The sequence below is a fragment of the Aulonocara stuartgranti genome, assembly GCF_965226115.1.
Source record: "Aulonocara stuartgranti genome assembly, chromosome: 4".
NCBI classification, from domain to species: domain Eukaryota; kingdom Metazoa; phylum Chordata; class Actinopteri; order Cichliformes; family Cichlidae; genus Aulonocara; species Aulonocara stuartgranti.
Genome location: NC_138942.1, coordinates 5,655,663 through 5,898,203, shown reverse-complemented (window position 1 = coordinate 5,898,203; position 242,541 = coordinate 5,655,663). Strand labels below are relative to the sequence as shown.

Below are 242,541 nucleotides of genomic sequence, written 5' to 3'. Positions count from 1 at the left end.
TCTGAATGCACAGCCTCGGAGCTAATGGATGTCATGTCGGTGAGGCAAAATACAGTGAATGCTGCTGATATTTATTATTATTAAACCCGCTTTAAAGAGCTGAGATGTCAGGATTTTCCTGTCTCTGTAACCTTTGAGTTACAGCACAGACTGCGTGATCATGCCTGTAATATGAATCCATAACACAGCATCAGCTTCACTCATGTTAACAGTGTGAATCACGAAATGTGTGTGTGTGTCTTTGCCATATTAGAGTGCAGGCCATCTGAATCAGAGACAGTCTGAGGAGTTTTACTGGACTTCTGGGTTTTTGTTAGCGTAGAACCAAAGACATAGTGCATTATCAGATAAAACAGCACCGTAGTATGGAGTTTCATAAATCACAGCCTCACTGAAAATGTTATTTCTTTAGCAATCAGCCAGTGAATCACATTTGCATTGCACCTTGTATGCATATTAGTGCAATACAAAGTTCTGAAGAATGACAAGCCTGAAAAGACAGCGCAAGAACAAAGCAAATAATATGCAATGATAAGCAGTTAAAAATGAAAAGACCAGTTAAATAAATACAATTCAATTTAAAATAGCATTAAAAATAAGGACAGATTAAATAAAGCAAAGAAACTAGAATGAAATGAACAGTAATCAATACGCTTTCGTCGCTGGATAAAATACAATCACTGGCCTCTTTATTAGGGACACCTTTTCAGTTGCTCATTAGCACAGATATTTGATCAACCAATCACACGGCAGATGCTGAAGCCCTTTAGGCCTGCAGACTTGGTCAAGACGACCTGCTGAAGTTCAAACCCAGCATCAGAACGGGGAAGAAAGATGATTTAAGTGGCTTTGAACATGGCATGGTTCTTGGTGCCAGATGGCTCTGAGTATTTCATAAACTGCTGATCTACTGGGATTTTCCATAAACCATCTCTAGGGTATACAGATAATGGTCTGAAAAAGAGAAAATACCCAGTAAGCAGGCAGTTCTCTGGGTGAAAATGCCTCGTTGATGCCAGAGCTCAGAGGAGAATGGCTAAACTGTTCATCAGAAACATTGGCTGGTCTGAGGAGTTTTGATTTCTGCTGGGAGAGTTAGAATTTAGCATAAACGACATGAAAAAATGGATCCATCTGCCTTGTGTTAGTAGTTCAGGCTGTGGTACTGTAATGATGTTCAGGATATTTCCTTGACACACTTTGGGCCCCATACCATTGATTTATCTACTCAAGTATTGTCGCTGACTATGTCCATCCCTTTATGACCACAGTGTACCCATCTTCTGATGGCTACTTCGAGCCAGATAATGTGCACAGAGCTCAGATCATCTCAAACTGTTTTCTTGAGCATTACAGTGAGCACCAGAGGGGTGATCATCAGATCTCAGTCCAACAGAGCATCTTTAAGCAGGCAAACGGAGGTCTAATCCATTACTTAAAGGTGTAACTACTGACATGAATAAAATTCTTCCCCCTCCTGCCCCCCCCCCCCTCTTTCTTAAATAGATAACTATCATATCTGATATCATATCTCACAGTACAATAATATTGAATGGGTTGCATTGTTGTATTTTGTCATGTTTCTCAGGTCTTTGTCTGAATTTCTACGAACATTATTGCTAAGGATTGTCTTATTGCATTGGAGTCACACTGGGTTAAATATGTACACTTGGGTTTTAAGGGGTATTTATTATTTTCTTCTTTTTTTTTGGGTTGTATGGAAGCCCCAAACGCAATTTCATTGTTCTTGACAATGACAATAAATAAATAAATACTAAATACTAAATACTAGAATAAAAGCTAATTGTAAAATTAGTTATAGTAAAGTAAATAAAGATAAATGAAAAAGTAACTGTAAAGTCTTTGAGAGTACCCTGCCTCTCATACTAGAATAGGCTCCAGTCGCCCAAACCCTGAATGGATAAGTAAAAAATGGATGGAAACATGCTACTGCTATATCTGACTTAAAGGATGTGCAGAATCAACTATTTCAGGAAAATCAAACCCGTATCGTAAAATACAATAAAATGTCAAATATACAGCAAATCAGGCAACATTAAATCAAAAAGGCAATACAAATCCACACCAAGACCAGATGCCAAAAAGGTTTTTTCCACCCTGCACTTTGAATTCGGTGTACTTAGTTAATATTTCACATATTTCACTTCATATTTCATATTTCAGAGTCCCGCACACCAAAATCAACAGAAAACAAACATGTTTTCTTGGTAATTCTCTGGTTCTGGGAGGTACAAGCGAACCTGATTAAACAAGTACCAGACAAGCCAGCAGGCCAGAGTTTACGCTGATCACACTGGAGAGGAGGAGTAGGAGATCCCAGTGCTACCCCAGTACCCATCTATTGAAATCCAATTGGCATAATGGAACTGGTTTCTACTTGCTATTCAATTCAGCTCATCAGTAGAAAGCGCCTTCTCCACCCACGGTCCTCTTCACCCCCTCTCTATGTATGGTAATAAGCATTGCAGCAGTGGCTTCCCTCGTCCTGTTTTAGACATCTCTTTCATTCTTTATTCATATGTCTGTGTGTGAGATAACTGCTGCACAGTGCACTGTTCTGCGTCTTTGATTTGGATAAACTATCAGATTATGGAAGGAAATAAATGAAAATTGTGGCTCTAATTGATGTGTGTGGTTTTGTTGCTGATATTGCACGGTGATTTTTAGATAATCCTTTCTGCATCTGTGTGCATGAGTGTTTGGTGTATGTATCTCTGCACTGTTGGGTGGATCCCACTTCTTTCTCTGTTCTGTGGTGCTTTCAGAGAGACGGAGAGAGAGAGAGAGAGAGAAGAGAAGCAGATTCTTTTCACAGCTAAGAGTCTAACTCCAAAACATCAAAGACAGAGAGAGGGAGAGAGAGAAAGAGGAGAGACCGATGTAAGGAGGGAGGGGTATGCCTTGTATCCGGGTAATGATGGAGGAGAGAGAGAAGGAGGGATGGAGAGAGACAGAGAGACGGAGAGGTAAGGGAGGGAGGGGGGCGAGGGAGAGCAGCCAGCCAACCAGTAGAAGGAGAGAGAGGAGCGAGAGGGAGCGGGGGGCACTGTGAACAAGCTGAGAGGAGGGAGGGAGGAGGGGAGGATAGTGAGCGAGGCATGGGGAGATTGCCGGACCAAAGAGAGAGAAGTGTTACTACAGAGCTGCTGCCGCTGCTGGAGGACGAGCTGGGAGCCGAGGATAATGCTCCATACCTCCGCGTACAGCGGCACGCCGGACACCTTGTAATTTCTTGTTCTGGTGGCGGTTGTGGAGGAGGAGGAGGGTCTTTATTGTTGCAGCAGTGATTGTCTTTTCTTTTTTTCTTTCCTTTTCACTACATCCTCCTGCTCACCCCTACTCACTCCTTATTCCTCTGCAACTGGCAACCGCTGGGCTCCCCCTACCCCTCCTTCCTCTCTTTTCTACTTCTGTCCCCTTTTTTCCAGAGGAGGGATTTCTGTAATTCATCAGGGATTGTAGAAGACAGTAAGAATGTTTTCTGGCTTTTTCTGCTTTTCCTTTTTTTTTTCTTGACATGCATGGAAATGGAGTAGGGTGCATGCCAAAGCAAAAGAGAGAGTATGATTTTATTTTTGAGGAGAGATGGTGGTGGAGTCTGTAGGGTGTGTGTGTGTGTGTGTGTGTGTAGCAGGAGGTGGGAGGCAGGGAGGAGGTTTGCATGTTCAAGTTTACTGCACTGATGTGAAACATTAATTCCTGTGCCACATGGCAGTCTGTGCATGCAGAGTCCCAGCTTTTAAAGGAAAATATGCAGCAGTTGCAGGAAAACTAGAGGATCTGCTGAGGGATGCACAGACACAGGGGAAGGCAAACAGAGCAGTATTTGACAGTGGATTACTCCTCATGCCAGCGCTATAGCCAGTTTAGTGTTTCACAGCTTTATAGAGAGAGAAAAGAAAAGAGGGCAAAAAGTGTGGGGACGAACAAAAAAAGAAGAAGAAGAAAGCAGAACTGGAGGAGCAAACATTTGTTGAGGAGGGAAGAATAAGAAAAGACAAGCTGGGGAATGAGTAAATGTATGTGCAGCTACTCCAAAAAAGGCAAAAATATGAGATACGCCAGCTTTTCGATTTATCATTGTGTCAAACTGATAATCCCACCCACATAGATTTGCATGCATGCCAACGATTGGTGATAATCTGCTGCTCAAAGGAGTTCACTGCTCAGTGTTCACATTTAAAAAGCTAAACAGTGCATAAAAATCACCAAGAAAGCCACTCTGGATAACCCGACACACTGGCAGTAGTGCACGGTACGCATGGATGAGCGTGGACACAGATGCGCGTTTGCGTTAGAAATGTGTGGACCGATGGAGTGGACACAGTGGGTTTGCCATGAATTAAACAGCAGCAGAAATTAATGTCAAACTGCTCTCCTCACACTTGAGCGACTGCTTCTACAAGAAAAGGGTCACCTTGCCAGCAGGGAACATGTGTTTGGTTTGGTCCTGTCATTATCTCGCCAACTGAGTTCAGTCTATCTATAGACGCCTTTGTCTCTACTGAACACGGCGGCACAGAAAGGTGACGGCTGTCTACATGGTATACATAGTTACACGCAAACTGTTTCTGTGTTGTGCAGATCAGCGGGGTGGATTTCAACATAATGAAGCAAAACTTTAGCTGCATAAGAAAAGACACAAAAGAGTTCTCGATAATGAAAAGTCACACGTGCAATTTATTTAGTGCATGTGGTTTGTCCACAAGACAATGGAAATTTTCACTTTCCATCAATTTCCATCAGTGCATTAATTGTGGTTTTAGAGGAGCGTATCGACTGGCTTGATGTATAACAGTGAAGGGCTTTTCTGTAGTGAGGATTGAGTTAAGTGTTGGTGAACAGATACACAACTCAGTCTCTGCTTTTGAGTGGTGCTCTAAGTTCAAACGCACTCATCACATGCTGATGTCAAGCAGTCATTGCACACTAACGCACGCTACCAGCTCTCCATAGATCAGTGTCAGTGACGCTTCACTTGCTCATATAAAAGTAATAAGTTTCAGTCTGCACAGGCACAATTCAAAGCCATAAGTTTCCGATTTAATTGGCGAATCCACACTTTCTGTGGGAGATTTATAGGCGATGGAGTCTCTGCATAGAGAGGGCTGTGATTATAATGGTCTATCTGCATTAGGCTCTTGTTTCATGAGCATCTGTAACTCTTCACCGTGTCTGATGATCTGTTATTACAGATATCACATTTACAGGACTAACTTGGAAGGTCAGTCTTCTATAAAAGCCAGGAAATCACAAAAATACTTGATACTTGAAAATGATTTTTCAAGTATAAAGATCTCTATAAAGATTTCACTCGCTTTTTTATTTGCCCACAGCAGTAGCATGCAATAGTAGCCATTTAAGTTATACAAGGATGAAAATTCACTGTTAAAATTCACAATTGAAGTTTAAAGTACTCTGTAATATGACAAGCTAGGTCTTATTTATCCATTAAAGGTTTCTTATGCACTAAAAATAAAATACAGTACCTTGTTGCACCTTTAGGAGTACAATGGGGCAGTATCCCAGATTCTGCCACGGTGCTTTGAGTTTGCATCTTACAGATGTGAATTTTGAACCTCTGGTGACAGCTTTTTTCCACAAAGATAACAGACTTTTAAAAATGAAGGTGCAAAACTGAGTACCATAAAACTGAGTGTTTTATTCATTCAAACACTTGGAAATTAACTGACATTTGTGTAGAACTCCTTTAGTCCCATTGACGAAAGCTTTATCCATGAACATGTGCACCTTCCTGATATAGAAATCAGATCAAGGTTTAAAGATCCATCCATCCATCCATCCACCTGTCCGTCTGTCCATCCATCCACCTGTCCATCCATCCATCCATCCATCCATCCATCCATCCATCCATCCATCCATCCATCTGTCCGTCTGTCCATCCATCCATCTGTCCATCCATCATCCATCCATCTGTCCATCCATCATCCATCCTTCCGCCCGTCCGTCCGTCTGTCCGTCTGTCCGTCCATCCATTCATCCATCTGTCCGTCTGTCTTCTTCCCCAATCCAGTTCTGGGTTGCACGAGGCTGCAGCCTCCAACCTGTTCATATATGGGTGAATGCACACTGTGGGCAGGTTGCCAGTCTATCAGATGGTTAACACATAGAGCCAGACAGCCATTCGCACTCACATTCACGCCTGTGTCCAATTTAAAATCACTGATTAACCTAACACCTTTCATTTTTCTGAACTGTGGGAGGAAACTGGAGTACTCAGAGAGCACGGATGCAAATGCCACATTGAAAAGCCCCAGCCTGTATTCACACCCTGAACCATCTTGCTGTGAGGTTACAGTGCTAACCAGCTAAACAGTAAATCCTTAAAATTTACAAGTGAAATTAATATTTTAATTCCCTGTTGGTGGACACAGCTGATTTTCTGATGTTACACCTTAAGAGAATTGCAAACGTGCTTTTTATTGCTTGAGAACCTGCATGACCCCCATAGGTATTGTGGACACAAGTGTCCCACTTTATGTGGCAGTGCACATCATTTATATCCCTTATTCCCCTGTCCCACATACTGGCACAGTATCCCATATTTTGATTTTGGCTTTACATATATATATGTGTGTGAACATGTGTCCATATATATATATTTCACCTCACAAGAAAAACGAGGCTCAAAAATGTGATTCCTACTGAAATCCAAAGATGACAATCCATCTTTCAAGATGACCTGAAAGAAAAGCACAAGCAAATACACAGGTGCAAAAAAGGCCATAGCATAAAAGAAACTGTAGCTTCACATGATCTCTTTATCATTTGTTAAGTCATCTATCAACATGTCAGGCTAACTCTCAGCATTATTAGTGTTCCACATTGTCCTTCTATGTCTCACATTTAATTAGTTGGGATCAGGCCATAATATGTATACGTTTCTACCTTTAGGTGCTTGTGCTGTATAAATCTACCCTTATTTCTGAGATTGTAGAAAGTAAGAACTAGTTCACACCATTATCTCTTGTTTCTGCCTCGTCATCAGGGAGTGAAACCAGTTTGTTTAACTAGTCCTCAGTTTGGTTATATTGGTACAGAATCCACTGAGTGACACAGAAAGAGGAGTCTGAGGGAGTGAAGTTTGGAGATGCGGCCCAGATCGGCCGAATCTAAATCTGTTACTTTGGCTCCCTGGGTGCCGAGTTTAATCGATGTGGTTCAACAGGCCGACGCCTCTGTGGAGTGTTGATTAACTGACTGTCATGTCGTTTGTACTTCAGATCTTGTTTGGCACAAAGCGAGCAAGGTCCAACAAACAGGCACAATCGGATGCCCTTCACAGCTGAATTGCCATTCAGCTCATGTTAGCAGGAAAATACCACAAATTCCTTCTTGGTTGGTAAAGTGTTGTGAAACGGCGCACTTTAGTTCCACTGTATACACAGCGCACAGTTGACATTTCCACCCATGCAGAGCCCTCTTTGGGGATCAAGAGACCAAAATCTCTTCTCGCCACTCATTCAGTTTAACAAAGCTTGGCAAAAAGAGGATTTATCAGTACACTAAGGCAGAGCTTACCTGACTCATGGCCGCAAAACAGGCCTTGACGGAGATAAATCTAGATTAATTGGAATTAATTGGATTATTTCAATCCATGTTTGCACTGAATCTTCATCCACAGGGGCGTGGGAAGGAAAGAAGGAGGATGAATGTTGTGACTTTTGGACTGATTATCCCTGTGTTCAGTTGTTGTTGTGGCGACATCTTGTCAAAGCCTTTGTTTCCTCTAAGGGATTGTGTCTCTTATTTTCAGTCTCTCCTGGTTTATTTGCCCGAGCGCAGGGAGTACAGCACGACTTTCTTTTCAATATTTGCCACACTGCTCAGAGCGAGATGTATTTCATAACTCCAGATTTAGCCATGTCGTTTACTCTCTCACTCTTTTCTCTCTGTTTTTCCTCCAGTCTCACTCATTCCTTCTCCATCTCATGTAAACGACTGATCTGGGACAGACAGGCCTCCCCTGCGCTCTGTCCTACTTCAGCGTTGCCCTCTCTTGTCTCTCCTTTTTCCTTTTCCTGTGTCGTTTACCTCTATCCACCTATCTCTTGGTGACTCGCTCTGTCTCTTTTTCCATTAATCATTTTACTGTCTGCGCCTGTTTCATCATACCAGAGTGATGGTTCTGTCTAGTGTTAATAGGCTGTCAGGGTGTTTGGGAGACAGAGGTGCTATCATTACTTACAGTCCATTTTTCTCCACATGACGTGATGCAAAAAACTGATGCTTGTCTGTCATGAAACACCTCCCACTTGATTGGAAGGTGGAACATGGTCAGCAGTGAGTGTCGCTTTAGAGGCTTTGGTTAATATTCAAAATGTAAAGTGAACAGAAATCTATGGCTACCATCTTTCTGCTAACTATAGAACCTGGAAGACATTGGCATGGTAACGTGATGGGTTAATAATGGCTTAGGTGGGTCTCAGCATTTATAGACAGAAAAATGTAAGCTGTGTCTAGGCAACAGTTTTAGCTTATTGGGGCATTCGTGGGTGTTCGTCTTGTAATCGGAAGGTTGCCGGTTCGAGCCCCGGCTCGGACAGTCTCGGTTGTTGTGTCCTTGTGCATGACACTTCACCTGCCGCCTACTGGTGATGGCCAGAGGGGCCGATGGCGTGATATGGCAGCCTCGCTTCTGTCAGTCTGCCCCAGGGCAGCTGTGGCTACAACTGTAGCTGCCTTCACCAGTGTGTGAATGTGAGAGTGAATGAATAGTGGTATTGTAAAGCGCTTTGAGGGGTCCCGAAAAGCGCTATATAAATGCAATCCATTATTATTGTAGCTCGAGTGTTATCTTATAAAGTTAGGAGCATCACACATGTGGCCCGACGGCACAAACCAGCTATAGCTCCCGGATGAAAATTGCAGTGAAGTTTGAAGAACTAGACTTATATCTGCGACAAAGTGAACCTGTTTTTTCTTTTTCAATTTTCACCTGCAAAAGGACTTCCTTCCTGGCATGTTTCGAAGGCTGCCACACGTGGCACCGCTTTCAATGAAGAGGCCGGCTAGTACAACTATGACTAAGATGGGTGCAGCCTCGCCGTGCGTCATGACTGTCGCCTTTCATGTGGCAGAGAGAACAGATTCAGTAACATCACTGTTTACTCTTTAAATTTCAGTTTTGATAGAGTGAGTGAGAAAGCCAATTTTCACGGGAGCTTTTTGAATCTCAGCCTGGCCCGGTGACAAGGACACCTAATGCATTTCAAAATTCTCCAAAGTATCTCATATCCTTAGGACACAAGGTTGTTCATTTGGCTCTTTTTTGTGGAGCTGTGTAACCGATTACATTTGGGAACTCTTGTAATAACTGCTTTTGGGCTTGAGGAGCTTGTTAGTTAATATTTTTTTATTCAAAATGTTTCAATTTCAGTGACATTATTAATATTTTTTCAAATATGAAATAACCTCATTTCATATCGAGATATATTATTATTATTTGATTAATATAATTCTGCACCCATGTTCTACAGCTAAAGGTATGAGCTGGATTCTGCAGGTAGAGCAATGTTTGCCATGACAGTTTGGCATGTTCAAAGACACAATTAGGTCATTTGAATCATTAAAGATGAATGGATGTCACCCACTAGCCACTGACCATTGTCATCTTGGATGGTTTTGAAACCAAAAGTGAACATTTGAACGAGACAGTTTAGTGCTAACTTATCAGCTTGGTTAAAACGATACACAACCAGGTAAATGAAATATCAAACTTATATGAGCTCCAGTACAACTGATCATGCGCTTATTAAACAGTCCCATTAGAAACGTTATAAAAGGTTACACCAGCACAAACGTTAGTGGCCTCTAATGAGCTCGTGTGATGCCTGGAACAAAGGTAGCGGCCTAGTTGGCACACGTCTGCCACTAGAAGTGGCCATGCCTCTAATTATTCAATATTTCACCTTTAATACAATTAAAAGTGTTATTATTTGAAAAAAATCACCATTACAAAAGTTGGCATTTTAACATAAATGTCAATGGGGATTGGCTCGCTGGAGCAAGCCCCAAGTGGCAGGTTGAGGAATTGCAGTTTTTGACATCTATTGCTCGAGTCATTTTTCAGCTTTGGAGGTTTCAACTTTATTATTCAAAGCACCGTTGAGTCTGATGAGAATGTCACTGTGTAGTTTTTGCTGTGCTAAATCTTATACCAAACCATATGGCAAATGAAATTTTTGATCTAACGGCACTGATCACCAGAACTATTTAAGTCATTCAGTATGAAGGTTGTTAGAATATTTCTCCACACTGCCAGCTGTGCATAGAAGCCGGAGCACTAAAAACAGTCCAGTTAAAGCTGATGGGTGTGTTATCACTTTCTTAAGTGCTTATCATTTGTCTTGCATATTATGTTTCTTTCTCACTCTGTCACGTTCTCCTACCTTGTCTCAGCTGGTGGTAATTAGAGGGGAGGTTCTTTGGGAGTTTGAGGGTGGAGGGCTTTGACCAGACTCCTCCATGCATCATCAATTCACTCTCAGTTTATTACAGCTAATTGCACCACTGAGAAGCATGGGCTGGGGTGGGGTGGGGGGGTGGGGGGGAAGCTTTTTGAGCTCTCCCAACAGTAACCACTGCATCATCAAAGTGGGGTTGCTATATTTAGCAGCAGCAGCAGTGAATGCATGGCGGCAGTGGAGCAATGCTGGCCCAGGATGATGATCAGAGTGTAGGGTGGGGTGTAATTTGTGTGTTTGTGTATTTGTGCACAAAGCTGAAGGCAGCGGTGTAAGCATCAGCCGGAGGGTGTAATGCTGCATTTAGATCCTGTGGGAAAGACAGCAGATGAGCCTCCTACTTGAAGGCACTGTTTGTATCAGCTTTTAGGCAGTAAATACGAGCTCAGGGATTGGCAGCTACAACAATACAGAAAATTAATGCCCATATCCACCTCCATATTTTTATTTCTTAGACTTTGAGTAGCTTTGCTTGATTAACAGTTGAAAAAAAAATGCTAACTTACCTGATTCTGAGCTTTGATACAGACTTTTAATATTGTCTGAAACAAGCTGTTTTAGTTCTGTTCTTCTTCCTTTTAGGACAGCTTACTTCTGATTGGCTGTCGCTTGTAAATAACAACCATATTAGGGATATCCTTTCTCACTGACATCATTCGGAACCAAGAGTAGAAAAAAAGGGCTTAAATAAATCATTTAGAGCAGTCTGATGACTGAACTTTTGGCTCATATGGAGTAGTTGTAATTTGTAGTTTAAACTTCAAACATCTTTAATATAAAACTTCACTGTCAGAACTTTACATATGGATGACAGAGAAGAAGGAGAAGCATAGTAGCTCCACTTGAAATGCCAGTGGATGGGATTTTTTTTCATAGTAATGATTGATTTGACTTTTCCAAACAGTCATTTATATTTTACATGTGTTTTAACAACCGAAAAATGTTAAGGATAATAAAAAATCTCCAGAAAAAAATCTATTTTGATTCTTTCTTTGATCTCAGATGAGTTCAAACACAAAAACACGTCTGTGTTTTTGCTGGAAATCCCAATTTTAGTCTCCCTGCAGATTCATAGGCTCGTGAGCAGCATTCAGAAGTGTTTCCAGCCACAATGAGTACTTCATGTTCTCCTCTCTGTGAGAGGCCTGCTTTAACCACAGAGTAAAATGTGTAAGCGGAAGCAGGCAAATGCTGGCATATGTTGACGTCAAGCCATTTTTGAACAACAGGTGGTCTTGTTTGGCAGATTTTGGATTGTTTCATGATGTTTTAGACAGTCGTTAGTGTCCTTATGCTGGAATAAATGCAGCATAACTTGTCAGCTCAGTCCAGGACCTCTGTGGTGTTGCTGAGATGTCCACTGACATTGCTGTCATTGTGTGTCACTTGATGCTTTGTGCAAGCTTCAGCTGGTGTCAGGTTTGCTCCTTGTGATTGAAAGGTGCTTTGGTTCAGTTCCAGCGTGTCTCTGTTGTGGTAGCACCCGCAGCTGTCCATAGTTTAGCTTTTGACTCTGCATTTTCTACTGGGGTGATTAACCATGACATTAAAAAAACGCTTAATCTCTTCTGCCTCTTACTGTATCTCAATTTGTTACTGAATCTGAGGAACAAAGAATAAAGCCCAATTTAATTCACCTCCACTGAGCGGAGGCCCTCTGCTTCCATATCTTATTAAAGTCAAACTATAACTGAGCTGTCATCAAGATGCAATGTGTTATTTTTGGTTTTAATGATGGTTCTCCCTCTATGTATGCTTGCTACTTCATCACTGAACTTGTCATGAAGACAAAAGCCCAGATTTCATGTTAGCAAATGTGTTGTTAATTGTAAGTCTGAAGAAAAAACTAAATTAGTATCCTATTATTTTGCTTACAGGCTGATTTTTTCCAGCTCATGTACAGTGAATGTGCTTTGACTGTTCAAGCTATTTAAACACCAGTCTGTTAACTATTTATATACAGAGTACCAACCTGATGGTGCTTGTTTCCAAATGATAACTAAGACCAATTCAATCTTACAGTGCATGTGAAATGCCCACAACCTTTGATCTACTGATTTGTGTTTCTGAACACAAACGTTTCATTATTTTTAATGTCATTTTTTAAATCTGTGTGATCTCACATGCGTACTGCCATTTATACATGAAATGCTGTGCTCTGTGGGTTTTGTTGAATTATTATAAGTTTTCTGTTCGGACTTCTTAGTTCAACTTTTGAGATTTTCTTTATTTCTATAATTACAGTAAGGGTTCTTTCTATGCTTGTGCTTATTGCAGCTATTTTCTGTTTAATCTCTACGCTCCGATTAGCTTTTAGTTCTTGCTACTTCTGTTATCTGGTTTTCTTTAGTATTGAGAATACTATCCCTTTTAGTTTAATCAGTTTCTGAGGTGTCATCTTGGACCTTGTTGTCAAGTTATCAGGTTCCCTTTGAAGTTACTTTCTATTTTACTTTGTTAACCATCTTTAGCTTGTGCCTTGCTTTTACTTTTACCTCCTTTGTTATTGACTTGATTAGTTTCAGCTATGTCTCCTTACCCTGGTGTTTCCAGTCTCCCTGATAGCCCTGCGTCTAATTTAAAGCTTCGGTTTGTCTTAGTTCTTTCTTGAGTCATACAATGTTCTTTCTCATGTGTGCTTGCGCTGTTAAATTTTAGTTAGTTGTTACTAAATTAGCAGTCTTTTCCATTACTATTATTAATATGAATCCTTTTTCAGAAGTCTGCATTGGGGTCCGCAAGCTACAAACCTTGAAATGATATTTTTGACCTTTAACTTATAAAAAAGTTCATGTTTAGAGGAGTAGGTGAGAATCATTTCTTTGCTCCTTCCAGATACCCAAGTTCAAATCAGACACAACATTTTTTTCTTACTCGATTCAATATTTTTTCAAATTTATTAAGTAGAATTGTGTCAGTTGATTAAGACTAAGCATTAAAACTTTTACTCTGGGGTTAAGGTATATCTTAAGGTTCGGCTTAGATTTAGACGTTAAAATTGCTGTGTTAGGTTTACAAACAGATAATGGTTTGGTTAAAAAAGCCAAATACTTCTTTTAAAGATCTGTTTTCTTGGTTGCCATGGTGATGCCCACAATTATGCTAACTGGCTGAAAAAATCATGACCATTTTTGTCCAGGATTACAAACAGTTTCATTTATTTTTTTGTGACTATTTCACATCTTTTATGACTGCGGCAACAGATGTGATTGTTGTTAAAAAGTCCAAAATTAATCTTTTATCTTGACCCCAAAGACATGAAGCAAAGTACAAAAAAACCCCTTGAGTGTCACCGGGCCCTATTTGTTCTAAGCTATCGTCTCATTGGCCCCTATAAACAGGTAATGTCGCTATCTGACCCGTGCTGGGTAGTGATAGGTGAACATGCTCGTTATTTAGACATTCTTTGGGACAGACCTCGTGAAACCTTCAGCTAGCTATAGCTTGGCTTTTCTTGTTTGACTGTAGTGATCAACTATGGCATTTGAAAAACAAAGCTTAATTTCTTCTGCCTATGTAACCTCCTTTAAACTACATTACCGTATCTCAATTTGTTACTGCAAGAAAGAATAGAGTCTAATTCAATTCACCTCCGCTGAGCGGCAGCCCTCTGCTTCCATATCTCATTACAGTCCAATTGCAACCGGTCTGTCATCAAGATGCAATGTGTTATTTTTGGTTTTCATCCTGATTTTCTCTCTCTGCCTGCCTCCTCCTTCAACAGTGAACTTGTCATGGAGAGAAGTGTGAGTTGGTGTGTGTGCGTGCACCATGCACCTGCTCGCTGTGTGTTCGTTTGCACCAGCAGTAGGCAGCAGTGGGTGTTTTAAAGTTTATGAGAGATGATGAATCGGCGTTGTGCAGGCCGGGGAAGGCTTGGGCGTCTTGTTGCATTAATAATGGAAACACAGCTGGTTGTATTTATAGTAACAGTGGCAGGGGGCTGTGGCAGCGTGAATGGGAGGTGATATATGGGATACAGTACACTGTGGCAGCTCGCCTGGACATCACACAGCTTAGCTGACAGAGGGGACATACTTGGACATATTCAACAAATATTCTCCTGTGATCTCTGCACTTAAGGTGTTTCATCAGAGGAGGCGAGTGGGCAAAAAGACGTGTCACTGACGATTAGATAGCTGTTAGTGCAAGCTATAGGAGGAAAGTGAAAGTAGACAAGAGAGGGCATATGGAAAGGGGCAAAGGGGATGCAGTCTATACAGCAGCTGATATGTGATGGTTTCCTTCCTCTTTAGCTGGAGCTTATGAATTCAGATTGAATCTGTGGCTCAAAGTCATTCTGCTTTTGTTACCTATCTGTCACTTTCAAGCCAGAAAACAAAAAGCACACAAGACCACATCAAAAGTCACCAAATTCCAGTGAATCATCAAAGTGAAGGGCAAGGATGTGGAACTGTCGTTTTTTAAAAGAGGAGAGGGGCTTTGTTAGAAAATACAAGCCAAAGAAGCTAGAGAGAGTTTAGATAAAGATGCTCACAGATGAGCTGTTTGAAAAGCTGTGGAAAAAGTATTCACATCTTTTGCATCACGACAGCAAATGCTACAATTTAAAAGAAATGCACAACAAAGTAGCTCATTAAAGTAGTCAAATTATCTTTTCTTGTAACCAGTAATGCAATGCTAGAAATTTGCAGTTCAAATAAATAACTATGTGAACACCTTGAATCGAGATATTCACAGTGTTTCCGTGTCTCTCCTGATCCTTAGCCATTAGATAGTGGAATATATCCTGATTCTGATGGCTACAGCCCCCCAACACGTCACCCATTGGTTAGTTAAATCATGCTGTGGGGGCTCAGGCTGAGAGTTTTTGCTTTTTCGTGTCCTTTGGAACTAAATGATCACATCACAAGTTTATAGCACATTCGTTGGGGCAGAGAGGCGATGGTGGGTGTCCACATAAAGTAAGTTCATCGTGCACATGAGACATCAAAAACAGGTGTCTTTTAATAGTCTGTGTACCTGGAGCGGAGGTTTTCTGGCTTTGCAAAAATATTTTAACTGGAGCATTATTGCACAAAGGAACAAAGTCAGCATCTGTTTTTCAGCAGTCATCCTGTAAAGATAATGATCATATTTGCTCAGCATCTATCAAAAGCTGAACAAAACTATCAGAAGAAAAAGAGCTCTATGAATGTCGCTTTTTGGAAGCATCCAATATTAAACGGAAGGGGAAGTTCAGCTCATTCTGGGGACATTTGCCTCCACTTCAGATATAAAGAAGCCCCATCAAGCAGAGTAAAGCCCTTCAGCTCCATGGAAGAAAATGATGCTGATGCTGCAGCTCCAAAACAAAATCAGCTCCATTTGCAATGAGATAAAGTCAGTGAAGGCGGACGTACTGCTGGACACACAAACTCCAGACAATACGAGAAGTGGTAAAGTGGTGGAAAAGATTTTAGTTTAATTTTTTTGTAAATTGTTTAATCAAACAATTTAGCTACTGTTCTCTCTCTTTTAGCTCTTAAAGTTGATTTTAAAGTAGACTGTGCTACCAAAGTAAATACTTTAACTAAAATGTTTAAAATATCTAAAGCAAAAAATACATTTTCTTTATTAATTTTAGTGACACACTAACATGTAAGTGATCATCTGAAGTCTAAAGAAGATATTCCCCCCTCAGGTAGAGTATCAGCAAGGGGCAGGACCACACACTGGATAACAGAACTGAAACAAATGTAACAAAACAAAAGCCCAAATTTTGCTTATTGTATTATATTATAATATATATTCTGATATCAGTGATGATTTGTATTGTATTGGAGTCAAGTTAACAGACTCATTGTGGTCATTTGCTTTGAGACACAAAGTAAAATCCTTCCTCAAAATGCCTTGGTGGGTTTTTTCCTTTCCTTTCAGAACATCCTGGGGTGGATTATCATGGGTCGTTTTCTGTCCACATGTAGCCTAGTCAGAGATCAGGGCTTTTTTTTTTCCTGTCAGCAACAAACAAGGAGCAGAGTTAAATCTAATGAAACTTGGTGTCAACACAGACATCAGGAGAATCCACCTTTCTTAAACTTGGTCAAGAAAAGTGTTTCAGAGGATTCAAACATAAAAGAAACAAACTGGTGTGGCACCCAAGAATTATGAATAATAAAACATTTATCACATAAATGCTTCCTTTTGTTTAGTACAGAGTGATGTCATTGCACCCTTTTAACCCACATACATCAGCTTAATGATAGCATTAAGTTACCAAGTGACTCAGTACCAAAACTAACAAATCTAAAAGCAAATACAGGCCTGCTTATAAATCTTGCTGTGAAATACATTAACTTAGTGCGAGAAGAAATCGTGATGATGCTGATGCCTGATGCATCACCACTCAGTCAGGAAAAAACTTGAATGTGCATTATGTTTAAGAGGGAGATCATATGTTTTGGAGGAAAGAACCTTTGGCTTCAAAGTAAACAAAACCTAGAGGTGCCAAATAAATGTGTTTTGGAGTAAAATGCAGAATATTTGCTTTATCCAAATGTCTTCTCGATCATTTTATTGTCATACAAATGTTGGTATATGGTCGATGTAAAAAAAAAAAAAGGTTCTGAATACTGACTGCTTTTGATGAGCCTGTATGCAACGAGGCCCTTGTGAAGTAGTTAGTGGGTAAAAGCCCCTCCGTATTGTGCCTGTTTAGGATTCTGTATCTGTCTGAGAAAATAGATTTTTCATTCAAGAGCGTTGAAACATGAAACCACAGACCCTGAAAGAAGCGCTGATTCAGCCACTGCTGGACCGCAGGGAGCTAAAATCTCCCCTCACTCGGTCAGAGAGGGCTTTCTCAGACGTGACAGCTTTGTCCGGCTTTTGTCCCCACATACTTTTTTACCTCATTTTGAGTGTATTTAAGTATGAATCACTCTTGTGTCTCCTGATGGACGCTATTGAATTCCAACTACTGCATAAAGCCCATCTTTAGTGTTGTCAGAGCTGCACGCTCATCACAAACTCAGCTTTGGTCAATTCCCAGCGGGTCCAGATCAAAACTCGAATTGCTTTGCAGACTCTGCTGACGGTTGGCACTTTCTGACAACCACTTCAAAGAACGCTGTTCTGGGAAGAGAGAAGCAAAGCAGAAATCCAGCAGGCTGTGGTGAATGTGACCGACAGGGAGACATGTGAAGCTGGTTGGGAGTAGAAAGCAACAGGGACGACCCGGAGGTTGCCACATGGTCAGCCTTTCATTTGGCGCCTGGAGCAGTGGAGCAGTATCCTTTAATATTTCACAGCCCCTCATATGTTCCGGCAGCCTCCTTCCCTACAGCTACTCTTGTTTTGGCTTATTTATTAATGACCTCCCCACGCTCTGCCAACGAAACCCCCCACTTGGGCCTAGACGGCAGCAAGTGGGTCCTGCCGTTCTGGGCCAAGCCTCCGCTTCAGCTCCACAGCCAGACCAGAGACATGAGTCTGTGCGACGGAGGATATTACTCAGCTCTCTAAAACAGGCTGCACATATAGCTGCTAGCAGAAACCAAGAACAGGTTCTGTGCTGCTCCACAGAGATTTAGTGGCAATGACAAATAAAGCGAATTAATTAGCAGGCTATTTGAAAGTGATCTCAGCTCTCTGACTCCCCAGCTGATCGACTGTCTTCATCTCTTCTATAGGAGGGATCTTGAACAAACACGGTGCTCGAATCCACGCATGTAAAGATGAACAGCGCTTGCATTTCGCGAAGCTTTAGTTTGTTATTAAGTGGAGCTGAAATGATCAAGTAGGTGAAGAATAGAAAAATAATCAGCTGCTATGTTCATGAGCAGCAATTACAATCATTTTTCTTTCTTTTCCTCCTTTCATGTGATGCTTAATTGTATATTTTCCACTTCTATGATGGTGGTTGGACTAAACATGGCATTTTAAATGTGACCTTTCCTCTGCTTTATGAAATTATTACAGGCAAAACAAGAAGTTAATTTATTGAACAACTATTTAGTTAAACATAAAGTTTTAGAGTGTTTCCTTTTCATAAATACACGGTATCATATCTACATAGATTATCAAAAATTGCTCCAAGCCCTCATCATTAATTTCTTAATTGTTTAATTTCTTAAATGTTATCAACAAAGTTAATTACGGTGACCTTTCCAGGGAAATTTTTGGTTGATATTTAAAGAGCTTTAAGCTAACTGTGTGATCTTTGTTCATATTGCTCTTCCTACTTCATAATCAGTGCTCAACAATCGCCTTTTTGTGATCTTAGAGTTTTACAACTTTGGGAAAAAGCCTGCACACGTTTGCCTCAAAAGCCTTTGAATTGCTTCTACTGATTGTAAAAAGGGCTGTTTGATTAAAATAATCTGTGTGATTGTAAAACTAGTCAAGCCAGGACAGAAACTGTAAATGAAAACTAAAAAATCATATTTTTTTAACTTAAACTAAAACGTCAGCACAGTCTGAAAGTAATTATTCTGCATTTGATTTTCATTTTTCATGGGACACAAACCTCAGTGAGCTGGATGAAATTCCTGTGTTTTCATACACCACAAACTCATTTTCATGCTGAGCCCCACTAGATATGCATATCTCTGACATCACTGACATCCCAACATCGTGACTGGCCAGTTGCATGAAAAACTCAAATGATATCAGAAACACCAATCTTTTACAGTCTTTTGAGTTAGTGCATGTAAAGTTTTTCACTTATTCAGAAAATCAGTGGTGATTAACATGACTTGTTACCATGGAAACAAAGTAAATGAAGGAAAATCACATTGCAGATAGACTGAAATATAGAAGTTGTGAAGTTGCAGAAACTGCAGTCCCTCCAATGTCCACTGGAGGCTCCAATCAGCATGGATTGTCATGGTTTCCCAATGACCAACTGTACTCCAATAAAAAGCATGTTTACATTCTGGTAGAAAAAAGAACAGTGCCCTCTGTGGATAATTTCCTCTCTTTGTAACAACTGCACATTAATGATTTTTTTGTACCTTTCCCATCTGCTCCTCCCCGAATCGCTACCTTATCGTGGTGGAGGGGTTTGTGTGTCCCAGGGATCCCAGGGGCTAAGTTGTGTGGGGGCTCTTGCCCCCTGGTATGGTCTCCCATGGCAAATTGGTCCTGGGTGAGGGACCAGACAAAGAGTGATTCAGAAGACCCCTATGAGACTCTTCTTTGTAACAACTGCACATGAGTGATTTTTTTTGTACCTTCCCCAGCTGTAAACCGATAAGGCTTAAAGTTAAAGGTGTAGCAGCTTTGATTGACAGGCGTGCAGATACAGGGAGCTGTAGCTGATTGTCTTCCAGGCCTCCCCTCTGATAATTTATTTGGCTTGATCTGTGGTACCACTACCTAAGGCATTACAGTTTTAGTCTTGGGAAGTGAAATTAGTGTTTTATAAGCCTGTTAGAACACAGAGTGAAGTGTTACCATTTCAATTAAAAAAATTTTGGGGGGGGGGGGGGGGGGGGGGGTGTCAAACCTAACTGCTTATCAGGAGCCTTCTAAGCCGTAATAAAATGAGTGCTTCTAGACCAGCATTTACTTATTTTAAACTTTAACTGCCCAAACTTTCTTCAAGTTTTTATAAATTAACAACATAACCTTAATTTGATCAAAAGATTAGAGAGCATTTATATACAAATCAACATTACGAGTGACCTAAGTGATCCACAAAAGGAGTGAATAGCTGCTGAGAGCCACAAGAGAAAGAGAAACCTTATTAAATCAGTGTTGCTAATTATGAATTTACTGACTTGAATAAGGCTGCTTCCAGCTAACCTTTATTAAATTGAAATTGTAAGTCTCTAATGCATTGGTTTGACTGTAAAATACTTTAAAATTCACTCTGCTGAAAGGCTAGATTTGGTAGGCTGTAGCCTGTAACACAATTTTGATGCACAGGGAATTAAACCACAGGGTCACTTTTACCCCTCAGCATAAGCCCACATGCTTATTTTTGCTTGTGTCTTTATGTACTTTTCATACACCCACTCACATCTTCACTATAAACCACTGTTGTATATAGATAGGAATCCCTCTTGGGGGGTGGTTTATTGCGTTTCTGCAACATGTCTACATTTTCTCCCTGTACCACAATGCCAGATCTTTAGATGCTCAAAGAAGGAGGCGGAATTGGATAGATGTCTTTGGGCTTTTTGTTGTTGAGAAGGGTTTTCCATTTCTTGTAAGCATGCATGGGTTGGCTACTGTTAAGTAAAATGTGGTGTTTTTGGTTTATGGTACAAGAGTTTTTCAAGTAAAATCAAATAAAAAAGGAGGTTAACAGTACATTATGAACTTTCAAAAGGTTTTGCATGAAAAAAGCACTATCTGCATTTATAAAGAGAGAAGTGAGAAGACTGGATGTAAGATGTGGGAACTACAACATTTTTGCAACTGACCCTGTTGCATATGTATTTCTGGGATTTTCTTTATCAATATTCAACACAAACTGATCTAATATCATTTAGAAAGTGCAAATTACTGCTAGTTGAACCAATATTTAATGCCGAAAAACACGTCTTATTTTTTGTGCTTGATACTGAAATGAACCAACTGCGCCTGCGTTTAGAAAGCAGCACCACTTTTTTTAAATCACCCGTAAAACTATTTACCATTAAATAAATATGACCCACAGACTCGCAAAGCTTCCAGCTCTGAGGGGAAGTTTGTGATGAGGTGCCTTAAACTGCCAATCTTTGTGACACTATCTGCAGAATTACTTCTTACTCCTGTGAGTCTTGTTCTGTGACCTCAATAAACTCTTTCCTGCTGACTTTATTATTGCTTCTAACGCTAGTTTCAAGTCAGTAGGAGTACAGGAGGAGGAAAATATGAAGTTCATTTAGTAAATTTTGGGCATTACTGGCATCAGAAAGAAGGATAGACCAGATTAGTCTCATGATCTAACAACTTGTCAGTCACAAAGGATTTCACAGTCAGATGGCAACAGTGAGAAATTCTCACTGTAGAAACTCACTAACCACAAGATGAGGGAGGGGTTATGTCCATCGTTTATATACAGTTGATGACAACAGATGACAACGATTGCTAAAAGGAATAAATATCGTACCTGCTTCATGCTTGTTTGAGCCAGAGTGGGCACCACTGTGTCTGAACATGGCCTCACAGAGCAGAGCCATTAGCCACTGTTAACAGGAACTCTAGCATGGCTGCCAGTGTTCCTGTTAGCATGTTGAGTGTAGTTATGGTGGGATGGCGAGTGGAGGCTGCACAGAAGGGAGATTCTGGGACACCAAATGTGCTGGTGTTCTTTTCAGAGGTGTCCCGAGCCTAATTCTGTGACATTTCCATGATGAGAACACCAGTGATGCTGTTGCACACTCCACCCTTTTTCTTTTAAACTTGAACCAGGTTCCTCCGTCGGCGCTCACCCTAGTTTGATAGCACAGGGGATGGTTACATCAGAATGTGCGTAATACACGTGGCTTCATTCTCCTTTGTGCGAGCACCCTTGGGTCACTACAGTTTAGAGGTGTTTTACCTGACTTACATATCTTTGTGCCGAGAGATGACAACATGTGCGTGCGACTGTAGTTTTATTTATGTGCATCTTTATGGGGCCTGTATGTGTATACGAGACCCTGCTGCACACACAGACGGGCTGTACCACAGATTTGTGTCCATTTGTGTGTATCAGAGCGCCACTTTGTGTGTAGATGTCAAACAAGGAGGGAGGGAAATTGGCCGTTCCAGTTTAGTGGCAGGAAATTGGGGCGATCTGTTCTTTGGAAGTTTCCCAGTGAAATTTCCTGGGGACCAAGACACTGAAAATATCTATCTATATGCACACTATGTCCTACATAAAAGAGAGTGCACCACAGAGAGAAGGGAGAAGGAGAAAGGGAGAGCGTGTGAAGATATATGTGTGTTTGTGAGAGATAAAAAAGAAAGGGAGGGAGGTTAGATGTCACTGTGCTGGTGGGATGTCAGTCTTTTGATGGCATCACACAGACTGCAGATAGACTGAAGCTTAGTAGAACGAGGTCAAGACTCTGGCAAGTCACCCAGGAAAGTTACCTCATTTCCCTCTCACTTCTGTCACACGAAAACGTCTCAAGCAGAACTGGAAATGCTGCCTCATAACCCCATTTTTTCCCTGCTCATTGCCCTCAGCCTTCAGTAGAAAGTTAAAGTGTGGCACAGATGTGTGATTGTGTATTTAAGAAAAGTTTCGTATAGATTACACTTATTCCATGTAGCCGTGTGCTCAAATCCACCTTTCCCTTGCCAGACACAGATTTGTCAGACATACCACTTTGTTCTGTGAGCTTTGTGTCTTTCAAAAGCAGATGTTAATGGCTCATCTCGCTTGTTCCCTATCCATGAATATCTTACCAATTCATTTCTGACAAGTGTGATACTACTCAGAGCTGCCAGTCACCTGTTTCATTTGCTGATTTGAGCTCAAGTACATATTGAGTAAATACACCCCTGGAATTCAAATTCTGCTACAGGTAATTACAAAGCAGCAATGCAGAAACATTTTAGCGCTGCCAAAAAGAAAAAAAAACAAACAGCTAATGCTCCTGTGGGCTTACTTTCTGTTATTTGTCCACCACATAGACTGATCCAGCCTAAATAACAAGAGCTCAGCCAGCACAGCATCATATTCTAATATTTTATTTCAATCATGACGAGTGTGGTTAGAGGAAGCAGCTGCAGGACCTCCCCATAGAGAACAGAGCAACAATGTATGACATCAGACATGATTGGGTCAGACACAGCATGAAAGGAGAAACTGGGTGGAGGTGGGCTCAAAACAGCTTTTAGATGCGTAGCATCGATGGGCAAACTGCTCATATAGCATGTCCTTTATGAGATTTGCAAAGAAGACGTATAGAAGGGTGTCAGCTGAGCCGTCGTGGATATCTGCTGGTTCTTCTTGAATTATGTAACACTGCAATGGCTTTTCACATGTGCAGCACAATATTTCTGCAGAGACAGGGTATGTTGCTGGCAGCGGTTTGTGCTTGCATGTATATGTGCACATATATGCAGTAGCAGAGGAGACAAGTACTGTACTTAAGTAGAATTTTCAGGTATCTGTACTTACTGAGTACAGATGCAGAACTGGAAATTTAAAGCTTACATGTAAGTCCTCAAGTTTTTAAATCAGATATTGGGTTTGTACACGTGAAATTATTGTGATTTATTTCCCTACACTGACCCATTACAACCAATTTTAGGGTTTCCCCACCTCCTGAATCCCACTTTAACCCCTGACTGTAACTGTACACATTTTCATGTAGGCAACAGAAAATAGAGAGGTTGTTTACTTTCCTTCTTTTCTTCACATTCGAGCTGAGTATAATTAGAATGAAAAAGTTAAACAAACGTTTGTATTACATTTATAAATAATAAAATTATGTATATTGTAACAACTAATAACTGAATAATATTCAGCTGTTTCACCAGTCAGTTCTTCATCCCATGGAAGAACTGTCCTTCTTCAGTTCTGTAGCCTCAGTGAGGTCAGCAGAGCAGCATATGAACCAGTTCTCCACCTGCCGGTGTGGTGAGAGTAGTCCTCCATGTCGAAGTGCATCTCAAATCAGAACAAGAACTACGGATGTCTGTTCAACAGTGGGATGAGAGACTCTTGGAAGAGCAGATGAATGAGACATTATCCCGTTCAGCCTTCCCGGGTATGGGAAGAGAAAAAATGAAGCAAGAGAATTTGAAAAAGCGTAATGCGCTTGTTGTTGTTATATATCTGGGTGACCCACCCAAGAAAAAAGTCTATGTGTGCAAACACATCGACTCCCCGATGGTAACATGTTATTAGCGCTCAGTTTAATTATGGAACAACAGACCTGCTTGATTATGGCAAAAATCATGGATATAATTCTTTTTGTTGGCATTAAGATAACAATTATTAGTGAAAAAATAATGAGCTTGTTAAACTTTAAAAAAATAGACCCTTGTCTTTTTAATTGAGTAGATTTGCTTGAACTGAAAATATAACCTGTTGTGGAGTGACTGTGGCTCTATGTCGGGGCAAATAAAATAAGGTAAATGATGTGCTTCAAGGTAAAATGAGAGCATTAATGCAAAATAGAAGGTGGGTAGAATATTTGATCTTAACTGTGTTGTTTTAATAATCATCGGAAACCAAAACTGTAATTGAAATGACATTATTTGATTACACGGTTGAGGCGAACGTTTCGATTGGAGCGCACATAACAGAAAATGGTACGTTTTTTTTCACATACATGTTTAACAGATCACCTAAAGAGCAAAAGCCAAAACGTTGTTCCGCATGCTGTGTAAGACTTTCTCTAGATTATTAAAGTGCAGAAATATCATTACTGCATGCACAGCACAGTTGCATATCGTCACGTAAAAACGAGACTGACGCAGACTGTGTTTGCATAACACACTGGTGTGTCTGAACTAAGAGACTCAATGACAAACAGTTTTGAGAGCGACACTGCCAACAGAGCAGATAAATATGAAAGCTGTCAGATCTTCTCAGGAGTACAAATGAATCTCCAGCAAATGTGTGAAGGCAGGGGCACGCGAGCTCGACACTGCCAGCAGCAGAACAAATAAAGTTTTCAGTTTGCCAATGTCCATTAACTCATTGTGCACGCCTCGTACTCGTACGTTTATTGATCCAAGTGCATTCTTGGATAAAAGGAGGGTGTTTAAAGTAGCAGTTTGGCATTTAATGCAATAACTTTGCTCAATTTAATGCCAAGAGTTAGATAAGAGGATTAATCATCCTGTCATGTCTTTATGATGAAATGAAGCTACTGCCAAAAGCTAGCTAATTTAGCTTAAAGTCCTTCCCTAGCTTAACAAAGTATGCCTACCGCCATCTTTTATACAGAAGCTCCCCTAAATCTGCCAAGCAGTATGTCTAAAAAAAATCACAAATTACCATTTATGTCCACACAGAAAGTTTAAATGCAGCAAAGTTGTGAGATTTATGTTGTTGGGAGGAAGCTGTGACTTGTTGACATCTTGCTCATGAGGTAGCTTGGCTCAGAAAGCTAATGGCTAGCTCTTCCTGTTAAACTTCAAGTGACCGCAGCTGAATATTAAGTTGCTGCTGACTCTTTCTCTCCACCTCTCCTGCAAATTTTCATAGTTTTCTCATGGACTGCTCCACTGAGGTGGCAAAGATTTTAATTTTCCACTTCTAATTACTGCATTGCACTGTTGTGCAGTGAAGCATGGCTAATAGACCTATAGAGCATCAAGATTTACTGCTGCAGAGGCCTTGCAGGAGATATCTGATGCCCAAAGTAATCAATGTTTCAAAATGTCTGTCACAAAAAACACAAGTAGATCCTTCAATAAAAACAAAATCTATACTGGGCTCATAAATGGTGATTTTAGTTTCTAAAATAACTTGGTTGCTTGATCGTTCCTGTAAAATCAGTATTCCTGACCAGCCTACAGTTTTCCCCTCCCAGGGGTTCAAATGTGTTTTCTTGCAGAGTGATGGTGGCTCAGAGATATGCACAAACTGCTGAGAGGAAACGTGGCTGTCACACAAATCAAAACGCTGCTTTTCCTGCTGTTTAGTTTTGTTTTGCATACTGTTTGTTGGAACCTTTTTAGGCCAATAACCTTCACACAGAAAAATGACCCAGTATAGGCAGTATTTGACACCCTGTGAGTGAGAACCATGTGGACCTCCTCAGCAGGGCGAGTCTTCCTGATATCGAGTGATCCTTAATCCATAATCAGCACTGTTCTTGGTGACTCGCTTCTCCCCGCTTCCAGTGTTTGTGCTCAGCTAAGATAACCAGCTGCAGGCTTAATTTTAAATTTACTGGACAGACATGAAAGCCTCTTCAATCTTCTGATCTTCCTCTGCAACAAGGAAGAAAACACATTGTTTCTAAAATACATGTTGCAGTAAGAAACACACTGACGCAATGACGCAACATATCGCGTCACATGTTAGCAGGTTTTAACAGCACGACCCTCACCATTGGGTGTAAGGGGAAAAAAGCATTACATTTTTTGTATTTAATCTGATCGACTTAGTCGCTGTTCCCACGTTTTCCTTGCTTCCCTTGTGTGGCTAATGTCAGCCTGATTGCTCAATGAGGTGAAGGTCAGCAGGGTTAATGCAGTTTTAGGTTGCAGGACTGACTAAAGTGTTAATGATATGACCTGAAACTAAAACAGCTCTCCAAGGAGAATGGCGAGAGATGGAGATTTTCTGTAGTCAGATACAAAAGCTGAGGAGACGATTATCACTTGTTGGAATTAGGCAGTATCTAATCGCATCATCGCCCTCTTCCTCATCACTGAGATAGACACACATAAGTGCGCACACACAGAGCATTCATTATGAAGATCTTTTATGTGTGAGTCATGGCTTTTCTCTTGGGAGCTGATTATCACTTTCCCTCTCATAATTTTCCCTCTGACCTGTTCCGGCGTAATTGACGATGAGTGATTCTTTCAAAAGTTTGGATCACGCTTTTTTAGCTGCTGCTCCATCCTTTGGGACCATGCTAGTATCTAGCTTAAAAATATATGAATAAATAGCTAAGAATGTGTGACAAATGGCTCTGTCACGCCAGCCACTTTCAGATTATTATTTCAGACGGCAGATGATCGCTGTGCAGTGTGGGAGGATTTTACTCCACAGCTTCAAGGTACGAGTCCGTTAAAAACCTGCAAAGCAACCTGCTCTGCCTGCTTTAACGAGCTCCTCACCGTAAAATAAATTTCATCATGGCTTTCACTGGAGTGTTTTAGCATCTCATGAGTGTTTTAGTGGTGTTTCAGAGCCTTCTCCAACCTGACAGAATTGAATTATGCATAAAGGTGTTCTCCTTTCAAGTTTTTGGCTAAAAAATGTGGGAAAAGGCCAAATCTAAAAACAGCGTTGACTCTGGGAATTGGCAGCTTTAATAATAATAAAAAAATTGGCAGTAGATTCATGGTTCAACCTGACCTTCCTCCTCGCTGTCTTCTTTTCCTCTCTTCTCTCCACCATCGGCTCTGTGAGTTCACACCTTCTGGTTTCACAGACACCTCTCACATTCGACTCCCATCCTCACTCTCCTCCAGAGTTCATTTGTTCCATCACAATATCTCCACAGTTTTTTTTATATCCTTCCTCTCTTTTCTCTCACTCTTCTTCAGTCATCATCATCCATGTGTGCCATTTTCTTGTTATATTTTCTGCAACGTGCTGCTCTCGCCTCACAGATACCACATTGCCTCTAAGGGTGGCTGTGTGTGTTCTGTTTGTTAATCATAGTTTAGCAAACAGAGCAGAAGTTCAGTTTAAAGTTAGCCTGATTCAGAGTTCAGTTTAAATAAGACTGACTGGCCAGCTGATTAAATTATTTAAAGACTAACACTTAATCTACCATGAGAGGATAAACTGTCTGGACTGTAACTGTTTCTCCAGCGCATTCAGCTGGACAACATTTATCTGGTTCTTCTTTCATTGGTTTGGTGATTCCTTCGGTTACGAGCAGATGTGGCTATAGCAACCACTTGCTAACTGACCACCAAGCAATAGCAAAAGTTGAAAATATGTTGAACATATGTGCCACAAACTGGAAATGGAGTCTTTTTGATCTATCTGTTGATAGATCTGTTCAAATATTTAACTTGAAAGCGAAACAAATGACTTATCTGTCAGGCTTAGTTGTGATTTATGATTATTTTGCGAGCATATGCACAGTGTCGGAAACAAAAGTCTAGTTTTCTTTTCTACGATGTGTACAGTAAGCGTTTTTGCAGTACAAAATATTCACAAACATGAGCAGGTGACTAAAATTGAAGTCGCGGTGACCCTTTGAGTTGCTCTTATGGATTGGCAGGATTTACATTTGCACTTTTCTCTCCGTCTCCTGTTTCTTCATTCCTATCTCTCACACCTCGCTGCTTCCCTGTACATATTTGCTTAATCAGCAGTATGCAAAATTATGGATTGTTCACTTCCATTTATTACCATATCTTCTGGAGGTACTTACTGTATCTCTGATTGGTCAGCTTTCTGATGAAACTTCAGAAGGCGGCCTGTTCTCTTTCCTTCTCTCTCTTTGCCCTTGTGTCTTTTTTGTTTGTCAGTTTCCTTTAAAAGAAAATTGCAGGATTGCTTCCAATCCTGCTTCTCCATCGTCTCTGTATGCTTAGTCAGATTACTGATGTTTCTATAGAGGCCTCATGAATTTGTTGACATTTATGGGAGTTTTAACCTTTTCCTGAAATTTTAAAATGCAATATTTGCAAGTTAATACTCTATATATTTACTTGACCCAAGTGCACTTAGGCACTTCTCTATCCACTACATTTATCTTATGATTGTGTTTACTGTTTACTGCAGTAGAAAAAAGATTTTGTTTTGATTTATTATTTGCTTATAAAGTCCACAATCTATGTATTAAATAGTGACTGTATACCCGGTCTTTTAATTAAAGCTACTCTTGTGTCCAAAAATAAGAAATAATGCAAAGTAAAACAACAAAATTAACAAAATTCTTCTTGCATGTGACCCTCAAATCTTTGTTAGTTTAAAAAAAAAAACTGAATCAAGAAGAAAGAACAAATTAAGCAAAAAATAACCAGAATTTCGTTTCTTTAAATGCTTGGTCTTGAAACCATATCTTTTCATCATAAATGATAGAGTACAATACAGCAGCCCTTGTAATCTTTGACCCTTTCTCCTCTACACTGCAAAGCTAATAGTCTCACATCAAGAAGGTCCTGGGTTCACCTCCATCAGCCAGCTGGGGACCTTCTGTGTTTGCATGCTGTCTCTCTGTATGTTTGGGTTCTCTCCGGGTACTCCTATTCCTCCCACTTAGAGAATAGAATAGGAAAGAAGAGTCTTTTATTATGATTGTACATGTACAATGAAATTATGGGTGCTCCATGCCAAGTGTGCAGGAGTAAAATATAAATAGTAAGAGAGCAGGAATCAATAGCAAACAGAAGAGATGTATACAATCCAGAGGAATATACACAAAAAAAGAGAAAGGCACACATTGGGCAAAGGAAGTGAGTAGAAACTGCCACCTAACAAGACATTGCAGCTAACATGAAAGCTATTCTGAAGGCTAGCTGTAACAGCAACTTACAAATGCAGTGGGTTTATACTCTGTGTGCGTCATTTTCAAATTAATGTCAGCTCTGATAACAGCTCTTAGCGTTTTGTTTTACCTTCAAATGAGATATGCTGTAAGCTGTGCCTAATTACCAAAGCAAGAGAACAAAAGCCTGGCCATTAAAACCAAGTTTGCTAGGGCTGATCAACCATTTGTACTCAGGGGCATGAGTATGAGTGAGCACTAAATTATACGCCAAACACTGTGGTTTGATAAATCGTTTATGTTACACAGAATTGCTGACAACTTGAGATTTTTCCTTTAATTTAGTCAATTTGTTGTTTCCATGTTCAGTTATGATCAGTCACCTAGACGTGTTTCTGCAGAAACTCTTACAAAAAAACTCAGTAAGACACATTTTTGAAATGCTACTTCTGCGTTAATGTTAATGATAAAATGCTAATTATAAAATAATTGATTTGACATTTCTTTGGTACGTTTGTGGTGGTGGTGGTGGGGGTGGGGGGGTGGGGGGTTGTGCTCTACAGTTTGCTGCACAAGCCCTTTTTTTCCTGACTGTGAGCAGAAGTTCAGACAGAAATGTTTTCAGCCAGTCAGTAGTTGTCACAACCAGCTCTGCATTGACTGAGTTTGTTTGTGTGTGTGAGAAGTGAGAAGAAAATGAAAGGACACAGAAGGCTGACATAGAATAGCATCTCAAGGCAGACACAAAGTATCAAAACAGTGAGCCGTTTAGCCTCAAATTAAGGTTTTAGATCATGTTTTTTGTTGGACTCTGGTATTTTTGTATTTTTTATAAGTTTCATTTATTTCAGCTATTCAGATCGATGTATATTTTCTACACTCGCATTAAATAAATCATGGCAACTCTTTGAGCTGGTTATATTAAAGAAAGGTGCTTCTATTTTTCAGGAATTTCAGACTTTATACCAATCCAAATGGCATCTTAAGGTGATTATGCTTTGCCACATGAATAGCCCTGTCATCCACTCCTGTCTTCGCTGTTTCATTTCCGTGTAGATTTGTTTTATTCGACCCTTTTGTTTCTCTTCGAGCTGGACAGATGGTAGTTTTAACTCTCGCTCCCACGAGGAAAGCCAAAGCCTCAACGTTACAAGTCTGACACATTTTTTCAATCCACAACATGACTCAGAGTCCCCCTGAGTCTCTCGGCAGCCTCGTGACACATGCACATAGACACACACACATAGACACACACACACACACACCACATAAGTCCATTTAAATTGTAAATTTCCCTTATTATATGGGCTTTACATTCATTCAAGTCAAATCAAAACCAACTTAATACTTGATGCTGCATACTTTTTTAGATCAGCTGTGAGAAAGGCATTAACATCTGCATGTAAAGATTTGCAAAATGACTGGTAATTAGAGCTACTTGAGGAAATTTGTGTAATTGCTTACAAATGGGATGATAAATGAGATGTTTCCTTGCTTTCTCCTGCATCTCTCTCTGGCATCTCTCTCCGTTGACTCGTCTATCCTCGCGTGTAAACCCGAGCGGTGTCTTCCTCGCCGTTTGTTATTCAGCTGTTTGGGTCTGTGTGGAGCTGTCCAGAATGTAGTGGTGCTGAAAATCCTGAAAACAGTGCACAGAGCCAAGCGGAGTCCTTCAGGGACAGATCTGTTATCTTGCTCACTGGCGCTCTGAAGTGGCTTCTCAGCTCTCTCAGGGGTGATGGCAAGAGCACGAGTGTATGGTTTTTCTGTTATATGAAGTGCTATAGTCCTTTACAAGTGTCTGCACTGCAGATGTGCATCGACACATTGTCTGCTATGTAGGGTTAGATTTGGCTGTGTTGGTTTATTGATGATTATTACAGGGAAGGATAAAACGTATGAAATAAAAATCAAAACAGCCATGCAGCTGGTATGAACATCCCACAGTTTTTTTCTTTATTCTCTCCTTGAAATAAGGGAACACAGTGAGCCTCGGCACAGAACAAGCAGCCAGTCTGTCCCTGATGATTCAGTAGAGGCAGAAAACGCCACACAGAACATGGTCCTGTCCAAAAAAGCTCCATCAAAATTGTGAGAACTCACCAATGGAAAAGTCTATCCTAGATATTTCCCCCAGCTTTGAGGCACTGATTGACCAAAAACTGTCATTTAGTTTAATCCTGCCTAAAAGAAAGTGTAAGAACAATATTTGTATAGCCCAAGACAAAGGTTTTGGCAGTAAAAACTAATTTTTGTGTTTCATTAACTTTTTCACTTCTGGTTTTATTCAGATTGCTTTCAACATGTTTCTACAATATACTGACTTTAATTTGCAGATAAATCAAACTTATGCAAAGAGTATTTACGGTGTTATCATTAGTGATAGTTCAAGCTTCTGGGTCAAATCCTCAGATGCCTTTGAGCAAGTTGATCTCAATTTGTTGGTTTCAGCCTGTCCACCTGCTTTTTTGAGGCTTGACTGTAGATTCTCAATTGGATTAAGATCTGGGAATATTCCTGGCCATGGATCCAAAGTATTAAATTTAGTAAACTCCAAGCCATTCAGTTATCACTTTTGCCATTTAACATCATTACAGGAAAAAATGCACAGTTGGCACAAAATTGCTCCAGGATCACTGGAAGAAGTTGGTACAGATATTTTTACTGTAGGAGGATTTTTGTATCAAAAGTTTGAAACAATCTCTTTGAAATGTGCTGAAAGAAGTCTTAGGGAATTTCGTAGGCCTAACAGGTTCTGCACACCTGAGCAAAGTAGCAATAATAAAAGTGATTTACACGTACATATGTGTTGTATTTGTAATTGAATAAAAACCATATAAAAAACACCTGACAGAAAAAACCCCGCTGGGAAACACTAGGAAGTAGACTGGAGCAGGATCTTGCAAAGAATGAAGGAAACAGAGGAGGTGAACACTTGAGGGTGTGAAGCTAACCAAGGCAGGAAGTAAAAGAGTAGAAAGTTCAGTATAAAACACAACAACCAAAACAAAATAGGGAGCGACTATGAGTGATTCAGACATACAGAGGGATAAACAGACCAGAACAGAAAAAACATGGGGGGAAAGCAAACACTCAGAAACACGAGGAAGGAAATATCAAAGAAAAAACAGGAACTAAAACTCAGGCTACCTGCAGCAGCCTTTATCTGCTGATCTTCGAGGTTCACTTGGGGACCAGCTGATCTCTGACTGTGTCCACCTTGTATATGTAGTACAAGTTGTCTCAGTGGTAACTCCTTAAGAGTCTATGTCAGTACAGAAGCACTTAGTGGTACAGTTCTATTTATCAGAGTCAAATACCAGCATGTAATGGAGACGGAAAGCTTCCAAAAGTTCAGACTTGTATTGAGTTTAATGTCTGTCGAGAGTCGGGGAGCTGAAAATTAACATCACAAGTGGCTTCAATTATAGATGAGGTGTGAATAGTATGTCATCATGTGTTCAGGGTTAGAAGTACTGCATGTCTGTTACCATAGCGACCACATTATTTTAGAGTGATGCTGTGTAGATGCTCTACTTAAAAACTTTTTCTTCTGCAGTTTGTTCCTGATCATGTCCTCTCCTCCTTTCTTTTTCACCTTGCAGTGTATCTCTGGGAATGATGGTGTTGCCACTTTTGTCGCCCTCTCTGTCGCCATGACGATGCCATTTAGCCCCCTGTCCAGCGACGAGGAGCAACAAAGGATGCTGGGAAACAGTCGACATCTCTATCCTGGGGCAGAGGACGAGGAAGAGGAGGAGGAAGAGGAGGAAGAGGAAATGGAGGAAGATGAACGCGATGATGAAGGGGAAGAGGAGGAGAATGGCGAGCTAGAGGGGGAGGAGGAAGACGACGAGGAGGAGATGGTGGAGGAGGTCAGGCGTGGAGGCCTCTCACGGGGCGGCAGAGGCGAGGGACACAGGCAGTCAGGTAAAATGGCCGGACGTCCCACAGGGGACAGGCAGGTCCGACCGGGGAATCCTGGAAACCCCTATTCGTCTAACCCCGGACCCACACACCAACAGCAGGCCAATCAGATACAGCAGCAGCAGCAGCAGCAGAGGAGGCTGAAGGAACACAGCGCCAGCTCGTTGCCATCTGAGGACGCCCACATTGCCATGATGGTGTTTCGCATTGGCATCCCAGACATAAAGCAAACGGTGAGTGCTGTCTGCACACAGCAACAATCACTGACAAGTTTATAAACAGCCTGAAGTCCACCTGCTGTTCTAACAGTTTCAACACCCAAGAATCAAGATTCATTCAGTTATGAATCATGCAACACAAGGTTTCTTTTTTAAATATAATATCAGAAAATGAAAAATAATAACTGTCTTAATATTGTGTGTATGGAGAAAACATCTTTAGTTTTAGTCTTTTTCAGTTTGATCATAACCATCATGGGGAGGCTTTGGGATGTGTACGTAATACTTACATGTTAGCACTCTATATGTTCTGAACAGCTTAAATGCTCCTAACACACACATTAAAAATACTAAAGCGGAATAGTTTTAAACAATAAAAACAATTCCATCTAAGGAAACAACTAAAGCTGAACTGAATCCAAAGATCCAAATCAAAAAGTTGTTAGATGTGTTTTTTTGTCCTGTCGCCCTCTCCTGTGATGGAGATGGCTGCCCTGACCTGAGCCTGGTACTGCCAGAGGTTTCTTCCTGTTAAAAGGAGGTTTTTCCTTCCCACTGTCGCCAAGTGCTTGGTCATACTGGGTCATCTGATAGTTGGGGTTTTCTCTGAATTAATGGTGGATCTTTACCTTACAATATTAAACGCTTTGATGTGACTGTTGTTGTGATTTTGCGCTATATAATTAAAATTGAATTGAATTGTACTGATGAGGATTGTCAGTGTTCTGGGGAGTTTATTCACCTGCTGCAGAAGCTTCTGGTACCAGTTTATGATGTTTCCAGTTGCATATAATCATACTTACTCTGTCCAATTGCTGTTTGGTCAGATGCCTCCTATTTGGTAACTTTATGCATAAAGTGTCTTTTGACATCTTTGACATCATGATGCACTTATTTAGTTTTACAGACCTACAAAGTCTGCATTTGGAGGGTGACAGCTAGTTTACACTTATTGTTTCCCTCACGAGCGGCAGCATGAAAAGTGCCATTATAACTGCCGGTACAGTTTGATATCATTTATTTATGCTGCTGGGTTGAAGACACAATGACACAAGTGGGCAATTTTATTGACATATTACTACAGGAACTCAGAGATTCTTAAATTATACAGTATGGCCTTAGATAATACATGCTGCAACAGCTTGAGAAGATGAGAATTTTTAGAGAAAACCTTGACAAAAAACTCCATGATCACTTTGCATCTTGCCACGACTGCTTGTGCTGATATTCCAGCACAACAACTACAGCGAGTCCAACCTGGAGTCTTCAGTTCAGGTTAGATTTCCAACGTAAACAGCACAGTTTTGCCTAAATCTTCCCAGTTTTTGGACGTGACAGCCTACTAACTAATCACTACACTCTTACACTCCTTAACACACCACAACTCCATGCTTTAATGAAGAACTTGAACACAACTGATCCACGAAAGCTGCACTGAAAACCTGCAAGATTTTACATTCTTTAAATGAGAATCAGTGTGGCATGATTTAGAAAACATAAGCAGACAACTGAAGAAAAAAAAAATCACCAATTTGGTGCCTGCTTTTATAAAAGAGCTGTAAAAAACGCAGCTGCTTTCAGTGACCAGAGACATAGATAGTACAGTTGAGCGAAAGATCTGTGAAGAAATAAAAATTTTCAAGGTGTGAAAACAAAGAAGCCTTCGTGACACCTTCAAAGAAATACACGTCGCCTCAGGTTTACTGTGGAACATCTATGCCTCTGTACTGACTCCTTGGTGTTAGGTAGGAGGGAGCCGTGTTCAGCATTGTTGCCCTGGGGCCAGTCGTTTCTTAATCCGTCCACGAATGTATGACAGTACATGCGGCCAGTTCAGTCTAAATGGACAATGTGCAGTGTGGGAGAGTATAATTCTCTCTTTCTTTCTTGCTGTCTCACTGCATCCACAGTGAACAACCAAGAGAAGCGCAAACACTTTCAGCAAAGTGGCTCTCTGAGAGAGAGAGAAAGAGAGGGACTTTCAAGGTGACCCAACTCCCGAGAAAAGACGAAGAGAGCGAGAGGCAGAGCCAAAATGCACACAAAAGCAATTAGGATGAGAGTATGTGGACAAGAATTAGATTTTGCAAAGCAGGAAAGGATTCAGCCAAACTGAGTGAAGCTAAAGTGGAGAGAGGAGTTACGGGGGGGCCCTAGCTTAATGTTACCAAAGAGATTTTAAATGGTGCAATAAAGCATGGTGTGAAAAGCCCTTTTAGGTGTGACTGGTTTTAAGAGGGCTGTCCAGAATCACGATAGACCAATCTGCCATCGCTCTGCATTTCCCCGGATGCGGTCTTACATCACATCAGTGCAACACAAGTGTGTCTAAATTGGCTTTACAGGTTGGAGATGGAGCTGCCTCCGTGTACAGTACTTTACTTTAACCACTCACAAAAATCAGGCAGAAATCGGTGCCAGGCATTTTTCAGCCTTTTCCCCCCACTTGAATCTCAGTGATGAGCGATCTGTTAAAATTAAACTCACTGATAATTGAGGAAATCATTGTGGATGCATCTTTGCTCATGTCCAGATTAAAGTCGCTAACGGTGCGATCGTGGTTCAAGAGTTGGGAGTTCGCCTTATAATAGGAAGGTTGCTGGTTCGAGCCCCGGCTTGGACAGTCTCGATCGTTGTGTCCTTGGGCAAGACGCTTCACCCGTTGCCTACTGGTGGTGGTCAGAGGGCCCGGTGGCGCCAGTGTCCGGCAGCCTGGCCTCTGTCAGTGTGCCCCAGGGTGGCTGTGGCTACAATGTAGCTTTCCATCACCTGTGTGTGGATGACTGGTTGTGTAAAGCGCTTTGGGGTCCTTAGCGACTAGAAAAGCGCTATACAAATACAGGCCATTTACCATTACCATTTACTATCTGTCCCCGTTTCTTTATTCGGTTATGTGATCTTGGCCTCTGTCATGTATTTATTGGTTGCTTTATACACCAACAGCAAGAATATGACTCCAAACGTGTGGATGGCTGTCCATATTTTGTATTTACCATCCCAGAGCGCTATAAATGCTTCGCTCATGCCTTCTTCCTCCCTCTTGCTGCTGTGTGATTTATTATTGATCTGTGCATGGGTGTTTTCAGCTGTGTTTTTGCTGTGTGTATCTGTGTGCATGCATGTGTTTGTGTCTGCGTGATTTGGTATTTTTTAAATTAGACCGTAAATAATTCACTTCTCCCTGTTTATTCTAACAACAGAATCAAAGTTTTACTGTAAAAATATGAATAAATGAAAAGGGTTTTGGGGGAAGATGCTCATTTATGCTTGGGGGCAAAACCTCAGAAATTTACTAGACAGTTCCATAAAGACAGAAAATGGCACTGATGCAAAAAGAGAGAGGGGTAAAAAGATGGAGACAGAGTAGATGAAAGTACAAAGAAGATAGAGGCAAAGGTAAATGGGGGGAAATGGGAGTAGATCAAAGTGGAATGAAGCTGTGAGATAGGTAGATGTAGGAGTTAGAGAGGGATTGAGATTGATAAAGTGAAGCAGACAGAAGTAAATAAAGGTGAAATGAAAATAGCTCTACAGAAAGGAGGTGGTTGCAGGTTCATGTTGACCTTTAGCTAACATTATGCCATTTTTTATGTTGATTTTTCTGTATCTTTACATCTGAACATTTAAGATTCACTTCAATCTGAAATAACTTGTTACTGCAGCCACCTTAAAAACTGTGATTGCAATACTAAAAAGTATTAGCATTAGCATCGCATTAATCAGCTACACTTTAAGTGGAGCTCTTCTGCTTTTCTTTATGTTCCATCACATATGCTGCTCCATTAGTGGATGCCCATATTAAACCTGCCCAGAATATCAATCAGATCGCAGCATGTGCAGGGAATTCATATGAGCTGAAAACCCTGGCTTCGGTCTGATCTAAACACTCAGTTTTTCTACTCTTGGCTCTGCATGATGTCATTGAGAGTGGAAATTTATAATATAGCCGAGACAATCCAACAGCTCCGGGCGTGAGCACAGAAGCGCCACCTGTTATACGTCTCTGTAGGTTCTCCTCCATTAGAAATCAACTTGACTTTTCCTTAGATTCATGAAGAAATTTCATGACTCATCCAAAAGGCTTCAGGGTGGGTCTTCAACTCTCAGGTACTCCAAGAGGTTAAATACCCAAGATTCCCCATCATTGTCTAGCACTGAAGAAGCTTCACAATCCCAACGTCTTCATAATCCCCCAAAGAAGTCGAGTTACATTCGGCTCCAGCACTTAAACCCCCCACCTGCTGTTCTGACACTCTGTTTGTGAGAGGTAGCCAATCAGAAGGAAGCTAAAACAGGCTGTTTCAAACAGAGGATGACGTGACGGGTTCCACCAAAGCTCATTTAAGCTAAATACGGAGCAATTTGAAGTCCAAGTACAAGAATAAGAAGCTGGAAATGAGCATAAAGATTTGCTTTTAATGTGTAACATTTCTCAGTTTTTTTTAAAAAAAATGTCTTTACCAAGGAGAGAGCTGAGGTAGAGGAATGCAATCAGTGACAGTTTTTTCTGTCTTTTGTGAAACTAGGTGGGCAAGTAGGAAATGAGCAAATCAGGAATCAAATATAATCAAATAATATTTGACATGGATCAAAAACACTTAAAAACACTGAGATAGGCGGGTACTATCGGAGAACTCCTCCACAGAAGAACTTTCAAATATTTTTTTGAGAAAAACAACAAAAATGAAGCCTGTTTGAGTTCAGTCTTTTAATAGGAAAGATTTTTATGCCTCTTCATGTCACAGCGGGACTGAACGGACTCACGCGCAGGCTCTAGGTCTTGAAAGCACAAGAGTCTTTATTATGATACGTCAGGTGATTATTTACAAAAGTGAGGGGAAAGCCGGGCTCCGGGGGTCCACACACGAACGGGAAAGACGCCGATAGTCACACACACACACACTCCGTCCACTCCTCACGCTCCTCTTCACACTCCAATCACTCGGGTAACACAGGGGTTGGTCCAGGGAATCTGTACACAGAGACACGAAGGGATTGTAAGGCAAATCGCTGTGAAAACACTCTAGAAGTAATTGAGCTGGGGTTACACTGACGAGGGTCGGCAACGGTCCAGCGACGAGAAACACAGAGCTGCCATCTTATAAAGGAGCTGGAACACTCATGATGAGCCGCAGGTGCGTGATTGCGACCCGGTGCGTGGGCCAAGGGCAGGAGCCCACAGGTGAGCTCCGCCCAGGCAGAGGGAGAAGGGAAAGGGGGAAGGGAGAGAGCAGGAACAAAAAAGAATGTAAAAACATATGTAGCCATACTGAGCCGACCGGGTAGGCACAGGGACCCTGACACTTCAGATCTTTTCTTTTTGTGCGGGTGGTGCAAAGGATTACACAAAATAAATAATAAATAATTATATGTCTTTAAAACAATTAGATGCTGAATTGCTTTTGCAATCTGTGTAATTTGCTTTCTTAAATTACACAGACCTAAAAACAATTCTAAAAGGCTTGTAATCGCATTCATTAACTTGTTTTGAAATATTTGTCTAAGTGTGCACTCTTTTAATGTCTTCTTCAGTTATTTAAAGCCCCTTTGATCTCTTCCATTTTTTGTGCTCTATTTCTGAGCTGATTCTAAAGATAAACTCACACTTGCAGATAAACATTAACATAAGAAAGAGCTGAAACATAACCTCATTGACTTCCTGCCGAGGTGTACTGACTGAGTGCATATTGTCTTACTCCTCAAGGTCATGAGCGTTAGAACCCAGCGGCATCTCTCTGACATTTACTGTGTCATACTCTTGCACTCTTCCTGTCCTGTCTCAGCCTCCTTGGGTCATTGTTTAACTCCCTTTCTCAATCTCAGACTGTACTTTCAGAATGAAAACATCTGAAGTCCACAGTTATCCCTCTTGGTCAATCTCTTGCTCTTTAATGGAAAATGGCCTGCATTTGTATAGCGCTTTTCTAGTCCCTAAGGACCCCAAAGCGCTTCACACTACATTCAGTCATTCACCCATTCACACACACATTCACACACTGGCGATGGCAAGCTACATTGTAGCCACAGCTGCCCTGGGGCGCACTGACAGAGGCGAGGCTGCCGGACACTGGCGCCACCGGGCCCTTTATCCTCCTCCACCTCCTCTGTCCTGTCACTGATGTGAAGTATCATTCCTTCCCCCTCCCACCTTCACCCACTGCTTTAGCTCTGTTCTACACTTCGGCTAATTCCTCCTAAATAAGCCCTAATTGCATTTTAATTGTATTATAATGAATCAAGGGACTGACCGTAGTATGCAAATGGAAAGGTTATTAATTGAGGGAGGAGGATATGGAGTGATGGAAGAGCATCTACATGCAGTAATGCACAGGACACAGATAAATACACACAGACACTGGTAATTATTTTGCCTTTTTTTTTCTTTTTTTTGCAGAAAACCAGCTCTAATATTTAATGTGCACTAATCAGTGGTGTGCATCTAGGAAATGATGCATTAGATGCAGTTTAAATACAAATTGACCTACACCAATTGACTCTGACATGGCAATTTATATTATGATTTCATTGGAGCTGTTGCACAGCAGATTATATTTGTACAGTAGACAGGAAAAAATCAGCATGATCTTAAAATCTATTCTGGATCATAAGGAAATTTCTCAGTGTATCCACAAATACAAGCTATTGATGACATGAAGTATGCAGTAAAAGTTTGGACTGGCGGTTGTTCTGAGTGTTTTAAGCTTTGCTTTCTTTACGAGTGCTGAGATGCTGTGCATTTTTAGCACTCTTATAAGCACACTGTAATCCACATTGTGGGACATAAATAGAAACAAGCACGTTATCTAGATGCATGGCTCTTATTGGATTTGCTTTGGTGTTCTCTGAGCTGAGTTGACCAGGACATCATTTTATATTCCTTTCAGCTGGTTAGTGGACAAACTCAGTATTTTACAACCTTTTACAACCTGGGTTTGCCACTTATCTGTACTCAAATTTTAATAACTGTACAGTACTCTGCTTTGGTAACCGTTGTCCATGATGTAAATATGTAAAAATTGTGTTTTTGTTCTGTGTCCTGTTCTGTTTGCATATTTGTTGTTGCTGCTGATACAACCAAATTTCCCCCTTGTGGGACAATTAAAGGATTCTTCTATTCTATTCTATTTACTGAGGCGACAGATCAAGGAACCTGAACACTGTATTACCATAAATGTCTATGCAATATGACTTCTTTTACAATCCCGCCTGTTTGCTAGGTTTATCACACTTCTGCATAGGCTTCACTTTTTCGATCCATCTTCTACATCCATTTTCCACAGAGAGTCTCTTTGGTAGCTGTGGGTTGTAGCTGCAGTCACAGAATACTGTTACAGCAGTCACAGTAACAGTCTTGTGGCAGCTTTTTTAAGTAGTTACAACTTTTAAGCTATTAATTTGTGTCTCTGAATATGAATTTTCCATTTTTTCCATCACCTTGAACATGATTTTTCATCTGACCGATCTCCTGTCTACTGATTTGTGTTCATGTGCATTGGAGGCTGGATGGGGTCAGCAGCGTTAAGAGTGATTGGACCAGCGGGGACGGATTTTTAGACTTTAATCGCATTATTAACTGTCATTAGAAGCTCGGTTAGGGTCAGACAAAGATCATTGTTTGGCTGGAGAAAATTGTTGCTACTTATCTAAAAGCTCTGTTTTCTTGGTTGCCAGGGATTCCACTGAAGACTCTTGCGAATATGCATGCTGCAGATATGAAACACATTTTCCACTGAAATACATCAGGCTTAAAGTTGAGCTCTGTCATTACACAAAATGGGGCAATTTGTATCCACGAGTATCACCAAAACGATTCCTATCCATCACACGGTCTTAGGATGTTTCACACCTGCTGTGTTTAGTCCATTTAAATTGAACTTGTGTTCGTTTTCCTCCTTGGCACCTGTGAACACAGTAATCGCACCAAGACCCTTTGGACTAGGTGGTCTCGGTACGGTTCCAAATTAACTCCAGAGCGGTTCGTTTATGATGTGAAAGTGATCAGACCCCAATCCGAACCAACTTCCAGTTGTACGTTACAAGTTTGAGCTAAAAAACAAAACATTTAGCCACGTATGCTTTGTATTTTAAATGGTGGACGGTACTATAGATGTGCAAAGGTCTGTACGGGTGAGCAATTAGCTGTGACATGAACAAAAAATTCTCAGTGTTGTGTAATTGTCCAGAACACAGCACCTTCTTCCTGCATTTACTTCTGTTGCCTTTGCTACTTTGCTACATCACATGTGGCATCTGTGAAAATCAGAGGATATATCCTTTCTCCCCACACAGTGGCATTTACCTTTGAGGCGTTAAAACTCCCTTAATAGAGCTGCACAATCCTGCTGGGGAGATCTCTCACAAGTCACTATCAATCGAGACTGCACCGCTGGTGCACTGATACTTACAAAGAGAGCAGGAGATGTAGCAGCTTATTATTTTTATCAAGAGGGGATTTGAAGCATTGATCTATGTAGACAAAAATATTGGCTTTAGCAGGTAGTGGTTATAGGTTAAGAAGAAGGAAGAGACAGTTCAGGGTGTTATGTAAAATAATATTTTTCACTGTCACAGTCATTTCACATTTTATTCACTAAAGGTCGAAGCTATGTCTGCTATGTCAAATCCAGCTGCTTAAAGTGTTTTCAGATGTCTTCGGTATTTGAAGGAGTCAAAGTTGTGACCTGAGTCAGGTTAAAATGCCGTCTTTGAAATGCTCTTATTTGTAATCTAGTCCACTTTTTTTTTCAAAGGTAGGTTCTGACCTACAAATTACCAGCTCAGAGATCACAGTGACACTCTAATGGTGAATTCCTTTTGGAAGTACTCTTTTATATATTGTGTATTTACTACAGATCTGTTTATAATCATCTGGATTTTGTTGGCCAGCTGGAAACTTTGCATCTATTATTTTGGTTGCTAAAAAGTGTAAACTAATAACTTGCTTTGTGGTTCTTAAGCCAATGTAAAGTGAAAAAACATACAAGGGTCAGACGCTTTATTTAGGCTTGTCAATGTTTCACATCCGTGCTGTAAGTGTAACAACCAAAGAGCAAAAATATGGACGCATTATTGTAAGGATTGAGGTTTTTAACCCAATTATTTAAAATGCTTAAGCTTTATAACATTACACTATAGCACGATTTGTGTGCTTTCAGACCTTGATTCATTAAACTTTATTGAGACTCTGTAGTGCATTGAGGTAGACGCCACATTTTGGAATGTAGCTGAGCTGAAGTCTTTTTGCTGGTCAAATAAATACGTTCACTTTTATTCTGTTTCATTTTAATATCTCCAGTTTCTGACAACAGTCGTCTGATGGCGCTTTAAATGGTCAGATGAGGAATCCACAATATTAAAGAAAGACTCTTAGAAATATCAGCTCTAATAAGGCGACGGAGCTTTTAACAGAGCCAGGCTCAGGGATGGGCCTGGTTTAAGGGATGAGGGCAAATAAATAAAAGAGGAAAAATAATCAGAATGACATCACAAACAACAAACACACAAAAACACAAAGTGCAAGAGAAAGTAGACAAATATTGCATGTAGCAGTGGCGTGTAGGGGGTGTAAAGGGGGGAGTTGAGGAGAAGTGCTCGAGTGCATGGAGTCCAGCTTCCTGAACCAGCATTAAGGGATGCTTCGGGGTCAGATGAATCTAAGCGTCACTGAAAAATGAAAATTTGAAGTGGTTTTCTGTCTCCTGAACCTAAACTGGGAGCTGGATCTACAGGACAGGGGTCCGAAAGCTGAAGGCTCTGCCTCCTATTCTATTTTTAAACTGTAGGAACCACATGTAAGCCTGCAGCCTGAGAATGAAGAGCTCTGTTAGGACAATATGGAACTATTAGATCTTTAAGATATAATGGGGCCTATTCACTTAAGACTGTATGTGAGGAGAAGGGTTTTAAATGCAATTCTGGATTTAACAGGAAGGCAGTGAAGATAATTCAGTAAAGGGGACATATTGGCTTTTAGAACAATCACATGAGCAGTTAAAGGACATGTCCTGATAACAGAAATGACTCCAGATTTTCTCATATTGCAATAAAGAGTAAGTATCTGATTACACACTATGTTTTTGAAATAAAAGTGCACATCATAATCAAGTGTATGAAGTAGCATAAACATCTGATCCTACCTTATCATCAACTGGTAGCACACATAAAAGCTGCTGGTACATTAACTCACTCGTGTGCACAGAGACACTTAGATCTGTGTATCACGAGTTGTTCATACCATGCTGTCACAGCGGGAGGTGAAGGCAGTCGTATCTGCAGGTTTATTAGATTGTCAGACTCGTGCACGCCAAGTCAAGTTGGCATTTGCCCGCTGAGTGCATTAAACAGCATGAAACCGATGAGTTTTTCTACGCTGTTTGACTTGAGCTGAATTCTTTCAAACCCTGAAGTGAAAGCTGCAGCCCTCGTGCAGGATTTGGCCTCGCAAACGAACTTCCGCACTATTATCTTCCAGTGCCTTGTTAAGATATGTGAACTAGTCAGACTACAAGGCATAGAGTCCGACGTGCTACAGCACTTTAGGGTTTGCATGTTAATGAAAGATGAGCCCCAGAGGTGAACAGAAGTACTGAGATAATAGAGAGGGAAGTATGACAGGAGGAGAGGAGGCAGGGCAGTATACATGTGAGAGAGATGGAAAGTTGATGAAGACAATGGAGGAAGAAAGGACGGGGAAGATAAGGGATGACAGGAATGCTTTAAAATGAATTCATTGTTCTCATCTTCTGTAAAGAAAACGTCTGGTTGGAGTGCATTACAGGGAGAGAGTAGTTAAATGACGACATGCCAGGCACACACGCACGCACTCGCATATGTGTGTGTGTGTCTGTGTGTGGTGGGGGGTTATTTCCCCATAGATCTCATTAAAGGCTTCTAGTCCCCCTGCAATTGGCCTGCAGAAAAAGGCCAGAGGGGGCAGCGATAAAGAGAGCTAGAGACAGAAAGTGGAGTGGGAGAGCGAGCACAGTGTCTTATTTCTGCATAGATAAGTGACAGAGCTGTTATAGGAAGATGGAGAGAGCGAGGGGGGGGGGGGGGGAGGAGGAAGGAGAATAAGATAGGCAGGGGAAGATAAAGAGCAGCATGGACAGAGTGAGTGGGCGTGTGTGAGTGGGAAAGTGTGATCACAGCTTTAGGAGGCAAGACAGAATTTTCGGTCTGCATAATGATAAAGCCACAAGAGGAACAGAAGGGCTTAAAGATGCATAAAGATTTTAATGTAAAACTAAGAATCATATGGAAGTTTTAAGTGCTGGAAAAGCTGTGAGACTGAGTGCGTGTATGTTGGAGCGTTCTTGGAGCTGGAGTATGAAAATCAGCATCCTGTGGAGTATGAACACCTCATTCGCTGTTATGTTGCTCGCACCAAATGAAAGAGACAACAGAGTCTGACTTTCAATTTTTTTTTATATTACTGATAAACAGATGGAGAAGCCATATCCAGCAGAGAAGCAAATGCAGAGTTCAGAAAAGTAAATCTCAGATTTTGATGAGTCAAAACTCACTACCATGAAAAACTGCAGAAATCTGACTATGCTTGCTATCATGTTAATCTAGATAAACCTGTATTCAGAGATGAAAAGCATGTAAATGCTTCAAGCAGGCTTTGGTTTCATGCACTTAAACAGTCTATGTGTAGCATAAAGGGAGATTGTATATGCTATTGCTTATTGTCTGACATACATTTTTCATCCATCAGTTTTTTTCTGCTTATCCAATTCAGGGTTGTGGGGGGGGGGGGGGGGGGGGGGGTTGGAGACCATCACGGGTACCAAGTTACACCCTGGAGATCAGAGGGCTAACACATAGAGGCAGACAACCATTCACTCCTACAGCCAGTCATGAATTTCAAACATGTCTTTGGATTGTGGTTGGACGTCATAGTATCCAAGGACAGTGGATCCAAATCCAAGTCTCTCCTGCTGGGAGGCAACGGTGCTAACCACTGCACACTTGTGATGCCTGTTTTGTTACATTAAGTTTAATTCGAAACACGACCTACTTATGGAACAGAACATCTTAAACTATCTATCTATCAAACTGTCTGGCTGCACCAGAAACCCTGAAAAAGAATCATGCATTGCCCCAGAGATTCACCCAGCAGACCAGATGATGTCTTTCTACACTGCAAAAAATATCAGGGTAATAAATAGCTGTAAAAAACAAAACAAAAACCCAAACCTAGCATTAATACTGGTTTATCAGCATCTACACAATTACCTAAATATGTTTTTTTTAGGTAATTAGCTTTTTTGCCCCCACAATTTATATTTTATTTCAGCAAAGTTGCACAGCATGAATCCTAGTTTGGCTTTCTGGGACCATAGGAGCACCATGCCTCTCTCATATATCTCCTATATCTCACGTACTTACCTGCATTTTTATGCCTACCAGGGATGAGCTCTTCTCTGTTGTGTTTGCATGTTCTCCTGATGCTCTGGTTTCTCTTACCCTCAAAAACATGTAGGATCAAGTCTGCTCTCTTGACCAAAGGGTCAGGAACACCATAACCAAAGACTCATTGGTTTACAGCTGAAGTTGACCCCTGGGTGAGATGATGACTCTCCACCACTTTGAATTTGACAAATGGATTAAATGTAGTGAACATTTTAACATTTTCTTTTGAAATAAATAGGGCAGTGGGGATGGGTTATCCTATTTCAGAGGGCAGTGCCGTGCTTCTGCTACATTTATTTCAGACCTACAGTTACATTTCAGATTAATAAAATATAAGAGAATAAATAATTTATTACAAAAGATTAAACCAGTGACTCACAATATTTTGGGATTGCATTCGCTTGAAAAAAAAATACCACTGTCTGGTTGGAGACCAGTTTATTCCAAAAGTGCAGCTTTTTGAGTTGATGTTAATATTAAAAGCCTAATGTAATATTTTTAATAAACCAGCTTGCTTTTTTCCCCCAGAAGGGCAATGCTTTCACTTTTGATAATGTGAAAGCTGACTATTTTTCTGACTATTTGCTGGACTCGAAATGTACAACTTTTATGTGTAATGTCCCTTAGAATAAAAGGACTGTTTTGACTGCCTGTGCTGGCACTGGGTCTTTTTTTGTAGGGCTAACATTAGCTAACATGCTGCATGCAAAGAGCACTTTAAAGAAACAAATTAGATTTCCAGGGCTAAAATAGAAGCATAAAGAAACTAACAGTTGGATTTCTTTATGTACAATAATTTCAGTTCAGGGGAGACCATTTGGAAGAATTGAACATGATTTATAGAGAAAAAAATTAATGAATCCAGACTGCTGAATAGACCCCAATGACCCATCATGACAGAACCGAATCCCAGCAATGATAGGAGTTCGGACACAGGAACCCCCGGAGTCTAGAAGCTACTTGTGGTGAAGATGACGATGGCAGCTTGGATGGAGCGCTGAGTAACTTGGGTGAGGTGCAGATGGGGAAGAAGTGGGTTGCACGAATGAGAATCTAAAAGCTAGAATGATGGAAGAGCCCTGAGATTTAATGCACACAGAATAACGGCTGATTGGCCTGAAGAAGAAGAAGAAGAAGCAAAAAGCAAGAATATGATTGGACTAGTTTAATGATGTCAGTATGGAGTTTAACAGCAAGGGAAAGAGGAGGTGATAGAACAGACTAGCAGCCAAACACCAAGGAAAGCAGGCAGAAGAGTGATTGCAGATCATTTTTACTGAACTTACGTGTAAGTTTAATTATATTTAGTGAAGGCAGGCTAAATTTTACATTTATAATAGCAACATTACACACCCTAACGGTGGAACCAAATATCACACAATTTGAGGTTGAAGTTTTATTTATATTGTGTCAAATCAGAGAAACAGTCTCCTCGTGGCTCTTTATATTATAAAGTCACTAGAATAAGAGACAGAAAATCCCAACAGTCAAATGACCCCCTATGGGCAAGCACCTGGTGACAGGGGGAAGGAAAAACTCCCTTTTAACAGGAAGAAACCTCGAGCACAACCAGAAAACAGTGGCTATTTGCTGTGACTGTTTGGGGTGAGGCAAGGAAGACAGAACAAAAGAAAGAATGTGGAAGAGAGACACAGGTTAATAATAACTATTATAAAGCTATTTTATAGCCACTTCAAGTCGCACAATCTAAAGCCAAAATCTTGCTTCTGTTCATTTTTTTCTATTACTGAGTTTGAGCATCATTATCAGAGGATATAGCATGTTTTCAAGTAGGATCTTGTACGTATTAGGTGAACATTTAAACCACTACATTATGGAACTGAAAGATATGCAAGGATGCCATAAAAATCTGCCAATTCAAATATGTGGAGGTACCTGTTGTGGTGGCTCCTTGTGTCTAAGGGTAGCTTGTGACTTATGGAAGTTTATCATATTTTCAAGAAGAAAAGTGCAAAAATCTAATGTCTATGATGTAGACATCCTGAGATCCACAGAGGACCTCAAGATCAGAGGATCATTTGAGTATAAACCACAAGTGTCACAGGGATTAGGTGTTCCCTTCTAAAGTTTAGCAAAGTGAGTAAAATAGATGTGCTATTTTATGCAAAATGAAAAAAAAAAACAACAACAACCACAAGCTGAACTCACAACAAAGTAACAAATAGCGAAGAGCGAGTGACTCAGATCCCCTTTAATTTCATATGACCCTCACTGGCATTTTGTCCCACCATTTAATAAAGTAAAAGCATGTCGTTGTTGTTTTGTAGATTTATGCAAATGTATTTAAAAAATCAGAGCCAAACAGACATCTGCAAAGCACTGAATAGGCTGAAGGAATTAGCTAGTATATGTGTTTGGTATTTAAGTCTTTACATTTATCCTTGAACATACAGATTTCTACACCCAGCAGAGGGTGCTCTAAACACTGCAAGTCTGCAATTGGTGGACAGATTAGGCAGCTGTCAGTGTTGCAAATCCCAGACGCAAAAGCATAGTGTTGCTTTTTTTAATGTCGAGCAATACAAAAATGCCTGCAGGATTGGAGGATCAGTGAGAAAACTGAACTAAGCAGCATTTTGAAGGCCTGATCAGAATAATAAATGGGCGATGCCCCTAATTGGCTGGTTCAGTTAGAAGCTAGAGGATCAATCATTTTCCTGGAGGTGTACAGATCAATAAGCAACACGGCTGCCTCAGTAAAGTCTCCAAGCGTCTAAAACCATTTTAGGCCAAAAGCAGGGTTATTACAGAAATGCGTTTTATGATGATAATCAGTGTTTTATGATCTAATATTGTTACGGTTGACTGTGGGAATATTCTTCCTCTCTGATAACCAAATCCTTAACCTTCATTCCCTCATGCTGTGATTGTGATTCATTTTAAAGTGTTTGCTGGCTTCCTTTGATGGGACTGTAAGTGCAGTGTGTAGGTTGTGTGTGTGTGTGTGTGTGTGTGTGTGTGTGTGTGTGTGTGTGAGAGATAGAGAAAACTAATCTAATTCAAACAGACACACCTCTTCATCCTCTTGCTCCCTCTCACAAACTCAAAATCGAAGGCGTTCACCTCCCTTTTACTCTGTTCTATTTTGCCACGCTGCTGTAACACACACACACACACACACACACACACACACACACACACACACACACACACACACGCACACTGATGCACATCCTCACACACAAATGCACGCACACCTTCCCAGTACCACATCTCCTAGGGAACACAAGGATGTCTCTATGGCAACAAGCAGCTTGCTCCACTAATGAACTGGTTGCCGTGGTGACCGGGTTGGCTGTGTGCGAATGGAGACACTGAATAAAATAGAGGGAGAAAATGTTGTGTTACCCCTCTGCACCCCCCCCCCGTGTGGGGTTTTTATATCCTTCCCTTTGTAGGACACGAACAGTCACAGAAATGTGTGTCAGTGTGTGCGTGTGTGAAGAGATTAAGATGAGTGACAATTAATGAATGAGTGTAACGTGTTACACGCAGTGCTGGCTGGAGACTTGAGCCCATGCAGAGGGTCTAATGCAGCAGTACGCAGGGATCCTTGCAGCTGGCTGTGCTCTGCGTGGGCCGACCGTCCTGCTGCTGCTGCCTCAAGGTCAGAAAGCAGCCCAACTGCACTCTGGGCGATAAGAGAGAGGCGGGAGGGGAGCAATGCCAAAAAACCTTTTGTCAGCCATCTGTGTAGTGAGTTAGGCTCCACTTTGCTGACTGAGCTTCTAGGCCGTTATGCATTTGGCCATTCACAACCCCATCGGAGACACTTAAAGCTGCACCCAACTGACATTCATATCCCGGAATGAGACCTCTGGGAATCACCCGATTTACTCAGCCGCTGTCTCCCCCTTCTGGATCAGGGGGGCGCCGGCCTCAGTGTTCTGCAGCCAAAGAGAACATACACTGTCACAGAGCTTGATCTCATGACCCCTCTCAGGCATCCAAACAATCATTTCTGATTCACTAAAGGATTCTTGAAGAGTTTTTACTGATAAACGATAATTGTGTTTATCAAACAGCCAGAAATAACAGGAAAATGAATACAGCACAGATTTATTACCTTAACCACGCATGGACCAATAGTCACCAAAAATCTCATTATTCTATAAAACCACACACAATTGAACCATCTGCATAATACCGCATAATGCGTGCAGCACTGGGAGTTTATTTACTTTTTAAAATTTTTAATTACAAAAAGAAAAAGTTATGACTGCACAGCTAGTTCATGTTTGTTATTAGCTTACCAAAGGCCCACTTTAAGCCAGCAAATAGTTTATGCAGCAGGAGAGAAGTATGTTTATAATCTTTTTACCCAGACAGATTAGAAAAAAGAACCAGATTTCTAGTCTACTCAGATATATGCAGTTTATTATAATACATTTAGACCTTTCACTTTTTTCAAACTCCTGTAAACTTCTCTTTCACCTTATTTTCCTTCATATATATTTAATGTAAGACTGGAGAACGCTCACATTAAACATGGTCAACTTTTCAACAGAGAGGTCAGCATATGCACAAGTAATCCCTGTAATAGGAATATGGAGGTGCTCACACACACAAACTACACCCTTTTTGGCTCCTACCTCAAAGCACACTGTGTGCTGTCGATCTCACGTACTGCACAATAATGTTTAATATTTAGTATTTACTGTTATATTCCCATATATCATCGTAAAAAAAAAAAAAAAGAATATGGAGGTGGGTAGAAGCTCCTTTTTGTTTGTATGTTTTTTAATAGATATATTTTAAAAATAAAACAAAAGATAATGAAAACTTAAATCCTTCATTTAGAGAACATTCAGAAGTTTGTAGTCTCTTTGGCAGTCATTATTTCTTCTTAGAACAGCTGGGTTATCCAAGACACTGCTCGGATAAGTCTATAAAGGCTGTGCACACCTGGATTTGGGCAGTTCCTCCCATTCCTCCTTAAAGATCCTGTCAATCTTTGTCAGATTAGATGGGAACCATCTGTGAACTGCCATCGTCTGTGCGAATTCATGCTTCAGTTTTCTGCTGCCTGCTCTCACTGCCACACTTCAACGTACAGATGATCTTAGCCAGATGATGAGCTGCACCTAGTTTTCAGCAGACACAGTACTGGGAGTTCTGTTCAGTCCAGAAAATCTTTATCTTCATATTCTCAAAGTCCTTCTCAAAGTTTGTTAAACTGCAAGCAGGCTGTTGTAACTGCTGCTGAGGTGATTGTTCTTCTCAGCTGACATCTCAATCTCTGTGGTGATCTTCTGAAGACTTGTTGCGATCTTCAGGCCCTGCCCACTCACTCAGTTTGGCATCGAATCTGTGGGGAGTCTTGTTTGTCCACAATTGTTCCATTTCACAGTTACTGACGCTGCTGTGCTCTTAGGACACTCGACGATTTATACAAATAGGTTGAAAACCCTTCCCCTAATACATGTCTCACCACATTTTTATCATTCAGGTCTACAAAGTATTCCTCAGACTTAATAAGTTATTTCATATCCATCCATCCATTTTCTTCTGCTCATCCAGCTCAGGGTCACCTGGACAGGTCGCCAGGCTGTTCCAGGGCTAACACAGAGAGGCAGACAACCCTTCATACTCACATTCACACTTACAGCCAACTTTGAATTACCAGTTAACCTAACCCCACCCATGTCAGCAGTTGGATCAGTGTTTAAATAATGGTCTGAAATTGCTACATAGATATATAACCCAAAATAACAAGGCTGAAGCCAAACAAGCAAGAAACACAGTGCTGAGTGGACGGAGAGGGAGAAAATACTAAGGCATCCAGCTCCTAAATGCTCCAGGGAGACTGGTCATGTCCTTTAGTTGTGCTGATTAACTCACTAACAGGAAGATGGGGCAAAGCAACACGCAGAGCGAAGGAGGGGAAAAACACACAGCAGGCCCAGGCAGGGCAGGAGGGCCATCACACTAATGAAAAATGAGCACGAGAAGCTTAACCTGCTCTTAACTCCTGTATAGAATCGAAGTTTGTGTTTTCAATATTAGTTTTCACTTGGTTACATATTTGTATATTCAGACATGGGATACAGTTACACCCAGAGGGAAGAGTGCTTGTCAGCACTGTAGTTCAAATCAGTAATTCTTGGACGCAAGTCTGATTTCTTTATCGCTGAGCGACAGCTTATTAGTTCTAATAAGAGTTACATTATATCCTAATACAGGAGGTCAAAAACAGCTGTGGTACTGTAGCTAGCTGACATTTATTTGTTGTTCTTTGTTACAAAAAACAAATATATTTCAGCTGTTTAAAGATTTAATCCAAATCAGTTGTGTTTTTGAAAAGTAACGAGTACTAGCAGGTGAAACACTCAGGCAGAAGTTGGGCTGTTCCTGGTGTAGAAAAGTTCCCCTGATTTTAGTTCATCTAATTTTTCCATTAGTTACTGTTCATTTTAAAGGCACAGATTCAAAGGCCACTTCACCTCATATGATCAGATTAAAGCCCTCAGACTGATTTATCACAGTTTACACACTTTTGTCAGATCAGTGAATATGTTTCCATTTCCTTTCTACTTTTTAGATTTATATGTGTTTTAAAATCAGGTTTGTTAACTTGTGTATTACATGCATTTGATTGTTGCCGTGTTGAATCTGTATCCACTGTATATACTCATCCTGTAAATCTCTTTTTCAAACCACAACTGTTCTCAGAATATTTCACCTGAGCTAGCTTCAATATTTACTTTGGTATCTCTTGCAGAAATGTTTGCGGTTTAATCCAGATGCCACTGTGTGGAAGGCCAAGCAGCAGGTGCTGTGCTCCCTGACCGAGTCTCTGCGAGATGTCCTGAACTATGGTCTGTTCCAGCCTGCCACGGACGGCCACGATGCCAAGTTCCTGGAGGAAGAGAGGCTGCTAAAAGAGTACCCACAGTCCTTTGAGAAAGGTGTACCATATTTGGAGGTAATAACCGATCCTCTTATTGACAGTTTCATGAAACACAGAGTGTAATACTAGCTTTTTGCCCACAAGATGTCACTTTTGTGCAATAAAACAGATTCTGATTGTTTCCTATTAACAGGATTTTAAAATAAATCTAATGATATGTTCAGGAAAAGTCAGAAAAGTTTAATTACCTAGGCTAATTAATCTAAAGTTCATGCCAAGCTGCTGACTATTTATGAAATCTTATATTGATTGTCACCCAGCAAAGCTGCGGGTGCATGACACTGTTAAGTAGATTATAATTATAACTAAAGTAAAAGTATAATTGTAATTATTATTATTATTATTATTAGTTTTCCAACTTTTTAAGCTAGAGAGTATTTAAACTGCTGTGACGTCAGGCTGTTTCTTCCCCATTTCTTGTCTTTGGTGCAACAGAGAAGAAAGCCTGTATAGAAAACCAGATAAATCTTCTCCAGGCTCTATTTTGTGGATCTAGGCCAAAAGCTAAGAGAATTGAGGACAAAGGCCCTCTGTGTTAGGATTAACTCTTGGTTTCCTTTCTCTTTTTCTGTCACTGGTTTAGTTTCGTTATAAAACCAGGGTGTACAAACAAACAAATCTAGATGAGAAGCAGCTGGCCAAACTGCACACTAAGGTATGAAACTTCCAGATCGCTAATATGTGATATGTGTTACAGTTTGCATCTCCATGTTTGTGTAAGTGTCACTAAGCATGCAGTGGTGCATGTGTACATCTGTGCAGATTTATGCAGGATGCGTTTGATTGTTCAGTAATGTTTTATATATGTTAATTTATTGTATTGAAATAAATAATTAAAGCTTAACTTAGACAAACAAACCAATGACATAAAATTGACAAAAACCCTTTTGCAATTGTAAAATCTACTATATGGATAGCTTTTCCTGAACCTGCTTTTGCTGTTTTTATTTTCACCAAACTATCCAATTTTTTCTGAATATTTATCAGTTACACGTGGGAAGTTTTTGTTTTTATTTCTTTTACATGTAGGCCAGCCTGAAGAAGTTCATGGATTACATTCAAACCAGCGCTGTGGACAAGATGGCCAAGTTCTTAGACAAGGGCCTCGATCCCAACTACCAGGATTCTGACACTGGTGGTAAGGATTCCTTCCACTCCCCCGACTGCACACGAGCACTTAGTTATTTTATCTACACAGTGCAAATTTTCTCTTGTTACACGGATAACATGTAACAGCTGTCATGCAGCCCAATTTAAAAAGGTGTTTCACAAGATAAAACAAACACATTTATAAAAGAGTTGGTGATGATCTCTCTGTTACAGTTAGCCAAAACGGGAACTCCAAATATGCAAGCAGCTAAGAAAGCACAAAGATAGTCAGCAGCTATGGAACCTGAAGCTCTCCTGTATGGACTCTTTAAACTGTTTTCAATTCCTCCCCCTCTGTTTTCTGCCCTCAGCTCTGCAGTATGTTGGCCTAACACTTTGTGAGGGATCTGAGCCAGTGCTGTTCACAATTTTGGTGGCTTTTCCTAGATCCTGTTAGTGCTCAGGGGGGCACAGCAGACGGCTCATTTACAGTTTGGGTGTGCTGCTCTGTGTCGCTCCAGCCGTTCAGGGAGCAAGTGTCAAAACACAAAACACAGCCTGTCATGATGGGTGTGAAACACGCTCCCGGCGCACAACACAGGGGGGAGACAGAGCGCCTCGATGAGCCTCCCTCACAAACATGCTGTTCCTGTACTGCATTCATGGTTTTTAGTCATGTTAAAGTCTGCAACAGCTATCTAAATGGGCTGGACCTCAACTCTAGGCACTTATTTGAGCAGATATTTTTCATTTCAGTGGTCACTAGAATATAAAAATGAAGAGTGAAAGGTTGCCAGTAAATCACAGGGTTTTATCCTGAAAGATAGAAATAAGGACCCTCACGTCCATACCAATGCCAGTTTAGAAATCAGATGGAATTAAAACTGTTTAAAATGTCTGTGGCGTTTCTCCCTAAATACAGTTCTTTTAAAAAACATTTCCCCCCCATAAAAATTACACTTTGTTGTTGTTGGTTTTTTTTTTTTACCATCTTTGCTGGTCTAGCATATCATACACTGAACAGAAGCGCAAGCGTGACCATTTTCCATCTGTTTCGTGTCCTGGATACTCTCATCACCCTTTAAATGAAAAGAAACAAAGATTTTTTGTACAAACTGCAAGTTTGGATGATCCACATCCACCAGAGCACTTTAAAATATTAATTCCATTCATTCATTCTCTTCTGCTTATCATTATCAGGGTCGCAGGGGGGCTGGAGTCTATCCCAGCTACCAAAGGGCGGGAGGTAGGGTACGCTCTATGGACAGATCGCCTGTCTGTCACAGGGCCACTTTAAAATAATATTTATCATGTCTTGAGGAGAAACTCTTCTCTTACTTTGCCACTAGGGTTAAAGAAAGTACAGATTATGTGTTTTTAGTCTGATCAGTGATTCTGCTCTAAGCAGTAGTGGGAGCTAATTAGCTAATAGTGCTGTTGTTTCAGGGTCCTCCTATTCAAGGTTCTGGGGCACAATAGTCTTTTCTATGACTGAGCTGAAAAGGTGTAGTTTTAGTACTGATATATATGTGTATATTTAATGCATGCGATTTAACCACTCCTTGGCATTTTGGCAAAACAAACCTGGTAAAAGTAATTGTGGGGCGGAGCAGGAAAGCATTTGTTTTAGCCCCAGTGATGTGAGACCACATGAAAACTAATCCTTTGTTCAAAACTATTGACTGGCCACAGCGTTTCCATGTGGAGTTTGCGTGCTCTCTCTGTGTTTATGTGGGTTCCCCCCGGGTATGTTAGGTTAATTGGTGATTCTAAATTGGCTGTCTCTCTGTGTTAGACCTGCTGCAGATTGTTGACCTGTTCAAGAATGTTTCCTGCCTCTTGCACAATGGCAGCTGGGATAGGCTCCAGCCAATCCATGACCTGAATTAGACAGGAGGAAGAAAACGGATGGAGGACTTGTTGCTGGATCCTAGTTTCTGTCCTTCTGCATTAAAGTTTGTGGAATCAAACATATATACAGTATATGACTCTGTGGTTTCAGGAAATGAATTGAATGAGATTTGTTGGTTTAACTGAATTTTGTATGAACTGGATTTAGATTTGGGGGTGTCGAAAAAAGCTGTTTAATATCAGTCAAAGTCTGATATAAGTGATATCCCTGTGTCCTGAAATAGCTTCTCCTGCCTTTTGACTTTATGGTTATGTGAAGGTATTTTGAAAGGAAGTCCAGGAACAGTGAATGCAGCATTAGTCCTATGCAGACAGGGCAGAGAGGTGATAAAAAGCCTGCAGACAGAGATATATCCAACCTTGTTAATACTTTTTTGACCCGTTTGTCTCCTTGAAACTTTCTCCGTGGGCTTCCAGAAGCCTCACAGAGAATGCCTTCATTAGGACATGAAATAATTCTGCCATAATTAGCCTGGCTCCGGCCAGGACACACACTCATGTCGATCACTGCCAAGGAAACTCATAAATGGGTATTCCCTGACTCATCCTGACAGTATAACTTCAGAGGAAGCGCAGTCAAAACATTTCTCCAAATTGTTTGAACCTGAGATCTACAGAAAGTGTTCAGTGATGAAAGCCTTCAGTCATTTTCTTCTTTGCCAGAAAAATCCCCTTGCAGACGATGCTGTGTACCCTGTTTCAACTGGGAACACTTTGAATGGTTTTATTCTTGTAGGTGCTGGTGAACTGTCTTTCTGGAAAGGATCAAGTTAGCCAAAAAAGTGACACAGCACTTTTTTGACTGCAATAAATGATATTTTGAGCTTCTTTGTTTCTTTATATGACATCAGGATAACGGCAAAACATCAGTGCACTGGCAAAACATTCAGCTGGAAAGTAGTAATGTTACCTGTTAGATGGAACTAATGCAGAGGCTTTTTTCATTTCCCCTCACACTATCACAGAAAGGAATATAAATATTTGCAGAAGACTTAAAGTTGGCTGATCGGGATGTCGTAATCAGGAAGCAAGTTGATGGTGGTGAGATTTAGGATTGTCTAACTTTCATGTTCAAAATAATAAAACAGTGTTGTCACACATAAGGGGATTTTACTTGTTTATATCTGCCCAAATTCAGCTTTTTTATTTTAAATTTACATGTTGTCGTACAAAGGTAGTTAACTAATTTTCTTTATTAAAGTTGTAGAAGTGGAGGACAATGATAGAAACACTTTGTCAAGATGAATTTCACATTAGTGTGTTCTTTTAGTCTATAATGACTCTTGAATAGATTTCCATGAAACATGTGCCATTTGCTATATTCACAACTTTAAAGACAAAAATATGGAATATGGGAAAGCTATGTATTGTATATTCATCGTTTGAAAAACCTTCTTCTTTAAAAATAAATAAATGGTTGCATCATGATTACTGTTGTAAAATTTAAATTATCCAACACTTTTTTAAGGGTGTTATACCTGCAAGAATGCTAAAAATAGGTCATTTCTGTCTGTTGGAACATGGATGCTAAGTAATGTTATGTTATGATAATATCTGATATAGATAAAAACATTAAGAGGTCTGGGATGTACCTGTGTGCCAAGTTTAGTTGCTCAACTCTTTTGCATAGGAAGAGTTTTTGGACGGGCAGCATCATGTAATTGCAGGATTGATGGTCATCTCCAAAGTGAGTTGTGCACATTTATGTATGTGCAGTCACTTCATTAAATCCTCTTTATTGCATGTTTTTCCTTACATGGAAACAGGATCTGCCCAGATCTAAAGGTACAATAAGATTACACAGACAGAAGATTTGGTTTGAAAATACATGGAAAACGCAAGAACTTTACATGATTATCAGTAAATTGTAGGTTAGATGTGTAGGCATTTGCTGCACTTTCTCAGCTTCATTACTGTGATGCACAAACTCTTTTTCACCTCACACGTCATTCAATTGTTAAATCATAACCATAAAAACTAAAATGCATTAAATGTTTCTTTTTTAAATGTTTGTTTCTGTCTCAGGAGTTTGGAAAGAGCTACTGTTCTCCAGCAAATCAGCTGTGAACTCCCTGCTCTATAACAGTCCCATTTAAATAAAGCTGCATATGTGTGTCTCTGTGTGTGTTCTTTAGAGACTCCTCTGACCCTGGCAGTGCAGTGTGAGCCAGGTGGAGGAGAGGCCATCCGGGTCCTGGTGGATGGAGGAGCTCATATTGACTTCCGTGCCAAAGATGGACTCACACCGCTACACAAGGCTGTTCGAGGCCACCACCATACAGCCCTGCTGGTAAACATTTGCATATGTTGGAGTCCTTTCATACTGCTATCTGCCTGTGGAAAGTGATGATTTTGCATGTATTATGTAACAAAAAGAGAAAAAACATCAACCTAGAACAGGGTGTATATCTTGCAAGATGGATATTTGCCCTGAAAGTGACACTGTATTCTCTTCATTTGCGTTGCTGTATATCTAAACAAGCTAAAGCCCGAACAAAAAGACCCTCCCACTCAGCGATCCACACCCACCCACACACAATATGCAAACAAATAACTCTATTATTTGATTCAGCCAGAGAGAAAGAGAGGCGTTAACATCCAGATTGCCTGGTTTTGACACATTTACATTTTAGGCGTTTATCCAGATTTTCAGCTCTCAAATTGCTGAGAATACAGGTAGCTGTAGACGAGAACCTCATTGGGGGAGATAATTGCAAGCGTTAACATTGTTAGAGCCTATGTTTTCCACAAAGGAAAGAAACTCTGCTAAACTGCACAAAGGTTTACATCAGACTCTGATTGAATACATCATTTTCCCCAGCCTGGGGTGTAACGTGACCTCTCTGAACCCCCAGCTATGAGTTTCCATCCTGATTTGAATTCTATGAATATTCCTCAACTTGAATTAGGAAACTATCATCAAGATATATTTTTTCCTTCCTACTGTACTATTGTTTTACTTGATGAAGGTTTTAAAGGTTCTACATTCTATATATTTAACTAGTTGGAGCAAGTTTTGGCTCAAAATACAGTGCAGATTGCCAATTCTTCCATGATAAAAATGGACTAGTTTCGTGTCTTGAAAAGAAATAAGCTGCCTACGCCCTCTCAAGAAGAAAACAAGGCAGAATGACTTTAGTTACGTATTGTAACCTCAGATTTAAGTGTAAGTGTAGCCCTTTAAGAAGCATCAACTGGGAATAGGTGTTTGAACAGAAATTGAGCCAAAAATAATAATAAGAAAAAAACTCCTGTAGGATCTTTTAAGTTACACAAAGCACAATGTTTTCATTAAAACTGTGTGACATGAGGGTTTCTATACGATAATAAATCTCTCTCAATTAAGATAAACAGCGTGGCCCTGATTTAACTCCATACACGGAGACGGATAACTTTCTTAGCAGCAGTTATGCTATTGGCCCACTTCAGCACAACAACTTCCTTGTTCGGATTCCCCATGTGACTCTACAGACCAATCAGAAGCCAGGAAGTCCTAGACTTAGGTAGATGTGGGAAAACCAATGAGGTGGAGTCAACACATTATTATTATTGTTTTGAAAGGTGTATATGTAAACATTCAAACATGTAAATGCCCAAAACACATAAACACTAAATATAAATGGAAATGTGTATATAATTAGCATAAACATGTGCACCATTAATGAAATGCTAATAAAGGAAGGAGCTAAGACACAGTTGTATGTTTTTATAGTTCGCAGTTTAATCTTTGGTTATTTTTAAGAGTGACTTTGAAGTTTAGTTTTTATTATTTTAAACGAATGTAGAAGTTTTTAATATTAGTTTTTGCTTTTCTTATTACAATATTAAGGTAATTTTTATAATAAGATTTCTGAGTTCTGAAAGCTAATATTATTCATGCAGAGCACTTTATTTTGACAATGCACACTTGCACAAATGCTTCCTCGTGCTATTTCTGTTCATAAATTTGACATAAATCTTGACAGATTACTAAAACTAGTTTAGTAAGTATTCAATATATAGTTTTAGTCTTGCAGTAACTTTTATTAAAGTCTGTGTTCTTTGGTTTCAAATTGGTCTGCATTTCTACATTTCGATATGAGGCTGTGGACAGTCATGGTTCCAGTTTGTTGGTGATCTAGGTAAACCAAACCAACCAAACTCTATCAGTATCATGACATAAATAATCTGACAGCAGCAGCAGCAACAACAGTCCTATAAATAAATAAAACATTAATCCATAAATGGAGGAAACCATGTTTATTTTGGAGTCAATGCCAAAAACCAAGTCGATCATTTATGAAGTGTTGTGTAAACTGTAAACATTACTGTATATGTTCTCCTAGCCTGATATGAATGCTAACAAGTCAATTACTGCTGTGCTGAATCTGTCTTGGCTTATTTCTCCTCTTCTTCTTTTTTCTTCTTTCTTTTTTCACTCCCAGAAAGATGATGAGAGGCTTTCACTGATATCGTTAGGTTCAGACAGAATCACGCAACCATTCAGGAAGTCAGGCCTCTCGTACTGTCACTGCAAACTTGGCACATTTCTCTAGTTTGCCCTCAGTCCCCAAGAACTTGCCTGCCTTTCCCGGTGGCCTCTCTGTCTTTGCGTTCACCATCATTACATTAGCTACATTAGCCACACAACATGCTAGGGGTAAGGATTTTCTTTTTTTGTTGTTGTTGCACAGTGAAAATCAAGAATTACAGTACTCCACTCCAGTTCTCAGTCTTCAGTAGCTCAGATACAGGGAGCGCATAAGGACTCTTGCGTTCACTCTTGCAGCCAACAACTGAACATTTGGTGTGCAACGCCTATGGCTGAGACATTTTAAAGTTAAAGCTGGCAGAAGCTACTCTGGGGACTAAATAAAAATGGCGGACTGTGAAGGAATTGCTGATTTTAAAAAGGCATGTCCGCTCGTCAGCCAGGAGCAGTGCTTATCCTGTTCTGATGCCAAAATCACTGAAAGTGACTGCGAAGAAAACAGGCACCGGTGGTCTCTCTGTGTTGGTGCAAAAAAGGAACGAAGGAAAACACAGAAACAAAAGACAACAACAACAAATGTCCTCTTACATGGGAATCTGTATCAAATCATTTGCTTCTTAGAGACAGTGCATGGTTGATGAGAATCTATCATTCAAACTGGCTTTCAAATCTTTTATAGATTCAGATAGTGTCTCCAAACATTTTTTTATATGTACGCTAGACTTTCTAGTGTTTCTTATCTTATCCGTTATCGACCAAGTGTGTAACATTTCGTAAATGAGGTTTTTTTTATTTTTCTAAAGTTAGTTTTTGGCATTTAAAAGACTGACGTTAATTAATTTTTAATATAATTATGTTCTTCTGGACGCAAACAAAGTGGAAATAGCTTTGGGTCTAGTGGATTATTTTCAAACATGTCCCCTTTAAATCATTGCTATTTATCTTAGTAATTTATCTTTATCATTACTGTCAGAGTTTAACAAAGGCTTCAGCATGAGGGTTTTTTTTCTTTTGTGCCATCATACAGGTTCTGCTCTCTCTGGGGGCGTCCCCAGATTATAAGGACCGGCGAGGGCTGACGCCTCTTTACCACACTGTGCTGACAGGGGGCGACACCTCCTGCTGCGAAACAATGCTTTACCATCACGCCAAACTGGGCATCAGGGACGAGAACGGCTGGGATGAAACACATCAGGTAAACACTTTTTAAAAAAAATAAGTCACCTCAAGCAAATCTAGGACAAAATAAATACAGTTAATCTCCTGTGTTTTCAATAAAAGCGAAAACACCAAATCAACTGTAAAACTTTCTGTTTGAGGATCCTTGAAACAAACTCTTTCACTCTAATGAGGTCAGTGGCCTGATTTACATCTATTTGGGAGCTGAGATGTGAAAGCACCAGAAAAAGGCGTCTGGACTTTCGGAGCTCATGTTCTTGTTGTTCATATTGCAGAAGTACGCCACATCACTTTTTGTAATGTACCAGTCTACTCTGTGTTCCAGTGTGTGTCTGCGTCAAAACCCATTCATGCCATGAAACACTTCACCTTTCACATCACATCCTACCCATCCTGCTTCAGTGGCCTCATGTAACAGCTGTGAAGTGGACAGGGAAGGCCGCGAGGAAAAATGAAGGTATCAGCTTGTTCATCTCAGTGTGTTCACTGCGTAAGCATCTGTCTCCTCGGCTCTATTTGTCAGACAGGGACTCCAAAAGAAACCGTTGGTGTGTGTGCGTTAAGTATGATTTGACTCATAAATTCAACACTATTAAGATTTTTGGACGAGGCCACTAAAAGAAGCTGCATTTTATTTCATGTCTGACAGATTGAAGATTGTTCTGTTTCATTTGGGTGCAGGGTAATTTCACATTAAGTCAGCCCGCCTCTAGCAATCAGCTGTTACTTTTCCATAATAACTGTTGTACATTCAATGAGAGGATGCTAAACCATGAATATTTTGTGATATAACGGGGATAAATTTTGCACTCTTTAGTTTGCTATATTTGTCAGTATATTTGAATACTCAAAATTTCATTAATAGAGGAAAGATCCTCATAACGTTTTCTGGGCCAAAACACAAAAAACTGCAACCAAATTGATTTTACATTCACTTCAAGTTCCACAATATCAACCCTAAATCTCATTTTATTAATCATGACTGAGCGTCAGCATCATGGGATATATTATAGAGACAGAAAGACATCAAAAACTGCACCATTTCGATTTCTGTCATGTAGAGTGTGAAGTTTATAGAGCTTAAATGTGGTTAAATGTAAAAGTGGTTTAAGAAATGAGGGATTAAGCATTGTGAGCCCTGTGTACTCCAGGAGACTGTAACTCGAGCAATTTTAATAATATGAGGGCAAAATTTTGCATGTCAGTATTAAATGCATTGAGGTTTTTTTTTAACACCATGTTTTCTGTTTTGAGTGTATAGCGTGCTATAGGTCAGCCTGGCAGTTTTTCCTGACTTTTAACTTTTTTTTTTTAACTTTTATAACAATGAAAAAAATGAACCACATCACTGATAAATTAACTCATGTCAATTATTCGGTTAATAATAGCTCAGTGAGTCTGCAGCAGTCGCAGCAGCATGACTGAACGGGGCACTGAATTTGGAGCGTAAGGGCCTATGCAAACCACACTTAAGGAAATACCCCTCACCCCTCTCTTTGGAGCCAAAAAGAAGAAATTCATGAGGTCACAAGGCTGTCTTTAAAGCACAATTTTACTTGAAAATAGCAAAACAAATGGAAATGTGTTCAGCTGTGACTCAGCTGTCCTGGTTTGCGTTGAGTACATTAATATATTTACGCACCTTCAGAAAATCTCTCTCCTGTTTTGTACACTTTGCCGTCGAAGACAAATATTCTTGCATTTCTATAACTGTGGCTTCATTTCTCTATAATGATGAGATAACAGTTAATGATATGCTTGAATTTTAAATTTAGCCTGTAAAGGTGGCCCACTGTTATTTGTATAGGATCATCTGTAACAGTGCTATGTACAGAAAAGTGCCCTATAAGAACCAGTGGTTTGACCATAAATTAAACAAAAATTAAAAATTAATTAACATTACAAGCAAATAAAAAAATCTGAAGAGATAAAATAACCTAGCTTAGGGCTATGATATGTAATAGCTGCAAGATAAATGAGTGGGTTATTTATTTGTATAATAAGTGAAAAATGTTTAAAGCATGTTTGAGACACAGTTGATATTTCAGGCAAAAACGATTTAAAAAGCTTTGACTTCAAGATCAGTGAAGTACATGGATTCTATTATATTATTATATTAAATAAAACAGTTATTCAAAATACTGTGACTTACATCACATGTACTTTAACATGTTGACTTTTTTCTCACTTTAAATTAAAAAAATAAGTAAATCACGTGGGTCATTGTGTCTGCGTGTATAATGCTGCTCGTTTTTCTAGCAATGACTTTATTACTGTCATACTGTATTGTGTATATTTGTATTGTCAGTGTTTTATTGCCCCTGAGTTTGGAGGTTGTGTTAATTAAATTTGGTGTTACTGCCACCTTTGGCCATCGTCTCCTCTTCACCCTTGCTTGCCCCCCCGTCTCTCTTTTCTCTCTATTAAACAACCACATAAATCTTTCCTCTTTGACGCCTTGCTTTTGCTCTTTCTTTCGGTCTTACTACCAAACTGTTTTCATTCTCAGGCCTGTCAGAATGGTAACTCCCAGCATCTGGAGCACCTCCTATTCTACGGGGCGGATTCTTCCTCCCAGAATGCCTCTGGAAACACTGCCTTGCACATCTGTGCTTTATACAATAAGGTATTTCACAGAGTACAAATCAAGTATCGCCTTCCCCCGACTGTACCGAAATTTGATGCAATGATCTTTAAAACTGTGTTTTTAAAAAAGATCAACCTGCTTTTGTTTTCATCAACAAACTAAGTAAAAGCAATGATGCCACAGGGGAATGCCAGTAGAGAATCCTGCCCTTTGTATTGCACTTGCATTAAAGATACGTTAATCAATGCTGTTTGTTACAGGAAAGCTGTGCACGAATTCTGCTCTACCGGGGAGCAAATAAAGACACAAAGAATAACAGCGGGCAAACCCCCTTTCAGGTAAATGCTGAGTGTCTGGCTGGGTAATTATGCATGGTGTGGTTTATTGTCTTATTAACTTAGCATAGCATAAAGTATAAAGTGCTAGTGCCTAATTTCACTTCAGGCCAGCACTGTGCTGCAGTGCATACAGATGTCTCAGGTGTTGGAAATGCACGTGACCCCTAAATATGGATATATATATATATATATATATATATAAGCTCCAGAAAAGGGAAAACAGCTAATTCAGAAAAGATGTTTCTGTAACACTCGAACACACAAAGAACATGAAAGAAAACATGGAAGAAACATTTTATACTAGTAAAAGCAACAGAACGGTAATAATTTGAGCAAACTGTCTATTTACCTTTGACTTGCACAAGATAAAACCATCATAGATACCTAAGAAAATTACTCCCAAAGGAAAACAAAATATAATTTTAAATTTTATGCATCAGAGATATAGTTTTTATGTAATGATTTTCTATTAATTCTATTTAATAAATAATTATTTATTTTAATTTTATTTACTTTATCAATTTTCATTCTATAATTTTTTTTTAATTAATATTGCTAATTTCCAATTCCAATATAGTTTCATCTAGTGCTCTGCTTAAGTAGCTTTGCATGATTCATTGTTCAAAAGCATCCTTATTTATCCCACACTAACTTTTAGTACATGCTTAAAACTATAAGATCCCAGGTAGAAACTATTTTTCAGTTTTATTAAGTAATGTGTTGTGCAGACACTGTTATAATTATTAAACTAAGATATTAAGATATTAATTTTACTTAAATTTCCAGGGAAAACACCACCAAAGCTCCTTTGTGCTTAAATATGACTTTTTCTCTGTTATTATGATAATGATGCGTCACTACTGTGCATTCACACTTCATATCAGAAAATGTGTCGTTAATGAGAGCACGTCACTGAAGAAAGAGGATGGAAAATGCCCTTCATTTACTTAGACTTATAAATAATAATAAATAAAGTGTTCAATAATTTTTTTCCCTATACTTCTGAAATATCATTATATAATTTTGAGGCTATATTGCTCATCCTAATTAGAGTTATCTTAAACATAAGGAGTGTGTGTGTGTGTGTGTGTGTGTGTGTGTGTGTGTGTGTGTGTGTGTGTGTGTGTGTGTGTGCGCGCGTTTTGTTCATCAGGTGGCTGTTATGTCTGGCCATTTTGAGCTGGGAGAAATAATCAAAAACCACAGAGCCACAGATGTGGGTAAGTGCTATAACTGATGTCTGGTCTCAGATTTGTTCTGCAAGGTGTTTTTCTTAAGCTAACACAACACACAGGCTCTCTTACTTAACCTTAAATCAGCAGGACTTCTTTCAGCAGCAAGGGCCAATAACAATTTAAATACAAAGAAGTAGCATGTGGATGGAGAGTGTAAAGAAACATGCATCACGGTTTGTAGGATGATATGAAAAGAAGAATGAAATCTCTTCTGTCTCCCCTAGTCCCCTTTGTGGAGTCTCCAAAGTACGCCCCCCAGAGGCGGGAGAGCTCCCGGACGCTGACAATACCTCCTCATCCCTTCCTCAGAGCCAACAGCGACAGCAGCATGAACCTTCCAGACTGGATGGCAGTGCCCAACGCCCCGGGCACCAACATCGTCTCTGTGCAGGTGTCTGTGTTTGTCTCTGTGTGAGGAGGTCAGAGTTCAAATTATCGACACAGGAAACACCTATGGGTCGATTTTGTAACCTTTTCGTTTTTCAGAGAGATTTTTACTGGATGTTTTACTCGTTTTAATTAGAAAGCTCAGATTATTATTATTATTTTTTTTTACCAACAATGGAGACAGCAGCTGATAAAACAGCCGTATCTCAAAGCTTAAAACATTTTAGCAACTTGTGTTGTTGAAATGAATGATGCAAAGCACACAGCAAGCATTTCTAAGTGCACAAGTGCATCAAACATAGTTTAATCCATCAGAGCTAGTATTTTTTCTGCTCCATTCTGCAGGGTTGGTCATGGGATGTGGAGCTTGTTGTCTAATTGGAAGGGGATTTATATATGGGTTCTTTAAACTTACTGCTTGCCTGCAAAACACCCATTTCCAACATGATGGAACATGTGCACAATATAACGCAGGGGATGACCTTTATCAACCTCTAGTGGTGAATACTGCTAATTGCAGGGCCTTATCTTCTCACATTTTATATAGTATGTGCTTTGGAGCAGAAGATTAATCACCAGTTCTTATTGTTATCCTCTTTAGGTTTACAGCCCAGAAAAATGTTAAATGTCATTAAAGTAGGTCATATTTGAGATTTCTCACCTTTCCTTCTCTGACCGACAGGGCTACAAGCATACAGGAACCCTGCGGAGCTCCAGCAGTCCCAGGGGGGCACGGACACGCTCTCCTTCCCGTGGGAGGATCGGAGACAAAGAGGACCGGAGCAGGCAGAGTCGGAGACAGGGGTGAGTGGAGGAGTCGGAGGACAAAGTGCTGTTAAACAGGAGCTTTGTTTCCACTTCCTGCAGATTCAGATGGATCAATCGAAGTGCTTTTGAGGCTTTTGTGCTGGGTGACAGATGTTAAACTCTTTTAAGTGGATTATGTGAGTCACGTTCTTAAAGAGCCATGAAAGGAGTTGAATATGGTTCATTTGGTGTAGTATTGTTAGTATTTGTTAGTATTCTCTGAAAATGGAAACTAAGAGTCATTCAGATCAATAATAATTCTGATAATTCAGCCAATTCTTAATTTTTATGTTAAAGAACAAAGTCACACTCAACAGAAATCACACAATGTTTAGGGAACGTTTATAACAGCTCCCTGAAAAGTCATAGAAATAAACACGTAAACTAAACAGTTCAATGGTGACTTTTTCTTTCTTTCTGTAAAACAAAGTAGCTAATTTCTCAAAATAATTTAAGTCACTTGAGTCCCAGAAAGTTTCATTTGATGTACCAAGGGCTCAGTCAGCAGCTCAGTCCTGGACATAAAATGCTACAGAGGTTCCTGAACCTTAAACTGCAGTTTCAAATCCTCCTCCCCTCTCAGGCCTGGCCCAGCCACCACCACGGTTCAAACTGCGGGACAGCGAAGACGCCTGTACAGCGCCGTCCCAGGACGTGTTTTTATAGCCACTCGATCACATTCTGCACAGGGGGAGAGAGAAATCAGCTTCAACAAGGGGGACAGGGTCAAAGGTGAGTGTAACTCCATTTTCACATCATGTGAAGGTTTGTGTGGCAGACAGTCAAAACATTTTGTCTTCCATGTCAACTCAAAGTTAGTGATGCTGTTTCTCACCTGGTACTTGACACAAAGAGACTGTAAGAAAGCACAAGCTCCACAAGAGGTATCTTTAATAGGCGCACAAGAAAAGCACATTTAAGACATGAAAAGCAACACTGCAGAAACCATTTAACGTAACATGATGTCACATGAGCTCATTTTACTGGAAATCTCTGGGAGTCTGGCATAGCCCCAAAAGTTCCTTCTAATATATAAGCTGCTGACTGTAAGGCTTTAACAAGATCAGAGGTGACAGCTTTTACATTAACATTATTTAGCTAACTGATGACGGATGGCAGATGATGCATCCATCAGAGTATTAGCGGAACCTAATATACTACTGCCTAATCAAGGTTTTATTGATATGTATAACATGCCAAACAAATGACTACAAATACATTCATCAAGGCACAGAACAACACAAGCAAGTTCAATATTTGTTCTTCTTTCAGCTTTTCAGCTTTTGTTATTTGCATCCAGCTTATGTTGCACGGCTTGCAGGATCCAAACAAAACAAAAAAAAAGTGGCTACAGTGGCTAAAAATGTGTGTCAGGCTACAGAGTTGGGATTACAGTATCAGCCCTTTGATATCCACTGTAGCTGGGAGTTGGTGAGCGTTCTCAACCAAACTACAGATGGATCTTGAGAAAACAGAGACTTTGAAATGGATGGAACTCCACAACCTTTGGAGAAAAATGAGACATTCACTACAGTCAGGAGGAGCCATCCTCTGGTGACAGTGAAGAAGCCTGAGTTGCTCAGACTAGAATACCTGGAGAACTTTCAGCTGTCGTCCATTAAGGACAATGAATGACTGTAGATAATTTTACTGCAGTCTAGGGCTGCCACGATTAGTCGACTAGTCACGATTATGTCGACTATTAAAATCGTCGACGACTAATTTAATAGTCGACGCATCGTTTGAAGCTTTGTAAGATCACAAAGGACGCAGGAATGAGTACCGGTAGTAGGATTTAAGAGTGTAATAACGGACTGAAACAGAAGATGGCAGCACTGCATGTACAAGGATGCCAGCTGCCGTTAAACCCCGAAGAAGAAGAAGCTGTGTCCCAGAATTCATAGCGCAGCCCAGCGCAGTTGTCAACAATGGCGGCAGCTAGTTAGTTTTAACTTTACTCTTATTATTCTTTCTGGGTCACAAAATAAACGTTTAACATATTTTCAGGCGAGAATGTAGCTGTGTAAACCTCAAATATCTGCTCAGTTTATCAAGACACCGCATATTTTCAAAAGCGCTCCGACGTTTTCGGAGATGTCTGTTACCCACTAGCTCGTTAGCTAGGCGGGGGCAAGGCTAACTAGAGCCGTGAGAACACCGGACTCCCGGCAAATCGTTTTCAAACCCACCGCTGTCTTTTGCTAGTCAGGTTAAACATATATATAAGTCACTTAGATAACTTAAAAATGTTATTGTTTGGCTTTCTTTAGTATTTTATTTGTTCCTGAGTAAATCGGTTTGGCTGAGATTAAAGTTATAGTTTTTGCACAGCTAAAACTGTCAAGCAGACAGCTGATTATCAGAAGTGTGAGACGCTGGGGAATATACTCCGGTGTCCTGTTATATTTTAGAAAGCAAGGAGTTTATTAAACTTCACCGAAACAATCTGCAAATTTCATTAAAAATTAATAAACTACCATCTTGTCTTTATTTTTAGTTAGCACAAACACTTCAAGCTGTAAGCTAATGATAGTTATATAAGACCAGATGCTGCTGGTGCAATAAGCTGTACGCTGTACGTCCAATGGATGATGATCTGATTAGTCGACTAATCGCAAAAATAATCGGTGACTAGTCGACTATCAAAATAATCGTTTGTGGCAGCCCTACTGCAGTCCACCCAAACTTTAAACCGAGATCAAAGTGTTAGAGACATGCAAAAAATATCCATGTTGAAACAGCGGGGGCTACATTTAAGTATTACTCTGAACCAGCGGCCCCCAACTTATTTTGCTACACGGACCAGTATAATGTCAGACAATATCTTCACGGATCGGCCTTTGATGTGTTGCGGATAAATACAACAAAAAAAAAAATGATATGGCTAACACAAAAACTGTGGTATTTTGTAAATATAATAATAAATGCGAATTCACTGTGTAATTGTGTAACTTCATTAGCAGCGCCCTCCTGACAATGTGCCAACAACATTGAGAGTAACATCCTCCCCTCAGCCCTTTAACGCTCCCTGGACGCTATGGTAACATGTAAATATTTCTTTCAAAATAAGACACACAACTACAAAGACCCAGGGAGTTAACGATAAAAACCCTGAAAACCATAAACCTCACACCCGAGCTTTAACTTGTGCGGCCCGGTACCAAACGACTCACGGATCAGCCCGGGGGTTGGGGACCACTGCTTTAAACTATTACATAAACCTAACCAAGTCAGTTTAATGATAATTAAGTTAATTTTAAACGATTGAATTGTTTAAATAAAACAAATGAAGTGTAAAAATCTGTCAGGTTTATGACTCAAACTGTGTCTGTGGTGTGACGGGTGATACGATTCACTCCCCCGGTAACCCTTCCATCCTCCAAATGTGGACTTTTTTGACCTTTAAAAGTCAAAAATAATAAGTTCATATACTTGAACATGCACAGACAGATTCATGAACAACACCAGATTCATGTCCAGAAACACAAATTGATAGATTTAAGGGCGTGACTGTTTCGTGAACTGCCGTGAAACCTTCAAGGACTGCCTGACAAAGAGCTCGATAGCGTGTTGCAGCAAAGACAAAATCTGCGGCTGGCGAATGCAATGCTCCGACTTTGCCCAGAGATGAGCTCATTTCCTCATCAAAGTATGGCTTTATAAATAACTGCTTATAAGTGTTTTTTGCTTTGAGCCGTGAGTGTTTTATAAATGAGGGCCCTGCTGTAAAGGCAGCTTCTCTGTCTCGTGGGCCAAATCCAAATCCAGTCCACAGTGTCGTCAGATGAGTTTGTTAGATGGTCATGTCCTGACATGAGTGTAAGGTCTCTATATATGTTTGTATTTAATGTCTGCAGGTATGAATATGTGTGTGTTTGTGAGTGAGTCTAAGGTGTCGCCAGGTATGTATGTCTTGGTGAGTATGTAGGAGGTTTGCATGTCCACGTGTGTGTCCACATTTATTTTTTTTCCGTCTGTACTTGTTGTCTTTTTGTGTGCGTTCATTTCTCATCGATGTGTCTGTGTGTGTTTGTGTTGGTTGTGTCACCTTTTTTTTCTTAACATATTTCTCTTCCCTGTCCCCGTCTTTAGTACTGAGTGTTGGCGAGGGCGGTTACTGGGAGGGGACGGTCAGAGGTCGCACGGGATGGTTTCCCTCTGACTGTGTGGAGGAAGTGATGCTTCGAAGCCAAGACAACCGATCAGGTGAGGACGACCAGCTGTGGCGCACACTCACAAATGCACAGGAGGAAAAAAGTGCTGAGAAAACATTTCAGTTTTGCATTTACCCTCTCTGAGTATACAGCTTATTTGTATTTGAAACCTTTGTTTTGTGATCCGTTACTAGATCAAAAACTTATGGTGTTGAATTTTAAGGGTGGTTTGTAGAACATTTAGCATCATAAGCATGGGATTTTTCAATTTTAGGGCTATTTTTAGATTATTGGTAAATATGAATCATCACATGCATCATATGGTCTCCGTTTGTGTTTTCCATCCTGTTTTATTTTGAAGGTTAGTTCCTCAAGCAGTTGCTTCCGTCTTTTCTTCTTTTTTCCAACATCGATAGAATCTTTTTGAGTTCAGCCTGTGCCTTATATTCTGTGTATTTAGTCTGTTTGTTCCCTTCTTGTCTTGTCACCTTTGTATGCTCGCTCCCTGCCATTGTTAAAGTAACCACATTAACATTTAGCTCAAAGCACCACCATCTGCAGATTGACAGAGAGTCCGCTTACAATTCCTTAGTTCTTGTTTAACACTTTCTTCTTATACACCATATCCTATTTTAAGTGGTAAATAAAATGTTTTTTTTCTTTCACCTTATGCAAGACCAGCTCAATTTTTCACTTTGACTATAATCACCAATGTGATAGACATGCTTTTTTAGGGAAATATTCAATATAGTTAAAGAAGAACTAAGAGACCACAAAACGCAACAGCTAACACTATCAGCATGTAGTGGTAAGTATGATATGTAGTAGATATGGTTCCCATCTTCACCTTTGTTTATCATGCTTATGCTGTGCTGATTTATTTTAATGGTAATGACATTTAATTGTTATACAAGACACAATTAACAAGATCCACATTAACACCACAAAATAACAAAGGTGTATAAAACATGAGCAGAGAGAATGACATTACAGTAATCTTATCAAGAGGTGACCAGGAAGTGAAGCACAGAACATGTGGACTGGACAGTTAGCTATAGAAACATGTTTTAGCATGCTAACATTTATTGATTAACAATTCATACGACTGGATGCTCTAGTTAAACAGGTATGTGGGAAGTATGTCAAAAAATGACTTAAAAATTTGACTCTGACCTTGAAATGATGATCAGACAAACAACACACTGGTTAACAGGATTTATCAAAGTGTGAATAAAAAATATTCCTTCAAGTAAAGAGGTCGGTCAAACTTTTTTACTTTCTTTCTTTTCTGTTTCTGCCTATATGAGCTCAACCAATTTGACAAGTCTTGTAGCAAAAGTGAAAGATTTTCCAAGTATTTGTTTTATCTTGAACCCAGCCTCCTGGTCAAAAGTCAGTATTAGTCCCTAACACAGATTTTTGTCACTGTTTTACTGTACAGAACTACAAATGACATTTCAGGACACTTACATGAGTGTTTTTTTAGATGACAGGAAACAAATGACTACTTAAAAATTAAAGCAGACTTTTTTCCTGCCACACACTGTATGTATGATGTATTGGTATATGCCTATATTAGCGTGGTCAAAGTTTTAAGAGTTGAGTTTTCCGACTCTTGTCTTTGTATCTTACTATAGTGATCATAGTGTATATATGTATATATCTATCTGGTGTACAAATCTGTATGTAACCTATTTCTGTGGGCGTGTGGGCCCATCTCAAAACTCAAAGCATTTATTATAGGTCCCAGTTCTTTAGATTTTCGTATTCATCAGTCGCCTGCAAATGCGATGTTATGGTCTCGGTTTGTGTTTATTTCACGTCCTATTCAACAGTCACGGTTTTCACTAGTAAGGTTAAGGGTTAAATATAAGGTTAAGCCAATCAGAAGAGCTAAAATGGCTTGTTACAGACAGAAGTGAAATTTAAATGGAAATAAGCATAATAAGTTCCCGTTAATTTCTTTAACCTACTCATTAAATTCATTCATACAATTGCTTTTACACCAGTCAGTTAGTCAGCTAATTATTTCATGATTAATATGCATATTTATTTTAGCTTACAGGTGACTTGGGGACAAAAATCCAGAGAGATGGCTCCATATTATTACAGTATTAGCAGTTATGTAATGAAACTGCAAATGTATTTAATATAGGTCAAACTATTCTGATGTCTGTGTGATTTCATGTTTCACAGAGAGCCGCGGAGAGCGTGCCAAAAGACTGTTCCGCCATTACACTGTGGGATCCTACGACAGCTTTGACGCTCCCAGGTAAGAGCTGCCATGCATCTAGCTGTTACTGATACCTGAGCTGAGCAGCTGCCAGTTTCATCAAAAGACACTGTGGTGTGCACAGATTCATTAAGCAGCAGGGGCACAGACAAACGCCTCCTAGCCACTCACAAGACAAGAGGAAGGGTTCGTTTACGGTGAGGTCACATCACAGTGGTACCCCACCTAACAGAGGGGCATTTGAGTTGAACACAAAAGCACTTTGGGGCACTTGGATTGACAAAAGAGACGTTTAGATGCTCCAGCTGCTTGTTAAGTGTGACCAGAATGATGCAAGAAAGTGTCCCATTGTGGATAAATAAAGGTTTAAACATGACTACTGCTGTTTTCTACCACTGGCCTCTGAGCAGCTCAGCTCAGGAAATGAGGGGTTATGTACTTTGCTAAAGAGCATGATGTGTCTCGTCAGTCCTCCCAGGGGGCACTGAGAGCTGACAGCCTTTTCATTATGACGCTGCTGCTTCACTGTTTAGACATACTGCACATGTTGGCAGGGGATTTGTTTGTATCGTAACATACTGTATCCATCTACCCAGATGATTCATAAGTTCCAGTGATACTTTGATGATGTGATGTGTTGTGAGTGATTCATGCAGCAGGATGACGATGTGTGACGGTTCGCTGCCTCCAGTCTAGAAGCTGATCTGCCTGCTGCTGAAGTTATCCTCCAGGCAGAGGTGTACCAGTTGTGTTTTGACTAGCAGGTTTTGCTGAATTTAACCTGTGCTGAGAGGTAAATTTGTGTCATATCAGGATTTTAGAGTAAGCCTCGTCTTTTTGATGTCTGCTTTTTGCCTCCAAGCTGCAGAGCTGCTTTGCTAGGTTGCAGATTTCAGGGTGGGCTGAACTTGTTGGTGCTTTTAGTGCACTTCGGTGACTAATACATCTGAAATTTCTTTGTGTTGACCGGAGTTATGAAATCACCAGATGATCATTACTGCCCCCGATGACCACGCAAGCTGAAGTAATGCATATGTATTAATGTTCTGTGGGACCGGCCAGAAATAATCTCAGAACAACAGCTGAGATCTTTAACTTTTGACAGAAGATTATTGTACTTTTCTGCGTTAATAGAGCTAGTCATCCACCCACTGTGACTTAATCAGCATCCGCTTTTACTCAGTGTTCGTTCTTAAAGGGCACCTTCACAGATGCAACAACTCGCCTGAGTTGAGTTGAAACTGTGGATATTTCAGTCAGTTACCTCACCCTGCCCCGTGCATACTTGTAGACTGGATATCAGTAATCAGTAACTGGTTTGTGACCATTTTTTAATCCCCAAACTTTAGCCTTTTGCATGCTTCTAAGTTGCTTTTTGGACCCTGAAGTGATGATATTTAAACGAGGGAATGCCAGGAGGCTTGTTGAGCAGGCCCTAGTATATGGGTGCTAATCAGTGAGTTACTAAGTAACAGACTAATATAAAAAAAATGAATTTCACTTACCAAAACTGGAGATAAATATCTTTGATAAGCTGTGGCAAACAGTAAACCAATCCTAAAATAGAAGGTGGAAAGATCCAGTTTAGTGACTCATATTGGTGGAGGTTAGGTCTTTCTATTAGCTATAGCTTCCTTGTTCAGCACACTAACTTTAAGCCTAGCCCCCAGCCTTTAAGGTTTTTTGGATAAATACAACAAAATAAAACCAGTACCGGTACCAACAAAAGAAGATTTATTCATAACACACAGAAAAGACCCAGGGAAACCGAGTTAATGATAAAAACTATAAAAAATAACGATAAAAACCGATGAAAACCCTGAAAACCATAAATTTCACACCCGAGCCTCAACTCTCACAGCCCGGTACCAAACGACTCACGGACTGGTACTGGGGTTGGGGACTGCTGCTGTAAAGTTTAGCTTTTTAACAGGGGAGTCTATGGGGACTCCCTTTTGGAGCCGCCCTCAAGTGGCCATTAGAGGAAGTGCAGTTTTTTGCAAAGGGCGTGATTTTCTAGCCTTCGAGGCTCCCACTAGTGTAATATTCTGGTCTGTAAAAGCACAAGTCTGAAACCAACATCTTCCCATTAACTCGTCATTCACTGTGTGTCACAGCATCACGGTGAATTGGTTTCAGGTAAACTCTTTTCAGTGTCCAGAACTCGTACTCAACAAAGACGTATAAATAAAGCTATTATCAGTTAGATTATTCATTATTTATGTGAAGCCATGCCTCTTCTATCATTTTCACACTCATCATTATTCGTCTTGATTCCTCAACTTTAACCAAAAGGCCTACATTTGCTCTGACTGTGCTACTCTCGCATACGCACGTTATCATTTATTATTAACTGGCTTTTCATCAACAGTGACATTTCATGGAAGCGACACACTCAGCAGTGCAAACTCAAACACATATGTTTGTACACACACACACACACACACTCTATAGCACACACACATCATGGATAATTAAAGGCGCGTTGTAGCAGAGATGCTGGTTTGGCCAGGCAGGCAGGCATGGCTGACTCAGAGCCGCCCTCACATGGGCCCACTTTCACAGCCTTTATCACTACATGTAATATCGCACCTATTCCTCCTTATATCCCTCTATATTTGGCCGTGTCTCCTGACCATCTCTGCATCCCTCCTTCGCTTTCTATTTATCACTGCATTGCTAACCCCCCTGTACTTTTTAATTTTCTTTCTATCACCCTCTCCTCCCTGTGGTGTCTCCATCTGGAGGTCAGACAGTGAAGGGCACTCAAATGGGAGCGGAGAGTTATCGAGGGGGAAGAAGTGCTCGGACAAAGGAAGACAGGAATTTCGTGTTCACAAATAGGTGGCAAGAGACATGAACTGTGTTTTATGGAAGCAACAGGAGGTCTGAGGAGGAAAAAGTTTACCCTTTGGCTTACTTTAAGTTTCTTCATCCTGATTGGAATGACCAAAGCAAGATAGCATCTTGTTTATGACGCTGACATTTACTTTTTAGCCAACATCAGCTGGAATTTATTGACAGTTAACTGGCTGATTGGTCGAATAGTTTAATTTTTCTCTTCCAAAGAAATTTCACTGATAAATTCTTTATCTTTAAAAAATGGACATTTTGGCTCTTGTATAGCTCGGGCTGGCAATAAAAAGTCGAAGAAGTTGTGTGGTAGAGAAGTAATTTTGAATGGATGAGTTTCTATTTTTGCCCCACTCTGACCAAAAGAAACAAACAACAACTTGAATTATTTGTACTGACTTTGAAGTAAATTCTCTCTTTGTAAAGTTTTCAAAAGCTTTACTTTCTCTAATACAGGATTTGTTTTGCGGACTGGAATGTCTGAGGCTAGCTTTGCAAATTGGAATGATATTCCTTTTCAACATACTGGCTCATCTCTTAGACACATCTTTGTAACTCCATCTTTATGTCTGTCAATTCTCCTGTTGAAACCTGGATATTCTTCGTAGCCTGACTTGGACAGAATGAGATAAACTGTGCCACTGTAGCAAAACCTGCCATCCTAAACCCACCAGTAGTACCATATCACCCCATTAGAGCACTTCGCTCTCGCACTGCAGGCTTTTCAGGCCCCTCTTCTGTGGAACCAGCTTCCAGTTTGGATTCGGGAAACAGACACTATCTCTACTTTTAAGATTAGGCTTAAAACTTTCCTTTTTGCTAAAGCATGTAGTTAGGGCTGGACCAGGTGACCCTGAATCCTGCAATAGGTATAGGATGCTGGGGGATTCCCATGATGCATTGAGTTTTTCCTTTTCAGTCAACTTTCTCACTCATTATGTGTTAATAGACCTCTCTGCATTGAATCATACCTGTTATTAACCTCTGTCTCTCTTCTACAGCATGTCTTTATCCTGTCTTCCTTCTCTCACCCCAACCGGTCGCAGCAGATGGCCGCCCCTCCCTGAGCCTGGTTCTTTCTTCCTGTTAAAAGGGAGTTTTTCCTTCCCACTGTCGCCAAAGTGCTTGCACATAGGGGGTCATATGATTGTTGGGTTTTTCTCTGTATGCATTATCATTGGGTCTCCCTTACAATATAAAGCGCCTTAAGGCGACTGTTGTTGTGATTTGGTGCTATATAAATAAAATTGAATTGAATTGAATTGAACCAGTCAAAGCATAAAGCTTTCCCTCAGTTTTAAGGTATGATAGTTATAGTAAAAAGATCAAGTTCAATTTAGTTTTATTTATAAAGTGCCAAATCACAAAAACAGTTGCTGTTTTATATTTTAAGGTAAAGACCCTACAATAACAATGAAAGGGCCCTCTATGAGCAAGCACTTGGTGACAGTGGGAAGAAAAAACTCACTTTTAACAGGAAACCTCCAGCAGAGCCAGGATCAGTAAGGGGCAGCTGTCTGTTGTGACCGGGTGGGGGTGACAGAAGGGAGACAAGACCGAGTAAGAAGACTGAGATCAAAAATAATAATAATGAGTAAAGGCAAAGTGGTGTTTAAACGCATTAATTTATGTGATCAAGATCAAAAAATCTCGGTGACGAATGAGTCAGTCAAAACAAGAAATGTGTGAACATTTGATTGCTACCATCATCATCACAGCACACATATTTTCAGCAGCGTCATTGCTGCTCTGTAATGAGCTGCATCCAATTAATTAAAGAAGCGTGCACACAGGAAGAGACTAGCAGCAATGTCGCAACCAGATAGTGTGGCGTGGCAATGAAATTCAGCAACAGGCAAAATTTGAAAGAAAGAAGGAAAAAGTAAATTCTTTTAATTGTAATATTTTTTAAATACTACCATAAACTAGCTACATTAAATTTTTAATAATTACTTTGTTGTCGGTGTCTGCTGAAAACACCTGTGTAAATTTGTTCATTCGTTGTTGACTTTGGTGAATGTGTTTATGTTTTCTCAAAGTGATTAAAAGGTTTTTGCACATAATCACGTCAGGTATATGATTCGTTTGGGCACTTGTTTATTTGTCTGTTTTGCAGGATTGTTACGATATCTGGATTGTAATTAAAATTTGTATCAGAGGTCAGTTTAGATTCATTGATTTGTTTGATTAAATGTAAAAGTGGAAAAACTGAACATTTTACATATCATACTGAAATAAGAACAACTGGGAGACATCATGTTGATGTTCTCAATATAATCCAGATCCAGACGTCCATCTGGACCCAAACTCAGCCTCTCTCAGGCTGTACAGAAAGACAAGCAAGAAGAGTGAGTTGAGCTCACTCAGCCATCCCATTCTTTCAAAAGGATTTCCTTAACATGAGAAGACACTGCATATATCTGAATCTGCACATGAGCCCAAGTGCATATAGCAACTTGTGTATTGTTTTAAAGCATTTTTATTAACTCTGCTACTGTATTTAGGCTGCCTTTGCTACATGCTTAACTTTAAACTGGCTTTAAAATCTTTAAAAGCCCCTACACTTGGGCTCTCAGTGAAAGAGATGAAAGCTAAACTGGCAGATCATTAGCTCTCAGTGTCATTATCACAGATGCGCTGAGCAACTGCACACAATCTGTACATGAGACTCGTCTTTTGGGCCAACAGCGGGTCAAATAAGGACGAGTGGCGCACAGAGAACATCCCGTTAAACGCTCTTGTGGTGGTTTGTCATGTCTTGTTAAGAACATGCGTTGCTGTAGATAAACTGCACACACACATACACACACACACAGGATAACAGAGGACAGACTGACAGGCTGAAAAACAAAAACACATGATCATGTGGACCTTCTGTCAACATTTGCTTCCTGCCCCACCTCTCCCCCTCTCTTCCTCTCTCTCTCTCTCCCTCATCACACATGCATGGACACACATATTATACACACAAATTCACAGTGGTATGGCCTGACATGCACGGAGAGTAACAAATGGGCAGGCATGCGAGAAAAGAGAGGATAAGAGCTGTGATCGTCCTTGGATGCAGGAGGGAGGCAAGAGGATGAGAGAGAAAGGGATTGAGCAAACGTAGATATAGAGAGAGAGAGAGAGAGAGAGAGAGAGAGAGAGAAGGGAGAGAAGGAAGGAAGGAGGGAGGGAGGGAGGGTAAGACGGCATAACAACTACGACATACGTGGACGGAGCCTCTGACTAAGAGATGATGTGAGTGCCTATTTGGGAGAATCTGTACCTCTCCTCTCTCTTTCTCTCCCCCTCCTCCTCCTCCTCTTCCTCTTCCTTCTTCCGCCACTCATCCACCAGCTGTTTCTCTGTCCTCTCTCCGCTTCCTGTCTGCATCGATGCCCACCCACCCCCGTTTGCAAGACCCTCTCATTCATGCTTCGTTTACAGCAAATGTGAGGAGGAGGGGGGGGCGACGCATGTTTGAGTGTGTGCATGGTTTATGTGAGGTATGTGTGTGTGTGCATGTTAGAGGCAGCAAAGAATAGAAGAAGAAAAAAAACAGGGGGTGGGTGAGGTTAGTTAAGTGTGATTTATAGGCATGCGGGGTCAATAACAGCAGGAGGACAGCAGAAGAGGCTCCAGGACAAACTGTACAAACTCAGATTTATTTTTATTACACACACAAGCCAAGTGGATTCTTTACATTTTAAAAAAATTGTGTAATGTTAGATAATTTAATTTGCCTTATCTTTTCATATTGTGTCTAACAATGGTAATACCTTTTTCAGTAATGTGAGAGGCCTCTGTCATTCCCTCGATAGCAGACTTATCAGAGTCACATCCATTTTTATGAATGGGAAATCATGACAGTGATAAATAGGCAGAGTGAATACTATACATATAAACTATAGGAAGTGGAGGAGTGAGGGGAAGTGTGCGAAGGGGAAGAGTGTGTACGTGTTTTTGGGGGCTGTGTGTGAGTTAACTGCATGAATGCTGCCATGCCTGGACTGTATGTGTGTGTTTGTGTGTGCATGAAGCCCCCCCCCGCGGAGAAACCCAATCACCTCTTTTTCTCGCTCTCTTCCTAAATGCCCTCAGTTCTCTCTTTCTCTCTCTCTCTCCCTTTTTCTTTTTAAGCCACCTTATTCTCCTTCCTCTCCCCCTCCTTCTCTTTTCTCTCCCTCTCTCTCTCTCTCTCGCTCTGTGTCGCAGTCACAGCGAACCATCTCCATCCCTCACTCTCTCTCCCATTCCTCCTCTCTCTCTCTGTCTTAAGTATGAAGGGGCTGGGAGTGCTCGGCCCTCTCCCTCTCCCTTTCCCTTCTTCCATTTCTCTCTCCTCCTCTTCCTCCTCCTCTCCTTCTCCTCCTCTCTCGCGGCTCGCGCTCTCTACTGTCTCGCTGGAAGACGAGAAGGAGAAGGAGCAGGAGAAGGAGGAGGAGGAGAGGGAGGGGAGGAAATGGCGATGGGGGCATGCGGCGAGGAGGATCTCTCCCTCTCCTCCTCCCTCTCTTCTTCCTGGCCATCGCTCGGCCCTGTGAATAGGAGCGTCTGGTTCATTTACAGGTACCTGCCATGGCTTTTTATACCCCCCCTACCCTCTGCTTCCTGCCTCTCTTTTCCCCCCTCTTCCTCCAGTTGCCGGGGGGGAGGAGATGGAGGGGCAGAGGGAGGGATGCATGCATGTGGACATCATGGATGGCAGGGCAGGATCGATTAGATAGACTGACAGATGTTACAAAGCATGCCTGCAGACAGATGTTTGTGATTCAGCGTGCCTGAGTGTGAGTGTGTGTGATGCATGTGTGTGAAGACGGACGAGTGCTGCTGCTGCACAGCCCGGTGTATGAGCAGTGCAGTCGTTCTGTGTTTCGCTGTATGAACATGTGTGTGTCATCTTCTTTCTCTCTGCTTTGGAATCGCTCTCTGTTCTCTCAACTGTTCTCTTGCAATGCTGCACCGGGAGAAGTGACGCTTGCTGCTTTTACTGACGTGCAGATTGATAGCGTGTTTGTTTGCGTGCATGCATGCCAATGTCTGTGTGTTTGTATGTGTGTGCGCGCTCTGGATAGATGGATGGCATGTTTGCTGCTGTCCATCTAAGACAAAAAAAAAAAAAAGGTAAATGGCAAGCAAATTACCCCCCGTCCCCCCATATTGGCTGGTTGATTGTATATGTTCTTGTGTCCTGTTTGCTGTGTGGCGTGTTTCTGTATGTTTACCAGAATGTACGTACATGTGTCCGTGTGTGAGAGAGATAAAAAAGGGGGGACTGCCGACAGAAAGGAAACAGCGCATGGTGAGGGAGTTTTAAGGATGCAGCATGCATTACAAGTTCCAGCTTCTCTCTGACACCTCTATGGAAGCCTGCTTGGCCAAACCTGTTTAATGCCTTGGCTTCCTACCTATGCAGCATGAGACACACTCTACACTGTGCTGCATTGTCCAGCTCAATCGCTTTCTGATGACAACACTGTGTCCTGGGTCAGTGGCTGGATCCTCTGAGCGATGCAGTGCACAGAGGTGTATCTGAGCGCCTGAACCTCTTCCTCCTCATTAAATGAGACGGCAGAAGCTCACAGTCTGAAACCTGTGTTGTGTTCAGGTATCAACTTGAGAAGAAAACAATCTCCAAAAACTAAAAAAAAAAAAGAAAAGTGGAGATTTAATCAGGGATACGTTTAATTAAATCCGCTCACAGGTTTGACAAGCACACATAACTTGGAAATAATGTTAAGATTTTTCTGTAATTCTCTAACATGACCAGACTGCTAACAACAAGTGTTCATGGCTGGCTTCTGTCATTGGGACACTGAACCAAATTCCTTGTGTACAACTGATTGGTAATTATCTGAATAATAAAACTTGCTTGAGCAGTTTGTTGACCAGCATGGTGAAAGATTCCAAAGATGAGTAAAATTAGGCTGCATTTGCAGTAGCTTTTAAATGGGCAGGTTTTTTTATTGATGTCCAAAGAAGTCACATGTCGATAAACTAAGTAAGTGACTTTTGATCGCACTCATCTTCCACTGACTAACTTTTAATTAAAAATGTAAATAATTTAAACTGTTTGGTTCTTAAACTTTTGATACAATATTCCACATTTCTCTGCATTTTTTATTTTTATTTATTTTATTTTTATTTTTTTATATTCCCAAATACTGATTGATTAATAGCTCTGGGTTTGGGCACTCATAATGCATCATTTGTTTTCAGAAATAAAAGCCTCAACTTTCAGAGCTTATTCATAGGGGTATATCATAGATGTAACACTTCTTGAAGGATCTTTTTCTGTAGTGTTACCTCTCTTCTAAAACTTGAACAAATCTATGAAAACTTTGTGATCAGTCATTTATTTTTTGGCCATTTGTAAAGATGCCATATTTAAGCTGCTTTAACGTCTGCAAGCCACTTTGCAACCCTCTCCACTGCTTCTCCTTATCATTGCTGTAATCACATCTGTTGTCATCAGTGCCTCCTCTCTTCTGTTCTCTGGTCTCACTGCAGCTGCTGCTTTTGAAGATTACAGCCATGCCACTTAATATAAAGGACTGCAGATGAAATAAAAACCACCTTTTGACTATAAACCTTTTCAGTAAAGAAATAAGTTACCTGCACATAAGTCAATGACTTGTTGCTTATGTTGTATGTCGAGACAGAGCAGGTTAACCCAGCGTCAGTCTGATGTCTGTGTGCATTTAACAGTTCTGACAGGTCATATTTTATAGAAAATGTGCTACGCTGTGCAATTCTATGGATGAATGCGATTTTTGCTACTGCTCATTCCTACCTTATTTTTTTGGTAATTATGCCTATTGCCGTATTGCGTGCAAAGTCATTAACTTGGTCCTTCATTTGAGATCTGTGCTGGGTAGCAGAAATGGACAGAAACGGATGAGAATAACAAAGAGACACAGCCTTGGCACAGATAGAGAGGCTCTCACAGCTTGTAGAGTACCATGCACTCAATGGACTGAGAGAAAAAGATCAAGAGGGGGAAATGTGATTAGAAAAAAAAGTTACTGTATGATTAGAAGTTTGGAGAACAAGGGCAAGAAGCCAATATTGAGAGCTTTATGGAAAGGCCGTCAGGATGGAAAAATGTAAAATAAGGAAAAAGCCAGTAAAGAGAAAAAGAGAGCGGGATGAACAGATGGAGTGGGTTGGGACTATTTTGGTGCACGGTGGGATTATCAGCAAGTGGTTACAGTATGTTACAGCTGAAACGTGTTTTATGTATATACCTCTCTGACTCACTTGGTGACTGAGCGGTTGCTTGTATGGCCTTTTCATTCATAACAACAAGCTTTGCATACCTCTGAGGTTGTGGTGGACCTTAGATTGTCTCATATGTCTGACCTCTGTGCTAACAGGACAACAAAAGCGTCTGGTTATGAAAATATAATGCACAAATATGTAGTATCTAAATTTGCTTGCCCTTCATGTTGTGAACCACTGTGTTCAGTGATGTAAGAAGTGATTATATTGTCTACATAAACCATTATAAAGAAAACAGCCAAGGTTTTAATAACCAGGAAGTAGGGCTGCCACAAACGATTATTTTGATAGTCGACTAGTCACCGATTATTTTTGCGATTAGTCGACTAATCAGATCATCATCCATTGGACGTACAGCGTACAGCTTATTGCACCAGCAGCATCTGCTCTTATATAACTATCATTAGCTTACAGCTTGAAGTGTTTGTGCTAACTAAAAATAAAGACAAGATGGTAGTTTATTAATTTTTAATGAAATTTGCAGATTATTTCGGTGAAGTTTAATAAACTCCTTGCTTTCTAAAATATAACAAGACACCGGAGTATATTCTCCAGCGTCTCACACTTCTGACAATCAGCTGTCTGCTTGACAGTTTTAGCTGTGCAAAAACTATAACTTTAATCTCAGCCAAACCGATTTACTCAGGAACAAATAAAATACTAAAGAAAGCCAAACAATAACATTTTTAAGTTATCTAAGTGACTTATATATATGTTTAACCTGACTAGCGAAAGACGGCGGTGGGTTTGAAAACGATTTGCCGGGAGTCCGGTGTTCTCACGGCTCTAGTTAGCCTTGCCCCCGCCTAGCTAACGAGCTAGTGGGTAACAGACGTCTCCGAAAACGTCGGAGCGCTTTTGAAAATATGTGGTGTCTTGATAAACTGAGCAGATATTTGAGGTTTACACAGCTACATTCTCGCCTGAAAATATGTTAAACGTTTATTTTGTGCCCCAGAAAGAATAATAAGAGTAAAGTTAAAACTAACTAGCTGCTGCCATTGTTGACAACTGCGCTATGAATTCTGGGACACAGCTTCTTCTTCTTCGGGGTTTAACGGCAGCTGGCATCCTTGTACATGCAGTGCTGCCATCTTCTGTTTCAGTCCGTTATTACACTCTTAAATCCTACTACCGGTACTCATTCCTGCGTCCTTTGTGATCTTACAAAGCTTCAAACGATGCGTCGACTATTAAATTAGTCGTCGACGATTTTAATAGTCGACATAATCGTGACTAGTCGACTAATCGTGGCAGCCCTACCAGGAAGTATCAGAAGGAAAAAAAGTACTCGTCGAGAAAAATGTCCTCGGTGATTATATATTAAAATTTTGGAGTATTGTGTGTTCAGCACTGCTGGCTGATAAATCATCGTATCTTTGTCATCACAAAGTAAATATAAAGACAAACACTGAAATGCAATGACTGTGAATAAAAGTCCTTTTATGTACTTGTGTAGTTACCTCATACCAGGAGGCTCTGGGTTCGAACCTGCTGGGATCTTTCTGGGTGGCCTTTCTCTTGTGTTGGGCACATTGGTGATTCTGAATTGCTCTTTGTTTTGTGTGTTTTTGTATGTTAGCCTATCCAGTGTAAGCTGGCCTTAGAGCTATTAGTTAGCTTAAGCATAACTTTGTTTTCTGTGTGTTGTCTTTGGACATACATGGTGTTGAGAGAGTTTCTGTAACCATAACTGTAAAGAGTAAGTTTAAAAGGAAATGCTGTTATACTTGAACTTCAGTAAATGCACTTCTATCACACCTCAGGCTGCTTACACTCCATCTGTGCCACAGCACAGAACAGAAAATATACTATACTATATGAGCCGCACCTGTGAGCATGCAGTGCCTGTTCTCTGCTGTCAGTGACTAATAGTTTACCATTACATAGCTTGGCTCTGGTGTGGACCTACCCAAATTTCCCTGCGTCCAGTTCTAGCTGTTGCTGAGGCAACAAGCAGCGCCATAGAACTGTATATAGCATCTCTGACTGAGGTTCTGGTAAAAACTGGCTCCATGCTCGCTGTCAAAAAGCATACACGAAAGTGAAGCGCAAAAAGACACGATTCTAAGTCATCACTGTACTTGTACTGGCATAGATTGCAATTTAAAGGTGGTTAAAGTTTGGCTAAGATTAACTAGTTTTAGGCTGGAACTACAATATTCCAGGAATAAACCTTTACCTTTGATCCCTCTCTAATGTTTTCAGGAGCAACATATTTCAGAGTATATAAAATGCCAGTCACATTAGGCTTTATATTAGATCTGCTATAATTTTAAGCCCCTTTTATAGCTACCTTGGAAATATAATGAATGACAAACTCTGAAGTCTTGGAGGTGGACTTTTCTGGATGTTAGACTTTAAAAACATAAATAGGATGCTATGATATAATTTCATTTGAAAACAAATTCTTGAGCAGATATTAATAATATCAAAAAAATCTAAGCTGAAGTATAACCTCATACAGAGCACCTGTTTCACACCCATACACAGCTGATAGGAGTTTCAGGTGATGTAACCGCAGGGGGGAAGTTGGAATCGTGAAGACTGGACTGGAGTGGTATAGTTGAAAAAAGGTTGATGTGATGTGCTTTTCCAACCATCATCGTGAATGAGCAATGATGTACAGCACGTGTCTAACCATCATACTCTGTGTCTCCTCTGTCTCCTCTCTGGTAGTGACTATATAATCAAGGAGAAGACAGTGCTTCTGCAGAAAAAAGATAGCGAGGGTTTTGGCTTTGTCCTAAGAGGTGCAAAAGGTAAGACATGAGCACGCTCACAAAACCTTACTGAAAATACAGTATCTTACACGCAGTGCTAATGCAATCTCATATTGTCACACCATCTTCAGCTCAGACTCCTATCGAAGAGTTTACCCCCACCCCGGCCTTCCCTGCCCTGCAGTACTTGGAGTCAGTGGATGAGGGAGGTGTGGCCTGGAGAGCCGGTCTCAGGATGGGGGATTTCCTAATAGAGGTAGTGATTATCATTATTTATTATTTATTATAGTCATTATTTACCAGTGAATCTGATTTCCAAAGTCAGAAAACTTGATTAAAATGCTATATCTGCAACTGAATCACCATGAAAATCAGCAGATGAGGAGAAGCAATCTAGACAAGTGTGAGTGTGAATAAAAAGACATTACAGTAGACTACTTCTGCCCATTTCCTGGTTTGTATTTTTATTCTGTAGTTTGCTAAAGTAGCTCTATAGTTAAATAAAAAGGTCATTATTTGTCTTTTACTAAGCTTTGGTGCAGATCATCAGTTTTCCTCTTCCTTTAAGCCAACTTTCATTGACATCACACAGAATCAAGAGTAGCAAAAAACAAAAAGTTTGAAACAATTCCTTGTGAGCCAAAGCTAACAAAGAACAATTTTTATAAATAGTGATGTGTAGAAACTCTAAACTACAAGTGCTTAACGTTGTCAACCATCTGGTTCATTGACATGCTGTAAATGAAGGGGAAAGTTATAAAAATGAATTTTCTTAAAAGAAAGAAATATCTACACCTGTGTTGTGCCCCAGGTCAACGGTCAGAATGTGGTGAAAGTTGGTCACCGGCAGGTCGTCAACATGATCCGGCAGGGTGGTAACAGCCTCATGGTCAAGGTTGTAATGGTAACCCGCAACCCTGACATGGAGGAGGGTTCAAGGAAGAAAAGTAAGAGTCTGCTTTCTTCTTCCTGGAGTGCCATCCTGTTCTCATTCCTAGGGTGTCAAATTTGACATTGACAAAATGTCACTATTTGACACTTACAGACGACTGCGCAAGATGTCCTTTGCTGTGGCACACAGGTCTATCATAATGCATAGACAACTCTCTCACTTCCAGCTCTCGCAGAGCCATGTTTAATCACTGTGTAGGCATCATTTGTCAATTTGCAGGGTTAATGTTTGAAGAAGTATATTTAAAGCAAAGGCACAGTCTAACAGAGCTAACCGAGAAGTTTTCTGTGCCTAAACCAACCAACAAGTGAAAGCTCCCAGATGGGAAACACGGTTCAACTACAAATGAGTTTTAGTTCATCTTTAGATTATTTTGGGGTTTTTTTACTGTAGGAAGTCAAAGTCCTAATTGTGGTTAAAATCTGACTAAATAACCAGCCCTACCAGACACCCCACAGATGGTTGAAAAACTGTGATGCAGCACAAACTGCCATCATCTGAATGGACAAAAACTGTGGTCTCACCTTTAAAAACACTCTCTAAAAGTGTTTGTATAATTTTCCTGTGCAGGCTTGAATCATATGCTGGCTCCCTAAATTGGCACTCAACCATCATAACCAGTGCCAAAGGACATCTTGTGGATATCTCAGTGATGCCAGCGGCATCTGACGGGACGGCAGTATACGGGATGAGAACACGTTGGTGTTGGCTGCTGTTGATGAATTCTGGTCCTAATTGAACCTTGTTCGTGAACAGCTTGACTGACCACTGCTTCCTTTTCTCTTCACTCTCCTCCAGTCCCCCAGCAGAGTAAAAGGCTGAGCACTCCAGCTATTGCCCTGCGGTCCAAATCAATGACGTCAGAATTGGAGGAGATGGGTAAGAAACTAGTTTAAACCACTGTTTTTTTTTAAAGAGATGAATTGAAACAAGTAAGGGGAGCTAGGAAGATGTAGACAAAGAAGCGGGGTGCTGTACTGGGTAGAAACAGATTGAGGTGGTGTTGAATGATAGGACAGTGTGAAACCAGAGTTGGGGGTTGTTAAAGATGCTGTAAGTGTGAAGGAGAGTTGAGCAAGGGCTAAATTTAGATGGCAAGACAGTAGTGAGGAGAGAGCGCACTTATTCAGTGATAGAAACTAGCAGGAAAGAAGATTGGCTGCCGCCATGGATGACAGTCTCAATGCATTTCACTGTTCTTTCAGAGGTTCCACACTGTCACTTCCAGCACCCCCACTACAGGTAACCCCACCCAAAACGAGTGTCGCCATCTACCCTGTGATCCCTCTCTCACTGCCCGCTTCTCTTGCCTCTTACCCCTTGCACCCCTTACTGCTCCCTGGCCCCGCCCACTTAACCCCAGCACCCACAGAGTAGCCTACCAGCCCCTCTGCTCGCACTCATGCTGACACTCAGCAAGCATTTGTCGTCAAGGTAACACTGAAACTGCAAAGGTATCACCTGAACAGAGTTTGCGGGTGCTACATGCATCAGAGCGAGGTGTCTGGTCTTAATACATCTGTGAGAAAGTTGCAAAATAGCCACTCCATTTTTTAATTAATTTATTTTTTTGTTGAAAATCTCTGTTATTGATTTGGAAGAAAATCACACCAAGGATAAAATTATTGAGATGAGTAATTTTTGAAAAAAAAAAATTGAAAGAAAGAAAAAAAAAACTTTGTTCCAGGTCTGTTGCTATGGTGACTGCATTATGTGTGGCTATGCCATCTCTATTTGAGGCAAAATAGTGGGAGGAGAGTTGCTGATCAGAACGCTGGCCAGTATTTTACTGCTGATTGGGTTATATCTTCCAAGCACTTAAAACGCTCTGGTTCTGAGCATGCCCAGTTAACGGCTAATAATATATGAGAGCTGATGACATGAGAATAAGTAGAATGATCAGCTAGGCTTTGTTAGGTAGTCTCAGATCTGTTTTTATAAACTCTTGAGCTCCTTGCATTGTTGACCCATATGTGCTATCCAGAGCTATACACACTCTTCTACATGATGTCGCTGCATATACACTCACCAGGGGCCAGTGTCAAAAAAATATCTGGGCTTGTTTTAGTGGTTTTACCTAACATTCAAAAGATCCCTGGTTTCATCCTGGCAGGAGATGCCCCCTCTGGGGCGTCCAGTTTAATCATTTTCAAGTAGCTTGTTCTTCTTATTATTCTAGTCTTGTCCAAATCAGGATCAGACTTGATGAACCTGAGTGTAGAGATTAGGCTTTTGCTTAATTCCGCCCCCATCTCCTCCCCTCACCTGCCCTGTTTTTGTGGTGTGATCTCACCTGACCACCCAAAGCATGAGCACCCAGTCTGACACACAAGTGCAGGTTTCCTAAACCCCTTAACCCACTTTCCTACTGTCCCAATGCTCACTATAGACTCCTCAATCTTACCAGTAACACTGTATGTATGATCTGATCCTTACAGTTTCACTCCAAGCAACAAAAGTGTTAATGCACACACAATAATAGTCATATTAATATTGTTGCTTTTAGTACTGTTCACCTAGCAAGTGAAGGATTCCCTTCCTGATGCAACTCCAAATCCATTTGGGGTTGCATCAGGAAGTGGATTCTGTATAAAAATATGCTGAGCTACCAAATGTGGCGACCCCTTATGAATGAGGGAGGAGCCAAACTAAGCTTAAGAAACATACAAGCATATGCTGCATAATTTGTAACCACTCTATTGTATATCTTTTTCACAATTCCTAACAAGGTATCTGCATCGATATTATCTATTTATGTGTTAATTTAAAACAAGAAAAATCTGTCAAGCCTTATATACTGTTATCATATGATCATACCGGGTTTTTGGCCTGAAAACTTCGTGCCCAGCCAGGGCAGAAGAAAGTCTTTCCACTTTGGAGTGGTTTTTTAAATGTCTCTGGGCAACTATTCTGAAACTCCTGTACTAATTAAGTGAGAATGTATCCATAACTATAACACCATTGGCCACTGGGACATAAAAACTGCATGAAATTTGATGAAAAAAAGAAGTTTAGATTCAGGCTTGAAAACTTTGCCCCAGAATATTATACTTCTGTAGAAAAGTTGCACGATATTATGACTTCACCAACAGCAGAGCACTCAAGTTATAGATATAGTAAGCCAAGAACAATGTCAAAAAGTGCATTTACGACATCTTTGCTTTGATAACAAGGAGCTTTACCTTATGCGAGGCAACTAAATCTGCCGTGAACCTCTGCTGTCTGCATGTGTCAGTATAACAAAATGAATATCATAGTTGAGTCCCAGTTCGACTATTTTATTGGCTTATTCTAAGGGCAGAGGTGGGACAACCGCCATCTTTGGGGTTACAGTAGTCTCCCATGGGTGCTGTTCACTATACTCCATGGCGATGCTTAGCATGTAAATCTAATCTCTCTTTATCTAAAGTCTGACTCAATATAAAGTGCATTCGTCCTTTAATAACCAAAGTTGAGATCTGGTTTCTTCATTTGCACTTGAATCTGGTTGCTTGTGCCTCCTCTACTAAATCAAGGTGAGAGGAGCACAATGTGTGATGAAGCCATGTCAGCCGCTGCCATATGCTTACTCTAATGCATTAGAATTCATTTAGCTGTGATGCTTATTAAACTATCTCACCCCTGTCATTGGTGCAGTGTCCCGGTTCAGCTAGAAGTCATGCTGCAAGATAACAAGGGCATTAAAACCAGAGTGATCCTGCGGTGCACTTTATTCAACAAATTGTTGTTTTCTTGACAGTAATTACATTCAAGCTTTGTTTAAATATGTTTGGACACTTGTTTCAATAAAAATATGGCTTATTTTGAAAAGATGTGTGCAGTGTAGATTTTGTGAGAGATGAAATAAACACAAGCACAGAAACCCTTCATAGCTGGTTTAACCATTGTGCATTAGATTTAATTGCTGTTTAATCAAGCTCAATAAACCACACATTATGAAATATAACTGCTCGAGTATGAGTAGCGCAGATGAGCGCCCCCCCCCCCCCCCCCCCCACACACACACACACACACACGCATACACATACACAAACTCACTCAAACCAGCGAATGCTAAGGGTCACCTTTAATTCCTCGACTTTCCTCCTGCCTGTTCACTCGGTTAACCACTAACTCTGCTTTTCTTTGTCTCCTTTGTCCTCACTCCCCTGCTGACGGGATCTTAACCATTTCACAGTGGAGAGAGGTGGGAGTTGGCTTCAGTTTGCTTCCAATAGTGTGTGTGTTGGTCAGAGCATATTGTATGTGTGTACAGCATATTTACTGTAACACTAGTGTGCATGCTTTAGCCGTCCTAAAGCGTGGGTGTGATGCACGTTGTTTTACATCGAAGATCGAAAAAGCTTGGAGAGGTGACTCAGTTTGTCGGGCTCTGGGGAATATGATTAGTATTCACATTAACAACGCTATTGCACTTTCAATCCTGCCAAAACTTAAGTCTCCTTTTGTCCTCCTTCCAGCTGCTACCCCTTGGAAAAAAAAATCAGGTATGCTCTGGTGCACTCCCGTTTAAGGCATTGTATTTATGTCTGTCCAAAATGACTTGGCACTCACCACGCAGTGTCTTACCGAGCTTGTCCTGCGTTTCTTCCTATAGAATTCGAATCCTCACAAGTTACCGAGAAGAAGAGGACAGTCTATCAGATGGCTTTGAGTAAGAAACCTCGTGTCTTTCAGCGGATGTTTCCTGAACCTCTTCCTCTCTTTCTCATCCACCTTTGTCAAGTGTGGCCCTTCCTGCACATTGTTCCCTTCATTTTGTTGCTGTCCATTTTTCTGTTTCATTGTCGTATGTTCCTTTGTCTCTCTTGCTCTCTTTCTTTCTGCTTCTCTCTGTCTGTCTCTTTCCCCCTTTTTTCTTCTCTCAGATAAACTCGATGAAATTCTTGCAGCAGCTCAGCAGACAATCAGCACCAATGAGGCGCCGGGGACACGGGGACAGGGGCCAAAAAGGGACAGGGGAAGAAGTTTCTATGGCAATGAGGTGTGTATTGTGCTGCAGTAAATTTACGAGTGTTCAGAGATGTGTGTGTGTGTGTGTGTTTGTGTGTATGTGCCAACATGGCTACCATAAAATGAGATAAAAATATGTGGGATAAAATTTCAAAGAAAAATATGATAGAAGTAGTTTTAGATAATAGCGCGGTAAAGTGTGGTCAGTTGGCCTTTCTCAGTATTATCAGGTCACTTAAAACAATGCTTAATCTCGTAAAAAAATGCTATCAATACATTACCAGTTAAACTATGCTTATAAAAGAAGCTTTAGGGCTGAAAAAAATAAATAAATAAACTAACTAAGCTAAAAAACAAACAAACAAAACAAATAATTGAGTGGCCAATGCCTGTTAGAATGGACATATAGGCCTATGGGGAAAGAAGGTCTTTGTCACAAGTATAGACATTCTTCCACATTGGAAAAATTAAAACAATACAGAAGTGTCTAAACCTGCATTCTATCTAACGACCACAAGATGGCGATAGCTGTAATTGACAAAAGACTTCCTATAATATACAAGTCTTTAGGATAGACTAGAAACCACATATAAACCAATTGCTGATGACTTTATGGTCTTAGTCACTCATTATGCATCATATTGAATAAAAAATGAAGTCTTCTTTGACAATCTTGGTCATACTATGACTAAGCCGAAAGTAGCCAGAAGTAGTATTTACTTTTGTCTATAAATGTTACTGCTATAATCTAAACATGGTCCTACGATGAAAATCTACTAACCAACCATTGGTGCACAACTATTATAAACAAAGCAGATGGCAATAAATGTTCAAAGAAAATAGTTCCTACATGAAACTGCTCACAACAAGTTTTACAATTTATAATAAAATTAACATAACAATATATGGCAAGTCCTGGCAAAAGGAAAAGAACCTTGAAAAAATGGCTGTAGCTAAAGAGAAATTGTGAAAAGAATAGCAGCACATCTTAAATTTTATTTGCAACAATGAGCAGTAGAATGCTGCCACCTGGTGGCGAAAGTTAAGACAAATTCTGCTGAGGATGATTACACAAAGTACCTTTAAAATCATACAAATATTGCTAAGTGAACAAGTGCTGTACCGGTGAAGAAGAACAAAACAAGAAACTATTTGCAGACTTGTTTTAGTCTCATCTATTGTTGTTCCCATGCAGTGTTATATACATGTGCGTCTCATGACTTTCAGGCTTTTGATTTTTATCATTTCAGCCAAACTACGGGGATCAGTCCGGGATGGGGGTGATGTCATCGGGGTTGGGCCTAGGCTACGACCGTGGACAATACACCTCAGGTCATGGCCCACCGCACGGTATGCTGCGGCAAAAATCCATCGGTGAGGCTGTCTGTTTTTTCCGTCTGCCCCTCTGTCCACCTGTCCGTCTGTCCTCTGGGCCAGTAGAGGTCTGTGCTGTGCTGACCTGTTTGTCTGTAGCCAAAAATGTCCTGTCTGTGGCTCTAAACTCTGTGCATTTTATCTGTAGAAAAAAAAGATATTTGTTTGTCTTATACTATTTCTAACAGTGCTGGTAGTGCTGAAGTAGTGCTGGTAACCTACATTTTTCTTTCCCTCTGATGGGTTATTTTATGGGTGTGTTGCTTAGTAAGGCTTTGCTAAGGTTCCCTCAGAAATATTCATGTGCTCTCTTGTGATCCACATCAAAAATGCTGCTGTGCTTCGCTTACTAATTGCTAGTGCTTGTGGAATATGTAGCACTAACTGAATTATATACTAACAAACATAAGATTTGAGGACAGACTTGCTGGCAGGTGCTTGGGCAGGCAGATTTAGACAGACACTCTCATATATTACTCTCAGCTTCTCTTGTTCTCTACCTTTGTACATTTAACACCCCCCCCCCCCCCCTTTCTTTTTTTCTTATTTCTTATATGCTCATAGTTAAACCCCAATTCATCCCTATTTTTTCCTTTTATGTAGGGGTGCCTGAGGAGGAGAAGCAGTTCCTCCATCCTCCAGCCATGAAGTTTGCCCGGAGTTTGTCGGTGCCTGGCCCAGATGACATCCCCCCTCCTCCCACCACAGCCCCACCGGATCCACCGTTCTCCTCTGCTCCGCCACTCGGTTGGAGAACAAAAACATCGCAGCAGCCCTCTGTCTCCGTGTCCCAGTCCACATCCACCTCTGCACACTACCAGCCCTACTCCCAGGCATTACACTTCACTCATGGAGGCAGGGAGAGGACTGGTGGTGCCAGCACAGGCCCCAGTGCTGGAGCGGTGGACCACACAACCCCATATGCACACGCAGCTGCCCACACTGCTCAAAGCAGGACTGCTTCGCGGAAGGTTGCCTACACTGGGGAGCCTGTTGGAGTTGGCGTAGGGGCTGGTGCAGGGGCCAAGGCAGCTGGTCTTAGGAGAGGATACAGCACTGCTGTCCCCCCGTCTAGCATTGCCACTGTAATGCCTCAGCAACAACAGACTACCCAGAGTCAACCCCAGCGTGCAGACCGCAGTGCAGCTGGCGCTGGAGCAGGTGGTCCTAAAGGAGGGGCGCGGCGAGGTAAGGGTCCATTGGTAAAGCAGTCTAAAGTGGAGGACCTGCGTATGGGCCAGGGCACGCTGGGGGGCAAAGGCTCCATGGAGAAAAGCTCCATTCCTATTCCCACCATCATCGTTAAGGCCCCCTCAACCAGCAGCAGTGGGCGGAGCAGCCAGGGCAGCAGCGTGGAGGCTGATGTTCCAGCATCAGGGGAGGCAGATGAATCCAAAACACCGCATGGTCCTCCACCCTCCACCCCTGCTCCACAGCCCCCTGCTCCACCATCCATTCCAGCACCCCCACCTCCATCCTTGCCTTCTATTCGAGCCCAGGATAATCTGGACTTTACCAGCCAGTTTGGGGCCGCCATTGTGGGCGCAGCTCGGCGAGACAGGGAGCGGTTTCACGAAGCCCGCAGAAAGAGTGCCTCCTTGTTCATGTCTGCTGAGGAGGATGTGAGCCTCGGAGGAGTGAGCGATGGAATAGGAGGAGTAACACGGACTCAGGTATCACAGCAACCGCTTAACACACAGGCTGAAAGTTCATCAACGAGGCTGCGCCCGTCCAAGTCCATTGATGAGGGCATGTTCTCTGGGGATACTTTCATCCATCATACTCGCAGTATGCCTCCTGCTTTTGGCTTACCTGAGTACTCTTCATCTGCTCTGGACTATCAGCCCAAGTCTGTGCCTACTGATTTATACACAGCAGCAGGCAGGCAGCCAGCACCCGCTACTACCACCACCTTCATCCACCCTCTAACAGGAAAGGCTCTTGACCCCACATCGCCACTAGGCCTTGCCCTAGCTGCCAGAGAGCGTGCTCTGAGAGATGACAGCAGGTTAAGGAGGGGAGCGGAGCATCACTTTACCCGCCAAATGTCGAGCGTGGTGTTTCCTTCATCTAGTGTCACCTCTCAACCAGTGTCATCCGCCTCCCAGTCTTCAAGTTCGTACCTGGTGACCTCCTCTTCTCTGGCGGCCACAACAGCCACTGTCGGACGGCCACCCTCACCCAGAATCCTCAGAGGAGTTGGGACAGTTTGGGGTGAGGACGGTGGCGGTGGGGAGAGGGAGCGGGAAGGAGGAGGGGCCCGTGAGGGGCTAAGAGTTCGCTTTTCAGAGGACAAAACAGTCCACACACACCACTATCAGTCTCAGCCGTATCAGCCAAGTTACAAGGAGAGGGAGCGGGAGAGATCGAGGGAGAGGGAAAGGGAGAGGGAGCTGTCCAGGGAAAGGGAGAGGGACAAGGAGAGAGAGGGCTACATGAGGAGGGTGGAACAGGCAGCTGCTAATGCAGCAGCGGCTGAAAGCGCCGCCCACCAGGCCGCTCAGTCACAGCAGCCGCGGAGGCCCACTTTTCTCAGGATGGAAAGTCAAAGTGATGCCACTATACTATCCCTCACACCTCCCTCTCCTCCTCCTACCAGTGCTCAGCAGACAAGGAGCACTACAGGGAGCACGGGAAGTGGGCTGATGGTTCTCCCTCCCCCTGCCCCCTCAGTCGATGCAGATGATGAATTTGTCTACGCAGACCCACTCCCGCCCCCTTTAGAGTTCGCCAACAGCTTCGACAGGGGAATATCGGGATACTCACAACGCGCAATGCTCTCCAGCAACCTGACCTCCCGCCAACAGCAGGTCCCGCCCCCTCCACCACCACCCCCACCTCCTCCACCACCGCCCCCTCCGCCCCCCCAAAAAGAACAATTTATAAGTGGGTTTCCTGCTCATACACCCCTTCACTCACCTCAGGCCGGGGACTCCACCGCCTCTAGTCTCACATCTTATGACAGTGAGGTGGCAAACCTGACTCAGTCTGCTCCCTCCCCATCACAAACATCACCCAACCCACAGCCTCCACCCTCACCCTCTACTCTGCAGCCCACCTCGGGCCCTCCACCTCCACCATCAGTCTCACCCCCACCTCCTCCTGGCTCTTACCACAGACCCTTTTCTATGTCCCACCATCTTTACAACAGCACTCACACTCATGGGCGCTCTTCACCAACACCTCCCCCTCACACTGTTGCTCCTCCTCCAGCCTACCGTGGTCCCCCAGCGCCCTCGTCCACTGCTGCCACCACTGTCCCACAAAGGGGCACTGCCTCTCATGCCACGACCGCTAGCTGTGCTGCTACAACCACCACCGCTGCCACCACAACAAGCACCTCCACGCAGCTCTACCAGGAGCGAACACACACCACGCATTCAGCATCTTCTGCCGCAATCACAGGAAGCCGAAGGCCAGGAGAGCACCACCGTCTTCCCCCGACCGCCAAGAAAGGAGAGTCCCAGGAGACTGTGGTGGACTCTGGGATCGAAGAGCTGGACAGTCGCAGCAGCAGTGACCACCACCTGGACAGCATCCTGGCTCTAAGGGGAGACAGACTAGATAGAGGGGAGAGAGGAGGACCTGGAGGACGGATGGGAGGGGGAGGGGATGCAGAGAGGGCAGGAGATTTTCTGGAGTCTTACATGAGCTACCTGGATGGACAGACTTTTGAGATGCAGAACGCTACGGCAGCAGCATCCACCTACCCTAAAACAAGCAGGTTCAGAGAGGGAGGTCGTGCCGGGGAGCTACAAAGACAAACCAGCACTGCTCCCGCGTCCTTCCACTCCCACAGGCGGCGAGATGAACAGGAAGAGGATGAGATCGAGGAGGGAGTGGCAGAGGACGAAAGCGGCCAGGACGGATATGGAGTAAGGGACATGCAGAATCTGGGACGTCCCACTTCACCATATTTTGAGCGGCCACGCACTCCTGAGATGAAGCCTCTTTGGGGAGAGAGTCAGATGTCTGGCGATGGGAGCGGCCAGCGTGGGGCGCTTTTAGAGGGGAAGAAAATTTACCCTCCCGCATCCAGTATGAAGCCCAGCATCATCAATGAACTGAGCAGCAAGCTGCAGCAAAGAACCAAGGACAGCTGGAGCAGCCAGACACAGCTGAGCAGACACAGGTACGGCTTGCCGTAACTTGACTGCATTATGTTTTCTCGTCAAAGCATGAACTTCATTTTTCGTTACTGTCATTCTGTCAATGTCTGAATACATCACTTGTGATGTGCAAGCTTCTGTGGAAAAAACCTCAAACTGTGCACTGTCTGTTTATGTCTTGCGTAAGTGTGTCTATACTGTGTAAACCTCTCTTATTTCTCTGGCTTTTTCCATGTTTTTCTCTCAGAAGCAGAAACAGGTAATAGAGCACTTCCACACTATTTTGTTTTCTATCTCTAATCAAGGATATTGCAGCATACCGTATTGACAGTGATAATTAAAAATGAAAATATATATATATAAATATAAAAATGTGCACATAATAATATTACAAAACAATCCAATGCCAGGACAGTCATTATTAGAGAGTTGTGTTTTGGTTAATTACAGCTTTCCTGCTTTTCAGTAACTGCTTTAACTACTGCTGACTAAAGTAGGGAGATTACTACGCTTCTCTGTTCCTGCAGCTCCTTTTCTCACATGGGAGATATTCACGTTCCAAAACAAACCCACTGAGTCACTCGCATAGGTTCAGTTAAGCTGTTACACTGCCGAGTGAAGCTTTTGAGGACTTTATTTTCTTTTTAATGACCAGTTTGTTGTCCACTCTTGCTGCTGCTTCTCCTCTACTACTCGCAGCTCCGTTAAAATACACTACTTTGCCCCGCAGCTTGACTCAAAGGTGTGTCACATGTTGTGGCTGACCTGATTGAGTCTCTGCAGTTTGTTGGTCTATTTCCTTTGATGATGTTTTGTCTACACACTGAACACTACATATATAACATTACAAATATATAGGGAATTATTATTTTGTCACTTAACGTCCACCGGGGATAGGATTAGGTTGCATTTTAGCCACGTGCTAAACAAGTTAGAATCAGAAATGAGAAGTCTCAGGTATTTAGTGGCCTCACAGTTCTTTTATAAGAAGAACTAGAGAAATCTCTATAAGAAATCTTTATAAAGAGGGAGGTTAATCTAAATGATGTGACTGGGAGCCTGGTTAATGCTAGGAGGTTGTGATGATTTGACCAAGATATAATAATATTTTGAATATTATAATGCCTTTTAAAAAGTTTTAAATACACTCTGCTTATTTTGTTTCCTCTCATTTTGAATGCAACATACCAAACCATGCTGAAGCCCTTTGTCTGTAAAATACTGTAAAACTATGGTTAAGGAATTAATTTTGTGTAAATATTGTGATATTATCATTATCATGGACTCATGGCTGTGATAACTTTGATAATGTGACAGGAAAAAATATAAAAATGTTAACCTTCAAATCAATTTTTTGCACTTTACTCCACACGGTCTAAAATAGCTGGACACTGTTTCCCTTAGTGTGTGTATGTTTGTAATTTTTTTTACATCACTGTTTTTCCCCTGTGATAATTTCTCTCTTTCTTCTCACAGATTTTCAGAAGACTCAGCCTCAGCTCTGAGCCCGCCCTCAGCTCGATCTCTGTCGCCGTCGCCGATCTCATTATCGCAGCCATCGTTGTCTCTGTCTCCCACCCCTGCCTCCCAGTACCCCAACTGGGGACGATCACCATCTCCGCAGCCTCCAGCAACTTCTCAGCCGCCACGTTCACATTCCCCACTGTCACCGACATCTTACTCCCCTTATCCTACTTCTCCCAAACACAGACCTGTCTACAGGACCAAAGCCTTGGAATTCCAGTTTATCCCCAGTCGTGAGTCCCGTAAAGCAGAATCACACATTCTCCAGCGAAGGCGAGCACCCAGCCCCCTCATCTCACCCTCAGAGAGACCCAATATGGGCCCACCACGGCCATCATCCCTTCCACTTCTCCCTACCTCACCTCTGTACAGTGCCATCTATGATCTCCGCGGTTCGGTCACTCCGCCATCACCTGGGAACCCTCTCGGAGACCCCTACTTCTCTCCTTCGCCTCCCCTGTTTGCCCCCTCTGGCGCGCCGCCTCCTCCAAACTCAACCTTAGTAGTTTCTCGATCACTTTCTCCAACTCATTTCCTGTCTGGGGCCTCTTCTCCACCTCTACACCCTCTCCCTCCGCCTCCCTGCTTGAGTTACCCCCATTTACCTCCCCCTTCTCCCACAAAGCCCTTCGCCTCCAAGCCGCTGCCCTACTGGACCAAGTATGACGTCGCAGACTGGCTGGGATACCTGAACTTGGGGGAGCACAGAGAGCGTTTCCTGGATAATGAGATTGATGGCACCCACCTGCCCTCCCTGACCAAGGACGACTATCTGGATTTGGGTGTGACACGAGTGGGTCACCGCATGAATATAGAACGAGCCCTGAGGAGTGTAATGGACAGGTATGGCTGCTAAGTGCAACCTGTAAAGCCTCTTTAATGCCACCTTTAAAATGCGATTTCTATCTGGTTAATACCATTCAGTACTATGTGTGCTTATAGCACTTACACCCGATGTTAATAATAATAATAATAATAATGGATTGCATTTATATAGCACTTTTCGAGAACCTCAAAGCGCTTTACAATTCCATTATTCATTCACTCTCACATTCACACACTGGTGGAGGCAAGCTACAGTTGTAGCCACAGCTGCCCTGGGGCAGACTGACAGAAGCGAGGCTGCCATATCGCGCCATCGGCCCCTCTGGCCATCACCAGTAGGCGGTGGGTGAAGTGTCTTGCCCAAGGACACAACGACTGAGACTGTCCAAGCTGGGGCTACAAGATGAACTGCCAACTCTTGAGCCACGATCGCCCCAATAATAAGCATTCTCCTTATCTTACCTTAAAAAATCCACATGCTACTGAAGTCCTATGTCGTAAAATTTCGTACTCATATGCACTAAATTATTCTCATTTGTGCATACATAAGCTATTACTTTGATAACTTGACATACATACAACTTCAAATGTGGACAGCTACCAAATATAGTGTATCTGAAAGTGTTAGAGACTCACTGTAAATTATATTCGTCAATATAAAACTTCGCTATTTTATTTCTGCCCATTGTAATGTGGCTGAGGGTAGCTTAAGCTTTTAGAGCAGCATATTAATTTCTGCATGCACAAGACAATTAATTCACCACAATTCAGTGATCTTGTTTGCAGATAAAAAGCTCACCTTTTGGGAATTCCAGGGCTCCATAAGATAAAAATAACATGGCAGTTTCAGTATTTTTAAAATGATTTTTGCCAAGACATAAATTGACCTGACATTGCATCAATGTTACTTTTTTCATTATCAGTGGAATTAGGTAAAGATAAAAGATTTTTGTGTTATTACTCCTTGTTATTCGGGTTATTTTTCTTATTTTGTTATATATCTCCAAGTCTACACATAGTGGTGATTGGGGACACCATGGGGAAAAGTAACATGGGGCCAGTTACTATAGTTTAAAGGTTGTCAGCCCTTTAAACTAGTCAGCCCTGTCTAGACAGGTTGTCTGTCTAGACATCTGTAGGTGAGCGATTTCCACTTCCTGTTTGTGGTGTGACTTCTGTTGACCAATCATATGTGAACTGACTTTGGTGCATACATGTAAAAAAGTTTTCAGAACAAATGACTGCTGTAATGCAATCTTTTAACCATCACTTTAACATCATTTTGCTTATCATAGTCCTTAAAAAAATAATCCTTTGGATTTTTAATCAATTAGTGGCACAGGAAGTCTTTGGAGAAATATCTGCTGGCTACACTGCAAGCCCTGCAAAGTCAGCAGAGGACACCCGGTGGGTTCCTAGAATGACCCCTCTTACCTCAGGATCCTGACAGCTTTAGATTTATTGTCACTGAAGAACAGCACCCTCTTGCTTGAATTGGATTCAGTGATTAATTTCAAGTAGGGCCACAAGTTAATTGCAAGATTAAAGACCAATGCTTTCGAGAAACTCTTAGAGATTGCTTCCTGAATATTTTGAGGTAGGTTGTTCCAACGTTTTGGGCAGGATAAGCTGGCAACAGAAAACACTACATCCCAAATTTATCTCTCCGAGGAAATTATATGTCTAACGTTTTGGCAGTGACAGATTTAAGAGTGCGAGATGGGACGTAAAGTAACAGACTGTTGTACCATGGTCCAAGACCATTTAGGGCTTAAAATACAATAAGAGCATTCCAAAATCACTTCTATGGGATACTGGAAGCCAGTTTAGCCCTTCCAAAACTGGAGTGAGTTTTAGTTAATAACATTACAGCTGAATTCTGAATAGACTGCAGCCTACTTATCTCTAGCAAAACGAGCATTGCAGTAATCAGGCCCACTAGACATGAATGCATGAACAAATTTTCCAGAATGTCTAAAAATAAAAACTTAACAATTACTTTTAGATTTGCATAGGACAAAACTACAGTCTGTGCAGTGAAATTTAACAAACACAACCTGAAGATTGTGCTTGGAACTGAATTTAACTTGCCGACGATATCTTTTCCTTGTGTGAATACACTTTTCCCAACTTTACCAATCAGGCTAGGAGGTGACCGAAAGGTGGATACCAACTCCATAAAGCAAACCAGGGTTTCCCAATGTGGCTATGAGAATGCATGTTGTCAGCATTATGACCAGCCATGAGTATGGACGGTTCTACTGGCAGCTGACCAGAATATTTTACAGAGCAAACTGTAATGTTAGAAATATCTGAAGAGTTTAAACAGCATAACTGAGTATGTGTGATAATAAAAGTCCTGTATGAGAGAGTGTGCACTTTAATTAATTTGAAATCTGAACAGAAGGCAGACCTTTCACGATAATGTTAGTATTATAACTCTATCATTAGATACAGGAAGATCTGACAAAGATATAATAATTATTTGTTCTAAGAGTGGCAACTAATTTTTCCAAGGGTCATGCAGAAACTGAAACTGCTGTGCAGGGCAGCACCAATAAGCTTATACAGATATAAAAATAAAGATTTTTCTGATTTTAAATCGGCGTGAATATGAGGCAGATAAAGTGTTGTGAATGGTTGGCAAGAATACAGAAGCACTATATAAATAAATCTGATATAAGGTCAACGAGTACAAATAGTTGCCCTGTTATAAGATCATAAGTTGGGGTTTATGGAACAGTAACACACAACTCAAGGTCAAATATGAAGTTATCTTGCCAAGCCCCAAATTCGGCCTTTTAGTACAGACTTCTGCTTCGTCTGCCATCTTGCTGGTCTTATCACCTCACCTGACTTCCAGAAAACTTTAAAGTCAAACTTTTCCTAACTTGTGTCACAAAGCTGTGACTTCCGAGCACCATGATCGGTCAGCTGCAGTGACGATCCTGGAGCAACATTAACTACAGTGTTACAGGAAGAACAGGGTGAACTTAGATACACCCAACTGCTCAGGCATCAAGTGCGATGGCCAATGTTTTCCCGGTTTTCTTAGTCACACTGCTTGTCCATTTGCATGAGTCACAGCAGATTTACCAATTTATTCTCTCCATTTTACAAACGTGGGTCAGAGGGTAGAACTACACACAACCACACCACGGACGAACAAACACAGAAAGCTGGAAACATCACGCGTGTCCTGCGTTTTTTCTTTTGTCCGCAGGCTGTCCAGCAGCCCCTTTCCCATTTCTGTTCTCTCACCTCGGGATGGACAGACGGACAGGAGGAGGGACGACGGGAGTCGGAGCTGAGGCTGCAAATACAGAGATGGAGAGAGAGGCACAGAAGGAGGGGTTGAAGCCAATGAGGGAGGAAGACACAACTGCTGCTGCTATCCATGGTGGATTCACACAACAAATGAAGGGGGGCCAGATTTCACACAGAGAGCATCAGAAAGAGGAAGTCGAGGCCCAAGGGGAGGTGGAAACACAGGGATGGAGGAAGGGCTGGCGATCCATAAAGACACCGGCTGGCGCTGCTCACATGTGGCAGGCTGATTTACACAAATACACTCCCCACGCGCACGCACGGTCACACCAATCAACACAATTAACGCAAACGCCCTCTCATCCAAAATGTCTGTGGCTGCAGCAGAGATTACAAATACTTGAGAGGAACAAAAATAAGCCAGTTAGACTGGAAAAGAGGCAGCCTGAAGAAATGAAAAGGTGTCACGTAGTCATCTTGTTGAGTAGTGCTCTTACCCCCTCAGCTGGCTGGTTTAAAGTTTACGATTAAAGAGCGGATGCTGACTTCATAATAAATATCCCAGAGGACTGAGTACTTGAGGGTGAATGAGGATGAATGTGTGCCAGAGTGAGGCTTTATCTGTGTGAATGGTGAACGTAGGGCAGGTTATCGCGACGGCCTCCGCGTCTCTTTAAAACGAGGCGAGGTCGCCGGTGGATAAGCTGCGTGTGGATAAGCTGCGTGTTTGGTTGCGTCTTGTTTTTACCTCACCACTGGTAGGGCTCTGTCCTCACTGCAGATCCTGTGATCGGGATCACGCGTGTATGTGTGTTTCTCTATAGCTCTTTATTATCTTAAGTCTTATAATGACGTATATACAGACTGGTCACTGTATCACAAATTTGTAGCAAAAATAAGTGCCCAGACCAACAACATAAAAGTAAATGAACACACAGATATGCACACACAGGCACCCGAGTTACTCTATCCATGCCTGCATGCATACACCAACATGTAAACACAAACACAAGCACTTCCCTGTGTTTGTGTTAGAATTTATGGGACACCTTATATATAGACACACACGCTACGTTTGGATCCGAGATGTACAAAACGGAGACAGACTGTGCTTTCATTGGGATTTGCGACGACGCAAAGAGACTGATTTTATTTACGGAGAAAGACTTTCTCAGCATCAAGGCAAGTGTTGTACTCTCATTCAGGCCTTCTGTGCGAGGCAGACTGGAAAGGAGAGGGGAGGGAAGGAGTAAAAACTGCCATTTTCTTGTTCTTTCCCACTTAATCCCCCCGGCTCCTTCCAGGAGTGGCCTCTCTCCGTCTGTCGACGAAACCCAGGAGGAAAAACCCGGCCGAGGGGATCCCAGAGAAAAACGCTTATATCGAGTTTTAATACTATGATTGTTCTTACACTTTTTAAACTTTAAATGGGAATACTGGAATACTGATATTGATATGAAGAGATTTATTGTTACTATCTATCATTACTATCATCGTCCTTACTGTTATTGGATCTTCAGAGAGTCCCGGTTTCTGCCTTTGGTGGCTAAGGTGGCGCTTTCGTGCAGTCAGCTTATTTCTCTGACTGTGAAGTGAAGATAATTGTTGTGGTTATATAGATATATAAATATATATATGTACATGTAGGTATTTTTGAACTGAAAGATGCATAATGTACCCTTAACATAGCTTCTATGTGACAAGAAGCACTGCAATTAAATGTGAAGCACATTTAAGAATATTATGTTTTCCCCCCTTTCTCCTTATTGTTTCTCTTGTTGTGAGACTGTGAAGCTTTAATCAAAATCACCTTTTAACCTTTAAGGCCTCAAAATATATTTTTCTCACGCTTTTAAAAGTTATTCACCACTTAATATGCTGTAAAAATGTAGCAGCTGTTGCTCTGAGTGAAAATGATTTAGAATAATACAAAATAATATTTTTTAAATTCTCTATAACATTCTAATCTATATATATATATATATATCTCACTCCCTGGCGATTGATTTGAGACCCAAGTTTAACTCTTCTCCTGTGACCCGGTGTGATCCCCCCGACATCAGCTTTTGTGGCACATTTACATCTCATCCCATCCCCAAGTCCTGCTTGTCTTACTATTGCTGAGATTAAATATAAGGGCTCTGTCATGACCTCTCTACCTTGAACAACGCTTCACCTCTCCTGCTGCTTTTGAGTCCATGAACACATATCAAATGTGCATTTTTTCTGCTTTCGTCAGTCTATTTTTGCCAAAAGATTTAAGAATTTTCATAGTCACCTTGCTTAAAAGTGCACATGCATGAATGCATCCATACAGACTATATATGCGATTTAGCAAAGGTAACTAAGGGGGGACAGTTTTTGTATTTGCTCTTTGCAGATGGCTAAGGAAAGACTATATTTGAATTCAAGGGAAATAGCAATAAGGACGATGAAAATAATGGTCTAACTATGGTTTAAGATGTAAAAAAGAAAAAAATATCTCAAAAGTTCTAAAGAATCTCTGTCTTCCAAATAATGTTTAACATGAAAAGGTAAATTGCATTTATTTAACTCTTCTGCTTTCTATACAGTTCGACCTGTTCTCTGCAACCACCCCCTCCTCCCACTGTTGATAATCTGATGGGATTAGGAGCTCTGCTCCGTATTCACCCATCGTTTGCATCTTCCCGTATGTACAGAGCACCCTCTGCAGTCGCTAACATGTGCTAGTATGCTCATAGCTCATTGTTTTATTACCAGCATAATATGCAACGGCCCCATTTCCACTACCAGCTTTTTCACATTTCCCTTTCGGAGGTTTTGAAGGGGTGAACAAGTCGAGTGTGACTCTACATGTCTCAAAGTCTGCTAGTGCACATAGGGCCAATTAAGAACTCTGGATAAGATTTAAAAAAACATCTTGCTCATACAACGATCTTGTTAAGTGACTGGTGAGATGCTGTTTTTTGTTTTTTAAGCCTTTCTTTGCGTTTCGTAGTCGCATTGGAGAAGTGAATATCGGAGGGAATCGGTCTGACTCTATAGAAAGCACTTCTTTTCCTTTAAGAGATCTTTTAAAAAAATGAGAATATGAACTGCTGAAAAGTAACTTACAGAATATATATGTATATGTGATATGCATATACACACATTCATATAAAACATATATGAATTTCAAATGTTTTAAGAGATAAATTGTTAGAATTATAATAAAGATACAGAAACAAAGTTCTAATTAATGGTTTGTAATTTCTTGAATGATTTCTTTCATCATCTTTCCATCTACCCAACTCACTTTTTAGGTCACAAATTTATCATCATCTGAAGAAATTGTTGAAGACTTCATGCTAATCTGGCAACAGCCTGATACTGTGCCATTAAAGAAAAAACATGGCATAGCAATATTTTAGCACATTAAGCAACCTTAGGGATGAAAGTGTTACTTTATAATCCCACAGTGCAGAATATATGCTGGGTGTAGACAAAAAGTCTACACCCAGGTGAATAACAGAGCAAAAATGTAATATTAAAGGGCCTTAGAATCATTTCTTTTAAGTGACTCGATCTCCAGATAGATATCAGTCCAAATTAATATGTGATATTTTCTTGAGATCATCAAATTGGTGCCTCCGATTTTTTAATTTGTTAAATCAATACTGTGTAAGAACAAGTCACTATCTTATAATAACAGAAATAAAATAAGTTATCCACTTCTAATCTGCAAATACAGCCGTAACAAAGTAATTCTTGCAGCAGCAGCAAAAAAAACAAAAAAAAAAAAAACACCACAAACTAATCACATTATACCCTTAATGAGGTAACAGAAGATCGTAAGGTACAAGTGAAAGTTTTCTTGGCCTGTTTGTCCTCGTATGTTAGCTACTGAATGTCCAAAGGAGCAGTGGTGCTGTTCTGTACTTTAAGCCCGGCCTAAGGTGTTTTCCTGACTGTTTTATAATCTTTTTTTTCCTGGGAAGCAGCGCTGACCTTACTAGATCAATCAAAATACATAACAGTAATACTACAATACCACACACACAGTGAATCAGTGGTTTACATGCTGGCCTAACAAACAAAAGATCGCTGGTTCAGATCTGGGAGAAGATAAATTCCTCAGCTGCGTCAGAAAAGTTACCTGATGTAAATAAAATAAAGTATGTCAAATCAGACATGTAGTGCTGTGGTGAATGACAGAAGAAAAAAAAAAAAAAAAGCCTTAGAGTACCAGAGGTGAACAGTGGTACCCCTAGGCCTCCTAGCAGAGCCACCCATCTATGTCATGTGCTTCAATAGAATCCCCATGGTGCTTCAGTGTAGCCACGTCTCTCAATGCATGCACATGTCAGGGTATTTTAACTGCTCGATTGTTAAACCAGGATCCACTCAAAGACACCACTCCATTTTATATCCTGGATACATGCCTGCTGTTATGAGCACGTGAGCATGACACCACAAACTGAGTAATCACAGGTGTGTTACCTGTGATGACTCACTCAAACCCCCTTGTTCAAGACTTTTGCTATCCAACACAAAGTCACCACATCTTCAGCTGATATTTGTAGAAGAGAGACCAAACAAACATAAGATGTATGATTTTATTTGATGAATCAGAGCAAATATGAGATATTACAATTAAAACATCACAACAAATAAGAAAATAATCACAGAATTGTTATGAGGAAGTTCTCTTCTGGAGTATCAGTACCTGAAAAAGTAACAAAACAGCAGTCAGGCAAACAGTTCAGTCAGTGAAGACCTACAATTTTAATTTTTTGCTTGCTCATCTCCTCAGACTCCGCCTTGTCAAGGGCAGAGCTGCACTTCTGTCACCACTGATTTCTGAGCCCAGTGCAAAGCATCACCAGAAATGAGACTTTAGATATGAAAAAGCAGTGTTACATGACACGAACCTGATTAATGTCCATCCTCGGAGGATTTCCACCTTTTCAGAACTGAAAGGACAAAAATAAAGAGTTAGGGATTTTTTTTTTTTGTCACAGCCATTACTTTTACAGCAGAGTTTCTGATTTTCTCCTCAGAGACTCTGGCTTGTCAGGGCCAAAGATGCACGACTGTCTCCATCCAGACTCAGAGCCCAGTGCAAGTCATCAGGGGAGAAGGACAGCTACAAATCATAGACAGCATATATAAAACAGAGCAGCCACCAAGAACGTAAGGAGGATCCGCCTGAAAAACTGAGGAACGCTGCACTCCTATTGGTTAATAACTGATCAGTCACAATAAAACAGATCCTGTTTTATCTTTTTTTCCTGAATACAAATGATTGTTGTGAACCCTAACAGGGTTTGGCTTTCCTCCGAAGGATTGTAATAAAATACTTATTTTTCTAAGGGTGCTTTTATTTACTCTGGCACAGATTAACATTAGAATTTCCATACATGTCCAACAAGGAGCTGGCCCTGGAGCAGACCCAGGACCCACTAGAGATTTCATCTCTTAGCTGGCATGTGAACAGCCCCAAAAGACCTGGAGGAGCTGGGTAGAGATGGGCCTTTCTGTTTAGACTGCTGCCCACATGCTCCAGACAAGTATTTGAAAATGAATAAACAGATGGATGGATGCTCACCCCACCATCATAGTCCTCAGGAAGTCTTTAATGTTCTCAAGTGGACACAGACTGAAACTGCATCTGTCTCTTAATTTTGCAAGGACTCATAAGATTACACATCCTAACTAAAGAATGAGTGCTGAAAACCCCAAATAATCCTTACCTTTAAGGCTCCGCTGCAGCTGAGCGGTTTCACTCAAAGTCCTGAAAACATTAACAAATAAGAAAAAACAAAGTCAGTGAAGTGTAAAGAAGCTCAGCACGTGTAACACTTGGTTTGCTTTCTCCTCAGAAACTCTGGCTTGTCAGGGCCAAAGATGCACAGCTGTCTTCATCCAGACTCAGAGCCCAGTGCAAGTCATCAGGGGAGGGGGGAAGCACATCCTCATACCGCTTGAAATAAAAGCGATCATGCAGTATTACTAATCACTACAACCCAAAATTAATTCAAGTCTTACTGCCTGATCATACTCCAATTACTCCTCACATGGCAACACACTGTGAGCTACCATGCTAAAGGCTGACCACGTGGAGACAGGCCCACGATGGTCGGGTTACTTCCACTGCTAGTAAACATGTGAACCAACAACAGCATCGCAACCAGCTCAAGTTACTTCAGATATGTTCAAAGGTGCCTTTGCTCACAATACTTAGAAGAGACCTTAAAAATGTAATGTCCGAGCAAAAGGTCGCAACTGTTTCCACCTACAGATGTGCAGTCAGTCGGACCGCTTCACCTGAAACTTCCACAGATAACAACACAAAACAAACCTTAACCTGAGCAACATTCATAATATGATCTTACCATTTCCACCAGAAAACAAAGCGTGCTTCTGCTTCTGCTACCGCGGTAGTCTTCGTCTTCTTTTTCTTCTTTGGCTTCAGTGGCAGACTGTGAAGCTATTTAAAGGCGTATGTCGCCACCTACTGTACCAGAGTATAATAGCACCATGACTTCAGAAACAGTTTCGATTGTAGATGTTGAACCTACAATGTGGTAAAAAGGCCCTTGAAACAATAGATAAAACTGAAAGCATACTTTATTAAAATGTTTATTTTTTTTCTTTATTCTAATCTAGAATATATGTATGCGAATGAAAGGGAAGCAGTTGTAATGAGTGAATCTGTGAGGAGCAGAGTTAGTGAAAAACGTGATTTTGTGTTTGTAATTTTGTCTTGTATGGATTTCTGCCCCCTGGTGGTCACAATGATTAATATTACTACTTTATTACCATTAAAGTTAAGGCTAGACCAGAGGGTTGCAGGTACAGTTACCCTTAGTAACCAGTAGAGGGCAGTTTTATTCATAGGTCCCAAAATGTGGTCAGTGGTTGGCTGTTGTTTTCTGCAGTCGTTGTTACTATAAAACAATGCAGGTGGATGAGTCGTCATTTACAATAGACCAAAGTCTGTGACATGTGGTGAAGGAGGTCTTGGGTTGTGAAGTCTACATGCTCTCCCAGTGTCTACGTGGGTTCTCTGGCTTCATCCCACAGTCCAAACACATGCATGGAGTTGGGCTATTTTTGAAATGTATTTGTTTGTAACTATTCCACATAGTGCACCTCACTTTTAAAGTCCCGATTTTCAGATATTTTAATGTATAAGTATTCTGAGCTTTTTTCTGCACAAAGTATTTTAAAATATTCCTCAAATACAAAAAAAAAAGTTTTAAATTAAAGTTAAAAAGGATGCATGGAAGAAACAGGCGATGTTACTGAGTCACCAGTTCATTTGCATTTTGGGATGAACATGATGCAAGGATAGTTGAAAACATGCCTGGAATTTAAAAGTATGATTTTGTGGTATTATTGAAACAAGAAAATTTGCTTTGTAAGAAGAAGAGACAAGGATTCCTAAATAAATGTGATTTAGTGTTTCAGTTTTTTTTGTTTTTTGTTTTTTTTTAACTCCATGTTGCAGATATGTGCAATACATCTTGCACAAGGGAAACAGCACATGATAAACACAAAACTTTAACACACTGGGTCCTTTTAATCACTAAAACATCTTGGCTTTTTGAGGGTTAAACATATGAAGTGTACATGGTGAATACAATTGTACTGTTTGAGTGGGATCTGACATCAGGTGTTGACATTTATGTCTATTATCATTTTAATGACAGGATCTCACGGTGTTGTCATGATATCTGTCTCCTATGCTTCCACATTTGATTATAGTACTCCCAGCATAGGATTACTGTCTCCTAACAGCAGGTTGCAGCTGTGTGTAAGCACTGCAATGTACAGCTGTCTAGTTATTTACATGGCATGTTCTGGCAAGGAGAAGTTTCATGAGTTCAGCACTGCACGGGGCTTTATGTCACCAAAAGCAGCATATGTGAGTGCGGGCAAGTTTTCGTTAGAGGGCTTTGCACTCAAACAGCTCTGCCTTTAACACATAAACATGCACATATGCACACTCACACACCGGATGTATCCTCCAGCTGTGGAAGCAGGCCTACCAAATGATCCCAAGGGAAAGTAGTGGGGAGCAAAAAGGGGGTTAAAGGCAAGCGCAGAGAGATGGAGTTTCCTTATCTGGCCATGCTGCTTTGTATTTCTTTTTAAAACTCTAAAAGGTGGTTACTAGGGTTATTAACTCCCAAACACACATGCCAAACATAAACTTTGGTTGGGTGACTCAGCTATTGTCTGACTCACTTAGAGATGCACACACACAGACACAAAGAAACACCTCAAACCAATGTTCTGCCACACTTCATTAACAGTGGTGTGAGGGAGGTAAAGTGACCAAATGAAAGGGAAAAAGACAAAGTAGATATTTGACGAAGAACAAGAGGAATACGCTTCCTGTAGCTGTTTTACTGAGAGAGGAGGAGAGAGAGAGTGAGAGACGTTGAGGGAGGGAGGCAAGAGGAGAAGGAGGAAGGGAGGGGGGGAAAAAGCCAACTCATCTGACACAAACAGTGGGCCAAAGAAAGGGGAAGAGCAGGAGCAACACTGTCCAACAGGGGTGGAAAAATCAAAGTTGGAGAGAGTGAGGAAGAGCATAAAGAAGACTAGACAGAGAGGGAAAGAGCCTGAGAGACTCCACACAGACTGGAGACGGGAAGAAAAAACTGTTTTAACTAGGCAAACAAAAGAAGAGAGCAGGGGGTGAATGAGAGAGGGGCCCCAGCGTTCAGAGGTAAGGAAACTATTAGCCTGCCATGGCTGAATGGATGCATTTCAGTGAGATCAGATGGAGTGACGGCGCTCCTATTTCTGCTCTGTGTTCAGTTGTTGCTATATATTTCCTCTATGCAATGCGTGTGTGTTGAGTTATGCATGACAGTGTGTGTTGAGTGTGTGTGCAAAAGTGCGTTCAGCATACAGGGGTGAGAGAGTTTGGTTGGATCAAAGCTCCAGATGGACTTGAACGGGCGGGCTCTGGGTTCAGCTGGTTGGGTTTTCAAGTGAAGAAGTTGGAGTTTTAGATCCACGAAGTCTGAGTTAATGCAAGATACTGATAATCAATCGCGAACCTTTTAGAATCGGGGGGAGCTAATTTTATATCTGACATGCACATATATTATACAAAGTCTGGAGGATTCATGGTGGATATAGATTTGTGCTTGTAGGCGGTAAGTAGTAGTATATTTTTTGTGTGAAAAAGCAACCACGTGATGCATAGTTTGTGGCTTATTTAAAGTCAGAAAGTAAGAAGTAATGGGGTATGCCTCACTAATACCACAGACGTCACAGTGAGCTAACTGGAAATGACACTAGGGATCACTTTATTTCATCTTTATATAAATATTTCTGGAGGTTTTTAAATCTTTAGGCCAGTCCCACATTTTTAGAGGATCTCAAAATCGATTTAAGGAGTTATGAAATCACTGTTGAAAGGCGTATGTCACTAACAAAACATTCCCAGTAGATACAGAGTTGCACGGCATACTTTTCTTTTCTTTTTTTTTTAAACACATAAACTGAAGCATAATGCTGATAAACCTGAGGAGAGACATACAAGTCAGTCACAGCTAACCCAGAATGGAGGTTAAAGATTTTACTTTCCTACCAGCTTATAAGGGATTTATACATAAATCTGCTATTACACAGACACAAGTAGTGTGGTTGCAACTCTAAAACGTAGTAAAAAGTATACCGTTTGTAGTAAACCGTGTAGTCACATTAATTAATATCATGACGGGAGCTACCCCACTCCCACATTTTATCTGGAAACTTGGTCATACAATGAGGAAAGCCAGAAAGCAAGAGGGAAAGGAAGTCAGGGTCAAACGGGTTAAAAGAGAGGGTATTCTTTATTTTCATGACCTCTTGCAGAGATCTGGGTTGCGTAATTTACAAGTCCTCAGTGGTGGTGATGAAGCAAACTGAGGCAGATTGAGGCCAGGAAGAGGCAGGACATTATTCTCTTAGCGGAGCATGTGATGCCCCGTGAACAGCAGGATGTTGAGGGAAGATCATTGAATCTAATTGTGAGCATAACGGAGCCATGAGGGGAGATGTCTGCAGGCAGGAAAAACAGGCCAGTCACGAAGGCTCTGTCAGGGTGGAGTTCAGCTTTTGGGTGCTTCGAGGATTTGAAGCAAAGCTGCTGTGTGCTTAAATATTTAACTGGAAAACTTTCTCTTTTTTTTGAGGTAGAACCACATGAACATAAAGTAACACTCAGCTAAGAGCATGATTACGTTCAAAGAAAGTGTGATGTTTATGGGTCAATATTAAATGAGCAAAGCGCGACTAGCATGGGAAGAAAATAAGTGTGTGATAGGATGTGCCGACCCTTAGCCCCTGTTTATTTTTGGATAGCTCATGTTTCAGAAGCTGGGAATGCTGGGAGAGGACAGTCCATGTCTGCTGGTGTTGTCAGAGCTTCTGCACTATCCCGGTCCTATTTAACGTGCACGTCAACTTCCAACGCTTAGATGGGCGTACAAAGCCTCCATATTTGATTCAGTCACTGTGTTACACCTGCTGTATAGTCTCACATGGGTCCTGACATGTGTTGAACTAGTTATTTATCTGAACAGATATGAAATGCCTTCATGTCATGGAGCCTAAAATAGCAGGAGAGAATTGATTTCCAACCCGGAGCACTTGTGCCAGTGGTGAATCATGTTGGTGCCAAGGGATTTATGGGAAGTGGTAATTTGATCAAATACATTATTATATAAAAGGGCTGATTTAATTTAGAGTTATGTCCACCCACTGAGCTATCACTAAGAGCACTGAAAAACACAACAAGGAGAAAGGGATAGCTAAATGCAGTAGACAGAGAAACAGTCCATCAAAAGTAACCAAGGAAATTGTTAAATAGATACATAAAAGTAAAAGATAAAGACTTGAAAACAGTGAATATGTAAAAATAACTACATTTAAAATAACAGAGTGGACTGGTAATTAGCTTAAATTAATATTTGCAGCTTAAATTTATAAAAGTAAAATCCCTGTTTTATCCAGTAGTTTATCGTGTAACCATTATAACAGTGGTGTTAGTGATGTCAGGTCTGTGGGGCATGTCTGATAAAACAAGAACTCAAGTATTAAATTTTATGAAGTATCTACATTTTGTACCTGAAAATAATTTTGGCTAAACGTGTCCCTTATTTCAAACATTTGTCCCAAATACTGAAGCTGCAACAATCTAAAGCCAATAAATGAAAGGTGATAATGGCAGCTACATAAAGATCACAGTGAAAGGCAGCATGATAGAAAATATAGTCCAAACTAATCAGATATTCTTTACTTTCTCAGAAAACAGGATGTCGACCTTGCCATCAGAAAACAGCCTTGAAGATGCCTACAATCGCAGCTTCTGGATGGTATGTGTACTCAGTGTGTGTGTGTGTGCGGGGCTCTGGCTTTGTGTGTTTACATGTTTATACCTTATGATGGGACAGGGAGATATACTACACAAGATAGCTCCCCCCCGTATCTCAAGTCTGAGCGAACATGCAGCCAAAACAGTCCAGAGTTTTGTCGTTCAGGCAACACAACTTTTTAAACAAGGCTGTGTTTTCATTTTTAAGTATGAATAGTTACTCTCCGAACCGCCTCGCAAGGATTTAACACAGCTCTCGCTGAAGGCTTTTGGCTCATTGACTTATTCTATGTGTTTGTCTGGACTGAGTCTGGGGACCAAATAAAAAATGTTTTTTTCCTATAAAAACTTAATGCTTTCACAGAAAGTTATTTTCTTTGTTTTTTTTGTGCTCTTTCTTTGCATGAGACTTAACAGAATAGTTTGATATATATACTTAATATCTTGCCACCAGCTAGCCTTAGAACTATGGGAGCCATTTCACTTCCTGTTGATCCCATTGTGGAACATAACTGGCCGAAATTCAGTCTCAGGAGCAGCAGTGACAGCCCGTATGTAGCAAATGAAAATACAGCTGAAATAATTCTATGCAGCTCCTTGTAGAGGAAAAAAAAAGAAACCTGAAATGCTTGCATTCTGCTAATACATCTTAATTTGTTTGTGAAGAATTTACATCAGGACCACAAAGATGAGACGAGCGTATCCTGGATTATCCTCCTTTCTAAAACAAAATGGATTTAATGTTTTATTCAGTACGGGCTGAAATCGCTGACTGAGCCCATAAACTTATCAGAAAAGTGTTTACAGAGATCAGCTCCGAGGACTGTCTTGCCATTGAATTATATGGGACACGAGGTCTTTCTGTAGCCACAGGTATCACCCCCTGGTGCACATGAAAAAAGAAATCAGGTTTACGCACTTTCAAGCTGGCTTCACTTTTCAGACCTTGAAGCTTTCTCCATTTTTTTTCTGTCTTTGGACGTGACACACTTTCTTAAGCACACATTTCCAAATGACAACTAAAACAGATGTTAGAAGTCAAGCCATAGCAGAAACTTCCACATGTATACACAAAGCAGCTGGCTGTGGTGATTGAAGGTGACTGCTATCAGGGGGTCTGCTGCTGCTTGATGAATAAATATAAATTGACTAGTGCTGTAAAGTATCTCATGGTGCCTCAGTGTTCCCAGTACTGACAGAAAGGCCTTACTTAGGGTTCTGGTTTGGCTGGTGCAGTTAAGCAGGTGTCTCTACCTTATGTCTGAAGTGCAGAAGCCTGAGTTTGAGTCCACTCTCTCTCCTCCTCTTTCCTTTCTACGCTTCCCTGCAAAACTGTCAAAATGAAATCTTAAGAAAGAAAGATATTAAGTTAAAAAATCATCTAAAAATGTAACTATATTTTCTGTTTCAAAACCTCCTCTCCAAAATGGGCTACACGTCCATCGGGATCCATTCAGTGCAAACTGTATCAAGAAGAAGTCTAAAAAGTTCTTGGTTATATTACATTGTTGCACTTATTCCACCAGCATCTCCAGATGTCGCTAATTAACATGTTTATTTAATCCATAAGAAAACAACAGTACGCTTAGGACACGCTGATATATTAATGATGGATGTGTCCCAGTCCCAGATCGTTTCTTTACCTGGTGCAGTGATAACGAGGCTGCAGGCTAAGTGCCGAGCTCATTTAACAGGCTGCAGCTTCACACTAAACAGAGACATCAGAGAGGTACAGAATAAAATCTGCAGCACAAAAGGAAAACAGGGATCAAGTTTAGACCTTCTGCTGCATTTTTATATACAATACAAAAGTGGCTTTTATTTCACAGCACCAACATAGACAGAATGAGAAAAATAAACAGTCTGTAGAACAGACCTGTTTCCACAAACATAAAAGATAAATCCTAAGCATTATCTCTCTCACCGAAGCCTAAATGTACACACAGCATATCGGCCATATACCCATCTCTGTGAACTACCGTACACTCTGTTTACCAGTCATAGCCCAGTTTTGCCACCATATTTTAAGGCTGTAAACATTTCAGAGTGCCTGACTGTCTAATTTGAGTGTGCTGCCGCTTTAATATTGGCTTTGTCTGCTATTGGCCTCAATTGGCTGCCCCACTTTCATCTCTCCCCTCCTGTAATTTGGAAGCCTCCTGTTGTGCTGGATGTGTTTCCAGGCCAGTTCCCGTCTGTGTCATCCTGCCGCCGTGCTCAAAGGCTGCCTGCCTGTCATTATACTGCAAACTTCAGCATTTCGGTTTTGCATTGGCAAAGCCACCTCAACTTTATACATAGTGATAACAGTCTCTGGACCCAGTGCATGTCCCTTTTAAAACATTAATGCCACAGTTATATAAAGGGATTATATATGCTATTATATGCTTTGTTATATTAAATAAGGGCATTCTGTGACACCTGCATGTCTGCTACTAAAGTAAAAATGCGATTATCACATATTTCAAACACATTTTCACTTGTTTTCAAGTAGAAAACTAAAGATTTAAGAGTTTGATTTGTAACAGACTTTCTTTTCCTTTCTAGAACAAACATTTTTGACTCGCTTTCCCTGAATCTGTCATCTGCTCTTTGCTTGAGTTGCGGTAAAGTCACTTTGGAGTATAGTCTGGAAATGTTTCTTTTATGCCATTTCATCTTTTATTAATAGTTTTACTGCCGTTGCTTTCACTACCTTTTACTTATTATACATTTACTTTAAAACTTTATCACAGCTACGAAGCATCAGAGCAGCATCTACTGTGGTACTGCTACACTACTACCAGCTAATACTTTAACTTGACACACATATGCAGGTTGTGAAACATAAAATCTGGAACATGTCAATTTCATCATCCCATCCATTCATCTACATTTAAGACTAATGCAGTTCTATAATGAAAACTCGCCAGGCTTTTAACAGTTTGAATGCGATCATTTATTTATATGAGAGGTAATTTTTTTTCAGCAGAAGTCTTTAGTCATTTCCTTCGATACCGCTTTTGTTGCTTGGACTGATTCTCTAGTAGCGGATTTGCATCTGCCTCGCTTATTGGCCAACTGGGTCTCTGCAGCGTTGCCGCTGGCCTCAAACTGGATTCCTCAGCTGTTTCTGCTTAATTCGCAGACGAGTGAGGAAAGTCAGTGCAAACCACAACAGAGGCAAAAAGAAAGGAAGGATAGAGGAGGAAGGAGGAGGGCGCTTGTGTGAAACACTCCTCGTGATTAAAGCATTTAAAACTACAGTGTTTCATTAAAGGCACACTGAGGGCTCTGATTGCTTTTTTTGAAGGGTGTTAATACAGACAATGAAAAACTTTTACATTCAGGGTCTTTGTCCTTCTACGTGCAGCACTCTTTAAAGCACTCTAAACTACACTTGAACAGAAACATTAAAATGCAGGATTAGTAAACAAATCATTTGCAATTAGAATGAAAAAGAGATATATGTATGATATATGAAAAATATGAGTTAAGAAAAATGTCACATTATAATAAAGATGCATCGGTTGATTGCTTTAGTTACCTGAAGCACAAAACTGCATATTTGTTTAATGTTTGCTGCTAGCACTACTTTTCACAAACAACAACTGACCTTTCTGTTGTCCCTGCATTTAATTAACTACTAATTAAGAGTCCCATTACAGACTTTGGACATTGCAAGAAAAGGCTGTTGTTGTAACTCTAGAGGCTTATCATCTTACACTGAATTTGCCAAAGAAAATAAGTAAAGAAGCGTATTCTGTGTTACAGTATCCAAAAGTATATGACGCACTGAAAGCACGCAGACAGTTTTACTATAGTCTCTTGGAGCTATCCAAGTAAGCCATGTCTGTGATCCAACACGTACAAAACCCGTAACCAGAGCCCCAATATTGAGGTTATTAGTTACATGTGTGTTTGACAGGTAAAACATTGGCTTTAGGGACGTCTTGTTCACTCATGTCTTTTTTTTTTGTGGTATTTACATCAACTATATTGCCTCAAGTAATTTAAAACAGCATGGCGAACAATCACACTGAAGCAGCTGTCTAAATGTGTCAGTGACAACCAGATAGAGTCTGACAGAAAGTGAAAAAGAGAGTAGGAGTCAGTGCTGAGAAGGAGCTGATGACAGCTGCCAGGAAAATTGCAGAGATTTCCAAATTCCACATCCACAAACAACACACTTGCTTCAGAGATGTTATTACATTTAGGGCCCTGCCTCTGCTGCTCTCTTGTCCTCACTCTGTCTGGCTTTTTATGGACGGGCTTCGACCGCGCCTCACACTATGGCCGGCATTTGTGCTACCAGCGGAAACTCAGTGCCAGTGAAGTGTCACTCGTGGCACGTGGGAGGATTAGCCTTACATTGCTGCTGCAGCGTCACAGCTATGGAAGGACTATGATGGAAGGGTAGCATTTCTACCTTAATATTTTTGTCTTTTGTACTACAAAACAAAGGAATACTAAACATTCAAGAAGTCACGCTTATGTGGACTTTCAGTTTCATAGGGGATGCTTTCACTTACTGAATCCAACATTTTGATTTCATGCATTAAACAGCAGCAAGAGTCTCATGTAGCAGTCATCATCTGGTCAGACAGTTTTCCATACATTATTTGTGAAAAGTAAAATAAAATTCAGTTTTCTTTTCATGTTGGTATTTTATTAAGAAGCATGTGGAAATAATTATTTTAGCTGTTTAGCTCAATTCACTCTTATCCTTGGTAGCACCCTCTGCTGTACCCCAGATTTAACTGCAGCCAACGTCTGCACAACACGATTAACAGGAAGACGGTAATGGGTGTATTTCATTTAGCTGTGGTACTGTGCATTATTCAGTGGAACTTAGTAAGACGTCATTATGACAATGATTTAGAGGATCATTTAGAGAAACACACACAAGTAAATGAAATCAATACTATATATATTTACTATACATATGTAGAGTGAATGTGTGCAGCTGGAGTCTGCTTAGCATTGCAGAAAGCTGAAGCAACTGACAGCAAACCTCCAGAAAGTTACAGTTTCTGGCTAACAAATATTCTGGCACAAAACCATTAAAACAAATCATTGTTTTAAACACAAAATGTAATTAGTGAGCTTTTGATGAGCTTTAGATGTGTTGGAGGCTTTGTTTAAAGCATGGCTTTAAACAAAGCCAAGCTTTGTTTGCAGTTCCTGAGAGCAGTCATATATTAAGGGAACAGTTAAGAGAGGGCTCAATCTTCTCACCTCTCTCTCAATGAGCTTCCACAGTATTGCAATCAAATCTCATTTTGAGTATAGATTATTAGTTGTTGCCAGGAAAATTGCTTCTGATATGTTAGTAGTGTGCAGTAAGGTTTGAACATGCAGGATCCACGGCTCCATTCAAGGGTTTGAGGGTTTAAACTGTACTAAATGTAGTTAAACAGTTACCCTTAAAATATGTGGCAAATTTATTTACAATTTAGACGAAGATTTGAATTCCCTTTTCTTGAGGACAAAATGACTTGCTGTTCAAACCTTCTGTTTACGAGGGGCAGCCAATCAGAAGACGGCTAGGTTAAAGGAAAGGGGGTGGACACAAGATTAACTGAGGGTCTGCACCAAGATCCATCATAGGTTAAATAAGGATTATTTTAAACTGTGACACATACTAAGCTACTCTAGTAGAGCCCGAGATTAAAAACATGGCGCTGGAAATGACCATAATAGGTCTGCTTTGAGTAATCTAAACAACAAAACTGAGTTACTATAAAAAACGAAGCTTCAGGCAGCGAATATTTGCCCTAATATTTCTACTTATAATATTAGTCTATTTTTAATATGTTACTAGTATTACAAATTAGAAGCAGTAGTAGTAACAAGCAACAGTAGCAGTGTGCTTGTAATACCAGTTGGAGTAATCTTTTTGTTTGTGTTATTCAGTTTTGGGTCTCCATATTTCCAAGAATACACCGAACAAATGTACCGTTTTGGATTCTCTGGCACTGAAATAATAAAACTAAAGAAAAGAAACTGAATCACTGAACACTGGAACATTTTTTGTTAACTTCTAACTTTTTAAAGCCAAAAAATTAAAAGACTTAGAGTTTAAAGCATCAAATCAATTTAACCTTCCATCCACTTCATGTGTTTATGATGTGGAAAGCAAATCTTCCTCTCTCTTTGTGTCCTGGCAGCCTGGGAACTATCAGCGCACTGCGAAGCGAACAGAAGATGCTTTCCAGGCCTGTAATGACATAGTGGCATGTTTCCAAGAGAGAGCGCGCGTGGAGAGGCAGTACGCCCAGCAGCTCAGTGAATGGAGCAACAAGTGGAAGCCGGTGGTGGACTCTAGTAAGATCAGTAACCGCAACACATAATGAACGTGGAAATGATCTTATTTCTAAATCATGTCCCAATTATTACTGAAATACAACAGTAATTTTAATGGTGTGTCATCTTCTTCTCCTCCTCCCTCCCTCAGGTCCTCTATATGGCTCTCTTATGAAGGCTTGGCAGTGTTTTCTGTCCTCCGCCGACAGGCTTGCCGCCCTACACGCCACCATCTGTCGCTCCCTGGTGTCGGAGGATGGGGACCGGGTCAGGACCTGGCAGAAGGACACCTTCCACAAGAAGTTATTTGGGGGTTTCAAGGAGTCCCACGACATTGAGACGGGGTTTGCACGTGCTCAGAAGCCGTGGGCCAAACAACTTAAAAAGGTCAGATTTTTCCAGATTTGTTTATGGTAGTTACACATCGTCATATTAATTAAAAGCTTTTGTCTGATCTCAGGCACTGAGCTGTGTACAAAGATATAAAATGCCACGTTAAAGTTAGTTTAGTATGTTGTGAAGCAATAAATTACATACTGAGGCAGCCACTAAAGTACAGTTTGTCTTGGCGCTTGTGGCAGCTGTTATTTGTCACACTGCTTTGATTGGGATAATCTTTGAACAATATGTTCTTATTTTTCTTTTTTCTGCACACATGCTTTTTGCCTCTTTGAGCACTTTGTTTTAGAAGCAGTTTCAAAACGTACAGTATTATTTTACATTTAATTAAGCATTTCCCAAATTCAGTCTTAAAAAATAAAGAATTTGTTTTTACTGATATGTAAATTAACAATAAACTTGCAGCCTGGAGGCTTTTGAAGACCGCTACCATCTTACTCACTCACTCACATTTTTACTTAATCAACATTTTGACCATTTGGCTGTAGCTCAGGTGGCAGAGCCGATCAGCCACTAACCAGAAGGTCGGTGGTTCGATCGTAGGCTGCTCCTTGTCTGCATGCCAAATATCCTTGGGCAAGATACTAACCCCACGTTGCTCTCCGAAGCATCCATCGGAGTGCGAATGTGTATGAATGTTACTTAGAAAGCATCTAGAAAAATGTGCTGGTGTGAATGGGTGAATGCACAAGTTGTGTGAAGCGCTTTGAGTGCTCAGAAGAGTAGAAAAGCGCTATATAAGAACCAGTTCATTTACCATTTTGAAATTATTTCTCATTTAATGAAATCTTTAATGAAATAAGCTTCACCGATGCAATATTTTCCTTCCTGATTTTGAGAGATAAAAGTGGAGTGTAGTTCTCGCGCTCCAGCAGCAATACACCTGTTCCTAAAGAAAAACGTAGCTAATATTTTTTTTTCAATTTAATTTAGTTTTTCTAGTGGTTAAAACCCCAAAGTGATCAGAGAGGTTGAAGTCATGTGTTTTTGTTTTAGATTTCTAAAGATTTAGCAACCACATTAGCTTCATTTATCAGACCTGAGAGGCTACGCACATGTTTTATTAGCAGTGTAACTGTTGATAATATATAAAATGAGGATGTAGCCATCTTGAGATTACACATTGGTTTTGAACTCTGCATTTTGAAGCCATAATGTCAGCTGCCATGTTGTTGTTGCACTTTATATGAGTAAAAGGATGCTAAGTAATCAGTGAATGCTAGCATGTTTGGTTCGCAAGTTGCATTCATAAACTGATAAACTACCCAGGTGCAACACACACTAGTTGAACATTTTAACATGGAAGTCTGTGGAGATTCACTCACTCTCGTGAAGCCAGCCTCAAGTGGTCACCAGAGGAACTACAGTTTTTGCTACTTCCTGCTTAACTTCATTTTGCTTAGCTTCTCTGGAGGTTTACTCTGGAGTCTAACTTAGTGCTAGTGGAGTCCATGTAAAGTCTCTGTAACCACTAGAGGGCATCAATACATCTTTTATATACAGTCCATGGCTTCACAGCTCCACTCCAGACAGCTCTGGTCATCATGACATTTTAATGTTCGCTTCTGGGAGCCTTTTCTCTGTGACATTCCCAAGCCTTATTTTGTGCCAGTGCCAGAAACCCAGTTCTCAAGAGTGTTTGTGTTCTGATGCAATGAGCCACTTGAATCTGTACCTTACAGTGAAATGAGAGCAGCAAGGGACATGCATCAAAAATATAATTTTGCCTCAAAAGACGAGCCCTTAGGGGATCAATTTTTCATATATACTAGAAGTGACTGTGGCATCGCAGATGGTTTCTCATTAAGTAAATGGCCTCAATTCAAATACTATATTTAGAAAACAGGAAGCTAATGCACTGCTATTTCAAAATGAATTTATTCAGTAATGTGCTTTTCAGAGTCAGGTGCATCTTAGCTTAAGTGCCTCTGAAGTGCCTGTAAGTGAATTGGTGTTAGTGTAATCGGTGTATTTCTATCCCTATCTATTGTGCATTGACTCCATATAGTCAGTCTGTGCTTTGGTTTGCATCCACAGCTGGATAAAGCAAGAAGAGCATACCATAAAGTGAGCCGTAAAGAGCAGGTAGCCAGAGAGCGAGAGGCACACGCTCAGGGAAACCCGGACGTCTCCATAGACAAACAGAAGAAGATCCAGGAGGAGAGAGAAGTGGCTCAACAGGAGGCCGAGAAGGTGCACACCACATGTCACTGCTTTCTTATTTTTTTCCTTATTTTTTTCATTTTGTTTTCTTGAACTTTCTGTAAGTTTTGTCTTACGTGCACTGTGGAGTTTCTGGCCACGGAGCATTAAAAAAAAATACTATTGCATAATTATTAATTAATTAAAACAGGTGAAGCATGAATGATGAGTTAAGGAATCTCACTTTGGAACATGAGTAGATCCGTACCTTACCACTGATGCTCGGTGGAAGGGTGCCTGTTACAATCCTGGTTTACCAGGAGAAAGGGGAGTGACATTAATAAATCACAGGGAAAAGGTTTAGTGACTGTTAAGTAGGTTATTGTGTTCCTTTATGGTTTTAAACTAATAAATCAGAGGGCATGTGGATGCAACTCCACATGCTAAGTATGTAATATCTGTATTCTAGTTATCAAAAGCAAAGAAATTAATTACACGTCTTACTAGCCTGTCCAAAGCAAACGTTAGAGAGAAAAGAAAGACCCTTATTACTAGTATTTCTAATAAAAGGAATCTAACTGTGTGGTGAACAATAAGTAGAAGTACTGTTACCTTTCCTAATTTACAAATCCCCCAAGTGGAGAGCAAAACAAGCAGGTTGATGAATCAGAACCTAGCAGGCGTAAACCCTTCACTATAAATTACGTGACCAAAGTACAAGTAACCATTCCAAACATGGAAAAGACTGCTCCCTGGCCTGACAGCCCCTTTTAAAGCAGCTGCAATAATTAGCCCCGCTGCGGTTGGAGTACGGCGCCAGATGAATCAAAGTGGCAGCAGGTAAAACACAGAAGGAGCAAACAATTGAGGAAGGCAGGATGACGGACAGGTGCCAGCACCAATCAGCAGCATAGTTAGTCTCCAGAGTAGTGCAGAAAACAGTCAAATTATACAAACGGGACAGAGTGGAGCGACCAAGGAGTGCAAGAGTGCTGGAAATGTTTCGTGTGGTTTAAATCAGTCATCTTCATATCCTCTCACAAGTTTATGACGTGGTTTCTGCTGTTGTACTGTAATAATGTCTACTTCACAGGAAACCTGTGATGTCAGCACTGGGGTGAAGCGTTATATCAAGTTAAAATTCATTACCAGTTGTGACTGCATAGTCTATGGGAGGTTAAATGTTGCAATTTTTTGCTTTGTTAATATTTTTATATCAGTTAATCACCTGACTGAACCTGGTGAAATCATTTTGAAATGGTTTTGTTTATCTTGGCGAGCTAGCTTCAGTTTATCAAAGTTTTTTCTTAGAAGACTGTTGTTGAAGTTCTTTGTTTCGCATGTTTTTAGTGGGATGAAATGTTTTGTGTAAGACATTTGACACACATTTAATACAATTTTTGTTTTGCTTTTTTGACAGTTAGATTTCCACCGCTCAAGTTTTATTTGCCAATTTGGTTTGAAATACTTTCAGGTCCGTGCCCGCTACGAGAAGGTCCTGGAGGAGGTGAACAACTATGCTCCTCGCTACATGGAGGAGATGGAGTCCGTCTTTGACCAATCACAGGAGGAGGAGCGCAAGAGGATTGTATTTCTCAAACAGGCTTTCCTCTCCATCCACAAACACCTGGACATTACCAACAATGAGAGGTGAAGCACGGTGCTTTGTACGTGTGCGGTGTTGAGAAAAGGTGCTGCTGCCGCTGCTGATTAGAGGATTGATGTATTTGATTAAACAAGTAGCACAGATTCGTCTTATGTGTGAACCCTGCAGCTTGTGTCGGGCTGTCTTTAGAGTTAAGTATGTTGAAATCAATAATTTGACTTAATTTACCTCTAATTAAAAGCTATACCACTACATATTAGCACATCACCGACTCTCTTCTACTCTGATGAAGGAAATACTGGATACGATGGCAACTTAATTACTTTATAAAAATGAGCCAAAGCCACAGGGAGAGGAGAGAAATTATATACACTATTAATCTGCTTAATTTGGGGGGAACACTTAACTTAAAGTGTCCCGGATTGCAGTGTAAGTGAATTAAGTATGTTTTTAATTATATAATCATCAGTATCCAGAGTACACATAAAATTTGTAACATATATTCCAGATCATTGGGTTTCTTATAGCATGGTGTTTATTAAGTACTATGAGACATACTATACCTAAAGGACACAGGGTATTTCCAGCAGTGTGAACCTCTCTGAAGCTAAATGTGAGAAAAGAGCTGTGGAAAATATCCAAAATTCACACGAGACAGCACGACTGTTTTTGATAAGTAGGACTATTAGAGGAGAGATGATCTCTTCCAGCAAAATTTTAGGAACGGATCAGCATAGATTAAAATCAAATTTGAGATTTTTGTGTTTATCTCTCGGCATTTAGTGTGCGGGCCGTGTACAATGAGCTCCACAACACACTGATGGCCATCGATGAGCAAGAGGACCTTCGTTGGTGGAAAAACACCCACGGCCCGGGCATGCCAACTGACTGGCCTCACTTCCAGGTATTTCCCTTTATTTTCCAGCATTTTAAGTTTAACTCTGTGCACTTTATTTTAGTTACTTATATTCCAATGTTTTTTCAGGAATGGACACCTGAAAAGAAAAGCAAAAAAGGGAAAAAAGAAGTGGAAAAATCAGGAACAATAGAGAAGAGGTGAGGATATTATTCCGAACGGGAACTGTTAATGTTGTCTAGCTTTTTTTGAAGCAATCAAAGATTAATCTCTTTCTTCTCTTTTTTCCACTGACAGCGTGATGATCGGGGGAGTGAAAGTAAGAGCTCTGTATGATTACGTCGGCCAGGAGACAGATGAGCTGTCCTTTAAAGCAGGTAAACACTGCAAGATGAATGACGTCACTGTGAACTCAGCCGCGTCTCTGTATATTCATATTTTGAAGCCTCAGATTTGGCTTTAAGGCTGCAGTCATGTTTTTGGAGCTAGAATGTGGACCATATTTGGAGGAGAGGGCGCAGAGCTCACATAAATACTTTCCTGCCTAGTGTATGGGCTCAGTCACACATTCTGGCTCACACTGAATACAAAATTAAGTCCATACCATATTTCAAAGTGGAGGATTAGCTGTCGTATGAAACCGCACACTCATTGGCTCGCAAACTTTCAATTCCAATGGGGTAGCCAGTCAGAACTGACCCTCTGTTAGGTTTTTGCATCCTATATGGTCAACAGCAGAAAAGCTTTTCTCAGTGACCTGAAGCTGTCATTCAAAGAGGCCACATTGCTACATTAATGTCGAGTCAAGCCATTTATTTGTACTGTACATCAAAAAAAATAACCGGTAACAATCCAAGTATACAAAAGTATATGAAATATACAGAGACCAGCAGTGCCGACGTATTTTGGTCTCAATGTTTTAAGTTGATTTTAAGTTTTTAGATTCTTTTTCTCACAGTTTTTGATTATTGTTGGGTTCCTGTTTCACATCTTTATTATCCTAGTATAGTGCGCCTTATTTGGTTCCTGTTTCTAGTTCACGATCATTCTGGTAATGAGTTTCAGCATTGTTTTGTTTCATGTCTTGGTTGCTATTCGTTGCAGTTATACTTCGCAGTTCCTTCCTCTATCTCATCTTTCTGTTAGTGTCTGCACCACATTTTTCAGGTCTGGTCTGATTTTAGTGTGTCTTTTGGTTGTTTTCTTTTTATATGTTGAAGGCTGTGTTCCTTTCATGCCTTGCATTATTTTTACTTTTTCCTTTAGTGATTCTTTTCATCTGTGTCTCAATCCCAAGGGTCTTCCTCTTTTTTTTTTTTTTGTTACTCTTTAAGTTTTCCCAGATTATTTGATAGCTTTTGTACATTTTGATTAGTTGCCCTTATTTACCCATCTTGCCTTCTCTGAACTTTAGTATATCAGCTTGAAAATAAAGCTAGAAACATATTTATGTATCGATTGCAACTTTATCGGTGAATCTTTGGGTATTAGCTTTTGAAGGCTGCCTCAAGTGGCCGTTAGAGAAACTGCACTTTGGTGCCTTACTTGCTGAAAGCAGCTTTATTTCAAATGTACTACGACTATTATTACATGAAATTACTAAGCAGAATGGTTTGAATCATTGATTTTACAGTTAAATAAAATATATGTTTAAACTGTTATAGGCTCTTTTTTATGGTTGCTGGCCTGACAAAACAAATAAGGGTTATAAGGCTTCGCTCACCCCAACTGTTTGCAGAAGACGGCCGCCCCTCCCTGAGCCTGGTTCTGCCAGAGGTTTCTTCCTGTTAAAAAAGGAGTTTTTCCTTCCCACTGTCGCCAAAGTGCTCATATGGGGTCATATGATTTTTGGGTTTTTCCTCTGTATGTGTTATTGTAGGGTCTACCTTACAATATAAAGCACCTTGAGGTGACTGTTATATATAAATAATATTGAATTGAATTGATGTTTAAAAAAATGTTGCAATAGTTTTAAAAAACAAATACAGAAATTAATTTTCTCTTCCTCCCTCCAGGTGAAGAGTTTCTAAAGATCGAGGATGAGGATGACCAAGGATGGTGTCGAGGGAAGAAGGATGATGGGTGGGAGGGGCTTTACCCAGCCAACTACGTGGAGGTGGTGTAGTTACCTGAATGTGAAAGATCTTTGTTATATCAAATACCACATGACAGCCTGAGTAAATATATAAACATCTAAAAAACACAAAATCAGTGCTGTAAAAGTCCACATAAAGTAGCTGTTAGCCAAAGAAGCGTGTCAGCACAAGACGATGGAGATTTTGACATACAGAGATTTTTAAAAGTGCCCAGGTTTGTAATCTCTTGAAGGACTTTTGATATATGTTTTAATATACACACTATGCATAGACCACTTGTATTGAAGCCATATAAATAAACAATGCTTTAATGTAAAGAAAGAAATAACATGCTGGAGTATAACGGTACACAGTTATTTGGTGCTGGAGTCAGTGGTGTAGCCAGAACATTTTAAAGGGGTGGCCAAGCTAAGACCATTACATCCATCGTCACATGGATTTTTATTTTTCCTGCATGGAAAATCACTGCAGGTCAGAGAATGTATGAGTATGTTTGTACATAGCCCTTTAATAGGTGTCATTATTGGTTATGTGGGGTGGCCACAGGGCTAGTCTACAGCAGCCATCTCCTGCCACCCCTTGGCTTATCCCTTGAATAAAATGTGTGTGGGACTGCTATTTTCTTTAAGCTGTTTTTAAGCCTCGTGCAATTAAAATGCTCACAAAGCCTCACAATATATGAAGAAAGCGTTGCTAAAACTGTGATTATAATTATTCCGAAGCAGCCGTACAGTTGGAGTCAGCCTAATAGATGCAGAAAGCCATGTCGACTGTATTTCTCTTCTGTTTTTGTGGTTTAAAGGAACAGAAAGTCATTAGGAATCCTGTATAACCCTCAGTTAGCCAACAGTGAAGCTGTTTTACCCACACCAGCATCCACTCACACCCCACAAAGTCCAATGCTGTCTTAGTTCATACCGAGTTGACTTAAATCAGCTTTCATCACTATTTTCCTATTAAGAATTTATTGCTTGACTATTTGTATGCGAAAGAGATTGAACCCAATGGCAAACCCAGAAGAGAATCCAGAGAATATTCAAGCAACTCTTAATATTTCACCTCGCTGGTTTTACTCTTTCGGGCTCACAGCTTTACAGTTTTGGTTCACTCTTACTCAAGCTGAGAAAATGCTCTTAAAATCCACTCAATGTGACCTTAGCAGCACCAGCTACAGCAGACAAACAGACACACCAAATATTTCCAACAAGGCTAAAAACACAACTAAATGTTTTTATATTGCTTCAAATGTGTTTATCAATTTGCAGCTGTTCATCATTTTGAAATTCTTATTGCTTGTCCTTTTCTGCCCAGCCTCTGCATCAGTGAGGGAAATGCTTGCAGTCAGGGTTGCCATATACTCTTTGTGAAGGCAACACGATCACTACTAGTTTGTTTCCACTGACCCCAATCAGTCAGTCCAAGTTTAACACCCTGCGCTGGAATGACACTGCAGTTTAAGAAACAGTTTATGGTGTAATATTTCTTCACCAGTATTGTACCTGCTAAACTGAACCAGTAACTGTTAGAGGTCTGTTAACACGTATTACATTAAAAACAAGCAGGTATATTAAACTGCAGGTTATTATAAAACACACTTATTTTTCACGCCTTGTTACAAAATATGATGAAGGCTGAAAAACAGATTTAATAACACGCTGACATAAACAACAAAACTTCCTAGCTGGGCCTTGTTAGCATACATTGCATTCTATTTTTACACACTCCCTAAATTTTGTATTCCTACGCTTTGTTATTCATTATCACTCACACAGCATATAAACAGGACAGCTTTACAGTCATTAGAAGCCATATTTTGGGATAGTGGGTCAGCCAGTGGCTTGTGGGCTTTCACAAAAGACATTGTGCACGGCTGGGCCCGAGCTATTTTAGCAACTAAAATGTCTGAGTGGGGTTATTTAATACCCCGTTATGTTTATTCAGGACTACTTCATTTCTATTTGTGTTTGTTATACCTGCTTATTCCTCTACTTGTGATAGATTTTCCAGTGTTAACACGAGCTGTTTTCATTGTCACTTTGGGCATTAAGTATCTGCAAAGAACATCGCAATGTAGATTTAAACAAAAACCTGCAATGGATTGGAATGGAAATCATGGATTGCAGGGATCATACATATGACTTCACACAACTATCAGTTACCTCTTGCACATCAGTGTGCCACCTCATGTAAAACACCATAAGACTGTGGGAGAGGTTCAGTTCAGCTTTATCATATATCGCCAAATCACAACAAATTCCCCTTTTTATTTTGTAAGATAAAGACCCGACTATGGTACAGAGGTGAAAGTTCATTATAGGAAACATTTTAGCAGATAAACATACACAACTTCAAACAGATACAAATGTAAAGATCTGTAGAGCAATTGAGAGAACAGAAAACTGCCCAACTAGCTATGTGATCCAACCTGCATACAAGAAGTAAATCTGTTTCCAAGAAAGCCTTTTTTCACCTCACCTGCCTGCTGCTGGCTGCCTGCCTCATTTTTAAGTTCAAATTTGTTCAACTCTGCAGCACAAGTAATCGAAAATATTAGGTTTAGATGTGAAAGCGCCTTTGCACTGAACCTCGGAGTCCCCTCCTGGTTAGAAGGCCTTTCAAAGTTTAGCAACTCTATCACGAAAATCATAAATGAGGTGCATGCAGGGCTTTGAAGATCAAAGAGTGCTTAAAGATGAAGTCCATTCATAATTTAAAAATTTTGATGTTGCACCTTTAGTTAAAGGTGCAACATCCAGGTGAGCCCTATTATCTGTCATTATGGTTCACAATGATCTTTGCTATGGGACTAAAGTCATTAAAGCATCGAGTTGCTTTTAGAAAAGGAGAAAATGTCATGGGGAATAGTAATATTTCTTAGCATGTCACACTGTTCCTTCTGGGTAACTCCTGGGGAACAGTTAGTCTTTCTGTCTGTCTGTAATATCTAATCTTCTGTTATTAGATTGTAACTATCACAGAGAGCATCTTTACCAAAGTGAGGAACGTGCTGGGTTTGCCTATTATAGTATCTCTATATGTGCTGTTGCTGTGTGTCATTCTTTGTCATGTAAATGTATGACCTTTCAAATCCCCTGTCTTTTTAAAATAAAAACCGAACCTGTTACACAAACAAAAGAAGCGTTATTAGATGTGGGATGGAAAGTGTGTGTTGTGTGAGACAGAGAAAAAGAGTCATTAGTGTGTGTGTGTGTTATGAATCACTATGACATCACCCCCTGGAGTCCCACAGTCCTCCCTGTGGATGTTATTACATGTACACACACACACACACTCACACACACTCACACACACACACACACACACACACACACACACACACACACACACACACACACACACACAGTCATTTTTAAGTCTTGTGTCCATGTCAAGAGAGCTGTGTCCAGGTCAAACGCTGCTCTTTATCTCGATGACTCCTCTGCAGCGTCAGATGTATTCTTACATCAGCTCATGGCCGCCAGCCAAGAAAACTACCTCACCCTGATGTTTATGTTTAAGCTGGCCAATAGCAAAACGTGAAAATGATAAGACTGAGCATTGTTACACTCCTCACTCTCACACTGTTTTGCCTTGAATACAAGCAGGGGAGGATAGTGGCACGTCTGTTTCCATAGCAGTAATGGAGATAATGATGTCACCCTAGTAGGAATTTCCTTCTGCGTTCATACCTGATGACAGTTTGGTTGCTTGCAGCAAATACACACTGATCTTTAGTCACGGACGATCTCACATGAGCTCTGACACTCTTTTTCTACAGTTTGCCAGTGCTTTTTGAAATGGTACAAACTTCAAATAAAACCAAGCATAAGGTATGCTGAAAAGGGCTGTGATGGATTTCATCTGGGATTTTGATAGTCACAGAAAAGCAGCTGCATTAGCAAACAAAAGGCATGAGTAGAAGAAAGTCTTCAAAGCTCCAATCTTGTTTTAATTTGGCATTTGGGCGCAGCAAAAAGAAGCTGTGAACACTGACAGACTGGTAATCTGATGCTAAACACTTTGTTTGCAGCAGCTACAGTCCAAGATCATTATTCATTCATTTTAATAGCCACTTGATGAATGTAACTCAAGCATTTGTTTTCTTTTCCACAAGCTAGTGAGGAGAGACAAACAGGCTGTAGAGCCTCTATGTACTCAAATGTTCAGCAGAGAGTTTCTAAGCATGTCTGCTGTTTGGTTTTAAACAACTCAATTAGCCTATGGAGCGACTTTTACCTTCTGCAGCAGAAAAATAGGACAGTGATCAGAGGTTAAAGTTGGATTTGGCAGGTGGAGGAACACAGCATTGGGTGTAGCAGTTCAACACAGAGAAAATCATTACTTACAATCTCATAATAACTTGTTTTGTGATGCTATGGTCACTGATTTTTTATGGACTTGGACATCTGAATTCAGCAAAACAAGATACACCCAGATAGTTTACAAGCAGCAAGGATGATTTTCTAACCTCTGCATAAAGCTAGTATATGAGGTAGAGTGAGGTCAGTTCCTTCATCATAATTATGCAAATCTTCATGACCATTGATCAACAACCACTGTGAATGGTACTCATGGCCATTGATCAGCGTGTTGGGGAATGGCTGCAATCACAGCATTGTAAGATGGCGAAAGATGTACCCTTAGGCCCCCTCCTCGATTCAGAGGTGGTCTTTCCCTTTTCACGTAAATGGCCTCCTTGACTCCGCACTCAAACCAGCGTTCCTCCCTGTCCAGGATGTGTACATCCTCATCATGGAAAAATCCTCCACTGGCCTGTAGGTGTAAATAGACTGCAGAGTCCTGGCCCGAAGTTTTAAGTTAAGGTTTCACGCCCGAAACCTGGTTTCTACCTGTCCAAACACTGCACCCCGTCGTCCCGGGCGACAAACTGGTAGATACCAGTGGCTATTTCTAACCAAGGTCCCAAGTCATTGGCAGGTGCCACCTGGGATAACCTCACGCCGGAGGACCCTTTTCCACGTCTGGAAAAGGGAGGGGGTTCCCACCCCTGAACTTGGTGCAGTCCTAGGAGCACCGCTCCCGTCCTAAAAACTTTAATTACTTTGAAAACACCCCATAAAATCACGCATCACAAAATTCTATTGATGTCCAAGCCCGGCTTTATATTCAATTGAGACTTTACTGTCACAAACACTTCACCAATTACCTATTAAACTAAATCCACTCAGCATTTCAACTGCTTTACACGGTCCAACCGTATTAAATCCTTAAGCGGTCCAACCGCATTCAATCATTTATATCCTCAATACTATCAAGAGACTTTCATCAAAATCAAAATCAAAACAGACATCCACCAGTAATTTCAGTGAGTAGACTTAATTTTCACAGCCCAATTTGACACACTTTGGAAATAATTCAACAGGTAGTGTCTTACCTTTTTAGATATGATGCGCCGGCGTGCGTCCACTCACTTTTGACCACTGGTCAAGTCTGCCCGTCTGACCACCTCGGACCCTGGATTTCCCCGTCCAAACCTCTAACTCACTCTCCCTCCTCAATAACCGGACGAGCCTCCAAAATGTTAAGGGTTCAATATTGAGGAAGGGTACAAGAGGTGATTGAAGAATAACCACACTGATCCGGCCGGGTGAAGGCAAACGATGATTTTAATACACGCGTGGGAAGATCACCACAGACAGCAATTGATCTTCGACTTAATCAAAGCATAAACAGATATTTTATATCACCTGGGCTTAAATTTAATGACGCCCCTTCAACGTCACAGATACATTTTATACATAGATCAGATCAAAACCACAATGACTTTTAACACAGTTTAAAAAGAACGTTGTCGTCATCTTCATGACAGGTACATCCTGTTACTGCCGGATGCTCGCTTGTCATCTTGACACATCAGCAGCAGTTCTGCGACAAACTGCTCTTTTTGCAACCCCAAGCAAAACATGATTAAACTTTCACCTATAAATGATTCTCTCTAACTGAGTGTGTGTGTGTGTGTGTGTGTGTGTGTGTGTGTGTGTGTGCGCTAACCACAATTGCACCCTACTTCACCTCGCCGACTAGCTCCTGACCTCTCACCAGACAGAGAGACAGAAGCCACTCTCATATATGTAATAACCGAACTGAAACTATGTATATGTCATCTACTAAATAAATGTTTTAATCAAGAACCTCTACTAAAAGCTTAATACAAAAATATGAACTTATAAATGATAATAAAAATGACCTGATATAAGTGTTTTGTAAGCATGTATTGCAGTTTCTTCTATGTTCTAGTTTCCCTCAGTATGTATCACCTGGACAGTCACGCCAGTGAAGCTTAAGACCCTTAATGAACCGAACATCAACTCAAAATAAGCACAGATATGCAATGTGTATAAAATAATTATAACTGCATCTGAAATACAAGGTTAATATGATAACAGTATGCATAAACATCTTAAGGCCATCTTAAAGCTATCTGTTACATTGTTAAAGCAATGATCATACTGCAGATTATATTATGCTGGTAAAATACTTTTGTTCATCCCCATACTCTTCTGTGTTGTGCCATCCGCTTCACCAGAGGTTGTTTGGTTTCCCCGATGTATAAATCCTGGCAATCCTCCTGCACTTAACAGCGTACACTATGTTACTCTGTTAGTGTCGGGGGACCCGATCCTTGGGGTGGACCAGTTTTTGGCCCAGCGTGTTTTGGGGTTTAAAAGCCACAGTGTTTAGAAAAAATGCGTCTCAACTGCTCCGATACTCCTGACACATACGGCATGACTACAAGTTTTTGCTTAGGCAGCGGTTGTCCTTCTCTCCTGGATCAGCTGGAGCTTTCTTTTGGCGCCTTCCCAGCTTTGACAAAAGTCCAGCTGGGATAATCACATTTACTCAGGGCCTTCTTGATGTGCTGTTCTTCTGCCTCCCTGGCCACTGTGTCAGTGGGGATGGTATTCGTTCTGTGTTGTAACATCCTGATGACACCCAGTTTATGCTCCAGTGGATGATGAGAGTCAAACTTTAAATACTGATCCGTATGCGTAGGTTTACGGTACACGTCAGCTTTAGATGTCCCCCATTACTGAAGGAACTCTCACAGTCTAAGAAGGCTAACCTGCCATTTTTAATATCCTCCCTGATGAATCTGATGTGTCGGTCCACCGAGTTAATGTGATCCGTGAATTGTGGTACGTCCTGAGATTTGATTTTAACCCAGGTGTCATCCACATATCTGAACCAATGGCTTGGTGGTGTTCCAGGGTAGGATAGCAAAGCCCTCTTTTTTCCACTTCTTCCATGTACAATTTGGCCATGATGGGTGAAACTGGGGAGCCCATGGCACACCCATGTTTCTGCCTGTAGAACTGTCCTCGCAGCAAGAACGTCCTGGATTCAAATTCACCTGTTGGGTGGTGCTTTTCTGTGTGGAGTTTGCATGTTACCCCTGTGTGGACTGTCTCCCAGCACCTTGGGTTAATTGGTGATTCTAAATCATGTGTTTAAGTGTGAATGTGAGTATCAGTGGGCGTCTGTCTCTCTGTGAGAGCCGTAATAAACTTGTAATAAACTTGAAACCTGCCCAGGGTGCACCCAACCTCTCACCCAATGACAGCTGGAGCAGGTTCCAGCTCTGGGACCCTAAATTGGATAAGTGGAAAAAAATATGGATAGATGGGTGGATGTTGAATGTGCCTACTCACCATAATGTCACCCCCATTGGTTTTGGACTCAGCACTCTGAAACCTCAATGCTAGCTTTTTGGCTGCCACCAAGTTGTTTTTCTGGATCTAGAAGTTGTCATATTTGAATGCGAGGGTGGCCTGCTGATGCTGCATATTAATTGAAATCCCAGGATCCCAGTCAGAATTTACAGCTAGAACATCCACTCAAGTCAGACTTCCCACTTAGCCAGACAAACCCGGATTTCACAAGATGACAGCAGCATGCATAAAAAGTAAAACTGTAAAGCCTCTGAGCTGCACTAAATCTGCTGTGTATTTCCGACTCTCTAAATAAACCATACACAGTGCACTGGCGAGGACCTCCCCGTGAATATAGTGCACTTTTGTTTTGTGTTGCTAGCAATAGCTAGGGAGCAAAACACCATGCACTTCATAGTCTCCATTGCCTGCATGGGTGGAAAACAGAGACCACACGTGGACATATCAACTCACAGGTAACAGGCAAATAAAACTTTAGAATTTCATTCACCAGATCTGAAGCACAAACTTCTGAAGTGGACTGTGCCACATGGTAAGTCTTCATTTAAATCAGACTGTCCATTTAAAATGCTCCAAAGGGCAAACACAGTGGTGTTGACATGAATTAGGAATGTGAGGCCTAACAGCTCCCTATGAAAGGACACCTGTCAATCAAAGCAAATGTGGCCCTCACTCAATCATCCAAGTAAATTTTATATGGAAAAATTCACCCCACTGCATCTTGGTTTCTGTTCTTTTTATTCAAGAATAAAGTTTGCCCAGTGTGGCGCTTTCTTTACAAGCATCTATATGTAACAAGCTGAGATCGGGAGACCCATTAAAAAACCTTCTGATGTTACGTATCAATAGAACGATGATCGGTTGGCTTGGACATTAAAGGGAAGGACACTGGAATTCACCACGAAGAAGAAGAAGAAGAAGCATTAAAAATTAAAATTAAAATTAAAAAAAAGAGTCCATCAAAGATGAAAAAAAGCAGACATGATGAACACAGACAGCCACATTGGAGCGTTATCATTATTTTTAACACTTGAATTCACTTCAGTACAAAGAAGTTCTTTGTATATTACCTCTTCTGTGTTCTAGCTAAAAGAACCAACAGCAGAGCAGCACACATTAAACGTTGTTCCACATATCCTTGACACCGGCCCCTGGAGAGAGTGCACTGCTTCCTATCAGTAGTGCCTAAACCCGGTGCTTCGCAGCACTAATGCTAAAGGACACCTGCGCGCTTTTCAGCCAGCAGCATTTTTTTTTTTTTTTTTAAATGGCGTCATACATATGACTCCTTGGGTCACTGAGTGATGGCTGGCCACTACAAAAATACAGAGGCATCCTGTCATAAACAAGTTCACCGATGAATAAACCTTTTATGACACCTAAAAACACTCTTTAGCAAGGCACAAAGGCCACCGGCAGCGGCAGTGGTCAACTCACGGGTGGGGGGGTGGGGGAAATCACTTTGTCATGAGTCACCCTCCAACAAGCAGAAGAGTACATTTATGGGGAATGACAAACCCAGTGCATGACCTGAGTGCTTGTTTCCTGCAGTAAAGTGTTCTGCCAGCCCTCTTATGGGCAAGTCTGTAATTTGTCTTGGCTTCCATCCACAGAACGTCTCAAAAGAAAATGGTTATTACAAGTAAATACACCGCTGTTAAAGAGCGATCACGATAATCTTGCTTTGATTGCAGCAGCTTCCATGATGAGGATGACCCTTGCTCATATTTTGATAAATATAAAAATAATGCAGACAACAATGCGAGGAAATAAATAACGTAAAAGCCATGAGTCTTCCCAAGATATTTCATTTGGCAGCTTCACCAGTGGACCACTTAAGACACAACACAGAAGCTTGTAATTGGTGGTGCAGAAATTTGAGCTGCACCCACGGCTCAGTTTCTCTTTCTGTCACGTCAGAAGAAATGCTGAAGGGCAGCAAGCTGTTTCATGCTTCAGCTGTTTTACAAGAGAACAAGAGAAAGGTAAGCGTGACGCTGAGAGAAATAGACTTTAGCGGTTTACACCGTGTATCCAGCTTCTTCTATTTCTCACTTTTTCTGTAAAAAATCTTTTGTGACTTTCATATCAGCTGTCACGTTTCAGAGCAAACCGGTAGCCCTCGCCAAACTGCACTCTGAACTCTGCTCGTTTACATTCATTAGCTCTAGCTCATTTCAGACTGTAGGTGCATTGTAAACACACACTCATTAACAGACGCTTGTTTGTCAGAACAATAATGAGTGGAAACAGCTCATTTGCATGCTAATAGCCTTAATGCCGCTGAGCTCTCAAAATTCAAAATGCGGCCTGAGCCATAAGACCCAACATACAAGACTTCCACCCACCAAAAACGTACTAAAAAGGTGGTGAAAAGACACTGCGGGCGAATTTGCCTGATGGCTTAACAATACAGGGATTTGATGAGGGAATATTGATAGCTGAAAAGACTCCTCAGACCACCAACCAGCAGATTCAGGCCTGTTATCATTATGACAATACCAACCGAATATCGATAGTATCAACGCTGTTATCAGATTAATATTAATACAAAATGATTGATACTTTGTTTCAGTATAAAGGCCAATGGACTGTGTTTACATTTTTGAGGGGGGAATTGAAAAAATGTACCTCAAACACAAACTATTAAAAATGTCTCAACCTTTTGTGCATTGGCTGTCACTTCTATTTTATTTTTCCAGGTCTCCAAAAGTCCAGTTTCAATGTACATGAAAAGCTGTTGTTGTGTTAACTAACTACAGCCGTCAATAAAATGTGTTCAGAATTTGCAAACTGATGATTATTCATCTCATAAGTCACGAGACACTGCTCTCCCACGCATAAGCTGCCTTTATGAGTTAAAAGGATTGGTATCGGCATTACAAGCCCAGTACACATTTGGTACTGGATCGATAGCAAAACGTGCAGTATTGTACACCACTACAACCCCTTGACACCCTGACATGTTGGGACAAGTAGTTTTCACTGTTCAGAGACACCTACACCTCAGCTTTTCTATTTAAAAAAAAGAATTCTGGTAATATTAGTCATAGTTACTGTATGACTCTCAGATCAAACAATAAAATAAATACTCTAAAGAGATGACCAGTTAGGGGTGATGACTGGTGTTACAGTTGGGTTTATTAGGTTTTCAGCATTAATAGCCACGTATCATTTCCTTGGTTGACCTTCAGGGGTAAAATTTTGTGAACACAACAAACATGTGAATGTTTTGGTACATGAATTCGAGTTAGTGGTCTTCACATAGGTTTTCTGTGTTTGACAATTTTAATAGTATGACTAAAGAGTAAAAGCAAAATTAAGAAACCGTCAGCTGTAGAAGAAAGTTTTCACAGTACTTTAAGCAGTCCTGTCAAAAGCTTGGCAGCTTGTAGAGCCACCTTTAGACAAGTACAACGTCATCAGTTTCTCACATCATGGTAAAGGAGTTTTGGCTCACTCGTCTTTACAACATTAAAATTTCATTGAAGTTTGTGGGCATTTGTTTATGAACAGCTCTCGTTTCATCAGGTTTACGTCTGCACGTTGACTGGGCACCTGCATTAACCTGATTCTTTTCTTTTACAAACATTCTGTTGTTGATTTGCTGCTGCTGAGTGACCCAGTTTGGGCAAAGCTGTTGGACAGATGGCTTCACATTTGACTCGACTTCGGTATGCGGAGGAGTTATTTGTTGACTTAATGAACACAAAGTGCCCAACTCCTATGGCTTCAAAACAAGCCCAAAACATGCTTGAAGTTTATATGAAGTGTTTGTGACAATATCCTGTTTGGTTTTCACTAAATGTGGTGCTGTGCTTCCACTCATTGTTATGGAAGTCTTGAAGTTTGCTCAGGTGCAGCTTTGCAGGTTGCCCGTCTGACACAAGGCTATCAAAGAGAGACAGACTAGCACTCACGGTCACACTGATGGCCTATTTTCAATCACCAATTAACCTAACCCCACTAATCTTCGAAGAAACCATAGTAATTCTGTCCTTTCCATTAACAATTAATATGCTAACTGAGGCCTGTAGATTCTGAGATCTTACACTCCACAGTCTGACCTTGGGGTGGATTTTTTAGGACATCCACATCTGGGATGATTGTGACATACCTCATCACACACACGAATGCTCCAGAATGCTCTGCTGACCCTTTTAATTCCTATGGAAACAGATGCAGTCAGTTTTTCACTTGACTGTGAAAACTTTTTTTTCTTTCACATGACTGAGAATGGAACTTGAACAAACACTTTTGAAACAATAAAAAACTAATTTTAAAAAAACAAATCCTGAAAACAACCACTTACTGTTAGTTTATCTCTCTGCCGTGGACTCTGGCCATTGCCCATTAGATAAGCGGTTAGAGATGAAAGATTGTAACCTAAAACCTTGCTAAATTAAATTGATATTCACCTATCAAACAGCAGAGGGAGCTAATAGATCACAGCATTCTGCAGGTCTGTCTTGAGGAGAAATATGCACTCTTGGGTAGCAGCATAATGGGAAAACGTCTTTATTCCTTCATCTCTCATGTTGTGACAGGCAGAACTTTAGGTTGCCATGGAGAGAGCTGCTGAAACGGGGCCATAATTAACAGAGCTACAGAACTTGGTTCAATGACTCATTACATTTCAAGAAGTTAATGAGGAAATTGCATTGCTCCTCGAAGGCAAATGACTCCATATGTGTATAATGTGTACATATGACAAATGACTGAATTCACATCATGAGGTGAATATTACTGTACCCTGTTGCAACCCCCTCTCTGCAGGGCTAATGATGAGCAGGCCTAATGATCTGCCCCCATGCAGTCTAGGCAAGAGATGAATGTGTGTGTGTGTGTGTGTGTGTGTATACGCATGCTTGAGTGGGTGCATTCGTGTGTGAGTTTGTGTTGAGGGAATGACTCACCACCTTGTCAGGAAGACACAAAACATATGAACATTTTCTCAGGCTGTCACACACATGCATTCGCTCCTCGGCTCTTTGCTCCAGATGTACTCAGGTGTATTTCTCTCTCTCTCAAAAAAATTAAAAAAATAAAAAAATCTTCTCTCTTTCTTCCCCCTCTTGTTCTCTATAAGCTCAGGCTGCCCTGGGGAGGCTCCTGTCACAGTTAAGGGCCAAGAGTGGGCTTGCTCAGGGGTTTACAGAGTCGCCAACAACACAGCAAAAGCCGACAAACCACCTGTAGACCTGCCAAGAGCACTTAAGCACAAATCGCCTCTTACAATTTGTCTCAAGGATGTCTGGAAAATCCCACTTGACTCTCTTACTTAACAACACTAAGGCCACTGGCAGGGGGATGCTCCCTCTGGAAAGACAGAGGTAGGAAGAAGCCAGAATGTCAACGATGCAAGGACAGCAGGGTAAAGTGAGAAGGGGAGCCAACCAGGGCCGAGGGTAAGACTGCCGAGCCCCGGTCTGCAGAGGCCATCCTTGCCAGGCAAGAGGGTCGTCCAAGGAGAGAGGTACTGTAAGCTTGCCTCTTTATTGCTCCCGCATGTGTAAGCATGCTTTACATTTTAAACTGCCCCAAAATAATGAGCAATCAAGAAAATGGTTATTCTTGCATTTCAATTAGCCTAATTAAAGAGAGGGCAGCGGGCTACTCAGAAGGATGGCAAGCACTACACTACACTAGAAGTGTGTATTTGACGATGTGTGTTTGTGTGTGTATGTAAGAGAGAGAGAGCAAGAGGCTCTCCAAGGGGTTCAGCTGGAACACTGCATCAGCAGTCAGAAAGAGAAATTAACCATTTGCTTTCTTCTCTCCACAGCCTGAAGCAGATACACAATCTGGTCAGCATGCAGGCTGCCAGAGAAGAGTCAGAGTCACACGGCATCTCCATCAGCGTGTCATCAGTCATCTGTATTTGTGATTCTGCAGCCTAGATCTTTGAGTAGTTCCGTTTGGACGATAACAAATGGCCAAAGATGTCCTTACCTCTGTCTGTCGTCAGTGGGACAAACGTAGCATCTGTTCAAGGGCCTTTTTTCTGTCATCTGGATGCGATGTGGATGCTGGCAGCGAGGGAGTTAACTGTAGGTTCAGCATCCAGTCTGACAGTGAGAGCCAGATGGTCATGTAGAGCACTTACAGTGACATGGGCATGCACAGCTCCCTCTGCTGGAACACACATAAGCACACAGTCCCATCAGTACACACACAAACAAGCACATATACTCATTTGCATGCAAGCGCACACATGAAGGTTCTTGGCAGATAACAGCGGCTGTGATTCCCAGGTCATTTACTCCCCCCCCCTTTCAAACTCTTTTCCCTTCTCTCACTTCCTCACTCCTCCTCTTATCATTTCCCTCTGTCTCAGTCTGATGGCCAGAGTTAATTGGCTTCTGTCTAATTGCTGCTCATTAGCTTGAGTAACCAAACATGTGAGACGTAGCAAACAAAACCCCCGTTCTCTCGCTCGACTCTGCTCTCCGTCTTTTTTTATTTTTGTTTTTTTATTTTTGCAATTCCCATTCTGACGCTTCTTCAAAAGGCGTTCTGCGCATTACCTGCCTTTGTTGATTCACTCACCCTGAACTAGAAAACATCTGAGCAGACACCGATGAGTAAGTTAAACGACAAATCGAAAAAATTCAGAAGCTTGACAACAATGCGTTTCATGCTACTTTTATACACTCACAGAGGTCATCTGTTCAATGTCAAAACCTGCCCTGTGCTGTATCCTGGCTCTTTACCTCCACTGCATGTGCATAACATGTGTGCACAGAGACACACACACATATACAGGAGCAGACATCTATAGTTTTACACACATCCTCAAAATCCTCATAATGCATGCATGCACCCACCCACACGTACAGACACACACATCAGAAAGGCCAGCCTCTCCGCCCACACCCCACTGGCATTTGGCAGGTTCTCTATATTTGGGTAGTGCCCCTCCCATGAGCCCAGCGTTCTCAGCTCCCCTCCCTATTTAATCTATCTTAGAAAAACCTCAGGGGTTTAATTCCTTTCTCAAGGCAAAGTGCTTTGCTGGCATGGCAGCCAAATCCATACAGAAGGAGTGCATCAAGCTTTAAAGTGGACATCTCAACAGCGGAGCAGTTTAGTCAGAGTGACATGAAATATAGACCATAGTGTGTCACTGTAGGAGAAGAAAAAATGGTCTAAGGCTGCTGCTGCTGTCTTCAGGAGAGAAAACGCTGGAAAGAGCAAAGTGAAATACTTGTACACACACACACACACACACGCACACACACTTGTACCTACTCAAAAATCTTTTGAAATGCCAAGAAAATTATTTACTACTCAAGCACAGGCCCTAAATGATTAGATTAGTCTCCTGGCTTTGTGGTTCCTGTAGCGCCACGAGATGGGATTGGATGAGACATTACCAGCGCTAGATAGAGACAGCGCACAAGAAGAGACAGAATAACAAAACGACGAGAAAGAAAAGGGAGAAACACAGCCTGAAAGAAAATTCTACATCTCACAATATCACTAAAACCTACTTCAGCGACCCTCAGCATAGCCTCGAGTGAGTCAGACCCTTTTCTCCCGCTATACAAACTGACATTTGCTGCCCTCTAATATTCATTAGTGAAACAAAAACACTCATTCTGACAAAATATGTATATGTTTTGTTGGAGGGTGAGAGGCATGAGCACAGGAAACCCTTTTCTAAGTTAAAGCGATTTTCAAGTAAATGCAAACACGATAAAGTCAGACAAAGAAATGCAAAACAGCTTTCTGGTAGAGATGAGCCTGCAGAGAGTTATCACCTGAATCTGGAATTCAGTGTTTAGCCGTCTGATCCTCAGGCTTACTAAAAAAATTCTCATAGCAGGCGACTGTTTCCATTGAGAAAGTTCTTAAAATGCACTGTTGATTACCCGCCCAGCACCACAGGTACAGCAATAAGCAACGAGAGAGCGAGATAATTCCCACCAGAGTTAATACAGACCAAAAATAGAGTTTAGAAGAGAGTGAAGATTAAAGCTACATCCACCAGCTAGATGAAAACATGGCTCCAAGTGAGTGAAATCAGAGAAATTTGTGCTTCCTATCAATCATATGGCTCCAAAAATCCACCCAGAGGGCACTCCCGAGATGGGCCTAAATGATAAATGGAGCCTCGATTTTAGTTTGAGCAAACACTGTCACACTGAAATGAAATACTAGTTGTTTTTTTCTCTGACATGGATTTTGATTGTACCCTTTAAACATTAGCATTTGTTAGCTAAATGTATGCTGACTGGTTAGTTAAGGTTATACGATGGAACTTCCTCCCTTCAGGGCACCTGTTTCCGAGTGATAACGAAAGCAAACCTTGTGAGTGCAGTTACATCAAAAGACAAACTTGCATGTGTGTGTAAGAAGCAGCTGGTAGTCGATGGCGACTGAGGTCTGTCTGATGTGTGACATCAAAATGCTGCATGCTGAAAAGTGAAAATTACCAGAAAGAAATGTTTGGGCTACAACTCCACAGGGCTCCTCTCAGTCTGAGCTAACAGTCAAGTACTTATATGAAATCTGACGAGTTAAACATCTTAAGTATTTCAGAGTAACTCTGTATGATGCACACGTAAAAAAAAAACAAACATTCATATTGAGGTCATCCTTGATCTCAAACAAGCTGTTCTAGCTGCAGTTTTTAAAGGTCCCCATATCTAAATGCTGGCTTTCTTCTGATTGCTAGCCCTTCGCCTGGCTTCCTTAAAGCCAGAACCTGGAGCTTGTGAGCACCGCCCAATCAGTTTAATGTTGTACAAGTTACAAAAAAACCCAAACAAACCTTGGTCTCAAAACACAACGATTACTTTAATGTACACACTGGAGTCATTCCAGTACCCTTTCCACCTGAATTAAGTTTCCACCATTGGAAAACAAAAAAAAGGTCCGTTGAGAAATAATCTGCTGTAGCCTCATTAGCCAACTGTTACTGCTCACATACAAGACCAGTTTGTAAGAGTGTGTAGAATCATTAAGAGGAGCTTAGCAGAGACTATTCTGATTATCTGATTACAAGACAAACATTTCTGTGATATAATACTTCCAGCTTGTGATTCTGACTCATCAACCTTACCCTTCATAGATGGAACAGCCTTGTCTTTTAACATTCATTAGCCTAGCCAAAAATGCAGCTTCTTACAAACAAACAGGTTGGCCTTTCATTATTGCTGTATCGTCTTTATCCTTATCATCCCATTCTTCACAATCGGAAAAATTTCTGATCAGCCTTGCTTGAAAAGAACTCCCAAAGTGGAAACATTTCCAAGACAGACTGAGCAGGAGGGTGGGCCTGCTGTGCTCAGAGCCACAGCTCCATCCATGCATGAGATAACCATATAAGGGCCCCATTATACCCATCGCACTGGTCACTTAGCACAACAACAGTGATTTTGCAACAGCTCCATATATTTATACGACGCTTAGGGGACAGGTACCCACTGCAGTATTCACCTGAATGATCGCCATTGTCACTCGGACAAAACCTCCACATCAGCAATGCTATATGAGGAGAAAAAGTCAAAGGCAGAAGCAAAGTGATTTTTTTTTTTAAACATAAAGTCTCATCTTTTCAAACTTTAGCAAAATCACCCTCTGTAGAATCTCTGAATTTCTGCACTGATCTTTAAAATAGCAGTAAAACCTGACACAATTGTAAAAGCGTGTCTTCAGCCTGGCTGCAGAGGCACAATACGCAATCTTACAAAACTCAAGAGGTGCACCGCCAGCCAAACTACACAAAAGCAGCAGCCTCCGCCCACGGATGGTGTTCTTCACTGGGGGGAGTACTGCAAGCACAATGGAACCATCAGCAATCCTCTCCAACTGAAGTCACTCGGACCAACGAGTAGAAAAAAAACTTTACCTATGTTTGAAATGAGCATTAAACATCATAAGAGCAAATGAAAGGTCGTAACCATAGCAGCTCCTTTATAATCAATATTATTAAGAAAGGAAAGAATGTTAACAAGAGCTTGCTGTTTTATGTGGTTTTAAAATGCTGATAAGGGCGTGCCATAGAACTAATTAATATTCTATGTACACACAAAAAAATCATATTATGTAAAAATATCAAATCACGAGAGTCCACTTACATATCCAATATACTGACAAGCTTTCACGCTGCATGCTGCACAATGTCAGAAAATTGTTTGCCTAACTGGCAGCATCAAAATGTGCCACAATGTAGCCAGAGGTGGAAACGCACATCAAAAATGGTTTGTTAGATTTATATTTATACTAATTTTTACTAATCATAGTCTCTTACCATGAGACAAACTTCTTAGCAAATAGTTTCCCATGCCTACAACCTCAACTATCATCAGCACTGATCCAACATTCGCTCTCTTTTTGCTATTCTCTAGAAAATGTAAAAACAAAATGCTCCACTATGCATAATGTCATTAACTTCATGTGTCATTTCAGGATTATTGGGGAGATTTTTTGCTTTAAACATTGATCTGAAAATAAGATTGCTGCTACATGAAGGCTGACAATGAAAGAAATCAGTAAATCTTCTGACAGAAAAAAAATCCATATTAAGCCCCAGAGAGGTCAGGGAACTGCAGAGTTGGTGATAAATCTCTGTGGGTTCACCACTATAAGCAGCCCCTTTCACATGCAGTCATGTGTTCCAGCATTAGATATTTTTATTGTATAAAACAATTGCATGTGGAAATTATAACTAAAAATTAGAGATTTTCAGCTCTCTTCTGATCCCCTTTTTTTGACGTCATTCCAATAGTTTTGGGAACATGGGAAGTCAGAACAGCTCCACCAAATGTTGTTCTTGTAAAAGTCCAACTTGGACACAAAAACCAACAATGCGAGACTGTCCCTAAACACACAATGTTCAAAAATCACTGTGTAAACACATTCAGGCAGCAGATTTTGAGTCCTAGAAGGAAAGCAGTGCCTTAGTAGCAGTTGGATATCAACTGTCTTATGCTCTGCTTCCTCACCGCTGACCTCAAGTCCCTGTTTGTGTAAGGCTGCACTTAAAGCCTCAGCTACTGCGCCTAACGCCACTGGGGTTCACAGAAGACTTTGAAGTTCTTGACCTTAACACATACTGCATACAGGGCCTGTCCAAATTGCTCCAGTCTAAGGTCAGGGAGGTTGGAAAACCCCCCAAAGAACCTCGCAGAGACACTGGAGTGACCTCGCCAAGTTTGCTGGAGGGGTACTCTGCCAGATGCTGTGACTGTGCTGGCTGGTGATGCTAACAAAAGGAAATGCGACTGATTTTCCCACAGCTGAAGGTATCTCATGAACAAAAAAAGCAAAGGAAAGAAACTAAGGAGGGTAAAAAAAAGATTAAGTAAACGAAGAAAGTGGAATCCTCTGTTAAAAAATTAAAGTAGGTGATGGCAGTGGCTGATGGGTGAGTAGGAGTCACGACAAAGAAAATGGAGACCAGCAGAAGAAAGACAGCTAGTGAAAGAGAAAGAGAGAGAAAGAGAGAGAGGTGGGCGATTGGTCCTATGAGAGAGTTGTCATGGTAACAAGTGATCATGATGAGGTTGGGAATGATCAGAGAAGACTTTTGGAAAGAAAGTGCAAACACATACAGAAGATGCATAATTGCATGAGGAGAGAAATGCCAGTACAGGAGACCGTCACGTCGATAACTGGTGAGCAACAACGTGCAATGAAAACTGATTCAAAAGTTCATGTTTACAGTTCACTTTTAAAGATTTCATAATCAAACATTTAATTCCAGTGGATTAGGCTGAAGTACAGCAAATCAGCTCTCACAAGAAATAGTGTTTAATTCCATAATAAAAGGCAGTTTCATAAATTAAGTGAAGCTAGTCCTTATTGCTGAATGTTACGGCTGAATTTGCAATCTTATTCTAAAAAATATCACGCCTTCCACTGACTTGCAGGATAGAAACAGCTCTGCAGCAGGCCTTTCTGAACTATGCTCTTCAAGGTCAACTTCTTTCACTTGACCTCTCACATGCAATTTACTGCGCATTCTGCATTCACACCAAAAGTCACCCCATGTTTATTTTATGAACAATGAAGGGAAAAGCTCCGGCTCCTTCTAGCAGCAGCTCTGAATCATGTAGCTATTTAAATGTAGTGGGCAAGTTCAGATTGCATATAATTTATTTCTCTGCAGGAGCCATTTCAGCCCAGATCGCTGACATACCTGAGCTAGTTCTGAAACCTATTCAGTTATATTCAATTCAATTTTATTTATATAGCGCCAATTCATAACAGTTGCCTCAAGATACTTTATATGGTAAGGTCACACAACCCCTCAGAGCAAGTGCAAGCTCTTGGCGACAAAGGGAAGGCAAAACTCCCTTTTAAAAGGAAGAGCCAGGCTCAGGTAGAGGTAGCCATCTACTGCCACCGGTTGAGGATTAGGGAGAGAGAAGAAAGCAGAGGGAGACAGAGTTTAATAATTGTTAATGGTTAAATACAGCAGTGATGTATACACACATAGACATAAATGCCTGAAGGAGAAAACCCCAGCAGTCTAAGGCTATTGCAGCAAAACTAAGTGAAGGTTCAGGGTCACATAATCCAGCTCTAATGTTAAAAGTAGAGAGAGTGACTGTTCCATAGTAAAGAGGCCTCAAAGCTCACATATGGTCAAAAGTCATGAGCCAGGGTTGACATATGTTACAGAAAGTCAGTGCAGTCAGTTCAGGCCAAATATGGACCTGAGAAAATTGCAGATTGCACATCCTACACCATCTACGTCCCCCAGAACTTATATAATGTGCCTAATTTATATGTGACGTAGGATTCCAAATACGGATGCAGAATGTTTTTATACTTTCCTCTGAAATCCTTTTTCATTTGTTCGCCTCGAATAAATGCTCCTGCAATATATTAGTAAAAGCTTCTAGCAATAAAAACATGCTTTTAGTTTTTTATGGTTACATTTAGGCCCTCACACATCATCGTCTCGGTTTAACAGTAAAAGAGTGTCTTGAAGTGTGAAACGCATTGTGTTGACTTAATCAGCATTTAACAAAAGCCATCAATTAAAGGGAGCTTTTATTTTGCTTAAATCTAAGCAACCTTATTAAGGATATGAATGCCGGTCTCCCTCGGTGATGTAAAAAACATTAACAGTCCTCTCTGCCAAAGACAAACTTTGCTGATATACATAATGCAAGAAAAAAAAGATATATTTTTTCTTAGAGAACTTATTTGGTAAACCATGTTAGTAGAATAAAAATCTGACTGGCAGGAGCCGGCGTTGCTGGCAGAATCAAAATGAGTAACTACACATATTCAGATCCAACATATATTTAAAAAGATTTTGTGTCTGTGTACCTTTAGTTTAGTTAACTACCATCTAGGCTTTTGGACTTTTTGGCTTATAATAAAAGCCAGTTAATTAATGACAGCTGCATTCCCACTGTGCATCCTGGTTCACTGTCATGGCATACTGGGACACTTAATGGAATTGAACCATCATTAATTCCACCTGCTCTTTTCTACCAAACTGTCACAAGTGAAAATGTCTGTTGTGAGAAATGTGCCTATACTTTGGACCATTAGCTGGTCTGGATCTGGGAACCTACAACTATAACTACAAGAGAAGCCACTGCAGAAATGCCTGCATTATTTCTGGCCACTAGGGGGCGACTATTCTGGTTACAAACAGAGTTAAATGGAAATCGGGGGGGGGGGGGGGAAGTCCTGGGTTCCTCACTTTGTGACCTCGGGAAACACTTTTCTGATGACTTCACGTGCTCAGTTGTTAGTTTGAAGTCTTAATGACCACAAAAAGAAGTTAATTTTGTAATCATTATGATGATTATTAGAGTCAGAAATGTATAAATACAAGGACTTGTCACGCAAGTTATACACCAATGAGCATCCAGGGTCTCTCTGTTTCAGAATTGGATCCACACCTTCTTTGTCAAGTCAGTTCAAAACACAAAGATGATGACAGCAAAAACCATGAGTTGTAAAAAATATTACAACACATCTTCACTAACCATTAGATGATATCATGGTGGCTACATCCAGTCTGTTTTGAATACAATCTGTGATTAATGCTGAGTGGTCGCTATCTTGGCAATGCCAAAATGCCAATGCTAGCTTGCTTACGGCAGCAAATAATGCTGATGAATTCAGCATTGTGCAGTCAAAGTCTCAACAAATTGTAAATGTTCACAAAAGGCAGCAGCTAGCATGACAATCATGGTGAATCTTTTCAAGTAAAGCCCACCTGATCGATCAGCGGGCAGATATTATTGGCTAGTATTAGCTATTAGCTATTAGCTATAAGCCATCGTTTATCCACTAGAGGGCACTCTGCAGTTTCCCTGTTGTTAACGTGCATCATGAATGCCTCAAACAACAACCTGCTGAGGAGTAGGACAGAGTGTAAACATAAATAACTGAATATAAAAAATGTTAGGGAAATCATTTTCTGTTTTGGTATCTGAAAAGAAAAAAAATCCTCTGATATTTAGGAATATTGACTTTTTGAACCACTAAATATCAGTATTAGTATTGATATCTCTTATGGGTCTAATTGCAACCTTCACTTTTGGTAAGTCCACATGTTTGATTTGTGATAACACACTACACAATCAAGTATGTGGTATACATAATGTACTGCACACAAGTCTACTAATGGAAGTAACCAAATTGAGGCGACGTATTAGTCTCTGCTGGTCATTGTTTACAAATGCAGATCAATTTTAAAAAGCAATTATAATGTTGATGGAGAATGCATTTCAGCAAAAGCACTTCCTCATTTGCTCTCCACTTGGAGACCGTATGATTGGTCAAGTCAAGCTAATTAGAAACAGAAACCAGAAGCTTCCAGCAACAGATTCTAGAAATTCATTTACAGATAGCTGATTATAAAGATTAGCGTCAAAACTCATCGCACATTGAGGTAGCTAATTTGAAAGCTTATTTACAGCCTGCACGACCACTTGTCTCCTCAACTTTATTGACTTTTTTTTTTTATTGATGTCTCCAGTGAACTGAAATGATGAGAGTTGCATAAATGACTAAAACTGTGCTAACTGTAGTTGTCCCTTACTTGCTGGTTTGGTACAGGAGTTTGTTTCACAGGAGTTGAGTTCTACATGTCATGTATTGTTCACTTCTCCTGAGAAAGTAAAACTTGGTGAGCAATGGGCAACTTTTTATATCTGTCCCCTTCGGCGTGACAAGACAGAGCAGACACACAAAATCACTACTTTTATAGTGATGACTGTGCCTTTCTCCTCTGTCTTACAATGCTAAGAGGGACAACCCCACTCGTTCTTGTGGTCAGAGCTTTGGAAACACCTCTGATATAAAGGTGGAAAATAATACCACAGAAATGTTAGTTGAGGGGAATGATAGCCTCAGTCAGCTAATTCTCAACAAGTTATTTAATGATAATGGTGGTGAATATTAGCGGCTTCTGAAGATGACAAATGGTGATAAAAATCCAAGAGATTAAAGTCAGAAAAGAGGATTTATTGGCTCACTTGCCAAATTCTTCAACAGGAGGCTTCTAGTATGTGTCAAGGTATAGAAGGGGAGGCTAATCCCTATAAACATACTCCTCCATATAAATTTGCACATTCTAGAGGAAAAATCAGAAATCAGATTTTTCTGATTTCCTGTTTTAATCTACAAGAAATACTGACCAATCACCTTTGAGCAGTCTGAAAACCATCGGCCATCATCTGACGAGCTTTTGAAAGTGCACTGTTAGGAAGTCTTGAATACCATTATCCACTATCTAGATATTGTGGCTTCAACTGGCCATTACTTCCAGAGACAAATCAGAAGAAAAGCCAATGGGTTTCTAAATTGGATAGACCCTGAGGTTTGTGTCGGAGTGTTAACCGCTCCGAATGAGTCACACCAGTCAGTGCTCAGATTATAAAAATCTCTTGGCTTTTCAAGGCCGGAATTAATCTTGGCTGCAGTTATCCCAATGGGTAATCATGGATCTCTGCACAGAATCTGCTGACTATTCATGTCAGCGAGAGTTTTTTGCCCTCTAACGGCACAACTGGGAGTGAAGGATTGAAAAAGCAGATACAGAGAAGACTAGAAGGAGAAGAGCAGAAGGAAGGGTGTGACCATATCTACAAATCCTGAGAGGACAGAGCCTGTCTCCACTGATTTACACAAGTGAGGTAACAGAGGTAATAAATTAAAGTCTTTGGTTGAAGTTACTCAACACACGTGATGCATGTGAGTTTGAGGTGATTTAAGGAACCTTAGATTTGGGGAGTTACGTCATCAAGTCTCAGTCTTTATCAGCAAAAAAACCCCTTTATTTGAAAAGCTGAAGAGTATCTTTATTTCTCAGATTTACTTGTAGTCCATGTAGCTAAATCATAGATTTTCTTTGTAACCGAGCCCAGAGAAATGTCAGCCCATAGTTTGACTCACTTTATTTTGACAACTGAAAGATACCAATTTTAGTCTCTGCGAGCTACACCTCTCGAAAGTTAGAGGCAACTCCAAGTGATGATTCATAGCAGAAACTACTTGCGAGTATTCCGCTTTGGGAATTAGAAATTTCTTGTAAGGCAAAGTCTTCTATTAGTAAAAAGAAGATTATTAATCTAAAAGCAAAGCTACAAACTAACCTCACCCACAAATTACATCATATTAAATAAAAATATTAATATATATATATTTTTTTAATTTAAGTCCTATTTAATCAGATTCATAACCCACATTCCAAACAAATTATTTTACCCTGCCCTATATTGTTTTTTTTTAATGGCTTAGGGTTATTGTAAGGAATTAGGAATACAAGCCTTACAAGGTTAATAAATCTTTCAAACAGGGCTCTTTTTACTCATCACAGCAGAAGTTACCAACAGTGGCAAAAAATCTGAAGGGGGCAAAAATTAGCATGCACACCTTGATCTCATGTTTTCATCACTAATGACTGGAAAAGGACCGGATAAACACCCTAAATACCCCGGAGACAGTTTTCCCGGAATCGATGTAATCTGTACTCTTTCATGGCGAAAACAAACATCAGATGTTGGGCTTTTTTGTCCAGAAGGAAGAAAGCTTACGTTTACAGACTCGCCTTTTATTTATTGGTCCTAAAATGCCACCAAGCACAGAGTGAAACACTGTCTTCAGGATGAAATCTGAAACCAAAGGCGCTTAGTGTTACTGTTGCTGAAGCTACAAGATATATGTCTGAAATGGGCATTCCCTAGTCTGAGGAAGAAGCACAAGAATTGTTTACTGTTGCTTATATTTCTAAGACAAGTGAGAAGTTTAGTATACTCTTGTATACTAAACCCTAAGGCCTAAAAATTGAACCTGCAATCCCACGATTGCACTTCAGGAGCTGCGTGAGATCCTTAATTAATAACGGCATGAGCTCCATAGACTGTAACATCCCTCACTACCAGTTAAGATACAGCAAAACATCTAATATCATTTATCACAGGAAACTGCCAAACCTGCTTGTATCAACAAAATTTCTGCAGACTAAAGACTTGAGAAGTATTTTGTACATAGCCAGCGTCATAAACTATTCGTCCACACTATTCCTCAACAATCCATTTACCCTTATTTTCTTTTAGGTTTGGAAATCAAACTCTAACACTTTTTGCAGCTTTGTTATTTACGTTAGTCTTAAAACATATTTGAATTTGGACTCAGACACATTTCGCACCATTGAGTTGACACCAACGGTTTTAGTCACTCTTAATCTCTTCATGGCTCTTCTCCCCTCCAGCCTTTTCTCGGTCTACTTTCTTTAGTACGTGTGCACGTGCTATTACATACATGCACGCTAAGTGCCTTGGAGTGTGCATGTGTGAATCGAGTGCCTTAGAGTGTTTTGTGTGCACATGGAGGAGTGGATAATTTGTTCCACATAAGAGCGATATTATAATGCCAGCACTCGTTTTAGGGGGAACAAGATTTCTGGTCTGACAGTGGCAGCTGCCTCCAGCTGAGCTCTCAATCCATTTGTTGTTTAACTTTCACTCTCTCTCGCCTCTCCTCTGTTTTTGTCCTGTTTCCCCCTCTATGTGTTCCTGTCCTCTTCTGTTGTGCGTCTCAGCCTCTCTCTGTGCTCTGCTTTGACAGTTAACAGAGGTCACTGTTTACTCTCATTTATCAGTCAATCATCGCCCGCTGCAGGGTTCCAAACACAGCTATTTTTCCATCATCTGTCCATCTTTTTTCATCACTGCTTCCAGAAGGATGATGAACACAGTGTAATATAATTATAAGGTGTTAATTTGTTAAACTATGTGTGGCAAATACTCTTTTTAATATTATTTCCCGCCTAACTCTGAGAACATTCCTGCTTAATCTTCTCGGAATACATAAATGCTGTCAGGGTTTTATTATTTTTGTCAGCGTGACAAGTTATTAAAAATTGTGCTGGGAATAAATGTGGTCTGTGAAATAATATCACTTTGTCCGTTTGAATAAGTTGTAAGATCATGTTGAGTTATGGGATTTTATTGTTTTGCCATTGTGATCACTAAACGTTCTGCAGGAGCATTAGTCCTGAATTAATGTGATTTTTTTTTTATAGACGTGGATTCCAAATGTTTTTTTCCAAATCTATGTCTTGATCTTTGCTCCCCATTAGCAAAATAAAAAGCCCAAGATCAAATTTGGATTCACTTAAGCCAGCCTAATTCAAATAACACCCCCACCATCACTGCCACCCCTTCCCCTTCTATCTCCCTCTTAGACCCATCTGAAGTCCGTGATTAGCATTTTTATGAATAAATAACAGTTTGATCTGTGCTATTTTTATTTTTTTAAGAGCTTGCATTTAGAATAGTTTTTGAGCCAAATGCATGTAGAATTTCCATACCCAAGTTTCTAACAAGGCCTAGATGTTCGCTTGTGCTGTGTGGCCCATTAGGTGTTGTTTGGGCACACTCTGGGAGAATGATTAATTCATCAGTGTGCCGTCTTTAAATATGAAGATGCTTGCTTCTGTCCCGACAACAGAACTCACAGTAGGAGGCCTTTCTTTTTGGACTGAAAAAGATTAATGCGCAGGCTTCCTGCTAACTATAAATATTAGCGGTTACTAATTATGCTGTGAAGTTAAACTATAGGCAAGATTTTAATGAGAAACATCCGCAGTGACTGGAAGAATACAGAAAAAACCAACAGATACCATGCACAGTGCGGAGACAGTAATGACTGGCGATATGGTCTGAAAAACACACATGGAGAACAAGTACAAAAGTGCGCGCTGTTCGCCGTGTTCATTTGACACGGCAGCAGGCCCATATGCTGTGAACATCTTGAGGGGCAGAGGGTTGACTTGCCTTACATAACTGTTAAAGTTAGCACCATCTCAACAGGAAGAAGAGAAGAAACCCTAATCTAGGGGTTTACACACTACTTTCCAATTATTGTTTTTCAGATAGATTTGATTTTTGTTGATGGAAGCGATACGATACAGAATGTGACATCTGGATATCAAAACTACTTCCCTATTACGTCCTCTCGCTGCTTGATGTGCAAATTCAATTATAACTGAATTACAGCTTTTCTCATTTTGTTGGGTCGACCACTCTGGGAATATGTCAAGGGCCCCTGAAGGCACCCTGGGAGACACCACTTTAAAAGCAACCCCTCTCGTACAATGCCTAAACCTGTTCCCGGCTGACCGTGGTGAGTCCTCATTATCCTGCTCGTGATGTTATCATAAAACAGAGAAATATTTTTATGTGCATATACGAGGCCTGCAGGAATATCATAATCTAATCATGACTCCAATAAGCCTATGTCTCATTCTAACTAGATCATGTCCTCTGTATACTTCAACTGCTCTTCTCATGCTGCACACACATAACACACACACACCAGCCAGGTCCCTTTTTTTGGCTCAGAGCCGAACAACATTGACCCTCTATCCCATCTCTGCTCTCCACCACCTGACATCCTAGCAACACCTCCTCTTCACACTACCCTATCCCCACCTCTACTCCCACCGTTTCTTCCTCTCATCCCACTGATGTTGCCATAAAAAAACGGCAACATTTTATGTGGCCCCCAACCCACTCACCACCAGCACTACATCACCTCTCCAGGGGCATCTGCGGGAGTATCATTATCTAATCATAGCTCTAATAAGTCCAAACAAGATCCTGGGTGCTTCCATGTACCCTGCAGGCTCAGAGAGGCCAGTACCCTCCACACCATTTATAGACCCCCTCCATCCCTGCTTCCCACCAATACACACACACACTCCGGTACCCACAGGCCACTTCTCTCTCTCTTTTCCTCTACACGCCCCACATACATCAGTATGTCTTTAGCACTGGCTGGGCTGTACAGGCAGAGAGAGAGAAGAGACAGAGTATTAGTATTCAGAGCACAGTGAGGAAAAAAAGGAGAGGGAGCGAGCAAGCAGCAGAGAGAAAGAGAGAGAGAGTGAGAGGGAGGGGATAGTGAAATAGAGAGGAGGAAAAAACACAAGGAGGGGGAAAATATAAGAGAAGAACACAGGAAACGGGAGGGAAAAGAGGGGAGGGGAGATATATCATATTGTTCATTTCTCTCTCTTAGTCTGCCATCCCGGTTGCGCGGCTTACTGCTCGGTGCCGTCTTGGAGAGGAAAAGAGAGTGAGAGAGAGAGAGCGAGAGAGAGGAGGGGTGGACAGAGCGAAAGAGGGCGGAATGCCCCTTTACAGGCGTCGCATCTGACTAGAACAGCGGAGAATCTCGTAATTCGGAAATTGGTCAGATAGGAGGACACTGCTTTCTGCAACACCAAGGTAGGGAGACCTTCCCTTTTGTTGCCCCCTTTCAGGCAGCATGCATGCGGGTCTGTGATATCCGCGATGTATGCTTTATTCGCGTCATATCTCCTTTGATCCTGCATCCCGCACCGTGCTCTGCTGAATGTGCCCTAAATCTCGCAGCATGTGTCTGTTTTCCATGAATATTTAATGTAGATTATTTGTGCATCACTCTGGCTCTTCTGTATTGCATTCTGCCATTGCATATTCGAGCCTATAGTGGGATGCATGCTGTGTGGAGGCAGTCTATAAGGTAACGGAGGCTGGTCTAGCCCATATGACAGATACCAGTGTCACAAGTGTATTAATGGCAGCTATCCTCACAGACGACAGTGATTAAACTTTTTTTTTTCCACGAGAACGACATGAGGTATGAGGCGAACAGACAGAGGGGTGCGCGCGCGAGCACGCAGAAAACACACAAGACAGGTTGACGTTCGTAAGACGTGCGTAATCCCCCTTCCACCCACACCCACACCCCAACCAGCCTACCCCACTCCCCCTCACCACCATCAAAGACACAGTTTCCTTCCCACCACAGAGAACCATATTTATGCAAATGGTCAAAAAAAGGAGAGAAAAAAACAGCCGCTGAGACACACTGACTCACCACTCTTACATGGTGCTAGGTGAAAAATGAAGTGAAGGCGGCCCGTTGTCTGTGTGTGTGTGTGTGTGTGTGTGTGTGTGATTACACTCCCTGTCTGTAAATAGGTCCCGCTCTGCAGCTCCACGGGCTGTGCAAGAGACAGGAAGAACAGTACCAGTATCCCACGGTTCCTGGCTGGCCACTTGCTCTCTATTTCCTGTCCCATGTTATAGATAATTTAAACACTTGCAGCTCCAACAGGCCCAGAGTGGCAGAAAGCTGTGAAAACCTCAACAGAAACCCTGATATGTGTGAATGGAGGATAGAAATAAGTGGGGATGAAAGGAGACACTGCCTTTTTGAAAGCGAAGGGGTGTTTGGTTGAATGTTTATTGAGATATATGGTCTTTAGCTGATATTAACACTCACCCACCTCATGTTATTTATTTGCTGAGAGGGTGTCCAGGAGCTATTATAGGACTGGCTAAATTGGAACAACCTCGAGGCTGAGGCTGAGCAAAGCTATTACCTCTAGTCAATAGACATTAATATCCCCATGCTCAATCTCGGCCTCATACAGCGCCAAGTCTGTCCCCGTGAAACCGCTCCACTGGAGTAACCAAAAAGATGTGTTGTAGTAGCCCTATCTGTTTACCCTTGTGCATCAATCCGTCACAGCCGAGTGAGCAAAGAGGAGCGATGATAGCATTGTCTCAGGCAGACATCGCTGTGGCCTCAAAAGGAAGTGATGCAAAACAGAAAGGAGGATATGCCGGCACTGGAGAGAGGTCATGACCTCAGTGCATCAGGCATACTCCTGACGAATAGGGAATGATCTGAGGATACAAGAGTACATCGATTTGAGGTGGTATAAAACATGATACAGCCCAGCAGGGTAGAGCGCAGCTGATAGCATCAAAGTCCAGAATAGAGAGGATAGGGTCACGGGGCCAAGATGCCAGTCTACGGAGTACGGCTGACTTGAAATGAGAGAAAAAAAAGTTAATGTGAAAACTGCCAAAACATCAGAAGTGTGAAATTCACTTAAACACTTAACCGAATTAGCAGACTTTCAAAACAAAAACATAAACAAAACCTTTCAGGCAAAAACGAGAGGTTCAATTAGAGATGACTTCCAGGTACAGATGAAAACAAAAGAAGGCGCGTGGCAGCAGATAGAAAGACTTGAAAGCACGTTCAATGAGATCCGCCTGAAACATCCTATTAGGTATAACCAATGGATTAGTCTCCTTTGTCTACAGAAGCATTATGTTCTGACATAAAAAGGCTCTGACTGGTCTCAGTTTTGCAATTATGAAGGTGTTCAGTTTTACCTCCATGAAAATAGTTTGACATTTTAGCAATAAACAGTAATTCTGTTTAGACCAACCTTAAGAGAGAAAGGAGCTGAATAGGAGGAAAAGAGGGTTTTATGATCTTACACCGCCTCAGACTGTGGGGTGAACTGAGAAATTAAATTCCAGAAAAAAAAACAACCAAAAACTCAAGGTAATACTACAACTGCTGTTTCCACTGCTGATGATATCGATCCAGGTGCCTTTGAACTGGAAAAACGAAAATTGTAGAAGACCCACATGTGATGTATTTCATTCAGCACACAGACAAATATATTATTATGCTAAATGACCATATTGGGTTGCAAAAGATCACAGGTTTGTGGTAAGCATCTGAATGTCTTCTGCTTCTTATTCAGCAGACAGCAGCGACTCACATGTCTTATCACTGTAATTCCCGAACCCGGCTGAGGTGTGTGATTCTTCCTTCAGAGGCAGATTCCACATACAGATTTCAGCTTTCACTCCCGCTCTCCAACATGATCCTTGTTACTGAAAAACCTGCCCCCTGGGTTTTTATCAAATTCACATTCGCCACACTGAAGGATTTCTGTTTTGTTTGTAGCAGCTGTCGGTGGAATTTCTGAGCGAGGGAGGAAAAACCACTGTAATTCTTGTGTGAGGGAGGTGCTGCGCTAAAAAATAAGAAATCCAATCCCCCCCCCCCCCCCCCCCCCCCCAAAAAAAAAAAGAAAAAGAGAAAAATATAGAGAGAGTGCATTCAATATTAGATAAATATTTATTACACTATGCCCCAGCCATATGAAATGGGAGTAGTGCTGGGTTGGTTTGTTTTTTTGGTGCTTTTACTCAGACTTTGGATGTGGTTTCTCTTTATAGTTTGGATATTTTATGCACCTGAGAGGAGCCCCCAAATCTGTCCTTACTGTGCAAATGTAAGAAATCCCTTCATTAAAAGGGGATGCAAATATAAATGCCTCATCTGCTTTATCACCTGTAAGTCGCAATGAGAATGTAAAGGCTGCAATGAGCCTTTAAAAATGAGTAATTTATCCTAAGTGATTAACGGGAGGGGGCAGCCAGGGGTTTGGCATCTTGGTGAAGGACACCTGTGTAGCTTTGAACTTGCAGTCTCTTTCGTACTGATACAGCCCTGAATTTGGGTTTACATCCATTAAAGCTACTAACCGGTGTCTGGTGCGACTGGCCCTTTTTTCCTGGACAGATTTAGCTCATGATCTGATTGGCTTGCTTCATCTCATCCAGCTCCCATCTCCTTCCCGTTAACGTGATTTGGCAAGACTGATTGCTTTTTTTTCTCCGTGGAGTGATTACGCTGTGACCTTGCGCTGCGTCCTGTCTCCTCTGCCCAGTCGGACAGTGACCTTACTGGTCGACTGGTCTGTGTTGTGGCGTATTCGTTCCCTGTGTGTATTGATCCCAGGCAGAACAGCAGTCAATGGAGCGTCTGTGGGAGGCTTAGTGTTGCTCTGTACAGTAAAGTAGTAGGGCGCATTTCTGGGCATGCTGCTATCTCAGTTGAATGCTCCATCACCATGTTTCTAAAGGCATATTCATCGGCGAATAACCATCTTCTGTAAATATTTTGCTTGTAGTAAATTGCATCGCCCAAAACCTTGATTACCATTGTTGCTGTGTCACCCTCGCCGCCAGCTTCCTGTTTTTTTTCCCTGCCCTTCTCTGCTCCAATTTTTTCCCCTCCCTCTTTATCTGTCTCGCCTCCAATTTAATGTCAGCATCTCTCTTATCCCTCTCTCGCCGTCTCCCTATTCCACTGTCTCTTGCTATACAATCGTTCTTTCTGTCTGTCTCCTCCATTTCTTTTTTGCCTCTCCCTCTTGATGCTTTCACTGGCATTTGAGGCGTACAGTTTTGTGCCAGACAGCCATTTCTCAGATTGAGATATCCCAGGTTTTAAGTCACTCAGACAGATTTGCTATCTTAATGGGCGAGAGTAAGGGTGGGGTTGTTGGAGGAGGGCTTGTGTTGCTTTTTGATTTGCCAATTTTGGATTAATTTCTGTAATAGGTTGCGGTGAGATGGAAAGATAAATGGAATCTGCATTAACTGAGTTTCCTGCACTGATAAAACAATCTTGCTTGCATTATCAGCATAAATCTAACAAAACAGTGCGTGCACAATCAGCTTTCTTGCATGGAAAAAAACATATTTGCAAGTAAAATCAAATTTTCATATTCATCTGGTCATTTTTTAAAAGCGATATCTACTTAACTTTAAAAGTTTCAATTGTCTATTTTTAATTAAAACAAGTGAAATTCGATGCTGGTAGTAACACGGTTTTTGGCAGTAACATGCATCTAATTATCTTTTCAAATTAATGAAGATAATTAGTGAAATTCAAATGGGATAACTTCTCATTACTTTTTGACTTTTGAAGAGCAGTGAGTCACTGTTGACAGAGATCATGGCATGGCATTACTTCCCAGCTCTTTTAATGATAAGAGCACCATCCCTTTGATCACACGAGTCCATGCTGACACTGGGATTGAGATCAATCCAGCAACCCACTGCACTCAAGGTGTCACAGCCTCTCTAATCTAACATGAAAGTAAATATAACTCAACCTGGGCAAGTGAACTGTAAATATCCACATCCATCCACAATCTTTGCCACTGCAAATTCCCAAATGCCCCCCAGAAAGGCTACAATATTAACAGGAAACTGCAGACTATAGAAAAAAAGCAGGTGTTGGTATAATGTATCCAGATGTCTACTGAGCTTAGTATAAAGTCCTTCTAGAAGCACATCTTGCCACTCGGCAGCCATTCTGGCAATGCCTCGAGAGAGGCTCGATATTAATGTTGATGGTTATTGAGATATCAGCAAGGCCTGGGGAACATTTAACCAGACAACCCGATATCACACCAAAACTTGTAATAGACACACAAGTCCGCTGTGTGTATTTCATGCTTTGCCTCTCCAAAACATGAAGTGGACATGTATACAAAAGTTTTATTACCAGCACGAGGACATAGCGAAATATCTCCCTTTGCTGTTACTGCAACTTCTGCATGCAAATCTTTTTCACGCTTTTTAGAATCAAAGCGTGAAATAGACACACTGGACCGGCGTAGCTATTACACGTTTTGCTGTAATACTGGGTTTACCCAGATGAGAAAAGCCTTGAGCTCCAGGGAGATCATCCAATACACACTAAGCTATGTTTGTTCAACTCGCAGCAGAGACATGGAGAACTATAAAAACTGCCACGGTCAAAGTCCAAACTTTCTGAGCCAGTCCCTGCGACAAATCCTCTCCGTCTGATGGCAAAACAAGGCAGACAGAGCAACGTCCCAAGCAAGAAGAGATCCTTAAAAAGCCAGCAACTAACATCAATAATGGACCTGAACACAAAATGAAAATGAAAAAGCGCACCGCCACAAAAGACCTGGTGTCGGGACCTCATCGCAGACATCAAAGTGACAGGACTAAGAGGGGAATGGGTAGTAAAGGCAGGGTTAGTCAGGATGAGGGCCTAACTAACTTTAACTGGAATATACAAATTACATGCAAAGGCTCAAAGGTCTAATTTATTAAGGGCTCAATCCAGAGTACTAAAGTCAACAGCATCAGTGTTCATTCTTTGGGTACGCTAAATAAATTCTAATGCTAATTCACATTTTGGATGTAGGTAGCAAAAAAAACCCCTGAAATTACACTTTCCTACACATTTACTAATTAACCACATACTGATATAATGATTAGATAATCCGATAACACAAATCTGAGATAGTCATGAACCTCTACAGTGCAAATATGTCACAACAACGACACAGCTGGTTCATTTTTTCCCCCAGTTTAGCTGTTGACTGGTTCTGAGGGGGCAGCAGCATCTTTTCCTTTACTGATTTCTACTTTAGATTTCTGCTTGGGATTCTTTGAGTGCTATGATTTCCTTTTATAATGCATAAAAGTGTAACTAACGTGCATCATTTTTCCTGCTACAAACTGCCCGACACAGCTTCTCAAAAAGCTATGATGCTTTTTTGCTGTTGAAAGAAAGATTCCAGATGGGGTAAAATATCTCCATCTCCTCCAGCTTTGTGATTGTACTGAACAGAGAAACTTGAACAGCATTGTGTTTGCGGCCTGAAAAGCCTGCACTTGAACAGATTAGCTGGGCTTAAATAAATTGATCACTTCGACAGGGCACCTATTTGCTCATTTCTAACTCCACAACTGTATTTTGGCTGTACTAGAGTAGCTTTGCATGACTCACTCCTCAAGCTCCTCCCCCATAAAGGCAACTTTCTTATAAGCCATCTTACTCCTGAGTGGCTGTCTCTCGCAAACAGAAGATTTGAAAAGTGGGTGATTTGGGGGCTTCTCTCCCCATAGCAAAGGCCATGTGCCTACGATGGCCATATTGAAAATATCCACTCTCATTTAGTTTATACACAGAAGAGGCAAAGAAGAGAGCGCTGGCAGGGTGCAGTGGGTGAAGACGAGTATCAGGGGGGTGATTTGTGACAGAAGTATAGCAGCAAGAGTGAAAGGGAAGGTTTACAAGATGTTAGTGAGACAAAAAGACAGGAGGCAGAGATGTAGGTTGCAGAGTTGAACATGCTAAGATTTCACTGGAAGTGACCAGAAAGGACAGGATTAGAAATGACTATGTCAGAGGGAAAGATTATGTCGAGCGCTTTGGAGACAAAGTTAGAGAGGGAAGGCTGAGATGGTTTGGACATGTGCACAGAAGAGATAGTGGACAAAGGATGCTGAATAGAGAGATGCCAGGCAGGCGAAAAAGAGGAAGAGGCTTGTGGATGTGATGAAGAAGGAAATGCAGAGGGTTGATGTGACAAAGGAGAATGGCAGGATTAGGGTGAGATGGAAGCAGATGATTCATTGTGGTGACGCCTAAAAAAAGAAGAAGAAGAGAAGTGTCAGAAACTGAGCGCCTCAAGTAATAGTGAAGAAAACCATGACCGGTTTTCTTTAAGAGAAAAAAATTAACAAAATAAGATATTGGGGTTTAGTCAAGATACAGTTACAATGTTATAGTTCATGATACTAATTTAACCCTGTTCCTCTTCTTTTCCTAAGATTAATTTTTTTTAGTGTATAGACTGACCGACTTTCATTATGTGACTGAGAGCAAACAAGACAGGGGAAGTGTGTTTCTGTCTTCAAGCAGAGGGACAGAAAACTTGAAAGGGTTTGGAAGCATTTCTTGTTTCTGATCTTGTTCGGAGTGAAATATGTCTTTGCCTAATGCAGTGATTGATGGAAGGCTGGGAGACAGATGGACACATAAGGAGCACTTTGCTAGGGAGGTGCCACTCAGTGCACAAAGACTGACGCTGACATTTCACAGAACAACATACATCAAATGATCAATAGTCCTTCCCCTGTCTGACGAGGTACCTTGCTTGAGAAATAGGGCCGCTGCTTTGCAAGGACAAAACAGCTCAGTGGAAAAGTGAGCTGACCTCTCACCACGAACATTGTTTTGCCAGTGATTTATTTTCCGACCACACCACTTGTACAAGATAAGGTTTTTGGCCAGGACATGTTCAATACTGGTGGTTTTTGGAGCAAATCTGTAATATCAGACACAAGTTTGCACACGTTCTTTGGTCAGAGTCCCTGGAGACTCAGACACTGTGAGAAACTGGAGTTTGGGCACTGACCTGTTTTTATTTTGACAGAATGAGATCGGAATTAAAGGCAGCATGCTAAAGAAGGCCTGTTTCCTTTGAATGAAAGGCTCATGAGCAAACACTTAAGAGAGTCAGACTTAATGCATCTAATTATATCTCAATCTGATGTTTGTGGGATTTTTGAGTCCCCTGTTGTCTTCATTCACCTTACTGATTGATTGATTCCTAATGTTCTTCCAGGTTCTGTTGAAAAAGATCTCCACGACTGACAGTGACATCCAGTCCACGCTGATGTGCTGGCAAGGCCAAGGATCCCGATGCATTCCACCAATTCCTGCTGGAGCTAGATGACTAAGAGCTCAGCACAACAGGCTCCCATTTCTGATCTTGGAAACATTAGGAAAATAACAAGATAAAGGTTATGCATGCACTGCAGGCATAACTCCACGCTCCTCAGCCAAATCTGTTTGCAAAGAAAATTTCACACGTAGTGTCTCCACACGGGCTTGCAACATGGCCCACAACCTGAAGAGCTGAGTTCAATAAAGGTAAAACACATAAGTAATATCTTTAATTTAGATTTTTCTTTCAGTTTGACTTTTGGTACACAATTTTTAATCTATGAAAGAAAAGAAAAAAAAGCCAGAAACCAGGCGCACTCTCTTAAAGTGTTTGTGGTTTCAGTATATTTATCTTTTAGAGACTCACTGGAAGAGAGCTCACAATTATCTAAATTACTCTGTAATTACAGTAAAAAGTGTTTTAGTTTGAAACATGACATACGTTTCCAAAATGACTGACCCACTGGTCAGTTTTCGACAACAAACTAATCACGGTTTCCCCAGGAGATAATTGACAGCAAGGCCCTGTGAAATTAAGGGCGCACCATATTGAGTGAAGGATCCGGCATTATTCAAAGGCTCCTGTTTAAGGGATAGGAAATAAAACTCGCTCTATTTAGTTCTCTATTAAAATACACAGTTTTAGCTGTATATTGTTGCTCATAATTTAATTTCTTCATTTCACCAAGTGGTGTGTAAATGCACAGCCATCCATCCACTGTCTAATCTTAATCAGTTTTTATTTTATTTATATTGCACCAGATCACAACAACAGTCACGTCAAGGTGCGTTGAGGCTTAAACTTACTGTAAATTGATTAGTTTTAATTTTGCTATAGTCATCTCAAGGTGTTTTATGTTAAAACGTGAAAGAGCACACACTTGACGACAGTGGGGATGAAGAACTCCCTTGTTAACATTGATAACACTGTGTCTTTTCAGATGTGCAGGCTGCCAGTTCCATAGGCATTAATGCACCATCATACATCAGAGATGCAGGTTTTTGAATTGAGCACCGAAAACAAGCCACATGGTCCCTCTGCCCTTCTGTCTGGAAGACGCAATGTCTGTGTTTTCCACTAAGAATTGAAAATTTTGATTTGTCTGACCACAGAAGAGTTTTCCAGTTTCCTCAGTCCATCTCAAATAAGCTTCCAGTGAAGACGGGGGTGATCTTCAGTACATGATGGAGCTTTAACCTCCAGTTGTGAATCACTCAGTAACTTGTGTTAGCAGACAGGGATTTCCACGACAGGATCATACCTGTTTTGAATGCAGTGCCACTTGAGGCTCCGAAAGTCACGGGCATCCCTTTGCACACTGAATCTTTTGATGATATTGTATACTGTAGGTGATGGCATTGTCAAAGTCTTCACAATCTTACATTGAGAAATATCATTCTGAGGTTGTTCTACAATTGTAGATCCAGGTTTTTTACAAACTGGTGAGCTTCTGTCCATCTTTACTTTTGAGACACTCTAGCTCTCTTAGATGCTCTTTTTATGCCCAGTCATGTTTCTCATCTGTTGCTAATTAACCTAATTAGTTGCTAAATGTTCCTCCAGCAGCATCCTTTTGGTTTGACGTTGACAATAATTGCATCATAATGCTTTTATTTACATTTTACATGCCATCCCAACTTTTTTGAAACCGGTGTAATAGAAACACAAGGTTAAACTTAGGGTTGACTTAAGAGTTTAATTCATTAATATAGTTGCATATACATTAACATGTCATTTAACATGTCATTTAACCTTGTGGTGCCTTTATTTGCCCAAGAGCCTTCTGCTGCCATGTGCTTAGAGGAGGTGGGAGGATGAAATTTGAGCAATGTGTCCTGCCTGTAGGAGCGTTCAAGAAAGTCCACACATGTAAATGTTACGTTTTTGTGTGCAAGTTTTGTCTACCAGATGAAAAAAAATCATCAACAGTCCTCATCAGCACGACCAGCAACTAAATACTTAATCACACATCAGAAATTTTAGTTTTGCCCTCAACAAGATCAAATTTTCTCACCCTTTCTTCAGTTTTCTCTAATCAGTCTTCATAGTGTATGCTAAAGCAATATTATAGAGCCAACCATCTATCAGGGAGTTGCTGATGGTTCTGGCATTCATGTTCACACTTAATGGCTAAGGTGACCAGTCTGCCAGAAACTTGATTTGTCTCCTTTTATGTCCTCACATCTCAGGTCTCCACTTTCTCTCATTTTATCTCTTTCAGGGAAAGTGAGAGGGGCGGGTGCTGCTCACTCATTCATGGGCACATCAGTCTGGCCTCTGCGATCCAGCCTGCAGAGCCCCTCGTGTTCTTGCTTTATCACAGCTGTCCCCTCAACTTCCTCTGCCTAATCGCTCTCAGCTCGCACCTTGTAAAAGGTGGACAGCCCAAAACTGTGCTTACCCAAGCGCCGTCCGATAGGTGAGGGCGGCGAGGGCTGCGCTGTCATTGGCTGACTGCTGGTGAGAGTGCGATGCGGATTGGAGGATGTCAGGGGACTGGGATGAAGACCTGTGTAAGAAGGCGCTGGTGTTGGTGGAGGAGCTGTGCTTCAACACGAGGGGTTACAGCCAGAACGAACGCTGCCAGGAGTTCATCTTCCTGAGGAGGGGCAACAGGCCGATTGATACAGGTAACACACACACCTGGTGCTTCTTACAAACAGTGATTCAATAAAAGATGGATGTAACGTGCGTGTTTGCAAAGTGAAGTCAACGTGGAAATGACTTAAACCTACATGCTCTGGAAAAAAGAGAGAGAAAAAAGGCCCTCAGTTCCCTTCATCAGTGACCTCAATAAACACTTTTTGGATAACCTTATGTGCTCAACCACAAGTTCCACTTACTAAAATTATAAGAGAAGGATTAACCAGAGTATCCAGAGCAGTCAGTGCTGTGTGTTGTGTACTCAGATCCACCCCTTATTTGTCAAAGCAACACAGGAGCAATACTGGAAACCCTTAACACGAATGTGACTCCTCTAACCAGTGGATAACACCACAGCGGCGTTTAAATACAATCTATGCTTATGAATCAAGTTTGGCAGTTCATTGGTGTTTTAATGCTATTTTTCTTTTGTTTTAAACTTATAATTATTTCTATAAAACCTCAGTGAAATCTGCCTTATTCTGGGAACAGACTACATGAAATGAGCCTGATCATGCAGAAGATATAAGGTGTCACTTGGTAACAAAGTGGTTGTCATGTTGTGTATGCAGTCTTTTTTCCCTCTTTTTTTTGCAACAGTAAATAGGCTGATATTTATGTAGAGCTTTTCTGCTTTTCTGATCAGTGTGAACTGCTCTAATACTAAACGGAGGCTTTTAAGGTCTTGGTTCCCTCAATTCTGCAAGCTTGACCGATATAAGCACAGAGATCTCAGTCAGCAGTCAGGAACTTTCTTTCTCTGCAATTTATTGATTTTTCAAGATTCTCCCCTTTTTTTTTTTTAAATTTTGTGTTTTACAAAAATTGCCAGTTAAGCCTACTGCTTCCTGCTTTATGCCAAGTTCAGTCTACACAATACCAGCATGATTACAGCCAAATCTGGAAGGCGTTGGTTAGGAGCTGACTTTGGAAATGAAATTGTTTATTGTTGCACTACAGTTGATTGAAAACCAAAGTTGAATCTGGGAACCCTGTGTTAGGGTTAGGGATGTTAGCATGTTAGTATGTCTTTGAGTCCTCAAAGGTTCTCGAATTTCACAAAGAGAGATCTGCCAGCAACTGTAAACATTACAGAGCAAAAGAGGAGTGATGTTGCTTTTGTAGCTTAGGGGGGCTGTGAAATCGCGAGCTAGTGCCTCCTTCCTGATGACGTCAAACACACTGTGAATGACAGAATGATTGATCAGGGAGCCACCTATGCTCTGTCTTGTCCTTCAGTCAGAAAAGAGGAAGATTTTATTACTCTATAATGGCCCGATCTGACATAGCGACCAGAAATTAGGTAGCCTGTGCTCAGCATTAAAGCAACACCTTATTCAAGAAATACCCTTGAAGTATCAAAGACTCATCAAACCCTGCAGTTTGTAATTTACTCCTTCACGCAGAGCAGGAACAGCCTGATTTGAATCAGTTTAAATGTACTGCGAAGAAAATGAGCTTTCACCGTGGACAAAGTAGCAAAACTTTCCAAACATCTGCAGCAGAATAAATAACCCTTATGCTGCGCGTCCATATGCTCAGTAGATTTCAAAAACTCACAATCTTAGCAAAATATGCCTAAATATCCAGAGACTTGCCATGGCTGATCTGTATGTTTTGATGCTTTTTTTCTCACCCGCCATGAAAACAAACTAAAGTCAGCTTTGATTTTCAATTTAATCTTTTCACAAGGACCACAGTGGCTGGACTCTCTCTGAAGGGAGGAAAATGTGAACTTAGCAGACACCTTTCAAGCCTACAGCGAAGGGAATGGTGATACTATAAAAAGATTTGGGGTATTGCTTTAAGGAACTGCTCTTTTTAATATAGACATGATTGAAGGTTTAAGTATTCCATTATGGACCAAATGAAGTTTTACACCAAAGGCCTTCTTCTAAAACTGGAACTTTTTTTTGTAGGTTTTGTCCCGAAAGAGGTAAGAGCAAAAGATTCTTTTTTAGTACTGACTTGTCACAGTGACTTTAAGGTATGATGAGGCAAAATGTTAAGAAGAGTGCTCACATTTAAGGATGGTTAGAGGTACTGTGCACTCACAACAACAGACCATGAAATATTCACGTTCTCGACTGAAGTGGCTAAGGTACAAGTCCATCCCATTTCTTTTATGATCCCCAAAAGAGTCTCGGTAGAATTCTGTGATTGTTATCTCAGAGCTGGATTATAAGAATATATATATTTATATCATCACATCCTTTGCCAGAGTGAATAGGTACACCCTGCTGCACTGTGGATGAGATTATTGTGTGTAGGTTCTTAGTGAGCCATTTGGAAGTGCACTGTGCTGTTATGCAGATTAGCATGGATCTGTGGCTCAGTGTAGATTAGCCTGGATTGCCTGTGTGTTGCCTCCGGAGATTTGGATGGCTCTGAGAAGAAATGTCATGCCATGGTTTTAGGCGCTGGCCCCCACCGCTTACCAGCTGTGATTTTTCGGTGTTTGCTGATGGAAGTCCGCGGTCCCTCGGAGGATCGCGACCGCTGAAAGCTGTCAGTGAATGACTTGTAAGCAGCGGAGATGTGTTTGATGTGGAGCAATGTACGACTCCCAGTGGGCTTGCATCAGTCGCTGACTGACAGGAAGTCTCAGTCCCTCTTCACGGCGTACTACAGAGGCCTTCTACCCACACACCTACCCGCCTGCTGACTCGCTTTTTATGCTTTGTGGATTAGCGATGGATCTTTGGCAGGATCAGCGCTCAGGAAGTTACAGCGACTGCCCTAAAGAGAGACAAATGGAGGCGAGTGGCTTGGCCCCCGACAGTCCCTGCACACATTTGATCACAGCCACGTCTTATCAGCGCACCCTGATCTGCCAACTGCACACAACCTACTCCTCTAGCTCCTCGCTTTGTTTTTTTCCCCTCTCCAGATCAATACATTAACCTTTCTCATCCTCAAACTCCTCCCCTCTTTGGGTTTCGCTCTAAATCACTGTCAGCTTGTTTTCCCCAATCTCTCCTTTTCCCTTGCTCTCTCTCTCTCACACTCTCTTTGTATCATTTCCTGTGTGGTTTCGAGCCTTTCACACATGGTGTGGTAATTGTATCAGCTTTATCAACCCCCCACCCCCTCTTCTCTCTAGAAACAAAAAGGAAGAATTGACCCAGTCATCGTATATGTCTGTTGCAACATGCGCACCAATCTGTTTTTAAGCCTTTCTATGTTTGTAGCAGCCCTACATTTTTTTCCCACCCCTCATCACGGCTGTCTTTATTTCTCTTTTGCCTCATTCCTTTACCCCCCCCCCCCCCCCCCTTCCAACATTTCTTCCTTCCTGTCTCCTGATCTCAGTTATCATGTTCTCTCGTGCTTTGCTTTTGCTTTTTTCCTTCCCCCCCATTCGTCGCTCCTCAATTCCCACCTCATCGTGTTCTCCACCACCGATCTATGTCCCTTCGCCTATCCTCCACCTCCACGGCCCCCCAATCATATCTTTTGAACAAGTGCTGATTAATGACATACAGGCTGATGAATAATTCACCAAAGAGAAGCTGAGGCAAAGCAGGGGGGAGACAGATAGAAGGTTGGGGTGACGAACAAAGAGAGTGAGAGAGAGCACGCAGAGGCAGACAGCATGGGGAAAAAAATGACAGCGAGGAAAGAGGGGTGTTTGAGGGGATTACATACGAGAGAGTGAAAGAGAACGTGAGGGAGGGCGGATGGAGACAGTAGGCGAACCAAGTTCCAGAAGATGTAGCCCTGGGCTGAAGGATTGGCTTCTGTTGTCTTGTTTTCATTCATTTGTTCTCAGTCTTGTTGTCAGCCGGTTACAGATAAAATGTAATTCTTCTTTGTTTGATTTAAAAGTGCTTATGTCTTTGTCATGCCCATAAAGGCACTCTGAAACAAAGTAAATTAAGACGAAAGGGAGGTTAAGGCCTTTGTGTGAGACTTGTGGAGGTTTGGAAAACATTTCCTTCTGTGGGTGAGACAAAGTTATAGTATGCAAAGGTCGTGCCTGGCCCGCCTGCGGACAGAAAAAACTCTTAATTGGTGACCTCGTGTTCTGGATGCAGCTCAAGAGGGCAAAAGGTAAAAAAATTTTTACTTATATGCCGCAAGGTGCAGAGGAGTACACAGTCTGGGAAATCTGAACGCTGTGTCTTACTTGGTCTGCTTACAGTGATTGAATATTCATGTTCAGGGCTCTGGGCCTGTAGTTCATTTTGATTCTGATTGGTCCGTTTGTCATGAAAGTCGTCAGACCAAAAGATGCTATTTATAAAAAGACTTCAAATGGTCCGGGATAAGAATACATACTCATTGTATATTCGGTCTATTTATTAATTAATATTCATATAATATTTATAAGGTATTTACAAATGTATTAATTTATAATGAATTTACAAGTCAGAGTGTCCAGCATGCGCACATGTGCCCACTCCTCAGCAGAAGTTATAAAGTTTCCCGGCCCAAGAGCTCTGTCAGCGGCTGCTGCTGCTGGAACTGTCCAGCAGTCTGGTGCTGAAATGGCTCTTTTTTTGTATTTTTTATTTTATTCTGCTCACTTTCTACATACGGATGAGTCATACTCCACCCTTCACCATCCCAAACACCCACATCCTCACCCTCACATATCCACACGCAGAAAACCCTCAACCCCACCCTCACTCCACAGTTACAATCCTCGAGCCATCACACATTAAAAAGCTCATAACCGTGAGGAAATGCAGGATGACACTGCATAGAGACATCACTGTCGGTGTTGGTGTTTTTTTAATTGCTACCCCCACCCAACCACCCCACCGCCTCCTCTCCTTCTCTAAGAACATCCACTCTGCCAGCGTTTGCCCTCATTTTAAGCTCAGGATTCAAATTTGGGATGTGAGCTTGAGGGGATGGCTGCATATTGCTATTTACGCCTACAGCAGGTTCCCTTTCCTGCCTCTGCCGCTCCGTGATGCGTGATTTGTAGATAATGTGGTGATGTTGGGAGCGATGTGCGTGCGTGTGTGCGCGTGTGGATTGTTCATCATGCAGTGGTTTATTGTTGATTTCTCAGACATATGTATGCGTAACATGTTAACGTGTAAAATACCAGATGCATGCTGATGAAGACGCTTTTTAAAAAAATGCCTCAGCAGCTATTGGATTACATTTGGTACACACAATCATGTTAGAATTGATCTCGTAAGCATGCTCAAACCACTGCTAAACATAGACTGTATACAAAAATGTGCGCAACCACTGTGATGTTCAGTTGTGCATCCTTGGTCTGAGCATTTTGACCATCGCAGTCTTGTTTTTGGTAAACTGGACATGATAAGCGGATGCTGCATTTTACTAAGAAACTTGCAATGTTATGGGGAAATCCTGGCGAAACATGAAACCAGGTAACATTTTTTAGCCTTTTATGGGTTTATTTAGCTTTTGACTTCAGGAGCAATTAAAGCACTGCAGACTAAGCTTACCTAACCCCAAATCAATAGAGCAAACAGACAAGTGTCCGTCCTCCTAACTCATTAAAATATAAAAACTTGTTATTAAACACATGCGCTGCTTGTCTCTACCTTGACTGTTACATTATTAGTATGACTGAAGTTTGCAGCTTGCACATAGGTCCAACAGAGATCACAGCATACCCTACTTTGCTGTTTTTGTTATTCCAATGGGGACCATACTGTACCAAATAAAGGTCATGGTGTATACAAATAGACTTGAAGTTTGCAAATGAGGCCATAAACTCCTGAAAAAAGGAGAGAATGAGGGAGCTTTTCATAATAAGGACTTTTTCCACATAGTTTTTCTCCAAGCAGAGGATTTGCCCCCTGTTGGCCTTTTGCAGGTTTAAGGTACTTCCAAGCTGGCTTCACGGTTCAGATGTCCATCTTTAATATCCAAGCTATGGCCCTTGGCAGCGCTTTCTTTAGCATTGTTAGCATTGTTGTGTTGCAGTGTGGGAGTGGGCTGTGCTTGCAAAGATTTTTTTTCTCGGAGCTCAGATTTAAAAAAAACCCACAAACATTCAGGGCTAACCCTGCCAGGCTCAGTGCAGGAAAATCGTGTAAAAATCTCAAGAGTTTAACTTGTTGGTTAAATAGAGGTTACAAAAAAGTGCACTCTCAGAAGTGTTATCTTGGCTAGAGACTTGTAAGTGTTAACTCGTCTCTTTACCTTCTTCCTGTGGTCCTCTGCAGAGATCTCTGTCAGTCTGCTGTCGGTCATTGTGACATTCTGCGGCATCGTCCTCCTCTCCGTCTCCCTTTTCGTCTCCTGGAAGCTCTGCTGGCTACCATGGCGGGACAAGGAGGGCGGAGGTCTGAGCCTGACATCGGGGTTGCTTCCTGGAACCGCCGGTGTCGGAAACCTTGCAGCTGCCGGGGGCTCGTCACTCTTACCCCCGCTGCTGCAGAGGAAAGAGGGCCACTCCTCGTCCTCGCTCTATCCCACCCTTGGCCAGCAGGGCCAGCACCACCCCCATTTCTCTGACCTAGTGGGGCTGGAGAGGGGTGAGGTCGGAGGCGTGGTTGGAGGGCCAAATGAGACCCAGGAGCACTCCTACCTGGACATGGACACCTACCCCAACAATGCTGGTGAGAGAGCAAAGACACGCAAACATTCATTTCAGCCAGGCTGAAAGAGCGATGCAATGTCTCCGTCAATACCCTCTCATTTTAATATACTCACAGGGTAGTGAATTTAATATGTTTACCTACATGCTGTAAAATAATTTGTCTGAACTGTAGCACTATGATGAATGTTGACCATTACTGCGTGTATATAAATGGGCTTCAGTGGTGCTACACTCAAGGAATATTACTTTTTCATCGTACTGGCGTGGTCTTTTATTACAGACATTTATTTAGTAGTAAAATTTAAAACAAGTGGTACACACATCTTTTAGGATCTAAATGACAAAAAATATAATGTGCAAATTTGTTATTTTATTATTTTTTTAAATAATTTTTGGAACATATGATGCAGGTGAGTGGCTGATTTACAACCTAAAGACCTCTGATTCCCGCCACCTGATAAATATATCTTTCCATTTAGCTCTGTTTTGTTCTTCTTGAATGCTGAAGGAACTCTACTAGTAGCTCCTTGGCTGCTTAACTGTCCTTAGCAGCTAGTTTTATCAGAGCATGCTTGCAGAAAACACCTGCATGCAGACCACAGTGTCAATTTCATTTTAGCTTATGAGCCACACACAGCCCAATTCCATCTCAAGGGGGATGAACTGGTAAAACCGCTGCCTAATAACCTGTAAAAAATACTCTGTCCAAAAGTTCCCTTTCTTTTGGTGTATAGCTGTGCAAGTACGTTCTGAAAACACTCAGATTTAATCAGCCGTCCATTTAGATAATAGATTACGAACATCCTGAGATGTCTCAAGAAAAATGAGGGCAATTTCAGCAATATATATGAGTTTTTCCCACATTCAGTCAGTATACTGTCATTATAAAGAAACACTGCTAAATTAAAGAAGCACATGATCAATTCTTAACGAGCTGCAGCACAATGCTTCCTTTTGCAAAATACAGGGAAAATTCCCAAATCTATGACCTCCTCTGCAATTTTCACACTTTGCAAAGTCATTCGAGCGGCCGGTTCTGCCCCCCAGGCTCTTAGTTTAACACACCTGCTGTAGAAAATAAATTAAGCGTACTGAAACCCAAGTGAAAACAGATATGCCCTGAACAAACAAGCAATCGAATTAAAATTATTAATATTAATATTAAATATATTGAAGACTCTCATTGGATTTTGCCTTTATTATTATTGCCTTTATTACTATAATGATAATATTGCACTATATGAAGATGAGAGAAGTAATGTTACATAATAGAATAACATATAAATATTCATAAAATGATAACAATTCTAATGATAATAATCAAATTATCAAATTAAACCGTAGCTTTGCTTATTGAGTCTTTTTTAGCAGATTAATTAAATTCAAAATCCAATTGCAGTGCCAAGAGAGTTACATAACTATAGAAATCCATAATGATATTTCAACGTCAGTATCACATATCACAGTTAGTAGATGGTAATGTGACACCATTATTCCTATGCATTTACCTCTGACTTAAAGCTGGGCTCAAGAGTTGGGAGTTTGCCTTGTAATTGGAAGGTTGCTGGTCCGAGCCCCGGCTTAGACAGTCTCGGTCATTGTGTCCTTGGGCAAGACACTTCAGAGGGCCCGGTGGCGCCAGTGTCCGGCAGTCACTGCGCCCCAGGGTGGCTGTGGCTACAATATAGCTTGCCATCACCAGTGTGTGAATAGGTGGATGACTGGATGTGTAAAGTGCTTTGGGGTCCTTAGGGACTAGTAAAGCGCTATACAAATACAGGCCATTTGCCATTTTTATGCATTCTCGCTGTTTTTTGCTGTTTTGTGCTGTTTTGACTCAATTGCAGGAATAAAAGACAGCCTTAAAACATGCACCTGACTTTAAGCCATGCTGTCCAAACAGCATGTGATGATGGAGTGTTTTGAACTGGCCTGTCAGCTGAGCACAACATTATACAAAAACAGGCAGCAATTAGAAAAAGAAGCTAAAATAGAAACTGTTGTCAGAGATATTTTGGACCTGAGTTTATAAAAACAGCTCTGAGTTTTCATCCTGGAGTTTTATTTATGCTGGCTGTCAACGCTGGTGCACGCTGTTTATCATTATTCAATATCAAATGTTTGCTGGCTGCCTTTATTGCAGTTTGATGTAGCCTTGTTTCACGTCTCTGTATGCCTTTAATGCTGGCTCATGTTCTGCTATTGTAAATATGTCTGCTCATTCCTTCACTCCCCTCAGCTGGTAAATCACTGCCTGCTAAATCAAAGTACAACAATCAATGAGATCAATGTTGCTGACAAAAATGCAGGTCTTTAGTGGCACTGTAACAAAACAAAACAAGCATGTGAGTCACCAAAGATTTTATACTCTTGTAGGAACTCTGAAGCTGAGTCAGACATCTCCAGACGTTCCCAACTCAGAGGGTGGAGCCCATAAAGACCTGCCGAACGCTCACTCCCAACAGCAGGTCACCCCTCGGTCAGTATCGAGTGTGTGTGTTTGTTTTTCATTTAAGTCCGTTAGCGCTGACGTTTTTGTCGCCAAATTCAGAGGCAAAGTGGGAAATAAAAACAGGAGTGAACTTTAACCCCCGAGCTGGTGATCATTACCGTACATCCATTTAACAAACACATCAGTACATCAATAAGAGGAGGACTCTACCTTTATAAAATGTGTTTTTGAAAACACAGTCGTAAAAATCGCATTACTCAGGTTACAGCGGTTTTAATCTTGCTCTCTTTTAATGAACACTTTTGAGGTCTGTAAAGCGAAGCGTCTGCACTGCTTGTTTTGAATGTTTTTTTTATGATATCTCACTTTGTGGACACGTGGATTTTTTCAAAGCAAGGGCACAAATGTTAACTCTATAAACACTAAAGTGCACATTTTCTGAAAAGTGTGTTTTTTTTTACAGAATTATTATCACCACGAAGCTACTTTGCTATTTGCTTTTTTCCCTTCATATATTTGCAAGCATTGCAACTGCACTGTAAACATATGCATACAAAAAGGTGTGGGAAATCAAACTGTGGGTAAACTCCAATTTAAAATGTTTGCCCGTCTCTGTATCTCTGATAATGTTGCAAAATCACACTTTTTTAGTGACTACACGTGTGCATTTGGTGCGCTTCCCTTAATATGCACCCTCTGAGCCCTTTTATCTCTGTTTAGGCCCAAGCCCATGACTCACCAGCTCTCCAGTCCCGATTTCCACGGAGAGGAGAAGGAACAGGTAACCAGCATTGGGCAGATTAAACCGGAGCTCTACAGACCCAAAGGCGACCAGGGCGAAGGCAAACAGGGCGACACCTGCGGCAAGATCAGCTTCCTCCTGCGCTACGCCTTCAAGTAAGTCAGCAAGTTTGCACCAAAAGCAACCTACTCTCACCCTGCCAATGTCTTCTAATGTAAAAAGTGGAGAATTTGAACATTAATAAATCATTTACCATACATAGTTTAACGGTGAATGGTGCAGCTGTTACATCACCACACAGCTGGGTTGCACTAGTATCTTTGTGAGGCTGTTATTGAGTGGGCATACAGTGCTTTCAACGAATCAGTAAATACACACTTACACAGTCAGTAGCATGGAGACTTTCCCATCATAAAATCATCTGTCATAAGACTTTCAACACGAACCACCACAGAATGTAACAGCGTCTTTAGTTTTGAGAATTATCACACTAATATGTACGCATTTTTACATTTTCATTTATACATTTGCATTTGTGTTTAGTGTTAATATGCACATATGTTAATTTGTACTAAGATTGGCAATCTATCTTACAGTAGTTGGGATATTTTAGTCAGGACTATAGCCTGTAAATTAAAGATGGATGTAAGCACTAAGATCTGTTTTGTGAGTTTTTCGACTGCCAGGTTGGTGACCGCAAGTGTATGGGTGTAAACCCAACAGAACCACAGGCTGTTAGTACAACTACAGTCAAAGTTAGCCAAATTATTAATTTAATGCTCTAATAAGGGTCAACAGCACAAATAAGGTTCAGCAGTTCGTTTAGTGGAGGTGAAGCCTAGCAGACATCCTAATTAAGTTGGCTGGGTTAGAAAAAAATAACACCCTGCACAGTTTTTATGACAGAACAAATAAGCTCCAGAGCCCCAAACCCTTTTTTTAGCAGGCTATAAACATGCTTTTTAGTATTGTAAAGGTGGGTATTTTAACATGGGTATCTATGGGGAATGACTCGCCTCGAGTGGCTGCTGCAGGTACTATAATTTTTAGCACTTACACGTTGTTTTCATTTTTTGGCTCTGGAAGTTGCTGGCTGGCCTGGGCGGATAGACCACTGGTGCCATGCATAAAAAAAGACTGCTAGCCTGGTTAAAAGACGAGTAGATAAATAAATCCAGCACCCTGTAGATTCTTGTGATAGCAGGGATATATATTTGTAGAATTTTATCTCTAAGAACAACTTCTCAGCTTTGCATGATGAAACCAAAACTGGTTCGAACTACCAGCACGTCTCCGTTGAATGCTGATGCATCTGTTTTTCAGCCACTTTGATCACGCTAGGTTGTAAAGTCGTTCAAATACTAAGTCAGGTGCCGCAAACAGGCACTGATTTGCTGAATGTCTTTATGGCACAGAACAAAGAGGATGCTTCTTGGGAAAATATCTTCCAGCGTGTTTATCCACTTCAGTAGACACAAAAAGAAATCCTCCAACTGAAGTAGAGAAATTGAGTTTGAGACAGCGAGCACGTTCTGAGCTAACTTATCACCAGCAGGAGATGTGAGAGTTGTTTTCTCAGCTGTGCTCTCATTTGTTTATGATAATAAACTGAAATATTAAGGTTTTTAAAATGAGAAAGTGGCATCTGTGTCTTTAGATACTGTGTGGCACAGGCTGCTGTACTTACTTTCCTTTTTTACTCCTTTGACGACGCTCAGTTGAATGCTCTCTGCTGGAGAGCACGGGTCTGCTGGGTCTAAGTATGTAACTGTTGGCTGCCATGCTGTGCGGGCTGGGTGTGTACATGAATGTGAATGTAAGTCGAGGTGCTGGTGGGTTGTGGGAAGGAGTGAGTCGGCTGCTCAGCTGGCAGCCCCCATTTCTGCCTGCTTTGACATGTAGAAGCACTGCGATGGGCAAAAGTGCTGATGGTCAGAAAAGAAAGGGAGCGAGAGGCCGTTTCGGTCATGAATTATATATGGAGAGCCACTTTAAACAGCAACCCTGTCAACACATAATAACACCAGGCTGTGTTATAGCTGAAGTTACAGATACGAAGAATTAGCATGGGAGCTGGTAGGAGACGGAGGGCAGTGACGAAAACGGTTCGTGTGCCCTTTTTTTCCTCCCCCCATTTATAAAGTCACATGTTAACTTATGCTTTTCTCTAGTCGCTTGTAATGCATCACGTTGTTTCATTAAGGCCAGTGAGCAGATGTAAGTGAGGGGGAAAGGTCTGAGATGTAGCAAAAACAAGTGTGGGTAGGTGTGTAGATGCACACGCGAGGTGTTGGTGTGTTAGTGTTGCGGCAGTGATAAGATTGGTATGTCAATGTGCGAAACCCCGCTGTTTGGAGTGTAACATTCAGAACAACAATGTCAGTCTTCCTCAGATCCTGTGGGAAAGGCATTTCTATTGACAATCCCATTAAAAGCTGACACATTTCCACTGTGGGAATAACAGCTAGCTTTCGGGCATTGTCTGCCAGGAATAAGGCTGTGAATTTCACTCCCTGTTCAAGCAGTAATAGGTATATTCTCTGCAGGTTGCCTCGGGGATTGTGTAAAAACCTGGCGTTTGGTTCGAGCTCATGTCTTGCTCTGTAGTAAGACATATGAGTGCAGGAAAACCCGCAGCCATGTTAAACTATCAATTAACAGGTAATGGAAAATTCATAATAATAAGAGAGAGGTAGATTTGTTTGGGTTTTTTTGTTCACAAGCTTCCTGTCATTAAAGCGCACTGATGCATTGAGGTGACTGCAGAATCTTTGCTGCCAACATATCCACAAATCATACTGGATTAAATGATTATTTGATGCATTTTTAAATGACTCAGGGCTTTCATGTTGAAATATTTACCTGCCTGGAAATGTAATTTCCTGCAGCAGTTGGCGCCGCACATCTTCTCCCTTATTCGGTGTGATTGCCGACTGGTAGGCATGTTTATCTGATTGCTTTAATTGGATGTGATACGGAGGTAAACATGTGTCTGGATTGGCCACGGCTGTACTAAATGCTGCATTTGGACAGAGAAGACATAACTGCCAGGGTCACTGCCAGCGTTCGCCCTGCTGATCCTTCCTCAGCCCCAAAGTTCACGCTGTTCTCCTTAAGCAGCTAATGAAGTGCTGACACACTGGTTAACTCGTAGAGACACAGTCTAACGAGGTCTGATTAAAAGCCTCCGAGCCATCTTCATCTTCATCTGCTAATTAAATACATAACAAACGACTTGGGAGATGCAGCCATGACGGTGTGATGGAGCGTTTAGATGTTAGGGCATGCGCATCAGCCTGCTTGTGTTTGTGTGTGTGTTTGTGGGCATGTTGCACGCATGTTTGTTTCCATGACAAAAAACAAAAATGCTCACACTCCAGTTATAGTGCTTACTTGTGCATTTATAAGGGAGTGTGTCAAAAGTGCTATTTTTAGATCAAAGCTGCTGATAGCATTATTTTTCTGTTTGGAGAAAAACCGATGTAACATACATGTACAATACAAGGTAGAAAAACCATAAATCCACATAAGAAATCAAAATGTTGAGGTTTCTAGGAGCTAATACTTTGACTCGTTTACTAGAAGAAAAATAATCAGAACTTACAACAACAATTTAATTGTTTGACTCATTTTTAAAGATTCTGTGGCGCATAATGGTAAAATAATCAGCAGATAAATTGTTAGTGAAAGTAATTGTTAGCTGCAGGCTGTTTTTATTTATTTTATACATTTATATAAGAGTTATAATTAATATTACGGGCCTGTTTTACAGTTGTTTGATTAAACAATCCTGTAACAGCAAAACTATTAATTGTGATGTTTAGTTGCATGAAAAGACCCATCAGTCACCTTGGAGGTGATGGACACATGCAGGTTTCTATTTAAAATGTCCGTTTCCGAGGTACACTTTTGTTTACTGCTGGATTAAATAAGGATTATAAAACCACAATGTGTGTTTCTGATAATCGCTTTACACCAAGGATTTCTTTTGATTTGGTTTCCAAACCCACAGAAAAACCTGCGATCAGTGGGGTTGCAAATAATTTTTAATTCAATAATTTCACAGTCACTAAAAGGTGAAGGTTTTCACCATAGAAAAAAATTGCTAGTATTGCTGGTAAGTTGTAGCTTTCAACCTGATTTATATGTTAATAACTTAATTCTTACTAATTTTGTTTGTGTGTAACGTGATTTTCTCTTTTTTCCTTATTACTGGGAGTAGCGTTGTGTTAACAAATATAACATCTGCATGAATGCTGCCAACTGAAAAAAGGTGTTTCTTTGGGATGATTTCATTTTTACAGGAGTACAGGAGTCATCTGACAACTTCTTTAAATTCACCCCAGCATCTCTCCTGGAGCTCCTGCTCCCTATTTGGGAACCACTGCCTTAGGCAATCACTGTAGTATTGATTAAATGTACAAGAAATATGCAATCAGTCAAATAAATGTGTTTACATTGATAACTCTGACAGCTGGGTGCTTGCATGTTTTCGTATTTTAGGGTTTTTTTTTGTAAAGATTTTGAATCTGTCTCTTGGGTCACGTATTATCACACGTGATGTAGAAAAGCTGCAGTTTCTCGCATTTTCCGAGCAAATGTTAAACATGCACTTGTTACAATGATTAATCCGTACTCCTGTGAAATACATTCATTTTCTTGTTATTGGCTAATAAATTATTCATCTTTTTCTGCTCGGCTCTTATGCACCAACATCTCCATGACCCAAGTGACTACAGATTAAAGGGTACTGTGTTAAGGTTAATTAATGAGCTCAGTACTGGACAGGCGCGCTGGCTGAACATCTGTGCTTGCTGTGCTTACATCGCTGATAGTGCAACCAAGATACAGCTGCAGGGATAAGACACAAACACACACACAGACACGCACACCACACAAGCTATTCTGGATACTCTTTACACCAGAGACACTGAACCTCCCACACTATTATACGCGTATATGAGTTCTGCTGAGGTGTTTGGGTGTGTGGGGAGGCTGACCCTGTCTAGGGCTCATACGTGTTCGTGCAAATTTGGGCGTCTTGGCTTTTTATATACGAGTTTAATGGAGTTTTCTGTGTATGTTTCTCGCAGTACGGAGCAGTTGGTGGTGAAGATACTGAAAGCTTTGGACCTGCCAGCGAAGGATGCCAATGGCTTCTCTGACCCGTACGTGAAGATTTACCTACTGCCAGACAGGAAGAAGAAATTCCAGACAAAGGTGCTTCTCACTCCTACCACACTCATCCTTAGTGGCAAACTGCTCACTTGATGCTGTGGAAAAAGCTCACACAATAAAAGAATCCCCTTAAGATTTAAACAGCATCAGTTTTTTGTTTTCTCTCGGCCTGTTTCCTGATGCACTGATGGCCCAGCCTTCCCGTGGAGAATCGTTACAGTTCAACTAATGTAATCTAATCTAATCTGGAGCATAATTTATTCAGGATAATGTTCTTCTGACTATTACAGGGCTCTGCTACTCAACTCCTGCGTGTTATTTTGGTGTTTGAGGACAGCTCAGTCAATATTTGAGTACATTCCGGGACATTCTGTACCAGGAAATGTACCCTTAGCCCTTGAAAAATCCTCCTGTCTTCTAATTTATTCTCTGTGGAAAAGCTCAGAATTTATGAGCTCTGTGGCCTCACAAATGTGAGTTGTTGTTCTTTGTGTTAGATCTATAAATATCACCAGTAGCGCCCTGTCTCTGAACTTGTGAACCTGTGTAACATGTAAGAGAAAACAGAATTAAATGATGTGCATTTAACACCGCTCCTGCTTGTATGGGGGTTTCAAATTCAGTTTCACTAAAGGCCACAATGGGAAATGAGAATCACATCAAGGCCCACACATGCTTTAATCACGTCAAGGGTTATTGACCCTCGACCGGTCCACACAACAGTTTATTAGCCCTTATAACGTTTACTCAAAAAATAAATAAAAGATCTATGATCACCTGTATTATACAGCCGAGGCGGCTGCTGTGAAACTGGCTGCTCATAGAAATGAAACTTGGCCTTACAGCTCCATCACTTTGAGATTGGGCTCAGAGAACCATAGTCGCTGTACTTGCATTTCAGTGCAGCGACTTTCTGAAGCCTCTGTTCCCAGTCTGTGACTCCATATCTCGGCTGGATTCAACCGTCAAAATGACAAGGCAAAGGATGTTCTTTGAAAACACAAAATTGTCTCATGGAAATGGGTAAAGGGACCTCTCTTTACACTCGGCTATACTGCTGTCTAAAGCCCTGAAGATTATGGCTGTAAAACAGGGTTTGGGGCCTTGGTCTTTACTAAAGACATTTCTCTGGATTTTTAAATTATATTTTGCTGTAAATGATGAAATTCTTTTCACCTAACTTTCTGGCCGTGGAGTATTTTCACAGTGTCCACAGCGCCATATTTGCTACAAGGTGTTTTTTTAGGGGGGGGGGGGGGGGGGGGGGGGGGGGGGGTTTGGTCTTTTTTATGCTGTGAAATATTTTCAGTCTTCATTTTCACATCATCTTAATCTCTCAGAAAACCCAAACCTTCCAGCTGATCAGTTAGCTAACTAGTGGCAGGATTAGTTTACCAAACACAAATGTGCAAATGAACATCATTGCCAGCGCCTGCGACTGGCTGAAGTTGGTCAAAGCTGGGCCGTTGGCATGTACGTTGCTGCAGCCTTGCACATGTATTTGTGCCACTCTTGCGGCACCCCACCGTGCGGCTGTTTCAGCAGGACAAAGCCCGTCCCCACGCCGCCAGAGCGGTTCAGGCCTTTCAGGCCTAATATGTCTGCTGCTGAACACGTCTGGGACATGCAGGGTTGCACAGCTGCAGGCGTGCTTACATCACATCCAGAGAAGGCTGTGCCTCCTATTAAATGCCTTCTATATAATACTATATGTTATAGTTGTACAATCTGCATTTCATTTTGACTGTCACATTTTTGATTGTACTATTTTCAGTTAAATGTAGATTAAAGGATATATGTATATATATATATTTAATCATTTAAAATTTTTCTTTCATGTTCTGGAAATGGGGTTGTACTTTTGCCGTGTTGGGATAAAAAGAATCAAAGAGGGCTGGGAAAGTGAGAAAAATAAGCTTTCAGTGACAGTGAAGCTGTATGATTTGGAAATTTCTCCCTTTTGTGTGACTGTCTCCGGCACATCAAAAGCCCCTTCAACCACTGAAAAGCATGAATGCTTCATCCATTTGCATAATACGGCTCCTCTTTTGTTTGGAGTGTAGGTGATTGTTTAATTTCAATCACATCCTCATTAACACCGAATTTTTACACCACTCATATTTTGCAATGCTTTTATGCCTCCAACCGTTTTCAAAAAAAGAAACACAACGCCTCGATGTAGATGTTAGGGCTTGTGTTCGGGTTGCAGAACTCAAAGAGCCTTCATCAGCTGCCTGTTTAATCCAAAGCTAACAAGTAATCATCAAGTGCTAATAAGCCGAAGTGACAGAGCCGCTCACGCAGCCACAAAAGTTGGATTTGGAAAACTGTGTTCATCACATTTTAATTTGCACATGCTTTATAACATGACAGCATCCACATCAAATGCTTTCATAGCAAATAAATCCCACTGGCAAAACAGCAAATAGCAAAATTATGTGTTGGAGCCGGAATGAGGTTGACGACAAATTTACAAACGGAGCCCACAATATGCTGAGATGTGATGAGGAGGAAATTATAGCCGCCGTCTTTCCGTGAGACTGAATTGATGTGACACGAGATACGAGAGTTAAGGAAAGAACTGTGCGTGTTTGACAAAAAGAAAATATTCAGTTTTAAATCTAGTTTTTGGTCGTTATTTAATTTCACAACTATGATTGGGTCTTCCATCCCAAAGGGAAAGGTGAAATTCACTTTTCTCACCCTGGCAAAGGAACAAGGTCAGCCAGTGTGTTAGATGATAATTATGTGGCTCGAGGACATTTTAGCAAACGCGGCACACTTTTAAACACATCCCTCTGTCATGTTTTTGAAATAATGTCAGTCATTAGCAAAAAAAGAAAGAAGTTGCTAATGCTTACAAGTCTGGGCTGATGTTGCTGTTTAGATTCACCCTTAAAGCTTTTAAAGCTCTCTGTTTTCTAATTTGTTTTGGGCGAAAGTGGAGAATATCTGTGTGCTTTAGATAGGGAAACAAAAGAAAGCCCAGGATTGAGAAAAAACACTATAAACTCAAATTCAGCCAAAGTTTGAATACCAAAAAACAGCGCTAAGCTCTCGGTGTCAAAGATGTTGCTTTAAAACACGAGGATCCTGTAGATTACTGCTTTCAAGGAAAGGAATTCTGAACAAATGCAGCTCAGTTTCTGCCTCCAAGGAAAGCATTTTGAAAGTTTTGCATTGCTTCATTCAAGTCACACATAAAAGCCAGAAGACAAACTTTGAAACATTCAGCAGGTCGTTTGAGGATTTATGAAGCCACAAATCCTCAGTGACTCCTCTCCTCTGCTGGAAAAAAGAAAACATCCTGTTTGTTTGGTTGAAGAAATATAGTTGCACTTTGTGAAACAGCCTGAAAAATACATTTTACTTTGCGGCAGATTATAATGATTTTTCATAAATTCAGCAGAGGATTCTGGGTGCATTTTCAATAGAGCATTAAGAGTTGCCAAACAAGTCGCTGGTTTTCATGAATTTATCTTCAGAAATGTCTTGTGTTTTTAGCTGGAATGAAAGAATCAATAAAAAAGACTCAAATGTGAAAATAACTTATATATAAAAGAGTAAATCTGCAGATTAAAACAGAAAAAATTCCTTTGCAAGTACTTATTATTCTGCATGAAAAGTTACAAATATAAAGAGAATCGGTAATAAAACAAAAATGGATGGATGGATGAAATGATGATATTAAAAATTGTTATTACTGTATTATAAATTAACACATCAGGTAACGGCCCTTAAAAAGATATAAGTCTGTAGCTACAGTGCAGTTCACCTATTACTAGTCTATCAAAGTAGTTCTGCATAATTATTAATTTAAAATAGTCTTTATTTATTTCGTCCTGGTATTGCCCCTCAGTTCAATAGCCTGAGTCGCACAAGCCTGGAGACTGTTTGATAATTGCCTGGCAACAGTCGGTTGCTAGGAGAAATGTGCATTCTCTGACCAGTTGGAAACTGGTTGCTGGCAGTGACTTGGTGAAATTGTTTGCAAAGACGTATATAATGCTGCACTGAAAAAGTACTTGTGATTCCTTTGGTTGCAACCAGGTTGCTGCAGTTGCATTTCTGCACATGTCAATTACTCACCTAGCAACCGCTTTCACTCAGCAGCCTCCAGAAGTTGCCAACAATTCTGTAAGCATGTGGGACTAAAATAAGCCAGACTAGCGCCCTTCAAGCCATTTTTTTCCAGGAGTTGTCTTAGGCAGGAACTACTGGCTTATAAGTATTCCTTGCACTTATTTGATACCTTAATAACAGAAGGTAACATCAGGTTAAATGTGTTTTGAGTAATTCTAGCTGATGGAATTGCCATTGCTTTTTACTGACAGCATACTATTGAGAGACAGCAATGAAAATATAGGCAGTGGCACTCTTATTACAGTGCAAGTCCAGGGTGTGTGGGCTGTAAAATATAGTAGTCCCTTGCTACCCCTTCGTTCCCCATTCCCACCTGAAAATTTTTTACCTACCTATTAATTATTTCATTACTACAATACGAGTACAAGATATTTACGCAGCTATGATCTAAACAGTAAATTCTGTCTGTCTTTCAGGTCCACAGGAAGACCTTAAACCCAGTGTTCAATGAGACATTTCAGTTTGGCGTGCCGCTGAATGAGCTACATTCCAGGAAACTGCATTTCTCCGTGTACGACTTTGACCGCTTCTCCAGACACGACCTGATAGGCCAGGTAGTGGTGGACAACCTGCTGGACTTCAGCGAGGGCACCGGGGACAAACCCATCTGGAGGGACATTGTGGAGGGCACTGCGGTAAGAAATAACCCAAAATAGACATGCTAATTTGGAGGAGATGCCCACTGTAGATTAGATTTGATGAAATTTGAATGAGCCTTGTGGTGCATTTGGGCCGTTGCAGCTGCAAATTATGGGCCAAAGCTGTGATAAATAGAACTGAAACAGAAATGGGAAATCTGACAGCTTCTATTTGAGATTTAAGGCAGAAGTGGGTGCCGTAACGTTACAAAAATGAATCTCAATTTTGGCCTCGGAAGAAAGAGAAAACAAATATAGCTGTATGAAGGTACAAAAAGGTAGACACAGACACGAGGTGAGTCAGAGTTATTACACCTGTTTTTCAATAGTTCTTATTTTTATTGCATTTTAAACCTCTTTTGTTCAGCTTAGTTTCAGTTTTGGTCATCTCAGTTTTGTTTTTATCAAAACAAGCTTATGTTCACATATGAGCGCATAATGTTCTGCCAGTTAAATGTTATTTTTATATCAGTTAACTAAAAGGTTTCAATATTTATTAAAGGGTTAACATATTGGGAAGTTGAAAGAAGGAAAAAAAGGACCTGCACTGTTTGTTTTTCTTGTACTTTGCTGCTTCAGTTTTACATTCTTTTTCATGTCTCTGTGACAAAGAGAAAAACAATCTCAAGGATTTTAGAACTTTCAATAACTCAAACGTTTAACAAAACCTTTGGCCGTCACTGTCTTGTATTTCCTGTTGGACAAAAGATGCAGTGAAAAAGTTTATGGCCCTGAAAGTAAAGCAACAATTGACTGACGTGCCATGAATTGTTTGCATTTTTCGAATAATGACAACAAAAGTGCAGTAAACTGAAAAAAGTAGTAAATCCTTGGCTTTTAACTGCGTGAATTCTCTCGGGTACACTTGCACACAATAATTTGCAGGTAGGTTATCGAGCAACTGGAAGAACGTGCCACAGTTCTGTGGATTCAAGTTGTCTCTGCTGCATTTTTGTCTTAATGTAATCCCAGACCCACACCATCTGTTTGTTGTTCTGGTGACTCGAGATAGTTCTTTAGGATTCTGTTTGTTTGGGCTCGTCGTCCTGCTTCAGACATAATTTGAAGCCAGTCAGACATTTCTCTGATGGTCATGTATGATGCAATCTCTCCCCAGATCTTCCAGATTTCCCTGAGAGTACAGAATTATGTTAACAAAAAAAATAACATTCAGTTACCAAAATGACAAAAGCATGAAAAGCCACAATAGTTTTATTCTTAAAGACAGCCACTTACTAAATGTGGATGTCTAAATACCTGAATTCTTTTACTTTGAAAATCATTTTCTGAATTGATGTGGTTTGTATTTAATGTCATTAAAAGTTTCAAATATTTGATAAATATGAATAAAAGATGCTTTAAGGCTTCTGCAATTAAACTGGACAATTTTTGGACCGAGTCAAGAATGTTTTATTACTCAGGTTTTGCAGGGGAAATTAAGACTCAAATACTAACACATGTCGGAATCATCTAAAATAAACCCAGCTTGTATTGTATATGTAGGAGGAGGAGAAGTATAGAAATGGTACAGAGCGGAAATGGCCTGCAGCACAGATTAATTCGCAGTCTGGTAAAGTAACAAAGCAGCTCAGAAGAGTCCAGATAGATTACTGGAAGGGCAATGCTAGCCACTTCCAAACTTTATATTAGGCAATGTCCAAGTAGATTTATATGAAATATTCATAGAAGGCTATTAGCAAATTAGATGGAGCAGAGTCTTAAACATTTTTTGGCATGGGGCTTTAATTTATTAAGTAAGTTTAAAGCATCAGCGTCATCGGCGTATTTCAGTGTTTCACTTTGGGAAGTATTGATTAGTGAGCCTCAGAGCCACTAAGGAGCCATCGCATCACCGTGTGATCTGAATACCACCGGTGTCATTACCGAGGTGCCACTGAGAGCACGGGCAGATCAGCAGATAGCACTAGAGGCAGAGATATAAAAAGCCCACATGTCGTTGCTTGTATTTAACTCTTTCCTAGTCAGTGACTTCAGCAGATCGGTGTATGATTCATTTACAGCGACAGCATTTCCCCCGTGCCCAAACACTCCTGCTGTCCACATCGGGACACCTGCTGTCGCGCGCTGTCAGTCACAGATCTAACTCGTTTCAAGCACAGATAGCAAACCACAGAATTCTTATCTCTGTGTTTCTGATGCTGCGTGTGATCTGTCTGACCTCGCCCCATTTCTGATCTCTGTTTGCGTGTATATTGACCTACAGGAGAAGGCCGATCTCGGGGAACTTAATTTCTCGCTGTGTTACCTGCCCACTGCAGGCAGGCTCACCGCTACAATCATCAAGGCCACCAACCTCAAAGCCATGGACCTGACTGGTTTCTCAGGTAAAGAATTAATGCATTCACACACATCATGCTGCTGCAAGACCTCCAGCAAGCACTCTGACTGGAAACTCATTTAGAGGAAAAATATGACAGAAAACAGCTTAAGCGCTGTCTGCAAAAACAGCTGCTGGTGATATATGTTGCTTTCCTGAGTGCTTTTAGCTTTATATCCTGATCTGACTGATCACTGGCCAGATGTATACCATAATAACTGGCGTGAAGCCCTGTAGAGATATTTTTCTCCTGTGGGTAAACATCACTGGTAAACATGGTGTTAGATCCTTTTCGATAAAATAGTCATTTACATGCCATTTAGCAACAAATGAAGAAGAAAGTCTTCTACAGCAGAGGCCGCCGCCACAGATCAGTGTAATGCGGCTTTGTAACACATGACGGAGGACGCCAACTCCTCTTTCGTTACCGTTATCTCCACTTTCAATAAAACCAACAAGCGTGCATAAAAAATGTTGTCAGAAAGGAATTCCCCAAAACCTAATAAATTACTTACAGGAGCAGACGTAGCGTGACGAGGCAAATTACTACAAATCTTTGCTAAATATTCCCTGAATATATAGAGCATCACCAGATTGACTGTATTTAACTGTGTGACCAGAGCTTCAAGGGGTAGAGGCACCTCAACCATCTGACCTGGAGGCGTTGCAGACGTAGAAATGCGAATCCAAATTCTGATATTTAATTAACAATTATATTAAAAAGAGATTTGAGTTATCCTTCACTTAAGGGCTTGATGATTGGCCTCTCAGATTAAATGAGATCTGAAATGTTAATGATCGCACGCTGCTATTGTTCCTCGCTGATCCCGACATGATTGCGGGCCCGGAAAGATGCTTAAACGTGGCATAAAAACAGAGTCGTGTGGGTGTGTGTGTTTTCCTTGGCTGCTGTCACCAGGCTGCACATGTTGAATGGATAACTGAGGTGATTCAACCTGTGCTGCTTTTCTCCCTTTGTGTTCTTAATCCAGCTTTGCCAAGGTGACTTGATTTTCATGCCTTTTATGCGTTACAGATGCGGATACCTGTGAACATAATACCTAACAGCATTCACAGGAGTCCCCTCTTATCTTATTCTCTCTGCTTCCGCCCCCTGCTTCTCTCTGGCTCTCTCCACCTCTTTCTTCTTCTGCTCCTCTCCACGCCTCCCCCTCTTCCTTTTCCCACCACCTGCTTTCTTTCCCTTCCCATCTTCCTTGTTCTCCCCCCCTCCCCGTTCTCTGCTTCAGATCCGTACGTGAAGGCCTCTCTGGTATGTGACGGGCGGAGGCTAAAAAAGAGGAAGACCTCCATCAAGAAGAACACGCTGAATCCCACGTACAACGAGGCGCTGGTGTTTGACATTCCCAATGAAAATATAGAAAATGTATCCATCATCATCGCAGTGATGGACTATGACTGGTGAGCACGCTGAGGTGTTATTATAGTGAAGCACGCTCCAGGGGATTTCAGATCAATTCAAGCGTTGCTGTGAAGTAGCTGCTTATTGAATGTGCGCTTTTTGCGCATGAGGCGCGATGCTGCTTTTGGGTCATCACATTTTGACGCGTTGCAGCTGTGTTGAACACGATGAGGGGCCCCTTGTGAGTCAGCCTCCTTGTGGATGTTCCCTGTTTTACATAGACGGGCACCTCATGAATAAGAATGATTTATGCTAATAGCGAAGAAGGAAGTGTAACCCTGCCAGCGTTGGGCTGTCTGACGCTTGCAGCAACACTTGGCTGCTTGATGTGTTTGTGTACAAATGTACCGCCTCCCTATTATGTAGCCTGCCCTCCATTTGGCATCTCTATAGGTGTGTGCTTTTGTATGTTTGTGCTCATGCCTGCTTCCTCACTGACAGAGGTTTTATACAGAGCTGTGTGTATTTGTGAGCTGCTATTCAATTCCCTTCCTCAACCGCTGTATTCTTTTCCCAATACTCAAGGTTGATAAATGAGACTCTGCGGCTGCTTCTTACAAGCCCTGTCTCCCCCCTTCTGCTTTTCTAATCCCTCTCTTCAACCGTTTCCTTTTCTAACTGCTTGTTTTTCTCTCTCTCTCTCTGTCTCTCCCATCCTCGCTTCCACTCCTCCTGCCCTTGCTGCGTATCAGCATCGGTCATAACGAGGTTATAGGGATGTGTCGTGTAGGGAGCGAAGCTGAAGGTCCGGGGAGGGAGCACTGGGCTGCCATGCTGGCCAATCCTCGCAAACCAATAGAGCACTGGCATCAGCTTGTGGAGGTAATGAGCATACGAGCGTGTGAGTCTATGCGTGTGCATCTGTGTGCTTTCACTATGAGTACATATGCTTGGGTGCTGAGCATAACTATAATAATTTATACAATATGATGAAAATGATTTAGCATTAGCATAGTAACAGTGACATTAGCATGGAAGAAATGGTACAGTTTGAGTGGAAGGAGTAGCAGTGATAGAATAATTACTCAGCTTTTGTTTAAACTCTTCCTCTCTGATGGTCCCAGGCAGTATTTGTTATTAGAGCACCGACAGGCTGCAGAGCATGACACATTCACTTAAGAAGCCGTATAATATTACCTTGACTTAAAGTGAAGCAGCTGTTGCTGAATTTCATATTTGTTGCAGTGGATTTGCTCACAAACATGGGCTCACAAACATCAGCGTTGCTCTCTTTTATAGATTTTATTAGGTCAAATTTGAAAGGTTAAATCCTCAGAATTTGCTGGTGGTAAGATTAAGAGGACTATTTGCATTTCAAAGTTCTTGACCAAACGTCTCTATTCCACTGAGCTCAGAGTTGTTTAGGTTTTGCCACTGTTAGTGATTATATTTGGGAATCTATTTTCAGGTGGAAATGTCAAACAAAAGCAAAGGCCTTTAGAGGTCTAGAAAAAGAAGCAAAATAAAATTCAAAAACATTCTACCATAGGTAAGAGGTAATAACAAATACTGCCTGGGAACATATGCACTTTCATATGAGAGTTAAAAGTAATTATTACGCAGGATGTGCCATTGTGTGAAACACCTCCTAATCTCTATAATGCATAATTATATGTAGATAAGCTTAGATAAACGTCATCATTTCCAGCAGACAGACTTTCTTATCTTTTCTGAGTCAGGTAAGCTGTTTCCTTACACTGCTCACATCCACCATATGAAACAACAGCTGCTGGCTCTTTCATATTTACGTATATACCTCGCACACTGTTGCACTGTTCCTTTAAAGTGGCAGTTCACCCCAAACTAAACCTACATGTTTGCCTTCGTCATGTAGTGCTGTTCATCTATTTGAGTGAGTCATCCCGTTTTGGAGATTTGACTGTTGACTGTAGAAATGTCTGGCTTCTGCCTGCTTTGCCTTTGATGTGCCAAAAAAGAGCCATATTAAAAAACTCTGCAGAAATGTCTTTTTTTGGAAGACATGCACTGGTTATTCAGGAAAAAAAAATCCTCAGACCTGAGCGGCTTCATGTAGGTGCCATTTTCTTTCTATGAAACAACACCTGCCAGCCAGAGGAAGCGTACAGCCAGCTAATGTTACAGCTCAGCTGAGTGTTTGCATCCTGCCACGCTTTCACAAGCGTGAGCCTCTCGTCACAGGAGGCTGCACCCTTCCCTCTGCTACGGTTGGTGTAGTTCAGTAGACAGAAAAAAAGCATCTCTTTCAATTTCTGGAAAATGACATCTTTTCTGTGAATTTTCAACTCTTTTTAGTTTTTTTTGTTGCCTCTACTGGAAGGTTTTGCATGATTCAAAGATCCTTTTGTGTCTTTTACTGGGGTTTGCAGTACCTTAGTTAATCCTCTGTGTGAAACAAGCCTTTTTGGCAGTCTTACTTTGAAGCAATCCCTCCGTTTAAGCCAACTTTTTCTTCTTGGCTACTCCTTATACACAGAAGGGTTGGTGAGTAGAAAGAATATCTGAAATCAAGTCTTTAGAGACGCCTGAGGTGTCATCTAAAGCCACCATATTAAGACCCGAACTCTTCCACCACATATATTTTTAATTTCTCTTTGGTATTCGGGCACATTGAGGCCCGATGAATGTAAAAACAAAGAATTAACAGATTTTTTTTTACCTTATTTTTATTTTTAAGAAAAATGAGAGCCACATATGAGGATATTCGTTTAAAATTTTGATAGAACAGTAGCAGCATAATGTCCTCATAAGTGGATATCAGGCCCTTGTAGAGCAAAATACTTTAGTCTAAATTACCCAAAATGTGATGTCCACATATGTGGACGCCAGGTCCTAGGAGGTTAAAGAAAAGGCAGTCTGTACAGCTGGACACCAAAACAATAGCTAAACAGCACTGCAAGCCACAGATAAAATAGGTGTTAGATTTGGAGATTAACTAAAACCTTAAATACTATTTTGAGAAAAAAGTCGAAATGTGAAGATTAAAGCTGTCGTTTCAAGTCAAGCGACTGCCAACTCTCTACAAAACGCTTCGTGTACATGAGTTAGTGAAATCGTACTTCAGTAATGGTTTCAGTAGCAATCACACAGTGTGGTGATAAGTATAAGGACATTGAAGAGACGCAGAAAGCTGCATCTAGTCAGAACAAAAAAAAAACACACAAACTTGGACCAGTTGGCCAGATTTGTACAAAATTAAATATCCGGCAATGGACAGATGCAAGGATGTCGATGTTTACAACCCTCGTGCAATAAAGAGAATGTATGTTGTGTCACAAGACACAATAAGACAGCCGATCAAGTTGCTTCAATAACTCTACGCGTGGCATTTTGCAGAGGGCATATCAGCCGTGGCAGCTGTTAATAATTTTTTTCCTTAATGTTGCCCTAATACTGCTTTGCACTGTAACTCTGTGCATAACACATAAGCAACTACACTTTCCACCTAAAAGTATGATAGACAAAGTAAGATGAGTAGCCGTGGTACTTCAGCATAATGTCTAAAATTTACATTTTCTTTTTCCTTTTTTTTAACTGAATGTATCAAAAGTGTTTTCTTTGTCACAAAGAATTAACATAATTGTCAAACGTATTCTTCCTTGCAGGAAAAAGCAATCGGTACATTTGTGTCAAAGAGTTCCACCACATCCTCCCCGAAGCCACACATCGTGGTGGACAGTCCCCACTCCGATTAAAACTGTGAGTCTCTCCTGACTTCGTTCTTTCCACGCCATGGTTTCTGAGCTATTATTTTCTTGTCATCAGGATATGGTAATTTGTGTCATCACTCCGGTAGCAATAAAATATCTCCTGGAGTTCAGCTTGTAAAGTGGATGCACTTTTTTTTTTAATCTGAAAGTGTAGTACATATCTACAAAATGTGCAGCAGATGCTTCTCCAGACAGATTTACACAGGAAAACTAGTCAAGTCTTTAAAAGCATGACCTGACTGGGAATGTGTGATAAAGTGGAAGCTGTGGAGCTGTCAGATGTAGGAGCTGTAAGGCAGAGGCATGTGTATAATCTCAATGTTATGGGTTATATAATGCATCTCAACCCTCCTCCCTACAAACGTACAGTACTGCGTGCTGTTTATATCTTCTCGACCCCCCTCCCTCCCCCTAACTCACGCTCTTCCTTAATCTGCTTCTCCCCCCTTATTCCTTCTTTCCTCAGGTCATCATCATCTCTACAGCTCCAGACTTTGCTTTCTTTCTTCTCATCTGTGAATAATTCTCTCCATCAAAGAAAGAGAGACGTGGAGACACTGCTAGTGTCCAACTGCTAGTGCTGTTCTGCTCCTGCTAATGAATCCTTCAACTCCTGTGCTGTCTTTACTGAGCTGGAGGGGGGAAAAATCAGCTCCATCCATCACAAGCTACACTTTTGAGCATCAGACTACACATTTACAAACACATGTGGACACTTAACGGTACAGTGGACTGAAATCAGGTGTACATTTTGGGATCTAGCGAGGAAACACCCACCCACACACACACACAGACAAATACACAAATACAGAGTTTGTAGTATGTGAGTAGTCCATGTGTGCTTCAGATTAGTGTAGTATTTCATCTAGAAGGAGTGTGACGTGACAAACTTTTTCTCTCTTGAAAACTAAAAAAAGTCAAAAGTAAGCCATCGTAGAATGGTCATTTCAAACAGGACCAAAGGTTCATGCCCTTGTACAGACTACAAAAGAAGAAAATCCTTATGTCAATATTTTTCTTTTAGTGTACAGTATATGCCGTACTGTATAGGAATACATCTCATGTAGTACTAGCAGGGCGAAATATCCACCGTGGATACTCTCGGCCATTTTGGACGCCTTCTCCAGGGTTCCTACCCTCTGGTTTCAGAGTTAACTCGCTTATTTTCCCCAGAGGAAAGATGACGAGGCATCCAGTGGTCTTTATTGATGTCAGAAGAGCGAAAAATGAGGACAGACTCATTGGTCTAAGCATGTTACATAGCCTTGAAATGTGTCCCTCTTCCTCATGCTTTTTGTCACAGTCCTCATGGTACTCGTTAGTATTTTTTAAATTATTTTGCTCTGTCATTTGTGTGAAACAGTATACATGCAACCATGCGGAAATGAGTTTATTCATGCCATTTTTTTTACGGTCCACTGAGGATGAGATGATGCGAGACACGAACTATTTGAGCGACACTGGCTTTCAGGCCAAATCGCCAGACTTTTCCTAATGTAGGACAAAACGGGTTCAACGAATCCTGGCTTTAGGATTGGACCAGCATCTGTTTGGAGTGCACTAGCTGGAGGATGTATCCCACACTGAAGGATATCACCACTCTAATTTATTTTTCAATCATTCCAGGACAATGTGTTTTTTGTTGTTTTTGTTCCTCAAGCTTCAATTGACAAAATTATTAGTCCATATCATGTCACCGACAAGACTTTAGGAGGACACACACGTCCGTGTTGCTTTTATTAGTGTGTGTTTCTGTGTTTGTGGGCGTGTTTGTTTTGTATCGTGTGTGTCTGTGCGTGTGTGTATGCCTGCGTGTCACTGTGACCTTGTGTGTGACACGTTTTTGTGCTCACCTCCTCCTTTTCCTCCTCTCCCGTGTCCTTTTCCTGTCTTGCCTCCCTCGCTCCTCGAATCCCGGCATCCACAGACTGTCTTGGAGCCAACTTTGTGTTGTGTCTTTACAAGGAGCTATTTTCTGTGTATGTGTGTGTGTGTGTGTGTGTGTGTGTGTGTGTGTGTGTGTGTGTGTGTGTGTGTGTGTGTGTGTGTGTGTGTGAGTGAGTGAGTGAGTGAATGTGTATGTACTATACGTGCCTCATTGCACTAGGTGGGGAAACACTGTCTTTCATAGACATTAGTTTGTATTGTCTATGTCGTCTCTGAAATCAGCTGCCAATCATTCAGCCCTTCTCTCCTCTCTCACCCTTTGCCTGATGTAAGTAACTGTGTTGATTGTGTACTTCTTTCAGTAGTTTGTGTACTGTATGTCCGAGGGAAAATCAGGACGGCGCTGGGATTGATCATTTTAATTGTTGGGTGTGTTTTGATTACATTCATGAGAAGGAAGACAACAAAAAATAAAAGGTTTAAGGGAAAAAAAAACAGATCAAGATAAATTTAGATCCCCATAAAGGCGAGACATCAGGGAGGAGGTGTTGTGAGAAACGAGCGCTTGAAATATCTGCACTACTTGTGTAAACCGATACAGACTTTTCAAAGCCATGTCTGTCACCACACTGTAACCTCAGCAAAACAGTACAACACCTCACTGCAGCTACTTGTATTGTTGCCATTTCAGTCTCATCCTCACGTGCACAAACACACACGTGTGTGTATTTTGTGCGTGCAGTTTGGGGATGGGGGGGGGGGGGGGGGGTCTAGTTTTCCTTTGGATCAGTGAAGGTAGCAGGAGGTTATAATTACATCTGAAAGTATTTTGTGTTGTTTGTCAGATGGGGGGTTATTGATCAGCTTGTATAAGTAGATATGGTATTGATCCATCGGTCTAGAGGCCCCATAAACTCTCCTCCTTTCCCAGCCTCTCTCCTTCTCTCTCTGCTTGTGTCTGCCCTATTTAGCCCTAGTGTTACTGCCTTGTGATAGACTGCAAAACTCATACTGGAGCCAGCACATTCCCTTATTCTCCTCCTCCCTCTGCCCCCCCCCCTCCACCCCCACCCCATCTAAACCCCTCCCTTTCTGTTTCTGTCTGTCTGATTACTCATTTTCTCCTCCAGCAATCCTTACCTTTCCACCTGCAACTCTCCATCACCTAACCATTTTTCCTGCTCTACTTTTTCCTCCCCAGTTCCTTCAGCTTTCTCCCCCCATCTTGCCCTCTTTCTTTCTCTCTGTGTATGACAACCCCACCCTTTCCGTCCTCCTCCCTATTCTCCCCCTCGCTGTCTTCTCTCGTTTGTGCAGTTCCGAATGGTCATGGGGAAACATGTTTGCATGCTTATATTAACATGAATGATGTCAACTTGATGCAATGAAAATTATATAAGTGATGCTTTAAGCAAAATCTGACAAAGAACTTGATACTAATACTACTAATGACGACTAAAAGGAGATCTAGCAGATGTTTATCTCTGTGGTCAAAAACAACACTGAAGAAAAAGGATTGTTTATGCTGTATTTATCTTTCTCGAATTGGTATTCCTTTTGATTTTCATTTGTTCTTTTTATATATAATTTATTCAAGAGGTTTACTTTTTTATTGGTTAATGCTGAGTATTTTGATTGAGAGGTTAAGCCAGGGCGATCGTTTCAGTCGAGATAGCTGTACCAGGTCGCAGGATGTCTGTGAATGTGTAAGTAACAGTGTGGCTGAAGTAATGATCATGGAAATAAAGGATATGTATCATCCAGCCTCGTGTTTCTTACTTCCCTTGATGCACTGGGCTGTCACAGATGCCAGGCAGTGTGCTACGTGCTATATATAATATACAAACTTCACAAACTTCTGAGCATTTCACATGTCCACAGTGTATATTTGCCTCAGGCATAGAAGGTAAGACCTGGATAGAGACTGCCTGAACTCTGAACTTTTTTATTTATTTTTTGAGTTTTTGGACTTTCAGCTGTGCATTACGTCGCATGTAATTATTCAGCCACTTTGTCATGAATTCTTTATTGTGGCCACATTTTGCCTAAATGCAACGTGGAGCACCGTCGCCTGCCCTGTGTGCGCACCCACATCTGCACTCCTACTTCTATTTTGTCTCCCTTTCTTTTAGAAAAATCACTCATATCATTTGTCATGTGGTTATTATCCCTCGTTAAAGCCCACCAGCAGCAAGCTGCACCTCCGGTGTTTCGGCAGAAAGCAGAGTGAGGAGGAAGAGGAAGCTCAGATGTGCAGAGGAATGACAGAGAAGGAGGATTAGGGGGGGATTAAACAAATGAAGGAGGATGAAGAACCACAGAATGTCAGCGAGGAAGAGAACAGGAGGAGGAGGAGAACACAAATGGGAAAACCTGGAGGAGAGAGGCGATAGCTGCTTGCAGGATGAGTGGAACTGGACACAGGAGGAGGTGGAGGAAGCTAGTTCTGTATATAGACACACTCATAAAGGGGCACCTGCAGCATACTGACAGTGTTAACAGTTCAAGAAGTGCAAAAAACACACACACACGTGACATCGACCAGTTAGCACAGCTTTAATGGGCTACGCTCTTGAGCAAAAAATGAGAGGAGGGGCTGGGTGGGGGGGGGGGGTGCTGTCTCCATGGCAACTTTCCCACCGTGTAAAAAAAATCATTTAGTCGGAAAGACATTTCACTCAGTTCACTGAACTGAAAGAGGCAGAGAGGAGGGAGGGGGGAGCAAGTGAGACACTGGGTGTGGGAGTGTGTGTGTATGTGTGTGTAGCATAGAGCTGTGTGTATCACGCTTGAGGGACAGATCTAAAGGTATCTAAAAGCTGACAGCAATGCATTAACCCTTATTGCAAATATATCTGATTATTAAACATAATGATAATGAATTCACCTGCATCATTAAAGATGTATGCTGTAACTCTGGGTGATGCTTTGGTTTTATAGTTTTCTTGACAGGGCCATCTGCATGGAGCCCAATCTTTATGTAACATGTTGAAATTCACTTTATGCCACGACATTAAACCTGTGTCTCCAGCGCGCCGGAAACGCCCAACTTTTGCTTTCTCATTTTGAAAGTACGCCAACCACTTATTATGCCACGTATACAGTTTTTAACATTTTATTCCAAAACTATAAATAATACCCGAAACCTTTCAAAATAATGAATTCAATGAATGCATGCAAGTGGAAACTTCAGCCAGCAGGGGTATTAGAGGAGCCTGCCTCTGCAGGGGAGCAGTGTATTAATACAGGAGTGAGCCCCAGGATCTGACCTTCTCTGCAAACTGCTGCCATGGAGGAACTTGCTATTCACCTGATGAGCACAAACTTATGTAAAACATCCACTGACATTAAATTGCCGCATGCATGGCTTTAAATGATGAATGCTCGGGAAGTTCTGTACAAGATTAGAAACTGAGGTAAAATCCATAATTAAACTCTGTTTTATTACTTTTCATTGCTGGTCCATGATTTGACAGAAAAAGGTAATTTTCTATGAAGATTTTTAAAAATACTATCAGATCTAATACTCTGTGCAGGAGTGTGTCCAGCGGAGCTCATGGGACGGAGCTGTCTAACCAAAATATAACTGAATTAATTATCTTTGAACTAATGACACAAATAAATTTTAACGCATTCATTTAAATATGTCTGTGTTACTCCACTTTCTGCTTCCACCTCACTATATGTTGGATCCAAATATTGCATTTTGTTCTCCATGTCATTTATTTTAAAGCTTTTAGATATGATTTTAAAACACAAATTTAAATGTTGCCTTTTTTTTATATGTTTTTGTTTTATTTTTTGTTTTTTAATAGTTTTTTATGGTTTAAAGTGATTTACACATTAATGAATAATTGTGATCTAACAATATAATGCCTGTGCTTCTGGAAAGGCCCCTTCCCTTTACTTCAGGCACCTTATTTATTGCTAAAACCTTTCTTAAGTCAGATTTTGACATTGCTACTTCACCACTTTGCAAAACAGTTATTCAATGCTGAAGAATTTTCAGGCTCTTTTGCAGCACAGTTTTTACGTATTACATTGTTTCAGGTTGCACAAAAGCCTACAAATCACACCTAAGGTTTTCAACATAAATTTTTCTACATTGGATTTATTTCTGATCAAATATTACGATTTCCTGTTGGCCACTTTTCCTTCACATTCATGGAAACGCCTCTGGTAACCTATTTGTCTGGTAACCTATTTGTGTGGATGCCATTGTATCAGCATGCTGGCTGTGATTACCTGTTGTGAGGCGACCATCTGGCCCTCAGCATCCCAGCTGGGTACCAATGTCAGGAGACGGATTGTCTTTACCATACCACCTGGACCTTGCAGACATAGATAGCTACAGCACCAACTATATTTCTGATTCATATTGTATTATGTAATTCTGTGACCAAACAAGGAACATAAGAGGAAAAAAAAGAAAAGAAAACACTGTCTGGTCTTCCAAAGGCATACACTGAAAGCAGGCCTTCTGTAATTGCTTGGCAACTGCTGGCATTGTGTGTGTTGAAGTTCAAAGCAGCGAGACACACTGTATATTCCTCTGAGCGGCAGAAAGCATCAGAGTTGCAAAGTAAAGGGATGCCTACGCAGGCACACACACACACACACACACACACACACACACACACACACACACACACACACACACACACACACACACACACCATCCATTCTGTCAGTTTAATTTGGCCATGATGCTCATTCAAAATAAAAAAGCTCTGTGGAGGAGCTAATGTTTGCATCCAGGGGGTAGCCTTGGGCATAAACCCTCCCTCAGATGAACTTTCTTTAGGTCGCCTGAAGTGTTCTTGCTTACTGACGCCCAAATAGAAAAGCTGCTTGAGCCCACAGCTTGTTGCCCTCCTTAGAATTTAGGTTAAATTGATGTGGAGCATTGTTTCTGTGGGAGGGTTTGAGCTTGATTAGCTCTGAAGCGCTTTGCTGAATGCTGTGCTAAGCTGACTGACTGGCTGGCATTACCACAGGGAAGGGGATGCTATTGTTGGACCCACAAAAGCAGCATGCCGATGTGTTACAACTACAGGTTAGCCTCTGGTGTATTGTGCTGATCTGACAGCAGTTAATGTGCCGATAGCTGCTGTGGTAATTATGGTCTTGTTTCCAGCACTGAGGTTGCAAGGGGAATGTGAAAGCCTTTTTATAGAACAATGAAGTTATGAAACCATGAAATCCAGAAAAAAGCAACAACTAGGTTAAGAATGTCAAGCCGAAAAATCACAGGCCATGCTTTGTGGTGAAGATGTTTTTCTCAGTACCATGGATTTTGTCTCGGTATCTTTTCCTATATGTAACTTACTCTAAACATATACCGAATATAGATAAACAGTCTAACACTAAATTAAAGGAACTTTAAGTTAAAATGTGTAGCCTGCTCTCTGATAACACCATCATTGGTTCATCATCACTAGATATTTGCTGACATCTGCTGGAGGTCTGGATCACAAGCACTTGGATATCTCCAGCGTTTGTACTCAGAACCCTATTCGAAACACAAAAAAGAAAATAGTCTGGGATTTGTTTTTTTTTGGGGGGGGGGGTGGGGGGTGGGGGGGGGTTGGTGGTGGTGGTGGTGGGGGGGGGTTGCTGTGGCAACACTCAAAGATTTCAATTTCTGTCTCTTCAGTACTGAGCATAAGTTTGCATTAAGCAAATTAATGTGTGATTCCTGTCCTTTGGACTTCGGGAAATTTCATCTGAATGCACCTGCCATTGTTATCTGTAATAGTCAGCTGTCTGGATTTTTCTTGTGTAGATTTCAGTTTTACCCTTGGGGAAAGCCCTCTGGCTGCCTCAGGTTGGTCATTAGATAGATTTAAGGAAAGCTAACTGGACCCTTTCCTCATCACTCAGGCACTGAAAAGCAAAGATGAGGTTTAGAAGTCTGAGCCAAGACAATATTCACTGATGACCCTGCACCTCCATGTTTCATTATGTGGAGCAATATATATTGAGGGCATTTCATTTTCAGTAATTGCTTACAAGCAGCCAGATAGCAGAGACGTCTGGGCCTGCTCTGGGCACTTACACATCAGTTATGGCAATGGCAAATGTTTATGGGCCAGACGTGGTCTAAAAAGTCATGAAGTGGATTCCACCAAGTTAAGCGTGGGCTGGAAGTGACCCAAACACTTGGAAGCAAGAAAATACCACAGTACTGTGTGAAGAATTAATGGCTTGACTGTTTTTTGTTTTGTTTCTTTTGTTATTGTTTTGATGTTGTTGTTGTTGTTCTTATTCAAAATAGAACTAGATGAAATTAGCATTTAGGAAAACACCTGGACAGATCATGCTATTACAACTTTGTCTTCTGTCCCTTTTCTTTTTTTATCCTCACCTCTCCGTGCTCCCGTTTCCCACTGTCACCAAGTTCTTGGTCATAGGGGATCATCTGAATGTTGGGATTCTCTCTGTTTAATATTGTGTTAGAACGCACTTGAACTGACTGTTGTTGAATTGGTGCTATTTGAATAAAATAAACTCAAAATGAATTGGATATAATCAGGGTCTTGGCCTTCAGTAAGCCTAAGAAGACAACAAATAAATTCGACAAGGTAACTGGACTTCTTTAACTGCCAGTGCTTTTGTTTAGTTTTAAATGTTTGAAAATGTTTCGATTTAGTTTAGTTTTCATTACTATGAGGGGTTGGTTTTAGTCTTTGTAAGGGGTATTGATGTGAATTGTTACTTTTTGTGAAACCGATATTGAAACAGTGGTTCATTTATTCTGGTATTGCTGGTTTACGAAACATCTCTAGAGCATATTTTCACGTTTTGTTTCTGATCATGGTAACCCTAATTTTTCGTTATGCTCGAAAAACGTTTTCTTGGTTACAGTGATATTGACAGTGTATTCACACATCCAAGTTCTCCAGTCGTAAGCCAAATTTCACTGAATTACTTTTGATATTAAAGCATTATATTTTCTCAATAATGGACAGCAAGAATTGAAAATACCTTAAAACCGTGTCACCGTCTTAAAGATTTTAGTATACTTCTATAATTCTGTGTGTTAGAACGGCTTGAAACCCCTGGTATTTTGTGTTTATGGTAATTCCCAAGTTGTATCGTTTTCGTTTATTTTCCTTGTACTCCTTTCGGTGTTCTTGACAACCTGATGTATGCCATATTCCGCTTTGTTGTTATTATTAATAAAGTTTTTCTTTTTTTTTTTTAATTCTTGGACTCTTGTGGGCATGTCGTTTCGTCACTTCCGCCAAAAATACAACAAACGCTCACGCTAACTGTGCTGTGTAATTCAAGTTAATTTTTAAAGTTACAGTTTGGTCCAACCGGTTCAGCGGTTCGTCGGACAGTCACAGTCCATCAGGTCAGTCTACATCACTTAACAGCTTGAAAACGGCTTGTTAATTGGGGTTATTTGAACTATATTAGCTTGAATCGCTCACTGACGTTTGCTGTGCTAGCTAACGCTAAAACGAAAGCTGTGCGCACTTCAGCTGTTGTTGACTTCGTTAGCTTGCGTTTAACCTCCCCTTGGCGATAATGTCGATTAGCAATATTAATTATGGATTAATGATTAGCGAAAAAAAGCTTGGTTTTAGGTCCTACCTTTAAAACTGGAGCGCACAGCTATCGCAGCAAACATCTGGTATTTTATCACCGGTTTAAAACAAACAAACAAACAAACAAAAAGAAACAAAAAATAAAACATTTCTCGCAAGTGTGCTACACTGAAAAACACATGTGCTGTTTTTGTTTTTCTTTGAGAAAGAATAGCAGACTGTTACAGCTTCACAGAGGTGAAGTCACATGCTTCCATCGTACTGTAGCTGCTGGATGTCCCTGAAATCACTATCTTACATTGGGGTGTTTCAGCTCCGAGTGACTTGTGTACCTGACAAAACAAACTCAAAAAAGCAAATAACATAGATAATCGAGCTCGAATTAAGGTAAGAAATCAAACAGGAAATTAAACAAGGTAACGCTAAAGATGGTATCCCAAAAAGTTGAAGCTGTTCGTATGGACTTTGCGTTTTCAGTTGGAGAAACGTTTCGTCACTCAACCAAGTGAGTTCTTTAATCTCAGTTGACTGCACGTTATAAACAGTGCATTTGCATATTGACTAAAACTAACACCACTGGTGACTATTGGTTTGTGGGGTGAGTACAGTACTGTTTAAGCCATGGGTAGCTTCAAATACTTAATAGCTGGAAGTATATATTTTTTCTTAAAGATTCAAAGTAATGGTACAAGGTTCGCTGTCTCTTCAATGACAAACACAACATTAGCTGTGAGGGAAGAAGTCACTTTGATGAGTGATGAAATGTTTTTCCCACTGAAAACGCTACGTCCAGATGAACAGAATCAACTTTTTGGGATTTACTTACCTGGATGATTCAGCATGCATCAAGACACTAAAGATATTAGTTCCGATAATAAGAAGACAATATTAAAAAATTAAAATGTAATGCTTTCTAAATGAATATATATGAAATGAGCAGTAAATTAACATGTTTTTGCTTTTGTTTAGTTTTAAAGGAAAATTGTAGTTTAAATTGTAGCCCAATGTGTCTGTCTTCTCACTGTGCTGCAGAGTATACGTACAGATCATAATAGATGCCATAAATACCACAAAGGCATTTGTCTGTGAAGGTTCTCAGTCATCCAGGTCATCGTAGCCTAAGGAGCTTGGAAAGAAAAGCATCTGGACTTTAAGTTGCTTGAAGACATTTCACCTCTCATCCGAGAAGCTTCTTCAGTTCTAAGGTCAAATGGTGGAGAGTCCCAGATCTGAAGTCCAGACGCTTTTCTTTCCAAGTTCCTTAGACCACAAGGGCCTTTCATCTGAGTTTTAACAAAAGTGATTTTTAGAATTGTTTTGTCATTTTCAATGTCAATTATAGCTTTTTATGAATTATATTTATTGAATCAAGATTTAAGAATATCAGAAATGCATTCAAATAGAAAGGTAGGTGTTACGACCCGGCTCAAAAGGCGCAACATAAAAAAGGAGATGAGTATCGGTGAGAAGAGGTTTCATCTTAAAATGGGAAAACCAGGTTGGCTAAAATGGTTGCTGCCACCAAGGCAAAGACAAGTGCCTCAGGTATGCTTTTATCCACACCTGACTAGGTGTGGCCAATTAGCACCAGCTGAACACACTGAGCAGATTAGAGGCTGCAGAGGGACGTAACAGTAGGTAAGAGGCTTAAGAGTTACATGTACCAAATCCTACTAATGCTGGTGTTGAAGAAATCAGTCAGACTATATTTATTTATTTATTTATTTTTAACCAAGAAATATTTTTCACACCTAATTTTGGTTTTTATTGTAGTTTTGTTTTTTGTTTTTTTAAACTATGATAACCTTCTCCTCTGTATCTAGATCTATGGTGGCAGGTTCGGCACTCATGGAGCCATCCAGTAAACCTGGGCCCAACCAGGTGGCTGATGTGGTGTTTGTCATTGAAGGGACAGCGAACCTTGGACCATACTTTGAATCTTTAAGAAAAAATTACATACTTCCAGCTATTGAGTAAGTATCTAAAGCTACCCATTGTTTCCTAACTCATTAATGTCATGTAGCCATGAATTAATTTTATTTCATTCACCACAGGTATTTTAATGGAGGGCCTCCAGCAGAAACGGATTTTGGTGGAGATGTGAGTGTTGCTGTAATTCCTGTTTTCTATCTTTTTAACTGCTTATCCAACTTAAGGTTGGGCTAAAACCTTTCCCAGCTGACATAGGGCAAGAGGCAAGGTACACTGTAGACAGTCTAATCTCTGCTTTTTATTCTTTAGCTTGCATTCCCTGTCACTGTTTGCTGAAATTCGAATATGTTTTTTGAATTCTGTGGATAATTTATGATTACTATTTTATTTTTTTCTAGTACGGGGGCACACAGTATGGCCTTGTGGTCTTCAACACAGTGGACTGCGCTCCGGAGTCATATGTCCAGTGTCACGCGCCAACCAGCTCAGCCTTCGAATTTGTCTCCTGGATCGACAACATCCAGTAAAAATTATTTTCCTATTACACCTTTTAAACTGCCCCTTTGTTCTAATCATGAAGAGAAATTGTAGAAAATCACACTTTTTTTCTTTTCCACACAGGTTTATGGGAGGTGGAGCAGAAAGCTGCAGTCTGATTGCAGAGGGACTTTCTGTGGCCTTGCAGCTTTTCGATGACTTTAAGAAAATGAGGGAGCAGATGTAAGCCTGTATTTGTGTTTTCTTCATTGATAAAACAAACCTAGAGGCAGAATCTTTTCATCCAAGGTAACTTGGTAAAAGACAGTGAGAAGCTAATTTTGGCACTTCCTTAAAATAACATATTCTTCTCTTTTCCAGCTCCATGTTTGTATTGGGCCTACCAGAGTAGCTTTTTTTAGAATAGCAAGTTCAAACAAGCTGCTTTAGCTGCTACCTCTCAGTTCAATAATCCTTATTTTTCTTATATTTGATCCCGTCAGTTCATCTTCTTTCTGAAACGACATGTTTTAGCATACTTCCCTGTAATTTTAACCCGTTTTCTCTGATTGGCTCCCTCTTTGAAATACCTGCTTAAAATGGCAAATGGGTGGGGCCTCGTTGCTCTCAGTGTCTATGATGAATATATTACGGATGTCTGCTGTTATTAACATTATTATGAGACAAAAATAGAAAAAATTTAATTTGAGTGTTTAGATCAGTTTTGAAATCTGAGTTTTCACCTCACACAAATTACACTCACATAAACTGAACTCATTTTCAAAACTTTGACCATATGTAATTTTGGTTATATAGATGAACATTCACCAAATTAATGGTAAAGGAAAAGTATAATAGGTTCTCTTTAAGAGGCAAAACTATGATTGAATCAGTATAATAAGTCTTCCTTTATCCCCAAAATAACTGGGTCTTCTTGCTAAAATCATCTTTAAAAAGTTTCTAATATCTCATGAAATTCAAGTAAAAAGAAAAAAACAATTACAACAACGCCAGTTTTCTTTTTTGAATTAGCTTAGTAGTGATGAAAATCTAAACTTTTATGTCTCTCCCTCTTTCTGTGTGCTGCTGCAGAGGTCAGACCCACAAAGTGTGTGTGCTGCTGTGTAATTCCCCTCCTTACCTGCTTCCTGCTGTGGAGAGTGTCAGCTACACTGGCTGCACAGCAGACAGCCTGGTCAAAATCATCAGAGATGTAAGTAAACACAGATTTTGTCCTCAGTAGATACTTGGAGGACAGGCTGGCTTTTTTGGTGAAGGTTATTTTTACTGGGTTAGATATGATCATAGTATTAACCTTGATATATATTTGTTTTTTGTTTTTTTGTTGTTTTTTTGTTTTTTAGAGAGGAATTAATTTCTCTGTTGTGGCTCCTCGGAAACTGCCCCCTCTAAGGGCTTTGTTTGAACGTGCGTCACCAGTAGGGGGGGCAGTTGAATCTCTTCCTGACTACAGTCAAGATCCCTTCCACATGGTCCTAGTCAGAGGCATCTCGCTTCCTGGTGAGAAAACTATGCCTTGTCCACTTGTAGCACATGTTTTTATTCATTTATTTGTTTTTTTTGTTTGTTTGTTTGTTTTTTGCTCTTATACTAAAGATATGTTGTGGAACAATAAGCCTTGATGAATTTTCAATTTTAAGTCTTCTTTGATACACAGTGATATGTAAAGGTATTTGGACTCATGTTAAAGCCTTAGCTTTTACACGCTGGGTGCCATTACGCTGGTTTTCGGGTGGAGGAATTGTTCTTATTTAGATTTGAGAATGGACTGCTAAGTTGTCCGCTTGGTTGGAACTGTAGTTTTGGCACTTTGACATTTTTAGCCCTGGAGGTTGATGTTTAATATGTGAGTAGACAAGTGTACAATGCTGTGAAAAAACAATTTGACTCCTCCTTGTTTTCAACATGTTTCACCTTTTCAAAACATTTTTAATATTAGTCAAAGATGATCAAAGAAAAATGCAGTTTTAGAATGAGGATTTCATTTATTAAGGGAAGAAAAGTTATCCAAACCTACCTGACCTTATGTGGAAAAAAAAAAGTTATTTCCTCCCTTGTTAAGTCATGAATTAACTGTGAGTAATCACATTTTTTGAAAGCTGAGTTCACTTTTATTGGCCAAACCCAGGCCTAGACTCTGGTGAACCATGCTGCTAGCCATTATCCACAAATGAAAAAAACAGTGGTGAACATAACCAGGAGTGGCCAGCCTACAAAAATTACTCCAAGAGAGCATGAACGACTTATCTAAGAGGTCACAAAAGGACCCAAAACAACATCTAAAGAATTGCAGGCTTGACTTGCTTCAGTTACGGTTGTGGCTACACTTATGATTCAACAAAAAGAAAGAGACGTGGCATAATGGGATAATTGTAAGGTGAAAACCAATGCTGACCAAATAGAGCACAAAGGCTCATCTCACGTTTGCTTAAAAAAATGTCTTGATGAACCCCAGGAGTTTTAGGAAAAATATTCTGTGGAATACAACTGGCATAAAACTAACGTGGCATTTCATAAAAGAAACCTCATACCAACAGTCAAACGTGGTGGTGGTAGTATGATGCTGCTTCAGGACCAGGATAACTTGCAAAATTTGAGGAACTATGAATTCTGCTCTCTTCCTGAAAATCGTGAAGGAGAACATCTGACTATCAATTTTTACCCTGAAGGTTATGCAGCAGAAAGTGATCTGAAACACCTCACTTGTCATCGCCATTGTCCATGCTGATGACAACTTGCATATTAACAATCATGAAACTGAGCTCACAACCATCAATGGTGCTAGTTTTTGTCATAATGCAACTATACCATTTAGAAGTTTGGGGATACCTGCTGTTAGCGGAAACTCAAGAAGTTCCCACTAAATTCAGATGAACAGAATGAACTTTCTGGGTTTTCCTTACCTCGATGATTGAGCATGCATTAAAATACACCAGTCACTCTGCTACTGAATGGCTAAAAAAAAAAAAAAAAAAAAAAAACACAAAATGAAGTTTCTGGAGTGGCCTAGTTGAAGTCTAGACTTAAATCCATCAGAAATGCTTTGGCATGACTCCCATGCTGCTGAATTAAAAAAAATAAAAAAAATAAAAATTCTACATTTATCACAAATGATTGATTTCAGATCTTCCTGCCAAGGGTGCCACAACCAGTTATTAAGTTTAGTTTTTCACTCAGAGCCAGGTTTGAATAGCTTTTTCCCCTTAATAGATGACATCATCTTTTACAAACTGCATTCTCTATTTCTTCTGGTTATTTCTGTCTAATTTTAAAATTACTGAAACATGACTGTAACTTTGTATATCAGTTTATGAATCATCCATTTATATAAGATTTTTATTTCACTCTGAGCGCTTCTTTATTTGTAATTCTTAAAGGAATTTCTAAAGACTTAGCTACTGTTCAAGGTTACTCCGACACATCTCTGTGATCAGAGTCATAAATACATATCATGCTTCCAGTTGTAAGAAGTGCAAAACAGAACAAAAAAACGCTTGTACCTTTTCAACTGGACTTCACTAAACAATGGGTGATGTCCCGATGGCTGCAGCCATCTTTTATGTACAGAGCTTATCTCCCAGTCTCTCTCTCTAGTTTCTGCAGGTGGAGGACCCGGGCCGCACAAACCTGTCATCCCTCCTCCGGTGCTGGCTAGTAGTCAGCCTGTTGTTGGAACTCCACAGCCCCCTCCACCAATAAACACAACCCCTCCTTATCAGGTAATGGGCAAGCAGCCATATAGTGTAAAGCTGGCTGGAGACTAATTCGTGCTGCCTGCTTTTGGCTCAGTTTCAGACAGCGGTGCTTATGTTTCTTCCCTTAAAACGTTTTACCAAGCATTGTCTTCCTTTAATCTGCCCGCTGACAGAATACGCCTCTGACTGCTGCTCAGGTGGCTGCACAGATGGTCATGGAGGCAGCCAACAACCAGAAGAGTCGCTGTGAGTTACCAGAGGGCTCTTTGGGTCTTTGTGAACAATTTATACTAGCCAAGCTTTTACTTGCAGCGTGTCTGTGTTTACATAGACCATGTGTGATTATGCCTTGGTGTTTAACCCTACAGCATATTTATATATGATATTGTTCGGATTTATGCTTTTTTTTTTATGTCAGTCTTGTCTTTTTATGCCTTCTTTCCTTCCTTCAGTCCCAGGAATGGGCCAAGGGCCTCCATTTCCCAGTCACCCTGTAGTCAAGCCCATTCAGCCGAGTTTATCAACAGTGAGTACGGTAAATACGCCAATCCAACCAGTTACTCCCAATCAGCAGCCAGTCCCACCCGCAGGACAGCCAGTGCCCAGCCAGCCACCACAGCCACTCCCTCAGCAGCCACAACCCTCTGGAAATCAGACCACGCAACCATCTGCAGCGCCCACTATGGTAATTTCTGTTTCTTCTTCTTCAACTTCCAACCCCCTTTTAAGGGTTAAAAATACAGGAATTTGCAAACAAGGCAATAAATGCATTATTTGGGAAACTGTTCGTATTTCTTGTGTTGCTAAGAGTTAGATTAGAAGAACCGTAGCTCTGTAATGTGTCCCTGGAAAAATCAAAGCTGCAGAGATCAAGCTGGTAGCTCAGACAGACTCAGTGGAGTCTGACCACCGATGACAAACTCAATATACTTCAGACATTGAAGAAGAAAAACACTTAAAATAAACCGATATTAGATAGGATATGAAAACATGTTACAAGACGTTCATGTTTTCATATCCTATTATTAAAAGGTGACAAATTAACATCCAAAAAAACGAATAAACTGCGACCAAAAAGTGTGGAACATGATGGACGCTGCTCTAAAATTCATGACAACCTCTTCAATATAATTTAAAATCTAAAATAGCAAAACAATAAACCATCCAGCAATTCACTTATTTGGTTCTGGGTTGCAGGGCAGCAGCCCCTCTCGCGAGCCATTTCCTCCAGCTTATCCAGGAAACATCAGGTCCAGCCAAGAGATATAATCTCTCTAATGTGTCCTGGGCCCAACCTGGGGCCTCCTGCCAGTAGGACATGCCTGGCCAGACAACTTTATATCCAGGACTACCTCAGCTGCCTCCTTTCAATGTAGAGGAGTGGCGGCTCTACTCTGAGCCCCTCCTAAATGACTCAACTCCTTACCATACTGTTAAGGGAAAGCCCATCCGCCCTTTGGAGAAAGCTAATTTTTTCCACTTGTATCCATGAGCTCATTCTTTCACCTTTAAAAGAACTAGCAATAATGGTGCAATAAGATATCTGCATAACATTTAGGACACAACAATTTACTGGTATTTCACATCAATTAAAATCTTAACAAGACTTGGATTAAATGAGTAGTAAGTCTGGTGCTGAGTAGTGACAATTAGTCGTATAGTCGCACACATGCCTACTAAAAACAAGAAGTGTTTTTCTATATAGGGGATATTAGCGATCAATCGTGATATCATGTAACTAAAGAATTACTTCCATGTTGTCCAGTGCACTGGAAACATTGGCCTTCAAGCATATATATTCCTATTTCCAATGCTGACTTGTCCTGACAGTTGCACATTGCAAAACACTTTCATCAGATTAATTGCAGCGGTGTTTTTGGCTACGTTCACACTGCAGGTCTTAATGCTTAATTCTGATTTATTTTTTTTTTATTTTTTTTTATTTTTTTTGTCTGCTTGTTCACACTACAAATAAAATGCGACAGCAAATGCGCTCTAGTGTGAACCCTCAAAGCGGCCGGCATGCGCAAAAGAAGACGTCACACACAACGCGCTCTGTTTAGACCCAGACCAAACAGTATTGTTTGACTGATGGTCCTTAATATAAAGACTTGTTTCGGACTTTACGTTTCCCAATTTTGCTTGAAGTTATAAAGTTATTTTGTTATTTACAAATGGCCTAATAATGATCCTTATTGCTGTTTTAGAGAGGAGCGGTGCTTCAAAGGATAGTTGCAGATTTCTGTCAGAATCTGCAGATTATACAGTACAAATAAAATGTTTACGTTTCTCCAACGTTGTCTTCCCAACAGTTTCATTGGATGGCCAGGAACTGTTCGCGATGTCTTCTCAGGCGCTGATAATTGCCGTCTGTCTTGCGTCAGTGACGTAAAAGACGGATTTAATGCGACATGACCATTCAAACAGCAGGCACTTTCTAAAACATCAGATATGTATCGGATTCAGTACCACATATGAAAGTGACCTGGGTTGGATTTGAAAATATCGTATTTGTGCCGTTCACACTGTCATACCATGATCGGATATGGGTCGCATAGGGTCAAAAAAGTCGGATTTGATGAGCTTTCGCCTGCAGTGTGAACATAGCCTTTGTACACCTAAGTCACATTCATGCCTTTATTTTTCTGTTCTGTTTACACATTTTGTTCAAACCCAGAGAAAAGAAAAGGGTGAAAAAATAGTTGGACTAATGCTGAAGACATACAGTACTCTGCATACAGAAGTTCATTTTCATTCCATGTTCCAGTGGCATATTGTGTTTCCTAATCCAGGTTTATTTTGTGAAAAGGCTAATTGATCTTTGTGGGGGGGGAAACCCCCATCCAATTATCCCAACACAGAGCTGAAACTGCTGATTAAGGAAGCAATAAATCTGTCTAATTGAGCGGTTGGAGCATCAGCGTCTGTGGTTCAAATATACTCAAGTTGGCTGAAAAAATATTGGGTTATCTTATGTTTCATTTGCTGTTTTCACCCCTGTAAACGCTATCAAAGATTAAGTCATACTGATATTTTTACATGTAAATAGCCCTGCTTCACTTAGAAAGACTCAGGACTTTACTTGGTGATGCTCTGCAAGCAGCAGCCTTGAGCTGAGTTTTCAGACCAGCACACTGTCTGAAGCCTAATATCAAAATGAATTTTAAATGCTACTACTACTACTACTACTATCAGATCAAAACCAGATAAGAGTCGCAATTCCCCAGAAGATCATTGTGGGTAGCGTTTTTTTCCCCTTCGTTTTCCAATTCATTTATTAATGTTCCTTTTTTAACAGATTCAATTGTCTAAACTTACATCTAATAACGTAGTTCGATCAGCTCTAAAGAATTATGTTTTACTATTGAAATAATTACTTTTCCTATGAATTGAGAAGTAATTCTTTATTCCTGGAAAAGTGTTGTATTGATAGCGTCCTCTAATTTCCTTACAGCCTGGAAGTCAAGTCAATCCAAACCCAATTCCACAAGGACAAGGTGTCACCAATAAAGTAGTGGCCTGGACTGGTGTTCTCGAGTGGCAAGAGGTAAAACAGATTCTTTGATTTTGAGTTAATGTTCATTCAATGGGAAATAAATGGATGTCTTACTTTTATTGAGAGCTTTGTGATCAGAAAGTAAAACCATCAAGGAAAGAATCACTTAAGTCATCAGAGTTCAGACAAAAGAGGTCTGGGAAAACTGCTAATACTAACCATTCTCCTCCTCAGTGGGCCTCACCACCAGTACACTGTGGAGCTCCATTTACCAGTCAGCTTGCAGATGTTTCTTTAAAATGTGAAATAGAGCTTTTTAGCAGCTGACCGATACTTTAGTAAACATTGAAAGTCTGATACCTTTTAATGGTGTGCTGCAGCAGCTGCAAATGAGTCTGAGGAAAACAGAAATGTTTTCTTTTTGTCACAGCAAAAATAAACGAATTAAGGGAAATCCGGAAAGATATTGAAGAGTTGCAAGTTGGAAAAACAAAGTAAATAACTGATTACTTCAAATGCAATACTAACGTGTGTTGCTTAGTGTAGCTGGAGGGTAATCTAATGCATTACTTTACCTAACACTGCCCTTGGCGCTGTAAGTCAGTGAGAGCAGATGTTCCTCATATCCTCACATCTCATGCACAAACCCTCTGTTTGTAGGAAGGAGCCAATCAGAAGAGAGCTGTCTTAAAAAAAGAACCTTGGACGTCTTGGTTTAGACAGAGGGGCTGTACATTATGTTGCATTTATTTAATGTGCCAAATTTGTATGTTGTTATCTAAAAAGTTTTGTCTTTGCAAGCTTCAGAGGGGCTACAGACAAGTTACCTGGTTTTGTGTTCCCATTCCTAATGCTAAGCTAACTGGCTCCTGGACTCAGCTTTACATTTTCTGTCCTTTTGTAATTGATAAGTATTTTTTGAAACTATCTTCAGAATAAGTGAATTAGATGTCCCTGCTGTAAATCAGCCTGTATTAGATTAGAATAAAAACCAGCACAGTCTGAGACTTGCCCTACCGCTGTCTAGGACCTATCACAGCAGTAAGTCTTAATAACCACCTGCCATTGATTATTGTACAGCTTGATTAATTGCACATCATTTTATTGTGCTACTTCTATTGGTTTTTGCCCAAGGTCAAATCGATTCAGTTTACAGTTGCATTGCTGAACCAGGAAAATGGATGTTAATGCCTTTTATGCGACACTCATGAGGTCTTCCAGTGTTTGTGTTTAGTGGACAGACTCGGATCAATTCCCTGCATCGACTCCAGCCCCCGTCTTCTGTTTGTCAAAATTATATAAGTCGGTTAAACGGACAGGAATAAGAATGAAGAAGCTCTGGAGAATCTAAATCTTGTCTATGACCATACAAACCGTCACAAATGATCTGAGTGGACAAATTAGAAGCATGAAACATTGCTCTTAATCTGCTGCCTCCTACTGCAGTTAAGTCATCAGGCTTTCAGCTCTGTAAGTGATTCTTCTGTGGCACAATCTGTAATGTTGAGAATAATTACAATGCAGACACTAAAATTCATTTGGAGAAATGGCTGTTGATAAAAACTCTCAAGGACTGCCAGCACACTTGGGTGGCGCTTGCTCGGAGTACAGTGTTATCAATATGGTATGTTCTGTTTTTGGCTGAATTTCAATCTGTTATTCTATGAAAGCTTTTCTCGTCTAAAATGTGGCGTGTTTGCGGTTTCCGCTGTGGTTTACTGACACACTTTTTAAATCCACCCGTAATTTAAAGCAGATTAGATTGTTTTGTTACTGTCCACATTCCTGGCTCCTTTTCTTCTCCACCTTAGCAAGCCCTGGAGATAAATAACCCATTTGTCTGCAGCACAACACATTTGTAATGGTCTATAGTAGACCTGACTAATATGTGATAGATTAACCATTGATCGTGTATTGATGCGCTGAAGACGAGTGCTGGCAGTGTTCCCAGTGGGATTGCTGCAGTGATGTGCTTGGAGAGAGCGCCCCTCTCCTTTTAATTCTTGACAATTTGTTTAGGTCTTAGAAGTCCATCCATTTCTTTAAATTGCTTTTTCTGATTGAGGTCACTGGCAGAGGCTTGAGCAGGGCAGCCCACAGATCCTTTTCCTCAGCAATATTCTCCAATTGCTCCCAGGCCAACTTGAAATCCCAGATACCCATCAGAGCATTCTGGTGTAAATTGAATGTTGGATGGTCAAACGCATCCAAAACGGCAACATTACACACCAAATAGGAACGGTGCCACTCCAAAGCACACTCTTTTGGGAGTTCATTGCTCAAACTGAATAAGCTGTGAGGTATTTAAGCCTACAAAACAACTGACTAGGGCCCTATGAACTGCAATCACAGTCATTGAAATTATTGAGAGTTGAGTGTGCTGATAAGTAAAGAGTTGCATAACAGTCACTTTTCTAAATTTTACAGTGTTCCGATTTTCTGGTGTTAACAATATCTGATATTTTAATTGGTCAATTAATGAATTTAATGATTTATTAGTAGTAACACACGTGATAATACTGCAAATGTTCCAGCACCATAACTGTCTGTTTAATTTGCACAGTTATGGTTAACTTTATGCTGTATTGCAGCATTGAATGCATGGTTTCAATAATGAGGTCAGCATATGTACACGTAATCCTGGTGAGCCTGAAGCTCTGCTTCAGACCACTCTAAATGCTCAGTATCAGACTGTCTGAAAATTGAGTGATCTCACTCTGGTGAAAAATCTGTTAAGGCAGTGTTCACACACAAATCAAATATACTTTTTTTTTTTCTTGTTTTTTTTTTTCTTTTCTTTTTTCTGGCCTTTAGTGATTGTTTTCAGAGAGATCTGTTCTTTCTGTCTAAATATAGAACTCAGTGGCACTAGCCTTTGGGTGCTTAAAGGGAGTATATTATGTTTTTCCTTATTTTTTTTGTATGATGTCAGAGAGAGTGGATATTCCTCATATGGTGTCCCACCTATCTGCTGTTCAGACCTTGTATTTTTAAGTGGCAGCCAATCAGAAAAAAGCTGTCTTACACAGAAGGGAAAGAGCTGCTTTTTTTTTCTTTAATATAGAGGATCATCTGTTAGGTTGAAAGCCCAGAAAACGATAAATAAGAATGATTTTGAACTGAATCTTGCAAAGCTACTTTGGCTGAGTGCAAGAATAATGTGCTGAGCGTTTTAGGCTTTGAGTGTATTTCATTTGCAAAAGACCACAATAATTAAGATTAAAAGTTCATGTGACTTATAAAATTATGTTATTGTTCACTCATTTCTTTTCCCAGATTTCAAAAGCTGTTCTAGTTGATATAAATTATTTTGGCCATCATAGCTGTATAGTGAACATCTAATATTGTAACAGCTTTATCGACAACGAACCCCATAAACTGGCTGCAACTATGCACTTCTTCCCAGGCTTAAAATGCAGACCAAAATAGAAAATTCCCAGTTCCCTTTAATTATTTGTGAAAGAGTAAAAATCTTGTCCACTCTGCAGGCTGAACTTGGGCTTTTTCAGTTGTTTTCTCAGGGACAGTAAGAACACACCATCAGGTCTATTTTGAAGTTGGGCTAGAGGTGCGAATTCTTATATAAAAGTGTTAAAAATATATTTGTTCTCTCTGCACTCTTACTGATTTCTTTGTTCTGCGTGTCCACACTAAACTTAATACATAATGTGCTCAGCCACAAGAACTTTCACAGTTTAGCTAAATCCAGTCTGCCTACTCTGTATTTCAATTTTGGTTTAAGAGAGTCGGCCATGGTTTGAAAGATCACACGAATGTCTTGGAATAAGCTTTCTGTGAGCTTTAAGTAATGTTTTCTGTGCCCTTCTAGATGACTTCTTTAAAGAAAATTTTCTAAATTCCCCTCTTCTTTTTGTCTCACACTCGCCCCTCTATGTTAACCCATGCAGAAACCTAAAGCCTCATCCATGGATTCGGCCACCAAGCTGACGCGATCTCTGCCATGTCAGGTGCACGTCAACCCAGGAGAAAATCTGTGAGTAGCTCATCAGACACCCTGGACGTTAAAAGTGGTGAAATGTTTTTGTTCACACCGTGACTATGCACGTTTGTCTCTAAACAGAAACACAGACCAGTGGCCACAGAAGCTCATTATGCAGCTAATTCCACAGCAGTTGCTGGTGAGACCGTGTGTTTATACTGTTTTCTTTTGTTTTGTTTATGTGCAACAGGGATGCCTTTATGAATGATGCATATCTCGCCTGCTCTCTCCGTAGACAACCTTAGGTCACCTTTTTAGAAACTCTCGGATGGTTCAGTTTCTCTTCACGAACAAAGACGTGGAGTCGTTGAAAGGCCTGTACCGCATTATGGCCAATGGTTTTGTAAGTTTTCGAGCTCCCTCTGCCTTCCTCTGAACTTGGAATGTGTGTCCTCTGCTTGTACCCGCTCTTGTCCATCATTCAGCATACCTCAATTTATTTTGCATGAGTGCAAATTGCGTGCAGGTTCCACCTCTACCCAGTAGATGGACTGAGCGTGAACCTGTGTTGCAGTTTTATGGTGAAGACTCTAGAGGGGGTTCTAGGCCACTCTTTCTTTTAAAGCTCAACATCATTTTACAACATTATTTGTCATCAGTTTAAGCAAAAGAAAAAAGCTTTTAGTTGTGATCCTTTTCCAAAGGGGTAGCATAATGATAGGACTTTTGTTAGTGTGGTTTATTTTTAATCTGCTGGTACCTTTGAGAAATAGCGGAGGCATTAATGGCATTCGGTCCAGCTGAGCTCTACCTCTTTGCCTAAATTTGATTTGCAGCCCAGGGAAAGAACAGTGTGAATTAATATCATTTGCATTCACTTTATAAAACTGGCATGTTTGATTGGGCAAAGGAGCTTAGGAGAAGGTTATGTCCCCAAGCCGGAGCCCATCACATAATTACAACAGTGTCCCATGTCAGGGTCTTAATCTGCCCTGTGACCCTCTGCAGGCTGGCTGCGTCCACTTCCCCCACACTACCTCGCCCTGTGAAGTGCGGGTGCTGATGCTGCTTTACTCATCCAAGAAGAGAATATTCATGGGCCTTATCCCCAACGACCAGAGTGGCTTCGTCAATGGCATCCGGCAGGTCATCACCAGCCACAAGCAGGTCCAGCAGCACAGAGCGGTGAGTGGAAGTGGAGTTTGTGGGAAGAAGGATTCAGTGTGGTAGAAAACATGTGCAGCGGGGAGACCAAAAGCAGGTGATAATGAGGAGGTATTTTAGAGATTGGACAGGGAATTGAGGTGCATTGTTTAAGGCGTTAAGTTGCATTGTTGTTGACATTTCATTTAGTGAGCCTGGTATCTTCACAGCAGCCACTCTACTACAGGCATTACCTCCTGCAACATTAGCTGACTGTTGCACTCCCACCTCATTATCGCTGCTTAACTGAAGGCACATATAGGTGCGAAGCATAAAAGCTCTTTATGTCGAATTTGCTTCAACCACAACACAATGGCCTCTGCAGTAATCGGCGCTGTTTGTTTATTTCAAAATGCTGGGATAATGCACAGTTACTGCTTTTTAATTGTTTATTTCACGTTAATGATTAATAACTGGCTAAAACATCAAATATTAAGGGTTTAATTGCCCCTAAATTAAGTGCTTCACTCAGGTGTGTGTGTGTGTGTGTGTGTGTGTGTGTGTGTGAGAGATATGAAACTATCACACCTTTGTTTGTTTCCAAGTATTTTTAGGGTTGTCAGAATTTGGCTCTGACTTTGTTAGTCTCTTCGTAGTTTAAAGCTCTTGTAAACTCAGTTTCAAATATTAAATATTTCTCTTTAACATCAAATATTCATATTAAATCAAAGTCACAGAGGGGAAAACCATTGTTGGGTATCAATTATTAAGAGAGAAACACTCAAAACTGAACCAGCATGGTAAGCAAAGACCAAACAGCTGAATTTCATATATTGATTTAGTGTGTGGTTTTTTTTTTTGTTTTTTTTTTGTTTTTTGTCTAAATGGAGTTTGGAGGTATGCTTAAATCTGACGGCAAATAATGCACTTATATGGGACCATAAATACAGAAACCATGAATACAAAAGCCTTCAGGAATAATAGTCCAAATCTTTCCAGCTTTCGTTTAATTCAGGTGTACCCAGCACATTTTAGCTCACGGGCCACAAGCAGTCCAATTTAATCTTGAGTGGGCCAGACCACTAACGCTATTGCATAATAGCCTATAAATAGCACATTCAAATGTTTCCCTTTCTTTGTTGTTTTTTTTCTAACAATGACGGAAAATTATCCACTTTCCTCATTTAATATTAGCCCTGCTGAGTCAACAGACACTCACCGGCCAATTTATAAGGTACTCATGTTCAACTGCTTGTTAATGCAAATGTCTATTCAGCCAACCACATTGCAACAACTCGGTGCATTTATGCATGTAGGCACAGTCAGGACAACCTGCTGAAGTTCAAACAGAGCATCAGAATGAAGAAGAAAGGTGATGCAAGTGACTGTATGTGGCATGATTGTTGGTACTACATGGTGTGGTCAGGGTATTTCAGAAACTTCTGAGAGTGGTCAGAAAAAGAAAATATCCAGCGAGTGGAAGTTCACTAGGTGAAAATACCTTGGTGATGTCAAAAGTGAGAGGAGAATGAGCAGAGTGCCTCAAGCTGATACGACTGGAACAGTAACATACTGATAAGCTTATCTGTAGGCAGAACAGAGAAAACCTTGAAGCAGGTGGTCTACAGCAGCAGCAGAAGACCACACCGAGTCCCGTCAGCTAAGAGCAGGGAACCAAAGTTATATAAGACTGGAAAAACATTGCCTGCTCTAATTAGTCAAGTTGTGCTTTGATGTCGGTGTGGAAGGGTTGAAATTTGGCACAAAATAAGATGAAAGCATGGCTCTATCCTGCCTTGTGTTAACCACTCAGGTATGTGGTGGTGGCGTACTGTTGTAGGGGATATTTTCTTGGCACACTTTGTACCTCTCAGTGCCAGTTTAGTGTTGTTTAGCAACACCAGATGATACCTGTTGCTGACCGTGTCCATCCTTTTGTGACCACACTGCACCCATTTTCTGATGGCTGCTTCCAGCAAACATTGCAGTCAGTTTACTGTGCTTAAATGGCCTCCAGTCAGCAGAAATCAATCCCGTAGAGTCCCTTTGGGATTTGGTGGATTGGGAGATTCGTATCACGAATGTGCAGCTGACGAATCTGCAGCAACTGTGTGATGCCGTGACGCTGTCAATATGCAGCAAAATCTCAGAAAATTTTCAAGCACCTCGTTGAATCTGTGCCACAAAGCATTAAAGCAATTCTGAAGGCAAAACGGGGTCCAACCCAGTGCTAGCAAGTTGTAACTAATAAATTGGCCAGTGAATATATAAGCACAATTTCCTCTTCTGTTGTGTTGTTTGCTTGGCTCCAGACACGACAGTCAGAGTGCAATGAAGTGCTTGTTACGTCTGATATCAGGCTGCTTTTGTTTCTTAAGCTTGTGGAACTAACTTACTTAAACGTGCATGCGTCACCTGTTCACGTCAGTGAAAAAATTAATTTGTTTTAATTTGTAAACTCCTGCACCTTCATTTCACTCTTGTTCATTAAAAGCACATTGCACATGTGTTTTTTGGGATGATTTTTAGGAATCAAGCACTTCTCATGTTTGTTATTGAGACTGTCTGAAAACAAAGAGGACAGGCAACATGATCTTGAGATTAGTTAGTAAATTAGAAAAAAAGAATTTCTAAAACCTTTTTTTTTTTTTTTTTTTCTGGCTCCTCTGTAGTTATCAAACTGCCAGCACCAGAGAGGAGGAGGAGACACTGTGCAGCTGCTGACTGATATCACAACTGTGTGTGTGTGTGTGTGTGTGTGTGTGTGTGTGTGTGGCAGGGATAATTATGTTTACCACATAAGATTCAGTGGTGGTATGAACTCATAATTTGTATTCATATTTTAAAAGAAAAGATCCTCCACTATTGGAGGCATTATTGCCGTTGCCGTTTTTCTGCTTTTTGAGACTTGTAAAGGGGGAGGAGGCAGTAAGTGTACGTGTTCTAAATATTCGAGGGTTGACATTTGATATTGCATAGTCCAGTGTGACTTTGTGGCTGGTTAGTATCTTTACCTTGTTGTAAGCAGTGTTGGGGAGTAACGGAACTCATACTGTATGTATGAGGAACTGTATACCGTTACAGTTGACTAGTAGTATGCAGTTACTTTGTTGAAATAAATGGATTGCAGGGCGATCTTTTCCTGTTTCATATGTGAGGCTATCCCCTCTCAAATTTTGGTAATTACACGCATTGCCGAAACCCAAATAAAACACGAAATGAAAAGCTCTAATATAAGGGTCCTGTTAATTTTGGTGGCGTCAGTTACACAATGGACCCGAAGCCAGCACAACAGAACCAGCAGTCAAAGAATCGACCTCCAATCTAAAGAAACATCTGGAAGTAAGTTCTTTTATTAAGAACTTAACCATTAGCCTAGTTCAATTACCTTGTTTTAGTTGTGTTAGCTACCTGGGCTATGTGTGACTTCAGTGTCTTCAATGTACTTTTGCTGTGTGATTTATTACTATTACTGAAGGCTTCTCGCCACCGACCTAACATTGTTTGCTGGCGTTAGCTGAGGTTAGTTCATAGACTGCAGGCGGTTAGAATTGATGGATAGCATTAACAACCTGCTAGCTGCAAATAATCATGCATAGTTCTAAGAGCAGTCTATGAACTAACCTAACAATGTTAGCTCGGTAGCGAGTAACCTTCAGTAATGGTAATAAATCACACAGCAATAGTACATTCATGTAGTTGTAGAAAAGCATGACAATATATTAAGTAATCCAAAGTATTCAGAATACGTTACTCACACTGAGTAACGTAACTGAATGCGTTACAAACTTCATTTTGGGGCATGTATTCTGTAGTGGAATACATTTTAAAAGTAACCTTCCCAACACTGCGTAAGTGGCTTTCAGTCACAGCAGAGGCCATCACCACTGGAGCAGCGAGGCTTGTAAAAATGTTGGGGGCGGGTGCGTGGAGTCAAGTCTGGGCATTCCGCGTTAAATCAGGACTGGGCATCCAAAAATGAAAGATGGCAGCCTCCTTTGGTTTTAGCTTCATTTTTGGGAAATGACAGGAAGCAGAGGCACATATGCAGTCTATGATTAAACTACCAGGAAAAGATGAGTAATACATTTTCTGTGGACCTTTCAAGTTGAAACGTGATGATTCACATTTATAAATTGCTAGATTGTGTTCTTCTCTTTCTGAATCAGGTCTTGATTTGCTCCACAGCCCTCATCCAACGTATTGCAGCTCACTAGGCTATGATTTTAGCATTTTATACACCAGCATAGTTAGAGCACCTGCACCCCCACCTCTGGCACCGGTTTGTAGTGCAAAATACAGGCAGTCCCGTACAGAAGAAGAGTGAATCATCTCAGGTTTAAGGTTTCTTCAGGAGGAAAGGAGAAGGAATTTTAAAGCTCTTGAAAACTGTGATTAGCATTTTTTCCACATTTTCTTACCTTGATAATCAAAATAAAAAGAAATAATCTTTAGACTAATGAAAGATGAAAACTTGTCTTATTTTATGGTACCTTTAAGAGGTAATGTAATTTTGCTATACAGCAAGGTGAAACCAAAACATTCACACTAGTTGCTGTGCTATGTTTTGTATAATGTGAAAAGTGTAAACTTGTGAAATTCAGCTTTAAGCAAAGAAGATGGGGTGTTAATTTTGCAGGCTGTCTAGATGTTAGCATTACATAAGACGTGCTGTAGGAGGCAAAGTGTGTGTCACTCTTCATGGACAGGGATGAGGAGGTCTAGAGACAAAGCCCGCCCTCCCACCTCCTTGCCTTCAATCTCACTGGCGAAGGTTCCCTGTTCCTGTGGCAGAGTTCATTACAGGTTACAAACACTGCTGCTTTGTCCACATGACTTGGAAATTTCACTCTCCCTCTCTGCTCATCTTCATCGCCGGAGACGGGGCGATTTAAAGTGTGTCCTCTGGATTAGCTGTCTTTTCCATCACAGGGTTGTACTCCAGTTTGTAGCATCCAGGGAGGAGAGGTGCAGCGTAACTGAAACAATGCAGCATCTAGCCAGAGAAGCAGTGTGTCTCTCTTTAAAAATGAAGCCCGCTGTCGGTTTTACACGAGTTGGATCACATTTCTCCACGCAGTCTGCTGTCATCAGCGATGATAGCGCTTGTTTACTCACCCTGCTAATTTTATGTCTTCGCGAATGCGCATAAGCCTTATACGTAACTTGAAGTCGTGTATATGTGTGAGCATCAGGGCATTTAGATTAGGCAGTAGACATGAAATTATAATGAAGATTTTTTTTTTTTTTTTTTTCCTGCCTCTTGTGTATCATCACATATTCAGTGCTGCATTACTAATAGTGAAGCGGTAGAGCAATCTTAACATAATTAAAATTTCAATTTGGACCCGTAGTTAAGGTTTCTCTGTGTAAACCCCTGGAGTGGCATTCTTTAGGAACAAGATTGCAGTTTGTTCTGTTCACTGCAAGACAAAATTAAATATTTTTCCCTTAAAAGCAATGCAAGCTCCTAAACCTTGATCCAGGATTTCACAGGTTAGTGGGTTAAAGACAGGAGATCAATCAGAGGCAGTAGAACAGAAAGAGGCAGCTGTTTTGTTAGTTCCCTCAAAAGACCTAAAGCTGTTTGTTGCACTGCTTTTGTTGGTCAGAAAACATACCCTGCATTAGTGCAATCCCAGGGTGAGTTCTTCAGACTCAGCAAGATGGATGGGTCAAGGTGGGGGGGGGTGTTTGTCCCCCCCCATCTTCTATCACAGTTTTTTCCTCCCTCAGTGTCTGGTTAATAATTTGTGCTTGGAGGAGGGATGAAACACCCCCTTCATTCCTCCTCGTCTCTCCCTTAGTGTAGAATCGCACAAAACACCACAGTACCTGCAGAGCACAGCTAACTCAGGAGCACTGCTGCCAGTTTCAAATTCTGCCTTTTCAAGCACCTACCACTCGTCTCATATTGCAATAGTCTGTCTTGGCTGATTTCTGTTTAAAGTGCAGGACTCTGCAGATAAAACTCAGATGATACTGACTGCAGTTCATTTTACTTCAGTATTTCAGGTGCTATATTTGTGAATTATTCAGACTCTCTCTTAGTAACAGCAACAGGTTTCCTTTTTTCATGTTGCTGTGTTTAACTGGAGATGCATATTGTATATGATATCCCCCACCCCGCCAGACGATGCTGGCGGCTTCAGTTTGTTTTAAACTGTGAAATCCAAAATAACAAACACCTCAGCTGGTGGTGCTTGAAGTTAAATCTCCGCTGGTGTATCATCGTCCTGTTTGCTTTTGCTTGCCGTCTGTGCACACACATGTACAAAGAAAGTCAATATGTGGTTTCACACTCTTTCAGCATTGTTAACACAGTAAACATCAACTACATATAGCAAATATGAAGTTCTGTAAATATGGATTATGGTTTCATAGCATTAGTATAAAAATATCGAAACCTGTAAACAGTATTGATTTATTTGGCCTAGATGGGTTTTTTGTTTGTTTGGATAGGTTCTTATTTAAAGGGAATAAATTAAAATCGATCGTGACATGCCCATACTCATATGTATGTTATTGATGACTGGACTAATTTCTTCTGTCTTTTTGATAGGCCACACAGACCACTCCAAAGTAACAAGAAGTCTTTCTTCTGCGATTTTATATAAAAAAATAAAATAAAATACTCAAAAGGTTCAGATGAAGTTAACATGAAGCTTCATAAGTCCTGAACACATTAACAGGGTTTCAGAGTTCCTCTTTTATATCTTGTGAGTCTTTACTTAATGAATCCTTTATTTAAACAGGTAAATGGTAAATGGCCTGTATTTGTATAGCGCTTTTCTAGTCCCTAAGGACTAGAAAAGCGCACACATTCACACACAGGTGATGGCAGCTACATTGTAGCCACAGCCACCCTGGGGCGCACTGACAGAGGCGAGGCTGCCGGACACTGGCGCCACCGGGCCCTCTGACCACCACCAGTAGGCAACGGGTGAAGTGTCTTGCCCAAGGACACAACGACCGAGACTGTCCAAGCCGGGGCTCGAACCGGCAACCTTCCGATTACAAGGCGACCTCCCAACTCTTGAGCCACGATCTCACTGAGATCAAAATCCACTTTAACAGGCTCTAGAAAGTATGAGCCCGGACAAAACATACAAGTAAGCACCATTCCCCAACTCTCTGTGAATGGTACTTATGACCATTTGCATTTCTTTTTTTCCTGACCTCACAGCCCATGTTCGTTGGTGGTGCTAGTTTCAGTCATTATGCAGATGTACTGTTTATAAGCTTGGGGAAACATGCAGTTGGCTGAGGCTGCGTCCACACTAATGCGTTTTCTCTCCGTTTTGGCCTTCCGTCCACACTGAGACGGCGTTTTAGAAATGCTCTCGAAAACGCAGACTTTCTAAAACGATGACACATTTTAGTCATGTGATGCAGTCATGTGACCAATTAAAGATGGCGTAGTGCATTATACAGCAGTTGTTTTGATTGCTCTAAAAAAGATTAATATCAGTTTGTACATGCTCCAGATAGCTTTTCTTCAAATTCTTTAATTCTCACTCGCTTTTGCGCATGCGCAGCACTGGAACGTAAGCGTTTTGGGCCATTTCAACGTGGACGCACAACTCTGTGAAAACGACTGAAAATGCTAGTGTGGACGTGGAGCGTTTTCAGACGTAAACGCAGTTTTCAAATCTACCCGGGCTAGTGTGGGCGTAGCCTGAGGAAGTCACTTGGGTGATTGACGAAACATTTCTCCCACTGAAAACTCTACACCCAGATGAACAGATGAGCATGGATCAAGACACAAATACACACAACTTTCTTTCACTTAAAGTGGTGCAAAAACAGTTGTACTAATGATCAAGAAATCTGTCTGCTCTTCATGTGCCTGGACAACCGTTCAGAACCCCGTCAGTCTCAGTGGATGTGCTGCTGGGGACCCAGTAAGTGCTGTGTTGAGTTTGAGGTAGATTGGATTTGGCGGTTCTCATATTTTGGCTAAAAGTTGTTCTCTGTTCTTAGTGTTTCCCCCAGAGTGACTGTAGCCACTGTGTGTGTGTGTGTGTGGGGGGGGGGGGGGTTGGGGAAACACACAGAGAGATGATTGTTTGCTTTATTTTAGAGAGCCATTGGCATTAACAGTCCCCAAGCCAAGTTAATTTTGCCAAACTGTCACCTTGACCCTGATGTACTTCGAGCTTTAACCCGAGAACCAAGAATTAACCTGCAAACAGGCCTTTGAAGGAGTGTTAAAAAGAAGAGCTGGCTTAAAAAGAGGGCCCAACACTCAAACTGACTCTTACAAAAATAACTGGCCATGGTTTTTTATTTGTTTTTGTTTACTTTGGCCTTCATATTCCTCTGACAAAAGACTTGAATCACTCACTCATTTTGTTTGGATGAGCAGTTCTCCAGAATGCTGCAACCCACAATCTGCCCAATCTGCACAGCCACGTTTTGAGTAGGCACAATCACACACAGATTCAGCAAGTGTGTTACATTTTTTTTTTCTTTTCTTCTTTTAACAGCAGCTTTAGGATTGTCTCAATGTGACACTTTTAGGTAAACACTGTTGAAACTAGTTTATTTTTTGTAGCTACTATTTAACTCTCCCTGTGTTAATGTTTAAAAAAGAAGATAAGCTAAATCGTTTAACTTTAAATCCACTTGTTTCAGTAAAGTAAGAACTGTTTCACTTTGATCGTGTGACGTTCATGATATCATTATAATATTTGACATCCCACACTTTAAAGATTTAGCCATAGTTTACACATAACATAAAGTGGATATCCGGTGCTGGTGAAAGAGGATCAGCTCTCCTTTACGTTGTGCATACACAGATGTGGTTTGCTTTTAGGGTGAGGATCGGAGATGCATATACACGATTATCAAAAGGAAGCCAAGACAGAATGGTAGATTGAACAGTGCTCTTCCTATTAGCAGAAGAGAAGCATTATTTTTCATCTGGGCACTAATCAGATTTTGATCTTCAGTTTGTTAATTGGATTTTGCATTTGGGAATAAAAAGCAATTTTAGCCGCTTGAATATTTGTAACATTTAGCAGTTTTCAATTCAAGATCCATTCACTTAAATTTGGACTTTTTTTCATTTCCATTTGCACAATAAGTATAACAAAACAGCATATTTATATATTTATTTTTGGCAGTTTTGACAGTTAGGCAGTGGAATGCTTACAAAAACAAACGACGATTTGTTTTTATTTTTCTTTTCTAGCTGATGACAGGTGGAAGGACTGATTGCTGCAGTTCACCTGTCACACTGTAACACAGGTGTCCTAGGGCAAGCTCAGAGAGTGCAGAAACCTTCAATGGAACAGAAAGGCCACAGGTCACTTGAGCGCAATTTTCACAATAAATATACCCTCAGAAGCTTTCTGACGTTTCTGGTTTTAAGCAAGAGGTGTCAGAAAAACTAACACAAGGATTGACTGGTCTGTAACAGCCATGTGCTGATAGCAGCATTGATCCATTTGAAGTTGTCTCCTCATCATTGTGTAGAACGATTTGGGTTGTTCACACACTTACAGGAAGTTAGAGCTGGGACCGTTGTAAGATAGGTTAGGTTCACGGCACTGATGTTGTGTCTTAGCAGTAATAATTGTGGTTAGTACAATTTGCAAAGCTACATCTCTAAGTCAGAATCCAGTCTAGATCCAGTGATACAGTAGCGCTGTGGAGTGCTGGTTGTTGTCACATAGCCAGCTTGTGGAGGACTGGGTTAGGAGAGGGCCAAGAGACTTTGTTTCTGGAGGACCCGGGCTAAATAACTTTTAAACGATCTGAACCGCAGTGCAAAATTGCAGGTTTGAATTAGTGGCTGTGGGAGAGGAAACTCACCAGTGATTTGCATTCGTAGCTGACAGATTATGTCTGCCATGATTTGCTTTCCTCAGAAATTACCTGAGCGTCTGCTTGTAATGCTGTTAAATCTGCATTTAAGGTTATGAGTGCTACTGCAAGAAATTAATCAACGATTCTCAGATGCAGCAAACAGATTCTGTCTGCCATGGATTTCATTCTTATTAAATTATCTAAACTTTGTCAGTTTTCTAAAAGAGACCCCTCTCCACCCAAGGATAACAGATAAAAGCCTTACTGTTGTTAAAGTAACACAGACTTCAAGAAAACTATATATGCAAATCTATATATTATGCAAATAATAATTTGGTTACAATCAAGTTATATTATGATAAATGTAATCAGTGAATAAAATTATTTTTCTGTACTGCTGCTGAGTGATGTAACTGCAGACAGGCTGTATGAGTCATGGTTGGATGTTGCAGACATGTCTGGGCTTTCCCAAGAGGAGGGAGAAAGGGAAGTAGGAGTTTGTAGAAGCTATAAAGCTAAACTGTGGACTCGCTTTTTGGATTTTTCATGAAACCATAAGGGTTTAAACCTGTTTATAAAGTATTGTTACATCTTTTTTTAAATGGTTCTAACAGGTTCTAGGCCACCAAAGTAGAAGCCTAGCAATGCATAAAGTGTACATATCATCAAGGGGTGAGCTGCCGTTAACCGGTGGACTGGTAACTGTATTCAACTAACAGGGCTACTCAGTTGAAGTGTGTTACCAGAGGATGCAGGGTAGTCACCTGGACATGTCTCCCTGTCACAAATTTAAATAAGTTTCTCGCAGTTCGTACTAGGATAATAGACTTGGACTTCCTATACAGGCGTAACTGGGATCTGTCACTGTGCTAATGTTCAGTTCCTGAACCATCAAAATATGGCCTGGTTCTTTTAAGTGACCAATCCAGAGTTTGTGCCCACTCTGTGTGGGTGGGGTTTTTTTTTTTTTTTGGTTTTTGTTTTTTCTTTCTGGATTTTTGTTGGATTTTTTTTTGTGTGTGTGTGTGTGTGTGTGTGTGTGTGTGTGTGTGTGTGTGTGTGTGTGTGTGAGATGTGTGAAATACAGTGGTGTCATTTAAGTCATATACTAAAGAGATGGAGCAGTGTTGGAGTGGAGACCAGTTAAAGATGGTTAAATGTTATAATAACCGCAGTTTCTTGCTTTCTCTGGTTATTCAGCAGTTAAACAGTGCAGCAGGACCTATGCAGCCCAATCAGGTCCCCCCCAACCAGAACTTCATCAACAGAGCCCCAGGTCCTATTCCAGTTTCCCACGGCAATGTCCAGCAGCAGGTAAATAAATGAACCCTCTTTGTGCTGGCTCGTCTGCCCGTTTTCCCTCATCAGATTCCTCCTGCACTGCCTGATGTTGACACCTGAACTGCCTGGGATTTCTGCATGCGTTGCTGCTAACTCTTTCCTCCACTGTTTTTTCTTTTTTTTCTTTCTTTTTTTTTTCCTCACACTTCCACCACTCTTCTCCACTCCCCCTCCCTCCTTCTTCTGATCTGACCAGTCTGTGGTGGTGGGCATGCCCCCTGTTAGTCAGGTCTCTATGATGGAGGAGCAACAGAGACAGAACAACATGGTGAGACCCAAAGTAGCTCTCAACTTAACCAACATGTATTTACGTTGTTCACAAGGGCTTATAATTATAATATTAGAATTCAGTTGTAGGTCTTACTGAGCTACATCGATTATAATACAATATATAGTATAATAAGCTCCTTGTGTCTTCATTCAAAGCTACCTTACAATTGCATCTCTTGTCCTGAAAATCAAGAAACATTCGTTTGTTTGACGGTGTCAGGAATCTTGTATTCAACCTTTTTCACACGTGCTGCAACATTATCCAACATACACTACATGGACAAACGTCCTTGGCCACCTACACAACACATTGTAATCTTGTCTGGGACTTTGTGGCTGAATTACTATAGCTCCTAAATGCTTTCCCTTTCCAGTGAAAACTCTCAAATTCAAAGATTAAGAGGTGTGACCAAATAATTTTGCTCATACAGTACATGAGAATTCAAAAATGCAATGAGGCTCCCTCACTTAAACCACATGGAGTATATCCAGTAGAGTGAATCTCTGCAGAGGACTTTTTCCTACATTGTGACGACTGTGGAATTTCCCCCAACCTGATTCTTTTATGATTTCTCTTACATTTATGTGTGAAAATGTTGATAGCTATTTCTCTCAACCAATTGCTCAGCATCAGCCTGGTGTGTAGCTAATTTACATGGACTATATTTAAAAAAAAAAAAAAAAAAAAAATTGAGGTTGACGTCACCTGTTGGTTTTAGACTCAAATTTGAGGCCTAATTTTTAGCTTTGTCAGTTTTTCTGAGCCAGGAGTGATTCATGCTATTCATGCTAAGCAAGGCTGGTTTTAGTGCTGTTTCTTTGTATCTTAACAACCTTTGGAGCCAGCCTCATGTGGCCACTAGAGGAACTGCACATTCCATAATTGCTTCATTTTTCAGCTGCTTGCTAATTTCCTGTCACAGCATGTGTGCTGATGTTTTAAGTTCCTGTTGAGTACGTCTGAGACCGCATGCCCTTGATGCTAAATAATACATTAAACTGATGACATGCATGCATATGTTTGTGTAATTTAATGAAATTGATCTTTTATTGTCATCTGAAGGTTTTTAGACTGTAGTCGCCAATATCAGACTCCAATAACTCCTTGTATTTGTAGTTGGCTGGGGATCATATTTAAGGTACCCCAAGTGTGTAAACTGAGATTATGGGTCATCCACCCAGTAATTTGGAGAGCCAGAACTTATCTTATTTTTCCATTTTTAGAATAAGTGCAGGTCAAGTTTAACTTTTCTTTTTCTTCACTTGAACCAAGTGAGTGCTCAGTGAGCCTGCACAAACACTGCTTTTTTTTTGTATGTGACAATGTTGAATTCTAATTTGTCACACCACTGCAGCTGCTATTAACTGTAGCATTGCTTTCAAAAATAGCAGTGTTTGTGATTACTCTAATTAATATTTAGGCTTAACTCTTAAACTGTGTGGCGTTCCTTCAGATGACAATGAGAGCTGCCGGACCAACCAATCAACAGCCGCCCGTCAGTGGCGCTCCACCTAATCAAGTTCCGACTAGCGGACAAGCCCCGCCCCAGGGTCCCATCCTTCGCCTCACAAATCCAGGAGCCAATCCACAGCTTCGCAGTCTCCTTCTCAGCCAACAGCAGCCAGTAAGAGTGCACCAGTCAGCTGTTCGAATGAATTACCTTGTAGTAAATGCTTGATTCTGAAACTGTTGTGTGTCTCTGTCCTTGCAGCAGGGTGGGGTGTCTCACATGCCAAGCATGATGTCTCACCAAGGTTTGGGACAACAGATGGTCCACCAGGCCCCAGGAAGTGGGGCTCAAATGCAGAGCCAGTGGAGGCAACCCATGACAGGTCAGCAAGCATCCCACAGAGAGATGGAAAGAGTTCACTAATATTTGACTCAAGTAGGCATTTAGAATACGGGTCAGGAAATGTGCTCATTGAAGGATATTAAGCTTGACATCTAAAGAAAATAATAACTTTTAAAGGTCACATTTCTAGAAACTGACAACAAGTTAGCAATTCTTGTTTTATTCCATTAAAGATATTTCTGCAGACTTTTATTTTCAAAGCAAATTTTAAAGCCACCAAAGCAGCCATCTGTATCTAACAAAAGTTCATGGACTTGTTAAAGTTGAAGATTTCATTCAAGTGTGTGTTTGTGTGTACTGGGCAAATTTTGATTCGTGACATTTTATTTTTGTGCACATTGATTGAAATGTTCTGGTGCATTAATCTATTGATTTCAAACTTTAAATGTTTTCATTGCTTAAAAAAACAAGAGCAGTCAGCCTCTGCTGAGCCTGAAAATTCCCTCAATGCCACGCATGAGCTGAGCCCATGGAACCAGAAGGATTTCTGGGTCCACGTTAGTTCATATGATATGTTTTTATGATAGAAGTTCAAACAGGATGAACGTGTGCTTCATTTTTCTTAATGCAATTTGATGTGTTTTTGTGAAAATAAGACTAGAGATGTCCAATTATATCATGTCTGGTAATAGAATACTTCACAAGATACCCGGAAAAACATCTGGATAGACTCCAGAAAGTTAATTACATAATCTTCTTGGCAGAGGTAAAACGATGTTAAATTTTGGTAGGAAGTGGCGTGACTCAAAAGGTTGATGAGGAGGGCAGAAAGTCTGAGCCGCAACATGGAGAATCTGGCCATTTTTAAAAATAAAAGACCCAGTAGAGATTAAATGTTCTGCTTCTGAAATGTTCCTTTTATGATGTGAAGCTGTGAGATGAACAGGCTTTTTGGATCATGCTTTATAGGGATATGTCCATTGTCTTCCATGCAGTGTAATGTTTATGCCACAGCTGGTAGGGCTGTGCGATATGACCAAAATCTCATATCCCGATATAAGACATTTATCGTCCCGACAACGATATATATCACAAAAATTTAACATTTTGTGAATCTCAGGCAACTCGACTCGCGTGAAGTATTTTCAGCTGGGTGGCGTGTACCTGGAGTCGGGTGTTACATAAGTTGAAACGGCCGCAATTTTCTTTGAGTATTTATTACACGGCATGCTGCGGGGAAAAGGCTGTTCTAAGGTTTATTTTTTAGCACCTGGCGGCTCTTTTTAGCTTCTCGTCCGTAAACGTTCTGCATAGTATTTCACGTGATTCAGTTTATTTTGAAAAATCAGGACAGAATCTTCAGCTTTATTGTGAAAGGTCTATATGGAAAATAAACAAGTGGACGGCAGAGCCACGCGATGATTTTACCGTCATTGTTGCTAACGCCAACGCTTGAAAACAGTGGCTTGTCCGTCCGTAGTGTGGCTATATTAAGTATAAGAGAAAGAGAGAACTTAAAGGAATTCTACAGTAACCATCAAAACTATGGAAAAATATTGCCGTAAACAGTTTATTTTATGACACCACAAAACAAACGATAGCATAATATGAAACGATAGACATTTTCATATCATCAGCCGATATATATCGTTATATCGAACAGCCCTAATGGCTGCCCTAAATGAACAATATTGGTAATTACCAATATCATTTATGTTTCTACAATGGTTAATCCATTATTTTTTTTTAATTGCCCAAACAGAATTATTGTTTGTATTCATGAATTTGCAATTTTACTGACCTACAAAAAGCAGAAATTTTTTTTAAAAAAATTATTAGTTTTCTATCTCAGAGAAGTGTAGTGTGCCGGCTCGTGAATTCAGTTTATTATTTGCCTAATAAATAACAATATAAATGACTTTTTTTTTTTTTTTTTTTTGACAGAAGTATTTGTGTTTTTATGAATTTGTAATTTACTGTAGAGGTTTAGTGCTTTATTATTGACTCGAAATTACACAAAACACTATCGTAATCTAGTGTTTGGGGTAACAAATTACTTTCTATAGGGAGTAAATAAATTAAATGTGTTGCGTTTGAAAAAGTGCAGAGTAGACGTGGCTTTTCTTTTTTAAGAGTACTGAAATCCAACACTTGTTACACCCTCTGAGAGTATGGATTGATTTTAGTCACTGGTTTGCTTTGTGGTTTGATATGCACGTACTGAAAGTAATCAGAAAAACAAACAAAAACAAAGCTACGCTTGCAACAGAAAACACAGCCGCTGTGCAGTCGTCCCAGTCTGAACACTGTCAGTGCCATCAGGCAGTGCACGTGGATGGGGGTGTCAAAGATTTCCCTGATGATAGAAATGGCTCCATATACATAATCTTTGTCTGCGATTGCCTGTGGTTTGTTGTTCATGTTTTACTTTGAGAAAAAATAAAACGGAAGCACTTGGCTTCGAAATCCTGCATGTCTGAGCCAATACATTTTATTGCAGCGCATAAACATTTTAGCTCACTGTACACAGTAGTAAGTACCTTGATGTTTACTTATCTCAAACAAAGTGTCTCTAAAGTAGGTCTCTGTAAAAAGGAGAACAAATGCAGTGCCGCAGCATATTAGTTCTCACTATCCTGCTTTAAACTCTTAACTTTTTCTCTCCGCTTCGATTTTTAAAGCGTTTCCAGAAACTGTCTTATCCTTTCTTCCCATCCCAGGTCAGATGATGATGTCTGGAGCTCAGAGAGGAGCCGTCCCGCAGCCCGGGATGCCACAGGTCTCGAGCATGATGGAGGATGAAGTCCTCATGGATCTTATCTGATGGAACTGGGCTTTCAATTTGAATCTGGGCAGCCATTTTTCAGTTTCGACACATATGTCTGCTCTGTCGCTTTAATCCTACAAATGTTCAACGTAATTAGGAAACAAGTCATAAACATTTTTTTTAATTTTTTTTTTTTTAATTACAGGACTGAGTCGCTGAAGTTAATTAGGGGCACACAATGTGAGCATTAGTTTTTCATGTAAATGTTCAAACCATCAGCACGCTAATCCCCCATACTACACACAGGATAGAACAAGCTATCATGCTTCTAGAAATTATACTAAGTTTTATCATTGAAATGGAAACCTGTGTTTTTTTTTTTTGTTTTTTTTTTAAATTAAGATTTTTTTTAATTATTGATCATGTTGTTTTATGGAGATGAAATAAAGGTAAACATCGTATAAGACCAAGTTGTTTGTGATTACAAAGAGGTTTTGTTGTTGATGAGTCCGCACTCCTACCACCACCCCCGTGTGAACGCCGCTTGGACTCTTAAGGTGGGAGAGAGTGAGACTGAAATAGACACAGTAATAGATAGTTCGGTGTCTTTTTCTGCCAAATAGTGTCACAGTGTTAATTTTAACTACTCCAATATGTTGTGGAACCATAGAGAGTCTCCTCGTGCCAAGTAGTCCTACCAGATGGCATCAGTTGGCCATGTTTCCCTTGGCATAACGTACAAACAGGCTGGCCGCATGCGCACATGGCACGGACTCCACATATATGCCCACAGTCTGCTTTCGCATCAGTTCTATTGCATGTGAGTTAAGTCCTGTACATCGACAAACACGGGCCTGTTGTGCACCTCGTGGTGGCACGGGCGCTGAGAGAAAAGGGAGAATGACGCACCTGAACTTTTCAGTCTCTCACATATGTTTAATGACATATGTCAGTTTATGCAGTCCCCCCACCCCCCAAAGAACGTGGACACTGTGTGTACACACTAACCAACAGGAAATGATGTCAGTCCCTGTCACCTGGGAGACTGAGACGGTTGCTAAGATACCGTGACAGTGGGTTCTTGTTTCTGAGCTTTTTCCTCAGCCCCGCTTTCACATGGACTCGCACAGATAGACACTAGTCCCTCAGTGGCTGGTGTTCATCCCTCCCATCCCTTAATCACTGGCCGGCCCTCGGAGCCCGGCTTAGCTTCACTTCATCTTCCTCTCTCCCTCTCTATCTCCGTCTATCTGCCTCCATCTCAATATGGATCTATTAGTGCCTTTCTAGGCTCATAGGTTTTTAGGTATCCAAGTTATTAACAGCCAAATTCATTCATATGGAATAAAAATGGTTAAATGTATAGACAAACATAATAAGTTTACCAAATCACTACTTGGGGAGCTGATAGCCAAGCGGTTAGTACACGAACTACATGGACACAAATGCCATCAGCGGTGATTCCCCAGTTTGCTTCCTTGTGTTTCTTACTCGCGCATTTCCTGTCTGTGTCAGCTGGCGTTTTCCAAAAATTAATTTTACTAGTCATGCAAAACAATTGCATAAAATGGACATTTCCTTTTTCTCCAAAGAGATTACAACCGTCAACAAAATGTGAGGAAACTGCTGCTGTGACTTCATATCCAAAACATGATTTCTGTACTACGCTAAAGTTGATATAACTGAACATGAATTCTTTGTAGCACAAGACAGTGCAGTGAGAAAAAAATCTTTATTTGTTTAAACTTAATTTAACCAGGAAAAATTTCAATAACATCCCAGTTGAACACTAAGCATCTGCAGGTAATGGAAGTAAGACTAAAGGGGTGAAAAAAGAAAACAAATTAATGAACCCACATGGTAAAATTCTCTCCCCTGGTGGTGAAAATATTGTATTACAAATTCATTGCGCTCATTACGAAAAGTACCTTTAAAATCAGCTGGAAATCTGCCCATGGTGTAACCCATCTTTCAACCTCTGACAGCTGGAATAGGCTCAAGCCCCTCCTAATTAATCAGCAGAAGAATATATATGGGTGTTATCATGTGACCCTTTACCTTTCATTGAGAATAATAAGTAATAGTGTGGCTGTCAACCCTTTTACAGCTTCTTCTAAGATGGAACATTGCAGAAAAAGTTTGTTTTGGTGTTTTCTGTGGTCATGAATAATAAATTAATAAATTCGGTTTCCCTTCCATGCTTGCACTGTGCAAAAAATGACGTGTGGTTCATTCAAATAAACATGATGCAATAAGGTTTTTTGACAGCCTTGCTGCATATATTAGCATATAAAAGAGTTATAATTAGATATTCTGAAAACCTTAACCTTGTATTTTAATACATTAAGGAAATTAACTTTAACACCAATTGGGAAAGCAATAATCACAAAGAAGCATTCGGTAATTAAAGCATTAAATCAATGATGACTGTCTTATACAGAAAATATCACGAGGGTTTTGGTGAGTTATTAGTTTAAGTCATGTTCCTCTTGCTTATGATGCAATGGACTAATTATCTGGCGATCACATGATGTCAAATTATTGCACATTTCTTTGCTTAAACACTAGTGTTGTGGTTTTAGTTTGCACCCCTCAGAAGAAGAATATTTGATGTTTCTCTTCTGGTTGTAGATGAAACTATACACCACCAGTGTGTCCTTTACTTAGCCCTGACAGACAATTTTTCAATGGCCAATTAAACATTAAAATATAATTCATTTAGTTGCAGAGCTAGACAGTTTGGTAAATAAAAAGAACTTCATGAGCACTGCAGAACTAGAACTAGAAAATGTGCAAATTAGTTCCTGGAGTGAAAATGAAGACATTTAATTGCACAAGAGCTTAAAATCTTATAATCACGGCATAATTAGGAAAGCTGCGTTTCATAATTATGGACGTGGTAACCCATGTACATCTACATTATTTCCTCGAGCTCCTCCTAGTAGTTTCCAGATTCACCAAGGAGGCTGTGTGATCTCAACCTCCATTAAACTCACCTAACTATCTATGGTGAACCAAACTCTGTGAAACTCAAATTCCTTCCCTTTAGGCAGTGCAAGTATGAAGGATGAGAGGAGATGAGTCGACTTCTGATCTCCTTCAAAATAAAACAGCAAACATTCAGGACTTCAGTTCAGGCGCATTTAGTTTAACGAGATGGGGAAAGCGGTCGTCACAATGGTAAGAGTGGCCTGACAAAGAGAACAAAAAGTATGGCTGACGTGTATAGCTTGATGTAGCTTAAGTAAACTCAGCACAGAGCCTGTTTGGTGAGTTATCTATGGGCTCCATAAATACCTTAAAGAATGCCACTATATCACAGTGCTGCACTGCAGCTTCAGATGATATAAAGCTCAGAGCATGCCACTTCTGAACTTGTCATTTTATTGCAAGTTTATAAAGAGATCAAGTGCTATTACAAATGCACATCCTATAAGGCAGCAACCAGCTCCCAACTCCAATGAGACATTCCAAAATTTTTGAGGAGAAGTAAATATTTAAAAGTGTAGTAAGTAACATTTTTCATGCATTTTTATTCAAATGTTAACTTGAAAAAGAAGACTTCCCTTGACTCTCACTTCTAAAAGCACCCAGACTTGTTTCTGTCGGTGCAAATTTGACTATTCAAGCTGACATATTTTAGGACAACAGGTGTGGTATATATACCCTGGACAGGTCACCAGCCTGTTACAGGCCAAGCTCTGCGATGGGGGGTGTTTAATAAGCTCCCTGCAGCTGTTGATAGTTTGATCATTGCCAAGTTAACTTTGTTACCACGTACAGTCAGGTATACACTGTATACCACAGCCACAGCAGTCACAGCACCTCATACATGATCCTCCTCCTCCTCGAGATTAGATATAAGCAGGTCTGAAATCAGCACCCACCGACCAATCAGATCTTTGCAAAATGCCATCGCCATTCCTTCAGACTTTTATTCATGCATTTCTGGAGGGTCAAAAGTTGCGCGCGTCTGTTTTTCTGGTGAGCGTCAGTAGTAAACATAGATTCTTGGACACAACTTTGTTCCTTGATGGGTTTTTTTCCTGTTTTCTACAAATAATTTTATAACACTTTTATTGTTCTACATTGACGCTTAGATCATAGAACACATGATGTAAGCTGTGGCTTGAATAGAATTTTTAACCTGCCAGGTGGGCGAGCACACAACATGGACACCCAAGTTTGTGAATGTGATAACTCTAAAAAGAAGCAACCTAGGAGTTTCAAATGGATACCATAGGTGTATCTACTAAAAATCTTGATCGAGTTTGAATCTCATTGACTTTGGCCTCAAGGTCATAGGTAAGAGATCAAGTTTTCTTGCATTGTAAATGCAATAACTTGAAAACAAGGTGATGTAGAATTTTGAAATTCATACCATATCTACTAGGAAGCTGAGGGGTACAATTAGCCACCACCAGTATTTTGTGTTTATTGTTTTTATACCCAGACGATTAAATTTCACTGCAGCTGCAGGTGAAAGAATAAGCATGTAGTCTATGTTTTGTGAATAATGATGTCTTAAATCCAACCACGTTTGATTCCTCAACTTACCACCGAGCTAAAAGCTTTGACATCGGCGAGCAAATGTCTGTTTTTAGCAATTTTTTCAAAGTGTGTTTTCAAATTTACGCAGTGTAAAAATGACAACGCTCACCGATGTCATGATTCAGACAAGCAGCTTCAGTGGATGCCCCCAATGAAATTACGTTTGTAATCCATCAGATTAATACATCCCACGTATAAATAAAAGAGATGATACGTGCTGATAAGTTTGTTTACTTACACAGTCTGCATTTTTACCAGAACTCTGTCTGGTCTTCAAATAGGTTAAACCTAATATAGTCGATCTTTTCCAGCATTCCTACAGTGTGTTTTCAATACTACACCGCTGCACTGTGCTTGTCCTGTTATAGACACTGATACCGCTGATTTGTCTGCAGCAGCTGTGTTGCTGTTGGTCTGTATTCTGTGTTTTACCTCTTTATATTTTTCCATGATTGTAGTTTTAAGTCCAGGGCTAAGCTGTCAGTAGGCCTGTCTACAGCTGTGATTGGTCAGAAGCTGCCAAAATCACCCTTTTTATATGAACATGCTTCTACCTAGATTGATGAACCCTGGGTTAACTTATTAAATAGATAACCACCTTTCTAAGACCTGCCGACGTTAGGGTAAGTGAAGCCAGATAATGGAAGGATACGTGAACTTGCTCTGTGCAGTTGTACAGTACGCTTTTAAGACGTTAAGATTGTTTGATGTGTGGATGCATACACCTCGGAGAGAGGATAGATGCTTTTGTCAAGCTGAGCAGTGTTGTCACACATCAAACCTTATAAAAATCTCATGTTCAGAGTGAAACACGTTTTCTCCGGGGAGATCTTATCTGACTGCAGTAAAAAGAAAAGTTCACGTTCTCTAATTCTGGGTCAAATGACAAAAACTAATTATATTAAAAAGAAAAGCTAAGCTTGTCAGCAGAAGTAACTGAGCTTTTGATATTCCACAACACACCGAGTACAGTCAAGTTTCCCAAAAATATGTATAGACAACAAAAAGTACATATGTGGTCCTGATCCTTTTTTAAATAATTCAAATAGTTGTTGTACTCCTTTGTAGTTCTAGTTTTCATGTTCCCCTCTCCCTGTCTTCATGCCTCAGTGTGTTATCTGCCTTGCAGTAACTTCCTGTTTTCCTCTTTTAGAGTTTTATTTCCTTGTTAAATCTAGTTGGAATATCGCATTGATGGAAATCTCTCTCTCTCTCTCTCTCTCTCTTTGAGATTATGTATCGCCTCCAAACACCCTCCTTCTGGTTGTCATCTACATAGGTTCCCCCTGTTCTGCAAGCTGTTCATTTACGTGCCCCACCCTCCCTCCTTGTTCTCAATTCTTTAACTTCTTCATTTCTATTTAGTACATGGGGATTTGCCAGGCCTGGGAGCCATCGCCAGTCCCCTTCGATTCCTTCCCCAAACCGCAGCTCAATTCATGTCAAAGCATTCACTTTTACCTACTAAAACCCTGTCAAACCTAAAATGAGGACGTGGGCCCAGCTAGTGAATTGTAACTGTGTGCCTCTTTGGTGTTGTGCATTTGGGTCTGTTTAAGACCTTTTGCTAAATTATCAAACAAGCAGCTCATAAATTCACCGTGCTCCGTCTGGCTTCTGGCAAAGCTTCTGTCACATTTACATGCACTGCTGAATTTTTTTTGGAGGGAAAGTTTATAACTAAACTTCCTATGGCCACAAGTGCTCAGCAAGTTCATGCAGCTTCTGGTCAAACATGTTCTGTAAAATAAAACAATTCATGCATATTTAGAAATATTTCTGCCACGTTTTGAATATCCAGCTAGTTTCCAGACATTTCCTGAAACTGTTGTTACGTTCCCCTGAGGGGTCTAGGCGGTGAGGGGGAAGTAACAAAAAGTGTCCGGGTCAGGAAAAGGAGTCAAGGAGGCAAAAGGGTTAAATTAAATAGTTTTATTGAAGTAGCTCAACTAAAAGAGACGGACAAGCCGCTATCACCATTTAAGGAAAACAAACAAAACTCAAGCGTTGGTCAATAAAGTAAAAAGTAAGTCAAAAAGAGAGAGCAGCTCACTAACTGCAAATACGGACATGCAGCTCACTAGCTGAAAACCACCAAAAACACAGCTCACTAGCTACAAACACTCAGACATACAGCTCACTAGCTGCAACCACACTAATGGCACTCTGGCCCAGAGCTCACCTTTCCCTGGGCTTAAATCTCTTTAATTACTGATGAGAGTCAGCTGCACAAAAGGGAAAGGTGGCACCTCAGGTAGAAGAGGTGGTGGGACACGCCCACACAGGCACCTTCAGGAGGAGGCCCTGCTAGGGCCGTAACACTGTTTAAAATTTGAGACAGTTTCTCAACTAGTGTTGTGAATAGTAGCACAGAGGTGCAGACGCTGGTAATGGCTCTGGGGAAACAGTTTGTTTTTGTAGAATTTCCATGTTAAAAGCTGGTCTTTTACAGTTACACTTTGATTTGATACCTGTTGCACCGAGGTGCAGTACTGTCATCTGACAGCAAAAATGTTCTGAGATGAAGCCACAGGGCAACTGGGGCTTCCCTGTGTGGAGTTTCTCCCTGTGCCTGTGTGTTCTCTCTGTGTACTCCAGCCTTCTCCCACAGTCCAAAGATATGTTTTTTCTTCTTCTTCTTTTGGTTGCTCCCTTTAGGTATCACTAAAGCAGATTGTCTGCCTCTGTCTCACCCTGTCCCTAGTGTCCTCTTTTGTCACACCACCTCTCTGCATGTCCTTCTTCACTACATCGACGAGTCGTCCTTCTACCATGCTTTCCCCCGTTCCTCTTTCTTTGTCTTCCACTGGCACCCTGTTGGCCAACAGCACTAGAGCCAGTTGGTGTTTCATCCCAGGCTCCAACCAATCCAGTATGAAAATGATATTGTTGATGATATGCATGTTTGATTAGGCAAAGATTTTAAACTGGATGCCCTTCTGATGCAACCGTGATACACCCTCAGCCAGGCGACACAGCCAGGATTAATCAGACCGCAACTTCTGCCCTGGCAGCTGCCCACAAATATCCACTCTTTGTCATCAGCCATCTTGACGCTTTCTCTGTAGCCTTTTTTCTCTCCTGTGATGCCAAGCCCAGTGTAGGCCTGGCAGAGCAACTGTCCCACGAAGCACCCAGAGAAGTACCTTGCCCTCCAGCCTTGCTTCTGGCACTCCTTGACCCTGCCACTCTCCTCCATATACTCGTCTCCTCTTGGTGCTTTTAGCTCCAACACAATAATATTCTTTTTCGCTCTTTCTCCACCCTTTCTACCTGAATTGGATAAAGAATTAATCAAATGCATGAATGGACCCAGTTGTGTTTTCTGGGCATCAGAAGAAGAACATTTTTTCTTTGCATGCTAACTTTTAAATGTCCTTTTTGCGGTCCCCCTCTGCAGAATTGACCTTCTTCTACTTTAATTATATATAATACATATTGTTAAATTTTGCATTTTAATGCCTTGTCTGGTTAAAATCACACTGCACTGTCCTGTGGTACAAATTGTTAGTAAAGGAAAGTACAACCTGGCACCATGTGGGCTTTGTTTGATTTTTGGATGTACAGTAACAGCAGCTGTTTCTGCAAGATTTTGTTGATTAGTTTAGTTCACTTTGGAATAGTTTAAACATTTTTCAAAAACGGGAAATTAAAACAAGTACCTTTAGAATGGGTTTCTTTAAAATACTGGCATATGAAAGTGGAACAAAGACACTGAATGTGATATGAAACGTGCAAGTTAACCATAAAACAACTCAGTGCTTTATACCGAACATTCCAATAT

General features: G+C 40.9%; 4 protein-coding genes and 2 long non-coding RNA genes across 12 annotated transcripts; 4 read left to right on the top strand and 2 right to left on the bottom strand.

Annotated features, from left to right (window-relative positions):
• The first annotated feature begins 3,142 nt into the window (after positions 1 to 3,142).
• shank1 (SH3 and multiple ankyrin repeat domains 1) lies at positions 3,143 to 106,710 on the top strand. The gene is made up of 27 exons (XM_082531918.1): positions 3,143 to 3,245; positions 33,124 to 33,678; positions 52,820 to 53,023; positions 53,592 to 53,663; positions 54,038 to 54,146; positions 58,144 to 58,298; positions 61,507 to 61,674; positions 64,168 to 64,284; positions 64,506 to 64,583; positions 65,737 to 65,803; positions 66,043 to 66,209; positions 66,888 to 67,009; positions 67,596 to 67,744; positions 70,870 to 70,914; positions 71,105 to 71,218; positions 73,363 to 73,438; positions 86,198 to 86,280; positions 86,373 to 86,497; positions 87,053 to 87,188; positions 87,992 to 88,072; positions 91,654 to 91,680; positions 91,791 to 91,847; positions 92,062 to 92,177; positions 93,397 to 93,520; positions 94,124 to 97,652; positions 99,106 to 99,996; positions 103,202 to 106,710. The coding sequence occupies exons 2-27, from the start codon at positions 33,175 to 33,177 to the stop codon at positions 103,287 to 103,289; spliced, it is 7,404 nt and encodes a 2,467-aa protein (XP_082388044.1). The 5' UTR covers positions 3,143 to 3,245; positions 33,124 to 33,174; the 3' UTR covers positions 103,290 to 106,710.
• On the bottom strand, positions 103,223 to 144,991 carry LOC309705874. Its single transcript, XR_014276625.1, has 3 exons — positions 144,729 to 144,991; positions 141,614 to 141,796; positions 103,223 to 103,291 (listed from the first exon to the last, which is right to left on the bottom strand). It is a non-coding gene; the product is annotated as an uncharacterized lncRNA (long non-coding RNA).
• Positions 107,809 to 109,735, bottom strand: LOC309705802. Its single transcript, XR_014276616.1, has 4 exons — positions 109,602 to 109,735; positions 108,960 to 109,000; positions 108,138 to 108,179; positions 107,809 to 107,932 (listed from the first exon to the last, which is right to left on the bottom strand). It is a non-coding gene; the product is annotated as an uncharacterized lncRNA (long non-coding RNA).
• On the top strand, positions 111,701 to 131,108 carry LOC309705200 (protein kinase C and casein kinase substrate in neurons protein 3). Of its 2 annotated transcripts, none has more exons than XM_082530848.1 (10): positions 111,701 to 111,946; positions 114,520 to 114,587; positions 120,736 to 120,892; positions 121,023 to 121,258; positions 123,308 to 123,463; positions 124,887 to 125,062; positions 125,802 to 125,922; positions 126,004 to 126,074; positions 126,172 to 126,251; positions 127,890 to 131,108. In XM_082530848.1, exons 2-10 carry the CDS (start codon positions 114,528 to 114,530, stop codon positions 127,997 to 127,999), a joined length of 1,167 nt encoding a protein of 388 aa, XP_082386974.1. In that variant the 5' UTR covers positions 111,701 to 111,946; positions 114,520 to 114,527; the 3' UTR covers positions 128,000 to 131,108. The 2 variants fall into 2 exon arrangements, with proteins under 2 accessions (XP_082386974.1, XP_082386975.1); XM_082530849.1 differs by lacking the exon at positions 111,701 to 111,946 and adding an exon at positions 112,150 to 112,382.
• A 10,263-nt stretch (positions 144,992 to 155,254) lies between the features above and the next one.
• On the top strand, positions 155,255 to 197,706 carry syt3 (synaptotagmin III). 2 transcript variants are annotated; one of them, XM_082529994.1, is made up of 14 exons: positions 155,255 to 155,272; positions 156,170 to 156,378; positions 164,193 to 164,500; positions 166,516 to 166,924; positions 173,096 to 173,491; positions 175,849 to 175,951; positions 176,645 to 176,821; positions 181,760 to 181,886; positions 186,404 to 186,622; positions 188,850 to 188,970; positions 190,214 to 190,385; positions 191,079 to 191,208; positions 193,971 to 194,064; positions 194,542 to 197,706. In XM_082529994.1, exons 4-13 carry the CDS (start codon positions 166,780 to 166,782, stop codon positions 194,058 to 194,060), a joined length of 1,680 nt encoding a protein of 559 aa, XP_082386120.1. In that variant the 5' UTR covers positions 155,255 to 155,272; positions 156,170 to 156,378; positions 164,193 to 164,500; positions 166,516 to 166,779; the 3' UTR covers positions 194,061 to 194,064; positions 194,542 to 197,706. The 2 variants fall into 2 exon arrangements, with proteins under 2 accessions (XP_082386120.1, XP_082386119.1); XM_082529993.1 differs by lacking the exon at positions 155,255 to 155,272 and having other exon boundaries at positions 155,934 to 156,378.
• A 5,482-nt stretch (positions 197,707 to 203,188) lies between these two features.
• med25 (mediator complex subunit 25) lies at positions 203,189 to 234,672 on the top strand. Of its 5 annotated transcripts, none has more exons than XM_082531922.1 (20): positions 203,189 to 203,322; positions 205,342 to 205,491; positions 205,573 to 205,618; positions 205,849 to 205,973; positions 206,072 to 206,170; positions 207,020 to 207,140; positions 207,292 to 207,448; positions 209,543 to 209,667; positions 209,817 to 209,889; positions 210,096 to 210,328; positions 213,098 to 213,190; positions 217,048 to 217,133; positions 217,221 to 217,278; positions 217,375 to 217,482; positions 218,088 to 218,264; positions 229,239 to 229,349; positions 229,573 to 229,644; positions 231,101 to 231,271; positions 231,359 to 231,479; positions 234,160 to 234,672. In XM_082531922.1, the coding sequence occupies exons 2-20, from the start codon at positions 205,346 to 205,348 to the stop codon at positions 234,261 to 234,263; spliced, it is 2,226 nt and encodes a 741-aa protein (XP_082388048.1). In that variant the 5' UTR covers positions 203,189 to 203,322; positions 205,342 to 205,345; the 3' UTR covers positions 234,264 to 234,672. The 5 variants fall into 5 exon arrangements, with proteins under 5 accessions (XP_082388048.1, XP_082388045.1, XP_082388049.1 ...); XM_082531919.1 differs by having other exon boundaries at positions 229,236 to 229,349; XM_082531920.1 differs by lacking the exon at positions 203,189 to 203,322 and adding an exon at positions 205,062 to 205,156 and having other exon boundaries at positions 229,236 to 229,349.
• The last annotated feature ends 7,869 nt before the right edge of the window (positions 234,673 to 242,541 follow it).

Coding starts and splice junctions, on each gene's coding strand:
- shank1 (XM_082531918.1), top strand. CDS start 33,175: ATGACGATGCCATTTAGCCCCCTGTCCAGCGACGAGGAGCAACAAAGG. Junction 65,804..66,042: donor CCACAGAGCCACAGATGTGG/GTAAGTGCTATA, acceptor TGTCTCCCCTAG/TCCCCTTTGTGGAGTCTCCA. Junction 91,681..91,790: donor CCCTTGGAAAAAAAAATCAG/GTATGCTCTGGT, acceptor TTCTTCCTATAG/AATTCGAATCCTCACAAGTT.
- LOC309705200 (XM_082530848.1), top strand. CDS start 114,528: ATGTCGACCTTGCCATCAGAAAACAGCCTTGAAGATGCCTACAATCGC. Junction 114,588..120,735: donor ACAATCGCAGCTTCTGGATG/GTATGTGTACTC, acceptor GTGTCCTGGCAG/CCTGGGAACTATCAGCGCAC. Junction 125,923..126,003: donor CTGACTGGCCTCACTTCCAG/GTATTTCCCTTT, acceptor ATGTTTTTTCAG/GAATGGACACCTGAAAAGAA.
- syt3 (XM_082529994.1), top strand. CDS start 166,780: ATGTCAGGGGACTGGGATGAAGACCTGTGTAAGAAGGCGCTGGTGTTG. Junction 176,822..181,759: donor CTCCTGCGCTACGCCTTCAA/GTAAGTCAGCAA, acceptor TGTTTCTCGCAG/TACGGAGCAGTTGGTGGTGA. Junction 188,971..190,213: donor GGACCTGACTGGTTTCTCAG/GTAAAGAATTAA, acceptor TCTCTGCTTCAG/ATCCGTACGTGAAGGCCTCT.
- med25 (XM_082531919.1), top strand. CDS start 205,346: ATGGTGGCAGGTTCGGCACTCATGGAGCCATCCAGTAAACCTGGGCCC. Junction 209,890..210,095: donor CAACAACCAGAAGAGTCGCT/GTGAGTTACCAG, acceptor TCCTTCCTTCAG/TCCCAGGAATGGGCCAAGGG. Junction 218,265..229,235: donor AGGTCCAGCAGCACAGAGCG/GTGAGTGGAAGT, acceptor CTGGTTATTCAG/CAGTTAAACAGTGCAGCAGG.